General features: G+C 38.8%; 3 protein-coding genes across 8 annotated transcripts; 2 read left to right on the top strand and 1 right to left on the bottom strand.

Annotated features, from left to right (window-relative positions):
- Window positions 1-1268: 1268 nt before the first annotated feature.
- LOC134419849 (vitamin D 25-hydroxylase) lies at window positions 1269-6783 on the bottom strand. 2 transcript variants are annotated; one of them, XM_063159459.1, is made up of 5 exons: window positions 6523-6783; window positions 4688-4829; window positions 3786-4418; window positions 2477-2806; window positions 1269-1876 (listed from the first exon to the last, which is right to left on the bottom strand). In XM_063159459.1, the coding sequence occupies exons 1-5, from the start codon at window positions 6781-6783 to the stop codon at window positions 1701-1703; spliced, it is 1542 nt and encodes a 513-aa protein (XP_063015529.1). In that variant the 3' UTR covers window positions 1269-1700. The 2 variants fall into 2 exon arrangements, with proteins under 2 accessions (XP_063015529.1, XP_063015530.1); XM_063159460.1 differs by lacking the exon at window positions 6523-6783 and having other exon boundaries at window positions 3786-3982; window positions 4688-4814.
- Window positions 6784-15429: 8646 nt separating this feature from the next.
- CALCB (calcitonin related polypeptide beta) lies at window positions 15430-20851 on the top strand. 3 transcript variants are annotated; one of them, XM_063159462.1, is made up of 5 exons: window positions 15430-15483; window positions 16403-16498; window positions 16795-16926; window positions 19870-20052; window positions 20374-20851. In XM_063159462.1, exons 2-4 carry the CDS (start codon window positions 16413-16415, stop codon window positions 20030-20032), a joined length of 381 nt encoding a protein of 126 aa, XP_063015532.1. In that variant the 5' UTR covers window positions 15430-15483; window positions 16403-16412; the 3' UTR covers window positions 20033-20052; window positions 20374-20851. The 3 variants fall into 3 exon arrangements, with proteins under 3 accessions (XP_063015532.1, XP_063015533.1, XP_063015531.1); XM_063159463.1 differs by having other exon boundaries at window positions 19873-20052; XM_063159461.1 differs by lacking the exons at window positions 19870-20052; window positions 20374-20851 and adding an exon at window positions 17739-18243.
- A 17406-nt stretch (window positions 20852-38257) lies between these two features.
- Window positions 38258-165613, top strand: INSC (INSC spindle orientation adaptor protein). Of its 3 annotated transcripts, none has more exons than XM_063159464.1 (13): window positions 38258-38441; window positions 76913-77006; window positions 107805-108150; window positions 108654-108706; window positions 110289-110412; window positions 112586-112699; window positions 117789-117914; window positions 146130-146301; window positions 148467-148645; window positions 159175-159241; window positions 160829-160984; window positions 161627-161703; window positions 163067-165613. In XM_063159464.1, the coding sequence occupies exons 2-13, from the start codon at window positions 76954-76956 to the stop codon at window positions 163193-163195; spliced, it is 1596 nt and encodes a 531-aa protein (XP_063015534.1). In that variant the 5' UTR covers window positions 38258-38441; window positions 76913-76953; the 3' UTR covers window positions 163196-165613. The 3 variants fall into 3 exon arrangements, with proteins under 3 accessions (XP_063015534.1, XP_063015535.1, XP_063015536.1); XM_063159465.1 differs by lacking the exon at window positions 38258-38441 and adding an exon at window positions 47020-47132; XM_063159466.1 differs by lacking the exons at window positions 38258-38441; window positions 76913-77006 and adding an exon at window positions 99576-99852.
- The last annotated feature ends 122745 nt before the right edge of the window (window positions 165614-288358 follow it).

The raw sequence follows: 288358 nt of genomic DNA on the forward strand, positions 1-288358 counted from the left end.
AATCTGGACCTGTGGCACCTGAAGTCAACAGGTTGTTATGTGAGTGGACTGGTGTCGCAGACATCTTCTATGAAATATCCTTTCATTAAGATTTTTCCTCCTGAGAAGCTGAGAGGCCTCAGGAACAAAATGTAATCAATGGTTATCTGCTGCTGTGGAATGCAACAAGTAGATCTGTGATTGGCCCGTGTGAGTTGTTTCTAATTAATGGCCAATCACAGCCCAGCTGACTTGGACAGAGAGTCCGAGCCACAAGCCTTTGTTATCATTCTTTGCTATTCTATTCTTAGCCAGCCTTCTGATGAAATCCTTTCTTCTATTCTTTTAGTATAGTTTTAATATAATATATATCATAAAATAATAAATCAGCCTTCTGAAACATGGAGTCAGATCCTCATCGCTTCCCTCATCCTCAGACCCCTGTGAACATGGTCACAGACTGCCATTAGCTCTCTTTGCTTTTTCTCTTTTGCTCTTTCAAAGGAAGGAAGTATTTCTCCTCAGCAGAAGCTGCAAACATCAGGCCAGGTGACAAACACCAATTCCTGCCTTTCAGCTTCCCTGCAGCTCCGAGTTGCAGCACTATCTGTGTAAAAAGCCAGGTCAAACACTCAGCCCTGGCCTTCAATGGCTGCTTGCTTGTTTTGTTCTGAACCCTGTCCTGAGGCCCTCTCTCTCCACACAGAGGGGACTGAATTCTGTGTTTGGAGTTCCAGCTGCTCCTGCAATGTCTGCAGACACAAATCTTTATCTCCCAATAACCACAAAGCAAGAGCTGGCAAGAATAATCAATGAAGCTGGCAGAAGTCAAGTGTAGCCCTTACACCTAAAATTTGTTCTTAAAATTCATTTAAAATCTGTTTCTCCCCATCCTTATTGCACTTGCCCTCCCCAGAAAGTCTCACCTCTGGTCAGAAGGGTGAGCAGTTTATTTTCTTTACTCATAGTATGATTGCATGTGACTCTGGTAACACAAATACTGGTTTTTTCAGACTATTTAAGCAGAGATTAATCATTACATAGTACTTTGTATTGGGAGGCAGTGGAGGACAGGAGTCTGGAAATGCAATATACTGCAGGAAAGAAAGCCCTGTGATTGTCAGGAGTATGGCAATAACTGAACACCGTGTGTATGATGCTAAGTGAGAAGCAAGCCATAAAAGGTCCTAAAAGTGAATTCATTGTTATCTGATTAACTAGAAAATTATGACCAACTGTGAAGACAGGGCAAGGAAAAAGAAGAATAAAATGTTTTAAAAGACAATCTGTTTTTTAAGGCTGGAAAATATATTTTATTCTTGGTTTCAGGTATTTAAATAGATACCTTTTAAAATCCCTTTAGCTATGAAAATTTAATAGATAATTACAAAGAATGGCTTAGCTGGAATAATGTATATTATATTTCCATGGATGAATTCAAGCATAAACATTTTCAACTGTATTCTCCACGCTTATGAAAATACCCTCTCAAAGTACAATGGCTTGCTAAGTAATTAAATATTTAAAAACTGTATCAGAAGTTAGAGTCAACACAGTCTTCTGGAGTGAAAACATCAGGATGTGTTCCACACCTTTGGTTCAGTTTTTTTTTTTTTTTTTCCTGTAAAAACCAAGTAAAAAGAAACTAACAGTCCTTTAAATTGTTGTTATTCTGGCTTGAACAGGTTCAGGAGTAGACAAAATGGATCCTGGGCTGCCCCTCAGCGCCTCTGGGCGCACACCAGGTACGGCTGCGGCTGCAGGGTCATCCCCAGCCTGGGCTTCAGCTCCGGGATCACTCCGTGGGGGAAGTGCAGGTGGAACCTCTGCAGCAACGAGGTGAAAAAAATAAACATCTCCATTCGAGCCAGCTGTTCTCCAAGGCAGTGTCTCCTTCCTGAATTGGAAAAAAGGTTTTGAAAAGGTTTAAGGTATCTTCAGTCACATTTTGACCTTAAGATGAATAGGAATGGTGATTTCTGTGTTCTAGGAGTGATGTGTGAACGTCCTGGCAGTATTTTGTAAGAAGGATAGGTAACAACTTACACTAAGAAACTGATTTTAGAGAATTTGTTGCTCACCAATGCCATTGAAACCAACTCTGTCAAATTGATTTAGATACACTTGTTACTTTACTGTATCTGGTCTTGACGTGCCAATCTAGGTGGAAATGCTTTAAAAAATGGAATTTCAGCTTTTTCCCCCTACTATTTTCTTAATTATATCTACTGCCAGTCATTATTAACTGGCAATTATTAGAACTTTGTAGGGAGGATTTTTATTAGTTTATATATAAACTGAGCTCATCTATATAGAAGACATTATGCTAAAATTTGTTATCTCCAGAGTGCATTATATTGAATATCTTCAAATTGAATTATATTGGATATCTTTAAATCAGAACTGAGGATATCATTCTGTCCATGTATTTCCACCCCTTAACACTTTACACATCCCTGGATTTCTGAAAAAGAACAGTGGAAGGAATTGCTCTTACCTAGGGAAAAAGGAATAAATGCATCTTTCTTGATAAACTGCCCATTACTGTCCAAAAACCTCTCAGGAAAAAACACTTCTGGATTGCTCCAGTATTTTTCATCAAAGTGAACAGAGTAGAGGTTGGTAATGACTGTGGTGCCTCCAGGAATGGTGTACCCACGCACAACAGTGTCCTTGGAAGTTGCATGGAAAATGCCCAGTGGGACAATGTTACAGAACCTCAGCACCTCGTGCAGAACAGCCTCAGTGTAGGGCATCTTGCACTTCTCCTCCAGGGTGGGCATTTTGTTTGGGCCAATGACAACATCAATTTCTTTCTGAACTTGCCCTGTTAGGAATAAAAACTGAGGTTTATTTTGGAATAGCCTTTGCATTTTAATTTAAGCTAAAGTATTTGTGTACAGACATACATTTTAAAAGAATACTGAAACATTATATACCTTATACAAAAATAGTCACTTACAAGCTTTTAAATTTAGACTCCATATTCCTATCCATGGTTAGTGCTATTATCCCTATTCTGAAGCAATGGTGAAATTGATATTAGAGTGATATTTTTTGGTCAAAGTACCAGCAGTAACTTTCTAAGTTATCTGGAAGCCCCAGCTGTACCAAGCAGTGCTAGGGGTTTGGCAGGAAAAGTGAAGTGGTGGCAGTGAAACCAGAAATGTGACTCTTCACTTCTGGAATCCAAACTTCTCCTCACAATGTCTGGGCTAACACTCAAACACCTATTGCTGTCTTACTTCACAATGACTGTAACACATCTTTTTATTTTTAAATGCCATTTCTGTTCTTCCAAAAGTGTAAGTATTCCTGTCTATCATATGCAAATCTGTTGTGATCTGGAGAACTTAAGATAAAAAGAATTGTACCTAAATTGTTAACCACAACCTGATTTACATTTTTGCTGACACCTGTATATTTTTAATTTAGTTTATTACTTTCATATTTAATTACATTCCCTTATTATTTATTAACTGCATAGATTAGTATATCTGCCAACAACAGATCATGCATCACAATGCTAAATCTAAATATATTAGAAATACTTAAAAGTATTAAAGCTTCATAAAAGCGTATTCACAAAATAATACGTTAAAATTTTATCATTACATTTGACTTTTGATATCCTCTTTGTCTGCATTTAAAATAAGTCCGTAGTATACTTAGTAAATGACAGACTAGAATAGTATATACAAAGCTTTTTTTTGGTGATGATTATGGATCAATGCACCACTTAGAAAAACCATTTTAAATTTGCAATAGTAAAGTGAATCAGTTCCTCAAAATGTCAAAATTCTTACCTTGAATGTTTGGATAAAGAGCCATAAATAACACTGCCCATCTTAAAACATTTGTTGTGGTTTCTGTCCCAGCTATGATGAGTTCTCCAACGGAGAAAATTAAATTTTCTCTTGAATATGTAGATTCTGGGTCGTTTCCATTGCAATCCATCTCATCTAAATATGCATCTACGAAATGTCGAGGTGACTGAGGCTTCCTATTTTCAGAGACACGTTCAATAAGCTCATGAAGAAACTCATAGACTTCAGCTGCATTTTTGAACAGCTGCTGGTGTTTCCCAAATGGCAAGATACCAATCCAAGGAAAAGCATTATATAAAAATACAGAAGCACTAGCAGCTAATTCAATGTTTTCACTAAAAATCTCAATCATGTGCTGAAATTCAGTATCTTCGTATGTGAAACGTTCTCCAAAAATAATCAAATTAGTAATGTTTGAAACAGCATTTGTTATCAAGTGCTTAAGGTCAAGGGGTCTGCCTTTGTATGTATCAATGGCCTCAAGAAAAAACAGAGATTCTTCTGAAATTTTGTGTTCAAAGGACTTTTGGCCATATCCAAAAACTCGAAAGGTATTTACAGCTAATTTGCGGTGTTCTGTCCATCCTCTGCCATATTTACTGTTCAGTAAGCCTGAAAAAATATTTTGACACAGTATTTTATGCAATGCTTTATTTTTCTTCCCCCATAAGATAATAAAATTATTCAACAAGACAAAAAATGAGATAAAATATTTTGGACATCCTGCTATGGAGCATAGTCCATGAGTGACAATAATATCTTTAAAGAAGCATCAAGTATTTTATGAAAGGACATCAAGTAGAGAAAATGGCTAAAACAGATGCTTCATGTCATCTATGGGACAAAAATTACATTTTTATACAAAAGACATTAGCACTCACCTCCCATGTTTGTCAGTTTCTTGAACAAGGGAAGAGACGGCCTGTCTGCAAAAATTTCACTTTGGTGGACAAGGCATTCCTTCACTGCATCGTAGCCATTCAGCACAACGGCAGATATTCCCCCAAGGTCAAGGCTGAAGATCTTAGGGGGGAAAATAAAAGGAATAAAAAGTGTCAAATGCTATTAAAACCCAATCTGGAATAAGGCATTAAAAAGTGAAACGACACTAAACATCAATGTGGAATGCAGATTTGAATAACCTTCAGCAGGGCACACGGGTGGCCAGAGGAGGGACAGCTGTGGCATTACTCAACAGAGTCTGTGGTAAGCTCATTTACTTTGTTAAAAGGTAAAATTAATTAGCTCACACTACATTCTGTGCTTTGCTGTGCACCTAAAGAAACCAGCCTCCCAAATTAAGGACTGGGAACATCTTCATGAAGTCCCCAGAGAGGAGTGAGAGCCAAGGTGACAGCCAACAACTGAGAGCAGAGCCCAGCTAGGCCCAGTGTCCTTTCCCACAAGTGGTTAGCACAGGGTGCTTTAGAGAAAGGTACAATACAACACATAGAGAATTAAAAAAAAATAAATCTGAATCTACATTTTAAAAATTAAAACTGAGCCTAAACTTAAGATTGAATCTGTAGATCCCTTTCCATACATTCCCTTGGTGTTAGAAATCTGTATTTTTACCATTACAAATCTTTAGATTTTTCTCCATGTCAAAGCTGATGACCTCCACAATATCAAATTGTGTTAGCCTAATAATACATTCTGTGACAACTGGGTTGTCACCTAAAGGCATGTTAGGCAGTGGAACAGGCTGCCTGGGGAAGTGGTGGAGTTGTCACCCCTGGAGGCATTTAAAAGCTGTGCAGATGTGGCATTTGGGGACATGGCAATACTGGGTTAACAGCTGGACTCAATGATCTTGGTCTTTTCCAACCTAAATGATTCTATGAGTCTATTTTATTTTAGAAAACTTGGTATTTTCACTGTTATAATGGCTCTTCTTTTTTATGTGTCAAGAAGACACTCTTGGTATATTTCTGCAAACCATCTGTGAGTTTTGTACACTTTGGTCTAACTTATTGATCTTTATTCCTATATCATAGATGATTTAAAAAAAAAAAAACAAAAAAAAACCCTTTGACTGTATTTTTCCAGAGTCCCCCAAATCCTAATATACTGGTTCCTTCAAGTTCTGTGGGATTCTTTCTTAGAGCAGATGCCTGAAACTCCATATAGCATTCCAGGCAAGTAGAAAGCTTGCTTTATTTGACAGCACACTTTCTTTCCTATTTCCATTCTACTTGTCCCAGTACTTTGGTTGAAGAACATTTACTCTTTTTTTTTTTTTTTTTTTTTTTTTAATTACCAAAACACATGTTTAATGTAGTTGGGAGTTAAGTCTTATGAAGCTTGTAAGAAGAGGAGGTTGGCTGCTAAAGACTGGCTGATGGAAAGAAACGCCCGATATAGAAGAAAGTAAAAAAGGGAGAAAAAGAAGAAAAAGGACGAAGGAAAGGATTAGTTATTAAGCAGTGAGGGGCTGTAGGTATCTCAAATATCGCGCTGAAGGTTCTTAGAGGCGCGGTTCTGCCGGGAGCGGGAGCGCTCCGCCCGCCGCATCCGCCGGGCCGGGCCGGGCCGGGCGGCAGCTCCCGGTGCGTTCCCGGTCCGTGCCGGGGCGGCAGCTCCCGGTGCGTTCCCGGGCCGGGCCGGGCGGCAGCTCCCGGTGCGTTCCCGGTCCGTGCCGGGGCGGCAGCTCCCGGTGCGTTCCCCGAGCCCGGGCCGGCCCTCCCCGCCCCCGCGGGCCCCGGGGCGGCGGTACCTGCCCGTGGATCAGGCTCTGCCGCCGCAGGTAGACGTGCGGCTGCTCGGCGCCCAGCGCGGGGATGTTGCCGAGCAGCGGCAGCCCCGCGGGGCCGGGCGGGAAGCCGGGCGGCCGCCGCTGCTTCAGCAGCTGCCGCACCACCAGCGCCAGCAGCAGCGCCAGCGGCGCCGCCAGCGCCAGCAGCCACGAGCCGCTGCCCGCCGGGGCTGTCGCTGTCGCCGCGCCCGGGCGCGCCCCCGGCTCCGCCGCCACCCGCATCGGCCCCGCTGCCGCCGCCGCCGCTTCCTCCTGTCGGCCCGGTCCCGCCGCCGAGCATTGGCCCGAGGAGGCTCCGCCCGCCGCGTCAGGAGCCCTTTTTTTTTTTTTTTTTTTTTTTTTTTTCCTTTCCCTGAAACAATGCAGAGTTTGATCTGTGCAGCGCCGGCACGCTCCGCACGCCGGGGGAGGCAGCGGCAGCTCTCTGCTCCTTGTCAGGAGATTCTGCTCCTCTCTAGAGTCTCAGACGCGCGGTTCGGAGATGTGTTTCCCCGGGCCGGTGGAGCCCGCAGGGATTCCTCCCCCCTGGCAGATGCCCCGTGCGGGTCCGTGGCGGCTCCGGGTGCGATGCCCGCGATCCCCGCGCTGGCCCGGCTCCCTGCCCTGCCCTCGCATGTGTGACTGTCCCCGGCCCGTGTGACCCGGCAGCACGGAGATCACACATTTAATGTGCAAAGATTGTTGTTATTTAGTGGGATGCTGGCTCAGAACGAGGGCTTGAGCTGCAGAACAGGCCAGGGTCGGTAAGGCAGAGGTCACAGAGTAGTGTCGCTGTGCCATGGGGCATTCTTGGCAAGACACCTCATAAACAAACCCAGATTTATTTCTATTCACGCTAGTTTTGTTATTGCGTTACTACTATTTTACAAGCAATTTTAGGAATAACAGAAGCATTCCTGGCCCGTTACAATTTCTGTGCCACGTGTTTCTAACTCGAGATCTCTTTCTTGTTGAATTCATTTTAAAAATCTATATGCAGCTATTAAGAACATTGATAAGATCTAAACAGATGAGGAATTTGGGCTGATGGAGCTCATTAATAACCTGTGTCAATGCCACCATCCTTTATCCAAATCTTACCAAGTTTGTCAGAATACAGAAGAAATAATAATAAATAAGCGGCTTCAGCTCTGCTGGAGGTTTATTTTTTTTCACTCCTCTTCCAAGTTATTTCTTCATCCTTTATTTCAGTGTGATACTGCCTGCTGTCTTAATTATTTGGGTTGTATCTGCAGAAAACACCAGTATTTTCAATGTGAGTGCCTAAGGAATTCTCACCAAAGATTCAGGACCTCAGCTTGGCTCCAGTCAGAGGAATGAAGAGAAAATTGCCAAGGGCTAAAGTAAGATGTGCACATGCTTAAGTGTCTGAGAGAACGTAGGAAGAGGTACTATTGCTTTGATTTATTTTTGCAGCTCATCTTCAATGCTCTGTTATTTAAACGTTGAATACCCAAAGTTTTGGATGGTCACGATTTCCACTGCATCTGTGTAAGAAAAGAAAAGCAATTAACAGTTTGGGCAGCAAGCATTTTGAAGTGGGGAAAAGGGAAAAAATTGTGTAGGATGGACTCAAAAGAGGTGAAAAAAGATATAGAAGAAAAATCCAAATATTTGACTAAAAAGGAAGGAATAGATTTGTAGTGTGGGGAAAGACAACAATATTTGACAATTATCTTCAAGCAGAGGAGAGAACAGTCAAAACTGACCTTACCAGGGTGTTTGAGCCGTGGGGATGGAAAACAGAGTGATGTTCACCACTGTAACAGAGGAAGGGAAACTGAAGAGCCTGATTGCAGAAAAATAAAATCCATTTTGGTCAAGCCAAATGCTTGAAGATAGTGAGCCAACCAAGATTAAAGGTCCGAGAACCTCTAAAATATGTGTGATTAAATGGAGGCAAAAAGCAGCAGCAGCATGGACAAAGATGACTGAAACTTGTCAAAAGTAAGTGATAAATAAACCCTTGTAGACAGATGAAATCACTTAAGGATGCAGGTTTAGAGATGCAAGACTCCAATTGCTGTCCAAGCACAGGATTCCTTGCCAGTTTCTGATTGATCTTTTTATTTTTTAATTTTTTTTTCATTCATTCATTCCTTCAGAAGTGTGTGGGCAGCTTATGCTGAATTGCTTCTTTGGGAACATTTTACTCATCTTAATCATGGATGATCAAATGAGAAAACTTATAGGATGAATAAAGGTTTTTTTATTTCAATTATAAAAATGATGGCTGAGTAAAGAAACCCATTAAAGCACGTATCTTTATTAAATTCTAAAACATTCTAGTCATCAAGTTTTACAATTACTTAGCACTGGAAATTCTGTAAGCAGAAGTTGGAGTAACAGGAAATGATTGTGTTCCTGTCTTCTCAGGAAAATCAGAAAGCAATTATTTGGCTTTGTATTCTTTGACTACACATACTTATATATAGCTTTGACTTTTGAAGAAATATGCTGCCAGGTGTGGCTGTTCTCTGAGTGGCAATGTTAAGATCTTGATGATAACTCTGGGAAGAAAATTAAGTTTTTTCCAAGTTCCATTAAAAATCTCACAATCTTATACTTAGCTGCAACTTTGAAACAGGCTCTGGTTTTCTTATTCTTCAGAGTTGACATTGTAGCTGGAAAAAAAAATCTTGATCAGGTTAAAGTGTTTTCCATTCCTATAGTAATGTCTCTTGTTCAGTGAAATCATGACGTGATTTATAAAGTGCAGGAAAACAACTTCTTTACAGACAGATGTGTAAAGATTTTGCTCCCTGCCTTTGGTGGTGGACTGGGGAAAAGAGAGAGATCTTTACAGATGTATGTGAAACAGGCATGCTTGGCATGAAATAAATTCATTTCACAAGCCCACTGACAAGTTTCGGCTAATGGGCAGATGTTATCTGTTACACTCACAGAGTTCTTTTTGGCCTGTGTCATCATAGAGAATGATCAACTTCCATGTCACAACTCTCTCCTGAGCCAAGCCTGTAATGATGCTGGTCAATTCTATGCATAAATTTGGAAATTTCATCTTTTTAATTGATGGTCTCGTATGACTGTGGGTTCTGAGAAACTCTGCTGAAAGTAGATTACCAAATATTATGTTGTAATAGCCTTGCCTAAATAAATGTTATTTACCAGCACTGAAAGGAGAGAGATCTTTTTCAGCCCCAAATTTCACTGGAGGCAGAGGCTCAATCTGTGCTGCAGGACCTAAAATGTCAGCACAACTGCACAGCTCTGGGAGGGACTGAGGAAAACTCACCCGACCTCAGTACTGGCGAGACAGAGGATGAAACGATGACAGGGGGAGTTCCACTCTTCCAACACCCTGTAAACAACGAGCAAGGATTAACTAGAGGGCTTGAGAAACAGTTTCTCATGTTATTTTCGCTGACGCGCTCTGACAATATATAAGATAGTATCACAGCACTTGTGCAAGCCGTGAAATCAAAGTTTTATAACTGTTGTTTAACACGATTAGTTTCCTGTTCTGAGGTTGTTTTTTTCAACTCTCATTTTACCTGCAGCGTGCAAAAAAAATGGAGTGCAAGAGGGTGCTGATTTTGAAACATCTTCAGGGTGAGGTTTTCCTCCGTAGTGCTGCCCTGGTGATGCTGCAAGTCTGACCCTGCCTCTGCTGAGTGCGAGGGGCTCTCCTTGTCAGCCTGCTGCAGGTTTGCCTTGGGACAGAAGTGGGATTGTGCCAGCTGTCAGAGGGAGGGAATGTATTCCCAGGTGGAAGGAGAGGGCTGGAGTAACTGCTGGGGCAGGACAGAAAGTGACAAAGCCATGGCAAACGTCCCTGTGCTCTTCTGCCCCTGCTGCCTGGGATTATTCCTGAATAAACCAGGATTATTCCAAACTGGATTTTGAATATATCCAGGAAGATTGCCACAGAACCTACAGAATCTTTTAGGGTGTTTGTGCCATAAGAAGATTTCAAGGAGATTAAAACAATGCAACCCTGATCTTCTGTTTAAAATGTCTTTCATAAATCAGTCTTGGAGCTTTTCTAAGGCATTTTGGAGGAAAATTTGCTTCCAGAGTGATTAATGTATTTTTCACTAATTAGCTCAACAGCAGTTCCAGTTTCTCAAAAGCAGGCGCTGAAGCAGCCTAATTCCAGATTTAATGTCCATTAAAAAGGAAATGTTTAGTGTTGGGATTTATATCAGTGTTCTGGTTCTCAGGAAAATACTGCATTTTTATAAAAAGAAGCAATTGTTTTTGGGCCAAATTCAAACCAAGCCACAAGATAGATTGGTACAATATTATTTATGTGGATAAACTTGATCTGAGCTTATGCTAAATCTGAATATGGTTTTTCAGAGACTATGGGAGCAGGATTTAGGAAATAATTTGACCAATTAGGGATGTAAGTTCTGCAAAACCAAATGCCTACAAAAGTTACAGTGTTGGTTTCAGAGTTTAAGTCATTCTCCAGCTTTTCAAATTGATGTGTCACATAAATTGGAGGAGAAAGATACGAAGAGAACAAATGTAATGGATTACATTCCTTTCCCAGAGCACCTCACCTATATATGTCACTCCTGACAGATGTTGGAGTAACATGCCATGAAATCCTCCACTGAAAGAGGTTTCAGTGCCATAACTGAAATGCAACTTATTCTTGCCTGTCATTAATCTCTCAGTTGTAGAAAGCTTTTCTCAAGTGTGGCGTCTCCTTTGTTGCCCTTCAAGACTATATGTATATAATATGGCAGGTTGTTATTGTTTCAGGACAGGTATTTATATTTTTGTTATCACCTTTCTCCATAGTCTTTCCTCCTGTTACATTTCCTTGGTCTTTGAGCTCGTTTCCCTAAACCCTTGTATGGGATCTCTGATAACCCCTACTGGGATTTTTCTGGACTTTCTCCAACTTGTCCAAGTCTTTTTGGTCTAGACCTTATCAGCAAAAAGTAGAGTGTAAGGATTACCTCCCAGGCCTGGCCCACAGCTTGCTTTTACAGCAGCACAACTCTGGCTTAGCTTATTTCATTTTCTGCAAATTGGTTACAATGAAATGTTAGAAAGTTAGCTTGCTCACCTTGCCCCACATGGCTTGTAGAGCCTTCCCAAGGAGCAGTGTTTGCTGGCTGTTCATGGGACAGGATCCTGGATCAGAAAGGCCAGGCATCCAACAAAAACCCAGAGAAGTGATTCCCCAGGTTCTCCTTGTAAGGAGAGAGCATGTGATTTTTACAGCTGGCTTTATCATTGTCCTTACCTGAAAAATCTTGATTTGTTGTTAAAAACTTAGAGAGAGCAGAGATCTGAATCACACTCACATCCCTCGTGGAGATTTGTGGATCATGGCATCATCACTTCTCCCCTTTCATTTTTATAGGGTCCACTTTTCTCTGATATTAACCAATGGTGGGCATGAAGATTTTACCTGTGCAGCTCACAGTCTTATCTTTCTTGAAGAATTACATTTTAGTATTGAACAAAAGTTGCACCATAATATATAAATGTGGTATTTTTGTTTACCAGCATGCCATCTGCTACCATTTCAGAACTTCACTACAGTGTCTGTGGCTTCTCAATATAATGGTGATATTTACAGTAGAAAAAATGGTCACTCTTTTAAATGTATTGGTTAAATGACATAAAAGAGTATAATACTGTAAGAAGTTGCATTTAGTGTAGAGAAAGTCACTATAAAATAGCCCAGATTTTTATTATTATCTACAAATTAAAACAAATTTATTTGAAAATGAAATTCCTTTTACTTGGAGCTGGGGGTTGCATTAGAGAATCTGATTTCTTTAAATAAATAAATAAATAAATAAATAAATAAATAAATAAATAAATCCGTTGCTCTGTGGCTTTTTATTTAATCTGCTTTCAATCTATACCCAGCACTGAAAAAGGCAGGACAAGTCCCTTGGAACAGGTTGTTTCAGTAAATGTCTCACTTTCTCAGTGCAGTGCTGCAAAGTACTCCTCTCTGCTAGATTTTCCATGAACGTTTAACCTCTAGTTTTTGGATTTATCAAGGAGCAGAAGAAGGTGATCCTGTGAAAATCCTGCCTCTTTTTTACAGCTTCAAAAATAGCCAAACTAACTGGTCAGCTGCCCTTATTCCCCATCTCATGCACGAGAGAAATTCGCAAAAAGGGAAAATATGTTTGTGGAGAGCAGATGACATAGAGCCAAGGGGGAGCGGGGAATGGGACCGGCGTTCCAGCTGGGAGTCCCTCCATTAGCGCTGGCAAGGAGCGGCCGGAGCGCCTGCCAACACCCGAGCGCTACATCGTCCATCCCTGCGCGCACAGGAGCGCCTCCATTGGCATCCCTACCTGTTGGTTTAAATTTACACTCCTTCCTGTGAGAGCCGAAAGTAGAAATGTTGGCACCCGCAATCCTGTAATCGCCGGCTCCAGCCCCGGACCGAGCCACCCCGGCAGCGGGAGGAGGAGAAGGGCTCGAACTGGCTGCGCTCAGCCACGAGGCAGAATTCAGCTTTTGCCTCCCAGGAGGAGGAAACTGAAATATGCTTTTACAACAGAACCGTCTGGAATTTTATTGTTTTAGCTTTAATCCCGGGAATATTCCATGTGGGCAAGGAGTAAATAATTGCCCAAAGGAAATGGGAACAATTAACTGTTAGCATAGGAAGAGAAAAGGAAGAGAGGAGATAGAGAGAAATATCAGGCTGGCAGACAAGTCATTTAAATTCCTACACTTTATTTCCGTTGATGTAGCTTTATAAATCATATTCAAACAGCAAAACTAAAGCCGAGCCATTCCTTTAGGTGCTGCCTAATATTTGTAAACACATCCTCAGAAAAACTACCTTAAAACCAGAAAAGGAGTCGCGAAAACGGAAGAGATTTTAAATCAAATACTTAGACTCCTTCTCCCGGGGGATTCCCGTGGTGAGCATATGTGAGAAGGAGCTGCTGTTTAAAACGAACTTTCAAATTTGGCAGAGTGGGGGGCAAGGAGAAATCCTTCTAGGGAGCATCCCCTCTGCCACCGCCTCGAGGGATGCTGCTCATGAAGGGCTACAAAGACGTGTTGGGGAGAAGGGGGAATGAACCCAAAAAAACCCCAAAAAACCCAAAAGTGGTTTGGGTTGTCACTTGGAAAAAAGCGGAACCCAGACCCCCAAAACCGAGAGGCTTTTGTAATTGCGGTTCTGCCAAACGAGGGTGGCGAAGCGGCGCCGGGACGGGAGGGGGCCGGGGCGCCCCGAGAGGCGCTGGCGGTGGGCACGGCTGTCCCTGCCCGACGGCAGCCGCTCGCCAGGGATGCTGCGTGCTCCTGGGTCTTTTCTAAACTTCCCAGTTAAATCTCATCAACAGAACATCGCCCGCCCCAGATTTACCCATCCCCCGCTGAACACACGGCTCCTGCCGCCGCCAGTGACCCGGTCATCGGCGGCTGCAAAAACATAAACGAGGAGCCGCCGGGATGTTCCCAGGAGCGCTCCCATCCATCGGAAGGAGCAGGGAAAGGCGCCATCCATGCAGCGCGCCGCTCACCTGCGCAGTCAGTGCGCGCAGTGTGCGCGGGGCTCTGCTGGCGCGGTGTCACCGCCGGGACGGCGACAGCGACACGGGCGTCTCCTGCCACTCAGTGTCCGCAGCGCCGGGGGCTGAGGAGCGCTGCCGGGGAGCGAGGGCAGGAGCGGGGTGGCACCGGGGGTGCCGGGGACGGTCGGGGACCCTGCCTGTCCCTGCCCGCCGGGCAGCCCGTGAGCGAACGCGCAGCGCCTTGGGGCGGGCGGGACCGGCGCTCCCGGTGCCTCGGGGCGCGGGGGGAGCGCTCTGTGCGCCCAGGCGCTGCAGAACATCCCTGCCGGGCCGCTTCTGCCCCTGCCCGCGCCCGCTCCGGGGGCTGTGCCCCCCCCGTGTCGAGTGTCCCCCCCGTGTCGAGTGTCCCCCCCGTGTCGAGTGTCCCCCCCATGTCGAGTGTCCCCGCCGCCGCGCCTGGGCAAACACCGCCCGGCAAACATCCTGAGCGGGCAGGTGCTGCCGTGACAGAGGCTGCTCGGCGGGTGAGGCATGGGCGGCGCGCAGCTGCCCGGTAATCCCCGCCGGGCAGCGCGGGGCCAGCCCCCCTTCCCGGGAGCATCTTCCGTGCGCGGAACGGCGCTGCACCTGCACCTGCACCTGCACCTGCACCTGCACCTGCCCTGGAGTTGTGATGGAGATGCTGGTGGTGCTGATAGTTTCCTCTTGGACGAAACTCGGTCCCGGCCCGGGGGGGCGGTGCGGGCGCCCGGTAGGGCAGAGCACGGAGCCGCTCGCTGCCACCACGGGGATGCTCGCAGGTCTCCCTTGTCCCCGGCCCCGGTGAGGAGCGGCGGGTGCCGCCGCCAGCGCTCCCTCCTCTGCCGAGGAGCTGCCCCGGTGTGCTCCCCTCGGACAGCGACCGGCGCTGCCGCCCGCCGTGCCCCTGCCCCGTTGCACACCCCGCCGGGGCGGGATGCTCTCGGTGCGCCGGGAGAGCGCCGGGAGCGGCGGCGGCGGCCGGGGGAGGGCGGGAATTCCCGGGGAGAGAGGGAGGGAGGGAGGGAGCGGCCCCGCTCTGCAATGCGGTCCCGCTGCTGCAGAGGTCGCCACGCGTGAGCGGTGCAGCGGGGGCGCGCCGGGAGCGGCCCCCAACCCCCCCCCCGCCCCGCCCCGCCCCGCCCCGCCCCGCGCAGCGCCCCGGCCGCGCCGCGCCCGCCGCGATTTTTGTGAATGGGACCCGCGCGGAGCGGGCCATGACGTCACCGCCCGGCCCGATTGGCGCCCAATGGAGGAGCGGGCCCCGTCGGGCGGCCGGCGCGGTGATTGGCTGGCGGGCGCGCGCGGGCGCCCACGCAGGCGGCGGCGGCGGCAGGTATAAAGGGGCGGCGGGCGGTGCGGGACCCGCGCATCGGCGGCGACACCGGCACCGGCAGCGCGTCCCTCCTGCTCCGCGCCCAACCCGGTAAGCGCCGCGCTGTGCTGTCCCCGCCGCGGCTCGGGGCTGTGGGACCGCCGCTCGCGGCTCGTGTGCGCGGGGCAGCGGAGCCCAGGCTGGGGGGACAGACCTTCCCCGCTCGGCCGCTCCCTCGGCGTGGCGTGTCCGTGTCCGGCCAGGACAAAGTGCTGCGGCAAAGGTCACGGCCGGGGCGCCCCGGGGAGCCGCGGGGATGAGAGGCGTCCTTTGGAAGTGGGGTCATGGTTCCCGTCGAGTAATGGGAGCTGGCAAAAATGAAGACGATGTGGTGGTTGTGATGCGCTCCTTGGAGTGCAAGATACTGATGTTGTGAGAGAGGTGTATCTCAAATCTTCAGTAATAGATATTTTTACAGCTTTTGTGCTTATGACTGATTTTTAACTTACCTGTTCTCTGGTTTCAGAGTAGAAGTGTTTATTGAAATTAAACTACTTAATTCTTAGTGTAATCTGAACTGGGGTGTTAGTGTGCTGGCTGGCAAGAAGCAGGCAGCTTCAGGTAAAGTGCTAACAAGGGCACTTGGTTCTCAAAAATGTTAAACACTTACGGTTTTTCCTTGTGATTTGTATCTGTCCGTGTCGGGCACACTGTCTGTGACATTGTGTGCACTAGTCAGAGGAACGTATTTTCTGCCAGTTTTAGGAAAACTGCTCTAAGTTGAATGCAAATAACTGCAGGTCTGAAAAGCCACATTTTTCTGCCTTGTAATAGAGCTAAGCTATAATAAAATTATGAGAAAACTAAAGCACAGTAGCAATAATCACAACAAACAAAAAGCTGAATCCAAAATATAAAGCGGTTCATATTTGTGCTACTTGTGGCTGGGAAGCAATGACCTCTTTAGTGGAACTTGCAGGATTGAGAGGGTTGGAAAACAGCCATTGCCTGATGTACCTCTTTGTTGTAGAGAGGAAATCATGGTTATGCTGAAGATTTCATCTTTCCTTGCTGTTTATGCCTTGGTTGTGTGCCAGATGGACAGCTTCCAGGCAGCCCCAGTCAGGTAAGAAGCCGGTCCTGTTGCTGAGTGCTCTGTCTGAATGGGATGAAAATGCTTAATATTCCTGAGAGCTCCAGGAGGGAAACAGACCACGGTGAAGGAGAAAGGAGGCTGCTTTTTGTGCTGGGGCATTTTGATTCCGTCTTTAAACCTCCTGAGCTGCGCGTGAGCAGAGCGCGTCGGGGCTCGCACATTCACTGAAAGGCACAAAGGCACTGTCAATGACACACAGGCTGCCAAACCCCTCTCCCTGCAGCAGCCTGGGCTTTACTCACCCTGTTTCCCTTGCCTCTGCCCAGACCTGGCCTGGAGTCCCTCACGGAGCGGGTGGCTCTCAGTGATTACGAAGCCCGGCGGTTGTTAAACGCGCTGGTGAAAGAGTTCATACAGATGACAGCAGAGGAGCTGGAGCAAGCCTCCGAGGGGAACAGGTAAGGACTGCAGCCCTGGGCAGCAGAACAGCAATGTGGGGGTGTTGTATGTCTGGTATTTAGCAAAAGCCATTTGGGCAGACCGTCTGCAGGTCAAGATCTTTTTTGTTTTCTTGGGGTTGTGGCTAACTGGTAAAGGATGATACTGCAGAGACATCTTAGTGTTGGTGTCAGGAGAATGGCTTTCACCTAGTTAACCTGCCTCTGTCTGTCTCTTACTTCTGGAAGTGGAGGGCGATTTGAGCTTGAATGAGTAGGTTGTGTTAAAATATGGCAGCAAAAGGTATGTCTTCCCAGTGGGAGCGTTAGGGCATCCCTCAGTCACTCTTGGATTCTCTGTCGTGCAAGTGCATGCTGTTGTAAGGCATGGAAAGTCCCTGGCAGGAGGGATGTGTTCCTCCTGATGCACGCAGCAGCAGCGCCACTCTCCCTGGGACCAAAGGCATGCAGGAGCACTTGCATTATCCTAACAGGATTTGCATTGCAATGCATGGGGATGGATGAGACACTGAACAGCATGCGGGATGTGGGGGAAGTTCAGCTTCCTGACCTCTGACTGTACGAGCATCCAAAAGGCTAATGGACTTGCTTGTCAACAAAATTGGATTCATTAACAAATGGTGTTTTCCTTCTGACCGCTTTTGTATGGACTTGCCTTGCATGGAATGTGATGTGGAGGGTTTGGATTTGTTTTGAGTGAATGTTTAAGTTTCCTAGCTGTAGATCTTTAACGCGGAGAAGAAATGCATGGATGTGCATGCTTGAGGTTACTCTTCCTTCGGGCATGTTTTTATTTTCTTTCCCCCCTGCAGCCTGGATAAGCCCATTTCCAAACGCTGTGCCAGTCTGAGTACTTGTGTGCTGGGCAAGCTGTCTCAAGAGTTGCACAAATTGCAAACTTACCCTCGCACTGACGTCGGGGCTGGAACTCCTGGCAAGAAGCGGAATGTGCTGAGTGACCTGGAACACGAACGCTATGCAAACTATGGGGAGCCCCTGGGAAACAACTAGACATGCTTATTCCTCCCCCTTTCCCTTTTTTAACCTGGTGCATGTGGATATAACTCTGATTGCTAACTTTGCTGTGTTCTTTTGATTCTGTTTTCGACAGAGAATGTTTGAGATGGACCTAATGTTAGGAAGACCAAGAATATAACATGCATATCAAACTAGGGGAAAAAAATAAATAAAAATGATCAGCACTGCCTTGACATTCCAAATGATTTTCTTAGACATTGATTAAAAAGAAAATTCTAAAAAAGGTTCTTCATTTCTGGCTGCTAAATGTTCAAGTAGATCTTTCTTTTGTGCTTACCCATGCACTTGTTCAATAAACCTATTTTTCTATAAGGGTTAGATCTGCTTGGTCTAACATTTTGTTTTAGAATGTTAGATTTCTAGATGAGGTTAGAAAAATTTTGCAGCTTGTCTTAATGTTCAAGAGAGGCAATGCTAGTAACTTCTAGAAAAGTTCAAAGACAGCTTAGAAGTCAAAGTTCCACATATATATAAAGTTCCATATACGTATAAATTGATATGTAGTGCTATAATCAGGTATGCATGCAATCCTGTTGGTAGGAACCCTGAGAAGCAAAGAAATCAGGAAGGCTCATACTTATTCATTCTAACAAACTAGAAATGTAATCCTGTTTAAAACTGGGTGCTGAACATGTCCAGGTAAGAATTTTGTGGTCTTTTTCTTTTCTTATTTTACAATAGGTCTTTGTGCTATATTTAAAATATATGTACCTTTAAAATATTTGTGTTGATTTACAATTCACCTACCTTAAGTTGCCTTGCATTAAGAGCCAAACCCAGATTTCTTTACAGTTCTGTTGCAGCACTGCACCTATCTTGTAATTAGAGGCCTCTTTCAAAAAATTGGCATTGATTGTAAAAACAACTCTTCATTGTTAAAATTAATAAATTGCCTTGTGATGCTTAGCTGAGGAAAAATCCCTCCTACTGCAAGAAAAACTCCTTGCTTTAGTAGAAAATTCTGCAAGCAAGGATTGTGTGAATGCATGTATGCCTTGAATATGCATTATCTTGCACAATATCAAAAAGATTTCTTTACAGTTCTGTTGCAGCACTGCACCTATCTTGTAATTAGAGGCCTCTTTCAAAAAATTGGCATTGATTGTAAAAACAACTCTTCATTGTTAAAATTAATAAATTGCCTTGTGATGCTTAGCTGAGGAAAAATCCCTCCTAATGCAAGAAAAACTCCTTGCTTTAGTAGAAAATTCTGCAAGCAAGGATTGTGTGAATGCATGTATGCCTTGAATATGCATTATCTTGCACAATATCTAGCACAACTGTTAGCTGTAGGCTGAATTGTGGGCAGAGAACTAATGCTGTCACAGCCTGAACTGCCCCATGGAGTTCTGTAGTAGACCAAGGTCCAACTGGAGGAAGGAGAGGTTCTCCCATTCCCACTGAGCACCTGGAAGCAGTGTCTTTGTGTGGGTCAGCTCTGAAGGCAGCTGGTCAGAGCCACTGACAGGGATCCTGCAGTGGTCAGTGGTGCTGCAATTCCATGTTTTCTGTTAGGGAGCACAGGTGTGGGAGTGAGAAGTGAGAATGTCTTTCAGGAACTTCCAGCAAAATACAAATGAGCTTTTGGAGGAAGAGGGGATTGTTTAAATTCTCCAGGTCTGAACCTCCTCAGCTCCTTTCCATGGCCTTAATCCCTGGCTGGAGGCAGGCAGCAGCCCATGTGTGGCTGAAAATTTGGCTTTTTTATAAAGTAAGCCTGACATTGAGAAAACCATGAAGAGGCTTCTTTTAGCAGTGATAAGCCATGCACAGAAGGTGCAAATGCCTGCTGCACTGCCAGCCTGCTTTGAATCCTGCAGCAGAGCCCTTGCTGGCCACAGCAATGTCTGACTGCCTGCAGGGCCCGTGCTGCAGGAGCTGACTCTTCCCTTTCCTCCTGAAAAGCAGTGTGACAGCACAGAAGAGGGCCTGCAACACAGCCACCTGCGTGACCCACCGCCTGGCAGACTTCCTGAGCAGGTCAGGGGCCGTGGGCAAGAACAACTTCGTGCCAACCAACGTGGGCTCCAAGGCCTTCGGCCGGCGGAGGAGAAGCGTCCAGATGTGAGGAGCTGAATGGTGAACACGGTAAATGCACAGCCCCAAACACAGCCTGGGGCAGCACCAGAGTTTGGGTTCTGTGGGGGGAATGCCAGACCTGCAGTGGTCACCTCTGAGAAGACAGGGGGAGTTAGAGTGTAAAAAAAAAAAAAAAAAAAAAAAAAAAAAAAAAAAGATGCTACAAATAGAACAAAAATGTGTGTACAAGAGCTTTTAGAGGTGTTCTGCTGTGTTATCACCTTCACAGTGCATTAACTAAATACAACAATTTGGTTGGAATTGTTTGCTTGTTTTATCGCCACCATTTCATTATCAATGTATCAGTAACTCTGGTTTTCTTTCTTACAGGTTGCAATGAAACTGAAAACTCAACTTTAATTTCTAATGGAAGCAACTCTTCTTCATAAACCAAGACCACCAAAAAGATTAATTTTTCATCCTACTATTGAAAATGTTTTATTTAATACAAACGAAAACACTTCTGTTATGTATAGTAAAAGAGAATCTAGTTATTAAAGTTAAATTATTGTATATTCTTTTTATATGCAACTCTATTTCAAATAAAATGTGACGGCATCTATTATTTATTTATCTTCCAGCTTATGTGATCCATGCTACTTATCCTGGCCCTACTGCCAAATCTCGGGGATTATACTAAACTGCTGCCTGGCAAGGCATATGTGTATTATACAGTGTGCTGTGCCTTGATGTAAAACACTTAACTATCCTGATTGTACAGTATGTTTAAAAAAAAAAAAGAGAAATCACTTCAGTATTGTATTATTTGTGAATTTACGCAAAATTAAAAAAAGTATTTTAGATACACTTGGATTGAGAAACTGATTTTTCATTTGGATATGCTTCTGGAGACATGTGGCACCAAGCCAACACCGTTGCAGATCAGCTAGTCCATTGATCTGCTCCAGCCTTATTAACTATAAATACTAGGGTTTGAGTCAAAAGTTCAGAGCAGGAAGAATAGCTGCTTTTTATATATATATTAAAAAAAACCCCAAATGAACCAAAAGGCACCATTTAGTGAGACTTGTGCTAGAAAAATAAGATGAAGCCACAGGTATATCTAGTAAAAACATGGGGACAAATTTCATTGTATAGCTTAAAACAAAATCTTTTTATGCAGGCTCTAGTTCAGATGAAATGGCCTGACATCCGCTGTAGATTTTTGTGTAAAGTCAAAAAAGTGAATTAGGAAGAGAAAGAGAAGATACAGAAATGTACATTTCTTTGAAGCAATCCTGAGACAGAGTCTATTTAGGGATCAGGGATAAATAATTAGAGTGAGTGGAGAAGAGGGTAGCTGGATCCATTCCACAGACTTCTGAGTGGTGCTGCCAACTTCCTTCTCAAAGCTGCTGCTGCTTCAGTTTAGCAGCTGAGTCAGATATTTGTTTGGATTTGTCCTGTGCTTTACAGCCTGACCCTAAAATGTGCTTCATCAATTCAGTGAATCCCAGAACGGGTGAGGGCAGAGGCCACAGGGGCTCCGTGTGGTGCCACCCCCCTGCTCCAGCAGGGTCATCCCACAGCCCAGGATTGCATCCTGAGGGATCTGTGTTATCCCCAGGGGGCGAGGCTCCACCTGGCTGTGCAGAGCAGGGGCGAAGGTGCTCATGCTCTCTCTGTCTCTGCTGCAGGTGGCACAGAGGAGCTTGGCCAGCCCTGTGAGGACACCAAGGCCACCCAGTGACTCCAGTCCGTGCTCGTTCCTGGCTGTGGGGTCACCTCTGTGGGAGCAGCAGCCCTGGTAAGTCAGTGCACAAAGCAGGCCTTGCAGGAGAGGAGCCACTGCCCTGTCTGTGCAAGGACCTGCTTGGGTTAGACCGACTGCCAGTTCTGGAGCCTGTCAGTGTTTGTTGTGTGTTTCAGGTGTTTTTCCCCATTTTTCTTTACACAAAGTGGGGATCTTATGCTGGGATTGCCTGGCAACCTCAGCAAGACCTTTCCCTGTCATTGCAGATCCTTTGGGCACAGCTGGCACCTTGTTTCTTTTGTTTCCTAATACAGAGCTCAGCACTTTAATCTTCTCCAAGATATAATGCTAAGTACAGTTATTGGGGTGGATACATGTATTTTAGTGATCCATATTCAATAAGAAGCCAGCAATGCCCAAAGGCCCCTTCTGGCTTTAAAGCCTAAATGGTCAGGCAGTTTATTTTTTCCCATTTACAGCCATTCTCTGCTGAGAGACACCTGAGGCTCTGCATAATTGAATATCAGCTGTATATCTATCTAATCTAAAAACTGTTAGTCCCTCTTTTCAGTGTAACAAAGTTATGCAAGGAATTTCCCCAGCCCAGCATTGCACACCACAGCACAAACCTGACACATAAAACATTCAAGTGGCCTTGGTGCTGGCTTTTACCTTGTCCTGGGTACAGGAAATTTGGGTGAAACTTTTGATACATAGTGCTTATGCTGATTGTTGTTTTCTTTTTCCTTAGGGAGAACTAGCTGCTTTCCCACCTCAAGATCTATTCCTGTTGTATCCTCTGTCTCATTTCTCATTCCTTAGGATCTCTGTCTGCACATCACTGCAATACACTTAGCAGTGCATATATCTCAGTAAAGGAAAGAGGGTTGAGCACTACGGAAGCAAGGGGGAATACAAAAAACTTTTCTATAATGTGAAGGGACAGAAGCCCTTCACCACAAAACTGAGATGCTTTAGAAGAAGCAGATTGTTATTGAAACTAGAGAAAAGCAGAGATGTAAGCAGTAACACTTTAAGTAAAAATTTGGTAGTTTTAAGGCTGTAAACATTGTAGAAGAAGTTGCAAAGCTGCTAGAAGGTTGTCAATTGCTTTGACTGGCAGTGAACAAGTGGAAGAAACTGCTTCCATTTTTTAAAGTTTCTGTTCTGGGTAATATTACCCAAACTTGTCAGCTCTCAAGTAAACCCCGAACTTTTATTCCAGGAGAAAATCTATTTTGGAATTAGCGTTTAAAAAGGAAAAGTGTGGTTTCTAGAGTACTTTTCTTTCAATTTTAATACATTGCCATTCTAAGAATACTTGGAGCTGGTGGATAGTGTAACATCGGTGCAATATATGAGAGTGGCACCAAACCAAAATTACTTAGCATTCAGTATTCATGCATGGATGTCTGTGTTCTTGTTTATGAGGCAATATCAGCCTGACTATAGTTTGGTTCTAATATTTTTAGATGTCTGTGTGTGTCTGTTTCCTTTAATTACTATGGTTGTTTTTTTTTAATCTGAGTGCAAATGAAGTCTTGGGAGAGTACTTTGCAAGCAAAGGCAAAACCAGAATAAATTTCTGAGAAAGAAAGGGGACAGGTGGTGATCTGCTCCTAGAGCTGACTCAGGTTTTGATTCAGGATCATTCACCAGGACATTGCTGCCCACACTGATGGAGCATAATTTTGAAATAACTTCCACTGTGGCAATTTTTTTTTCTCCTTCTGTTAGTGAAATTTAATTCATCTTCCTGAAAGCTTCCATTATCTGCAGTGTGAGAAAGGAGCAGAGCTAATGTTATTGCTTCTGACACTGAACACTGCCAAAAGCAACTTATATCAGGCAGTAGTAAATTTTGGTATTGGTTATCTAATCCAGCATTGTCATGTCTAATTAGCAGATTGAACATCTCTAGGAGGTGAAGAGTTTAAAACATGCTGGAGAGTTTGGATCTGTGCATTTTTCCAGACAGAACTGTCTCAGAGCAGGTGAATACTTATTGGAGATGAACTGGGTGCTTCAAGCCTGGCTTCACCCAGGCTGAGCACTGGCAGCTTGGTTCCAAACTGGTCACAATCACTGCCTCTGGGCAGCTCAAAGGGCTCAGCATGGTGCACACCTTTGCTGTCTCCTTGCTGTTCTAAAAGGCACCACATTCTTTCCCTATTCTCCACTTTGGATGCTTCTCATGCCTTGTAAAATTCTTCTGTTCTGCAGAAAATGCCCAAGGAGTGTAGTACCTCTCTTTTTCTTTTCTTTTTTTTTTTTTCCCCCACAGAAAGGAAATCATTCCCATTTCCAAATTACACCTAACACTGTCACACTTTGTCTGTGAACTTTCCAGTCTCTATGAGATTTCGGATTCAATGGAGTAATCAGAACCATTGCAACATTTATCTTTTCCTTCTATTCTTGGCTTCACCACAGCTCTTATTTTCACCAATTACTCTTTTGGCTGGGGCTGAGCTGTGATCCCAGCTAAATTATTAGTGTCACCTCCACGAAAGCAAATAATTGCCTTGCAGTCTGAGAGTGGAGCCCGAGGGCTTTAAACACGGAACAATTTGTGTGATTACCAGGGGTGGGTGCCGGGGCAGCCTGGCCTGGGAGCTGCCTGCCAGACCCCCCAGGAGTGTCCCTGAGAGGCCTCCTGTCCCCCAGAGCACAGAAAGGGGACAGGACAGCCAGGTTTGCAGCCACTGGCTCCTCTGATCTCCCAGCAGTGTGACCCAGGCTCTGGGCGTGATGGAGAGGTCCTCCACCTCCTCCTCCTCCTCTGTGGGAATCCATAAAAATTAGAGGGTTTTAGGAAAGCTGCAAAAGGCAGGCTTCAGAGGCAGCAGCACTGTGATTAGAGATAAGCAGTAGCTATGAGATAAGTTAGAAGAAAAATTATGTAAGAAGTAGAAAAGTAAAGACAAATAGAACAATGCTCTGGGTATTGACTCTTGTCTAGAATAGCTCTCTAAGCTGCAGAAAAGTTTATCTAATGAGATATTAGGAAGTTTTAAGCTTAATAATGGAGCTCTGTGCATTGTATCTTAAGGCTTACAAGCAAATATTGTATTTGAAATAAGCAATTGTTTTTCCCTTGTATAATTGTTTGTACTTGTGCTTATAGTGATTGGATAGAACTACTGTCAATATACTTTTGCTTTGTGTGATTGGTCAAAAAACTTATAAAGTGAGTTGTAACATTGAGTTCTCGGTCTGCTGCCTGAGATGTGAGCTGCTGGCATCTTCCCAGTGTCATAACCATGTAATGAGACTGATGCTGGAAAATAAAACAGCTCAAAGCACGTTCCTAGCAGTCCCACCCGTTCATGATTTGTACATAGCCCCCAGCCAGCGATACTGATACTGATCATCATCCTCCTCCTCTTCCTCTGCCAGGGATGATGGAGGCAGCAGGCTCTTGGCAGGACCTCTGGAGACATGGAAAGAGGAGCTCAGACTGGAGCAGGTTTGTTGGCAGGGCTTGTGACCCCATGAGGAGCAGCCTGCTCCTGAAGGACTCTGCTCTCTGTGGAATGGGATCAGTGCTGGAGCAGTTCACAAAGTGCAGCCATGGGAAAGGCTCACACTGGAAAAGTTGGTGGAGGGGTTTCTCCTGCGGGAGAGGCCCCTCTCTGGAGCAGGGGAGGAGAAAGGAGCTGCAGAAGCAGAGGAGAAAGGAGTGCAGAAGCAGAAGCAGATGAGCTGCCCACAGCTCTCATTCCCCATCTCCCTGCACTGCTGAGAGTGGGGACAAGGTACAGAATGGGAGTAAGGTTACACCTGGGAAAAAGAGAGGTGGGGGAAGTGTTTGTAAGGCTTGGTTTTACTCATTATCATTTAACTGTGATGTGATTGTAATAAATTGAACTGATTTCCACCAGTTTAGGCTGCTTTGCCCATGACAGTGAATGCTCAGTGATCTCTCCCTGTTCTTATCTCATCCCATGAACCTTTCATTATATTTTCCTTCCTATGTGTAGCTGAGGATGGAGAGTGACAGAGTGAATTTGGTGGGCACCTGGAGTCTAGCCAGGGTCAACCCACCACTCTAAAGGAACATAATCCCATGGTTATTTGGAGCCTTTATAGATTTTTTTGTAGCTTTGCAACACTTTGAATGTCCAAATATGTTGTGTCAGACACATTAATTTGCACATTGTTCTGCTGACATGCGGGAAGGACTGTTACAGGTCTTCACTGTATTTTGTTGTGGAAGAAGCCAATTATTCTAGTTAGCATATGTTCCGAAAATAGTTGAATAAATTTATTTATAAATAAATTTATAAATAAATAAATGTATAATTCCATTTTTAGCTTGTGAAATGACCATGATTTTATATATGGGACCATATCAAAGTTGTTATTTGTAGTGGGTAGGAATGGCCTGTTACTGGGAATGAATTTGGAAAGTGCATCAGGGGAAGGATCACAATCCTTGTAGTTCAGTGAATTTCATGTGGACAGGCAAATTTTATTTATGGAGCAGTCTTTGTAGTTTAGGGGAACTTTTTAGCATGTCAATCCTGCCAGACAGGAAGACAATGTTGCCAGGGTCATTCTTGAGTGTGTACATTTTCCAAGGAAAGTTTACCTTTTAGTTAATGCAGTCCTTTATCATTCTGTAATTAAAGATACTATCTAAGAGTTAAATTAGTTATGAAAATTAATATTGATTGTTGTTCTTAATGCAATAGAAGCAGAGAGTTATTTAGAAAAAGGAAATGGTTCTGCCCTTCAAATACTGGAAATACAGAGCTTAAATGAAAACTGCCATAGTTTTTGTTTAAAAGGCTTACAGATAAGCAGATGAGAAACCTAACCCTTTGAAGCATTTTATGTACAATGAAAGTGAGCTCAAAGTTTTTTTTTCATAAACTTTCTGCTTTGACTATCTCTAGTTTAAGCTTAGTCTTGGTAAGGTTGCACACTTCAGTGGACAAAAGGTTTTGTTGCATTATGTGAAGATGCCTTTGCTTCTTCTTCATGGCTTAGGTTCTCAGAAAAAAACAAAATGTGTTTATTGCACCTTTTCCCAATAGACAGTGTCAAAGCACTGGATTTGTAACTGTATATTTTAAAACCACATACATTTAGTATTTAACTTAATGAAGTGCCTTTGTCACTGAAGTTCTGGTAGGATTTGTGTCCCTATTCTGTTATTCTGGTGACTTTCTCCTCAACAAAAGTTTCATTGCCTGTTTTGTTATCACTTGTTAGATTTGCAGAAGCTGCACTTCATAGGCTGCCCCTGGTGTCCCTGCAGTGATGTGGCAGGGAGGACTGGAGGTCAAGCCTCTACTCTTACAAAGACCTGTAATCTGACAGGTGAAGAACATTTCTAGTTCTTCAGGTGCTTTTGATGACATTTCAAGATAGAATTAACTTGGGTTGTCTCTCACAGCCAGCCAGCTTTAAGCTGATCATGTTCCATCAGCCTCCTAAACTCCAAGAAAACTGCTTTTTCCATCAGGTTGTTGTGGGTTCTCTAGCTATGGACACCAGGATTATCTTTTCTTATGGCCAATTCCCCTCCCCAGCCAGGTGTTGCTCTTGTATCAGAAGTTCAACCTGAAGCCTGCAGGGTGTCACAAAGTACAGCCTCCAGCTGCCACTTGTGCATCGGGTGCTTTTTGCTGTACACCATAAAATGACCTGATTTAGTGCCCTTTATGTCTCCCAAGTCACTTTTCTCTCAACATTGCTATTTCCAGTTTGGTTGGCATTTCTCTGGTGAGCTGAATCTGCTGAGTCTCAAGCTGCATCAAGGGAAATAGAGGCTGGATATTAGGAAAAAGTGTTTTACAGAAAGGTTGATATAGTTCTGGAGTGGTTTGCCTGGGGAGGTGCTGGAGTCACCATCCCTGGATGTGTTTAAAACAAGCCTGGATCTGGCACTTGTGCCTTGGTTTATGTGAGGTGTTGGGGCATGGGTTGGACTCGATGATCTTTAAGGTTTCTTCTGTGAGTTCTGTGAATTCTGTCAATCTCCCTTAGAGCCCTCACAGAGCACTCTAAATTGATATTAATATATGTGTACCTATAAAGCCCATCTATATCACCACCGAAGTATGAAGTGCCTGTAAGATAAACAAAAAATCTAGACTAATATTTCCATGTCTTCATTTCAGTCTCAGGTTAAAGTTATATCTGGGAGGAAGAGAGGGAAAGGTGTCACTTTCTGATTTAGCAAGTTTTTGGTGACTGCATAGAAATGAAAACTCTATAAACCTGCTCAAGTAAAGGGAGAGATTGGTAAATACATCTTCTAGAAGCTAGAGGGCACAGGAGCCACAGAAAGCCTCTGGTATAACTCAGTTACCAGGAGGAGTGAGTGAGCCAGAGTAACTTTTGCTTCTTTTCACATAAAATGGAACTTGCTACTCAAGTTCAAACAGATTTATTTTTTCTTTCTGAAGAGAAATGACTGAAAATCAAAATTGTCTTTCTGGATTTTTATCAGTTTTGCTGATGTTTAAAAGAAAATAAATTATTCATACTGATATTGATAGAAATGAAGTTGCCAATATGTGCTTTCCATTTTTAATCCAGATTAGTTCAGTAATAATACAGTTTTCTGCAGGAGCTCCTATCATTAACCATTTATAGAGAACTACTGAGAACTGTTTTAATGGAAAAGGTCAACGGTAAATTCATGGGCAGAGGAGTTTTCCTATCAAGCCTAATAATCACAAATTTCAGATTTTCCCTTGTCTAGCTGGTCTGGTGGAAGTATTTGAGAACTTTTCCTCACCCTCACAGAGTATTTCTGTGATAGTTCTGGTGTATTTTATTTTATTTAAAAGGCAAGTGTTTCACCAGTGTAATACCTGCATGAGAAGGACATTGGGAAATTTTTGGTACAGACCAATCCTTACTTTGTTTGCATTTTGAAATGAAGTTTACAGACCTTACCCTAAGAGTGTAAGTGGAACAGAATATCCTGACCTGCTCTTTGGAACACCTCCCCAAATTCCAGTGTGTTTTGTTTTCAGATCCAAGTAAGCCAGTGAGATAACTTTGCCAGTCTGCAAAGGATAAAAGATGTATGTATGGATTAATTTATGCTGAGTTTCTCAGGGCAGTTGGCTTTCTCTCTTGAGTAGAAAATCAGAGGTACTGTGAGTTTGTAGGACTCCTGCAACACAGAAAGGATTCCCTCCAACCTTTGGGAATTCTACATATTCCACAGGCTTTATGCCTAAAGCCAGATGGGTGCTGAACAACAGGATGATATTCTAGTAAACAAAACAGCATTGGTGGAGTAATGAAACTCTGCTGAATTATTCATTGGGTCCTGAATGATGCAAAGAGAGTTTTCACAGTAAACAGCCCTGAAGATGAGAGCAGTGCCAGGCACAGCCCTGTCCCTGTGCTGTGCACCTGGCCTGTTTTCTCAGGTAAGCATCTGCAAAAATTCATGTCTTTGCATAAAGGGACTGGAACAACCATGTTTGGTAGCTGTCAACGAAACTCACCTTGGAATTTATGACTCATCTTGGAATAGTCAATCTAATTCCAAAATACCCCACTAAAATGCAGGCTCTATTTCCATGGACATAACACTGAAAGCACATTCAAGCACTTTGCTACAAAGCAATGGACTTCTACACATTTTTAAAGGAAGCACATCTTCAAAGAGAAATACATCTTCAAAGAGAAACACATCTCCAAGCTTGTTGGCCAAAATCTGATGATGCCTCATAGTAAATGTCTCACATAGCCACAAGAATACAGAATACATCAGCCAGGTTCCAATAAAGCAGTGTGTACCAGCAATACAATTTTAGCCCATGAAGCCTTTTCCCAGCTAGCCTTTGGAAGCTGAGGAGCAGCACAGCCTCATTCCAAAGTAGGTATCCTGAGGTACATTACTCCCACTGCTGTAATGGTTTAAGAATGACGAGGGATGTGTTAATGTGAGTAGGAAATTTAAAGGAGGGTGTCCAGCATGGGCAGAGAAGCTGGAGTGGAGAAAATTATGATGGTGAGGCCAAATATGTCTATAAAACTGAACTGGTCTTTCCAACAAAAAATATCTGGAGTTTTAGTTTTGGATGGTGCTGAGGGGGAGTGTCTGCTGAAGCCTGCCAATAGTGATGGTGAGTGAAGAGTGTTTCACCTACACCTCTGGAGGAAAGATTACACTGGGGGTGCGAGGAGGAAGAAACCCCTCTGTAGAACGAATTTAGACTCCAAACCTCCCACCTTCCCAAAAGCAAATTAGTTTTCCAAAGCCCCACTCTAAACTTTAGTGGAAGCAATGAAATGTGCAGCATTAGGTCATGGTAGTCTGCTGCTATCCACTGGTGGCAGAGAGCACTGGCAAGGAGAATCCTGCTGTCCCTTCAGATTTGTGCTGGGCTCCAACAGGGTAGTGATGACAGGTGCTATGAGAAAATCCAAGAGCAAAACAGTGGGTAATACCACAGGGTTTGAGAAACATGAGCTATAAAATGCTGTTCATTGGGTGCCACCTGTACTCTCTGCTCAGTGAGGCAGAACCCAGCAAAAAAAAGAAAAAAAAAACATTAATATATAAGCAGGGCAGCATTTTGGGCAATAATGATCTGAGGGAAAGCTGGTGCACTCAAGCTTTCACTAAGTGACTTTGCATCTAATATAATGTATTTTGAACATTATATTAATATAAATTATCCTTGTGTATAGTAATACACAGAATAATTTCACTCAGCTGATGTCCCCTTTTAAGATGTCTGGCTTGCTTCTGATGGTGGTTACTGCTAGGAGCTGTCATACTAGCTGAAATTTATCAAGAACAAGGTGCAGAGTTTCCTTCATCATCAAGTGTCATAAAATATTTTTTTTTCAACATGTAATGTTTTAAAAAAATACAATTTACAGTTTTGTACAACATTTTTCTTCTTCATCAAAGATGAAAGAGGATATCTTATTAGGATATCTTGTAATCTTAGAGTAAAATGTAGCAAATTAATCTGATTCATTGTTGTAAGGATCCAAAAAGTTATTTGTTTTGCTGCTGGATATCAAAGAATAGGGCTGTTGGAGAATGGGACTCTGCTTAAAGGCATTTTTTTCCTGATAGTAATTTGTGGGAGACTGAGACATGGCTTGTCCTAACAGTGCAGATTGAAATTTAATACATTATCAACTTTGTGCAGTGTAAAGCAGTCTTTGCCCTTCCCATAGCAGATGTGCATTCCACCTTTGACAGCTCCATTTGGTGAGACCATGTTGCTAGACAGAGGCATGGGAAACTTTTAGTGTTTTTTTTCCCTGAAATTGTACATATTTATGTGCTGCCACAGTCAGAGGCCTCCCTGTTCCTGCCTGGTGACTGGGGCTGTCTACTGGGTTTGGCACCTTATTCTCCGTGCTTGACTTGTAAGAGATTTACAATTTATTGGGAGCAGGGAAACAATTTAATGGGAAACAATTCACATGGTTTAAATTTCCTACCCACGTTAACACATCCCTGGTCATTCTTAAACCATGTCTAAGGAAAAGTTAAATACTCATGATTTCTCCTGCACAACTTGCAATTTTTTGACTTGATTTTCTGTGATATCTTTGCCTATAAGGCTGAAATAGGATGAAGTTCAGTTCCTGCTTCTCTGAACTTTTGACACTCTTGCTGGCTGTTTTCGTATGTTATTCCCCATCCAGTCCAGATGTTTCTGCACACGAGGCACCCAGCCCTTCAGCTTGTTTTCTTTGGAAGGCAAAGCCTTGATTTTGTCCTGTGGTGGAGACAGCATTAGAATGTGGAGAGTACCCATTTTCTGTGGAAGGACTCCAGTGCCTTTGGCATTCTTGCACGATTGGATGTGGTTACTGCCCAGCTGCTGCTTGAAGCTGGCTGTGGCAGAGGCTGGGTGATTTCTGTAGTGTTTCTTGCCTCTTTTGGGTGCCCTGTTATGTGTGCCTGAGACTGTAATGTGAGCTTGTGGAAATCCCACAGGAATGGTGCTTGGGATCACTGGCCCTCTTCTCAGCCTGTGCTTGACTGATCCTGCCTGCAGCCTGCACTCCCAGGGGACCTTGATGTTTTCAGCCCAAATTTGGCTCCTTCCCTCCCTTGAAGCTTGTGTTGACTTGTATTATTTCTAAAAAAAGGTTATGTGAAAAAGTGGTTGATCACTCTTCAGGCCAGATTTCTAATCTAGCTCTGCATGAGCACATCTCCCTAGGATGGCAGAGCCTGGCTGAATGCTGCAGCCAGAAACAAGACAAAATTTTGAAGGAATATTTCTCAGAAAAGCTGATTTTGGGCTATCTTGGCAAGGCACTGATTAAACTTCTTGTTTTGGGTCACAATGCATGTATGGGTGGGAAGAGTGTGCGGAAAGCTGGCCTTCCTTACAGAGCTCTTGGCCTAGCTTAGGCTGTCTGGGACATGAAAAGCTGGGTTTAATCTGGCTTGTGCAGCACATTTTACATTATTGCTTTGCTGGAATAAATCCACGAGGGAGGCAGAAGAGGAGAAAGGAAGTTCATGTTCCTAGTCAGAAGATTAAGAACAAACTTGAGTGGTGGTTGTGTGAGGGTTTTGGGGTGTGCCTTGCTGTGGGCACTGCCCAGTCACTGCTAGGGCAACAGAGTGAGGCCTGAGCAGAGACTGAGAGCACAGCAAAGGGAGGGTGTGACAAAAGTAAAAAGGGAAAAGATAAACTGGAAAGGGCTGAAATCCAAACCTTAAATTCAAAGAAAGAAGATTATTCAGTTTTTCTCCCTTTCAAGTTTTTGGGGACTAAAAGGTGTGTGGAGGAAGAAATGTACCCTTATCTTAAGAACTGGGGATGCTATTTAATCTGCATTGGATTGTGGTGGTTTAACCTGGCAGGCAGATAAACACCACAAAGCCACTCATGTCTTCTCCCCCCACCACCAGGGGATGGGGGAGAAAACTGGGAAAAAAGAGTGATATTCATGGTTTGAAATAAAGACAGTCAGTAGGAGAGAAATGGAAGGGGAAATAACAGCAATAATAATGATAAAATAATTGAAATACACAAAACAAGTGATGCAAGATGCAGCCAAATCCAGTAGCCAAGAAAAGAAAAGAAAAGAATGTCGGTGGTACCATTAGGGGTGTTAAGGAACACTGGTATCAATGCCAGTGCTCACTGAACAGTTTGAGCTCTTACAATGAGAATAATTAATACCAGTTTCCTGAGAAGGTGGTGGAATTTGCCAAGCATCCAAAAAACAACCAGACCATTTTGAGGTCCTGATTATTTCCTGAGGAACTGCTTGACCCCAGGGGCCTATAGCAGCCATGACAGTCTGCCTTTGCAAAGCCCCTTAGAATGGATCCATTCAAATGCAGACATAATTACACCTCTCCTCACAATATTATATTTCAAATATCCTGCCAGTAATCAGAATCTCTGCAGTGTGTGAGGAGTGAAGAGCCCCTTTATCCTTACAGCAGAAAGCATATGAACTGTTATGAGCTAAAGAAGGTTAATAATGGGAAAGGCTAATAGAAAAGGCTTTGAGGCATCATCATAGTCACAGAAAAGGCATGAGGAAATCTGAAAGTGAGTGACAATGCTGCCCCTTTATCAGAAAATGCCCTGATGGAGTGTGAGTGAGAACAAGAATCCTCTGCCTCCCCCGCAGAAAATCACAGCTACAGAGGAGTTGTTGTATATTTGTTTGCTCCCATGGTTTTAATCTTCTAACTTACTCCAATTATTCCTATTCAAGGCTGATTTATGTTTGGCAACTTTATGTTAGGAGGAGTTCCCTTTAGCAGAACAACACATGCTTGCAGGCAGGATGGGGGGAATATGATGCATTCAGATGTAGTGTGAGGCATTTATTTGGCCAAGAAAATCTCTCTGACGCTGCCTGTGCAGGCAGATATTTCCTTATTTGCAGTAGGCTTTTGTCTCCCCTTGATGAAGAGCAGCAATGCTGACCTCATAAGGGATTCCTTCCAGTTTGTTTCCCAGGGTTTTATAGGTGCTCATACACAGATTTTTAACAACTCTGTGGTTTTTGCATGAGCAGTATGTAACACAACAGTAAATCCATAAGAATTTCCACCAGCTGTCCTGTGTTATGTTGCTTTCCAGAATGGAGAAGAAGTTTTTGTCAGCTGTGCTCAGTACCCTCACATTGGGATGGTGACTTTGCAGGAGGGAGTGGGACACACCTGACAACTTCAGGAAAGTCTGAAAAATTCCAAATTCCAACCTGCCATAGGTACTAAGTGTCTAAGAGTTGTATCAAAATCAGTTTCCTACAAGGGGAAAAATGAGGAATTAGCTGCTCTTGAGGTTTTTTTTTGTTTGTTTTTTTTTTTTTTTCAGGAACTGCCTGTCATCTGGAAATGAGTTTAGAAAGAAGCAGGGGAGCCATAATGGGTGTAATATGGCACATGGCAAGGAACTGAGAACAGAAATTTTAATAAACAGCATGGAAATCTGTGGGAAAACAACCTCTGTGAGTTCTGCTGCTGTACAGAGATGTGGACCTTGCACTTTCTCCTCAATGGGAAGAGGTGTTGTCTGGGGAGGTGACCATTTTTCTAGATAAAAAGAAACCTGTGGTAGTGAATTTATCATGGGACAGAGAATGGGACCACAGAGCAAACAAGGGGCTGAGCTGGAAGGGGAGCCTGGAGTTATGGCCAGCCTCCCCCAGAGGAGGAGGAGGTTGCTTTGAGCTGCAGAAGGTGACTGAGGTGCCTGCTGTCACCTACACACTAAGATGCTCCAGCAGCTTGTAAATTGTATTTAAAATGGAGGAGTCACTTGAAGAAACTTTCCTGAAACAATCTCCAAAGTCTGTGGACTGTAACCATACACAGTGAACAAAATGTGCTGGTTTGACTGAAAACCTGTAATTTGTTAGATTAGCAGTTTGCAGAGATAGAATTTAGCACTAAGTGAGGGTTGCTAACTGAAAAAAAAAAAAAGAGAAATAGATATTGATTTATCTAATTATATGCAGGGTTTATTTAAAGTGGAGATTAGTCTGCTTAAAAAAAAATGCATTGAGTAAATGTATTGTGTGCTCAGTGCATTTATTGTTGGAAACATGGGATTCCCACATGTGGTATTGTTTATTTGGTTTTAAAATGTAAAAAAAAAATGCATTTTTAATGTACAAAAATAAATGAATTTTTGATACCAAATTATCTTATCTTTGAAAAAGTATAGGTGACCCCATGGTCTATGGTCCTATCAAAGTAGCATTTGACTTAATGAAGGAGATTTTACCTGCCCCATGGTCATTGGTGTTTCTGAGGAGACTGACAAGGACTTTGATGGTTTCTCTGTGGAAAGCATGCTGGATCAGCATGACAAACAGTGTGAGATGGAGCCACATCTTTGTGGAAGCCATGCAGGGGTGTTTGCCTTGTCCCACTTGGTGTCCATGAATCCTGGGGAGTGAAGTGTGGCAAATGACAAATTCCTGCTGGATTTTTTCCTCTCTATTTTCATTAACCTCTGAATAGAGATTATTTTAATTAAAATAATCTTGACAGCACCTATGAAAAAGCTGTGGGGGTTGTAACAGCAATTAGGTGTGTTGTCAAAGATGATAAGCAGCCTGGTATCACAGGAAGGAAATTAACACTCTGACCAATAATGGAACAGTAATCTTAATCCAGGGCTTTTCTGCCTCTTAGGAACTCTTCAGAATGGATGGATTTTGGAGACCAGGCAATTTTAGAACAAGACAGTTAAGCAATCAGTGCCATAAAACATCTCCATTTTAAAAGTCAATGTCATACTGGTGTAATAGTGGCTGATGGCCAGCCAGCAAGAAATGTGATGCTAATTGGACATTAACAGTGCAAAGCCTTGATGATTTTCCTTTATTTTGGATATCAGAATGATTTGGATTGTATTCAACATCAGGTGGTGGAGATTAAGAGTGATCTGCACCAGTGCCAGGTGTTTCTCTGGGTTCTCCACTGCAGAGAGAAGGCATGGGAATGCTGGCAGCCTTTCTGTGCTGTGAGGAACAGAAGGTTTGAGAACCTTCCTTTCTAGGTTGTATCTTGTATCACCACAAGTCTTTTATTACTTAGGAGCTGCTCTGAGCACATAATTCACAGGTCTTTTGGTAGATTGCAAACTCCCTGAATTAGAGTGTTTTGCTCATCCTGAAAGCACCATTCATCCTCCAGGTGACCAGCATCACACTGGGAAGAGCAGAATTAAAACCAAACCCCCTGTGCTGGCCCAGGCAGGGCAGGGGGAGCTCTGTGGGTGCCAGGGCTGGACTGCTCTGCCCTGCACAATCACAGGGGGCTGGGGAGAAAGGCTGCCCAGGGAGGAGCAAGTTGTGAAAACAGCCACAGTTTTACTATGGGAGAGCATGGCAGGGGACTGAACTAAGGGTTGGAGTCAGATGGAATCTTGGAAGAAGAGGGCTGGGAATAGTCCATCTGTAGGTGCCAGAGCAGATATGGGCAGGCTTGTAGGGCATGGAATGGATGAAGCTGTGCTTATCCATAAAGTCTGAGGTAAAAATGAGGCTGGAGAAAGTTTGTGGTTTCCTGGGTACCTTCGTGGCACTTCCTGAGGTAGATGCTTCTCTGCACATCACCAGTGAAGGATTTCTGGGTATCCTGTAGGAAAGGAGTAAATGGAGAAATTCAACTCCTGTGTCAACAAGAAAAGGGCTGACAGGTTTTATATAGACAACCCTGCCTTGTCCTTATCCTGCCTTCTCAGCTGTAATCCAAGCAGAACTGCTCCTTAGCATTTAGGGCTTGTTTTTCCCTTGTTCTGCACCCCTGTGCTCCAACTTGTGCTCCTCTCCTTCACATTGTCTTGCCCCACTCTCAGCAAACAGAATTCAAGCATGGAATGATAGCATGCCATGTTCCTGGTTAGAGAAACCAGCACTGTCATGTGCCTGAGATGTTTCCAAGGGAAGCAGCTTCCTTGTCCTGCTGAGGCTTCAGTAGCCCTCTGTCATTTCCAGCAATGTGTGGGTAGCAACCTACAATGTGCACCCATCCACACAGGGGGTTTTTTAAACTCCTTTTTTCATCCCTAAAACTAAAACAAATCTCTACAATTAGTTGAAAGCTGCATCTCAGAAGAAGTGTGATTTGAAGGAGAAGAGAATAAGTGGAAGATATTAAAGAAAGAGTTTATTTCTTGTTCGCTTTGCAGTGTGAAGAGACTGGATGCTGCTACTCCAGAGACTAACTCAAAATGTAGTGTGAGAACATTCCTACCCCAAGGACATTTCCACTGTAAGAGAAAGTAAAAAATCCAAGCAAAAAAAAGCAACATGTAAGTAAAGAACCAGGGGACAGGGGGACAACAAGTGATTTTTTTTCCTGTTAAAATATGTATTGTTTGTTCCTTGCAACCCTCCAACTTACAGCTCTCTCATGTCTTCTAGTGCATGTGGATGAAGGCTTTGACCTGAGGGATGATGACACCAGGACCAACTCACTTCTTGGACTAAAGCAGGAGGGAGATTTCTACAGCTTTAGGAGCTGTGTGTAAGGCAGCCCAGCCGGCTGCAGGGGCTGGGGATGCCCTAAGAGTGAGGCTGGGCAGGGACTCAGAGCTGCAAAGAGGAGTGAAAATCAGGGCACAGTGGGAAAGGGCAGCGATGGAGCTCATCAGGGGAGGGTGGATGAGAGCAGAACAGCAGCCACTCTGAAAGGCACAATGGGTGAGGAAGCTGGAGCAGAGAGGAGAAGGCAGCAAGGACAAAAGTTCATCCTCTTCAATGCTGACAGAGTTTTGGGGAATTGAACTAAAAGCTTCCCTTCTGAGGGAAGTCTCAGGTCTGCAGAGCTCCACAGATCAGAAATGAGGTACACTGAGTTTCAGAGTCAGCTTCCAGGCTGAATGTACAGGGGAAATGGCTGTAATTTTTTTACTGATAGAATAGGAGCAAACATTAAATGCAATAGAAGCCAAACATAATTTCCAAAGTATTTTCCTACTTTACAAAGCCAGAAGTTTAAAAGGTTTATTTTGTAAGACAGCAACAGGCAACATATGAAGTACTTCTAAGGAAACACCTGTGTTGTGTAAAACCAGTAACATACCAGGCATAACATGGGTAAAAAAACCAAACTTTTAGTGCTCTGCATAATATAATTCATTTTTTTTTACTAAAAATATTTAATTAAAAAATATCAGCCTACATTTGTTGAAACTGTGTTGGTGTCCCACTACTGACAACAATTCTCTTTTAAAAGGAAAGTTTTTTACAACTTTCTTCCAGTAAATCACATCTGGATTTATAACTTTATTGAAAGTTTTTAATGTGTTTTTATATCAGACTGTATTGTAATGGAATTGTTATTTATCTCCAGATTTATCCAGTTTCTGGATAATCTTTTTGGACTATCTTTCATTTATGAGGGTCTTTAATTACATTCCTCTACTAGCTGACCACTACAAAAATTGAAATCCTCACCACAAATCTGTAAAAATGTTTCCACTTGCACAGGGAGACAAAAATAGAATAATTCCATGTCTTTTTGGACGGGTGCCTGGCTGAAACTATGCAGGGTTTGACTGACAAGAGGATGTAGTCTTTGCTGAGAGCGCTTTCTTTAAGGTCCTTTTTAGTCTTCAGGAACATTTAAGTAGATGAATGAAGAGAGGATTTATGCTAGTTTCCCTTCATTTTTGTTGACTCTGCCTGCTTTTTTATAACTTTTGTCTCCTGCAACAAAATCTTTTCAGCTCTTGGGGCTTGCTGAATATATAATCACAAGCTGGTAAGTAGGAACTTCAGAGAGTTTTGGGTTGAAATGGCACTCTATTCTTTTGTGTACAGCTGTGGTAGAGAAATAAAACCCCTTTGTGCAGATAAGGAAAAAGCAGAATTATTGAAATGCTCAGTATTTGCCAGGGTTATAACTGTAAAGTGTAGTCTTTCAGTGGTGAATAAATGCAGTTAACACATAGCTCAGCCTGTGAATGCAGTGGAGAGACTTTGCTGGGGTAAGTTGGGGATTATTTTGCATCTGAGTGAGCTCTCCTCGCTGTGCTGCACTCCATGTTATCCGTTTCCTGGGGAATGTGGATGGGAGCTTACAAAGCACAGCAGGTAATTGGCTGCTTCAGCTGGAAAAGCAGAAAAAAAAAGGATATTTGTTGGTATATACAGAAATAAATGAGGACAAATGGCTGTTAGGTGATAATATCTGTCCATAGTCTTCTGAGGAGTCTGTGAGGTTAAACCCATCCTGGCACTTTGCAAGGGCGGTGAGTGTGTTAAATGTGAAGTTTAAACAGTTGAGCAACTATTTCTGTCTGTGAATTTAGTAATGGAACTCTCATACACTTTGATTGTAAGAAAGGAGGTGAATGTGTGTGTGATAGCAGCTTTTTTGAATGATTTCTGTTGCTGTTCAGGGCTTGTGTTTCTGTATCTCAGCATTCCTTTCTGTGTTGCTACTTTATTTTGAACCATACCTTCATTTCATGTGAACAGTCTTATCTGATGCCTGTGGAAAGCAAACATAGCTCAGCCTTTAGGAACTTTTTTCTGTATTTCTAAACCTGGCATACACCGAGGCAAATATTTCCTCTTGGAAAGGGTTAGGTGCTTTTTCTCAGTTGCACATGTGGCAGATTCTACAGACAGACTGAAAAGAGCCTGTAATGGTATATCTATGTTTTTGGTTTAAAGTGGTTTATGTCCAGGTAGGGTGGGGAAATGTGTTGGCAGTGAAAAGACAGATGTAGCCAGGTTCCTCCTGAAACAGGGCCATTTGCATGGAAACCTTTCTGGTCCCTGCCTTTTCTCTCCTTCCTCTCTTTCAATGAAGCAGCATTAAAGTCAAGGCTGATGGATACTAGAATAACATCAATTCTAATTTAATTTTCGTAACATTGTGTAAAACCCCCACCTGTCTAGGGTTTGATATTCCAGAAACCTATGCCTATGGGTAAATGTGTATGATGGATCTCACTGGAGCTGATTGACACAAAAATGTAATATTTACTTCAAAAATGTTTGCAGTTTCATTTTGCAGGATTAAAGTCCTTGGACAGTTGGATTTTAATTTGTTTCCTGAAAAATCTCACCAAGAACAATGCACATGTGTGCTGGATGTTGAAATTGTGCTGCATGTGTAGAAAGAGACAAAAATGAAATATTTTGTGGGTTTGATAGGTCTACATGGCTGTATGTAGGGAGAATACTTGGAAGGCTGAAAAATAGATTATGCATTATTAGCATTTTACTATCTGTAACAAACAAAGGTTTATTTCCTCCCCTTTGGTAAAGAGGAAATCCAAGTTTTCCTTTGCTTCTTTTATACACCCCTGTACTCTTTGAGGTGGCTTTAAATTTTCATCAGTGTCATACGAGGTAAAATGTGTATTAAAGCATTAAGGAAAATGGGGTTAAGACCTGCACTGTCTAATAAAAGAAATTAGTATTTTTTGGCAGCCATCCTTTGGCCTGTGTAATTTTTTTCCAAAGGGCACTGACATTTCTCCTGGCTTCCTTAGGACTGCCATTCTGTGTGTGGACATGTTTTTCACCCACTGACCTTTTTTATTTATTTTCTTGAATGCCAAATATTTAATGTGTCATTTCTGGCACAAAGTTCTGGTGATCAAAGGGGAAACAAACGGGGTTGAAGCAGGTTGCTGGAAAGGCACACATGGGATGGCACAGCCATGGAAAGCTCTTTTTTTTTTCCTGCAGGCTGAGCACCAGTCCTCATGCTAACTTAATGAGCACAGGAGGAAGCACATATTTTCCTGGGCCTGGAAAGCAAATGTGGTCACAGAGTGTGAGGTTTTCTACCAGGATAATCAGCTAGAGTGGCATGAGTGACTGCCTGCCAAACCTCTTTTGCCTCCTGTGTGCCTGCCCAATTAACTCCATTCTCCATTCTTCAGTCATCTCCCCAGGCAGCTACCTGCCCTTAATGGGCCATAAAACACATGGCACCAATCCATGTGGAAATGTTTTGGGGTGTAGGGGTTGTCTCAGCTGTTTGTAGGGGTCTCTGAGTGTCAGAGGCAGCAGTGCTGCCCACAAATAAATTCAGAGGGTGTACCTGTGCCCTCCTTCTGGTTGCTGGAAGAGTCTCTTTGGGTTACATAGGTCATGGGATGAAAGATGGATTCCTTTGGGAGAGCTGCACAGAGGAGCCAGTGGAGAAACTTCAGCTGAGCACAGAGGGAAGGACCTCAGCTGGGATTAGATACCGTGGTTCTTATATCTTAAACAAGATTTCTTCTTTGCTTCTGCCTGCCTGCCTCCCTCCCAAGCGGGGATTTGCCATAACTTTTCTAATTGGGCTTGTGAATGGATTGTGCTTGGTGACAAGTCCAGCAGCTCAGTTCTTTCCCCGCTATGGCCCCTGTGCCTCCTGGACTCCAACCCTCCATCTGCAGCATGGGGTGGGAGGTGCCAGATGGTCTGGTGGAAGACATCCATTCCACAGACTCCAGATTCCAAAGAAAAAGCCCCAGGAAGGCCTGAACTTGTGCAGGTGAAGCTCTGCAGGGAGGGAAAGCACCTGGAGCTGTGATCCCAGAAGACAAGAAATCCACAGCTTTTGGGTAGGCTCATGCTTGAAAACATTTTAGCAGGCTTGTGACCTTTAAAAGAGATTAGAGCTAGCTATTAGTTCATTTGTACCTCCAATGTTCTTTGAGTGTGTGCTCTATAATATCTGAATATATACATATATTCAGATAATATAGAGCATATATAATATATATATATAGTGTGCAAGTGGTATTTCATAGAAATTTTTTAAGTTTTTAGAGCTAAGGAATGTGTTTGATTACCTATAACTATTCCTTGGGGTCTATATATATATAGATATATATATCTATATAGATTATATATATGTATATAATATATATATATAGTGTGCAAATGGTATTTCATAGAATTTTTTAAATTTTTTAGAGCTAAGGAATGTATTTGATTACCTATAACTATTCCTTGGGGTCTCCCACAGAGATGTGCTCGATCTCAGGGTATTATCCAGAGCCTCAGAACTGAAGCTATTGATTGAAACTGGAGTGGATCACTGGGACTCTGCAAAAATTTAGGGCTGAGCCAAACTTCTAAGATCCTGCCTTTGCATATTTCTGAGTATCCTTGAAATCCAATTGCTCTCATGAGGATTGAGAACTGGAAGGATGGATTTCTCACTCATATTTTTCTGGGAAAGTTGAGACAAATTGGGATAACACACCTGCTAAGTGCCACTCTAAGTCATCTAAGAAATTTAGAGCATTTCATGAATATAAGCCTGCCCAGCTTTCCTGTCATGCAGGAAAAACCTGTGGAATCAAATTTACTTCTCAAACATGCTTATTTTTGCACCTTCATCCTCAGCTGGCTCAAGGGACAAAAATCTTCTTTTGGTGGTCTTGATATTTATCACATGGAGCTTCACATGAAAACTTTTGATATCAGAATTCCAATTTATCAAAATTGAAATAATTTAGAGTTACTGAGGTTTTTTTTGGTTTTTTTTTTTGGTTTTTTTTTTTTTTTTGAGATAAGAGAGACCTGGGAAAAGCTGCTTCTATAGAAATGATGCTGTTGTGATACCCTCACACCCCCAGACTCTGCACCCTGGCAGAGTCTCAGTGTAGTCAGTAGAGCCACATTAATTTGTCTCTGGCCAGGAAAAGCCCTCATAATTTTAAGTCATATCTACATGAAATAATAATAAAATCTGAGAACTTGTATCATACAAGCATCACTGGAGAGGGATGACATTCAGACCAGAGGTGTTGCTGTTACCTGTCAGATTAATTTAGTGGCCTCTCCCCGCAACCCCAAACTCACAGACTTGTAGAACTGTTAGGGAAACCCAACAATTAGTGGTGGGTCACTGAGAGTTCTGATGCTTTTTGTGCTCTTGGTTAGGAAGGAGTTAAAACCAGTTCTGGAAGTGAGCTGAAATATTCAGAGTAAGAGTTTTCCAGAGGAGGCTGTGCTGACTGAGAGTGGACTTTGTGCTTTCCTCTGCTCTCCTGCTCCCTTAAACTGTGGAAAGAGTAACAAACCCACTGGCTGTGGGGGCTGCCAGGGAATGGCTCACAACAAAGAAATTTGGTATTGGCCTGGCTCAAGCATCCTCAAAAAAAGCCATGCCTGGCTTTGAGCTGGAGCTCAGGTGCTGAGAGCTGTCCTGCATTCCCACTCCAGGCTGTCCAGGGCAGGTCCCTGGGGAGCAGCACCCATATGTTTGATTTGGCTGAGTGTGTTAGCTGGCACACAGATATGCTGCCCTACTCAGTGCAATGGAGCAGGGTTAGGGAAAATGTTTCACTGCTGTAATCTCAGCAGAGCAAACATGGAAAGGAATAACAATCAGACCTTCGGGGCAGCACAGGCTCTTCTCCCATTTGGGGCTTGCACACAAGGAGACAGTGCACCTTGAGGCAGGAATTCTGCCTCTGGCCAAGGTTTAAACCCCATTTCTTTCCATAGCTGTGCACCAGCTACACCCTCTCTCACCAGCTCTGCGTCTCCCCTGGATGAGGGTGGAATCTCGCTTCTCCAGGATTTGCTGTGGGGCAGCAGCTGCCAAGGTCCCGGTGCTGCAGGGAGGTCATTGCCAGGGTCAGACCCAGAGAGGCAAGAGCAGGAGTGCTGAACAAACCTTGGCAAAAGCTGATCATGCCTTGGCTAAAGTCCTTATTCCTCTGGCCTGCTGAAGGTGTGCTGAGGGAGCCAGAGAACTCATGCAGCTCTGCAGCCAGCTGCGCATGCCTGCTGCAGGAGTTAAAACTCACTCAGGCAGTGGGGCTGTGGCTGTTGCCTTATTCACTTTAAAATATGTCATGCTGTGTTAATTATCCTTTTCACATGTGTCAGAAGTGAGGTATGATTCATAAATGAGGATTAATAAATGAGGATATGTTTTGCCTTTGGTGCTGTGTCAGTCAGAGGGGGACAGGGTGCAAGCTGTGCTCACTGAGCCCTTACTGCAGGTGGAGACTGCACTGGGGCCCTGACTGCAAAATCTTTCTTGTCACCAGCACACCAAGCTGGTGACAAGGCTTGCAAACTTACATCCCAAAAGTGTCTTGGAAGCATTTCTGGAGGACAAAACCTATTGCAAGTAGTGCATTTCCAGCCTCTTTAGTAATAGCTTTTCTGCTAGCTAATTTCTGTCCTTAGGAGGAAGTGGCTTCCTTCCTCTCTTCATTTAATTCCTTTGCTGTGCTGACCTTCACCTGTGTGACTGGCTCCCTGAAATCCTCTCGGGAGGATCAGTGTCACTTCTAATAAGCCAGCTGTCACTTTACACCAAACAGAAAGTAAGTGTTCCATTTGGTAAATGGCCCAGGAGAACCCAGAGGCTTTTTCTACCACCCTCATTTTTTTTTTTTTTTCTAGGGGAAAGTGTTTTACTTTGATGTTGCTGAAAGTGCACAAAGCGGATTTGAAGCTGCAGATTTAAGTGTCTTGAGCGAAGGCTACCATGCGAGGCTTTTCTTTATTTATCAGCCGTGCTGAAACGCGATCAGAGTTACGGCACGGGCTCCGGGCACAAAGAGTTTTCTTGTGTTTCCAGCCAGAGGATAAGGGATATAAGGGATACACCGTGTGAGGAACACACTGGGAATTTCTTTCCTTTAGAAAGCTGCACAGGAAGACACAGGAAAAGTAAGATTGTTACACTGAGCTCTTGGCTGCCGATGCAGGGCGCAACACTGCTTCTTGTTGGGAATTTTGCCATTGATTTGATTGCGAGCAGGACAGCTTTTCTCTGTCACAGCTGTTTATTTATTGTTCCCCTTCTGCTGCTTTTTGGTGCTGACAAGCACCACCTGTGCCCCTGCAGCAGCTTGCACAGGTGGGTTATATTTACACCACTAATCACAGGAAGTATTTGAGAGTGGAAGTGAAGGGGAGCTCTGTATTTGTGTGCCTTTCACACAGTAGCTGGTGTCTGAATTCAGCAGCTTGTGGAGCACAGGTTTTACACAGAGTCTGACAAAAGTGAAATCAGTGCAGGTTGCTGGCTGACAACCCCTGGAGAGCACCTTGAGACAAGAACAGAAAGTGGCAGCTCCGGCGTGCGAGAGGAAGGCCATGGTGTTTGTCCGTGGACATGGAGGTTGTGTAAGTATGGCTGCCTGTGGGGATTTGCCTCTGTGCTGGGGATTTTGCAGCTGAGAGGAGGGCTGGCTGTGGGGTCAGATGAAGGTGGTGAAATGCTACCCATGGCTCTGCAGCTGGGCTCTGTGAAGCCAGTCCCCCTTCTCAGGAAAGGCGAGGCCTCTCAGCCATGCCCCTCAGGGCCTTCTGCCCAGTGTTGTTTGGAGGCACCTCCACAGCAGTGCAGCAATATCCCACTGGCTCTCCTCTCCCAGGGGCTCTTCAAACCTCTGCTGTCACCACTGTTCCTTTGCCAGCAGAGGCTAAGGGACAGCAAGCTGCTCAGTGCATGTTACAGGAGGCTGCCCAAGCTTTACCCTGGAGATGATCCTTCCTCCTTCCTGGCTGCAGAACTGGGGAGGGCAGCTTGCCTCTTGTTCCTCTGAGCACTTAAATTTGTCCTTGTCTCATGATCTGCATAGGCTGGAGGCTTAGGGCCAAAATCTTTCTTTGCTAGCACCCTAATTGATACTCTAAACTAAGTGTTTGCAGTAACTGAAATAGATATCTGAGAGTGATTTCAGGATATTTAAATCTAGTTATGTACCCAGTATACCATCCCTCAGCCTGAGTGAGCTTTCAAACTGTGTGTGTGTGACAATTATACATCTGGCTTCTCTGTGTCTTCCCAGGTGAGGGGAAATGCCTTAGAAAGTTCCAGTCTAGAACCCTGTGCTTGGCCCTGCTCTGCATTAAGCAAACTGTAAAGAGAGGGTTCTGGCTTTGTTTGTTGAAGTTTTGTGTTGGACTTTTTCTTGGATGTGTTGGCTGGATGTATTCCTCAGGCTTTGACTTGCAGAGAGTGGTGAATCTGATATTTAATTGAAGTTAATTTGTTTTTTGTCCCTCTTGGTCTACTTCAAACAGCTACAAAATGGGACTACCTAATCTCTAGACCTCCCCAAAACTGCTGGCCAATACTGCACCTTAAACAAAGTACCAAAATACCTTAAACAGTAGCCATTGAGGCACACAGCTTTGAATAATTGACTTTCTCAACAACAGCTGAAGTTTGTAGCTTTTCAAATGAATGGAACTGGAGCCCCCAGAATCATTGTCTCTTCAAGCCACTGCCCAGGTGGGAAGCAGAGCTGGGTAATGAGCCAAAAATGTCTCTCTCTCTCTCTATATATATATATAGGGTAGCTTCATTTTCAAGAGATCTAGGATTGACTTTATTTTAAGTAAAAGTGTGTATGTAAGTGTCTGACTATACAAAATTATGTATGGAACCAACAACTGATAATCAACCTCGAAAAATGTGTAAGCAACAGAGGTCTTTCAGCATGTGCTGCTTGGATGTAAACCTAGGAAAACAAAATAGATTCTTTTATGGTTAGATCTCCTCATGTAAGGGAAGTCAAGTAATTCCTAGACTTGGTGTAGTTCCTTGCTGTTATAGTTGGAAAATAGGCAATACACAACTCCAAGCATAGTTTAGACCTTTTATCTTTGATAAAACTTGGTCCATGTCACTCCCTGTGGATGTGGGAACAGTTGATAATTAGGATAGTGAAATGTTTCCTTGTTAGCTACAGGGCTCTGAAGACAGTCAATTCAGTATGCTCTGAGAGTACTGAAACTGGGCCACTGAACACTTGCTGGTATTAAATCAAATTGTGATTTATGGACTCAGACTTCCTTCTGAACTTTATATCACTTAGAGCCTGCCTAAGTGACAGCTTCTTTCCTAGAACAAGAAAACCATTTTGATATGATATTGCACATTTTTCATACAGTGAGCCTATCTATTGCAGAACTTTGCCCTATCCCAGATGTAGGCATTTTACTATTTGTAGTCTGCATACATGAATTAATAAAAATATAGCTATTGTTCTTAGCATCTTGTGAGATCTAGATGTGGGTTTAAGGCTGTATAATCTTGGACATTAAAAAAACGCCTTGGAGGAGCAGATTTAAAACATCAGCATCCTCAAATTGTCTCACTTAAAATATTCTCAATTTTTTTGGCTGAAACGCCACCTTACTCCCATCACTTACATTAGCCTTTCTACAAGCCAGTTGTGAGAGAGATTTCCTGGCCAGGAAAACTCCCTTTCTCTGTTCCATGTGTTAAACATTAACTTAGCTTAGTAACATTAGGACTGCATTTCCCTTTCCTAACTGTATTCCTCAAAAAATGCTGTAGGTAGGAATCCATAGCAATCACTGAGTGTGATGGTCCTGAGTGCCCTGCTGCAGAGGCACCACCTGTGCAAAGGAGTAGAGCTCTTGGGAAATGAGTTAACAGAAGAAAAGAAGCAAACCCAAGCCTCAACTGGCTGGGCAGTCAGCATTGGGTGATTTGGTGAGGAAACCTAAATCACTGCTTTTTTAATCTAGTGTCATTTTGAAATTAGTAATGTGTTTGAAGCTGGGATAAATCTTAAATATGCTTCCTGGAGAAGTGTTCTCTAAGCTTTCATTGCTATATTTTTCCTCTCTACAAATGGAGAGGCAATTAGCTGCCTGTGAAAGGCAGGATTTGGAGAGAAAATTGTGGTTATGTACTATATGTGCAAACCTGGCTCTGCATTTACAAGCTGCAACTGAGCTTGTAATGAATGACTCTTATCTTAACTAGGCATGAATATTTGCATTGATTTCCACTTAGCAGTTGGTTTTCTGTGCTTTTGAAGGTGGAGTGACTTGTTAATTAATTATTTTTTTCCCTGTTCAACTAGAAATTGGTGCTCATGTTAGCTGGGTTTATGTTTAGGGGGAATGGAGTATGAAAAGAGAAGCTTGGCTCATAATTACTGTGCGAGTGGAAAATGTGTTCCCAAGTGTGTTAGGATTAATACAGCCAGCACCTGTGAGAACCTGTTTCAGTCAAACAGCAGATGCTGGAAATTCCTCAGTAAATAATTTGGAGCTAGTATTCTTCTTCTGAGTGTATAAATCAGTCCTCTCCACTCCCTTCCTTCTTTTAAGCCCCTCAGATCTACTTTCCTTTTTTTGTTGCTAAAATGGTCCCCAAGCCCTCACTCAGTGTGTTGATCCAAAAAAAAGAGTACAACTTCCCACTGAGACCTTTGGAGCAGCTGTGCACAGCAGAGATTATCTCCTGTTGGATCTGGTAATCTCCAGCAAAAGCTGTGATTTGTACAGTTATTTTCACCACAGCCTGCAGGACCCAGCTCATGCTGCAGGAAGCTCAGTGCTGAAAGAGGCCTGGGTGCTGCTCACAGGTCCAGAACCATGTAACAGTAAGTGGTAGTTGATTTGGAGGGTGGCAATGTGAGAAAAATCGTCATTGTCTTGGTCTGAGTGTCACAGAGAGGGTTTTGTGCAGATGGGAGAGCAGAGAGAGGAAATGTTGTGAATTACCAGGCCTACTATGAAGTCCTTTGCTCACCTGTTGGTGTTGCTGATAAAGTACAAAAGTGGCAAAACAGATTGGTCACAGGGGTGAATGGTGCCATTGCTGCATTTTTTTTTTTAAACAACAATTGGGCAAATACAAAAAATAGGGAGGACAAAGGTGTATCTCTTTCAGTTTCATAATTTAAATTTCTAATGCTTTTGGATCCTCTATACTCCCATCATGGTGATGAGTGGAAGTCAAACCTTAATTTTAATGCTGCTTTGAGCATGGCGCTAATCAAGGTGAGATTTGAAGAAGATTGACAGAAATGTTCTGATCGTAGCACTGGTCCTTGTCCAAACTAAAGTCAAAGGTGGGAGGCTGCTCTCTGGCTACTAAGGATTGTGTTCTGTTGCTGCACTAATAGATGAGAGAGGAATTGAATTTCTTGATGAAGTAGCTTCATTCAGTTGTCTGTAGGGTGCTATTTGGAGACAAAAAATGAAAACGCAAAAGCCTTGTTCTAGAGGCAAAATGAACAGTGGGACTTCAGAATCCTATCAATTGCTTTCAAAAAATGATCCTCCTCATAAACTACATAAGTGAGCACTATTTTTTTCCATTTGTAAGTTTCTTTTGGATGATAACTTTTGGTGGGAATGCCAGTTGCCTGCTGTGCAGGGCTCCAGAGCAGTGCCAGAGCTCATGGACTCATGCTCTGTTCCATAACCCACTAATCCACATGCACAGGAAAGTGACCTGGTGGCAAAATGTGACCCAGATAATGTCACTGGTCTCAAAAATATTCTTTTCTTTGTCATGGTTCCTTGGTGGTTTCCATGGATAAAAGTACTATCTAAATGAGGTGTGCATCTTCGCAGAGGGAGGTTATTTCACAAGCACCTAGTGGCAGATTTGGGGTTATTTCTGTGCAGAAGCTGGCAATCGTGCCTCAAGGACAGACAGAAGAATAGTCTGAGATTTAATCAGATTCCCTATACCTTGAGTTTCTCTTCATGGTTTCTGCCTTTATGATAGTAATCGACAGCTCTTACACTTAATAGCTGGAGATAATTTTGGTTTTTCTCTTGAATCTTGCATTTTTTTTGGACCTAGATAGGAAGTCTCATTAAATGTTTCCATTTTCAGCAGAATTTTACCTGTCATTCTCAAAACTTGAGCAGAACAAACTACATCACAAAATAATGGTAAATAAAACTTAACATAAACCAAACAAACTTTGTATAATATTGTGAATCTCTGCACCATTTTGTCCAAGGCAGACTACAGTTTAATGGGCTTTCAAAACAGAAAAATAAATCAGATATATCTCTATGGAAAACAAGTGAGATACTTCTTATCACATGAATAAACAGTTCCTTTAGAATATTGTTTTGCACCATTATGGCTTCAAGTACCATTTATGTAGTCTACTAATGAGAGGCCTCTGTAGCAGCTAACACACCAGGTATGGAAAGGGCTCAAAATTCCTAATTCCTTTCAAAAGTGAATACAGTGTGTCAGAAAGGAAAGGAGAAGGGGAAAAGAGTAAGGAGTTAGAACTTTTTATTAATAATAACAGTGAACTAGCCTGGGGAGAAAAGTTCCTATGAAAGGATAATACATAAGAGATTTTCACACTGCCTCAAGTTTTTTTTTTGTTAAAAAAATTCAAGATTTATAAAGATTTTTTCAATTTAAAATATCTTTTTTTTTTCTTGTCTCTCTTCTCACAGCCTAGGTACCTGCAAAATAAATTGATGGAATGGGTACAGGGGTAATTGGTTTAAAGAAAAGGAGATGGAGAGGCAAAAATTGAATAATATTGCTAAAGAAGGAGCTGCTTGAAAGAGGCAACTGACCCATCAGAGTGTTGCAAAAGTATAATTTGAGTTTTCAGCCTGTACTAACACAATTGTTGTATTGTTGCATATGCTAAATATAAGTAAATATAACTCTGTAATATATCCATATAATAAATATAAGTAAATATAACTCTAGATTTTGGAGCAATAATGAAGTGCAACTTTCTGTGCCAAATCAATACATTCATTACTTGTTAGGGATTTGATTCCATAACCCAAGTGCCCATAGGTGGAGATGAGATCACATCTGAAATACCAGACAAGCTCTGTCATGGCTCCAGGTCTCTGCAGAGCAGTGCCTGACTCTGCAGTGCCTGCCTCCCTTTGACCTGCCTATGGCTGGTATTTTTGGAAAGAATATTTCAAGTTTGTGGATGTTCCTCTTTTTTTAATTTTTTTTTTCTTCCTTTCCTTCCCAGAAAGCCCAAGGGTCTTCATGGAGGGGAGACCTGTAGTTTGGCTCGCTCAACCTCTGATTTACTGAGGCTGAGACTCTTTACAATTTCCAGTAAAAAACAAAAAAAGTACATTTGTGAAAAAGACTTTTTATTTTTATTTTGATTGCTGTGGAGTTTAACTGCTTCAAACTGGGGCCAGCCTTTGTTCTGTCTTGCAGTTAAGTAACTGTGGCATTTATGATAGCCTGCAATTACTGTACAAGCTATCATTTTTCCATTTCAAAAGTCATCATTTCTCCATGCTTGCAGCATTATCTCAGATGCCACAATTATGTGCACCCTCAGGAGGAGGAAGTGGCTGTGGCACATCGCATACTGTGGTGTGGCCAGGGCAGGGAAGTGAATTTTGGGGATTTCTGGGATAAGTCTTCTTGTGGAGCCAGGTTTTCATGTGTGTCTGATGAAAAGAGTTAGTTCACAGCACATACTCTAATGCTTTTTCCTAGGAGGATTTGAGGCCATGAATTCTCAAGTGATTTAAAGATATATACAGGAAAAGTAATTATGAGGTAGACTGCAGCAAAAATAAACTGGTGAATAGCCAAAGTCTCATTTAGTCTTAGGCAGACTTGAGAACAAGATCCAGGGCACAAAGAGGACCAAAAAGTGTTTCTGAGTAGGCAATGGTCTCAGACATTTTAAAACCAATGTGCAAGGAGACCACTTCCTACTGGAACTGCTAAAAGAGCAAATTGGCTGTGGCAAACCTGGGAAAATTGTGCTGTGCTTGATTTGTTTGCTCTGATTTGCCCTTTGGCTTCCTGGAATTTTTAGGGTTGAAGCTCAAATATGTGGTACCTGCAAGCAAAGGAAGAATAAATCCCTACCTTGCCTTTTTGTCAGGGCTTTGCTATTTATTTTATCAGGCAATTTGCAATCTGCATATGACACAGAGCATGTGGGAAGGCAGGGATTTCATCATTGATCTCAGATGAGCTGGGTTCCTGATGGCTTCAGTGCTTTGGAAGCTGAGGGATATTTGCAGATGGATTTGGATTTATAAGATCTGCTGCAAAAATAGATGCAATTTTAACAAAACCTTTCACAAGGGGCATATGAATTCTTCTGCCTTTTGCCAATGTATTAACTAGGGCTGTTGAAAAGTTATGTCAATCTCTCCTTAGGCAGGAGCTGTGGGGGAGAATTATGTTACAGCCTTTAAGTATGACCGCTTTCTATTCTTGTGGAGTTAATCTGTCAAGTCAATTTTTTAATCAGTAACTTTTTACAAGTATGTAGATTGTTTATTATACAAATGTAGTACAAGATCACTGTTTATTTTTTCTTAATGTTAACTTAGAAGTGTAACCATGTTCAAATGCTTTGATAGCTGGATGTACTAGGACGGCCAAATACTTTTTGCTCTTTCATGCCTTTGAGACAGCTGGTAAATGCTTCATTCTGCATACAGGGCAGAATCAGCTGTGTTTACTGTTCAACAATATAGAGTTGATTTGGTGAAGAGGAGATTAAAAAAACCCAGGGAAATGCAATCCTAAAGCTTGGCTGACATCATTGCTTGGCAGCCTATTTATTACAGGCGGTCTTGTCTCCTCCTCAAAGCTCTTTGGGGTTCAGGCCAGGCTGTCTTGTGCTCAGGCTGCTTGTGCTGCTCTGTTCCACGGCTCTGCTCTCATCTGGGGCAGGGGAGGCTGCAGCCCCTTCCTGCTGCAGCATCACTGCCTGAGCCCTTCTCTCCCAAAGACCTCACACCGAGTTTTACGTGGCTTCTGCTGTAATAAACAGCATAAAGCAGCCACTCATGCAGGGCTTGTAAAAGCTGACTTTGTGCTTTGTCTCAGCGGTGGTCTGAGTAGTGCTGGTACTCTGTGCACCTGTTGGGTAGTAATAGGAGAAAATCAGGATACAATTTACAACTTTTATTTTGAATGTTGTCCATTTAAGCATTGCCATGGAAGCTGATGATACATGAAAAGAGAAGTTTGCTCTGCATTTTTTTAATTTGTGCAATTAATGATATGTTTACATGAGAAGTGGTTAAATGCACAGTGGTTTCTTAACATATTTCTAATGCAGCACTTAGTGCTGTGGTTTACTTGACAATGTGGTGATTGATCAAGGGTTGGACTTCGTGATGTTGGAGGTCCTGTCCAACCTTGATGGTTCTATGAGTCCATGAAATATCTGTAGTCCCATTAATATCTTGGATGGATAAAGGCTCTCTTAGAGTCATCAGAAAGGTTTTTTTTGCTTGATAAACTTAGCACGAGTGTCTGGTGTCAGTTTTACAGTAACCTTCCTTGTTTGAGCCAACAGTGTGGTGCCAGGGAGGCCAGTAACCTTCCACGTGTCACTAAAACAATCAATTTTTGCCTTTCTGTACAAGCACACAGTGTGTGGGGAGTGAACAAAGCCCTTTTCTGCCTTTTATTCTCAGTTTAGACTGCTAAGAAAGAGGGGGAATTACTTTTAATGAGCCCAAGAAGTTACTATGCCCATTCTTGTACCCTGCAGCCAGATGTCACCCTGATTTTAGTTGCAGTTGGGTGCAGTCTCTCCTTGGACTGTGAGCACTAATTCTTAATATCACCCTCAAATGTTGTGCAAATGTATCAAAGCCAGTACACAAATGCACTAAAATATAAGGAAACAGTGAGAAAACTTATGATGCTTATGGTTTGTCCAGAATATTCTTCTTAAGTAGCAAAAGTGATGCAGAAAGGGTTTTCAGTGAGGTTGTTTGAACATTGAGCAATTAGCCAAAGTTCAGTGCAAGTCAGCTCTGTTACAGGGATCCATCACAATTGAGAGCTCAGAATTGGCTCACAAGCTGAAAATACTGGTGTAAAACCTGTTGTGTCTCACTGAATGCAGCTGTAACTTTTACTTTTCTGCAACAGCATCTGGGAAGTTCAGCCTTTTAAGTGCCACTAGAAATTATAGGCAGTAGTGTCATTGGATCAAGGTAGATTTTTTTTTAACACTGCAGTATCAAAGGAATATTCCCTGGTCCAACAAAACTTTGGTGATGAATGACTTGCTTGTCCTGACAAGAAGTTAAGTTCACTTGATAAATAATTGTTTTCTTTTTATTTTATTTAAAAAGAGGGATGGAATCTTACATACGACCATATTTTTTTCTTAGTAACCTGGCTTTCAAATCACAGTATAAGTTTTCAATTCCGATGTTCAAAATACACAGAAATTACTGGCACAAATGGGCAGGGGAGCAGAAGCTGACTGATTAAATTGCAGATGCTTGTGAGCCACCGTGCTGTGTCACCCCCACAGTGTGCTGACATAGTGTTCATGTGTTTGGGCACTGCCTTTTCCTACAGATATGCAGCTCTTGCATCACCTCTTTTTACCAGAACAGGACAGAACGTGCACAGATGCTTTAGGATATTGGTAAAGAGTGAAACAAACTTGTATATAACCAAAAGAAGCCTTTATTTTTCATCCTTGTTCTTGTTTCTTTTTTTTCTCCCTAAGTGATAAGCTAATTTTTATCTGAGCTTGAGTTGTGAGCTTGTTGTTCCTTGTTCAACTTATTGTTCACAAGATCCTCTCCACTTGTGCTATTTTTTCTACATGAATCCATGTTTTCTTTTGCAAGACCATCCTTTGCCAACCACTACGTATTTTTGGTACTGTTTCTTCCTTGAAACACAAGTCTAAAGACTTGGTGGCTGTGCATTTTGTTTCTAGCATGAAATCTGTGAAGGTCTGCACAGCCCATTGCTGTGTCTCTTACTTTGTCATTGGAAATAGATTGCCAGTTACAATCTGTGTGTATTTAATTTGTCTAAAAAAAATGGGTTGGCCAAATTTTCACATTTTAGAGTCATTCAATTTACCCTAATGGTCTTTAACTGAGAGTTATGTTCACACAGTAGAGGATAAAATAGACTGAAATTTTTTTTTCACAGCTATTAAATTTTTGAACTTGATGAGTCCCCATCTAGTCGAGAAAATACAGGTTTTTGAGTTTGTCCAGTATCCCTATGAAATCTGGCAAGCAAGAGCTAGATTGCTTGAGGTTATTGGAAGATAAAGGAATAGTGCAAAGCAAGGAGTGTGAAGAGGAATGTGATTATTTCTACAAGGCAGAAACTTGCTTTATTTGACAAAGAACATGCTCAAACCTTAATGAAAAGATTTGGCTTTAAGCACAAGTTCTGTATCTTCGTGGCTGGATGTGCATTTTGCAGAATCAGGGTGTGAGTGACTCACTGGGCTGCACAAGGACCAGGGACAGAATGGGACTGGGGCTCTAAGCACGAACACATCTGTCATGGGAAGGGCATCACTTCCAAATGAACTACCAGGGACAGCAGATTCCATGTAGAATTTCAGTTAGGTGGGCAATGCAGCCATCCCCTGTGAGACATTAAAACAATGTTCTGGATCTAAGCCCTTTCTTGAGGGGTGTGTTCCACTCAGCGCTGCTGGCACTGGGAGTTTCTGTGGCACATTTCCCTTGAATGTCTTCAAGAGTTGTGTCAAAGCCTCAGAAACCATTGGTACTCTGAGCATCTACATGGTAAAACAGCAGCTGTGCTGGGACAAACCATGGGGTGGCACATGTACAAACTATGGGGTATTTGACAGGGTTGGAGGCAAGTGCCAAAGGACAACACAACTGCTTTCAGTGGAGATTCACAAGCAGCTTGTCTGAGAAGTGCTGAGGTGGCTGGCCCTAATGTAGCAAATCATTTCAGCAGGTGTCATGTTCCAAAGGTGAGATTTTTCATTTTGTTGCATATGAGAGTCCTTAAGTAGTTTGCTGGATTGGGATCCTGGCAGGACTGAAGCCTTAAATATCTTTGCCCATTAAGCAGCATAAGTTATAGCAAGAATTTCTTTGGATTTGCAGCTTTTCCTTAAATTCTGTGACATAGTTATACTGTTTCCCTATTGGTAGTTCTGCTTCTTTAAGAGCTTGAAAGAATTCATTAGGTTTTATAAAATTTAAGAGTCTACATTTTATTCCTATTAGATATGCAATGCCATTTAAAGAGATTGGAAAAAAAGGAAATCAATCAATAAGCCGCACAAAACTAATACTGATGAAAAATACACCTCTTGTAGGACTTTGAGGCTGTCCATAGAAAGGATTGCAGCCTTGTCAACCAAACCATCACAGAGGAGTACTTGTTTTCTGGCCTGCCAAAAAAAGGTGATTTTGAGAGCTGTATTTGCACTTAGTGTGGCGGCAAAGATGAAGCACATCTAGCAACAGCTCAGCTGAGCTCAGCTTATCTGAGCTGCAGAGAACTCACACTTAACAGCAAACCATCATAAATGATGGATTAGTTCCTCTACAAAATGACTGCTGTTGAGCTTGATTCTGCTTATGTTTCATGATTGCATTACACACCTTTGTGCCTGCCTGGTGGTGATGCCTTTCTCTTTTGTGAAGCTTCTTCATGCTGGTTTTGTGTATTATCGAAGAAGGAATTGGGAGACTGGGTGGCAAATGCTGAATGCGATGCATTTTTCAAGAGGTGTTGTTTGCCAAAACTAGCTGAATTAAATGGCTCTTCAGCATAGAACAGCATATGTTTCTTTTGGCTGGTGAAAAGAAAGCTGAAGCAAGGCTGGGAGTGCTGTCATGATTCAGGCAGCAGGACCTGCACTGTACTCACCCAGTTTGTGCTATTGTAGCTTGCAGGTTTCCTGTTGTTCTTCTAAAACAGATTTTTGCACATTGATTGAGGGTCTCTTTTGGCTTGAAATCAGGGAGAATGCAGCAGTTTTTCAGTGCAAAAGGGGTGTGCTGCAGCTGTAGGTTCTCTGTCTGCCCAGACAATAAATCTGCCTGGATTAGATGGACTTCAGCAGTTTCCAGGACTGAAAACTGGGCCAAGCAAGAAAACAGAGAGAACATGATTTCATAAAGAATTTTACTTAGTAGAAAAAAAGTCTTTAAATGCAAATCTTTTGGAAATGGACACCATTACTGGTGTTTCTCCAGCTGGATGGATTTAAACTCTTAATTACAGAAGCATACCAAATAAGCTGTCCCCCAAAATATGATACTTCTTGTCTCAGTCACGAACCTGACTATTATTTTGAGGTTAAAAAAGTTTTCCAAAGGGATGAATTTGCCCTTTCGTTTCTATCCCAAATGTTCCATTTTAGTAATAAAATGTGATCTCAGCTTTCCTTCCTTGTTCTAGTGGAATAAAAATTAAGTCTACTTTCAGCATTATGTAAACTGCTGGTCAAGACTTTGCTTTATTATTTGAATACATGGTGGTATCTAAATTTGCAGGTAGGCCAGTATTCTCAGGAACTGTGAAATTGGTAGAAACCTGCACCATCCATGCCCTTCCTGGTGGGTTTATTAAATACAAAACTTTTGTAACTTTATCCATAACCTTTAGGAACTATTTATTGTGAGCTGAGCAGAAAGAGTCTAATTAAAATTAACTGATATTTTATTAGTAAAAAAAATTAATTATTATCAGAATTAAAATAATATGCCTTAAGGAAAACAAAGAACTGATATCCTTATCACTGTGAAATGGTAAATGTCTTTTGGAGCAATTTTTTGACCTTAGATTTGCTAGTTTATCTTTGTTCAGGTTACTGAAGGGGAAGCATAGGGAAGATGTAGGAATGTCTTGGGTAATAGGTATAAGGGTTTAAAAAAATATTATTTTTGTTTTGTTTTTTGTTGTTCTTTTTCTCTCAGGAGAAGTTTTTTGCACTCAGTGCAGGATGAGTGCAAAGTATCTATGCAGGGCTGAAGCATTTCCTGCTCTGCAGGCCTGCAGTGGGCACCAATGCACTCAACAGTTCTACAGAGAACTTGAGGAAGTGGCTTGTGGGATAAATGTCTGCTTGTTTATTGGGATGGATTAAAAGGCAGAAAAGTAAATGTCATGTCTAAGTACTAAGATGTGCTGCTATGCTGTGTAAAACAAATTGAACTTTACATCTACATTACATTAGTGCACTGCCTTCTTTGCTGTTCCCAATTTATAGTTTTGAAAAATACCTTCAAGCCCTGATATGAGCATTTCTTTAGTCACACAATTTGCAGGAACAGTTTATGGTTTAAAAGGAAGGGATTTTTTTCTTATTCACCTTTTGGTTCATAAAGTTACTTTTTAAATTTCATGCACTTAAATTTGCTTGTAACTATTACAGGGTAAAGTGAATACTCAAATAAAAATCCCAGTCTTTGGAAATGAACATTGCCTTCATTCACAGTGATAAGGATATCTGTTCATTGTATTCCTTAAATCAGATTATTTTAATTCTGATAGTAATGAATAGTTTTTTACTAATGAAATATCAGCTAATTTTAATTAGACATTTTCTGTGATCAAAGTTCTTTTAGCACTCAGCTCACAGTAAATTGTTCCTAAAGGTTATGGATACAGTTGCAAAAGTTTTGTAAGAGCAGCTAAATGCTTTTCTGCTTTGAGAGCTCTTCAGATAATTTTGATTTTAAAATTATTTTTAACATACTTTATTTAATAGTGAATGCAAATGGTTTTTTTTAACTGGCTTGGCATTGATAAATTCTTAATATTAGCCAAGCATAAATTCTATCCTTCTGGGTTATATACTTTGAGGCTGTGCTGATCCTACAGGAAAGCAGCTTTTCATTTTCCCTTAGTGGTCCAGTGCTGCAAAATAAAAGCAGTGTACAAGGGAAAGGAAGTGCATCTTGAGTACACTGAGTTTTCTGTGTGAGGCAGTGGTACCCAGAGATGCTGCATTTTCCCTGCAGTTTTCTGCCTTCCCTATGCTGAGTTCCAGTTCATTGCCTACTTCAGGGCAGAGTGTACAAATTTCAGAGAAAGTAGAATGGCTGTAAACTTGCATTAAAATAATGGGCTGTAGCATAGTATTTTTAGGTTCCAATTCTCTGTAGCAAGGGGAGTGAGCCATATTTTCAGCTGGTATAACATGGCACTGCTCCATGATTGCTCTCTTGTTGTATCCATGCTGTCCTCCAGTAAAACAGAAGCTGTTGATTTGCTGTAGGCTTTATATTCATAATGAATCTATATTAGAACATTGTTTTACTTAAAAAAATTAGTTTCCTGGTTCCTATGTCAGATGTGAGCTTTGTTTATTCTGGAATCCTCATTTCACCCAGAAAATGAGTGTTTGTCAAATTTGGAAAATATTTGAGTTTTTTTTTATTTTGTGATGCTTCTTAATTTGAAAATCTGGTCCTTTGAATGCAATGTGATCTCTTGAGTCTTTTTGTTCTTCAGTATCTGCTTTGTGAGATCTACTGGCATGTGGAGGAAAAAAATATTTGAAGACTTGTTCACTAGAATGGAGGGGCCTGTTGATAATTAGCTATCTTTGAAAGATAGATGGAATACCACCAACAGATCAAACAGGTGCAAAATACCTACGCAAGAATCTTTTGCTGTAATCAGAAACAAACCAGCAGAAAATATTGTGTGGAAGTCTTTGAGGGCTGGCTGGGTTACACACTTTCCCAGGCATTGTAATTGGGAAAGCCAACCTGTTGAGAGTCAAGTGCATGAATAATTAAAACTAGGTGAATTTGTTTTTAAAGAGCATGATCTGAGAAATTTTCAAGCATGAACTTTATATAAATAAAGAAGCTGGACTGCCAGGCTTGCACTGCATGTAGGGTTTGAGCATGCCTTTTCAGCCCAAGTGCAAGGGAGTTGGGAGTTGGATTGTGCCAACAGTGGACTGACCTTTTGGTATTTCATTTTTCTGGCTCCTGTTTGTTACAGGCCAGGTGAGGTGCTTCAGGATGGGCGGTTGATTGTTTTCTTTAAAAAGCAGTATTTATTATGTGTCACAAAAAATCGTTTTTGCTGTTGTGTGATGGAGCAGGCAGATGGAAAGGTTGGTGTCAGTCCCTGCCAGAGCAGTGACAGACTGAAATGTGTGCTCTTGTATTTTCTGAACTCGTGTCTTTATCAGTACCAGCTCAACACATTGATGTGTAAACTGTTAGAGGCAAAAGGCAGCTCCTGGGAGTCTGCAGCAGTAATCCCAGGGCAGGCTGAGGGCTGTGCCTATATTTTCTTTTAAAGCTGTGGTATTTAATGTCAGTCTTTATCTTGGAGCCTGAAGAGTTTGTGTGTTGGATTCTGGAACTCTTGTTTCAAAGAGAGCACTGAAATGACAATTATGCCTCTTCCCTGTGTGAATTTAGTGCATTTCCTTTAGTTTTTGTTTGCTTCTAAGCATTTTTTTTTGTTTGTTTTTTTTTTTTTTTTGTTGTTTTTTCTCTAACAGAAGAAAAATGAAGATAACGTATCTAACCTGAGCTTGAAACTTTGGTTTCCTTGGCTGCTTCTGTTAGCTAGCCACCAGGACACACTAGATCGGGGTGTAGATGTGCTAGAGATGGCATTTAGTAGTGGTGAAGATAGTGATGTGACTGCTTTAGTCCCTCTACACACAATGCTTGCAATTATACATGAAGTCCCACCAGAAAGGCCTGAGTGTCTGCCATAGCTCCTCTGAGAAAAGGAAGGCAGAAAAGTGAGCTTCAAACACTCTATGTAGTGATTTTTGCATATTTGCTCTATTTTGTCTTAAGGAACATACTTTGATTTTTTTCTGAGATCTGATTTCTGTCCCTTACAGTTTCTCCTAACTCTCTCCCACAGTCCACAACTATTCTGCCAAATGAAAATGAGAAAATATACTAACTGTGTTTGTACTGAGGAAGTGGTTTGCTTATAAACGGTGACCATATGAAACCTATAAATGCTGATACCAGAACTATCATTGATTACACGGATGTGGGCCCTGGAAAAAGGAAAATGGGGTCTGTTTGCTAGCTGAAGGGAAAGATCTTGTTGCTGCCTAGGCTTTTTGCCAAGGCACAGCTGAAGTAAGGTTATTTTAGGTGTGTGTTGTGTGAGAGCTTTTTGTCCCTTTGATTTTTATGTAAGTTCTAGTATGAACAAAGAGCAAGTCTTGCCTGATTTCACATTTTCACGGAGTTTTCACTGAAAAGGTGAGTGCATGCTTTGACAGCTGAGCGTGGGACAGGGCTGCCAGTGCTGCCTTCAGCCCTGAGCTGGTGCTGCTCACTCCCTGTCAGGGCTACAGTGGTGTGTGGGACACAAAACTCTGGAGACTGTATTGTTTTTTTGCCTGGGACCTTTGCTTTTATGTAAGCCACAAAATCAGTTAATCAATAGATTTTTTTTAAAGGAAAAAAGCAGCAATGAATATTCAGTAGTTGTTGAGATTGCCATCTAATAGAGGTGAAATAAAAAGTGGAAGCTGATTAGAATTCCAGAAAATGGGATATTCATCTATTTATAGGAATTTGAGTCTTTATATGCCAGGTTTTATAATTGAGTGTTCAGAACACCCTGATTTTAAGCACTTCTGGAAAAATCATTAAATGAGGGAAAAGTAAGAAGAATGTTAAAAGAGCCAAATTATGTTGATTTACAAAAGAAAAATGCAGCCAACATGAGTTGCAAAATATAACACTGTGCTGTGTCTGAAATGTGCTCTCATCATTGCTGAAACATTGTCCCATGCCAGGGACTTACTGTCTCCAGCACAGACTGATGTCCTGAACATGAGATGTAATGGCATTTTTCATGGTGCATCTTCTTTATTTTCATGGTAATTTTCAATGAAAGTGCTTCCCCAGAGCAGCTTTTTCCTTTATATCTATTTTCTTGCATTCTTTATGCATTTGAATGCTCTTGCCTCTCCCATTTCTAACTCCTTTTCTTTGGAGAGCATTTGTAGGACTTGTGAAATGAAGGTGACCTTTGGTTGCTGTGACAATGTAAGAAAAAGTTTCTGGACTTGTACTTCTATGGAGTTACATTAAACAGATCCTGAGACCTGGAAACCCTCAGGGAGTTGTTGTACCCTGTGTTTGGTTATATTAAAAATACTCTGTATATAATTGTTTAAATCTAATTGTTTAAATTAAACAACTGTTTAATTGTTTAAATCTAAACATGTAGAAAATTAGGGGCTGTTATAGGGTGACATACTCAATACCACATGTGGAAATGTTGCCTGTTTCTATTTATCTAAGTGTTACTATAGCTAGAAAATCATGTCATGGGTTTTGAGAGGGGGGAAAAAAGCTCAAAACAAAACCAGGCAAAGCTTGATGTTATGTGGGCAGAGCTGGGCTGTTCTCTTATCCTGGTGCTGTTTTCCAGCTGATGTGTGTGCCTGACCCTTAATGCCTGTGAATTGTGATATTGATGCAAATGCAGCACACCTGCCTAAGGTGGAGTGAACTTGTACACTGCATTTTGCTGTCATCTCACTTAAATGTGAAGGATGTTCAGGCGCTTTGTAGCAGTTCATGTCCCTGTGCTGGAGAGGGCTGTGCACAGCACGGACAGGGCCCCTGTTGGGGCAGCAGGGATGAGCAGTGAGTGGGGATGGGGACACGAGCTGTGAGCATCAGCATTCCTGCCTGCACCATCCAACAGGAGATGATGTCCAGTGACTCATCCTGGGCCAGATCATTCCTTCCAATCCTTGCTCTTGTATTTTCTTGGCAGCAGCAGGGCTACGTTATCAGGCCAACTTGGCTGTGCTGTCCCTGCTGGTGGCAGTGGCTCCCACTATAGTCTGGCCCAGGGGAAGGGAAGGTCTCTCCCTGAAGAGCTCAGCTGCAGCATTGGCTCCCCCTGCCTCCTCCTCTTCAGGGTCTTCTCATTTTTGCTACTCCAAGCAGCCTATTCTGAGCAACTATTCAGAATCTAAGCAGAAATTTTCTACACTTACTGTTCAGTTTTCAGTACTGCTTGGTGTAGTTTTGATGTGTAACAATTTTACTGGCAACGTACCTTGAATGTCTCAGTTGATCTGAACTTTCCTATTTGGCTGTCTGGGGGAATTTTGAATTTAGAAAAATACAAACATTCACTATTTGGTGTAGAGAATTCTATTTTGGTGAAGTAAATTTGTAAAAATGTGGATCAAAGTTCACATCGTCCTTGCATTTTGTCATTGTGGGTTTTTTTACATTTCTTTTTCATAATTTAGCCTTCCTGTGTGATTTCAAGTGCCACACAAAGTGTTTTCACTTCTCTTATCTACTAGATAGAGGACTGGCTTGAAGTCTATTTCAACTCAGTGCCTTTCAGGCAGGTGAATTTTAGTGGAAATGAACTGTGGAATGTTTCAGAGGTTCATCACAGGTTTAAAGGTTTTAAGTCCAAGCCACCTCCTTTTGCACCAGAGGGAATGTCAGCAGATATGTTTATTCTGAGAGCAGGAGGGTGAACAAGGAAGACATTGTATGAAGAGGTGTAGATGGAGCAGAGGCAGCCACCAGGGACTGGAGGACCGGAGGGTTGCTCATTAAGGTCTAGAACTGTTATTCCTATTACTTGTATTACTATAGCATCTGAAAATCTTTTAAGGGGAGGGGATTTTCTGCAAATAACAATGAAGAAATCTTTGCCTAGTAAAAATTGGTGTAGCTTAGAGCCGCTGAGAACCTTGATTAAAATTTTCTTAATGGGTAGAGCTAGAAATTAAAACATAATAATTCACGAGAGGGTGAAGGTAGCTAGGAAAATCAGCAATAAGAATTGATTTGCAGAAAATAGGATCTGGAGCCATTGAAATGCAGACCTTCCCTAGGAATTCAGGATTTGTGTGTAGGAGGCCTTTTGAATAATCTGGCCAGCATTGCTGGCTATAAGGCACCAAATGACTGTTCAATTTATACAGCCTAGTTGTGGTAAGCTGGTCTTTGGACAAAATTCATCCCTGCAAGAAGCCAGTCTGGATTCCTTGCACATAGAAATGAGTGAACACATGCTAAGAGTAGGAAGGGTTTCATTGTGCCAGCAGCTTTAGAAGAATTGAATAAAATCAGGGAGAGAAAAAAAGAGTAGCCCATTCAAATGCAGCCTCTGAATAGAGATACTGGCAGCAGTTGTATTTTCTGTGGTGTGTTCCTTGCAGTCCCCCAGCAAAACCTTCAGTGCCTGGCACAGGCAAGTGCAGCTCCCATTAAGCTTAGCAGGAGCTGTGCTTGCTGAGCTTGGCCCTCTGCCTGTAGAAAATTAAATGTGTTGGCAGGTTAGCCAGAGGAAAATGTTCCTCTATTTGGGTTGCTCGGCACTCGTCCTGAGGCATTCTGGGCTTGCGGAAGAGAGAATTCTCCAAAATTAGGGCTAGCCAGGAGGGCTTGGAGAAATTACCTATTCCTCTTTTCCCTCAGATAAATTCTGGGAGGCCTGAGAGACACACAAGCATGGTCACTGGCAGGCTCAGCACACATGGTGGCCTGTCCTGCACCTTGGACTTCATGTTCCCGTCTAAAATAATGAGAACTACTTGTTCATTTTCTCTTTTATAATGCAAAGGTTTGACAGGGGACACCAAAGTCATGACTTCTTTTTTTTCTCCAGGTGCTGTGGTCAAGCAAGTGTGTATACAGTGGGGATTGTAATGTGTATGTACTCACACGTCCCCTTCGCCTCCTGGAAAAGAACAGATGAATGTGTGAAAAGATTCGAGTTATTGCAGTGTGATCATTCCCTCTTTTTCTGGGCTCTGTTTTAGCCCCAACTGGTTCTTTATTTGATTATCCTTCGATCCCCCTCTTAATTTGAGAGAGGAGCTGAGCTGTCCTGTCCTGTCCTGGGATTTCATAAATTAAAAATATCCCACTATCCAAATGTCCTGGGACATTGAGTCCTTGTTTGGGAGAGTGAGGTAGTCACTTAGTAGTGTAAATCCCATTACAGATAAATGGGATTCAGGCTTGCTCATGCCTATTCTTTTATTTAAATGGAAATTTGGTCTGCTGCTAGCATATGGTCACTTTGTGTGATCCTTGAAATTGTGCCTAAAATAAAGCAGTCCTGTCAGATGCTGGTATTCCTTGTGTGGTATGATGACTTACATTTGAAATGGACAGAATTATATTAACTGGAGCTGCAACACTCCAGTCTCTCTTAGAATGTTTACAATAAAAACCTGATGCTGACAAGTATTGTGGAGTGTATTTATCCTCCTGCTGTGGATTAAACAATTGATTCTGGAAGATTAAAATGCCCTACCTGCCTTCTTGCACACTTCTGTTTTGCCATGTCAAACAATATAAAATGAATACCGCACTTCCCTCTATCTAATTGAATAATTTACTGTAAATAGCTGTCATTTACTTTGGAGCAGTAGGGGATCATTAGCCAAATGGATGTGAGTAAGTCATGCCTTTAATGCGTTAGAGGGGCCTGAAATGGAATCATCTAAATGGGACCATCAATACAGCAATGCTGAATTAAGTCAGAGGCACTTAAAGCTTTAAGTCCTCTTTCTTGTAAATTACATGCTCCCTCAGAAGAAAGATAATCAAGAACTTGCATAAAATACAGCATCTTTGTTTCAAAGCTTTGTTTTTGATGAATAAAATAGTACAATTTAGATGACGTGATTGGTGGGTATAACTGTGTTTTGGATTTCCCCCCTTTTAATTACATCCCTTCCTTAATGATTGAAGCCTTCCTGCTTGCAAGCACTACTTGTGCTGACTAATATTGGCTCTGCTCTATGAATAAGTAAGATGAGCAGGTAATAAAATATATTTTCTTGACTTTTATGGGTATATGACCTGATAATTATTTGCAGAAGCTGGTGTTTTGTATATGTAATTTTAGAAAGGTCCCAGTCAATCTTAACTCCTAAATGTACAATAAGTTTTTGGCTTCTTTCACCACTGAAGTCAGTGGCAGGGCTGTTGGGAACTTTAATGCATTTTTTCCTCTCATTGACTTCTCCTGACCCCATCTAGTTCTTCCATTCAGTTTTCTCTTATCCTGGAAAATGCTGGTCTTCAAAAGTTAAACCAGAAGCCAAACTTTCAAGGGCATCCTAAGAGGAGGATGTAATACATGTAGCAATTTTCTTGAGGTGCAAAAATTAACTTTAAAATTATTATAAATAATTTTAACTTTGGTAGTCTGTATTATCCATAAGAATTTCCCTTTTGAAGCTGAGTCTCTTCAACCTCAATGGTGCTGTGGCTGTGGGATGCCAGGTTCTGGGCCACAGTGACTTTGAGGGAGCAAGTGGCACACGTGCCACAAGAAGAGCATTGCCTGTCTGAGTTCTGACTTTGTGGTTTTTTCTTCTAATTTTTTAGGGGGGTCTATGATGTTAAACTTCCTGACTTATTTTTCCATGTTTGCTTCCTACTGGATTCCCCTCTTAGTCACCTTCTGTCAGGATTCAACCATTTCACGTTTTTACTAAAATCTATTTTTGTGCCTTACGCATTTCACTCACATGTATGAGGTCTTCGGTTCCTGGAATTAGATTTGAGCTGCTGCTTCAGAATCAAGTTGAGGTTCAAGGGCTGTAAAAAGGCACCAGCAGCCTCCACCTTTGCAGGCATAATCTGTCATGGCACTAAAGAGAGGAGAGGAATTTGGACCATTATCACTTCATTATCAGAGTAGGGAGAGAGGCTAAATAAGTTTCTGCATAGCTGTGAGAGGATGGTGATGCACCTTGTTGAGTAAAGCAGGATGATTTCTGTATTTTCATTCCCTGGATGTAACCACTGCCCTATGTTTCCTGTAAGTGATTTCTTTTTCCACCCCATCTAACTGAAATGCTTCTTTTTAAAAGGTAAATTCATCTTGTGCTTTGAAACTTTTCAGAATTTGCTTATGAACTGCTTTCCCTTTTATTGGATGAGTCATGAGTCGAAAGCTCCGTCCTGTAGTTCTACCATGAGTAATGCCTAACATTTTCTTGGGTTCTCTTTTAGAAGACTATTAAATTAAAAGAAGAATCTGTTTTTTGATATCTTAATGGACAATTAGGTGGCTGGGTCTCAGAACCGATTTACATTTACCACTGCAGTAATTTAAATTTTTTTCCTACAATTTAGGGATGTCACTTTTTTCCTTGCATGTACATGTTGCTGGTCACAGCACTCTATCTTTAAATAAATTAAGATATTTCAGGTGTTGGGTCTGCTGTGCAAGTGCTGGTTGTACTTTGGGGACAGTTTTCTCACTGAGGTCTGTACTGACAGAAGCTGGGAAAGCTGGGCCATGCACATCAGCTTCAAATTGCCTACGTGACATTCAAGCCATGGCAATGAGTACAGGTGGTATGTGGCTTCAGGATCCTGTTCTTTCACCTGGGTACTGATTGAGAGAGGTCGTGGGCTATTTGCCTGAAACCTTTGCTCTGTGTCTTGTCCGGATAATGTGAATCTAAAGAAAAACTTCTGTGGGCATCCTTTCCTGCTCTTGGGGCAGACAGTGCCTGACTGCACAGATGGCAGATCCTTCCTGTGGTATGCCCAAACACCTCCGTGGGTGGGCATTGGCAGTACCTAGCAAGATATTTGATGTGCCTGACCCTCAGATATTTACTGGTAAATAATGTAAGTGTAATTGGCACAAGCAGTACCTTGGATCCAGCTGATGTAAAAACTGGGTTGTTGATAGCATCTCTAAACGTAGGCACACTGAAAATAATGAAAGCCACAGTTGCAGGTGGAATGTACACTCTGTCACCCTGCAGGGTTAGGAACGTGTCTGTGTTCTTGCTGAGGCCAATTATTGCCTTAGGTTGCACCAGAAATATTGGAGATGATGGGTGTTTGAAGATTGGCAGAGTTTTCTGAGGCTGATAATGGAAAATGGAGACGAAGGAAACTCTTGATCGTGGAACTATCTATGGAAAAATGCTGACGTTTTAATAGTGAAATCAGCTCTCTGGAGGGATTTGGAGTTCTCTTAACTACTCTTGCAAATGGGAGATGAGCTGATCCACTGCCCACATATCACAGGCAGCAACAGAAAGAAACAGGTCAGAAGACTGAAATTTTCAGGGCAGTAGATCAGCAATGTGACTTCTAAGTTTTGGTGCATTTGCAGCTGAAATGCTCAATGCTAATTTCTGGAAATGGAAGTTCATGGAGAACTTTTACACTTCTTTGTCCTTACCAGTCTCATATGTCTGGAGGGTTAACAGTGCAGAGACCTGCATTGGAAATGAGTGAACAGACTGCTTTCCAAATGTGAGTCTAATGTGCCTCTGTTTGACTTGCAGGGCAACAAAGTTCTGTGGCATACTCATAAATAACTGCAAAGCTCAAGCTAATATTATGGATAAAACCCTCTACAGTTACTGCTATGTTTTTCTGTGGGGAGAAAAATTAAAGTCTGGAATCTGAGCACTCCTAAACCTAATGATTACAAATTCATTGGATTTGGCTGCTAATAGCAAAATTGACTCTGGGACTTTTCCTTCCAACTAATTCTGGTATGTGTCTCTACTTGTGCCATCGCAGACTGTTACAACCTCATGATAATAATGGGAAATATTTATCAAAACACTAGGCCTGTTCTGCAAGGAGATTTGTACAGTTTAAAAAATAATTTTTCTTTTCTTTCAATATCCATTTTTAGAAAAATCATGAGAACAAACAATGCAGCCATCCTGGAACAGACTGTATAGCAATTCATGGTGTACTCAGAACTTGTGTGCCAGATCCTTGCATAATGGGTTACCGAACATCAGCTGATAGATGTGAAGTTGTTGGACTTTGGTGATTTGCTGCCTATCTGAGAGTTACAAGTGCAAGTGAAGATACAGGCTGTGACTTTTATACCTGCCAAATTTGGGGGTTTGGTAATTAAAAGTACTGTGACATATTATCACTTTTTAATTGAAACTGCACAGCTCCCTACTGAGCTACAATATTTTTGGGTGTGGCATGATTGTTCACACACTCATCAACGTCCAAACTTCCTAAGCAACACTACTCTTCTCCTTATGTTTCTTGTTATTATTTTTCCTCTGGTCTCCTCCTTGGCTCTTCCATACTAAGACCTCAGCCTGTGAATTGGGAAGAGAGGAAAGATTAAAAAAACAAAACCAGCAAAAAGGTCAACAAAAAACCAACAAAACCCAGATTCAAAAAGCTCCAAAGAAAGCTGTTCTGTGCAGGGCCAAAAGTTGGACTTGATGATCTTGATGGTCCCTTCCAACTCATCATAGTCTGTGTTCTATGAACCTCATTACAATCTACAGCTTCCTTATGAGGGGAAGAGGAGGGGCAGGCACTGATCTCTCAGGTGACCTCTAACAGGACCTGAGGGAGTGGCCTGAAGTTGTCAGGGGAGGTTCAGGTTGGATATCAGGAAAAGGTTCTTCACCAGAGGGTGGTTGGGCACTGAACAGGCTCCCCAGGGAAATGCTTGCAAAATCAAACCTGTCAGAGTTCATGAAAAATTTGGACAGTGCTCTTAGCACACGATGTGATTCTGGGGGATTGTCCTGTGGAGGACCAAAAGTTGGACTTTGATAATCCTTGGTGTCCCTTCCAATCCAGGATATCCTGTGATCCTCACAAAACCTGCCATTCCATCAGGGAATACCACCTGAACTTTTTTTGCTTGCCCTTCCAGAGGCTCAGGAGAACTTGGGGCACACAGTCTGAGTGCAGCTCACTGACTTGAGTAGGATTTGCACTTTCTGCTCCTACACCCAACTTGATCCCTGGTGCAAAACCAATGTGAGCAGGCTGGAAAGGCCCCCCTGAGCCTTTGGGTTTGCTGGGAGTTTCTGGATGTGCCCTGCTCATGTTACACCCACCCCTGAGATACTGGATATGGGAACAATCCTGCAGAGCAGTTTTGCCTCTGGCCCTGTTGAGGATTCCCTCTCTTTGATAGTGTTACAGTTTTTTTTTGTTTTTTTTTTTGTGTGAAGGACAGAGGAAGAAGAAAATATCTGGTGATTGGATCCTCTTTGGCAGCAGTTCAAAATTATAAATGAAGTATTTTCTCCTTACAAACAGAAAAAGCTCCCTACTGCTTTATGACTACTACTTTGTGTAGAATTATAATGACTAGGTAGCATAGTTTGCTGACAGGCTGTCTGGAAGTGCTAATTGGAGTTAATTCAATGAAAGAAGCAAGAAATAGAAACTATGCTCAAATTTTGCTGTAGGCTCCATGTTCTTGTTTTTTAGCGTATAGGTAATTTCACAACATACTTGGACTTTTTTTCAGCTTTCAGGAAGTTTTTCTACTGGCTTTGCTGTGTTTATCTAGAAAAGGTAGACTTGAAAGTAGAACTTGCAATAAGCATGAGGAGAGCTGGGATCCTTGAAAATATGTAGCATAACCACATGTGTATTACATTTTCTTTGGTGTGTTGGTTCATCTCGTGTGCTTGTTTCCCAACTGGACCTCCTGCTCTAGCTTTCTGTTGAGTTACCATAGTAGCAGGCAAGAACTTTGATCTCTCTCACCTACTTCCCTTTTAACTTTTCTGTAGTTCTCTGATGTCCTTGTTTTTCATTTCCCCAATATGTTGTAGAAAGGTGAAAAAATTATGCTGAAGTTGATTGAAAGAAGTAGGAAGTTTACTAGTAATTCAAACAGAGAAGTGATTTAAGGGCTAGAGATTAGCTGTTTGTGGCCTTCTGTGATTGTCTTATTTTTAGATAAATGTCTTTTTCATCTGTACTGGTCTAAAGCTGGTCTTAAGGTTTTCAGAGTTATGACCACAAAAGAGCAAATTTGATATTAACTCTGTAAAATGATAAACTTCATTATCACTAGCAAATATTGTGAAAATATGACCACTGTTTACCATGCAATGCCTTGTGATTCTAGTCCAATATAGCCTTGACTATGACCTGAATTAATAATATTGTTTTGCTCTCTGTTAAAATGTCAGATTTGTTTTTCTTTTTGAGGAATATCAATGCAAATAAAGATGTCTTTTAGACTTCCTGTCTGACTAAGAGGAATGGCTATTAAGATGAAATCCTTTCATTGCAGGTAATGGTTTGTGCACAGGGATGTGCAAATATTGTCACGTTTCCTTGCAGTGAGTTATTTGTGTAGGTCTCTATTCCTTCCCCTTTGAAGTGGTTAAACACAGTGATATCTTCTAGAAGAAGTTTATATTAAATATTGGGATAAAAGTCTTTACTGTGAGATTGGGAGATGTTGCCCAGAGAAGCTGTGGATGCCTCATCCCTGGAAGCGTTCAAGGCCAGGTTGGATGGGGCTCTGAGCAGCCTGGCCCATTGGACACCCCAAAATTACATGGTAGCAGGTTGCATTACTGCTGCCCTGAGAACCAAGAAACATCTTCATATATTGATTATTCTCCACCACATAAAAGGTAAAATATAGCTCTGGAGTGCCCCAACCTGACACTTCTTATTTGGTTGCTGAACCTCAAAAGTAAATTATTTTCCAGTGAAACTGCCTCTAAAATGCTAATTGCCAGAAATGTGACCACCAATCAGTTTGTTCCCGTAATACTGCCAGCTATGGAAATTGGTGTGTCCCTTGCAGAAGGGGAGATCTTAGAGACTTTGATAAGATTTAAAAAACCCAAAAGATGCCAAGTGTCTGTTCCAGTGGCCTGTTGCCTAAAATGGTTTTGAGGGAGAGTGGGTGAAAAGAAGTCATCAAATCTGTTATGCCATTCTTTATCTCCTTATTTTAAACATTTCATAATGTAATCTATGCTGATGGAAGCTCCATTTTCCCCAGATATTTTGTATTTGAATGGGAACACCTGTTAAAGATGCATTGTAAGAAAACTCATGCCTTGGAAAAAGGACTTGCTGTGGCACATGTGATGATTGATCTCTTCCACTTTTAATCTTGGAGAAAGCTGAATTACCTGGATAAATATGTTCTACTTAGTGTTTTTCGTATGATCCACTATCTAAAATAAAGAAATGGAAGAAGCAGTCCCATACATCTTGCTTTCAAAGCAGGATTTTGCCTAGTGGAGATCATAAATGATTTTTTTTTATGTTCAAGGAAGTTTTTAAAAAAAAACAAACACACAAACCAGAAAGTTAATTAAGGAATTCCTCTGTATGCAGAGAAATGATACTGGCTTCAGATTTCTTTTTTTCTTTCACCCTCAAGATCTACACAATCATATTCCTTGTCTGAAGTTTTCAGAATGGCCTATTTGACTGAGGTAGGTCTTTTTTTGTTTCTCCCTCTCCATCTCCCTGGATATTTCCAAGGTATAGATGTGTAAAACAAGACTGAAATGGGAAGTATCCAGAAGAAAAAACAGCACAAACTTGAGTTTGCATTAATAACTACATCAGATGTATGTGTGTATATATACACACAATCTCCAAACCTCCACATATATTGTAATTTATACTTCAAAAACATTTAATGTAATAGAAATTTATGATGAATATATAATAAAATAAGGCATAATTTTTAGAATTATGAAAATATAAGTGAAGTATTAAGAAAATATTTAAATAAACAGATGGCTATATATATTTTTTGTATGTGTATATAATCAAGGACAGGTTGGATGAAGTTGTGGGAAACCTGATCTAGTGGAAGGTAACCCTACCAAAACCCCATGAGGGTTTGGAACTAGATGATCTTTAAGATCCCTTCCAAGACAAATTGTTTTATGATATATTAGAAGGAATATTTTCAAATACAGAGAGTAATTTAAAATGAGAGCCTCTCTCTGCAGAAAGCAGAGAGAAAAGAGGTGAAGAAATATGCCATAAAAATAAAACCCCTCTGTGACTGAAAATAAATTTATGCTTCAGATTATACTTGAAGTGCAAGGCATAAACTTTCAGCAGAGCTTCCTTTCTGATTATTGAGCCACTGCCATGAGTGAATGCCATAGGTAGTGCCTTTTCCCACCTCTCCCTCCTAGTTTTAATTTTGCATTCTAGGAGTGTGGTCCATAGATCTGTGTATGTGATCCCATGCTAATACAACCCATTTCAATGCACTGCTCAAAGAGCTCTTCATTATTTTTGCTCCTGATTTTATGGTTTCTTAGATTTGTGACACCCAGCCTAATTTTGAGTTGGCTCTTACAATTGCAATTAATTCATGCCCATGTAAGCCTCTTATAATGCAGAATGACACAGGATCTTGAGACCTTAAATGGTTAGTGTAGAAAAACTTCTGATGGGCTGGATGTGTTGCTGAAGGACAGAATGTATGTATTTACTTTCTGACCTCTCACATAAATGCTGTCAGAATTTTGCTCTTAGTTTGATTTGTGGCATTCCATTAACAGTTATTCTGTATATAGGAGAATAATAACTAATGATTCCCAGACTCCCAGAATTGTAAAATAAGGGCAAGTGCTGTTTGGCAGAAAAGAGATTGTCCTTTAGTGCAGACTGGAACTGTTCATATTAATCAAGGAATATCTGGTCTGAAATGACTTTTAGCTAATAACTTCTTATTCTCAGGTTAACCATATTGCTTATAGATAACATGCTCTCCTAATTCAGATGATTATTAATAGTCAGAGGCTAGATGTGTAGATTTCTCTCTTTCTGAAAGAGAAATTATGCTCTTGATTGACCTTATTTTAAGGTATTTTTAGTGTTGAAATTATGATGTTAGGGGTTAGAAAGGATGTGGTGAAAGTTCATGGATTTGCCTTTTGATTCGAGCCTTTGCAAGGGTGAACATGTGTGACATGAATGAGCTCGAAAATGTGAATTTAATTGTCTGAAGTTTCAGGGCTTAATCACTAAGGGCATAATTTTGTGATAGAGAACTTTAGGGCCATCAGTAGTAGAAGAAAGCTGAGTTCACCTGGAAAACATGCTGTTACCATGCTACTTTTGGGCATGCTGTTGTTCCGAAAAGAATCCTTATGCTAAAACCCTCCTAATATCTAGTTTGTTAAATGTGAGCTAACATGTTGAATCATGGAGAAGAAATTTAAACCGGGAGATTCTATGAGTTGCAATTTGCTTTCTTAGCAGAAGTGACGTATTTTGCAGGGTGCCAAAAAGCACTGTGGCTCTGTAGAAGCTGCTCTCCGTTGCTAAACAGGCTGGAGCAACAGGAGGCTCCTAGCAGGGAGTTCTTGTAGGGCAGGAGGGGTTTGTCCTGGAGCAGTGGGATGAGAGCTGCCAGCTGCACCACTCTGCTAATGAAGGGCTGCACAGGGTTACCCTCAAGCTGGGATGAGGCTTCTCCTCCTCTCTTTTACAGGTGGGCTGTTTGACAGTTTTTAAAGGTGTTTTTAGTTCTCTGTCAGTTTTTGGCAAGGCCTGGTGCCTGTCTGTGAGCAAGATCCCTCTTCCTGCTTGTGTGGTTTTGGGAATTTTGGCCACGAAGGTCATGCCCTTGACTGATACTTTGCTGGTTTCTGAGAGCAATGCTTTCATGCTCTTTCAGGTGTGATGCTTTATTCTCTTCTGAACTCCTGTCCTCTGGAAAAAGCTTTTGGCTGGCTGTATTGGATGGGATTGAAATGTAGTTTGTGCTCTGCCTATCTGCATCTATTCCTGGAGGAAATAACATCTGAAAACCTAATTCAGTGTTGGAATCACAAAGAGAAAAATGCAGGACACAGAGCCTGCTGCCTTGCGTACATGTAATTCCACATGCATGTGCAGCTACCTACCAGAGGAGTCAAACAAATTGTAAGTCAGCATTTACACTGATACAAGGCTGTGTGCAGATGTCAAGCCCTATATAGGTGTTAAATAAAAGGCTTCATAATAGTCCAAGAACACAATTTTATTATTTCAGTGTGTCACTCAGGCTTCTACCAAAACGACCAATGTTGCAAAGTACAAGCAGTGGGTTTTTGGTTTGTTTGTTTGTCTTTTTTGTTCAAATTTATCTGGACAGCAACTCTGACGAGCTGTGGGTCTAATCATTAGTCATGGAAATAAATGCTTTCAGTGGAAAAAAAAATTAGACTCTCCAACAGAAGTCTAATAATGTTATCTGTTATTATATATATACTTAATAAAAGTGAGTGCATGTATAACATCTCCATAGTCAGCTTGAGTAGAGGACTTTGCTTTTAGGAGTGCTGATTAGAGCTCATCATGTGTTGTGGACTCAAATAAAAACCAGAATCAGCTAAAGAGGAGGACTCATCAGCCCTCTCCTAGTCTATACGAGGAAGTACAGTTGTTTTGCTCTTACCTGGAAAGAGGAATGAGAGCACTGGAATCTGAGCAATATCTGCCATCTGTAATTGCCCAGCAGGTGGAGGAGGCATTCTAAGCAGGACCAGAAGCCTGTGCCACAAATCACTGGTGTTCCAACCTCTCCTGTGATCCTGGGGGTACAGTGGATCCCCTGGCAAAGTTCCAGGGCAGAGAATTTCCTCATATTGCCAACATTAATTTAGGATTAAAGATGCCGGCTAATATCTAATCATAGTCTCTAGCCAGACAGTTTGGTTAAGATATTGTTGTAGCATTTTGTTATTGTTCCTGGAGCATAAGTAACCTCTAAGTAGGAGTTGATAATGTTTTTACAGGCTTTCAGACATAATATAAAAGTGTGCTCTGTGGGAAGGCAGCATATAAAAACTTGCATTTTTGTCAGGTTTCTAATTTATGGGGAACAAGGACATGCAATAATCTAATTTATGTCTGTGTACATTATGTCACTGATCACAAGTAATGGAGTACAAGCAGGTGCTTTGATTTGTATGTGTGGAAATTGGTAGTAGGCTGAGCTAATGGTGAAGTAGATTTAGCTTGCCAGAGGAAGCTGAAGCTTTACATTTGATTTAGTGTTGGTAGCATGAGAAGGTAAATCCAGGTCTAATGCTGAGCAGAAAGAGATGTTTAGTGTCCATGAAATCTGTAATTCTGCAGGCTAAAATATTGGAGGTTTTTGTTCTTTAAATGACAAGATTTAGGAGGGAAAATTAATTTTGGAGATTAGGGTTTTTTGTGGATGTGTTCAGTGTTAAGGCTATCTCCTCCAAATGAAGACAGTGATTATTGTGATATTTGTCAGTTTCCAGTAAATGTGATTGTACACTTGTTTGTATCTTGTAATCTTAAATGTCTTTAAAAAGGGGACAATATTATACTACTGGAAATGAAGATAGCTCATTTATTCACTTTGTTAGTGAAATCTGTATATCATACACTAAATGATTTAAATTTCCCCCCCAAATAAGTTTGTTTTTAAAATCTTAGTGTGTCACAGGAGCAGAAGAATACATACTAATATTTTCATGCTTGGGCATATGAACCTCCAGTCAAAACCTATGAAATACCTGCAATCTTTTTAAACCAGAGCCTTCAGTACCAATTCAACTATTTTTAATGTGGGGATTTTTTGGTGTTGGTTTTGGCTTTTTTAATAGATTCTTCTCCTGTATTTCAATCTTCTACAGTCTATACATCTAAAGAAGGACTAAATTAAATTTGTTATTTCCAGGAAAACCTTGGGGATAGGGAGGAACACAGGATGGCACCATCACCAGAGCAATCTGGAGCTGACAGTGGACAGAGCATGTGAATGTTGGTTGTAATACTTTTATGTGCTCAGGATGTGTTTGTGAGATCTTGGGGAAAAAACAAGGCCATGCATTAGTAATGAGGTCAGTTTGCTAGGAAAGGGAGTGAGGACCACTCTCTGTCAATTAAGAGCAATTTGGGGTGGCAAATATCTTGAATGCTGGCTGACTCAGCTTGCACAATGCAGCCAAATAACCAGATAGCAGAATTTCACAAGCAACTACATCAAAACCACTCTGCCTCAGCTGGTGACACAAACAGTAATTTCCTGTGTAAAGTATTTTCTCTAGGAGTGAGATCCATTGATCCCAAGTTTTTTTTTCACATCTACGAAAGCATAATTTTCCCACTGTTCCTGTCTCCTTGTCCAAATGAATCCATTTCCTCTTCTTCCTGAGTCATGGATTAGTCTTTTCCTTCAAATATTTTGCCTTAGTTTTCTTTTAGCTATGTGTGTGAGTGAGAATGACTTCACCTTTTTTTGTAGAATAAATCCTCTGTGATTTTTGTTGTGAATGTGCTTTGACCTATAGTAGGTAGTGATGTAATATAAGAGAGGCTAATTAAAGGAAGAGGGAAAGAGGCAGAATCCTTCCTCTTGTGAAAATGAGGAGTCCTTCTTATCCTCTCTTGTTTTTTTCTAGTGCAATAAAGCTTGGATCCATCTCTTGGTCACTAGGTATGAAGGGAAATCAGGGAGGAGAAAGATGTGTGCAGCATTTAAAATGTATTAAAAAATGAAATTGTCTTACATGGAGGGGTCAAATACTTCAGTAACTTAGTCATCAAGGATCTTTCTGTAAATGTAGTACTTAACAATCCTGAAATCATATTGCAGAATAGTTAGGGCTGGAAGGGGCCTCACTTGCAATCTTTCACACAGTAACATGAAGAATTACTATAACACTCATTAGATTTTCTCTAGCATTCAAGTTAATATAAAATAAATGAGGCTAAATAATACCTCAATACTAACTCACAAATGTTCAACTCAGATGGCTCTGACCTGTGCAGCAGTCCAGGATCTTCAGGAATATGCAAATCCTACATTGTTTATGCTGTGAAATGTACTTAATGGCCTCAGTTAACTGCTGGAGTTGTGGAAAAGGAGACTTTTTGTTTGTTTTAATGAGCTCTCTCCACAGGAAAGCAGGAAAATGCCATGCCAGCCTGGGCCGAAGGTGTCTGAGTTTTCCTAGGTTTACTAAATGACTGTTTTCTTTCTAGATTCCAGCCCATGGAGAAGTGCACATGAGAACAGGATAAATATGGCTTTTAAGGGCGAGGACCACTTAGATTCCCTTTCCTTCCCAGTTCAGCGGTAAGTGGTGCACTCCATCATCCACATTTGAGTGGTTAAATGGTTCTGAGGCAGCAGCTGCACTTTCCTTTGAGGCTCTGAAGATGCTTAAAGGCTCATTTTTAAACCTAGGTAGTATTCCTATGGAATTTGTAGAATGGATGTGGAAATTTGAGCTCTATTTCTTGAGGCATTTGCAAATTTGTGTACCTGGAGTGTGGTAAATCATGGCAGAGTTTCTGCAACTATCATTTTAGATGGATGGCCATGTTTGCAGTAGCAATGTGACTATACTTACTGGACTGCTTCTTAGTCATGATGGAAATGACTGGAATCCTCTGGAATCCTCTGCACTTTGTGAAGACTGCTGAAAGCTGAAAATATGAATTTGTTTAGCATGGTTGACTTTGTTCTGCTGTAGGTAAGGTAATGATATGAAGGCTGTGGTATAATGTTTCTGATGTGTGGTACCCTGTTGGGAGTGGAGACATTGATGACTCTGCTGACCAACAGATTTTAAAAAAAAATCTATCTTTTGGTTGCCATCTTGTAGTTGTCTCTGTGTAGTGTAGTTTTGCTTCTAGCCTAATAGAGTTCCACAAAAAGAAGAAAAATACAATAACCTACAGTCGTTATGTGTCACATCTCGCTTTGTTTTGTTTTTGTTTATGGGAGGAAGGAGGGTGAGGTCTGCTGAACCCAGGAGTCAAATCAGAAATAAAAAGGAATTGAGATTCAGTCTTTTCCCTAATCTTCTTCCTTCAGGTCAGACTGCAATTGTTTATTGTAAATAAGTTATAATTGTAATTGGCATACTATCTCAAAATACAATGCTTTTCTTCATGGGTAGTTTGATAATTTCTCCGCCTTTGCTTACCTCAGTCTTCCAGAGGACACTTTGATATTGCCATTAAACTCAGAGACACTGCAACACATCTAAACATATTCTCTTCTGTAAGAAGCACTGTATAGAGGTAAGCCAGGAACAATGGGGTAGTTATGACTTACAGTTATAGAAAACTAGCTGCAAACAGAGCTGAGGGAACAAGTCCTGGGGGTGGCCAAAGTCTGATCCAGGCTGATGGTGCCAAGACTTTTTTTATGATACATAAATGAGGAAATTAGCTGGAGTCACTCCATGCTAGCAGCATGTGGAGTATGAAAAATGCACTTTAGAGGTAACAACAGCACAGAAAAGCACGGAATTTTATAGACTAGTGGCTTCTAGAAAAGGAAAGTGCCTGTGAGTCAGGTGTGCAGTGCTGAGAGAAGCAAAGCTCTGCCATGTTATGTGAACACAACCACCCTACAAATACTCTGAATTGTATCTAAGCACAAGAAGGGATTTGGAAAACTCCCACATAGCAAACATTGTTTTGACAGAACTCAGCAGGGCAATTCTCTATAGAGAAATTTAAAAATAAATAAATAAGTACTCTCCCTCACCTGCAATAAAATATAAAGCTCCTAATTTTTTTTTGTTTCTATTTTGAGAAAGAATATTTTTTTCCCCTACAGATTAGGGTTATTTCAGATAAAATCCCTGTAAATAATGGGCAGACTGAAGTTGTCAGTGGCCAGAAAGGTGAAGGCTCAGGAACGCTGGAACTGAAAATAAGAAAAAGTATTTTTACGCTAAGAATTCAGCGGAAAGAACACAGAATGGACTAGATAAAGTTCAGGAACTGTACAAAATGCTCTTTTTAATTGTTAAAAGAAAAAAAAAACACCCAACATAATAGCTTTTCAAACAAAATGGAATTTTTATGAGATTAAGTAATTCTTCTGGGTTAGAGAAAGGAGTGATAAGGCTCCTACAGGGCATTTAAAAGGATTAAGGGAATTTTCAAAATAAAAAGATTCAAATATTTTTAATTCTTTATTTTTTCTGTATCCAAGACTAGGATTTATGACTATCTCAGGATTCCAGTTCATGTTCCTACTCTTTGTAAGAGGTGATTGAATTAACTTCTTGGGTCCTGTCACATGGGAAAGGTAGCTCAAATCCAGCTGAGGTAAATCCTGTGTAGGACCACAACCATGTCTTGCTTCATGTTGAGGTCATAATCTTTCATAAATAAAAACGGGCAGGACCTTTAGCAAGAATATCTATCTCCATAGGAAAAGTGTACCATAAATATGCAAACAGTGGTCACTGGAGTCAACAGTTATTTTGACTGTATATAAGGAATTTAAAACTGGGGGTTTAAACCAAGTCTCTGTGCTTCACGAATTGTTGTTTACACACTTTCTTTACATTTTATGGGAAATCACAACTTGTGCTGGAGTGTCTAGAGTACTGAGTCATGGTGGTAATGGCTTTCTAACACACTGTCAGAGCTGCTGTCCCTAATTGACATCTAGACTGCTATGGGTACAGTAATTAAAGCTATGCAGTATCCCAGGGAAAAACAAATTATTGTTACAGAAAGTTTTATTTTCTATTTCAGTGACTTAGGAACTTAAATTACGATTTTGTCTCTTAGGGGAGAAAGCAATTGGAAATAGATCACTTTTATAAAGGAGTAATTTACTTACTCTCCAAAAGCTGTATTCCCATGTAAAGCACCTTACAGGACCATAAAAATTATCTGTTTTTATCAGTGAGGGCCAGCTCACTATAGCATGTGAATTGTGTGTGTGTTCCTTAGAGATGAACATAACTCCATTTTGAAATAGCTATTTTTAGTGTGGCTATGGCAAATGTCAGTACCCTTTCCTTATCTTTACAAGATATTATAAGGTATTCTGCTGCTTATAAGAGTAATGAGCTTTAACATTGGCTTTTCCATCTACAATAAAACCTACCTTTCACTTATGCCCCTGCCTTTCATCCTGTGTAATGAAAGTTCATTACCCTGTTTGTTTTCTGTGAGTTTAAATTGTAGTTTACACAGGGTTTTTTGATTGTATACATGGTTTTTTTTATACTTTCCATATAGCATGGCAAACTAAACTTAAGACAGTGCTGAATCTGAAGTCATTCAACTAAAGAGAGGGTACTCAACACCAAAAGTGAAATAAGATGCTCTTTTAGCTTCTGGGATTGTGTTCAGTTCAGGGCTTCAACTGGAGAAATATGGTACAATTAGAATTTGTAAAAAAAAGAATAAATGATCATCTTTTATCAAAATTAGGTTAAAAAACCAAACCACAATTGTTATCACCAACTTCCCCTTTTCCCCATAAAAACGTCCGTACCCCATAACAGCAGCAAAGGAAAACCAAAATTAAATTAACAAAACAAACTGAAGAAAAACCTAATCCTGAGTCAGAAATGTGCACTAGCAGTTTATTAAGCCAGTTGTGTCTTGGGCTACATCAAAAGAAGGGATGGGGCTTTGAGCAACACGGTTTGGTGGAAGATATCCCTGCCCATGGCCCAAGGGATGGAACCAGATCATCTTTTAAGACCCTTCCAACCCAAACCATTCCATGATTCCATGAATTGATTAAAATAGCTTGCAGGTTTTCACGTAGCAAACTAAGGCTACTTCCAGAACTCCAGGAGCATCCATGAAGGGCTTGGCACAATGTTTTTTTTTTTCACAACTCTGTTCAGTACATTACTGTGTGCCTGCTGGAGATAGAACTACTCAAAGTGATGCAGAAACCTTTATGGAAATAGAGGGAAAAATAATTGTCTATATTTGGCATTAGTTGGCATTTAGATAATGTTTGTTGAAAGCTGTGTCTTGAAACAGAAGCAAGAAAAATTCAGGATTTTATACTGCAAGAACTGCATTGAATCTGCTTGTTTTTCTGCCTCATCAGGATGACAAATTTGTAGAACTTCATGGAACATATGGACATATGAGATGCAGAACAGATTGGTCTATAGTCCCAGAAGTGAATATTGTAAAAAAAAAAAAGAAAAGAAAAATGGGGAAAAAAAAACCTTTAAAAAGTAAGAGGATTTCTACCTGATCAGGAGCTGAATAATTTCAGGGACCATCACATTGCATTTTGCTTCTACCTTTAGAGTTTATGTGGTCTCTATATAGCTGAAAAGAGGTATTTTGAGGGGTAAGACGTGCAGAACCCTTCAGTGTGTTTAAGATTGTGTTCTTATGGGGCTGTTAGGAAAAGAATGGATCCATCCATTGGTCTCTCTCTGCAGAGTGTCTAAAATTTCACAATATATGATTTAGTGCTCTGAATCACAGGCAGTCATGTTTTGTTATCCCGTCATAGAAAGTGAATTCTGACTTAAATAACGTGTTGTTTTTTTGTTTTTTCCCTTGAGCTTGCCAGTAATGTCTTACCCCTTGTGTTCTGTAGGTGATTGGAATCTGTAGGTTTTGATGCCATTGTTCTCCTGGCCCTGAATTCTGGGCAGTGAGTTGTTTGGTCGCATGGCAGCTCATTGAAATGTTTGCTGTTTCATTATCTCCCTATTTTCTTAGATATGAATCCCCAACTGAAGGATTTCTAGGGATGGGAATTCTGTGAATAAACACAAATAAAAGTTGTTCTCTCTTTTTTCTCATTTTGGTCTATTTTTCTTTAAACCACCTCATTTCTTCTTACCTTTCTATGTCCAGTGTGCATGGCTTCTGTAGTTTGTAGCCCCATCTGAGTGCTTGTTTTTCTTCTTTTTTTTTTTTTTTTTTTTTTAATAGCACTTCTTTTCATCTTCAATTGTAAGACTGTCCTCTAGTTATAATTAGTCATAAAATCATGTTTAAGTAAAAGTGTTTTATTGTTTTGTCTGATCAGGGATGTCTTCTGTAAGTGCTGAATTTGTCCTATTTCACTACAGTGTTCGCTGCTGATAACTAAGGGTTTGTTCTGTATTTCTGGCTTTTCCCACCTGTGTCTGCAGACTGACCTTCTGTCTAACAAGGACTCCATGAAAAGCAGAAAACAACATTTATATTTCTGGTTTTTGTATTGTACAAGCTACTTGCTGTGCATAGGTCTTGCCCTGTTAATTAGAATCCCACATTCCCTGTGATCAGTTTTATTTGGATTCCATCAGGAACTTTGTTGTTGTGGCTCCTTGAAAGTTGTTGGATAAAGACTGGAAGAAGTTCTAGAAGAAAAAAACTCAAGTTATTTGTAATATAAGAGCTAGAGCAGAAAATTTTCAGAGTTCCAAGTTCAGTGTTCTTACTTGGCTCAATGAATCGCTGCTTTGAGTTTCTAAAAACCATTTGAGAATTGAATGCTTGCTGGGGAATTGAAAATGTGTTTTGAAATACTTCCTTTTGCAACAGGCTGTAGGAAAAGATTATAACAGAAGAAAGGAGGGTGCTTTGCCAATAATGCAATAAAATTACCTTTTGGTGACAAGAAATAAAATCAGTTATTGCATAGCTCAAGGCACTAATGATGCCTCATTTAATGGCCTTGTATTCCTTTCCTTTCACTCAGTTTAGCCTACAAGAATTCAGCAAATAATTTTATAGCTTCAGAAGTGGAGTTCACCTTTCTATGAAGTATTTTTGACTTTAGTGATTTATATTGTACCTGTAACCAAACTGAAAGCTGAGTTGTTTGTATGGAGTTTTGATGGTGGTTGTAAAACAGATTTGTGAATCTGTATGGTTCTTCTGGGAAGGATTTTCAGGCATGTTAACTGACTAAGTCCAAAGGGTGATGTTAGTAAAGCGGCAGCTATTGATTTGCCATCATTTGGAGGCATTCATGAGGAATATGAACTCAACAGATTTTTTCTTTTCCTTTGGATCTATGGGTAAAATATCTCTGTTCCTCTATTCAGGATGTTAAAATGTAGGTCAGCAGTTTAGCTAGCAAGCAGCAAAAAATAATTGCGTTTCACTTGTACTTTGGGCATTTTTGGGGTCTGTAAGTCTGCCAGAATTCCAGATATTTCCTAACCTTTTCCTTCCGATAGTTTTATCATTACATCTTTATATTTAGTTATATAATGTTTTGTAGAAATATGTTATACTACTTCCCAGAGCTGTGCTGTAAAATATTGTATGTTTAACTGTAGAATTCACAAGAGAATTTTGGCCTTTAACCTGAAAGAGATTTGAGTTTGTCCACTATAATAATTGTCAAGTTATGGTGACTATAAAATGTGAACAAATTGATGAATTTAAACGATCTGTCTGACTGGCCTCACTAGACCTTTCCTTCATTAACTTGATATTTCATATTTGTGGCTTGCTGTAAGTTGGAAAATACTTTTAAAAGATCAAGGACCATCTTTCATCATTAAAGACAATTAAGATTTTATTCTGAATCCCTCATAAGGGTCAGTAACGGTACATAGCATGGTTTCATAGCATGTGGCACACAAGCACTGTAAAGAGCTCAAGGTAGTGCTGCTGCAGCCTTTATTATGGAAGAAACCCTGCCTATTATTTTGAGAATGCATACTTTGGAAAAGTGGGATTTTATAGAGGAGGCTCCTCCCTTTTTGTGTCTTAGAGAGAAAGCAGTTGCTGTCTACACAGTAGACATCTTGTGTTCGGGTTGTGGTGTCCTTTTCAGAAGTTAATTTTAATGAACCCTCAAATTTTAATGTCTTTGAAATCACAGTGACAGAGCTGTGCCTGAATGCCAGGTTACCTTATCTGCCTTGCATGACTCATAGGTTCTGATTGCATCTTCACAAGTGTTGCATGAAATTTTCATTGTGACATCGAGTTAGAGATCCTGCCAGCTTTACACCCTGACTCCCATTGGTTTATGGCATTGGCTCCATGGTTTGTGTTTCTCTGCTTTCACTGATGTTAGTGAAACAAAAAATTTTCAAACAATTCAGATGTTGTTTGTGGTCTTTGTTTACATGAATTCTAATCTTTATCACAGTTATTTTTCTGTAGCACATTTCCGAAGAGATGCAGAGCAGGTTAAACATCTGCCACCACTCCTGTTGGAGTTTTCTGTTTTCAGAAGACAGACTTGCAGGTTATTTCTGTGTTAAATTAAAGACTTTACCTTGAACAGGGAGCCTTTTTTCTGATGTCTTAGTCTAAAAATGTGAATGATGCATTGACAAAAATTCTCTGATTTCCTTTAGTCTACAAAATATTTTTATTGCAATTTGATACTTTTCTGCTTTATGTAGGAAGTAGAGGGATTTTTAGAAGTTTAGGATATTTTAAATGTAGTATGAAAATCTCATGGAATTTTTAAAATTGTAAAGCAATTGTATTCATACTGACATGTTAGTAGTTTTAGTCAGAATTTTATTTTGCCATTTTCTATTATGATAATGTACTTTATATTTCACTTACCATTAACAGTATTCCTTTTCAGTTCACAGATGGGGTCTCATAAATTCTCTCTCTTAAAAAAAAAAGAGAGAAAAAAAAGGAGGGGGGGGAAGTCAAAACCTGAATCTGCTTAATTTTGGTGCAATGCTAAGTGAAGTACATAGGTATCTTGCTTATTTGCCATACATCTTTTGAAAAAACCCTCCTAAAACCCTACTATAACCCCTCTTTTGGTTGAGTTGCTATGCAGTCATGTTATGCTTTTACATCATAATATTTCAGCCATGGGTAGCTTCTAGAAATCACGGTCTTGATTTCTGCATTGTCTTTGTGAGCTTCCTGGTGTTAAATAACCCTGAACACCAAGTGTACACTTTCTGAGCCCAATGTATTTGCTGTGGGGAAGGGATGTGCAAAAGGAACCTCTCCTAGCAAAAAAACCATATCAAATTACCCTGGTGGTCTGCTCTTGTCCTGCTCTGAGAATTTGATCATACAGGGAAGAACTTCCAAGTTGCTGTTTTCAGGATGGCAAAGTTAAGTAGTATTATCTGTAAACAGTGCATTTTACAAGAAAAACACAGAGCTTGCAGTGTCTAATCTTTACCTTCCAAGTCTTTGTGAACTTTGCAAATTACAGTAAAGACTGAGTCTGTGCTTTTCCTTTTACAATATGAAATTATTCATTGCTTGTTTTGCTGAGACACTTTGACTTTCTGTGCAACTATATATATGTCAGGTAATCTGAATTTAGTATTCTTGCTGGCATAATATTGGAAAATATGGGATAGTTTGGTTTGGCTTTTTTTTTGGAAGGGAAGCATATAGGACACCCCCTGTGAACCAAAAGAGAGAATTGTTAATGCTAAGGGAGTTAAAAAGTGTAAATTATTATCATAATAGGTAGACTATGCTGAAATCAAATGGCATGCCATGGAACCGAACATTCCATAATTTTCACTCCTTTTAGCAGTTAGGCCATATTGCTGTTGTTATCACATTGGTAACGTAGCTGGAATTATTCTAGTTAACCCTGGAAGAAAATTAAGGATGAACTCCTGTCTTTTTGCTTAGTATATCCAATAGATCTTTCCCGTACAACATTCAAGCTGGCTTGAAGCATTTTAGGGACCTTCCCCTTTACTGGGCTAAGACAGGGAAAAAAACCCAGGTTGCCCTCTTTAACAGAAATACAACTCTTCATGAAACTTGAAAACAACGGTCAGACTAATGAAGGGATCCTAAAGCTCAAGGACTCAGGTTCACTGAGTTAGTTCTTGACTTATTCTGAGAAAAGATGGTGTTGTGTATGTCTTCAAAAGGGCAGTGTGGTTTGTTTAAACTTTGATTTAGCACTAGATACCATTCCTCCTGTTTCTCTCCTGGTTGTAATGCTGACATATCTTCTTGCCTCAGGCAAACCACTTTACCTTCCCTTGTCTTTGTGTTCCACCTCAGCTAGGGAAACACCAGGAAGTCCTTACTAGCCTATCTCCATATATTTTTATTTCAGTGGTTCTTACACAGCACTATGTTATGGGCTTGTGTGCCTTGTTCTGCCTGCTGTGGGTGCAGCATCCTTCTGAATTGTGGCAGGTGGGAAATGTTGAATATTACCTAGAAACTGCTTCCAGTAAATGCAAAGAATGTTTCTGTTCACAAAACCCAGCTTGTTCTTTCCGTATGTTACATTTTGTCATCATTTTCACAGTGGTGAGTTCATTAAAATCTCTTTACAACCATGGCCATAACAGAGACTGATGAATAAGTACCTGTACCTTAGTATTTCTGAGGTGTTTTTCCACAATTAATTTTTTAAAAATTAATTCCCTCATTAAAGATATTTCAATGGTTTAACTATGACTTGTCTTTTCAGCTGTTTAGGATAAATACTAGTACCATACTGTGTTAAATACAGTATTTTTCTCTTCAGTTTATGTTTCCTGGGAATTTCTTCCTTATTTAATTGCCTGGTCTCTCTTAATCTGCTTCACTGTTGCCTGGGGATGGTTGGGAGGATCTTGTAATCAGTTGTTCAGTAGCCTGTAAAGAGCAAATTAAAAAAAGCTATGAGGACAATGTTTCAACTTTGTAAATATTTTTCTTTGTTATTTTCCCTTTTTGACAAATAATATAATGATCTTAAAAAATGTGCTGGTTGGTGTGACCCCATTTCTGGTCTCATTAAATTGGCTCATGTCTGTTAGTGGTTGGGTTTATGAGCTCATATTAACCCTGAGGGATTTGGAGTGCAAACAGGAATTTAATATTAAGCTGAAGTGTGGCTGTTAACAATTCCAGTTGTTTTGTTTTGCTTCTCACAGTATTTCAGAGAATGTGGTATTGTGAAAATATATATACACACACATAAACATACATATTGTTTTACTTAGGGAAATATACATAAAGGACTCTATGTAATATTTTTCTTATTTCTAAAGAAACCACTTTTAATTGTCTTGCATATGTAAACTATGCTTCAGGTATTTGAGTATTGCATTTTGTTAATTGTTGATACTTTATTGTTGAATTTGGTCCTGGAACTATAGAACTATAGGTCCTGGAACTATAGAAAACTTTTGGTCCAAATATAGAAAATTTGGTCCAAATTGGAAGTTTAGAAAAAGTCTACATCAAGAATATAATATTCTCTTCAGCTAAGGTTATGGAAATATTTTTTCAATATCTTAAATGTCAGCAGCACTGGTGTCAGGATAAAGATTAAACAAGAGCAAACCAGGGAGAAGCTGAGAAAATTATCAGAGGAAAAATGGAAGAACTAGGCAATGGTATCCAAGTAACTGAGGCTGTTCAATGGATGACATGATCAGTGAAAGCAAACTTTTGGGAAGTGCTATAGAGCAAAAAATATCTTGTTCAGTATCAGCTGTGCACAAATCAGTGGTTTAATGTATTATGTGTTACACAACTTAACTCTGGGATAACTGTGGTAGTGGGAACAGATGAAAGTAAAGGGCAGGCAAATACTCTAATTTGAAAGCAGTGAAATCTACTAATGATGTGTATTCAGGTTGTTAACCTTGCTTGCCAGGATCCTAGAGTGAGGGAGCCTTAATTTGTTTGCAGGCTGACTTGAATTCTGGGCCAGAGATTCCTATGCTTTGTGCCATTGATGCAAAATGACTCTTTTTACTTTATTTTTGAAACTTTTAAAGTTTAAATTCCAAGTTTCAAATTGAATTCACTGCAGTATTTTAAGCTAATATTTCAAGTGTAAAATCTGCTATGCTGGCCTGTCTTTGAGGCTTAAAGGAAGTGGCCTTCTGAATATTACAAGTGTCCAGTCTGCAGCAGTGAAGAGTCCTTTATTCAAAGGTGTTTGAGTTGGTTTCTCAATCTTGAGATTATTACTAAGGTCCTCAGACTTCTAGATTTCAAGTAACAATCCTTTACAACTACTATTGTTTAACACTTTCTTATAGTCCAGAGCACCCAGTGGGAAGCCAGGAGGGAGAATTATGGAAGAGCCATATGTCTGCATAATTTTAATTTTATGTTGTTTTGGCAGACACTTCTCTCAATAGTGGTTCAGGCACAAAGCTAATCTTTTTCCATCTCATTTAGAAGCAAACAAACTTTTCTCAAGCCTGTCTTCCTGTGGCACAGTCCCCATGTGGAGGCATGAGGGATGTGTTTATGTCGTGAGAGTGAATCAGGAAGGGAACACTCCTGGCTTAGTCTAACCCCCTATTGCTCTTGGCTAAAGTGTCAGGAGCAACCTGGAAAGCAATCAGCTGTGACTGCCAGAGGAAAAAAAGATATTTACAGCAGGACAAAAGGGCTGGAATTGTACTGGACGTTCTCTAACTGCTGGATGAGGGGTTGATCTCAGTAACTTTGAAAATGTATTTTTTTCCCTTGGTAAAATCTGCAAACAGTCCAACTGATCGAACTGCTGCACAACTGCTCTGCTGTGTAAGAGGAGGTATTTTAAAAGGTATTTTAAAGTACACATTGGTCCCAGCATTGTTCTACTGCATTTCTGCTTGCTGCAAATGCAAGGTGGTCAGTCAATGCTTAAATTGAAGATTTTTTACTACTTAAGTTAACAGCTTGATATCAATTTAAATACCTCAACACATTGCACAACAATCTTGATGGATTTTCCAGCGTCTAAGAAGTGATACCGCTCTTTGCTTGCCAATTAAATTTCAGTGTGTGTATGTATGTATTTGTGGAAGAAACAGGGAAGCTTCTTGGACAGTTCTGATGTCTTTTCAATTAAAATTTAGCTCAGCATTTGTCTATCCTTTTTAATTTACACAGAATAGGGATGTATATGACATATATTAATATACTGGTTAAAGTGCAAAAGCACAGAGAACTTGATTTCAGCTTACTCTTCTAGCAAACCTGTGCAGGGTTTTTGTGTTTCCAGAAAGAAGCCTAAAACTACATTTGGAAGAAGTAAAATGGGCTCCATACATTTCAGAAACTTATGGCCTTTCTCTGTGTTCTGTTTACCTCTGTCTTTTGTTGACATTTGTCCAATGATCCATTCTCTCTGAGGAGTGTAACTTACTTTTTACATATAACCGTCTTTCTCTCCCCATTGTGTCTCATGAAATGTTTCAGCATTATTGCTCTTTCCACTTTGTATACACCATGCTTTTGACAATGATACTTGAGATTAGATTTTCTTAGAATTGCCTACAAGGACAGGTTGCCAAGAAAACCAAAGCTATGGGGAAGGTTGTGCCCTTGTTGGAATCATAGAATGGCTTGAATTCGAAGGGACCTTAAAGATGATCAAGTTCCAATCCCCTGAACAGGGACATGGTCCACTAGGCCAGATTGCTCAAGGATTCATCCAGCCTGGCTCTGAACATTGCCAGGGATAGGGCATCCAGACCTTCCTTGGGCAACCTGCGCCAGTGCCTCACCACCCTCACAGTAAAGAATTGTCTTTCCTAATATCTAATCTAAAACTCTCTTTCAGTTTGAAGCCATTCCCCTTATCCTGTCATGCTCTTGTAAATAGTCTCTCCATCTTTCTTGTGGGTTCCCTTTAGGCATTGGAAGTCCACAAATAGGTCACACAGCTTTGAGTGTTGCATCACTTTTTGGACCCCTCTTCAGTATTTCATTTGGATCCCCCTTTATGTGTACTTGCACTTGGACCTGTACTAGTGTTGTAAAATAATGCTTACATGGAGGCCCTGGATGAAGGCCAGGCAAAGCCACCTTTTGCACTTTTCACATGTCTCTACCTGTTTCATACTCTGAAGAAATGCCTTTGGCAAATATGATCACCTCAGCATAAAATGAATCAGGAAAGAGGAAATGGATATGATGGAACATGCATAATATTTCACAAATGTGATACAGGAACTGTACCTGCTTCCTGCAGGTATATGAACCTTTGTTTTATTTGAACCCATAAAGAACCTCCAATCACTCTTGCCCCCAGAGTAAAACAGTGCTACTTCTCAACTTAGGTCCTTAAGTAATCTATAACTAGAAGTGAGTTTAGTTTTATATGTCAAAGAGCATCAGTGGTGAAAACAGCCCATTAACAGCTCTGTGTACATCCCTGCAGCTCGTTAGGACAGAGTTTTCTACTCCAGATAAATTTGGTGCAGATGAGCTTATTTACTACAGTTGTATAAGAGAAGATATGTTAGGATTTCAGGCATTCTTTTATGTCAGAAATAGTAAAACTTTTTGCTAATAGGCAGCAAAATGCTGCTGGTATTTGCCTTATATCCAAGCTTTTTTCTCTGGCAATGTTGTTTGGAAGTTGAAAGCTCAGAATGCTGTCACTGTTAGGCACCTGTGCAAGGAGTGACCAAGTGGTTCACTGACCCACGTGCAAAAAAGTTATGAAAGGACATCCTGGCCAATGGTAGAGTGACACAGAGATTATTCAGCATGACCTAGAGCTTTCTTTTGGGAAACTCTACTTTAGTTTTCAGGAGACACAAAGTCAGAAAGTTGAATGAATTTTGTATGCCTCTGCAAGGAGATTATTTCTCATCAGCTTAGGTCTCCAAATTAAGTAAAATGGAAATAAGGTTTCTAGGATTGGTTTTCAAGGCATTGCATTTATTTTTCCCAAAGCTGAAGCTGCAGAACAAATTAAATGGAGTTCTGTGTACAGTTGGCTGAGAAATTGTTCTTCTGTTCAAGTAGTTGTGAATGTATTTGTTTTACCTCTGCATAAAGTTGTTTCTTGTTCCACTTAATAATTTGAAAACAGCAGAGGAAGATCTTCTGCTGAAAGCTTCTATCTGTCAAATATCCCTCAAAGTGGGGACTTGAGCACCAGTTCATTATAAATGCCTTACTATTTTCCTGGATAAATATGTATATGTGGATTGATAGGCAAATTGTTCCAGCTGAATTTATGGCATGAGACAAATGTTTGAACAGCAAATATCTAGGATATTTCAAATGAAATATGAAGTTAAAATATGTTAAAAACACAACTTAATGATCTGAATGAGGAGATATATGGACAGATATTAACCTCCAGGTATACACATGTGCATATATGTGCTCCCTTAATTGGAACTGCAAATTATGTCTGATAAATAAAAACCGATCTGATTTAAAAAAACCCAAACAAATGGGGAGAATGGGATAGGGAAAGAGTGAAGGAATAAAATAGCTCAGAAAACAGCCAGCCACTTATAGATCTGATGTATTAAACAGCATTTTGGTATGTCATTTGTAGTCTCATGGACCTGGCAGTTACTTTTTTCTGTGAAGTATTGTGACATTTGATTTCAACTATATGTATATGGAGACAAATAACATAATGGCTTCATTTGCATGTGCCCTGTCATGGTTTCACTCCTGCTCTCACTAGCTATCATTCCAGGCAGCTGTGAAGTGCAGGAAAATCTAGTTTCAATAAGGTTATGCTTGGTGCAAAATCCAACCATATATTTAACAGTTCAAGGGTGCTGCAGTACCAAGGTGATATTTCATGAATAGAGAAAGAGGATAGTCTCATCCCTCTCCATTTTCATGGAACCAATGACACTTTTATCAGTATTGCTCTTTAAAACCTCAACTATGAGACTTTGACCTGAGTAGTGCAGTCTGGAATATCTCAAGCCCTCAAAACTTCCAAGTTCAGGTCAGATGTCTGTGGGGTTGCAGGGCTGTGAAAAAAGGTGGGAAGGGAAAAACCTAAGCACACAACTTTGGTTGTCAGTGCACATCTGACAAAACACAGGCAGAAGTTATTTAATGATGTTTTTACTGATCCAGTTGAAGTAACTTTGCAGCATGTAGCATTGATTCCCCTCCACCCCTGCATCCTACACAGAGAATTCAATGTAACTTTAAAGTGTGAAATTGTGCTGAACTGCTCTTGTTTTGTTCATGCTTTCTTTATATCTTTCAATGCATGTTTTTTGATCAGCCTTAAATTAAGTTCATTGGTATTTCTTTTCTGCTCTCCACTGGAAATGGGTGGTGCTTGCCTTCAGTACACAGCAGTAGTGAGAGGCAGGAAATCAGAGACGTTATCTTGTTTGGTTTGAGGAACAGAGGTACCAATCAGAGTCTTTTGAAGAAGTGTGTCTATTCAAATTATTAATTTCTGCAGTATATTGAAGAGTAATGATTAATCTTTCCCCAGGTAGGAATTAAATGATTGGATCTTGTCTCCTGAATTCAGAAGGAAGGTTCAGCTGCTTTTCTTTTACTTCAGTCTAAGAATGAATTCAGTGAAATAAAAATTTTGGGGGAAAGGGACACTAGGGAAGGAAACTGCATTTTCCTCCAAGTTAGAGATGGCCCAAAATACACAGTGTTAAGCCTGTAAGATGTTTTAAATTTAGTATTTGGCTTTCAGGGCATTGTTTGAGTCCTTCCAGGAGCAGGTGTCAGGTGAGAAGTGGAATCTAAATTACACATCTTTTTGCTTGCAAATAATGTGCCAAGTTAGTGCTGAGATTGCTGCCTGAATTTTTTGTATTAGTGGCAGCTACAGGAAAGTACATCTTGCTTGGGAATTGAAGCTTGAAAAGCTGCTGAGCAGGTGCTTTGAAAATTTTATGAAATGATGAAAAGCCTTTAATAAAGCTAAATTGATTTATCCTAGTAGTCTGGATAACAGTAGAACATAGAAATCACAGAAATGTTTTATTTGCTTCCCTGTACAGGGAAGTCAGTTATCTTATTTTCTTGTACAGGGAAGTCAGTTATCTTATTTTCTTTTTACATGATGGCAGCAGAAGAAGATTTTTAGTCAGACAGACACAGAACTTTTTCTTTCCCATGAAAACCTTACTCTCATAATACAGGCTGCAAAGGGGAAACTAAAAGAATATTCAGTGAATAAGTTACTATTTTGAGTGTGTTTCACATATGTATTTTCCGTTTCTGTGGAAATTCTGTTCTCTCACAGTAATTTGTATGAAATAAATTCCTTTAGCTAAAGCTGATGACAATTACAGACTTAATATGATGCAATATTTCCTTGCTTCCATTTCTGATATATTTTCAAATCTGATTTTCTTGATGTGCTGTGAGGTGCCATAATGGATTATAAAAGGACAAAAACCTAGTTCCACTCATCCTTTAATTGTTTGCTTTTTTTTTAAATGCAAAAGACTGTACTGCTATAAAACATCCATTTATTTATATTTGGTGCCAGAGGCCAATTCATTGAACCTGGGATGTAATATTGCAAAACAATGGTGTTCACTACACTTCTGTGCTCTGTTAGCTGTCTTCCAGGTTCTTTGATGGCCACTAAGCATTTATTACTGCTAAATAAATAATTAAGGAGGGATAATTGGCTTATTTTTGTGGAATGATACCAGAATGATGTGCCTTTTTTTTTTGGGAAAACATCATTTTCTGTTTTTAATGCACTGCAGAATCTGGAGTCTGCATGCCCTTATGAATCATGGCTAGTTAGCTCATTTGTGCCAGAAATTCACTGACAGCAATCCAAACCCTCCTCTTGCTAAATGAAGAGGAATAAATAGATATTCTGTTTCATTCTACTCATTAAGAAGGGGGAAAAAGAAGGAATCCTTATTCTATCTTTTCGCTGGGTCTGTGTAAAAGCCACTCGGTTCTATCCTCAGGGGTTTGTAATTCTTTTCACTTGCTCCCTTGTGAAGGTGGAGATTGACACCTGGGCAATGTCAGCCAGATCTGCTCCCTCCCTTGCTCCTCTTTTACACCTGATGTTCTGAGTTGCTGTGAACAGCAGTGAGGTGAAAAGTCCTCACTAATGAATTATTTCCCAGGAAGGAGCAATCCGTGGGATTCCTAACCCACTCATCTTTACTTCTGCCAGGAAACCAGGCTGTGTTTGTTTCTTCACCTCATTCAGTCTTGTGAAGAACCCTCCTGAACTCTTGTCTATTTCAGGTCTTGGAATCCAATTGCTTTGGATTTTATATTTTAATGAGAGTGTTCCGGTTCAGGCATTCTTCACACTTCAGCTGTTGTCCATCCTTGAAAAGCAGCTCTACAGTAGTAAAAATAACCATTCATTTCCTTTTTGCTTCACATATTTGGCCCTCAGAACTCTTCTCAGGATTGCTTGGAAAAATTTTATTTTTTTGCCTTTCTCCACTACTGTTACAGTAGCATCTGAAAGCTTCAATCAAGATGACAACACTGTGTGCAATGCTCAGTGCAAAACCAAGGAAGTGTCACTTAGGCTAAGCAAAGAAGAGAGTTTAGCAGGAGAGAAAGATGGCAGGAAGTAATAAAATTTCTCAGAATATTAGTAGGAAAGCCAAGAGTGGAGCTCAGCTTTTTAAATTTCTGCTTGAATGTATCCATTAGATTGGTCTTTTGCTATGAGTAACATTATCGTGCCTGGAAAACCACACAAGTTTTAAAAAATTCAGCAAATAAAAGTCTGGCTGTGCACACCAGCCCATCAAGTCTGTATAGATAAGAATATTGCATTGCACTTTCTGATATGAAATTAAGCACAAAGCTTACAAATCAGAAAATGTTGAGAAGGGCTTATTATGCTACCGAACCTTGTGATCAGTCTAGACCCATGGAAAAAAGGGATTTGCCTGGGTACCTCTGTCTGTTGGGTGGTGGTTCTTGCACCATTCTGGCCACCTTGGTACAATGATGGTACAATTTGACAATTTGTTCTGGAAAAGTGAATTCTGTGAAGAGCGCTGCTTATGGAATGGAAGTGCTTATGGAAATGAAAGTTGGAAATAATCCCATTAAACATCTTTTGTTTAAACAGATGTACAATCTACACCATGCCTGGGCAGTGTTTCCTTGGATCCCACAGTGCACCCTCCACGCCCTGGAATTTCACAGCAATTCACTATGCATTCAAATGTCCATTAACATATTCAAGGAGTGAAATCCTTTTTTAACTGCTAAGGGTAGGAAAATCTCTTGATACCAGTGAAGAAATTATTTCCTAAACTCCCTTCCTAAAATTGTATGGTCTTGAGATTTAATGTTTGGATTAGGAATGTTTGTCATCATTGTTTAAGTCATCAGCTTTAAACATAAGTAAGCTTTTTTATTATTTACTCTTATCTTTCTTGCCAGCATTGGATGCCAATAGAAAACTTCATTCTAAACAAAAAAACTGTCTGCATTATTGCTGGAGGAAATAGTGCTAAACTACTTTTTCCTGCTTTCCAGTCAAAATATCTATAGCCTCTTTCTGAACCATCTTCCTCTAAATTCTCACGCATTTAGCATAGTAAAGTTGTGTTGCACATGCATAGTATTGTTTAGCAAACATGGTTTCTATTTCTATGGTGTTTGGTTTGGCTTGTAATAGCAATGCACAATGCAAGGAAAATGCCAGAGTCAAAAGTTGAAATGAAGTTGTTTGGTTGCAAGCAAACAATTCTGATAAGTTTATTCGTTTGCTTTTATCTGTTTTATTTTATTAACGAAACCCTAGGATTTATACAATTGATACAAAAAAGAGGAAATTCTTAATACATTAAAGCACCAAGTTTTTGTTAGTGGACTGAAGTAATTTGAAAGGTCATGGAACCAGTCTCCTTGTAACTACAGATTTGCTAGAATTCTGTCCATGTGGTTGTGAATTCCCCTATTTAGCACAAAGAGTGTGTCAGGGAAGGCCACTCCTTTCCATGCTCTCCCCAGGAATACTGTGTCAGTCTCTCCTTTTCCACTGTGCTGAGAAGTGACTTCCAGCAAATGTTATCCCCAGAGCTTGAACAACATGATGGCAGCCAAGAAAAGGACTTTGCATATCCACTGTTGGATCTTTGTATCCAGTGCCAATGCAGGTTTTGCCACAGCCTCCTGCCCGCCTTCCAGGTTTGCACTTTCTTTCTTCAAATGTGAGGACAGCAGCTGAAGGCTCTCCTCCTGCTCCTTCAACTCCTGAAGGATTTCTTCCATTCCTTCCTTCTCACAAACAGTTCCCTTCCCTTCAGAGGAGAAGAGCAGCTGGTTGATGTCAATAGCTAACATCAGCAAAAGGAGTACCCAGAAGATTGCCATGGAAGATCCTTCCTTGGAAGAGAAAGAAGGGTGGAATAAGCCAAGATTCCGATTCTCAAGAAGAAAAAGAAGCTTCACACTGGAATAAAAGCTTTTGTGTTCTTTCTAGCCCTGAAAAAGGCTGCAGGCCAGAGGAGCTCCTCAGTGCGTGTCTCTTGCTGCAGGTTCCAAACTCAGCTCCCAAAAAGGCTCCATCAGCACAAGATGAGGGGCAAGGTGAGGAAGGTGTGGCACACAGGGAGGCAAAACAGAAATGGCCATGTTTGAGGAGAGAGAAGTCCAGAGTGTTGAAATGAAAGAGGAAACAAAGTCCCCCAAGTAACAGGAGGAGGAGAAGTGGGGCCTGACAAGCTGGTGCAGGCCACTGAGGGAGACATTCCCCAGCTGCTCTGCCAGGGGGACTCAGGACAGGCTGGATACAGCAGAGCCCTCAGCTGGGAGGCAAGGAGCGATGAAGGTGAAGGAGCTGCTGCTACAGAGCTCTGTCTGACATACTGTCACTTGTTCACATGAGTTTTAAATCTCAAGAGAGAGAGTTTGTCAGGTTCTGCCTCTGTTACTGAAGGCCTAGAGACGTTGGCATGACCTTGTCTGAACCTGCAGGGCTGGTGGGAGCTCACTTACCAGCAGGCACCTCTGAGCAGTGGGTGCAGGTACTTCTGAACGGTGGGTGCAGCTCACTTACCAGCAGGTGCCTCTGAGCAGTGGGTGCAGGTACTTCTGAACGGTGGGTGCAGCTCACTTACCAGCAGGTGCCTCTGAACAGTGGGTGCAGCTCTGCTGCAGCACCTCTCTCTGACACCAACCTGCTCTTGTTGCCTTGGAGACATTCCTGAAGTGCTTGAGTTCCAGGGTCATGGAATCCTGGGGTTGCTCAATACTGGAATCCTAGAGAACCACAGATTCTGGGGTTGATTTTTTTACTTTCACAGAATTCCCAGAATGACTAGGTTGGACGAGACCTTAAAGATAATAGAGTCCAACCCATGCCCTAACCCCGTAAATAAACCATGGCACTGAGTACCACATCCAGGCTTTTTTTAACACATCGAGGGATGGTGACTCCAGCACCTCCTTTGAGATGATGCTAAGCTGCCAGGTTCTCCAGAGCATTCTCCATTAATTTCATTTTCAGTCAGTTGCTTGTCTCTAGTCAATTCCAATGTGGGATTATGTTGTTCTTAAAATTCTTTGCCCTTGGGGAATTTACTATAAGCATTGTCAAAAGAATCATGAGTGCTACACCCCCAAGCCTCATCCAAAGTCCACTGAAGACAGAGGAGGAATTTAATTTCAGTTTTAAGGAATGTTGGCACTACATTTCTTAATTTTCACACTTGCTGCTTATGTTGCAATCCTCAGGTGTCCATGATTATCACCCAGAAGCCAATACCATATTACATTTCAGCTGTTCCACAGAAATATGCTTTATAGCAAGGTGGCTCAGAATTTTCAATTGAAAAATACTGGACTATATTGTGAAAACATTTTTGCCTGAAATATTTTATGATAAAGTACAATACCATCACAGGCAAAGCATGGTGGAAAAAGTGATAGTATAGCCGGAGTCTTTGCTGCTTCAAGAGGTGGCTTGCAATGGAGATACTGTGTGAGTTTGGCTTTTCCTGTTGGTTGTAATTATTGAACCTGCTTTGATTGCATTTAAATCTTCAGTTAGCCTGGCTTTCATAGGTTCAACACCTCCACAAGGGAAAATGAAAGCATCCAGGAACACTAACCACCTAGTTTTGACTCTGCAATGTGAATGGAAAGAGAAGGGAATGCATCTGAGATATAAGCAAAACAGAATATTCAAGAGGCAGGAAAATTACTCTATTTAAGCTGCTGAACTTACTGAAAAAATTTGGTAGTGACTCCAAGTGTAAAATAGCAACATAAAATGTTTCTGTCTAAGAAGTGAGAAAGGGTGGAATAAGATTTAATTGGAAAGCAAAATGAAGACCTTCTACTAAGGAGTAGTTGAAGGTTTGGAATAAAACAGGAAATGAGTTGCCAATGCATGGACCTGCCAAAGATGCACAATAATGAATAATGTATCATTCTCTAGGGCAAACAAAATTAATTTGTCCCCTGCCCTCTGAACAAAGGAAGTTCAGTGATTCCATACATGATTTTTACTATAAAGTACATAAAACTTGTCATTAGACAAAGGGGTAATGACAAAGGGGACTTTTGAAAGTACACAATTAGAAGTGAACTTGAAGTATTGAAGAAAAGGGGGCAGTAATTGAAATATCAATATTTTGCATTTGGGGGTTGGGGACAAGAAAGTCTGCAACAACCTGTAGTTTATTCTATGGAAAAAAAAATAGGAGGAGAACCTATGTATGCTGGCTGATTGAGATGACAGTGACTGGCTTTGCCATTAAGATGTGGTGGTGAAAGCAGGAGGCTCATTCCTAGGCTGTGTGAAATGAGATTTCTAGTGGAGATAAGGTCATACTAATATCACTCAAAATTACTGTTAGACTTTGTTTTCTATCAAGCAGATATCAAGTCTTTCAGTAAAAAAATAATTTTACAGGAACTACAAATTTATTCAAAGCAGGGGTCTGGAAAGGACATAGTTTCATAAAAGGAATCTGAAGAATTTTGCTTGTCAAGTGTTGCAAATTAGAAGCTGGGAACATGTGTTTGCTTTCTAGAAATGCATTCAAAGATAAAATCTTGTTTAAAAGGAAAGATGAAACCAAATGGAAATGAATTAGCTTTTAAGAAATTCAGATTAAAACCAAGAAACTTCCAACCAGACTTCCACTGTGATTCTAGAACAACCATTTAATAGAATGTATTTCAGCCCTCTAAATTAATTTTAGAGTGATTTTTAAGCCATTTATGAACAAGTCATCTGATCTGGTTGCTTCTAGTATCAAATGTGTTGGTTTGATGGCACAGATTAACTTTTCCATCTTCTGACTTCTACAGAAACATATAAACCTGTACACAAATATTGAATTTGTTTGATTGGAAACTGCTTTCTTATTTGAATGAGACCACCTAAAGTATTTTTGCCTTCTCATTCCAGTATTTGTGACGCTGTGTTGCTACTTTTAATCTTTTAAATTTGTCTGTTGAATATTCTGATGGGAATCTTAGAAAAGCTAACATCAGACTGTCCTTTTCTCACCTTTTTTTTTTTTTTTTTGACAATTTTAGCTGGAGCTACTGTGTAATAGATGTGAACAAGGGTCTCCAAATTTCTCTAGTCTCCTGAGTGATACTGATCTCATAGCTCCCTGTAAAATGCTTGTTGCTCCCTTCATTAAGTAATCCAGGCTTTACTTAATCAGAAGGGTTAGGACCTTAAATGAGTAAATAGTAGAAGGTGAAAGGCTAATGCTGCTGCTCATAATGCATGTCATAACTCCTTTGAATAAGGCACAGAGAGCTGTAGTGTTTGTTATTAAACTACAAATTAAGGCAGATTTGGAGGAAGAAAAAAACAATGTTCAACGAGGCACTAGTGCTGTTTTCATGGACTCTTGTGTTAGTCTCCAAATTAGTCATTGCTCGTGATTGTGTCTGAGCACTTCCACTGCCTGTGGCCCCAAATTATGTCCAGTGTTGTTTTTCTCCTTTTCACTTTCATTTCTAGCTCTCCCTCCCTGCCAGGTGTCACTCTCTTGTAGCATAATCTTATAAGGCCATGAGGAATATTGTCCCCTTCAATTACAAGTGTAGCCTGAGCATTGGGAAGCAGTGAGCCAGGGTGAGCTCTCTTGAGCACATTCTCTCCTGTTGCTGGCCTTGTTCGCTTTTCTCCTTCCCAACACAGGAAACATGCCCTGGTAATTATGGGAGTGAGAACTGTGTGTGTACTCAGGAGTCTGCAATTTAAATGTGTGCTGATGGCAACATCCCTTCAGGATTATCATCATGCTTCAGTCACCGTGTCAGATTTTAAACTCCTGGATGAATCTGCAAGGAAGTTCTGAGAAGATTTGTCATGCAATGTTCCGTGAGGCACATTCCTCTTACTTTGGGCTAAATGAAGTCAAAAGTCACGGATTCTGCCATTGTACACAAAGCTAAGCTCACTCAGCTCTGCTCTCTCATCTCTCAGGAAAACTATAATTGCTGCACTTTTTTGCAAGACCCAGGCTGTCATTTGCAAAGAGATTGAGTCATGGAATCCTTCATCTTCAGTACTACTTTTGTCTGTGCACAGAAGAACAGCTCCAAATCATCAGGTAACAAGAATAAAAGAACCAAAAAGAGCAAATATCCTTCACAAATCTATATCATTCAACCAATATCGTCAGCAAATTTTTTTTTTGACCCATCCCTCATGTTCAAATTTTACACTGGTTAAAATTGCCGTTTTTTAAGTCTGGTAGATTCCTCAAGTTGGATAAAAGCTCATTAAGTCTGATTTGAGTCCTTAACAGTTTGTTAAATCTGAATATGCCAAAATCACAGGGTCCAACAAACTTAGTGGTTTTCCTTGGTTACTATCTTGTAACAACACTGGAAAAGCAATAATATTCATTTTTAGTATGAATTAATGATATTATACAAATTCAACAGACATTTTGGATGGTAAGCATTGTGACAATAATATAATGTTCTTTGTTCAGCTTTGCCTGAAAAGAGGCTAATTAACAACCTTATAGTGCCATTAACTTGTTGATAGTGGGGCTTTTTTGAATTTTCCTCCTTCCTCTCAGGAAATTGTAGTCTTTTACTGTGGTCTTTAACTTCTGTGAGCTCAGTGGCTTGTGTGTTTGTCAAGACAACTACTGTTTTAGCAACTTAATGTGCCAGGCAGGAAGTAAAACTCCTCAAAACCTGCTTGAACCTTGCCTTAGTATCCCTTCAGCTGATGGAGGTTGGATAGGACTGGACCTACTTAACTATTCCCATGGACAGAAAATTAGTACATAAGTTTACCCCAGACTTTACATGAACTAATCAGCAAGCTTCGCTAGGCTGTGGTTTTACAGAGCGACTTCCTTAAGTTCTGCAGTGTGCCAGCAATTCTGGACTGGTATAATATTTTCCAGACATCTTTAGAGGTACAACTTACAGTGAGGCTTTCTCAGAAAAATGTAAAGATCTGAGGAGAACACTGGTGCAGCATTTAACACTAAATTATTTATATGGCCTTTTCAAGAGGCTGATGGAACAACTGTAAGTTCACACATCATACCTTACTTATTACGAGGGATAACTGTGTTTTTACTTTCCTTATAGACTTTTCTACAGTGGTGCTCTTTGAGTAATTTTGCATTATTCATTATACTGACTAAATTGGGGAAGTTGTCAGATTTTGGTAACTGTAGCAATTTTGAGTAATCATTGAGGCTAATTAAAATAACCCTTTTCATACAGGCTGTTAACTTTTATAAAACCTAGAAACTAGCTTTTATTCTTGTGTTCTAAAGGTTTAAATAATTCATACTAAGGTCACCTTTTGTCACAGTGAAGTTGGATTTCCAGTGTCCTATCGGAAAAGAAGTAGGTAAAATTAAGAGGGGAAAAAAAATACCCTGCAAACCATCTGGCTGTACTTTTATCTTGCTGCATCGAGTACAAAACCTAAATATTTGTAGGATTCTATTACCTTAGGAATGATCTACACAGTAAGTGCACTCACTTAAAAACCAGGAATCTGATTCTTATCTACCTTAAAGCTACTCTGTGTGTTTTAAGCTATCTCTCCAGCTAGTTCTACAAAATTTTGCCCAAATCAGTGCAAATACAATATTGTGTATCTACAGGGCTCTTTTATGTGATTAATATCATGTAAAGCAATTGAAGAAAAATGAGCACTGTCTCTATGGCTCTTCACTCTCTCCTTCCACTGAGAGTTGAGTTTTGCTGGCCATTGTATTGATGTGGAAATTGGCCCTGGCTATATTGCATACCCATGAATAATTCTGAAAAGATGAATTAGAAAAAAATTAGAGATTATTTATGTTCAAAGAGAGGGTGAAATTCATTCAGTAAGTTGTTTGTTGCCAATTAATTACCTACCACTAATTAGAACAATAAATTTGCACACAGTTGTAAGATTTGGAATTGACTTTCACCATAGGCTTATCTGGAAGCAGTACTAAATGCTATCATTAGGATTGGTAATAAATCTGTCATATTAGGTGAAAATGGATAAAAAGGCTAAGAAGCCTTGGAAACATAATTTGACTGAGCAGAAGTCTCTACACTTTATAAATACGACCACTGGAATTATTCACATGAATTGATCAGCTCCGACTTCGACACAATGTTATAAAACATGAAACTTTTGCACTTAGTGAAACTCAGTGCTAAATTGGAGGTATAACTCTTTTTCATGATAACATTTGCAATTTAAAACAGAAGTGTGTGTGCTGCCAGTAAAATGGTGGTAAAGAGCTTCAAGATGGAAATTTTAAACAAATGATCTAGTCATTAACTCTTGACTTTTGTATTCATGTAACACCAACATGAGAGAGATCAATCATTTTGATATTAATCCACCTTGTCTGTCCTAAAAATTCTGATTTGTTAGTTAACAAACTACTTAAGAGATGATAGAAAATAGCAAAAAAAAAAAAAGGGAGGAGGGAGAAGAGAAATGCTGGTAAGAGAACTTTAAATATCATATGTCTCTTCTTAGATATATGAAATAGGAGTATTTTTTTAATGTCTTTACCCAGGAAGAAATTTATCTGCAATGTGTTATGTAGTGCAGAAACATCTATATTAAACAAGGTCCAAACATCTTTTGAACTAACACACTTCTAATGGGCTGTTGCTCTAAGATGGCCTCAGCCAGTGACACCAGAGGATTTTTTCCAAATGACACAATTTTTTAAAGACTGTTTTTTGGAAAGCACACTAGAATTCAGAGTATTCAAATTGCTTCTTAGTCAAGTTCAGTTGAGTGCTCTTGAAAACTGTGTCAAATACTTTACAACCTCAATTAAAACAGAATGACTTTTAAGGAATGTTGGAGACTTTCTCTTGAATTTTCTTTTTGCACTGAATTATTTTTACAACTGTTTTTATATTAAATGCTGCCTTTACAATGTAGAGTCTAGAAAAATTGCTTTTTTTGTCAATATGCCACAGCATACAAAATTCAGTAATTTTAATAGTGGGTAGCTACTATCCATCAATGCATCTATACATCTCCCTTTCAAGAAGGAAATCCTAAAGGCACAGGAGCAGGCTGGACCCATGTGCTGCCAAAAGATGAGCCGGCAGGGAAGAAGTCTGGCCTGGCTGAACAGAGAGCCTTGGCTGGAATTCAGGAAAAAAAAGGCAAGTTTATCACCTTTGGAGAAAAGGGAGGGCCACTTGTGTGAGCTACAAGGATGCCATGGGGTTATGCAGGCAGAAAATTAGAAAAACAGAATTAATCTGGCTATTTCTGTAAAAAACAATAAGAGAATGTTTCCATAAATATGTAGGCAACAAAAGGGAGGAGGACCTCCTCCTTTATTGGATGTGGAGGGAAAATATGGTGACAGAGGATGAGAAAAGGCTCACAGCATCCAATGACTTCTTGCTTCAGTCTTTCATAGTAAGAGCAACTGTTCTGCAGCTTCTCAGCCCCCTGAGATGGAAGATGGGCAGGAAACAGAATGAAGCCTCCATATTCCAAGGGGAAATGATGACAAAAGTCTACAGGATGGATGGGCTCTACCAAAGGATGCTGAGGGTCCTGGTAGAAGTGCTCAGTGGGCAACTTTCCATCATTTACCAGCATACCTCTCTGTATAGAGAAGTGCCGGGTGACTGCTTTTAGCCAGTGTGACACCTGTATTCCAGAAGAGCCACAAGGTGCATCCAGGGAGCTACAGGCCTGTCAGCCTCGCCTCAGAGCCAGGGAAGGCCATGGAGAGGTCATCCTGGGCACCATTGTGAAGCACGTCTGGAAAACCAGGGGATCCGACAAGGCTTCAGAAAAGGCAGGTCCTGCTTGACCAACCTGACCTCCTCTGACAAGGTGACTCACTTAGAGGATGAGGGAAAGGCTGTAGCTGTTGTCTGTCTGCCTGGACTGCAGGCAAGACCTTGAGATTGTTTCCCACAGCATTAAGCTGGAGAAACTGGCAGTTCATAGCTTGGATGAACATTGTGTGTGGCAGCACCCTGTGCTGGGCACTGGTGATGCCACACCTCGAGTGCTGTGTCCAGCTCTGCAGTGCTTGAGTGCAGTGCTCCTCACTGCAAGACAGACATTGAGGGGCTGGAGAGAGTCCAGAGAAGGGGAACAGAGCTGGGGAAGGGTCTGGAGCACAAGTCCTGTGAGGAGCAGCTGAGGGAGCTCGGGGTGTTCAGCCTGGAGAGAAGGAGGCTCAGGATTAACAGATCTCTTTTTATTATTGCCTGAAAGAAGGATGGAGCAAGGTGGGGGCTGATCTCTTCTCCCAAACAACCTGTGATAGGACAAGAAGAAATGTCCCCAGAGTAACCCAGGAGAGGTTTAGATTGAAAATTAGGGAAAATTTCTTCACAGGAAGTGTTGTCAAGCACTGGAGTAGACTCCCCATGGAAGTGCTTGTGTCACTATCCTTGGAGGTGTTTAAAGGCTGTGTGGAAATGGTACTTAAAGACAGGATTTAGTGATGGACCTGGCTGTGCTGGGTTAATGGTAGGGCCTGATGGTGTTAGAAGTCTTTTCCAACCTAAATAATTCTATGATTCTATAAAAATCAGGGTCTTAGCCAGTTAACGAGATACTTTTGCTAAATTAGAGAAATCACACAAGTAAGGTCTCTTATGGTTGAGGAAATCTTGTTCAATGTATTTAATATCTGCAAAAATAGCTATAAAAGTAGGACAATATGAAACTGTAAAATAGAAGAAATCAGCTAATGAACATAAAGTAGTACATGTGAGGAGGTAAAGGGAACTGAAGCACAATTTTTTTCTTCACATGTATAGTGAATACATTATTTATTATCACATGTGAAAAAGATTCTGAAATCAAAATAAGCGTATTTTCAGAAATGTAAAGATGAAACAGCTCTTTGAAAAACACTTTAGTAAAAAAATATTTTAAGAATTGTTGGAAAATGGGGATTTTAAAGAAAATGTGTTTCAAATGCATAAATTTACCTGAATCTTGTATATTGTGTTCTGTTTTCCCCATTACATCTTTGGACATAGGGAAACTGGGAAAAAGTGGGAAGAGTAAGGAATGATCAGAGGGCTGGAATACTGTCTTATAGGGGGACAGACTAGATAGACTGAGTTTCTATACCATGGAAATTAAATAACCTAGAGAAGATGGGGTAGAGCAAAGAAAATAATGAATTGCATGAAGAGGGTGAATACAGAACCAGCATTTCATTTACACTATCTCTTAGAATATAGCACCTAAAGTGTTTGGGTTCATATCTCCTGGTAGCAAGTTTAAAATAAACAATAAGAAACACTTTTTCATACAAAAAAATAAACAATGTGAGACACTGCCACTAGATGTTGCAAAGGCCAAAAGTTTAACTGAGTTCAAAAAGGGATTAATGGCGACTTTTGTTTCATGAATTGTAAAAACATCCTACTCAGACACAACTTCTGGCTGAGGAAGTTCCTAAACCACTAATTGCCAGAAGATGGGAAGGAGGGGTTGCTCAGCTCTTGCCACACTTCTTATAATCTTTCCTTATGCATCTCCTAATGGGCGTGTTGGGACCAGGATAATGGGCTAAACAGGGTTTATTTGTTTTTTTTTTGTCTGAACCATTATGGTTGTTTTTATTTTGTAGGCGTAGGTTTTTCTTTTCAGTAATGGGGAGACAAAATGGAAATTTCCAGCTTGTTTTTTGAGCTCTGTAAATGCCATCTGGAATATGATTCTTAACAGCTAATTAGGGATGATCACACTTTTTTGTTTTCTTCATTTTAATATGTAAAAATGAATATACAAATTCATCTGCAGAATGCCTAAGATGATTTTCTCTACATACAGTGAGATTTGGATGAAGGTGAATAATTTATGTATTTCATTTGAGTGATAATGATGTGTGTCTAATTTAAAGGACAATGTGTCAGAAAAGCTAACAGTAAGCAGGGAGAGTTTTCTATGGTCCTTTAGAAGGAGATGAATGGTATAATTTTCTGCCCTTGTCAGTTAAGGAATATTAAGTTTCAATTTAAAAAATACTCTACATTCTACAGTTATACTTGTGGCAATTAGTAGGAACAGAAGCAAACAAGGAGAGTTTCTTTAACATCCATGCTTTTTTTTGTTTTTCATTCTGCAAATCTTATTTCCTCTTTTTCTTCTCCTTAGAGTGAAGAATGGCTGCTTTTTGGGACTAAAGGAAATATGAATTACTTTTTTTTTTCTTGTTGTTTTTTTGTTTTTTTTTTTTTTTGTTTGGTTTTTTTTCCACTAACTTTCTATTCTAATTTTTTGTCCATGTGAATTTATAATGTAGAAGTTTATTTCTACTTACTAAACAGAAATTTAATTAATCATCACAGTGCACTTTGGAAATGAAAGATATATTACTCTGTGTCAAATGAGTTTATCCTGTTCTGCATGCAAACTATGCACATTGTTATAAATCATGGTCTCAAACTTCTAAAGTTGTTGTTTTTGTTTATTAGGAAACCTTGCTTCAGATCCAAAAAGGCAATAAGGAGACTACACATAGCAAAGAGAAAGTGGGCCTCAATCGATCATGAAATGCAATTACACAATATTCAGAGCTGAGTGAAATAAAGACCTTAAATAGCAGTAGCCTGTAAAGTTCAAAATTAAAAGTAGTTTCATCATATATTGTGAAAAGGGAGATTGAATCAATGAAACTGATCTCTTGTATCTTGTTTGCTGTCAATTTACATGAAATGATACTTGAGGTGAGCCTCCTTTTCCTGTATATGTGAATACATTTTGTTTATTTATGGAATATTACTGGAGTGATCTGGCAGGAAATTTCTGGAGTTCAGCTGATGCTCATGGTATAAATGGAAGCACAAGATTTGAAAAAGTCTTCCACCTGGTCTTCCTTAGCTTAGCTAATGTGATTGCAGATTTTATTCTAGCAGTAAGGCTTTATATAACAGCACAGAATGTTACTGCTGAGTTGCAATAAATCAGTATCTGAATTAAAAGAATAGGGACTTTCTTTTTGTCCTTTCTGGCATAGTATCGTAAAATCTGCACATATATTCAGAAAGTAGACAACAATCTACTATGACTAATCTATCATATTAACTGTAAGATACCAAGAGAAGTTTGAAAAAGTAGTTAAATCCATTTTCTCATCCTTTACTTAATCTAATCTCTTCTTTAGCTTTTATTTTCAATTCTTTGGAAAATTTTAGTATGGTTGGGGTGAGGATTAAGATATTTTTATTAGGGTGCCTTATAAGAAAAAAAATAGGCATCTTCATCTCAAGACACTATGAAATTTTTGATCCCTCAAAAAATGGGCTCTGAATCAGTGCAACTTCTGCCTCAGGTACCACATTTTACTGGCTGGAGGGTGCAAGGGCACAAAATGCAGGCTCACTGCCCTTGTGTCAGGGGACACTCGTCAAGGAGCTTTTCAGCCTTGCTGGTTCACATCATATTTGTTGTAAAAATGTGCTTTGGAAGTCAGTGTGCAAAATGTATAGGGAACAGTGAGAAATAAGGGGGAAGGGAAAGGTCTGATCAGGGAGTAGAATCCAGCTCTAGTTGCAGGGATTATGACATGGAACAGATACTGCAGTATTGTTCACTATCTTGCTTTGGCTGCATAAGTTTGGAAGGGCTTTGGAGAGGTGCTGCAAGGTAGAATTTTATTTTAAGCACTTGATAGGCCAAGTGTCTAGAAAACCTGACAGTCCCATAAACAACAAGCAAACACACCCATAACTCTGCTCCTTCTCCCATATAAAACTCTGAAAGTACAAGAAACAATTTCTTTAAAAAATTATCAAAAATTCTTTTTATTTATCTCTAATATCCACTGATTTCTCAAACATAATTTTATAGTGGTGTATGTGGCATAAAAGTGATTAGAAATCCAGAACTTGCTTTTGGGATAAAGAGCTAAATGTGTCACTGTGTTACTGCAAGCAAATTGCTTGTTCAGTTATTTGCCTTTGGTCAATCAGTTGCAGCCTAGGAGCTGGTGCAGCTGTATGGTGCTGCTGGTGGTTGTTCTAAGGTTGTTTTGCTTTACCTTATTCTTCCCTCTCTTTCTCTGCCTTGCAGCATGCACCTAATCCAGGTGGACTCTGTTCAGCGATGGATGGAGGACCTGAAGCTGATGACAGACTGTGAATGTATGTGCATTCTCCAGTCCAAGCCCATCAGCATTGAGAAGGATGAACAAAATGAACTCATCCTCTCCTCACAGTACAGCACTTGTGATAACTTGCAGCTCCTGCTGAAGAGAGCTTGGATCATCAGCACTGAGCTGACCAGGATTGCTCAGAAGCTGGAGAAGAACAGGTGGCAGAGGGTCCACAGCATGACAGTGAGAGTCAACTGCCACGTGCACTCCATGATAAACGAGTACAACACCTCCTCCAGGAGCTCTTCAGAGGAAATGCACCAGGTGAGAGGATGCCTTACCTGATGTGTTTCTCTCACTTTTTGAATTTTTATTCTATTGTAATAATTAGAACTTGCTTTAAACAATCTGTAAGAAATTCTTACATACTGGTACTGGGCCCTTGTTTAAGACTTTCCAATCCCTTTTCAGCAATGGAAGTCTTCTTGACTTACTTTGGGTCCTATTTTATCAAAGGCTATTCTGAATGTTAATAATGTTGACAAATCACATGGAAAAATGTTTTGCTTTTGAGGACTACAGAACTACAGTATTTTGACACCCCATCTGTGAGTTCCTTTGCATTTAAAATGTGGAAAATGCTATTTTTTTTTTGTAAACCTCAGTTTTATCTCTGCCAGTTTTATTCAGAAAAGTAGATGAAGGGTGCTCATATGAAATATCTTTTGAGAGCGTTTTCAATTAACAAACAAGGATTATTTATTTCTGTAAAGCAATTGTGTGTATGAATTTAACTTTAAAACCATTTTCTCTTGCTCTCTCTGCAGCTTGAAAAACTCTTAATAGACAAGTGTTCAGAATTTACAGCATTCACAGAAAGGTAACTTAAATTTTGTTGTTGAAATATTAATTTTGCTGGTTTATTATGTTGTAGAACTTCTAATGAGCAGCACAAAGCCATAGGCACCCCCTCAATTGTTTGAACTAGGCTGCTGCAACTCTGCAAGGCTTTCTAAATGTTAATCTCTGGTGGATGAAGGGAGTTGCTTTTACCCAAACTGCATTCTAATGGAAGATGGTATCTGCTGTTGCACAAGGAGTCTGATATAGACACAAAGTTACACACAAGTGGATTTTTCAGGACTTTTAGACATCACGGGAGAAAGTCTGGCTGTGACAGGTATTGGTGACAAAGTTCCCTTCTAGTTCTGTGGAGTCAGGATTTCAGCTGGTGTGAAAATTTGGATTTTGAGACTTGTGCTTGAGATTTGTGTTCCTGTATGAACATATACATGTATTGTAAATCAAACAAAAAAAATACACATTCCTTCAAATTGTAGTTGTAGGTTTACTCATCTCCCTGCACTCTGGGATGCTGAGGCTGAAAAATAAATTCTCTGTAATTCTTCTCATGCTATTTCCGCTTTCTAACATAAGTTACCCATTTCCTCCAGCACAGTTCAATCACTCTTTTTTTGTTTACTTTAAACATTGTGCAAGTCATTCTGTTTTGGGGATATCATCAGGGAAAAAGCACCATCTAATTATCAGGAAATAACATTTTTTGTAGCAGTATTGCTTTGTGTCAAACCCACAGCGCTCACATTTGTGTTTTATATTTTACTATAAGACACATGGATTTAATAATGATCTCCAATCTAAGTGTCTGCCCTAAATCAGACCTCTTCCTTCTTGTCTTTTTTTGACAAAAAAGATATAGGTGTCTGACAGACAGGTAGAGCTGAAAATGTAACCTGTGTGCAGGTAGAGGCTGATCACCCAAACTATATCTTCCATCACAGTGGCCTGCCTGAGTGGAAGATGTTTTGACAATATAAATGAATGTGTTTCTGTGAGGAAGTATTTATTTCATTTGAATTGTTTAAATTTTTCCATCTTTATCGAATTTCTTCAATTACAGCCAAACATCACTGGCTACAGGATAACTGTTCTAATTCTGTAAAGGTGCTTTATGTATCTTTCTGTAGACAGGCCCAAATTTTATTTTTGATTATACTGTTTAACTCATCAGGGCACACATTTCTTGCTTTATCCTTATCCTGCTATCATTAAACTATGACAAAGAAGGTAAAGAAACAAAAATAACTGATATATTGATTTTGAAAAATGGGTGGGTATGCACAGCAGCAGTTGAAATGGAGGCATCCAAGAGTGAAACTATCAGCATAAGAGGCAAAGAGCAGTGCTGCACTGTATAAATACACAGCATCTGCAGCAAAATTTGCCTGCAGTCTGTGAGGTAAATTGGGATCTCAAAATTATTCAGTAGTGTCTATCCTTTCATGGTGTATTTACTCTGTAGACAAAGCTTTGATTAAAGTAAACATCCTTGTGAACAGCTGAATTCCAGTTATATACTGTGATTAACAGGGGGCTCACCTCTGATAATCATCTTTTGTGTCTTTTTTTCCTTCATCCCTTTCTCATATCTTTCTTTTCAGGTGCTTACAGACTGAAGATGAAGAGATACTGAAGTCCATGAAATCTTGTGTTAACGAAACACTCACGACCGTGGCCCAATATTTTGGCCAGTTGATAGAGCTGGTTTTAACACAAGAGGCACAGGTTAGTTTTTAGTTTAAAAAGTTCCAAACCAAAAAGATCTTCCAAAATTGTTGGATCTTGAGGGCAACAATCCATTAAGGAGCCAAGGCTAGGTTGGATAGGGCGTCTGAGAAACCTGATCTATTGGAAGGGGTCCCTGCTCATAGCAGAGATGGCAACAAAATTATTTTAGGGGCCCCTTCTCACTCAAGCCATTCTATAATTCTGTGATTAAGAGGAGGATTACAATTACAGCTCTCAATTTTCAACAAATTTATGATCAAGAACTCAAATATGTTGCAATGAGATTTAGGTGTTCACATTCTCAAATTCTCCAATAAACTGAAATCCCAAACAAAATGATCTCTTGGCTCACCATGTTATTTGTTTTTCCTGATGTCTCTTTCTTTCAAAGCATCTAAATGATGACTTCTGATTGTCCCTTCCAGCCTTACCCATTTTGTGATTCTCAATCTGTGAAATACACTGAGTAATTACTCTGAGGCTGCAAATGCATTATTTTTTTTCCCATTAGATCATTATTGAAATAATTGCAATTTGCAAGTCTAGCCAACCTATTTTGACCCTTCCCCTTCCCCTAATATAACTCTACGGAAATAACTTGTCCATGTTTTAGAGGTGATTTTATGGTGAAATTTTGTGTTGTTGCAGCAGAAAAAGAAGAAAGGAGAAGTTTAGTGAACACAAATAGTTAAAAAGCATTTATTACAAAACTAAATTAATGCATGCTATTGGTTAAACTCTAGCATACTCTGATGTGCTAAGATGGCAAAAAAGAAGTTGTGGTGGTTTCAGAAAAATCCCTTCAAGTTTTAAAGGGTTATTACTAGGAGGTGAGACTATCCAAAATATATTTGCAGAATTACAGTCAAACTAACCAGCTACCTCCAAATGCTCTTTGGTTGGGATTTATGAGAACTCCATGAAATGTATGAGTTTAAGTGTATAAATAACTTTGCATATTTCAAATTCAGTGAGTAGGTAAGCATTGTTAAGATGTTTATTATTTCAGTCTGAAGAGAAGTTATTCCCTGCTGATATTTCTGCCTTTGGGCATCTTGGCGCCTACTGACACACCTGAAATCCTTCTCCTTTCTTCTTTAAAGGGAGTGGAATTATTGATGCCACCTCATTTTATGTGTATTTGTGTGACTGAAGGATATACAACTCATTAATAAAATTTTTTTATGAACAGTTTTCTGAGCCATTCAGTCAGGCTGTGTGCCCACTTCTGTCATAAAACCTCAGTGTCTGGGGATTGTTTGCTGCTCTGAAGCAGACTCAGTGTCTGTGTGAGAGATTTCAGCTTAAATTGTGTAAAGAGCCTTTTTTCTAATCAGTGTATCAGGATTAAATTCAGGATAGGTTCATATCAAATTTTGAACTCTTAAGCTATGTCTTTTATGGAGCATTTTTCTAATGCATTATTATGGAGCATTTTTCTAATGCTAAAGGTGGAAGAACAGAGCCTCTTAAAGGCAAGGTAATTGAGTTTTGTATAAATAACACTGTAAAACATGGGATACTTCCTTGCATTTCTTTCAAAGTTGGATTAAATACAAAAATGCTTACCTTCCTCCTCCTAGGAAATAGAATTAAATTACTCTAGCGATTCTATGTCTTTTTTCAGAAACAGAAAATGAAATGGACTTCATGTTCTTTTCACAGCTGTGCTTCTCTAAAGCTGCATTGACACAAATGCAAAAGCAAGACAATTTTTTCCAAAGATTAAAAAATATTTAATTTTTTTAACATTGGAGAAATAGACTATATTTCTTTATAAGAATGTCTATTTGTCAGCGATGTTTTGACTGAGAGTAGTAATGAAAGCAGACCCTTAGAAAGTAGTGTAAGACAGGGTGTAGCAATATTTCTTATAAATAAAGTCGAAATCTTGTATCACCATATGATTCAGCTTCTACACAAACTAAATTAAGTTGCCTTCTGAAAATTCTGATTCAATCCCAGAATCAAATACAATAACTAAATATTATTAATATGTACCAAATAGCTGGAGAGTTCCATACGGCTTGTTCTTACGCACATACCCATTTTCTTGCTCTGTTAATATTTATTTTTAAATATCCTTGTCCTTGGTTCCATCTACTCAAATGCAATGAGGAATGTGCGTTGTCAGTCTGACTGCCCCACTTTTTTGTCCTGTACCCCCCAGAACCTGCTGAGGCAGATAGAGCTCTCTGGCAGCCTGTACGTGACAGAGTCGGCCATCAGCAGTTTGTTCAGCCTTGCCCAGGAAGGGGCTCGCCTCTGCCGCATCATAGCCAAGGTAAGGGATCCATGGAGTATCCAAAGCACACTGGCAAAACAAGAAACTCATTCCACTAAAGAGAAGCAAAATTTATTCAGAAAAACTGCATTTTTCTCTTCTTGTGGTGCTTTTGCAAGTCATACTCTACAGAGTTTACCACCCCAACTATTGCATTAGAGGGTTTTTTCTCAAGAGGGCCACATCCCCCCCAATTTTTAATTTAGTAATGCTCAATACCTGTTCAAGCAGCTTCAATAGGATGGTCAGCTCCAACAGGCTTCTTAGTATTGCTTCAAAGGCAGTTTTCGTTGTGCCATCTGAGGTATTATCACTCCATAGTTTTGGGAACTTTTGTAGTGTCTCTCTTGACAGTACTTTTTAACTACCAGCCATGGAAATGGAGAGAAACTTTACAATGGACTGTGTCAGACTGTGCAGAGAAACAGCAAGACCTCCTCAGCTGTGTGTAGGGGAGGCTGAAGATATTACTAAAGATGTAAATTTTTTACTACTTTGCATTAATTATTATTCTTTTGTAAAAGATCCATCATGGCAGTTCCTTCTGTCAGTGTGTGTTCTCATTTGCTGAGTAGCTGGTGCTAACTTTTGGTATAAATGAGTCATTCTGTCAAGATCCATGATACTGGAAATCCCTGCAGAGTTTGCACCTTTGAGGACACTTGGATCTTGAAGAAGTGAGAATGGTGGGACATGGTGTCCTGTTGAGGATAGGATAATCACAACCACAGGGCATGCAAAAAGAGGAAAACCTCCCTCCCCCAGCTACTGCTGTGCCAGTTCCTTGTCCCACTCAGGGGCAGGGTTAGACAGCAGCATTTAATTGCTTCTGATGTACCCTTAGATGGATATTTATGCCATAAAAGGTACTCTGTTCTGAAGGCTGAGAACAAGTCAGACTTGGAAACCTGTAGTGGATTCTGTCAACAGCTTGAGAGGTTTAGTTTTTTCTAAATTGGTATTTGAGCTCCACTCAGTGGTACCCAAAAACAATGTTAAAATGCTGAATATTGAGGTAGTGCAGAATTAACAAAGTAAAGGAAATTGGTCTTGGGCTTTTTGTAATTTCATGGCTTCCATAAGAGTTTAACTTAGCAGAAGTGAAGTCTGACCTTTCATAAATCACTAAGCTAATATATTGCTAAAATTTGGGTGTGCCACAGGTTTACAACAGAGGAAATGCATCCCCCTATGCAAAGAACCCTAAGTGGAGTTTGGCTACAAATTACAGTGGTGATTGCATCCCCTGTGCTGTGCCTCTGCCTGCCCTGTGCACTGGGAAATGCATTTGTCCAGGCTGACCATTATCCTTCCCCCTCTGCACGGCCTCAGTTCCCTGCATCAGTGACCAAGGGGGCAGAGGAACTCTAACAGACCACAATTTCAAATGGGTAAAAGAGCTCTGTTCAGACAAAGAAACTTAACAGCACTGAGCTTTGCTTGCTTTGGAGGTTAACTTGCACCTTTCCAAAAGCTCCCAATGTGAATAAAATATGCTTTTATTTATTGTGTGCAGGCTTTTTGGAGTTTCCAGTTTTTGACCAAATAGCACATAAATGTTGCTTGTGCTGTCATTCAAGTTTCGCTTGTGGCAGGTTTCACAATCTCTGAAGCAGAAAGGGAGAGAGGGGTACTGGCTCAAGTTAGCTATGACATGAATGGTTAGCTGTGACAGTAAAAATTCAGGGTGATTTCCAAACAAAAAATAAACAACCAAAACAACAAAATTTGAAATAGTTCTCAATCATTATGAGGGTGAAAAAGGATTGAAATTATGCAAAGATCTCAAAAGCTTCTATTGAATCCATATTTCCCTCAAGAACTGCCATAGTATCCTTGATAAAAACTAGCCAGTGATTATTTGTTTACCGTGAAAGCGAAGTTCAAAAATTTTTCCATGTAACCTTGAAGTCTTACTCTCCATGACAAAGTGTGATCTTGTGGAACACTGCTGTTAGGTTTTTTCCAGTCCCAAGCTATAAGGTACAACCCTAAAGCACACCAATCCTGGAGATGCAAAAAAAAAAAGAACCAAGATAGTGTTGTAAAGCTGCAATATTACAGGAGCTGGTCTCTCATTTTACAGTTTGGTAAAGGTTTCAGTCATTTCTCTCCTTCTCCCCCATCCCCTGCTAATATTTTACAGAAATTAAAAAAAATAAAATGCTCTATGATGAAGCATCACCCATAATTTTATTCCACCTACAGGCATTCTTTGACACTTTCTTTTTTAGCATGTAACTTTGCAATCTGCTGTGAAAAACTCATGTTGCTGACTCACCCTGGCAGCCAGTAGTAGTTCTCACTAGCTGTCAGAGACACCAAACCTAAGGTCTCTAACAAAAATGAGTAGTAGCATGGACAAGATAAGAAAATTAGCATTACTTGGAGCAAATGGGTATAAATAGATTTGGATTTGTAACAAGCAGAAGGATTTGTAAAAATCTGTTTACAAGTTACAATAAATAGGTCATGGAGTGATAAAGAAAATATTAAAAAAACTCAGAAACATTTTACTGATGATAGAGTCCAATTCCAACTGTACTGAACGGAGGGCTGTGATAATAGGCTTGTAAAAGAGAAAGAAACAAAAATGAAGATATTCATACCTCATAACAGCCCCCCTGGAGAATACTTGACTATTGGAATTCCTTATGTCTGTACAGCTGATCATTTGCTCTGAGAAGCTTCTAATGCATCTTTCCTTACCTTCTTTATATGCCAGTTCCTTTTCTAGCAACTGTTTACTATGAAGATCTCTTTGGAGGTCATCTGTCAGATAATTATAAATGTCAAAGCCTTGATGGGTATTTACTGCACCTGTTGTCATTTCAGGCTGAAACCACAAAATATTCCACCTTAGAATTAGCTGTCTTTTTGCTTCCCCTCTTTATTCACTCAATCCACATAGTTTTGGTGATTGTATTTCAGGTGATTTCATTACCTAAAAGTAGCCCTTCTGAAAAGCCTCCCACAAAGTTGAATTCCTGTTAATACAATATAGGAGAGAAGTAGTTCATCACATGTTAAAGCAAGTGTCCCTCTCTTCCTCTGAATGTTTACCTACTGGACCAGTTTGTCTATGTCTCTGTCAGATGGAATGGTTTGGCATCATTGCAAAAGATACAGGGGATGAATCTTGAAAAAGGTGAATAAATTCTGAGAAATGCTCTGATCCCAATGAAGGGACTGGTTTTGACAAGCCATGGAATCAGGCTCAGTATTTGCCACCCATCCAATATTTCACTTACACATCTCTCAGTTCATTACTCATGGTCAATATTTTACAGCTTAGTGATGGCACATGGGGCACAAAATAAAGAGTACAGATCTCCTCCTGACAAATGCAGTGATAAATCACTTCCTGTCCATCAAAGGCAAAATCAGGGCACCCATTTGGCATAGAAAAGGCTTAAAGCAATGTGCCAACATCACTTGATCATTACTAGATTTATCCACAAACTTCTGCTTATTATGGCCGAAGCAGAGAGTCAGATCATCCCTGATTCAATTGAACTGTGGGAAAATTCAAATTGATAATGAAATTTAAGCAAAGATTCCAACAAAACTGTTACCTTTGGCTTAGGACTGACATATTTTTCAAATATTTTTCCTTATATTTTTAATAGATAATTTAATTACTGCTTGTGTGAAATATCAGTAACCTTTTGTGGAAGGAAAAGTATGACTGAAACTTTTTTGTTAGTGTACTGTCTCTTTTTTAATTTAAAGGCTCAGAAATATCTTTCTGTATTAGTCTTCCAGAAATAAGTTTTACTCCTAAAAAATTTCAGTGAGGCTATTGTTTTCACTGATGCCACAGAAATTCCATATATTTGTGCAAAGATATGATATGAAATTTCTTTCTGGAAAATACGTTGAAGAGTTAATTTTGTCTAATTCTATATGACTTGGTATAAATTTTTTGTTAAACTGAACAGAGGGCTTTGCTTCCTCTATTATTCTCTACTGTATTCAAGCAAAACTGGTACAAAAATATAGAATTCTGAAAATGAATGAAGGCTGAATTGTAGCCCAGGGTTTTAAGTCAGTATAACCTGTTGAGCTTTCAAATAATGGTGAGGAGAAAATGGCTGAGGAAAAAATAGGTTATTTCTGTGAATCTAAAAATATTTTTAAACAGAGTCTAATGAAACAGGCTTACAAAATGGGTGTACTTTTCACTTGGCCCATGATTTGAACTATTTTTAATTTACTGCTGTAATCTGAACACTTTAGACTGAGCTCTTTCATCTGTCATCGATAATTTAAATGCTTTTGTCTTCACCAAATGTCTGATCCTACATCATAAAAGACATATGTAGTCTACCTGATAGCACAACATTTTGAAATGAAAAATAATTTTAAGAACCCCACCACACGAAGTGCAACATTGTTGGCATTTATTTAAATATTTATATTTGTTAAATGACATTTGCTAAAACTTGCATTTACAAGTTGTGTTGGAAATTAATTAGGGATAGCTACTGCAATATGTACTCAAGTCTTTGCCACTATAGTACTTAAAGAAAAACTTTTAGGGATGCAGATTTTATTTGTTAGAGCATGAAGATTTGGATTGTATCTGTTTAGAACTTGACAGCTCTTTCCACCTGCTTTTCAGTACCTCTTCAAACATATGATCTTCCTGTTCATAATTCTAGCATTAACCAAATTTTGTGTGGAGCTCAGAAATGTAGAGGAACAGGAAATATATGGTAACAAAGACCTGTTTTATACTAATAACATGGCTGAAGGGTCAGTTAAATGTTACTCTAATTGCCACCTATTGATGGTTCTTTGTAATTTTTGCAGAAATGTCAGGTTTAATTTAAATGGAGCTTGTAACTGGTAGGAGTCAATCACTTAAGCACACCTCCTGCTGAGGTTGTATTACTTTTTCATCACTTAGTGTACAAGCATTAATCCACTTGAGTTCTCTGTGAGAGTTTAACACCCTCTTTGTTGGTGTTATTCTGATGGCTGTTTTGAATGAACTACTAAAGGAATCTGCTCCCCATCCCAATCTTGGTTAAATACCAGGGGAACCTTTAGTCCTACTGTCCTGATGGCTGTTTTTCCCCTGCAGGAAGGAGGTGTTGTTGTTCTCTTCAAGATCTGTCGCCAGGATTGTTTCAGGTGCCTTTATCCCCAGACCCTGAGAACGCTGGCATCAATTTGCTGTGTAGAGGAAGGGATGCACCAGCTGGAAAAGGTAGGAGCTTCAGGGTTCCTTACTGACTCTGTCATAAAATAGAGAAGCCCTGTCTTTAATCTCTTGCAGAAATTGATTTGGTGGTGTTTAATACTGGTGTTCCATACTATACACACCTTTTCTGTGCTGAACACATCTTCAGTCTTCAAAAAATTAATCTCAGCAATAGCATTATCCTATAAACTTTGAACAAATTTGCTTTATAAGTGGGGATAATTTTGTAAAACAGGTAAACATGTTAGCAACTGCATCAAAAAAGGAGAAGAAAAACTAGGGAAATTATGTTTTCTGGAGTTTCTAAAGTGTTTAGAAACTCTACTGTTTCAAATCATCCTTAAAATACAGAAGGCTTTATACCTCTTTAAATCCTTTCCTGGTGGTCTGATAGGGCTCCCGCTTGTGGCAGTGCTGCAGCTTGTGAGAGTTGTAGTTGCAAAGAAAGAAGTGGGACAGATACAGTCATTAGTCAATCAAAAATGTGTCTGCTAATCAGCAGCAGCTTTCATAAAAGCCACTTTTAACTGCAATGGCCAACATCAAAACATTATCCAGAGAAAATTATATCAACTTCTTAGGCTCCTTTTCTTTCTCACATTCTCTATGTACTGCTATGTTTTGGAAAATGAACACTTCTGGTCACTAAATCATGATCTCATCTTTTGTATTTCATAAAAGAGTCATCTTCCTCAGCTGAATAATGGCCTCTTGAAGTTAATGATAAATGATTTCACTGCCCCTTTACACTGACATATCTTGTAATTTACTTCCCTGAATTCAAGTAAACTGTGACAGAACACCTGCAGCAAAAAGCAAGTCTCTGAGTTTACAGTAAATGAGGATGGCTTAATTTTTTTTTGACATCATGCTGGTTCAGACTAACACCAGACTCAGTCTGAAAGTGTCTTTCATTATGTCCATTATAATGGTGGAGTTAATAGAGGTAGAAATGAAAAAGATTGATTCAAGTCACCAGGTCCAATTCCTGGCAGCATCAACACGTGTTTAATATCAAAGCTGATGGAACAGGAGTGCCAGAAAAAGTGAACACTCTCATGTTCATGTTTTTTTGATCTGCTTTAAAGTTGGCCACAAATAAAATTGTTCAGAGTAAACTTGATCACAATCAGGATTGGAGCAGGGTTTAAAAGGTTTAACCCCTTCAAGAGCTTTCGATTCTTAAATCATCTTTAAATATGAATAGTTTTTTCTTTCAAAATTTGAAGTATTCTTCTGAAGAACACAAAAGAGAGTTAAAAGTATTAGCAATCCTTTAATTACAGAAGTTATCACAGGACTTCTTGTGTGCCAGAAAAGGTGGCTTCTTTTATCCAACAAAAATATCTGGGTGCTGGTGAATGATTTAATTTCTCTAGTATGAATATCATTATGCCACCTAGTGCATTAAAATATCAGTGCAATTTGAACTGGGCTTTTAATGACAGAAACCTCACTTTAAAAAACCCAAACTTGGATACTGAGCAATTCAGATTAGGCAAATCAAGATTAAAAGAAACAAAAAAAACCCTTGCAAGCCTTCCCCCCTGTATTTTTTTTTATTAGATTGCACAGCCATTTTAGTGTTTAAAAGACTATTTAAAAGAAAGCAGCAAGGACTGTAATTTCTTATGAAACACTTATCTGAAAGGTGAACTGAAAGGGGGTGGTACTCTTTCTGCAGTAATTGCAGTGCTTAATTACTAAAGACATCAGGAATATTATTTATTTATCCAATGCTCTTTGAACTTGCCAATTCAATGCTCGTTTCTAAAGATGTAGAAAATTGCCTACTTTAATAAAAAAGCATTTTTTTCAATTAAAAAAACCCCACATTCTTGTTCTTCCCAGTGACACATCTATAAATATATCAGACTGGAAAAAGCCATTATCACCTTTTTATCAGCTTGGTAAACAAGCTGGCCTTTGCTATAATTGCAGTGATAAGATGTTGCAATGATTAGCTTTTCCTCTTTTCAGTGAATCTAGTTGGGTCTGTGTACAGTGATGTAAAATCTCTTGGTCAAAATGGGATTTTGGAGCAATTATTTCACTTGCAAATACTTTACTGAATTTTGATAATATACTAGTACTCTTTGCTATACATTGAAGTGCAGAGCTCCAGGAACTCAAGAGTGACAAATTAGGCAATTAAAGTAGAAAAATGGTGAAGAAATAGTCTCATTGTGTGCCTGAGGACTGCATAAATAAATGTTCTCTGTAAGCTGTGCTCAACCATCGGTAATTTTTGTGCTTCAAGGTGCTTCAACCTGCTTGTGAGTGTCTGGTTGTTTGATACACTTGAATTTTGTAATCCAGTGTGATGCCAGCAGGATTGAGATCATTATTTGGTCAGAGCTTCCTACTTTAGAGTGGAGTGGTGAGACCCTGGCAAAGCAACCAGAACATATTATTCCTGTAGCTGTTTGTCCCTGTACCCAAGAGAACTTTGTCATCTGTGTCTTGTGGCACTCAAGCATTTTTAGGAGAAAGCTCACTGCACCAGAAAAGTTGTTTTTTCTTGATCCGTGCATTCCAGGGTTTATACAGACACAATAAGTACTACAGGTAGTTGGGAATAGAGAAAATAGATAAAATCCCTAAACCCTGAACTGAAAGGAGTTTTGGGAGAGCTGAGCGTGACTGAAACTGAAGAACAATGTTAGTGCTGCACATGCAGACAGACCTGGTGCTGTGTCCTGCTCTGAGGTTTGGGACAGAAATGCAGCGATGTAGCAGGAGATTGGTTCTCTAGATTTGTTAGGGGTTCTGGAGAAAGAATATCTGAGCCTTCACGAGTATGTTTTGCAAACATAATTCACCTCCATATAGTAAGGAGAGTTGGAGGCACAGAGTTAGGATTGATTATTGTGTGTATTTAGTGACACTTAAGGTTCAGAAAAAGTAAAAATTGTGATCTTGGTGATGTATATCCTGCAAATTGCATTAGGAGTAACTGCATTGCAAGTAATGCTTTTGTTATGAAGACACACAGAAAATCTAACAGATCTGGTTTTCAACATGGAGCAACCTTGCCTGGAAATGGGATTTGTGTTTAAATAGATTTTTTTTCTAAAGCAATTCTTCAGGCCTTACCCCTGTGAGCATACATTAGGTCCTTGTTTTGCAGAGCTGTCTGAGCAAAGGTTCTCCCACACATTTGGTGACTTGCAGCCTCATTAAAGTCTAAAATCTGTGGCAGTTTCTTTGTTTCAAGGCTGTCTGTACAAAAGTTGGTGGTGGTGGTACTAAAAGGCATGGCCTTCCAAATTTGCCCTCCTGACGCCCAGTTTTGTGGTCTTTCACTGAGGCTTCTGTGGCAGTAAACTTCCTGCTGCAATAAAAGAACTGCAGAGCTGGTTCAGAAATAAATAGCAAACAGTGCAATGTACTGCATTTTTTTACTGTGCATGTGAAATGTTATCACATTAAAAAAATGCTGCTTAGCTGGGACCTGGATCAAGGGTTAACTGCCACAAAACCAGGATGATTTTACAAACAGCCAGCTGCCTAAATTTTAACAGTGTGCTGAGTATGGTTACTTAGATTATTTAAACTATTCCAGAAAGCAAGACGCCTGGAATCAGCTCATTAAGAGGAGATAATCCAGAGACACTGGTGACAACAGCTGTTACTTTCATTAGTAAAACCTTTTTAACAAATGACACAGCTTTTATCATTGTGCTTTAACCAAAATTGCCAAAGAATAGATTAAAAATTACTTTGAATTCTTCATTTAAAGCACACTAAATCAAATTGCCTCCAGCAGAGGAAGGGTAAAGAAAGTATGAAGTGTACACTATTTGTGGCTGGGAAAATATATGAATTTTACGAAGACTTCTAAAACATGAGTGACCTAAAAATCTATTAGTCACTGTGAGCCCAGTCGGAGCCTCAGAATAACCATATTCTTATATGCAGTAATAATTTCTGCATGGTGGTAATGCAGTCTGTCCATAATACTGCTGAAAAAACAAGTTTTTCTGGGGAATGAAATAAAAAGTATATTAGAGAACCTCCTACTACAACTTATTCATAGTTTTTGGGTGTTGATTGCTTAATTCAGATCTAACCACTTTGAACTTTCAGTTTCAGACATTAACTTCAGTTAAAATCATGGAGCAACTTTGTCTCAGGTGAAGTCTCAGCTACTAAAGCCACTGAAGTCCATGTGAGTGTAGGGTGAGACAGAAATGAGAACTCTGTGTTAGGAAAAATCCCTCACTGTGAGAGTGGTAGAGCACCAGAAGAGGTTTCCCAGAGAAGCTGTGGATGTCTCATCCCTGGGAGTGTTCAAGGCCAGGTTGGATGAGGCTTTGAGCAGCCTGCTCTGATGGAAGATGTCCCTGCCTGTGGCGGGGGGGTGGAAGTAGATGGTCCTTAAGATCACTTCCAACCCAAACTATTCTGTGAATTATGGAGAAGGCTTTGATTATGAGAGCTTGGATGGTGTGAAGGTAAAGTCACTAATTCAAAGGCTGAGTGTAAAAGTTAGCTGGTGGCCCATGAGTTTCATTGCCACAGCATGGGAATGCTCCACAATTGTGAATGTTTTAATTTTCATAGTACCTCATATACAGTGGAAGTAACTTTGTACAGTACAAGACATGGAAAATTTTCCTGATCTGAATGAACTATTTAGCTGCCTTCATATTTCATTATTCCAATTTCAGAATGGCCAGGGATATTAATATTTTAATATTAACATTAATTCTCTTAATTAGGAGAAATATTATTTCTCTTCTAGAAAAGGTATGTGAGATTGCCAGTTTAGGTAGGGAAAACTCTTAGTTTGCTACATTTAAAAGCATGTCTGCAAGTTGTTTGCTTCTTTTAAGAAGTGAAAGTTCTCTGAGAAACAGGGAAATATTGATTTTTATTGGGCAAATGGTGGCTTATTTACAGGACTTCCAACAATGAGAAAGTTTCAGAAAGTGCATATCTCTGCCTCAGCCTGTTAGCCCTTATTACTCCTCAGAGAAGAGCTTTGTGTTAGTGTTTCTTTGTTTCTTAAACAAAAAATTTTCATGGCCTATTTTAGTCATTTCAGAACAAGGATTTGATAGCCTCAAAGATGATAAAAATGGTTATTTTATTCTAAAATTAGTTGAGTTCAAGAACTCAAATGATTACGATTTAAAAAAAATTCAAAATGGCCATAGTTTTCAAAAATTAGTTTTAACATATGGAGAGTCAAATTTCATATTATTCTGTTTCCTGAGGGAGACAGGATAAAGCTGGGTAATAACAACAAAATACAGGAGTTTTAGAAGCCATTGGAAGGTATCAAGTTGTCAAGGAGACCTTCTTTTGTCTCTTTCCACAAAAACAGGTAACATGCAGTGTTACAACCCTTTCTGAATTTTTCACAGCTCATGTTAGCAAACACATTATTAATGCTGTTTTATAAAGAGGAATACCTTTCTTTTATGTTTCCTAACGCAGTGTTTGCTTACTGAAGAAATTTGTGAAGCTGCCTGGTTGGGAAGAGCCTGGAAACTTACTTTCTGCATGCTCAAAACCACAGAGCACTGGCTTGTGTGCTGAAAACATGTGAAATTATTTAGGTGGATAGGGTTCAAGTGATGCATTGCTTTTACAGCCCTTTGGCTGGAGAATCAACTCTTCTGGTCTGCATAATTCACTTCTTTTTATCCTGGAACACTCTTTTGGCTCATCTTCCATGGCCATTTGTAGCCAGGCTTTGAAATCATACTTGTGAAGTTACAAACAGTGAGCAGAGATGGATAAAGGGGTTTCTGGATTTTGAGAGAGAAGGGGATAACATTTTAAAGACTAATTCTGGCAACTTTTGACAGAGCACAGCACACTGAAAGTTGGTGGCATTGGTAGCTGGACCTGGGGATTTTCTCACTGCTCTCAGTGGGTAAGTGTGAAGGTCACATGAGAATGAAGAGCAATGAGAAAGACATAAGAAATAAGTCAAACTTAAGGAATAGCAGGACGGACAACATAATGAAGCTGCTTTTCACACAGCCTTTTAGATAACCAGGCATATCTGTTTCAGTAGCTGAGTTTGTGGTACAATTAGATAATGCAAAGTTCTACGCTTGCAGCTCTTTAATTTACTGGACACTTCTTCTAAGTAAGGCTGTTTAATTAATTGGCAGTGAAAAATGTGCAGTGTTTGGCAAATTACATTTCTGTCAAAGCCCCTGCAAGATTCACTAAATCATAACTGAGAGTGCAGGAGCTGCTCTCCCTCAAGTGCTGGCTTTGTGTGTATTAGGTGGTTCAAGTTTTACCTCTGACTACACAGCTGTGTACATGAAATCAGTAAGTGTAGCCTCTTTCAGCACCTTCCCAGGCAAGAGCAGCAAGACTTTCTAGGCCACTGCAGAATCTGACCATCTTTGGTGGAACAGGCTGCATTACTTATTTCTAAGGCGAAATAAGTAATGGAAGTGATATTTGTGAATACTGAGAAACACTGTGAAAAGAGGTTTAAAAAATTCCCCATCCCTCTCCCCAAAAACCTCACAACAACAACATCAAAAGAAAAAAACCCAAAACCAACTGGGAGCTAATCTCTGAAGTAGCATTTGATATGTTGAAAACCTTCTGCCAGTTACACAGCAGATTAAAATTTGTTCACTTTATGGTAGTGCCCATTTCATCATGCAAAAAGGAAAGCAAGGAGGTTTTTTTTATTCCTCATTTAAGGGACATAGAATTGAATAAAGACAGACAACTTGGTGCAAGATTATGGTAAGTTGCCAGATCTCCATAGGAAAAGAGTATCCACAAACTGCTTTGGCTGAGGTCATGGACATGATTTCAATTCTGTTAAAATGACTAATGAAATTATGGTGGATGTGTTGTTGTAGTCCTGATGCTTTAAAGAGATATCTTTCTGTTGCTCTGATAAAAGATTATCTCTCCTTACAAACCTTGCTTCACTTCATTCATATTATAGGTTTTTAAAAGAGGAAGAAAGGAGCAGCAATTGTAGCAATAAGATAAGAATTTTGATAATACTGGTGAAGGAGGACAATGTGAGATTTGGCTAAGGAGTTGGTGAATACCTGCCTTGGGCTTTGGAGGACGCAGATTCTATTGTTTATTAGCAGATCGTCATTTAGATATCTGGCATTGCCCAGGTTCTGCAAACATACAAATGTGCACTCAGTCTTAAACATCTGAGTAAATAAATTGAAAAAACAAGAGAGCCAATACCTGCTAAAAATATCAGCAGACATGCACATCTGTTGGTCTGTTCGTGACTGAGATTTCTGATGGCAATAAATTTCATTAAGTAAATATTAATTTGTTGACTAGTGAACACAGTGCTGTGGCACAAAGGAAAAGTTTTTAGAGTTAAATAGGTAAAAGATCTTTTTGATAAACTTTATCTGCCTTTTCAATGGAGTTGAACAGGGAATCTATGAGTTGACATAAAAATCTATCTGTAAATTGTTAATATTAACAATTTATGAATAGATTTGTAGGTCAATTTAAGATGAGCTATCTTCTAACCCAACAAAGAATACTTGAAATCCATTTCCTATAGTGTGAGTCTTTCCACATCACCCACAGATTTAGGCTTTGTGAAGTTTGTCCTGTACTGAAAGGGGTATATTGCTTAAGCACAGATCTGTGATAATGTGTCCATGTGCAAAACTTTCACAGCAGTCAAAGCAGCCCTGTTTTATTGGGTTTTTTCCATGTTTCAACAAGACCTGATCAGAAGAAGGCATTGCAGCAGCATTCAGGTATTATCACTGCTGTTCTGGGAGTAAATCTTGCCACTGTTATACTTTTTTCATGGCTGCAGAGCAGTGAGAGCTCCGTCAGCAAGTGACAGCTGATAGAATGAGGTGTACTTTGGCATTTGGTTTCCATACAGGATGCAGTTACTGAAGGAGGAGCAACCACTCTTCTACTCTATCCCTCAGCTCTGCCTTTTTATACACCTCAGTTTCATTAATTGAGATGCAGGATAGACCCTACAAATCTCTTTTTCCTTCTTGTTTTAAAAAGATGAATTTCCTTGAAATAGATTTTAAAAGCTGAAAAGGAAAGACCCCAGGTTATGCCAGGTTACTGAGGTGTACGCTTCAAAGAGCAAGATCAACTTGGAGCAGTGCCTGTGGATAGCCATTCCCTCCAACTTCATTTTGAAACTTTGGACTGGTGCCAGGTTACTGCTCTGCACTTGTTTGGCTCCCATATAATTTACACATGGTTTTTGCAGTCAGTTCTGTTAGTATTTTATGCTATTTATTGATTTTATATTTCTCTAAGTATTTTATTTCAAGCTCTCCAAATAGCTCCAGATTTATGTTTCAAAAGTCAGGATGTTAAGAGAATTTTATAAATGAAAAATAATTTGGAAATTACCAGATGATGATTTTTCTGTAACAATTTAAAGTATTACCTAAAGTGATGACAGTGATCAGGGCAGAGAATTATCCACGAATGATGTCCGAAGGAACAGAAGCCAGCACATCAAATAACAGGTGGGTTTTCCCTACCTAATAATAATAATCATCATCATCTATCAAGAAAATTTAATTTTAAGATGAAAGAAACAGCTTACTCAGCTCCTAAACTGAAGGCAGAGATTAATGACAATCAATTGAAGCATTTAAAAAGAGTGCAAGCAGAGAGCTATTTTGGACCTCAAATATTCCCCTTGTCCCTGACAGAGGCAGAAATCTGGAAAGAGATGATCTTACAGAAGGACCTAACAGATTAATAACTTGGATAAACCTTTTCTCCTCACTCACCAGGAAACTGTTGCATCTCATATCTGAATCTGTAGCCAGGTGTAAACACATGTACTGAATGTGTTTAGGTTGTGCTTTCTAAATAGCTTATCTGTAGCCATGATAAAGGAGAGATAGGAGTGAAAATGCTTGTAAAAGGAACGCAAGTAGATAGTTGCCCTCTATAAAATCTCTGCTAATAATAAGTTGATCTAACTTATAGTTAGATATAGTTAGTTGATCTAACTTATAGCTAATAATAATAGTTGATCTAACCAATCCATCCTGCTGTAGATTTTGTGACTCAGTATTGTGGATGAATTTTCTGGATCATAGAAAAGTCTGAAGAGTTTACTGCTCAGGGCTTCCCTTTCTTGTTTGGCTGATCCTTGAGCTTACCTAAACCCTCACTGGTTTCTGAGACCTCTGCAGGAAGGAGAGCAGGTACCTTCCTGCAGAGATCTGGTAGCACATCAGGGATTTAAATGTCTCTGGAGCCTGAGGATTCACTACCAACATTACTTTTTCCTTCTAATCCTTCTCTCATGTTTATTTTCCCACCTTTATTAACTCTGAGAGTTTTCTAGTGCTCTATATGGCTTTTTGTGTATCTATTCCTGCTTGCATAACATTGATTTTCAAAAATGTTAATACACTTTTAATTTTGAAGGACCTTATTCTCAGATTCACATTACCAAAAAGCAAAAGGAGAAAATCCTTTCTTCATTCATCTAAATGCAGCTATGGGATTCCTTACTAATATAAAACTATATTTACAGAAGTACTGCATGTCCAAAGCTCTCAAAAATAGGAAATTTTTTCTCCTGGAATCCGGAGAAAAAATTTCCATATTTATTTTCTTTAAGTCATTCCAGTAGGAAACAAATAGCCCTGTATGTTCATAAATGAGCTGATCTGAGTCATACATGAGGGTAACATGATGGAGGCTGTCAGACAAAGTCACTGGCTTGGCCTGGAAATAGATATTGGTCACATATTGGGGTTACAGGACGTGGGAGCACTACAGAAAACTGGTTTTCATCACAAAAGCATCCATATTCTGAATCAACTGACCACTTCCTTGTGCTTGCTTATTGGTAGTAGCTCAAACTAGCAAAACACATAAACCTCAGCTTATGTTCAGCTTACAACTTGGCTCTTTTCCAAAACCACTTCTGCCACTCTTGCATTCCCACGAGTGCTACTGCCCTTCCTCCAGTCGCAGTGGTGCTGACAAGCCCTTGCACCACAGCACTTCCCAGAGCTCACACTTAGGCAGGGAGGCTTCAAGAGTCCTGCTGTGACACAATTCAGTCCAGCTATAAGCTGGGAATCTTTTCTAGCTGCAGATACTAAGGAACCTTTGCAAATCAGGTCCAAGGAGGGCTCCCAAAATGCGAAAAATCTGGATATTGTTATTGAGAGGGAAATCCACAAGTTTGTATTTTGAAAATTTTAATTTTATACAGTTGCTTGGTTTGGTTTTGTTTGGTTTCACACAATATTTGCCAAATTTACAGTCAAAATATTTGGTAAAACCCTCTTTTCTCCTTCCTTGTCCTCAGTACCTATCACTGCAAAAAAGTCAGAAAACTCTTTAGAAAGCAAGTTAGAAATATATGCAGGAAACTTTACAACACCAGTGTTGGCCAGTTCTAGCCCTGACTGCTATTAAACATTCTACCAGTAGGCTTGATTGATTTAAATCAGTGCTCAGCAGTTTAACTTTACCCTCAGACAAAAGGGGTTATTTGTTATAAAAACAAAAATCTCACTCAGGATTTTCCTAGTGGTAATATTCTGACTCTGCTACATGGGCCAAAAACTAGCCCTTAGTGGAGTTGACTGTTTCCCAGAGGGAGGTGTAAAAAAGAAACAAAGGAAATCAAACCCAGTGTAATCCAGCTGGCTAATTAGATGAAACCTGGTATCCTTTCCTTGTGATGTATGTTTGAGGTCAGGGCTGGCATTACTCAGGTGAAGTGTCTTGCCTGTGCTCCTAACAAAGCAAAGGAAGTTAATTGTGTGAGATTTTTCTTCCTCCATGTTTGTAATGAGCTCAGAGCTGCCATGTGACTTACCTGAAGCTCACCCATGATAAGTAGGAGTCTCCATGTATTTCTTAAAATAAGGGAAGGGTAAACACTAATTAATGGCAGATGATGTAGAGATGTGTTTGTGTGTCACTGGACTTTTTTGCTTAGGCTTGTTTGCAGGAAACCACTTAGGTCTGGCACACTGCCTGATTTACACTAAAACTTTCATGTTTCATAAAGCATCTTTGAAAACACTTAAAGAGCTGTTGGAAAAACAACCTCTTCTGGTAAAGATAATAATCCTGTTAGCTAAACATCTAACAGCATTGCTTGTATATTTACCTGACCTGTACCTTTCTTCTCTTGCCTATCATTAAGTTCCCAGACAGAAGCTCTTTCACTGACTGTTCCTTCCCTTGCAGTCCTGTCTCAAGCTTTTCCTTTATGAGGGCTTTCAGTTTGTTCCTTTGCAGTCCCTGGGAATGGATCAGAAAGTTTTGTATGGGTCAGGGCATACGCATATGCTTGTCTGACAAGGATCTTCAACTGAGATGAAGAAGGAATCCTCATGGGACCAGCAAGTAGAATCAAGAAGACAGAAGCCTTTCCTTTTGTAGGAACTCATCTTTGTCACTTTGTTCTCACAAAGAAGGTGTGGAGAAGTTTTCACAGTGACTTAAATTAGCCAAGGACCAGTCCTGCCTGACCAGCTGAATGGCTTCTGTGATGGAGTGACTAAACTCATGGACAAGGGAAGATACCATTTATCTGGACTTCTGTAAGGCTTTTGACATGATGTCCTCATACTGAGAATTCTGTCACACTGGACATGTGTGCCCTTCCTTCATACTTGATATATAACTGACAGAAAACATTATTTTACTGTCACCACTTCTTTTGAAACTTTGTTAGTTTCAAGCACAAGAAAACAGTATAGAAGGAAAATATCAAACAGTACTGGTCCAAATATGGGCTCCTGAGGAGGGACCCCACTCATCACTGCTCTCCATCTGACCCCAAGGAGTTGACTGCTACTTTCTGGTTGTGACAATCCAGCCAATGCATCATCCAACAGACAGTCCATGTCTAATCCCAAGCCAGCTGGTATAACCAATGTTTGTTCCTAGCTTCTTTTGTGTCTCCATAAGACACACTTGTGTGTCTCTGCCAGAGTCCAAATGTCTTCTTGTCTGTCTTCGTTTAAAAATGAGCTTAGCTGGGTTGCTAAAAATGGGCATTTCTGGCACGAACACTTCAGAAAATTGGATTTTGAAGGGAGGCCAAATTTTCTCTTACATACATCTCATGAAGACTTGTTGACACTCAATAGGGGACCTATAACATCTGTCACTGAAGGAGTTGATTTTTTTTTCTATTCAGTATGCCATGAAATTCTGTGATGTCATTACTCCAGTGGTATCTGACAGTAGAGCAGAACTATCTAATTATGTTTACTAGTCCCTACACTGCTGTTCTTGGTTACAACAGAGAGGTCAATATACCAACTACAGATGCTCCCTCTGTCCCTCAGGACTTTATATCCTTTCCTCTCACCTATATGTACAGCTATATTTTATATGGAGACAAGCATTTTCTATGTATATCTTGAATTTTCAAAGGAGCCCCTTCTGAAAAGAGTTTGTGACAGCCTCAGTCTGACTGAAGGCAGTGCAGAGGTGGACACTCACAAAGCTGAGCCCTGTGCCACATAAAGATGTACTGAGTCACATAAAGATGTACAGCAAGAGCCATGAAAGATCTGCCTGTGATGACATAATTTCCTGGTCACCCTATTGGCTATTAATCCTCAGGTTTACTGGTCAGAGTCCCTGATTAGCTACAATTTATAAAATAAGGGGAAGAAATGAAAGTTAAAACAAAGAAACATATTGAACCCTAAAAAAATAAATAAAATTGGAAAGCTATGCTGATCTTAAAGCCTTCTGATACCCTGACAATTGCCCAGAAGAATTCTGAAGGCAGCACAAGTCCCATTCCTGGTGGCTGTGCACAGACAGTTTCCTGATCTGTTGGTGAGGTAGGAAAGACCATATACATCCTAGATTCTTGAAAGTGTCCTAAATTGCTTAAAGTGGGACTGGGCTCTGCTACCCAGAAATTTTTAGTTCAGCTCTTAATAGAAAAACAGTGATTTCCCAGATTTTGATAAGCACAAATTGGTTTATAAACCTGAACTTCTTTCCATCTGTGACCTTTCCTTCACATCTTTATGGGTATGCCTGATAGACACAGATCCATTTAAAGAGCAGGTAGATAGTCCTTTTGTCCTGCTGCTGCTCCTGACATGATTTACTACATAGGCATAATGGAGGCAACCACATGGGTGATGGTCACTCCTGCAGAGTTTGCCAAGTCTGATGAACAGCAGCTGGAATGCTGAGGGAGCCCTAGAGCAGAACTGCTCTAACAGTATGAAATTCTGCCTCTGTTTCCATTTTCTTTTGCAGGTTCTATTTCCTGCCCTGGGTGAATTTCTTGACCTTATTAATTTACCTTGCCATATGAATATCTGTTTCTCCTTAGCCACAAACAGCCACTTCTGAGTCTCCAGCAGTGCAGGAATGTCCAGGTGCAGAGCACAGGTCTTACCTGTTGCCTCCAGGCCTGCACCACAGATCCTTGTAGAGCTGCTGGTGCCAATGATTTAGCTGGCTTTGAACGACTGTGGGTCAGATAAGGATTCACTCGACTTGCTGTTTGTTTTTGTTGATTTCCTTTGCTTTATTGGATAGTCTTGTTCTCTCTTACTGCTCTATCTTCTGGCCTTAGAAAAGTCTAGACTACCAGATTAATTCTTACATGCTCTTTTTTTGCCCATCTCTGTTTTAATATAACCAATATTGGGCAGAGTTGCTCGAGCTTCTGTTTGCAATAAAGCCTGTGCCAGAATATATCAGATTTTCAAGGAAGTATTTTGGATCTCTGCTAGAAAAGGCTGAGATCCTTGCAAAGGCCAGTGACTGTAGACATTTCTGTACTTCTTGGTGTCACTGTCTATGAGTATTGAGAGGAGTGAGAGGAAAGACCAAGTCACAAAAGTAAACTTCATAAACACTGAGACACTACTTCCCTCATCTTCAACAGCTTGCAACTGTTTATGTCAGCTCTGCCAAATGAGTAGGATAACAAATCATTCCAGGATGGGAGGCTGGCATGAAAATCTCCTGGTATCAGTGTTTTGCCTGGAAGAATTTTGCATGTTTTCTGTAAGCTTTCAAAGTATCCATTAGGTAATATTTATTTATCTGGTTCCATAGGTTATTGCATATATTAATAGAATGTATACATTTAAATATTTTTATTTATTAATATAATATTAGTTGATATTGGTTAGTTATTTAGTTAGTTACTTATTTGAGGCCTGGGAAAAGGAAATGAAGCAAAATACGAAAGCAAGGATAATGTGGAATAGACCAAAGGTGATTGAATTTTTCTGCCCATGATTTAAAAAAGTGATTAATAGGATTAAAGTTCAGTCTTTTTAGATTACAGCTCAAATCACCAGAATGGTATCTATCCAGTTGTGGATATCCATGCACCATCAAATGGCAATTAAATCCACTCCATAAAACTAATACTTAATTGCTATTAATTTAAAACTGGGCTGATAATGTATTTCAATGTTACTGCCATCCTTGGAATGTGCACACAATTTAAGAGCACTGAGTGTTTTTAAGGTGTCTGTGGTAGGATTTTCCCCTTGTGCTGGTTAAGCTGTGTTCAAAGCACTTTAGCTGGAGACAAGGCAATAGGATAATTTGGGCTGGAAGGAACTTTTAAAGGTCATCTAATCCAGGCCCGCTGCAGTGAGATTAAAAAAGATAGGGCAAAATAGAGGGCTAAATTGATTATCAGTCAGCATGGAGGAAGAGATCCACACATGGGGCAGAAAGGCTTATGCCAGCACAAAATCAGGAAAGAATCTGAGCACTTTTGCATTAGAGCTTTTCAGCTGTAGTGATCTAGGAAGAATTAAATCATCCTCGTATTTCTGTGCTAAAATGATTATCACGTGGCGTTTTAGGGTCATAAAAACCAAGTGATAATTCTCCACATCTGGTCTGAAAACTTCACGACAGGGAAGCCCAAGTTAAAAGTCAGTTTTGCCAGGCTGTTGACTCCCCGCAGTAAATGCACATTATACTATGCAATAGTGGCACCCAGTGGAGATTGGAATTACAGCAAAGCTTGTGCTGCTCCTCGGTCTGCCCAAACCTATCCTGAGTTTAGGAAGGCAGCAGAGGATTTGGGAAGGCAGGTTTATGGGGACTAAAGCTGTGCACCACCGAAGCATCCTCCTAAATCAAGGTAAGCCGTGGCAAACAGGGTTTTAATCTGAAAAGTTAAGGTTCTCTTATCTATTCACAACAACCTGGATGGCCTGTTTTCCTACAGGATAGACCCTCTGCCTTACCTGCATTCATTAAAAAAAAAAATCTTTAAGCAACATCTACTGCAAGAGCATCCTTGGGGAAGTGGGGAAAAATGCCTTCTATTCCCACTGCCCTGAGAGTAATGCCTGGATATTGAGAGTATCTGCCTGAAAAACTCGGAGAGAATGTGAGGAGCAGGATTTGTGCATGGGGGGAAAGAGGGATCAGAAGGAAAGCATAGCTCCTTGCTCAGTTTCAGTCTGGAAAGGCTGTAGGGTGCATGAGAGAGGAGTTGAGAACAGGAGGAATGCCAGGAGTGTCAGGTAGGGAAGGAATTATCAAGGGAAAAATGTCTTTAAGCTTTAAATTCAGCTAATGCTAACACAGCACCACTAAAACATATGGGCACTAAGAATAAGCTGTAAGCAGAACAACCTCAAAAAAACATGCTACAAAATAAATTGTCTATCAGATTTCTGTAAAGAATATTATTTGCTATGGGGTGGTCAACATGCTGCTCCATGGGGAAGGGGGCTATCTGCACTTGTCATCTTCTGGTTATTGCTTTCCCAGGAATCATGTATTGCAAGTAGCTCTGATGAGCAGGGATTTGGGAATAACTGACATGCTGTGCTAAAAAGAATGGAGTGAATTAGAATGATGTTCTTGCACGCAAGGTGTTGTTGAGCTCAGATTTCAGTTCCTGTTATGTATAGGCCTTATAAGATCACAAAAATATGATGAATTAGAATGGTGATCTGAGTTCCTAGAAATTGTCCAGCCTTAACTGTTTTAACACTTTCTTCCTTTTGCATTTATTTTAGCATTTCATTATAAGCACCACAGACTTTGGCATTTTGTCCCTGCTGGAATTCTTCTAGATCTGCAAAGAGTGGCTGGATGCAGGAAAACACATTCCAGGACTTATGTTGATCTGGTTATTATTCAGTCTGAGAAACACTCAATTTGTGGAGAAATGAAAGTTCATTTGAAGGATAATAAATAGCATTATTGAATGGCCTATAGCCACATACCATGTGGCTGTAGGTAAGTAAGATTTTATCTTTATTTTTTTATCAGACCACAGGGTATGAAAGGGAAATGAAGTCACTCAGGAGTAAGAATCTCCCCCAAATGTGTAATGTGAACCTCATGGCTGATCCAAACATGGTGTTTTACTACTGCCTAGGCTGAGAAAGCAATTATAACTAAAGGGAAGGCAAAAGAGCTGTTAGAATAGGCTTGCAATTTTTTTTTTTGAGCAAGATACCTGATTTGTTCTGACAAAAGTAGTTAGAAGGCATGTCACCTTTTAGTTACTAAAGATTGCTCATGTCTCATCCTGTATCCTGGAAGAACTGGGTTACACGTCACAGGATCTCACCTAGGAAATATTCATGGATGAAGACACATGACTGACTTCCTGCTCCAGTTAGCTAAATTTATTTACGTATTTAAAGGCCATGACAAATTGCTTTTCTCCTCACTCAGAAAAGGATTTTTGATGATTTTTGCCCCAGGGAACTGGTGGTGTGTGAATTTTCCAGCCCATGGATTTCTCTGTGGCTGTATCAGATGAGGCTGAGAAACACACCCTGCACTTTTATTTTACCAGCTTTGCCAGTTTATTAATGATATTGATGTTACTCTGAGTAAAAATTCTGTTTGCTGCTCTCCTTTGGTTCATCTTCCCTTCAAGCTCCTTTAAACATGAAATAACTCACTTGCATTTAATTTTTGGCACATTTCTCTGCTAGAAGAATTTATGTCTTGTATTAACCAGTAAAAATGAAGCCACAAAATGTACAAAGAAGGTAAGGCACTTAGGACCTGTGGCATTGGAGAAGACATTAGGACAGAGAAGTCCAATTAATCAGACCAGGACATTCAGCCCCAAAAAAAAGGACAGGTAATTGAGACATACTCATGTAATTACAATTGATTTTTCTTACAGAAAAAAAAAACCCCAAAAGACAAAGAATGACAATTGCTGAAAGTGGTAATGGCAAGGAAGTGATTTTAAGTCAAGATGACACTGGCTTTTTTTTTTTTTCCTTCTTTTTCTCTCTTGTTTTTTGAAGAAGATATGAGTGCTGGTTGCTAATCCTTCTAGTCCTAAAAAGAAGAGTAAGCCTATACCAATAATTAGTATTTTTTCTTTTAAATAAAGAGAAAATAACACACAGAGAGAGAGAGAGATAGGCAAGGATATAACAGTCAAAGACCTTTTCAGTAACATAGATTCTAAGATTTACAATTGAATTAACAGAGATCAGTTAAAACTCATTAAAAGCCATCTGATTAGACTGCTGGTGTTTTTATTTTTTTTTTTTTTCCAAACGAATGGTTTGTGGCCAGTTATTTTGAACAAAAACATTTGCCCTTTTCTTAAAAATCCGTAGGGTTTTGGAAGAAGTATTTCCATTTACTTTGGCCATTCATCTTTGTAGTGACTCCTCCATTTTACTTCTGGTTAAAATTGCTCTTCCCTAGAACAATTAAGGATCTAAACCATGAGTGTCAGTAAAAAGCCAGCCAGCATCTCTGTTGCTGCTGGGCAACCTGTCCAGCAGGTGGTTGGCAATGGAGATGACAGAGTTATCCTGCAGGTTTTGTGCATTAGGAGTGGAAAACGTAAGTTTTCTGTCATGGCAAGGATCATGCAAAGGTGGTTTGGATCTACTTTGCTTTAGAAATGTCTTTGCTCAGTGGTGGGACTAATGAATCTCCAGAGTTCATGGTGAATCTTTGCTGTTGGCAATATGGAAGTTATTTTGAAGGGAAGCAATATGGAAATAAATGTTATTGGTATTTGATATGGGTGTTAGTGAAAATCATAGTCACAGACAAAACCCCAGTGAAGGGTGGCCACTTCTTATGTGGCAGAAAGAGTAACTAATTTTATCCAACAAAATATCTGGATGCTGGTGAATCATTTAATTTCTCTAATATGAATAACATTATGCCACCTAGTGCATTAAAATATCAGTGCAATTTGAACTGCGTTTTTAATGACAGAAACTTAATTAAAAAAACCCCAAATTTGGCTCCCAGGCAATTCAGATTAGGCAAATTAAGATTAAAAAAAGACCAAATCCAAGCCTATGCAAGCCCACCACCCTCTATTCCCTTCTATGTATCTTAACTGCTGTATGTACACACGTAAAGTTGCTTGAAAAACTGGCAATTCTATAAATATTTTGGAAACAAAAGCCCACGTATTAAGTGCAACAGCTGCTATTTAGGTTTTTATATAGCACTTTAGAGCAGATGTGGACAGAACACCTAAGTGCCTAGGCAGTCTGAGAGCATTGAAACCTGTAAAGACCTAGAGTTACTTTTGGGACAACATGGGAGGTCGAACAGTTCTTAGCCTAACTAGGTCTAGGTGCAAGGACTTTTATTGATGGCTCCTAATTTCACTGAAGAATGTTAAACCTTCAGTTTGTCATGACATTAATATGCCTCAATGGCAAGGTACTTTTCACACATTTTGGGTGAAATAAAGCCTGAAGATGCTCTTTATTTGTGGAGAGAGCCATCAGTTCTTAGCACACAAGAGACTCCCTTCAAGACAGTTTTGGATGATCTTTACTAGAACATCTCTTCCTCTTATGTATAGAGGGAAAGAAAACATGTATGGGAGATTGGCTTGATTTTTTTATTTGGAGGCTACTAATGTAATTATAAGCAACATGGGAGATTTTTAAAAAGTCATTTACACTGATCATTCTTTTTTTTCCCACCAGGATCCTTGTTGGCTTTGAATTTGGTAGAATTTGTTTATGTTGAATCCTGTTTTATATGGTTTACTTTCCTCATTTGACATCAGTCAAAGTAAATGTAAAAAAAAAGTTAAATTCATATGCTAAATTCATCTTTGGTAAAAAATAGTGGGAAAGACGTAGCTCAGACTTTGCAGTGGCTTTTCCCTAGCAGTTGTTATCATTTCGTCCAGTGGCAATTCTGGCTTGTTACACTTTCGCAAGGGTGAGAAGGATGTGACCAGTGTTGCCCAGTGAAATTGGACATATTTGTACTCTGAGATGTGATGAAAATATAAATAGAATGTCCACAGTTCTTTCTCTTTTTGTTCTTTGTCAGCTGTAGAGATTAAATACTGGGAAAATACTTCCATTGAAATATTTTATTTACAGTCTGAATTATTCTAGATTAGATTGCCTAGAAAATTATATTGATTCTGTTTGTTAATGCTTTTGGGAATGGAGAGTGCACAGAAGGCAAGTTTCAGGAGAAAGTCCAGTAAACCACAGTTTCATTCTGGGCAAGGCACTGTCCTTCAAAACAGCATTTTCCTTCTTTTGGATGCCTCGAATTTGAGTTCTTTCTAAAAGTCTGGTAGATTTTAATTTAAGGTTACATTCTTTGACCTAAAGGATTCAGTGTCTGTGGTTTCAGAGTGATGTGCATATACCTCAGAATCCTAGCTGTCACCCTTTCCTAGTATCACTTCTAGATGTCCAGTTATGTCTTTGATTCCTTGTGAACTAGAACAGATCCTAATCCTGGGAGCTCTCCTGGGTCCAGGAGAAAGCCAACAGCATTCTGTGGAGAGCTCCAGTGGCTCTTCTGTTCTTTATGGACTGGCAGATGGCAGAATGCAGCTTGGTCATGTGAAATTTCTAGTCCAGACTTGAGCTTTACAGATCTGGTTTGGAGTATGGAATGAAAGTTTTTACTGCTTGTGAGAACTGAGCCTTGTGTGTTATTGGGGAACACTAGTATTTTGGAGCTGTTACATTCCTTCTGCCATAACATCCTTTGCATTTTTCTAAGAATGAGAAAACTGATTTTTGGATTAGGGGCAATATTAGAAAAACAGGCAGTGACTGGATGACAGAATCAGAACACTGTTTGGGACTTTCCTAAGGAACATATTTGTTTTCCCAGATCTAAAATAAGCAGCTAAAATAAGGCAAATTGGGGTTTTATCTTTGCCATAACATAACACTTCCACATTAATCTATCCAAAATACCCTGAGAAGATCCTGGACTGTTGAAGCTGGAATCTGTTCACTAGATAAATTCAATTTCAGACAGTTCTGATCCATTTTTCTGATGTTAGATCAGCTTATGAAAAAAGGCTGACTTGGAAATAGGATTTTGAATGCAGAATGTAACTGCCCCTATATCAAAGTGCTGTATGGTACTTATCCTTGGATTTTCACATATTGGAAGAACAATCTCTACTGAAAGTGTAACAGAATTTGTGCCTTTGTTCCTTCTAGTTCAAACACTAGCTTAACTTAAAATATATGTTTTTATTCTTCATAAGAGGGGTTCTTTATGTTGAGATCTGTTAAGACAGCAAAGAATATTGCATAGAAGAAAAATCAAAATTCAGCTTGTAAAAATATTCCATTTTCTCAGAGTCTAAGGATTGTTCTTATTTCTTCTAGTATAGAATCAATGTAGCAACTGTATTTGACCAAAGAGCAGCACTGGAAGGTGCTAATGGAGAGAAAAACATCTGAGATCACTTTACCTGATGACTCCTAGTAGACCTCTGACTTCTCATAAAGACTGTATGGGAACAGCTGATCTTAAACTTGAATTTCTTTGGCTTAAAGCAATTCTGAAATTATTTTATTGCCACTGCAGTCATAGACATAAATCAATGCAGGAGACCCAAGGAGATTTACCAAACTGTCAGGAGAGGAATCATAGGATCAAATAACTTGGGTCTGCTGTAGCCAATAAAGTTCTATCATTTCTCACCTGATAAAAACTACCCCTCTTTCACTTTTTGTGAATTTTTTTATTTAAATAAGGGTAGCAATTTCCTCTGTTGTTATTACAACATGAATGAACTCTTATTGAGTTGCTCACTATAGTTTTATAGCAAAAGTACTGTGAGTGTTTTCATTATAAATGGGTAACATAAAACTGTATAACTTGCTTGTAAAAAGTCTCTGCCAATAAAAATCTGGCACATCCAAGGTTGGTTCTGGAGCTAATTTATTTAAAATAATTTATTAACATAATTGAACAGCCATTGTGAAGCAATGAATGTAGCAAACAATTCTATTAATGCCTGGTGCCACATAGCACTGTTCTTAACAGCAACAGAAATTTTGGGAGGAGAACTATCAGTAAAGCACTGAGTCAGTTTTGGTAACTATGTGAATTTAGATATAAAAGCATTTTTCTGAGCAATTTACTGTGCATATTTAATACATTACATCATACAAATATTCTACTGTAATAGTGCATTTGATTAGTGTACATATGATTGAAATACTGCAGAAGCCATGCATTTTAGAGGGTGAATATTTTTAGGCTAAATTGACTGACACCATTGAAATGAGAAATTCAGGAAAATTTTTTGCAGAAGGATATTTTTCTTAAAAGAGTGTGCAAAAATCTCATATTTAAAATAGGATGTTGTGCTGTTGTGCTTTTTTTGACTCTTATGCATGTCTATTGCTCACTTTCTCTATCTCTCTAATGTAACTCTGCTTTCTACTGTGGTGTTTCCATTGTTGTAATTTGAGAATAGAGTAGGGTTGTATTTGTGTGAAAGTCAGGGTATAATGTTATACACCTGGTCAAGAATTTTAATTCAATGAGAGAAATTGTATGTGCAATTATAGTAATAATAAAACCAGGGATTATCAACATTATAAAATAAATCTGCAGCATAATTAAGGTTTCAAATTTTTGACATGAACAAATCAAGAATTATGGCAGGAAGATTATCAGATACTTTTCCTGAGAGAGGAAAGACACTATGGAGAGTTAGATTAGGTGATAATGAGTGGCTGTGACCTCCATGCTGCTGTTTTTGGATAGAGACCATTTCTAATTATCGTAATAAAATGACGGCCCTCCAAAAATGCAATGTGCATGAGTTTTGGGGTTTTTTTTGTCATGAAGAACTACACTAAGAGATACTAGAAAATAAAAACCATGGTGTCACTCCAAAACCTAAATGATACAAAGTAATCAAACATGTTGAAAGAGTGTTCTTGTTTTTAAATGCCAGGCTCTAGGTGTTGGAGAATTTACCCTCACACCATGAAGTGTCTGTGACATTATTTATTTAGAAGTAGATGACTGGTGCATATTTTTTTCAGGGAGCACATCTCATTTTCTGGAGTGCCCTGCTACACATAACCCAGAGCCCCTGTTTGTTTATAGGAGTAGTTGAGGTGGGTGTTTTTCTTTTTCTCAGACTATGACCCCCCAGGGTAAATAAAAATGAGGGCTATGTGAAAATGACTAATGTATGGTCTCTCCTTAATTCAGACTTCGGGTCCCAGTATCTTGTTCAGCATTCTTGTACACCACTTGACAGTTCCTTTCATCTTGTTGACAAGTCCTTTTTTGGGTCTGTGTGGCTTCATTTTAATGGATTTCAGTCCCCAAAACATAATGTATAAAGCCTTATCCATTATTTAAAAGAAACAAGCATGTACTTTCTGGAATTTGTAATGCAGATGCAGATACCAAGAAAACCCTACAAATAGGAATAGATTCTTGCAGCTTAAAAACAAGCTGTTGTATCCAGCCCTCAGAAATGTAGGGCACAAGAACCTGAGAAACATTTGGTGTCATGTGTCACATAACTTCATGAATGTGTCACATAACTTCATGAATTTAATCTTTATAATATGTAATCTTTATCATATATATAATGAATAGTTCTTCCTTAAATATATATCATAATATTTATCATAAATTGTTCCTTCTTATTCTTACAGGGTTCTGAATCTACAGGTAACATAGTCATTATTGGGATTGTTTGACAGAATAGGAGAAAGAAAATGTAACAAATGTTGAGTATTTGCAAAGGGTAATTGCAAATGCCTTTTCTTTCCCTCCTAAGCCACTGTGCTCATTTGTGACCAGTGGTTTTCCTTCTGTTTTATCAATTTTGTGAACACCTACCTGCACTACAGTGACTTCTGCATAGCTGCAAGTGAATTCCTTTGCAGTCTCTGCTCGTGCCCTTTGCAGCCACTCAGGGTTTATCCTGTAGAAATGGAGGGATATCACATTGGAGGAGTAGTTCAGGAAAGGTGAGTTTATCCTTGGGTATTTCACTTATATTTGTGGGGAGTAGTTTGAAGCAATGTAAGCTGTGATTTATGGGACTGGGGATATGTGAATATTGCTAGGCTAACAGTGCAGTGCCTGGTTTCTTTTATAAACCACAAAAATGCTTTAAAAGACTATTTTACGCTTCACATCAGTTCTCAATATTGAGGGAGTTCAAAGCCAGCTATTCTCTTATCCTTGAAGCAAAGACAAGAGAGAAGTCTTGTCTTGGATATTGACTTTTCTGATTTTTTCCATCCTTTCTATAAAATGACTTATTCTCTATTATCTCTTTGACAACCACTTGTACTTCCTATCTGCAACAAACTTAGAGCATCTCTGAGTGCTGAGGAACATGAATTTTGAGGTGCAGGGCTGCTTCCTCTTGGTTTCATAGGGAGAAAGGGTTTGCACAGGATTTATCTTTTGACTCCTGGACAGTCCAGAGTAAGGATCTTTTTATTTGATCTTACTCTGCACTTTGCTTCTCCCTGCAGCATTGATGTAAGGTTGCTACTCAGGCATTGCCACATTTAATGCATCCTTCAAGATGATACAGCCAAATGTATTTTCTCTTATGCACATAACAATATTCCTAGATCAAATTTACACTTCTCCTTGGTGGATAAACATCAGAAAGAAAAAATACCTCTTCATCAGCTTGGCTCCATCTGAAGGAAGGGAGTTTTAAAGGGAAGTTGTAGTCAAAGTTGCTGCAAACCAAAACACAACTCACCGCCAGTTTAGATACAAAGCTAAAGTTATTGACAGAAGTTTCAAAGCTACTGAGTTGGGAACTGGTCAACTTCTATTCAGCCACACACTATTCCATGGTGTACACAACAGGGCTTTTAAATTAGGTGCCATTGTTGTACAGCATTAGTTATAAAATCATTGCAGTTTTGTTCACTGGTCACTGCTGCTGCCATGGAATTGTTGCAGTAATTTGGATTATTAAGGATTATATTTGGGGATGTTTTAATGACATCACTTTGTTACTATATCATCTCATTCAATTCCATTACTCAGTAACAAGTCATCAGAATAACAATACATGAGTTTTGCTGGATGAATAGGATGATCCTCCCTCCCTGCTTTCTTTCTCAGTTACCCTCTTCCTCATCCTATAAGTTTTGATGTGTTTGGGTTTGTAACCACATTTATAAATTTCTATATGTTCATGTCTTCACCTACACAGTTAACCTGTCCTAGCTTCAGGTTAGGACAGGTTAACTGTGTAGGTGCTTTTACACAGCATGGGTGAAACAAGAGAGAACACACAGCTCTCATCTATCAGTTCTTGACTGTTGGGTGCAGCCTCTGCTTTTAAAATTCTCTTCTGGGAAAATTGAGATTATTTAATGGAAAATACCCTTTGTGATATTTTTTCCACATTTGCTGCCCTACCTCTGGATCTCGACATCTCCATTATATTCTTCTGTAAAACTGCTTTGAAATCTGCTGGTTGTTCTTACTAGAACCACTCAGATTTAGGCTGATAGCATTATCCACGGATTTCACAGTGGAAAATGAGCTGACAGAAGCCTGTAAGACTTTCCAGTCTCACTAAATGATGCTGGAGATCAATTTAGAGAAGACAAAAAAGTGTTTTGACCAAAGTTTTACCAATACGTAGGGATCATCTGAATGTGAAGTGAGCAAACAGGAATGGTAGGGAAAGTATGAGAAAAAGCCTTCAGCAGCATTTTATACAAATGAACATAGACATTTTTAAAAGGAAGGCAATGGGTCTTAGTTCCCAGAGTGGCATGGAAAAACTGCCTTAAACCCTCATGTGGGAAACAAAGAGTTAAGATTGCTGTTGTGTGTAATATTTCAAATCATGAAGTCATTAATGCAATTCATCCCAAGTTCTGTATTGGTATCTTTAACAGATGCCTAGTTTTATTTAATATTTTTAGGAGGAAGGACAGGTATACTGAAGAAACAAGACTTTTGCCCCAGAACTCATTCATTCCTATTGTAGAAAAGACGAAATTATTTCCTTTCAGAAGACTTGATCTATGCAGTAACATGGTCGCACATTTATTTTGTCACTTGGATTAAGTTTCTACAACAGGGCTATGTCCATAAGGATGTAAGTTCCTGGCACGTTTCCTGTTATCAATACTGAAATATTAGTGATCAAGCATTTACTGAACGCCATTCCTCAAATGCAGGGGCTTCACAGCATCTTGTTGCATTCATGGAATTCATTTGTTTGCATTATCTGGCTAACTGGTTCTTTTGTATTGCCAAGGTGATGAACAGATTTGACATTTAGCTGATTACTTCACCAAAATTAAACAGAAAACAGGGCAGCCATCCAAAGTTCCTTTCAGTGTGAAACCTAATTATAAAAATGCTTTGAGCAGCAATTTCTTTTTGGATGTTAAAGTGCTTTTATTAGATTGTTCCCCTGTCATTTTAAAATTTATTGCCAGACACTTATAAATGGGGTTGCCTGCTGAAGTAGAATTATTTTATTTTCTATATTTAAGATGGGAGGAAAAAGTGTATGGAGAAAATTTTCGGCTGAATTTGTTAGTATTTTACGTGTTTCTGAAAAGGAAGGAGAATAACTAGTGCTGGGTTTCACAGACCCAAAATGTAATTTATCGCTGTGCTGAATAAAATCGTATCTGCTTTTTTATTCACAATTCAGCAACTCCCAATTTCCGAAGTCTATCACTTAGCAAATAATGAAATCAAAGATGTGATTTAAAATTTGAGTACAGCAGTAGAAGCTTGTATCATTAATGTAGATTTACACAATTACTGGTGATAGAAAAATCTAACCATGTACTTGTACCTGTCTTTCATAAGCCATTACCTGTTCTCAAACAGCGTAAAAGTACTCTTAAGTCATTTGTCAAGGGCATTGAATATAAGTAGGCCAAGTGAATTTTAACCAGTAAATTTAGAGCTGAAGACTGAAGTGGATCTTAGAAGAACTTTCTTGTGAAGTATTTTTTGAATGTCTTGGAATATGTTTAACTTTTTATACTGCCTGTTGTTATTAACATCCTTTGGACCCCAGACAAGGTGTGATCTGGGGAGATTTCAAGGTGACAAAATTGTGGGGTTTTGCATATGATATTGTCTAGCACACTTTGGGTACTAAATCATCTTGTGAGGACATAGATTAATTCTTGACACTGAGATCTATTAATATACCTTGAAGCCCAGTGAATTATGTGACTCTGCTGTTTCAAGCTGTAGAATTCTGCCATAACTAGGAGGAAATATTTTGCTGTAGGTAGATTAATGTTGAAAGCTTGTCAAGAAAAAGTTCAACATTGAAAATTTATTCTTTCTCTTTTTGCCAGTGCTAGAGCTTCTACAATAAATACCATTTGTGATCTGGGGAAAAATAGAGATATAATTTCTTTTCTATTTGTCTGTGTTATTAGAGTTTCAATGATATAGTCTGTTTCTCATTAAAAATTCCATCCCAGTGAATATTCTTACAGAGGGTAATTTTTACTCCTATCTACCTCAGAGCTTTTCTCATAAAATACAGTAACTGTCAGTACTTCTCAAATAATTTCATTCATGGCCATTGCAAGATAATTAATTAAGATACCTCAACATTCTGTATTAATAAATAACAAAAATGAGAATAAGAGATTTGCTGAATACCCTTTTTGAGGATAATGGGTACGACTTTACATGGATGTTAAGAGGAAGCTTTGAGTTGACAGAGAATGCATTCTGAGCAACGGAGCGAAGAGTGGATGTGCAACACAAATGTGGGTTTGTTTTTTGTTTGAGTGTTGAAGCATATTTCAGTACTAAGCCTTCTTAACTCCTCCTTGTATCTCTAAAGTGTGCAGAGCTGGGGGTGTTTAGCCTGGAGAAAAGGAGGCTCAGGGGAGAGACTTTATCACTCTTCAACTCAGTGAAAGGAAGGTGGAGCAAGGTGGGACCTGACGTCTTCTCCCAGGCAGCCAGTGACAGGACCAGGGGAAATGGCCTCAAACTGCACCTGGGAAGGGTCAGGCTGGACATCAGGGAAATTCCTACATGAAAAGGGTTTTCAAGCTTTGGAATGTACTGCCCAAGAGAGGCACCAGGACTGAAGGGCACTGAGTGCCATGTCTGCTTGACAAGGTGGTCAGTCATAGGCTGGACTCAGTGATCTTGGGGTTCTTTTACATCCTAAATGATCCTATGGTCTAACAACTTGCTTGTCAATGTGATAAGTTATTCAGGGCTATGTTAAATGGGGAGAAACACATTGCTATTAATTTGAAAGTTCACACATTATGCCCCTGTGCACAGAGAACACTCCCTTGCTATGTTTTGTTGCTCACGAGTCCAATGGATGTGCCCTTTGCTGTCTTTTGTTGTGCCAGTGGGTCTCCAATAATTTAAACCAATATGTGTGCATATGATCTATCTGCCTGAACTGTGTAAGAGCACTTCAAACACTCTAAAAGCAGAAACTTAAGCCAGTTCTCATTATACTGTTTCCCTTTGAAGTATGCAAGGGATGTGTGTACCTGGCTTTAATATAAATGCTTGGCCAGGGTCATCTTGATAGTATTCTTCTTGATCCTGTGTTGGCTTTGTGACAATTTCAGGGAGAAGTGGCAAAAAAATTTTGTCTGTTTAGACCTTGAGGTTTGAGTCTTGTAGTAGAGCTCAAATGAGGCACAGTAGCAATGAACATTTGCTTATCAGAGCTTATTTTTGGATTTATATTTAACTTTAGATGTCTGTCAGAGAAGACTTTGTTGGACCAAAATTGATTTCACAAAAACATTAAGGAAGAAGGAACTGCAAGACTTTTGGCAGGACAACAAACTCATATGCTGAACTCATTTGTAGTTGCTAAACTGAAACTTCCTGTGACACAAAGGTCACCAAGTAAAAGTTATTTTTGAAAATAAATGGAGTAGTTTAGTCACTGCCAAGAAAAGACAATTAGAAAACCATCTTTCGTTGCAAAAGTGCTTCCTATAGTATTTCTAACTTCTATCTCTTGTTTGTCCATAGGTGGATGGGATACTGTGCCTGGCTGACATCCTCACTGATACCAGCCATTCTGAAGCCACCCATGCAGAAGCAGCAGCAGTAATTGCCCAGATCACATCTCCACATCTCACATTCACTCAGCATCTCAGCAGCTTCCTGGAAAATATGGAAGAAATTGTGACAGCACTTGTCAGTAAGTTTTCCACAGGATTTCTGAGTCCAGTTAAAGTAACACATTAGGGTATGAGTCTTTCATTAGAAATATTCCCTAAATAATGTTTACCATCCTTCCCTTAACAGATGAAATAACAAATTTAAATTCTGAATCAGAGAATTCTGCAATTACGTAATATTTTTTTACTCCAGGCCTCATGTGAATAGAATTTATAAATATTTGTAAAAATAGTATCTGTGTGAAAGTCTATCTCGAGCCTCCAGGGAGGACTCAACAAAGCATCCTTTTGTCTGGTTTTTGTCTGAAAAGAGGAATATTGAGAGCTGATAACCTTTATGCCTGTTGTATTTTCCAAACTTTCTAGGACTCAAGCTCACCACTACATCTGCATTTGTATGATAATTCAGAGGAAAAGTAGAGTGTCATATAATCTATGGGTATTGTTACAAGAAAATGAAAGCTCTTCTTTCTTGTCTAGGTCCCTGATCCATGGTCAAGTGAGACAAAAAGACTTTCCTTAACCTGGGTCAGTGAGGATACTTTAGGAAAAACAAGATGACATTTCTTATTGCTTTCTAAAGAGAGGAATACCTTATTTCTGGCAGTGTGCTCCCTCCCTCTCAAATACCAGGAGCTTTCATTCAAGCATTCTCTTCTGTCTAGTCTAGAAATTTAGTCTCCCAGACCTCCAAGTCAAAATGTACTGTTTGGGTTTTCTGGTTTGATTTCTCATGTATAATAGATCAGTAAATTCAGAATTTTTTCTAGTGAACCTATTGGTTAAACTGTAGAACTTTAATTTGGATACAGTTGGGGGTTTTTTTGTTTGTTTGTTTGCTTGTTTGCTTTTTAAAGAAGAAAAAAAGAATAGTATGAGTGCTTGAGGATTCTGCTGTGGCTGGGAATTTATCTGAGCTGTATTTAGGCATTCTTCAGTAGGCCAAAAAAGAACTAATGATGGAGAAATCAAGGGAACTATTTATTCCTGACGTCCAGCAGCAAACGGAGAAGTTTGTGCCCTAACACTGCCCGGAATCTAGTGGGTGGAATTAACCTGTGCTGAGCTTGGTTCTGTTGTAGCTAGCAGCATCTGACCTGGTTTGTTTCAGATGATTTTTTGGGTTATTTTAGTGAACTGCAGTCAAGGGCCAATCTGAACAGTTTATCCAGAATGTATTAGGTAGTGGATCATTCCTCAATTGTTGCTCTTTAAGTTGAGCAGGAATTTTAGCTGTACATATTATGCCCAAGAAATGTAAGTGTTAAAAATAGAACATGTATAACTTTGCAAGACCTGTTTCAGTAATCACACACCACTTTCCTTGTAATATTTATAACTCAGTAATTGAATTACTGTAATATGTTTAAGTTTTAAACCATGCAGAAATCCCATTACCAGGTGATTCACATCTTAGTTAAAGTACACATGTACAAGGATTGAAAGGTAGCTGTCTCTTCAGCACTTACCGAAGTTGAAAAATATGCAGGATGATTTTCGACTACAGAGAAATAGATTTAGAGATAAGCAACATGTACCTTGTTCTAAAGAAGAGGATGGAATTATTCTCATATGGATCATTTACTTTTAGCTTTCTGCCTCCTGTATTTGATTTTATTTAGTTATATTAAGCTTTATTTTGAACAATATGCAGTGCAATATTCCCAGCAGAACGGTATACTAGGTAGAGCATATCGTTCATCAGGGGCTCTAGTGAGGTGGATGTTGGTCTCTTCCAAGTAACAGGTGATAGAACAAGAGTAAATGGCCGCAAGTTGTGCCAGGGGAGTTTTAGATTGGATATTAGGAAAAAATTACTTCATGGAGGGAATTATTAAATGCTGGAAAACACTGCCCAGGGAAGTGGTTGAGTCACCATCCCCGGAGGTATTTAAAAGCTGTGTGCATGTGGCACTTGGGCCCATGGTTTAGTGATGGACTTGGCAGAGATGGGTTTGGTTGGAGCTGATGATCTTAGAAGTCTTTTCCACCCTAAACCCTTCTATGATATTACATAACTGACAAAATTAAGTTTATATTTTTTGTTTCCTTTTTTTATGTCCATGTTTGTAAACTTGATATCAGCTAATAAGATCATTATTGCAAGCTGCAGATGCGTAAATATTGCCTTTAACAGCTGCATTGAAGGAATGACTTTTATCCAGCTTATTTTCTGCATTCCTAGAACTGTGCCAAGAAGCCTCATCAGGTGAAGTTTTCCTGCTGGCTTCAGCAGCTCTTGCCAACATCACTTTCTTTGATACCATGGCTTGTGAAATATTGCTCCAGTTAAATGCAATGAAGATTCTCCTGGCAGCGTGCTCAGACAAACACATAGTGGATACTCCATATTCCCGGGATCAGGTGAGGCATTTCTCTGTCACGTTTGTGTAAAAGCCAAAAGATTTCAGCACTGTATCTGTTTTGACATAGCCAATCCTTTCTTTTCATTGTATTGCCTCTTTGTTTATCTGCTTCAGTTCCTTCTTTGGTTTTGGTTGTTTTTTTATTATTTTTTTAGTGAGCATTAAAAATATGACAGATTTAATGTGATTTTCAAAAAGTAAAAAAAAAAAAAAAAAAAAAAAAATAGAATTTCATATATCTAAGATAGCAGAATTTAGTTTTTTTCATCATGAATTAGGCCAAATAGTGACACAGAGACCCAGAGAGGTTATGGGATCTCTGTAGGGATTCAAAACTTGACTGGACAGAGCTTTGAGGCAAAGATAAATATGGAGCCTAAATATAGAGTTGTCAGTTCAAAAAGGAATTAGCTCCAAAAGCTGAATAAGGACCTGATCCCCAGCCCATTGACGTTGGTGGGCTTCAGACCAAGTCCTGTCTGCCTGGTAGATGGCTTGCAAATTTTTATTGGCAAATGCTGCTAATGTGCTTTTGCCTTTCTCTTTCCTTCTCAACAATATTTAATTTTTTTTTTTTTTTTTTAGTAAAGGGACACTAGATAATACTAAAGGTCTATGTTAATGCACAGATGAAATCAGGGGGAATTCTTTTGCTCCTCTCAGACACTCCAATGCATTGGGATGGTGCAGAGGCACTGCTTATTTGGCGTCTCAGTGATTAATTTTGCCTCAGCAGTGATGTGCATGAGGCCTGAGGGTTCAGTAGTGGCTACTGAGGGATGGAGGCTGGTACTCAGCAAACTTAACCTACTTCTGTCCATGAGGCCTTGTGACTGTAATTAAACTTCCACCATTCAGGCCTCACAACCTTCCCTTTCACAGCTCTGAAGGAGCCAAAAGATGATTTATGGTAGATTTAGATAAGAAAAGATGACTTATGGTAGATTTAGGATCTGCACTGCCACAGAAGGCATTGCTCATCCTTAGCCGTCAGCCAGGCCTTGGAGATTAAGGCACAGTGGACCCTAGAAACTGATTATTGGTATTCTAGAGGGATTACTAGGGCTGCTTTAGCTTCTAATAGCACCTAGTAGTTTTTCAGCTCAGGTCTGTGTATAAAAAGATGGAATTAAGCCATAACTGCTGTAGTGCTCTTTGGGCAAAGTCAGAGATATCAGTTGTGGTGTTGTCATGGCTGTGTACTATTACATATGTACAATCCTTCACAGGCTTTTTAAAAAATTCTTCCTGTATGCTCTCATAGTTTTGATTTCCTTATTTTTTATGTCCTCATCTGAATTCTGCTGTCAGCTGTGAGTTTGCAGTTTGCTCTGTGGGTAGCAGAGCAAGCCCCTTCTTTTTTTGAGGAAGGTAGATCTTGAAAGAAATACGTATGACTTTTTTTAGGTGACAGGCTAATTCCAGGCCTTTTGCAGCTTGCAAGCTGCAAGTTCATCTCACTAGCTAGATGAACAGCAAACTGAATGGCTTCCTTCCAAGAACTGAGATCTTATCCCCCAGAACACCTCACCTTCCTGCTCAGAACAAGAACGTAGAACAGCAAGGGTGGTGTTCTCTGTGGCGTGCTGCAGGGCGATTCTGAGCTGCCTCCTTGGCTCCTGCAGCTATGGGAACTATAAAATCCTTCCTTGGGGTTTTTACTGAGCACTGAATGTCCAGGTGGAATCTGAGTGCTGCTCATCTTGTCTTTAAGAGCTGCCAGTTAAACAGTTTTGGTAATGCCAAAGCCTTGAGAGAAGTCTTCCTTCAAATTCCTGAACAAGTGTGTTTGAGTGAATAGCTCCCCTTGCTTCAGTCTTGTATTTGGGGATGGGGATGGTATATTGGATGCCAATTTACAGCAGTCTCATGGAATATTTTGACTTTTAATTTGCTCTGTGTCTATCATTGCAATGAAGAAAATACACTCAGCTAAAAAAACAGCACTGCAATACTATATTTTATACTGGTTTCATAAACTGTGATTTTGGCTTTTGACAGGAAATCCTTTCAGGTAAGTAATGTACTCAGAATCTTTTCCCAGTATATATAATATTATGTCCCAGACAGTAGCCATTTGCCTAGGGAGATGTACATTAAAGATGAGTAGATTTGAAAATTTTTTGATTCAAGATTCTATTTTGGATAATGGAACCAATATGGAATATATTTTCATGCACTGATGTCCATTCTGAATGACCAAGTCATCCTGGTCAGTAAAAAAGATGATTTGGAATAAGTTATACTAAATGTTTAAGTGATTAAACAAAGTAAAAACTTACATAGCTGATACAAAATAGAAAATTGTATAAAAGACCCCTCAAACTTAAATGCTCTGTTTTTCATACAAATATTTAATTTAAGTAGCTCAACTACTTATAGAAAGCTACCTAATATTTCTAACTATATTACTACTTTAGTGTTAATGCTGATTTAAGAAAATTCTATTCTGCTAGACTGGAGTGTGCTTTACTGTAAACCAAACCTGGGAGGAAGATGAAATGCTGCAAAGGAACATGGCAATTTGTTTTCCTTTGTGCCATTTTACCTCATCTTAAATTCACACTATGTCCTTCTATACAGGACATAAAATTATTATTAGTTATCATCCTCTGTGATGGTGCAAATAAATAACATTCTGCCCAGGATTTGGATATAGATTGTGCACTGACTGCAAAAAATATTTTACTGCTCAAGCACCTTTAAAATTGTTCTGTCTTATGACTTCTGTAAAGTTTTTTTGTCCAGATGACAAAAAACATTTAAAAAAACTTAAACTAAAAAAACCCCCAACCTTTTCTGTCTTTGCTACCCAAACACCAACCTCCTTCTTCTTTCATTTCCCAGGCAGTGTTAGATTAGGTCAGGAGAGAAATCTAGAACTGAGAACTGGACTTACTGATAAACAAGATTATCATTGCCCATTTTACAGAGGCATGTGACTGTTTCTGTAGCCAGCAACATTCTACTGAGATTCCTTAGTTTTGTAACAAAATACATTATATAAGAACAGTCATAAAGCACTATTTCCCAGATTCCTTTGTCCCCAGTTTTGGGTCAAAATGGATATGAATGTCCCATGTTCTGTTTCTTTCTGCAGATACTTATTCTCTGAAGAGCAGATTTTTTACTTCAAAAAACCATCAAAATGTCCTTTCAGAAGGGTTTATGCCTAAATTCAGCAGTGTAGTGTATGCAGTCTTAATGGAGTTTGAGATCTGTCAGAAGAGGGGTTTAGCTAAATCCTTTATCATCCAGGATCTTTTTGACTTTAACCATCGTCTTAGATTCTACATAGAAAAATATGAAATATATATGTTTGGGCACAGTATGTTTATGTATAATACAATTTTTCTCTCTGCATTCCCACTTGTCTCTTCAGTGTTGTTAGTATTCTCACCTTACCTGTGAAGCTGTGGAGGTATAGCCTAACACCTTCTGAGCTTCTCTTACTCAGGCAGACAAAGAATTAATGTGCAGTGAACACATCCATTTTAAAGTGGTTATTCCTAGGTCTAAAATCAGTGAGTTAGGTTTCAAAACAGTTTGAGGTGGAGAAAGGCTCTTAAGCTGGAAGGAAAAATTGGAAATGATTGCTGCTTTTTTTTCCCTAATAAATTCTTTCCTGCCTTCTTGGTATTTGGGAGATGCTGCTGGTTTAGACACCAAGATCTCCTGTTTCATTTAGTATTTTAAGTCCTTATTACCATTCTTCCTCTAGGTTCCACATTCTTTTCTCTGTTCTTCACCTTTTGTTCCTTATTAGGCATTTGTGTTTATTTTTCCTGTCCTTCCTCACCTTTTTCCCCTCCCTGAAAGAAGATTGTAGTGTCAAAAGGAGATTAGAGACAGATGTTACTATAATATAAAGAAGTTTTGATTTCTAAATATTTCTGAACCCTCAGTGAAAGACTTTGAGAATAATGTTTTTAATGAGAAGAATATTAACAGTTTTTTTAGATTTTCTTTGAAAATCCCTGTCTGTATAAAAGAAACTTGCAGTACTACTTCTCAATCTAAATTTCTTGAATACTGGAGAGTTTATTAACAAAGCCTTTACATGTGGACAAGTTCATAAAAGGGTATCTGCACTGTTTTCTTGCACAGGTCTCTGTTAATATCCAGCTCTGGCATTAATACCATGATCACTAGATAGGTGGTTGGAATTCCCTTCCCTCTGAGAGGCCTGACTGTGCTCTGTGGATGGTAAATTGTACATTAAAATTGTGGGATCTTTTCCAGTATTGACTAGATCACACTGAGAAAACATGATTTCAACTAATATAGCAAGAAAGAGAACTGGTAAATGAAAAAATTAAGTTGCTTTGAAAAGCTCAAGAAATCAAGAAAGAAACATGACTGCTAGTAGCAGATGCAAAAATGAAAATTAGACCAAAGTCACCCAACTATCTGAATTTTAACCACACCATTATATTAATGATATTACAGTTAGTTTCCTATGTAAGATTGTAATACTTTTGCTGATGTCTTTTATTTTTCTTTTTAACCGCTTATCTCTATCTTTTCATGCACATGTGACCAGCATAAATAGATAAGAGTACTGATTGGCATTATATGGTCAATGTTATGGATTGTTATATTTCAGGGCTCTAAAACTGACTATGTTAAAAGCTAAGATTTTTGGGACAAAATTCCTGCTTAGTTAGAATTCTGCCTCTCATATTTTAGATTCTATGCAGGATAGGACAGTGTGCTCCCACTTGCAAAGCAAGGGGTTCAGTTGGAAGAATAAAATCTCAGCTCAGTTGAAAAACTAATTTGTGTTGAAAGGCTCATTTGTGCTCTGCTCTGGGGAGATGAGATCTCTTAGGTGCCTTTGGCTGCTTGAGCCTGTTTGAAAAACACAAGAAGCTTTTCAATGCCTTGAAGGAAGTCTGAGAGATTCTTTCTCCTCCAGGTTTTAACCTGAAAGACAGAAAACTGTGGCCACTAGCTCAGTCACTGTTAGTTATGTGCCCTGGTGGGGCACATGGGATGTGTATTTTCACAATGTGACCCACACAGGGTGCATGTCCTATGTGCTTCTTTAAAACAAATAATGTGAGAACCTGACTATTCTGCCTGCTCCTTATCTACATTAGTCAGCAAGAGGAAGTAACATAAATAAAAATGTAGTAAAGACTTCCTTCATTCCAAAATGTAAGTTTCCTACAGCTTTAGTCTCTGTTGCTCTGCCTCAGCATGCCAAAAATACATTTCTCTGGCACAGTCTCAGAATAAACCTAGACTTTGCAAGCAGATCCTGTCTCCAACCACTGTTTTGATTTTGAGGGGTTATTAGCTTCTTCTGCTCATCTGGCTGTATTTGTTGTATGTTTTCAGGAAGAAAAACTAAGTTCCCAATCACAAAAATGGCTATCACAAGCCATTGGAGTTATTTCCTATTTTCAAGCATTATAATGTCCCAGAGAGAATACCCAGAGATTTCTCACTGAAGTTTTTCCTCCTGATAGATAATATCTTGAAAGGCTTTTTCTACCTCAACTTGCTGTAATGCCTGTTCTTGATGCCTGCTAAGTGCACTCTTTTGCTGTCTCCCTGTGGATGGATCTTGAATTGTGATGTTCAGATGATTTTAATTTACCTTCAGAAACAGAGACTATGTTGCTTCTGAGTTATATTCAGGTGCCACTTTGTTTCTGAAGATGGCTATCTGGAACTTTGCAGACACTATGATTTATGCTTATCTCATTTATTTGAATGAATTACAAAATGCTCTTATAATATGTACAAAAATTAATATTACTTAGCAATGAATCAGCCTTAAAGGAGTAACTAACTAAGAGAACTAGCAGTTCTATATTGATCTACTTTGCCACTCTATTAAATTACTCGCTAATTCTTATTTTGAGGTTGTGTCTTTCTTTTTATGTTGGGACTGTTGATAAAAGCCTACTGAGCAGTGTGCCTTTATTATCAATAAAGGTATATTAGCACCACACCTTCCACATCTGTAGACCCTTCCCCTTCCCACAAATGAGGTAAGGGACCCTCAGTTGTGGAAAATATTGGCCCTTTAGCAGGCTAAAATATGTGCTTTCATCCTCCAAATCCTTTGGCATCTTTCTTCCTTAGGAGTTTGTTTCACAATAAAGAGAAAGACTTTCTCAAATCTCTCACTAAGGGAAAGTTTTCAGAGAGGCCTTCTGTTCTTAAGTGTTCTTTAAGTTTAAATCTCTTTGATAACTACAGGTTTACACTCTCAGTGTATCTTATTTTATAGCAAAGCATTTGTATATAGTTTTTACTTTTGCAGCAAAGATTTAGTACCTTGTACACTGGTTGATGAGCATTAGTCACCATTAGTTGTTTAGAAAAGTTTTATTATAGTAAATAAAACTTTTCTAAACAACTAATATAACTGAATAAGTTAGTAATTATGTATTTTAGCGAAAAAATATTCCAAGGTGACTATTGTTTGAAGAAAACTATTTTAAAGGTTCTTAATCAACCATGGTTTCTCAAATTTAAATTCCTCTTGACAACTGAAATTCCTACAGTTCAGGGCAAAGCAGACTACAGAACTTAAAAGGAGATTCACCACTCATGAATTCAATATGTGTGGAAGTCTGAGGGAGTGGAAGGAAACTACGTGGGAATAGAAACAAATTTCAAGTTATGAAATATATATAGGACAACCAAAAAAGATCAACACTGCCAATTTTATAATAATATCTAATATTATCACTAGAGATGTATCTGTGTTTAATATCTGTTTACTTATTTGGCTTATAAAAATAGAGAGTTTTGATTAGATTTCAGATTAATTTCCATGGTAACTGCAACACTTAAGAAGATAATGCTGTACTGACATTTGAAAAATATGAAATAACACTGTTATTTTTAGTTTTATTTATTATACAGGAAAATTTTCCATGGGTCTTAAGGGGCCTCTCAAATATCCCTGTCTACTAGGTTCACCAACAAACCCTTTAAAGACGAACATTCAAAGCTTCTTGATTTTGGGTGTGCTTTTTTAAGTTCTGAAGTTTTAAAGTTCAATTTTAACTTAAACATTCAAAATTAACTTAAAAATTAACTTAAAAATTTAAAGTTTTTAAGTTCAGTTTTAACTGCTTAATCTCTTACTCTTGTGAAAAATCTTACTACTGCCAATGAAATCTCTGCATGTTGCTGCTTTGCTACGTTGGTGTGCCTTCAGAAGGTGCTAAAGCATGAGCTTTAGCTGAGAATTCCTTTGCTGACGTTCTGCCTTGCCCTGTGTCTCAGTGCCCCCTGGGTCAGGTGTGCAGAGCACAGGCAAGCAGGCAGGTGTTGAGCACAGGAGGAGCCCTGCAGGTCTGTTCCTCTGGTTGTTTTTAGCAGTGCTACTCGTGGCACTGACCTGAATCATCCATCCAGCTCCCTTCTGATGGCAAACAAATGTCACAGGGCTTCCAGGACCTGAGGGAGCCAACAGGGAATGTGGAGAAGGACTTTTTGCAAGGGCATGTGGTGACAGGACAAGGGGAATGGCTTCAAATGGAACAAGAGTAAGTTTGGATTAGATATTGGGGAGAAATTCTTTACTGTGAGGGTGGTGAGGCACAGGAGCAGGTTGGCAAGAGAAGCTGAGAATGTCCCATCCTTGGAAATGTCCAATGCCAGACTGGATGGAGCTCTGAGCAATCTGGTCAAGTGGGGAGTGTCTCCATCTATGAGAAAGATTGGAATTTGATGGTCTCTGAGGTCCCTTCCAACCCAAGCTTTTCTATGTTTCTATGCTGATTTTTTTGTTGACTAAATCTATTTTTCTGTGGTCTTCATTAGTACAGTGGATTTAGGGCTCCCAGTTCACAAGCTGCAGCCACCAGGTTTAGCAGAGAGAGGCTCCTGCAATTTTTGATGGATTTGGAGATCTGAGAAAGGAGTGTGGGCCAGCCTGTGTCAGTCTATCGGAGAGCACTGATAAAATGCAGGTATTGGAAATGCATGGGTCAAGATCCACCTCCAAAGCAGATCTGCTTAGCAGAGATATAGATGCTGGGGTAGGGAATTATGCTGGATTCTCTGACAAAATTTGCTTCATAGCTCAATAATTGGCATGTGGCTTCAGCACATTCCTTCTCCATGGTAGGGAGGCAATGACAGATGACCAGAGCTCATGCACCTTGTCTTCAGGATGTCTTCTTTCTTACACTTTGAGTTGACCACAAGTTCATTGCATGGATTAGGAATCCAAAATAATTGCAAGAACTATAAATTCTGTCAGGTGCCAATGCTTTGTAATCATGGAGTGTGCTCTTTTGCAGCATCAATTACTTCAGCAATTAATGAAATTGATACTACAAATTGCAGTTGAACAGTAGAGATTCCATGTTAAACATCTTCAAGACTTTCAATTATTTCAAAGTAATTTCAGTTCTGAAAGAGGTTTTGGTATGCGTTCTTTTCCAATAATTTTCAAGTATGAAATGAGGCTCAGGCAGTCACTTTTATCTCTATCTGTTTGTGTGCTCCATGTCTCACCATAACATCTGAACTGGTTTGCTGATTCAACAGGACTTCATAGATATTTTTGAGACTGCCTAAGGCTTTATGAAATTGGGAGCCAGATAATGGGAAGAGGAGCAAAGATAAAGACTGCAGTATAAGCTTCTGTATACAAAAAGAAAAATCTACAGTGGGAGAGGATCTACTGGCAAACATCTATTTATGTTTTTTGATCAACTCTAAATCCAAAAGAGATGAGACTTCATTAATACTAGTCCTTACAGAAGTGTTACTTTCTGAAGCAAATTGAGTCTACATTTGTTTGTGTTTTCCTCTAGAGTTCATCCTTAATAGGAAACTTCCTTGAACTTTGGTTTGTGTTAGAGAGGAAATTTTCATGTAAGTTGCGTGAACTTTAAAAGAGGAAAATGTAGGGGAAATAGAGCTTTTGAAATCAACTCTTTATTCTGCTTGCCTATTATATTTTTACATTATCCTATTTTGTTATGTTGTTTACATCACAGGAAAATGAACTTTCTTGGGGAAAAAAAGGTTTATCCATATGGAGTGAGCTATTCTATGGCTTAGCTACCTTTTGAGTCCTACTAAGATTTTAGAAGATAATATAGGTAGAACTTGATGGTCATTGATCATAAGGGTCTTTTTTACCCCCCTCTGGAGAATGTTACAAATAAACCCTCTAAGCTAGTCCATAAATATTGCAAAATATGGGGGCCACATAATCAACACAAAGGAAGTATAGCTATAACCTCAAATAATTTTTTGGTGTCAAAAGATGCACACAAACTATTTTTATGTATGAAAATACTTATTAGACAAAATAACTTGAAGCAGTGGAATAATTGGCATGTATTCAAATTGTGGTTAATTGAATTCTTCATCTGTGGCTTAGAGAGCCACATGGGGTACAGATTCTGCACGGAGGAAGCAATTTTCATTAACGGGATATAATTTAGAATGAGAAAACATATACACTCTGCCTGCAACACAGTTAATAATTAATATGGAATAAATACATAGACATACACTGAGTTACCATATTTCTACCTGTCACTCTGTAGAGTTTCAGCAACTCATTTGCATGCTAAGTAAGTATATTTATTCAGGGAGATGACACTGTAACACCACCTTCAAAAGTGGAAGACCTTTATGTCACAGCATCGGAAATGAGTCATCCTTGTTTTTAAAATGGCAAAGTGAGATCAGAATGGTGATTTGATCTCATGCCTCCTTACATCTAAGAAGTTTGCTGGTTTCTGAAGTGACACTGTACTGTTAAAAGCTGATAACCAGTTCCAAAACTGACCCTTATTTTTGAGTCTGTTCAGTTTTCCTGAATTACATTAGAGAAAGTTTAATACCTCTTAAGAAAGAATATTATTTCTGTTTTGCATTATGAAGATCTCTAGCATTTATTATTTGGTCTCTCACATATGCTGTTAATATTGGGATGTGTCTGCATGCAAAAAGCAAAGTATTTGAAGGACTGAGAAGCATGTCTTGCAGGATGTGTGAGAAAGTATGTGATATCAATGAGGGAATGGCTGACTGAATGCCACCAGCACCACAGGGTTCAGGCTCTGTCAGTGGCTTACTGCATCACTTTAAGCAAGTTGAGTTACACCTAATCTCAAAAACAGTTAAAGCTATTTGGGAGAAGAAATTCTGTAAATCAAGAGCTTAGAATGAGCTTGTGCACATAACAACACAGAATATGTTGGTACAAAGCTTAACCATGGTTTTTTACCTCTAGAAAGGTATAAACAGAATTTTAAGTCCAGTTACTTTTGAGACAGTGCCTTGACATGCAGAAAGTTCTTGACTTCAACAAAACTGGAAAATATTCCTTAAATATTCCCTTGAATCAAAGCTCAAAACTCCAAATCTCTTGCAAGGATTTCTTAGCATTTTTCCTGAACAGATTCAGCGCAATAACAGCTCTCCCAAATATTTGCCAGGTTTCTGCCATATTTATTTTATGAACCACAATTGTATTTAATATTACTGAATTGTAGGACTGGATTTCATATTTCCTTCTCTTTTTAACAACAGGTGGTAACAATATTGGCAAACATGTCTGTGTTGGACCAGTGTGCTTCAGAAATCATTCAAGGAAATGGTATGTATTTTAACTGAATTATATTTTTTATTTCTTTCTGTAGAGTCAGAGTAGATGGGAATGTAGTACTTACAAGGTAGAGGAGAAAGGCTTCACTAATAAAGCTTCATTTTGCATCCTGTCTCTGCTGCATATTGCACATTGCTGCAGGATGCAAAATGAGTCCTGGGGATGGTTCCACACAGATGAAATAAAATGCCACTGTTTTAGGAAACTTTGCATTTGTGACCACATTGTTTGTGTTCTGTGTGTGTGACTTAACCCTAGATGCAAAGAATAGTAGTAAAAAAGTAAAAAGTGTTTCAGCAAGCTGTATTGTGGTAATACAGTTAATATTGTGGTAAGATGTAAATGCCTTATTAATACATCTACCAGCAAATTCAAGGCCAAGCAATAGAGTAAGATGAGTGCCTTTTTTTTTTTTTTTTTTCTTTTTTTTGGGAAACATTAAATTACAGTGAAAATTCACATATATTGCTTGGCTAGGTCAAGTAGGCTAACTCATGCTAGACACTGCAGTGGATTGTCAGGGACAATGACAGTAAGTAAGATTTGTGTACACACTCTGCCATGGAATTTCACAAGAAACATTTGCCCCCTGGCTTTTGAGAGGGGTTGGCACTCATCCTGTGTGGAAATGTTTTTTGTGTCTGCCTCATGTTATAATAAACAGGTGCTAGTCAGAGGCCACATTCTGAGAATGGTCTCTGAATGCTGGAGAATTTAGGTACTTTCTTCTCAACTCTGAATTTTTTGTATGTTGATTGATTATTATCTAGCTGCATGGTTCTGATGATAATTCTCTGAATTATTTATGCAAATGTTCTAACAGTTAAAATCCTCTGATGCTACCTGATGTAATCTGAATGCCTAATAGCATATGGAGTCTAATAGCACATAATTGTCTTTACATTTAAAATGATCTAGAAAGGAGAAATCATCTTCTTTTTTTGTGATGCTACAAGAAGAATATCAACTCTTACAGGCAACAATAAGTTAATGAAGCCACTTCGACAGGGATAACATTTTCTCTTTTGGAGTGAAGAGTTATACAGTAAATTCAAGAAACAGAATTTCATAATTTCCTTTATTAAAGGATTCCTCATTCTAAAATACCCTTAAACAGTTTGAGAAGGAAACTTTAAAGGCTTGCTTAAAAATATATAAATAAACAAAAAATAATTACTTGAATTGAGAGTGAAACTTTGTTTAGTGACCTGAAATATGTCACTACAGGTTTTGCAGTTAGTGATTGCCTTCAGGTTAATTTAGAAGCAAATAAGGAATTACATTTGGTTGACTGAAATAAATTAGTGAAATTTAAGATACCAACTTTTAGAGGAGGGAAAAGTTAGTGCATTTTCTAATTCCAGAAGTTCTATAGCTTCCTAGTGAAGACAAACCTATGCAGAGATCAGATGTGCCTGGGCACTGAAGTCAAAATTGCAGCCTTCATTTATGTATTCTGCATTCTCCCTTTTTGGGCAGTGGCTGGTCTGTATTAGCCCAGCTTTCCTTTCCCCTTTACTTTTTTGCACTGAGATTTTTGTTGGAGAGTGGATAACGATGGCTCTTGTATTCTTTCAGGTGTTCAGCTTTTAATGGAGATGCTCTTTGAGAAATCCTCCTCTGGAAACCCAGCAGAAGCTGCAGCTTGTGAGCGAGTGCAGCAGAAATCTGCGGTGACCCTGGCACGGCTCAGCCGGGATCCCGAGGTGGCAGAGGCAGCTGTAAAACTCAGCTGTAAGGAGGTGTCTCCTGCTTAATGGCACTGAAAGAGGGAGCAGCTGCCAGTCATGGAGAAGCTCTTTTTAATGTTTAGCCTCACTTGGTGAACTTTGTGAGAGATATTCCCTATAGAGTCTGTCCAGAGGATGACGGAGGAGATGGAGCTAAATGAACCTCTGGCTTGTTTCCCAGAGGAGCCTGAGGTGCAGCACCACTCAGCACAGAGCTGTGCCTTGCTGTGCCAAATGACACTGCTGCATCCTCATTCCTTTATGCAGGATCTGTCAGGGCACAGAAGGCTGGGACCCCAGCAGGCCCAGATGTGATGAATCCAATGGGAGGGAATGTGTTCTTTGGGTAGGAGTTTTTTAAGGGTGCGTGGGAAGATTGGTAGGGAAGAAATGGAGGTCACAATTTCCACTGTGAAATTGCAGCAGCAAGTAAACCCAGTTTACTTGTTTATGCTTTACAACTATTAATTATGACTGCTCTGAACTGCATATCTCCATGGAAGGTCTCTTAAGTATTTGCATATCATCTTTGCATTAGAGATCATATCTACTAAAAAAGGATAAATATGATGCATCTAAAAAATATCACAAAATAAGAAGTTGTTTTTCTAAATTATTTCTCCTGACACTCTTTTGTTGCTCTCAGGTATTCCTCGCCTGATTAAACTTTGCAGATCACCAACAGAAAGAAATAACAGTGATTCTGTCTTAGTGGCATGTCTGGTATGTACATTTTAGTCTTCCTTTCATGCTCATTCTGGAAAATTAAGGAAAAAACATCCCTTTAGATTTCAAAATGCATAAGTATTGCAGAAATGTTTTAAATTCATGTCAGGGTCTCCTGCTTTTCCCCTTAAGCGTAATCCTATATGCTGTCAATTATTCATCCTCAGATTGAAGATTTAAGCACATACGGAAAAATGGCTCCATCTTCACATTATTGAGCACCAAAAATTTCCTTGGAACACTTTGGAATTTAAGGATTCATTAATTCCTAAATTCCATCCTGTGATGGTTCTGTATTTGTTGAAATTAGCCTTGAGTCATGGGGGTAGCAGCCCTTTATCTGCACTCACGCCTATATATGAAAATATTTATGTAAAACATCCAAAAAGAGGAAAAGATATTTCTTGCTTCCACTCCAATCCATTTTTTTCTATTTGTGTCACCAAGACAATACAGTGCCCAGCAAGGAGTGGGCACCAGAAGCTTAAGACTGCTCAGGAGAAAGATCCCATCTGCTGGCCCTGCACTGCATGCACTGTGAGCCCAATGCCAGAGCTGAATGATTTCACTGAGCTTTCTGTGAGGCCTCTGGGGACATGGGTGATCTAGGGCTGGAGCACAAACTCTGGTGAATGAAGACTGAAGAATATCATCTGACAGTGCTTTATGATATTAATGTTATTTTAAATATAATAGTAATGCTTGGTTATTGCAGCTTGTTCATTTAAGCAGGTCTCACTCAGGATGAAGAAAGTATAAATGTGAGCATAGAAAATGCTGTGATTATTCTTCCTACATGCCAAGAAGACTTGTTAATCTTGTGTGGTCAGAGCAGAGACCACAGAGCAATGGCAACAAACCAGACTATGATTTTTCTGTCTCACTGAAGTTGTTGGTGCACGTTCCTTGAATCCATGCCTATTGCTTGAGACGTTACCTACCTCCCGGTCTCAGAAATTCTGCTTCTCCTGATATTTTAGTAATTGCCTGAAGATGTTTTCTGATAAAAATGTGGCAAAAATATTATTCTTGAGACATAAGCTGCTTCAAGCTCTGATAGGTATTGCCACTGGTGTCTGAGGGCTTGAACTGTACTTAGACATTACTCAGGTCTAAAAGCAAAGTGCCCCAAAATAATTGCTATTGAATAGCTTTGCATGAGAGCAGATTCATCTGACAGATGAAGACAGTGAGGAGAGATTACCCAGGCAGCAGAACTCATAGACCTGCACAGTTCAGTTTTGGGTTCTGGCTGTTATTTAGGTATGGTTATAATGAATTTCTGCAATGAAGGCTTTGCCAAACCTGAAATGAAACCTTTCCCGAACTGCATTGCAATGATGCTGTTTTGTTTTTCTAGGCAGCCCTGAGGAGACTGGCAGTGATGAGTCCTGATGGGCTGGAGGATTCAGATTTTCAGCAGCTGGTAAAGCCCAGACTCGTGGATTCTTTTCTGCTGTGCACAAATATGGAAGAGAGCTTTGTATAAATGGGAGCCAAAAACCTTTGAACAATGATGAAGGTGATGGGTACACAGTAAGATAGCACATGTACAATTTTATTTTGGTTTAGTCCTATTGTTATTTATGACTTATTTATTCTAAACCCATGAACATGTGGTTTGTCAGAGCAAAGGCAGAAAACTTGTTACTGTGGTTTGCAAAGGTAATTTTTTATTTCATTTTCCTGCCAAGACACACAATACCTTATCATTGCCATCTAGCAAAATGTTTTGTTTAATATAGTTGAATTAAGGTAATGAAGCCAAGAACTTTTTGCTCTGATGTTAAATGCTTCTGATGATGTTTTTTCACTGATATTTTTCTATAGTTAGGACATTTTGTAGTTTTTTTAAGAAATGTTTTAGCCTCACCTGTATTAGGAGAAAAATAATCCTAAAAGCTGCAAGTATATACTTTGAAATGAAAGGGATGTTACAGTCTGAGTCCAGTTCTTAACTGTTATATTTTAATAGAATTTTGTAACTGAGGGAAAAATTACCAAAAAATGTTCAAAGACTGGCTTCAAATGATGCTTGAATACATTCTTAGGCTGTATAAAGATGTGTTCCATCAGAGGATACACAATAACAGAAAGCTCTTTATTTACATTGACTGAAATTTCCTAAAGAAATCCATAGAATTCTAGAAAAATCTTGGATGGTGTATGTTTTATCTCATAATGTAAAATTTTCCTCCTATGATTTAAAACCATTACACAGTGACAATTTTCTCTCCTTTCCAAGCCTTACAAGAACTGGAAGTGGTAATGTCCAGACATGTTTTTACCATTCAAGCTACTGTTTTTGTGAAAAGTTGTTCACACCTATACTAAATAACCTGAAGAGTTTAATTAATTGTAACTTGAATTTTCATTTTTCTGGCTTGCTAACTAGTTCTGTATTTTTAAAACTTTAATGGGACTCTTAGGAGCTGTGGGAGTTGAGAAATGGATGATAAGCTAAATAACAGATGTTATTTTGAAATCAACTTTTTTTTTCCATGAGCATTCTTCTTAATTCTTTCTTTTTCCTTTCATTGAAAAACTACATCTATTGAAAATTACTCAACCAACAATATCTGGTGGTGGTTTTTTTTTTCCTTGATTTTTCTCAAAGCACTCTGTAGATTATGAATAAAGTTGTAATTTTTTTTTCATGGCTTCCAAACATTGCTTTGGATCATTTTATGAGCAGCAACATCAAGGTTCTAGGATATCTGCCAAAACCCCCCCACATTCTTTTCTTGCTGTATTTTGTAGATATATTAAGCAGCTTAATTAATTAATGTTTCTTTAGTGTTATGTGGTGTTTGGACGAAAAGCACCAGGAAATTGTGAAGCTGTGATTGCCTTCCACATCTTCTGTATATAAGAAACCTTCAAGCAGTGAGACAAAGGTGGTTACTTTTTTCTCCCTTGATTTTATGAGTTAAGAAGTCTCTGCCTTAATGTCTTTCTTGTGACTTCTCCATATAATCAGCTCTATCTTGACTGAATTTTAAAACCTTACAAAAATTACAATAACCTCTGTCATGAGCAGCTATTCAAAGGAAAGTGTTGGATCAGATGTTCTAGTAAGCACAGAGATGAATTCTGATTTTTTGCTTATTTTGAGACAACTTCTTAAGTTTCCAAGATTGTTAAAATGCATGGTACTGTAAAGCTTTAAAAGTATTGTATTATTGATGGACTTCAACATTTTTCTTCCTAAGCAGAAATACATGTGTGAGCCATGGTTGTCTTGGTAGAAACAATAAATTAATAAATTTCATAAAAAAACCTAATAAAAAAATCTTGTTATCATTATGATAGCATGGCAGTCCCTGATAAAACACATCAAATTCTGTACTAAATTTCTGTACAGAACTTCATTCTGTCAGCTTCAGCTAACAGCAGAGATCGGAGTTTCTAGATGGAGTAGGGTTTATCCCATAATAGGTAAATTTAAAATCTCATTTAAAGAAATTTTCCACACATGCATAGTGAACTGAAAGAGCTATTAAGAAGATGCCATCATGGCTCATAATGTTTTAATGTAATTTCTAACAGATCAATCAAATATTCAGTGAGCAGGTTGGTAACAACTAATTTTCTCTTAAATACAGGAATGTGAACCCACATTGATTGAATTTACTACAGATACTCTCAATCTGCAATATGGGTCCATAATTCTAGGCCCATATTTTCCATTTAAATGTGTTCATATTACAGATGTGGCTGTTTATATTACAGAAGAAGAGTACTTTTAGGTGAAACTCCTATTTGCAGCAGAAAATATATCTTGAAAGAGCCATTTCAGCTGATCTCTTGTCACCTAAGTGTCCTCAAAAGCATTTTAGGCTTTGATTTTTTCTCCTAGAGCTGTGCACTTTATTTTGGTATATGCTAAAGTTTATGGGAAAATAAACATACCTCTAATTTTACTTCTTGATTCACTTGGAAATAATAAGTTATTAAAAATATTGATTTTTTTTTACTTATTACTTCTGCATGAGAATTCTGGATTCTGAATGAATTCTTGATTCTAAATGTTTGCTTTGAAAGTGGCTCTTCAGCTTTTAAACAAAATGGACAAAAAAGAACAGTTTAAGCCAGAATAAACATTTTTGCTTTCAAATGTAGTATGAAATACAGTATTTAATATCAAGAAATTTTCACTAAAGTATTGTGATGGCTTAATCCTTCGACTCCCTGTGTATATACATATACAGGTAGGAGTAAGAGTGGAGAGTATGTGTAATACATTCCCAAATCAGCTCATTTATGTGGACTCATTGCCGTGTAGAGCCTGAATGTAGTTAGGTATGGGTTTCATCTTCCTGGAAAATGAGTGTCAAACTTGTTAGAAATGTTGTTTCACTTAAATTCTTCTGAACATTTTCAGTTTTGTATGAGATTAGAAATACTTAACAAACATGCAGTGAGCTGCAGGATTCTTTGTAATTTTGATTTACACTCAAGCAACTTTGGACAATGTCTTCAAATTTCAGCTTTGGTTTCAAACTGTTTACAGATATTCAGGGCCCAGATGTTTCATTCATAGAATAGTTTGGTTATTCTCTGTTTATTGTGTACTTGGTACATGAATCACTTATGTGGAATTTTACTTGTCTGACCTTTTCAATTTAAAATTGTATTTACAAAGAATAAAATAATGTCTTTGTAAATTGCATATCTTAACTATTTTTTGGGTTTGCCTGTTAGTATCCAAAAGATTACTTCATTTGTAGGATTTTGCCTTTGTACAAGACTGACTCAGTTCTCTTATATGGCTTGTTCCAAATTTTTGTGTTGACCATCTCCTTTTAGATAACAGCAATGAACAGTAAAAATAACCTTGGCTTTTGTATTTTGAGGAATCTTCTTTGATATTCACTTTTAGTTTATATTAAATTTAATGCATTTAAAGAAGCACTCTAGACAATGTAAATTATTCACCAATGTTCTCATTTTCAAGGGGAGGGGAGGGAAGATGGCAATAAGCATTGAAAGAAAGGTCCAGAGTGAATTTGTTAATTGGAGTTGGAAGTGCAGAACTGGTGGGAAGGTGAGTGAATACTTTTGGCCTTTGACAAGCTAACTGGGAACAAGAAAAACACAGGATCATCTATTCTAGATACTTATGTTCTTTGTGGAGACCCTTATCTCTATTTTCTGGCTTGCTCTTGGATCTGAGTTTCTTTTTCCAGCTGTGACAAATTTCTTCCTCTTGGGAGTGTATTTGTATAATTGCTAGTTATCTAACAGAGTTGCATTCCAAGGTCTAGTCCTGCTAATTGTTATATTGATAAGGTTTTTGCTGAGAGACTAAGGAACAAAAAGACCTTGTTAAATAGATATAATTAGGATCACCTAGAACAGAAAGAATTATTTATTGTTATTACAAGAGGAAGGAACAACATATCTTCCCAAAAGCCTGAGAGAAAGCATGGGATATCAGCTCATACTTTAATGTTTTTTGTACCTTTACAAGCAGACCTGCTAAGAGTTTATGGTTTAATCAGTTTTCAGCCAAATAATTACTGAATCAGGGAAATAAAAGTAACCCACTAGACCTGCAGACCAAACACTGTAAAATCAAAGATTCTTCTCTCTCATTTTCAACAGCCAGTTGCTGACTTTTTCATTTTAATAATTGAAATGGGCCTAGAACCCAAACAAACCTATGGGAAACCAGTAGGGCAAAGAAAAAAGGTAGCAAGTAATGCTGCTAATTTGCTATGAAAAGAAATTAAAAAAGATCTAAAGGCCTAAATGATGTGAAGAAGTCGGTGTGTATAATGCAGTGCCTCACCTATCACTCTTTGATCACCTGTGCTACAAATCATTGATCATATCCTCTTCTTCAAGCTTTCTGTATTATCTCTGCATTTTAACCAGCTTTTGTCCATATTTCTCACAACATTTAGAATGCCTAAATAATAAAAAACTCTAATAATGCATATGTCTTCTAAGTGATCTACTTAGTCTGATTTATTTTTAATACCCCATATTGTAAAAAGCTCTTTTTTTTAATAGTTCTGAAAGGATAAACCTAGCAATTTATGTCTCTTATGTATGCTCCTCAGGTGAGACAAAGATTTTGATAAATCAAGAAGGTATAACTAAAAGGATCCAGAAACAGACAAGTATGTTTTCACTTGCATCAAAAGAATAATTATGGGTCCAAATGATCTAGGGGAATCTTATTTGATGCTGCTTTTTCTGACTTCTATAAATCAGTTTGCTCGCACTGAAGTAAAGAAGAGCCAGAGGCAACCCAAGGTTTCCAGGTTCTTGCTAGAGTTAGATGAGTAAAGGTCTAACACATAAGTATAAATACATCTTACAATATGAAACTAAGAATAAAAACTTTTTTTGTTTTTCAGAGCAGCAATTAACACAAATCAATGATTTTAAAAGTTTATCCTATCAGTAGAAGAAATGATCGTGTGCCTTATCTAGGGGGGAATTGTGAACTGTTAGAAGTTCAGTTCTGCAAGCATAGACAGACAAGTAATTTAGTTCCATTCTGTAGACCACAGAGAGAAGTATGGAAAAATAGTCCTGATGATTCCTTTGAGGGAGCTGTCTAAACGCCTTGACATCTAACTCTTTCTTCAGATCACGAGAGATGAATTCCAGGCTCAGTCTGGAGACAAATGGGAGGCACTTTTCCAGCTGGGGTTTTACATGCTGTTTACATATCAAGCACAAACCAGAAAATTTTGCAAGATCAGACTCTTCTTTTAAAATGACAAAGACATAATTTGCTTGTGTGGTATGTGCTAAGTGATGAATTCTGTTTGCCACTGTTTTAAAACAAGAAATAACTGCACCAACTCATTGATAAAGCTCATGATAATGTACCAGAGTATATTATAGGTTTATTATTACAGAAAAATATATTGTATTTGAAAAAAAAGGGAGAAGAAAAACAGACACTAAGTAAGAACTCAAAAGTGAGCTATCCTGGACAATATGTGAAATACCACTGTGCTCATCAATGGTATTGCACATGCCAGGAAAACTACTGCCAGGAAAGCTACTGCACATGCCAGGAAAGCTACTACTCCCCAGAAAACAAGAGAACAAACACAAATTCCCTCAAACCCAGAGCACCTTCTTTCCCAAAAGTAATCAGCTGAGCTGGAAGAAGAAGAAAGGACACTTCATTACGAGGCAGAGTCTGGAACAAAACATCACAGGTAAGACACAGATAAATGAGGACAATTTCCAGGTGCTCCAGCCTATCCTATAGCATCCCATGCTGGCTTGGAAGTTGCTTATCATCAAGACCATTGCTAAACCCATAGAAGTCTCTGTTGCTGTTCTTACTGTAGCTTAATCTTTGAGCTAGCAAAGGTTGGGAACTCTTTCTTGAGTCAAGAATATGCTTTCCATCAATGTTGCAGATGACAGATACGTGGTAGTTCAAAACTTTATTCCTCTCTAGTTTTCTTTAGGTCTTTCCCCCTGATGTCAACACATTAATGCTCCCCTTGAGAGTGAATGGCAGCTGAAGGATTAGCTCAGAAAAAGGGAAAGCTACTGAGAGCTCAAACCCAACACCTGTGAAACGGGACAGTGACCTTTTCTCAGGGTATTTGCAGGTGCTGTCCCACTGCTCTGTTATATCTTCATCAAGGCAATCTCTGGGTCTGACATCTTGGCTAAAATTTTGTCTGTTTCCTAACTTGCACTATTAGCACCATCTCACAGCTATTCGTCCTCAAATTTTATCTATTTTTATTTTTTGAAAGCATCATAGTTACAGTTACCAACATGCTGGGTAGTGCACTCAGATGGAATTTTGAGATTCTGCTGCAAAGACCAGATGAATGTTCATTAATTGTTGCCATTCTCATTTTTTGTTTCTCTTGCCTATGTAAGCTGAAAAGTACAGGAGTGAAGTGTTCCTTTCCATCTTTTTGTATGATACTGAGGTCTCTAAAATTGTTCCTTTCAATTGAGGCCACTTAAAGAGAATTTATTTTGAAAAAAAAAATTTAAAATATTAAAAAATATTGAAAACAAAGACCAATTAATTTGACAGTATCAGTATGGTCTTTTTGTTTGTGACCCTTGGTTATTCCTTGTGTGCAAATGTCTTTGGAGCTTTTTTGCAGTTAATGATCTGACATGGCTGTAATAGAAATGCCTTTTGTGTCCAGCACCTGTTCAGCTGCAGCTTTCATTCACTAAAAACAGCTGATTTCAAACTTTTTTGTTTAATTTATAGAAAATTGTTTCAGCACTTCTGTTGCTTGCAAGCTCATCTGAGAGCCCCTTTCATGGGGCAATACTTTTGTTGCTTCTCATCTTCAGTGAAAGTTCTGCCTTCTTCATTTATCCTTTGATCACCTTTTTAATTTGTTCACTTTTCTCATTATCTGTATCAATAAAATATTGCAGCTGTTTTAATTCAGATTTAAATGCAATCAGTTGTAGTGAGCAATAATCAAAAAGGCTGCTGAAAATTAAATCACTAAAATATGGTTTTGGAAGAGAGGTTTTATTGACACTGGGATCTCAGGCTTTAAGTATTTTGAAGGTACTTTTAAGGTAGAGTGTCTTTCACTATGAAGTATGGATATATTTTTATTGAAAAAAATTTTTCTTAAACAGTTGGATTTTTTTAAAAATTAGAAATGTTTCTATTAAAAACACCATAAAAAACTTCTGCAAAAGATTTTACCAAAGAGGTTCTTATATTTTGTTTTCTTTTGTGACATTTCACAAAGTTTTTATGTCCCTTTTTACCTTGAATCCAGAAATGACAGTGTTATCCTAAAAAACATTAAAAAAAAATCTAATTTCATCCAGGGACTACCTTTCCAAGCAAATGACCAAACACCATGTGTGAGAGGCGAAGGGACAGGCAATGTATGAAATACAAGCAAAAGTAAAGATCTTGCTGAAAGTGCCTCCTCCTGCTGAAGATTCAGAAGGTCCTTGTCCTTTGGAGACTACCCCATGGCCCCTGTGGAGTTCAGGTGTCCCCTGCCTTCACTCAGTACCCTCTGGGCTTGTTTAGTTTTTCAAAAAACCTTGAGTGGTAACTTCTCTCTGTTCCCATCATGACAGCTGAGAGCTGCAACCCTGTGGATAATTCTGATTTTGTCTGCATACTTCTTTCTTTCTGCTTTATTTGTAACACTTGCCTGCTGAAGAATCATCTTCCTTACTATTTGTTTACTTATGACAGGCTTTTCTGAAATCGAACAAAACTGCGATCAAATAAACCACATAATTAATAAAATACCCTTTCCTCCGTGTAAAGACAGCATTATTTTGTTAATACTAAAGCATTTTCTGGAAAACTTTAACAAACTTTATCAGGAACAGTTGCTCATATTATTCTCCTCTATTTCCATAATCTTGTCAATAAACTGCTTTTAACAGTTCAAGAAAAAAAATCTCTCTTCAAATTTAACTTATTTTCAAACAAGGAAAAAAATTTCAAATGCTTAACATGAAAACTTGTTTCTTTTAAAATTAGAAAGCAATTAGAGAATCTTCTAAAAGAGTCAATTGTCATGTAGCAGCCCAATGTTTTGCCATAGACTGCATTTTTCTTTTTTCTTGAGAAGGAGTACAGTGTTGCTATTGTTCAGATTCATGTTAGTTCTGGCTGCTATTCTACAAATCCCAGGGACAATAGGGTAATTTAGAGGCCCCTTTGCAGCTGGGTGGGAAAGGAATTGCAACAATAACGTTTTAAATATTCTTAAAAATACTTGATAGTTTTTTAACTTGTTCTGGTGACCTGATCCCATGAATAAAGACATTTTAAAAAGTCTAAGGGATGCATTTGAATCTTATCTCACTTCCTAAAATACTTAAGAACCAATTTTCCTTACATCTGGAATGTCTTTAGTCAGTTTGGCTGTTTTAATCTGGGTGAAATCTGAATGAGAGCAAGTAATCTAGAGACCTGCAAATGAACCTTTCTGAAATCTTTAAACCACTGCTGAAGTCATCAGAAATACATGATCATTATACACTGTTATGCATCCAAACTCTCTTCCAAGTCTTAAGGGGTGAATGTAGCCAGAAAGTCAGCTTCCCTTGGGGCCACCTGCTAAAGTTACAAAAAAAAGTCACACAAAACATTTCCTTGCCCTGGGAACTGCTGAGAATTAATTTTGTCCTCTAATATTCTTAAGAAAATGTAAAATTTGTCTCTAAAGAAAAAGATTATTAAAATCTCTTCAGAAAATCAAGTGTAGACTAAAGATTTTTTTTTTCTGTAGCAGAGTAAGGTTTTCTTAATTTGGTTTTTCACATTACAATGTCCTGTGGGTCTGAGTTGCTTTTAAAAAAGAACAGAGTAAATTTATTTTGTTTTATTTCATGATGCATAGAAACATAAAGGGATTTATTAATTTATTAGTTAATTTATTAATTAAATTTTGAATAATAATTATTTAATAATTAATTAAGAAAATGTATTAATTTTCACACGTGAGGAGTCAAGGTCAGTGTAAGCAAATGAATATCCATTGATGTTGTTTTTCAAAGATGCAGATTTTATCTGGAATTGAGTTTCATCTGATATTAGTTTAAAAATATTTTCTTCCCTAGAGACTTAGAGTGCAAAGAAGAAGGAAAATTACTGGGAATGTCTGTCTGGATGTGACTGACCAGAAGCATGAGCCTTCTTCCATGATGTCAGAACTCCAGGCCTCATGGGTGTCTTGTTCCCAGTGGGAGTGGAGAAAAATGTAGCCGCAAAAACCAGGTGAACTGAAGCATGAGGCCTCATTTTTCATGAGAGGAGAGGATAACAGCAAGGAACAGCTGAAAAGAATTGAACCCAAATGTTTAGGAAGGAGACACTACTGGGGCTTGCTGAAACTTGGGAAACAAAAGCAAATGAAACGTTGCAGGGAATGGTTATGAGCGCTGGAAAACTAACTGTATTCACAATCAGAGGTATCGTTACAATCAAAGTATCATTTAAAACTTTGATATTTATGAAGTTTCAAGTGAAAAATGAAAAAATTAATACAGCACTAGGTGCAGTTTTGTATTAGTAACAACATCACCATTGGCAGCTGATATGCACGTGCCTTGGTTTGCAATAGTGGCAGGAGTTCTAGAAGCTCATTAATTCATTGGCACAGATTAGAAAAATGGATATATTCTTTTTCTGTCAAAACACAATGTAACCCAAAGTAAAAGGAGTCTCTGTGCTTTCACAACTCATGATGAAGTGCAAACTGAGTTTTCAAAAGCTCCTTTTAGATGTACTTAAGGACTTGCTGGGGGAGAAGTGGGGACATCTACTGGAATTTTAAAACACTTCATCATATGTTTCCAAGGCTGCTAGTGAGACATATTTGGTTAGGTCTAAAGTTGGATGAATAATGCAGAAACAATTTCTACTTATATTTGTGCAAATTTGCAAGCAAATCTTCAGCCATCTTGGGGTTGCTTTTGGTGTCATTTCCTGCACACACTCAGAGTTATTAAACTTTAATCGCATAACTGTTGGCAGAAAATAAATGTTAAGCTCACACAGGAATACTATGAAAAGTGAATTTCTAATGTGCTTTCTGTAAGCCTGTGTACCACAAAGCTGATTCCATGAGTTATGTTCATTAGACTGGAGGATGGAAACAATATTAAGTGATTTATGGGACTAACTGCAATTGAACAGTGAGTTTGTGCTTGGAGTAGCAACTCCTTACTTTAAAAGAATTAAAAAAGAATTCAATGAGGAAGGAATAATGTGAAGGAAATTGCAACCCACTCCCCACATTTCATGGTAAGAAGGAAGGAAACTCATCCATCATTAAATGCATTCATTAAAAATTATTCACTCAGATCCATTTAAAGCATGTTCTAACTTTAATCTCCTAATTTCTTGGGGCTAGATTGAGATGTGTCCTGCATGCCCAATAAGAGTGTGAAGGCTCTTCCTGCATCCTGATGTAAGTTGCTTGGACCTTGGGACAGGGCCTGCAGGAGCAGCAGTGTTATGGATGTGCTCCCTTCCTCTCCCCAGAGAAAGCCTGGGGAAGGGAGGGAAAGGGGAATAAGGTTGCAGAAGGGGAAGCTGTTCCTCTTGATACAGAAATTCTGATTGCTTGGTTTGGATGGAGGTCAGGGTTTCCCAAAATTTTACTGCTATGACCAGAGAATAAACAATTCCTGCTTGGACAAGGAAGGTGTAGGTGAAATTGGCCTGAAGGGATATTTTCCAGTATTATCTGTGTGCCACTGCCATTTGCCTGTCCCATGCCCTTCAGTCTATGCCTTATTTTAACCTTTAAAGTTCAAAGACCTTTTATGTCTTTACAAAGTTTAGGACCTGATTGTATGATGTGATTGTGTCATGAAATTAAAAGTTGTTGAAAATGAGAAGCAGGAGTTTCCCCACTCACCTTAAACTAAAAGCCAAATTACCAATGTTTGAACTACACTGGTACTTCACAGACTCGTCCATAGAGTTTCACAAACTCTCTATTTTACTGGGCTCTGTGTTTTCAACCTTTGCATATGATGGACTAAATAAATTGTGTGATTTGTGGTGGGTAATGTGAAATGATTGCTCAGCAATATTTAGAGTAACAGGCACAAGAAATGCCATGTGCAAAATGGAGGATGTTGTTCCTCTAAGTCCCACCACCATTTTTCTTTCTTACTAAGAATTGCTTTAAATATTAAACATAGCTGGTTCACATTATTGTGCTGTGTTTTTTTACTCATTATATCTTTTGTTAAAAATTGTCAGATCTGTGAGAAACTTTCTGTAAGGCTTTCCACCAAGCTGTCCTTAAGGATTTTCTGCTGGAATGATAAAAGAGAACCATTTGCTGCCCATCAAAACATACATTTACCACCAGTCTTACCCTTGATATTCTATTCTTTCAGCCTTCAGCTGGGTCCTGAGAATCAAAGGAGATCTCAGTCACCACAGCTTTCTCAGTAGTGGAGTTTGTTTTGCACACCATTTGCAGTGTGCTCTGGTTATGAGACTGTCTGTTTAAAGAGATCACAAGTGACAATCTCACCTGCTGCTCATTGGGGACAGTTTGGGTGTCAGCATTATGGTGAGAAAGACTCACATGACTGTTTTCTGACTTTAATAATAAGTTTAATCCTCCAGATTTGTTAGTAAGTGTTAACTTTCCTGCACTGTGCCTCTGATTTATTAAACTGAAACATTTCTTTCAATATATCAGTCTCATTTGGTTGGCCTGCTGCTCCCAAGTTTTTCTAAATTTATCCCAAATAACACGTTTTTAATTGAAAAGAGATTCCCTGAGTCTTTATGCATATCCACATCTATTTCTAACCTTTTTGAGGCTTAAACCAACTCCTATTGCAGACCCTCCAATATCCAGGATCTGTGGACAAAGTTCTTGTATATTTTCAATTAGCACTTTTCATAATTACACTTTAGTGGATCAGGACATTGCTAGGGAAATGTACCTGTATGTTAGAAATGCCAGAAGCTGCCTGCACAATGGTGCTGGCAAAACTTCTGGCACATTTTCAGAGTACACTTTAGTAATACATGCACTTACACAAGCTGAAGGCATTAAAGTAAAAATACTTATATGTTAAGCTAGTAAGACAATAAGTGATTGAGGATGCAAGTACTAAAATCTTCCCCAGACAATAGCACATAATATCCAATTAATAGTTGTGGTAAATCTGTCTGAAATGTACTCCATATAATTTCTGGCAAGAGTTGCTTTCAATAGGAGATTACAGAAAACATTTAAAATAGCTGTGAAAAGTACCCTGAATAACAAGCTCGTTATTTACTATATTCATTATTTACTATATTTGTACTTTGTTGAGTTTATTTGTTGTACTGCCTGTTTAGATTTTGTGGATCCTTTTCTGTCCTTCCTGCACAAAAGCCCAACTATGGAAGGTTTCTGAAAGCAACAATTGTGATTTTATAATGAACCACAAGAGGGGGGAGAACGAACATAAATGAAAGAACTTGATTTTAGTGAACAACTGTTACATTTATGTCAATGCTGTATCAATGCTTAATTTAGGAATCTCAGCCAGGTGTTGGCTGTGGAATGAAGAGTTTGAACTAATAGTGAGTTGTTCTCCCTAAGATTCATCTTTTCTGGTCTGCTGATTTATTGCTGAGCTTCTCTGAAAGCTGTGGGCAAACCACACTCTCAAATGTTTCTTGCTATGCTGAGTGTGCTTGTCCCTTTTCTTATTGCCTTGATCAAACACAAACAAATGCTAATGAAATGATAAAAATAGAGATCTCTGTGACCTGAATAATCACTTTTATAACTTCCTACCCTGCCTTTTAATTTTTTCCCACATTTATACAAAGGAGCTCTCTAATTCAAGTAATCAAGGAATTTCTCCCTGGTGCATTGATGAGTTTTTGGTGTCAGTATTAAAAATAAATCAGCTTAGTCTTGTGATTATGGACTGATAAAGGACTGGTGAACTTCCACATGGTTTCAGCCTGCTCTTTAAAGAAGGCTCATAGTGCCCTGGTCATTGTGTGCAGAAGCAGCTGTACTGATGGCAAAGTTGGGAACTCCTGGAGATGGTACCCTGGGACTGCTGGGACCACATGTCCCTGGATCAGCCCTTGGGAGAGGATGCACAGCAGCTTTGGCAAGGAATCAGCTTCCTAATCCCAGGACTGTGGTGGCAGTTCCTATAGCCAGCTGAAGGGTAAAGAAGGAAAACAGATTTTAAGAAATCACCCACTCCACTGTCCACTTTTTTTATTTCAAAGTGTATACAAGGGACAAATATTATCCCAATATTTGGTCCTCTGTATCTCATGTTCCTCCTGGCATAGGCTGTCAGTCCTCTGGGAGAGGGATAAGAAAACAAAGATTCTTACTTCCCCCCGGATTAAGAAAGAAGCAAAGCAACAATTATAACAGTAATATGAGGATGGTATTGCAGCAGGTGTTTGCAGCATGGCAAAAAAAAAAAAAAAAAGTAGAATAGTCAGAAAACCTCAGCTTTTCACTGCAAGTAATTACAAGTAGCTCACTAGACTGTAACTCTGAGAGAACACCATGTAATATTATTAGGCAAAATGATAATGTCCTTAATTTCATGTTCAAAAGCTGAATGGTTCTGAAGGAGGCTTGCAAAAAGAAATTAAGATAGTTGTACTAGAAGAAGACAGAATGTTGATTACCAGCAGTGAGGTATCCAGATTTGACTAATGGCACAGTTATTGTATGCATAAGCCCTAATGGTGTTTAAGTGGTTGCTAGAATGAATGCAATTAATGTAATTTATTTGTCAACATCCAAACACTGCAATACTCAGAATAGGATGGGAGGTCCCTTGCCTAGCACATAACCTTATGAATATTTTTCAGTGTCTCTTTTCACAAGTACACAAAAACAGTGACTATGTAGGTTTCTGTGTTGCTCTCTTTTTTTTTTTTCTTTAATGATTCTCATGTTTTAAGGGGCTTCATGTACATAACTGCACTGATTTAAACTGACTTTGTTTTTCTTGGTTTCGGAGATTTTGGAGGGATATTTTAGAATGTTTTGATCTGTCTTGCCACTTGAGGACAATAAATTTCATCTATTCTACATCATGTCCTGAACTGTTTAGAGAGGGATCCTCCTATATAGTCTGAACTACTGTAGGGTTAACAGTAAATTGATTACTTTCCTAAATTGGTTCATTGATTGATGGTGATCGATGCTCAAAAAAAAAAAAAAATAAAAAAGAAACCCTGTGTATTTCTAATGTGACTTTCTTTCAGCTAAAAGCTGGAGTTAATCATCTTTGAGGTCTTGTCATGCTGCATGAGAGAACCTTGTGTTAGTGGAGAACTTTCCCTAAGTGTGACTGGGCTGTGATCGAAATCTTTGAATGACACAGATAAAGCTTCTGGTGTTTCTCATTGTGCGTCTTTTGCTTTTGATTTCACCTTTTTATAACTTTCTAACCATTTCAATATTTTCACTCTGCACTTTTTGGGGATTTTTTTTTGGTGGGGTTTTTTTGTTTGCTGTTTTTAGATCTAAATACCTCACTAATTTCAGGTCTGAGAACAAAGCACCAGTGGTCTTCTTTCTTGGTATTTCCTACTTACCCAAGGAGACAGGAGCATCAATCCTGTTGAGAGATGTTCCTCTCCATGGTCCTTCCAAGTGTGTAGAGCAGCTGTGCTGCAATGCTCTCCCCTCTCCCTGCACTAATGTGGAAACACCCCAAGCTTTGGCATTGTTCCTTGCTGACTCAGGGAGAAAGCAGAGTCATTATTCTCCTCCAGATGAAAATTGATTGATATATTAGGGTTAATAGCAAAACTTTATCAGCCTACACTTCAAGTAAGTTATTCAAAAATATTGACAGTCTCTCTGAGCTACTGCTGCCCTCTGCACTGAGGACTGACACGGCAGGGCTGGGATGAGACACACTTGCCTTTCAGTCTGGATCCACATCAATTACCTTATTGTGGAGCCACCAGTAAGAGACCTGGGCTGTATATCAAACTTCAACATAAGCAGCAGCTGTCAAAGCCATCAGATTAATTATTGTTCATTCATCATTTCTTGTTCAAGGTGGAAAACCTTTCCAAACCAAGACATAGAGAACTTGAAATTGCTGTTTAGAGCAGTGGACATGGATTTTGAAGAAGGTTTATAGATTTCACAAATGTTTGTTATTTACATGCTAAATAATTTTTAGTGTAGTGTCTCCCTGCCATACCCAACAACACAATTAAAGGGATATACCAATGCAGTTCCCATATTAAGAGGGGAGCTATATAAATTTATATAATTGCTTCCTCTTCATTCCCCCTGACTTGTATGGCTTGTTTGAAGGGACTGTCATGTTTAGGAGAGCTTAAAGTAGCATGAAAATATTTCTCTTAAGACTTATTACTAGAAATGGAAGGACTTTCTTCCTTGTCTTTTTCTTTTTTTTTTTTTCTTTGTGTTTTTTTACTTCTTTGTCCTCTTTGGCTAGAGAAATGTAGAGAGAGAGGAGCACAGATAGTAGAGAAACTCCTTGTAGTGGAACAAACAAACTGCTACTTTCAACTCTGTTGTGAAAAAATGGAAGATTAAAATTTAGCTCTGATTCAGAAACACTAAATTACTAATGGTTTTTTAAACAATCTGCTGTATTGAAAGAATGTATCCTCGTGCCTATGTGCCTCTGAATTCCTCATGGCATCTCACAATTTTTGAATTGTTTCTTTTTGGTAGCTTGATCCTAGGAAAGCCTGTAAGAAGCTTTACTTAGCATAGTGGTCAATCTCTACTGTGGATTATTTCCCATGCCTGCAGTCAATACAATGATAAACCTGAGGTGCTCGAGTTTTTGCCTCCAATATTCACAACTAGAAAACCACAAATGGGCTTTTCATTTCTCCCTTGCAAGAGCTATAAAAACCAAGGTAAACCATCCTGCCAAATCACTTTTATAGGGACCTCACTTTCCTGTTCACTAGTTTTACTCCAAATAATTAAAAGCAGCACTTCTGCCCTTCACTGTGGTTTCCAAGGAATTCACAAGGTGCACATGCTCCATCCAAAGTCCTGAGGGAGACCAAACTGGAGGTCCTTGGTGAGTTCATAGCCCAGGGCTCCTGCATGTGGGGATTTGAGCTACAGTGTCCACAAAGTCCCCTTCTCCAAAAGATGGAGGCTTTACAATGCTGAAATGAGCAGCCCACATAAAATTTAATACAGTGATGAAGATGAACTTAGTCCTGATAATTTTTTTTTTGTTTGCTTCAAATAGGTTGGGTTGTTTTTTGGTTTTTGTTTTTGTTTTTTTTTTTTTTTTTTTTTTTTTCTAAGAACATATTTCTGTCTGTAAAAGGTCCTTAAGCATTCTGCATTCTCCTTGCTTTCCAATTAAGTTTCCTGGTGTTTCTAATGTGGTCCTCTGGAGTGCTGGAAAGTAATAGGAACAAGAATGCATTTAATACCTGGCCTGGTGTCTTGGCAGCAAAGCTTAGCACTCCAGTGTGGGGAGTAGCAGGTTCAGGACCAACCCCAGGAGTCTCAGTACTTGGACTGGCAGAGGGCTGGTGTAATGCACAGACAGTGAGCTCATTCTGCAGGTGGAGTGTTCAGCTGCATTGATCTTGTGGCAAACCCAGCCTGCTAAGGTTTTGGAGAAACATTGGCTCTGATCTGAAAGGAAATTGTGCTGCCTTTCCCTGTCTTTCCACTAGTTTAGCTTGCAAGCTCTAATAACATTAAGACATACTTTGAGCAAGGAGGCTGACGCAGCTACAGAGACAAAAAGTAATTTCCTATAAATAGTAAATACAATAAGCAAAACTCTAATCTCTCATTAGGTAATTGTATTTTCATGGGGTCAGCCAGCCTCCCTGGCCAGGCTGAGGTCAATTCTAAAATATGTACATTATATACATTAGGCATTTGTTAATGAAGCATAAATTTCATCAGCAAGTTGGGTGCCAAAATCAACTCATTTGGGTACATGGTTTGTATCTACAGTGGTGTCTTATGGATTTGTTCCATGGCTGAAACAGCAAGTTTGTGTAGATGCCACGAATGGCATACAATAAGGGGAAAAAAAGGAATACCACAAGCATCATAGATGAGCATAAATCTTCTGAATTTTGGTTACATGAAACCCAGAATGCAGTGGGTTCCAGGATAACAGTAAATAAAGGGGAAGGAAAAAATTCATATTTCCAGAACCAGGAAAGCGTGGTCAGTTATTATTCCATGTGATAATATCTGGTCAGTGCTACTAATTATTTCCTTTGACAAAGGATGAAATGAAAAAGCTAATAAAAAAGCTAAATACAAAGTAAACACCTCATTTTAGAGCACCATTTCCTAGAAGGGGCTCAGTGGGGCTTCACTCTAAAAATTCACCAGTATTTTGGTCAGATCCATCACAGGAGCCCTGGTAGAGCAGCAGCAAGATGACTCCTCTCAACAATTAAGCAAGAAGTCCTCATGCTTACTTCTGCCAGCCTAGTGTGTCAAATGTAGGATTTTGTTCCCAAGAATGGTGAGCCTAAAAATGAGAACAGGCTGAACAAACTTTAAACCAAACCTTCTGATGATGGTACCATAACACTCTTCCCTTGCAAGCATGTAAGCAAAATTACTTCTCTGCTTTGGAAGTAAGGCTTGTGTGTCCTTTCAACATGTAGGCTGAAATACTGCTTTGCTTTATTTAACCAACACAGGTCTATGGACAGCAGGATTTTGGCCATTTTTTATTGCCCATTAAATTGGAAGAAGTGTTCCAGAGTAGCCAATTTGAAAAGGAATATGAAATAAAATAAATTCTTCAGATTTCAGGAGTGTTCTCCTTTCATTCATTAAGTTTCCATAGCTGAGCACTGGATCATTGCGTGCTTTGGCAGTGGAAAATAAAATTTCAGAAAGAGAAAACTTTCCCAGTAGCACATGTTGGAACAACACTATAGGCTCCAAGTTGGGTTAAGCCAATTGTAAGTTTGACAGCAGAATTATATCAATCTCTTTGAACAAGTAGTCCAAGGAATTTATGTAGAACTTTGTGAGCTGTTCTCTTAGTTTCGATTCAGTAACTTTCATGTAAAGCAAAGGTGAGGTTTTAGTAGGCAATAGAATGAGCAAATTATTGGGAAAAAGATTACACTGTGCCAAGAAATGTCCTGCAAGACATTGAATCTAAGTAAGGCTGGCAAATGAGTGAGGGGAAAAGGTGATCCCCTAATTCTTCATTCCTCTTTTCCAGTGGAGCAGAGGATGGGTGAGTAAAGGAAGTTAGTCCTTGCTCCTGTGTACCCAAAATTCAGGCAGCAAGGAACTGAATAATTGATATATGGAGAAAGGAAGGATATAGGTATAAATTGACAGTTCATTAGTAGAAATTAAAAACATGAATTCTTTTCTACATGTATCTACTAGTGAGACCCACAGAACCCCATCCATCTACATCAGTGGGCTTTGGGACAGTGCAGACATCACCCTGTTGAAATGAGCCTACAAGGAACCTTCAGAGAGGCTGTTTCTCTTCTGCTGCAGGTAATAGTGTTACAGTCTAAGAGTTGAGAGGCTTTTTATGTACACAACTTGAGAAGAAGCAGATCCTGATTGCCTCTGCAAATGAAAGCAGTGAGACAACATAGGTTTTCAATACTGTTAGCTTCCAGGTTAAACAAGACTCATTCCCTTTTTGAAAATCTCTGTACTGTTCAAATTACTGCAAACAGTATCATGGGTTTCTTGGGGGGGAAAAAAGTCAATGACATATTTCCACCTTTATCCATCTAGCTCTGGGGAATGTAATGCTGCTGAATATGCTGGCTTTTGTAAGAGATGTAAAACAGAGTCTGTAATCATTTGTGGTCATTAAGGATAACTTTTTTTTCCTTTTTCATGAATAGAGGTGTTAGTGAAGGTGTTCTGGCCTAATTCCAGTACCAGTAATTGGATTTTTTTAAAATTTTTTTTAACTTACACACATTCCTTCAGCAGTTTCATTTAGTTCTGTGTGCTGGGCTCAGTTCAGTGCTGCCACATTGGCCCCCCTCTTTTTTTTTTTTTTAGCTAGACTGATGCAAACTGACACTAGGACAACTGTAAGCTATCTTTCCTCTCCCATATAGCCCTTTGTCACAAGAGCACAATTACTGCTTAAAAAAGTTTTTTCAGATGTGCTTTCAATAGTGTGTCTCTACCACCTCTCCAGCCATATTTGATAGGGGGACATTTCTAGAAGGCAATATTCAGTAGGAACTCAGAAGGTGAATGGATTATCTATTAGGGACTGGACATGGGTGGCTGACCCATTCTTCTGACACTGATTTTTAGCCCTGTACACAGAGACACTCTCAAGTCAGCTTCGGCAGGAGGTGTAACCCACTGTGTGCTGGATTTGTAGTGATGGGTGGTATCAGCAAGAAATAAAGATAATTCTGTCTCTCTGTGTAATCTGGTAAAACACTTCCAAAATTCATCAGAGAGGAGATAGGAGATAAGCAAACTGAAGGTAAAGGTACAGTGTTAGGTGGGAGAAAGGAAGAGACACAAGGCACATGAAATGCATTAGAAGCTGAATCAAAATCTTATACTCTGACAGATACGAGGACATAACGGAAAACAAGGTTGTTGCCTTTCTGCTGCTGTGCCTAATTGAAGTCACAAAGGATGAAGAAAGGTCAGACACGGTGTAAACCTCTCATTTTTCATCTACACTGAATAGTTTCCAGTGTGCTGTATGGAACCAGCTTTAGCTCTTCTACCCTACTTTATGGAGGGGCTCTTCAGCCAGGCATGAGATACCTCAGAATGCTTAAACTGCCTGGGAGTGGCTCAAGTTTGATGAATTTCCAAAAATGGGTGTTTTGGTCTCTCCACAGAGATCAGCAGAGCTAATATACAGCAATGCAACCAAGCTCAGGGATTTCCTCAGACATTCCTTGTCCTGTGTGACTCCAGGCACATCACAGTCTTAAATCCACAGGTAGACCCTTGCTTCTACACCAGAAAAAGTCCATTTGCTCATGGGGGAGTGATTAGGGATTGCCATGTGTTTAACTAGCCTGGAAATTCCCCAGTCCTCCTTGGAATTTGTTATTAAACAGGAGAAAACCCAAATTAGAGCACAGTCCAAACCCCAGCGTTAAAGGCCTGCCATGAAAACTTTGTCAGGTACACCCTCACACCTTGGGTGACAGAGAGTGCCTCTGTCCCCAGGCTGGGACCATCAGCAGGACTGGAGATCACAGAGGGAGAACAGGTATCCAGGATAAGCAAAACCAAAATATATTGGAAAAAGAAGTGTGTAGTTCTTATACAGATTACTCTTTCCAGGAAAATAAGTGTTCTTGCTACTAGAAATTTTCATTGTAGGCTATCAAGGGTTAAAAAGCATTTGAAAATCAGCTTCTATTGGACTATTTTGTTTGGCCAATATCTGACATGGGTTGTACTGAGCACGTTTTGCCACCTGGCCAATTTTTTTCCCTGCCAAGCTATTCACTCAGGCTTGTGGTGTGAAAAATAGATGTTTAATAGTCAATGAAGTACTATAGTGGGTAATAGTTTATAAATTTCCATGACTTATTATGCTCAGCCTAAGTGACTGTTTATTAAGTGTATTTAAAGCCCCCCATCTCATTAACTTACAGTACTGGTGATTCCCTCCTCCCACCACTGGTGTTTTTAATGGAAAATATTCACACGTCTTTCTCCTAGGGCATGTGAAACGACCCTGTGGAAAAGAGACTGCCTGGATAAGAACAGGACATCATCCTTGGCTAGGTACAATGTGTTTATAATTTTTGGAAATAAAGTGGATCTGAAATATGAGATATATATTTTGTGGACCAAGAAAAATCTATAAATATCCTTTGTAAAAAGTACAGCTGCCAATATCCCACCCTTCTCTGCTTTGGGTTCACAGTGAATGACACGGGCAGTTTTATCAATAAAGCATGTCTCATGTAAAAAAAATATTAAACCAGCAACTTAATTATGAAATACTGCCTTTATTTTCTTAATGGATTCCACGGTACTTCGGGGAAATATTACATATTAAGGTTAAATAAATTCTCTGCTAACAAAAACCAGGCCCAGTCTTAACTTTAGGGATCTACTATTAGCTGTGCAATGGGAAGGTGAGTTTCTGTAGCAGGGAAAGACTGCTAATTATAAAATAACATGTTTTGTTCCCCTGTATTAACCTCTAGAATGAAAAAGGTCATCGTTGCTCTTGATAAATTCTGTGAAATCTCTCAAAAGGATCCTGCTGACATCAATGAGATAAGCTGCTTTTGTCATATATAATATTTTAGTAATGCTGTGTAAGTAAAACTCCAGATTAATCCCCGAGGTGATTCCAATGAAGCTACTGGGAACCTGATAACAGTTAAGTTTGGTCATCTAACACTTGTCTTCATGCTGCTTACATCAGTTTCCTGAAGGTCACTTGGAAGCCGAAGACAAACACGAGATAATGGAAACATGAAAACATAAAAATGGGTAAATATTATGATAATGTGAAGAGATGGCTCTAATAAAGGTAAAGGAAGTTGTGCATAAAATCCCCTCCACTAGAAAGCATCTGAGAAAACAGTTTTTCTAAGCTGGGATGTTAAGCTGACACAGATGTTACAGAGGAGCCCTTTCCATGCAATCTCAGATGCCACATCTGGAAACAGCCACGAACATCAGCTCAACCTGTGACAGCTACAAGCAGAGCAAGAGCAGGGCCACCTGTGCTGCAGGGAGTGAGCAGCTCTCTGCTGGCCTGCTCCCAGGTACTTCCAAACAGCAGATATAAAAAACGTGCCCCCAGTGTTGAAGGAGTTAATGTGACATTGCAAAATGAGCTTTGCTATTTGCTGTTTTGTTTGGCCAATAGCTGACACAAGCACATTTTGCCACCTGGCTAATTTTGTGCTGCCAAGTTATTCATTCAGGCCAGTGGTGTGAAAAAGGAGGCATTTAATAGTCAACAGAGCACTATATAGGGTAATAGTTTATGATTTTCCATGACTACTTAGATGCTCCTCAAATTATTCTTGATTGAGCAAATTATTCTTTTTTAAAATCATCCCATTCATTTATTTACTAATGACTCTATCCCTTCTCTCCTGTGCACCATTTTTTTAAAGTGGGAACTATCAGCCATTTCCATGTTTGAGGGGATTTAGCCAAAGGAAAACTATGAGCATATTATAGCTCAGATCACAACTTTGAAAGGCCTTTTGCCAAGATAATAGAGGTTGCATAAAACTGCTTTCTGAGCTTTCCAGGGAGCCCTGCATAGGGGTCAGATGAGCTGGAGAGAAACCCTGACACCTTGGTTCAGCAGATGAATATATTAATCCTCTCTGCCCCCCAGTTGTTTTATTTTTTCAGCAGGTGGTTGCTTGGTTGGTTGGTTTTCAAGATGAACCACAGGCTGATGGGCCCATTCCAGCGGGGTCAGCCGCTAGCTGAAAACCCTTCAGGGTTCAGACAGGGAATCCTTGGCAAGGCCATCCAAGATTAGTGTTGGAACAGCAAACCCCTTCCTCAGAAGAGCCTACCTGTTAATAGTTGAGTTATTTATCCTGCAAGGTGCTGGTAAAGGTGCTTAGATGTGTACCAGAAACAGCAGTTTTGCTTTTGTGTGTATTTCCTAGGGTGCTGGAAGCAAGCAGGAGAGGCAATCCTCTGCCTGTCACAGCAAACACACAATGGCACTGTGTGTAAATTGATTTTCCAGACTTTGGCTAACCTGTGTTAAACCAAAGAGAGGAGAGCAGACCAAAGCATCCTGCTCTACAGATGTTTTAAGATTATTAAGCCACAATGCCAGAAGCTGTCAGAGCAAAATAATGCACGTTTTTGTGAGTTTACCTGATGTCACATCCTTTAGACAAACACTGGTGTTAATATTTATTGTATGGCTTAATTGGTTGGATATAGGATAGCAACACAAGGGTAGAGAGATGCTTGTTATGTAGGTCTTCGTGTTGTTTCAAAGTCTTTATTATTATGACAGCAAAGTCTTGTTCATTAAAGTTTCACAATCCATTTTCATTAGGATGAAACTGATTCTGTAAATGAACAGTTGCTCTGAAAAATCAAACCCTTGCAGCTATCACAGGGGAGGTACAAAGTCTGTATTAATTATCAGGAATATGGTGTCGATCGAAGATGTTAATTGCCCTGATGGTTAGTTATTTGGGGAATTGCCATGCATTTCATGCAGGGATAATAAAAATGAATTTTTAAACAAAGAGATCTTAAAATAATATATAATCTGTAGAGAATACCAACATCAAAGGCTTATCTCAAAGCTTTGAATTTTATCTTTGTGGTCCAAAATGTTAAAGATGAACTGAGCAATATTTCAGCTGGTTCAAGTTTGTGAGAGGAAAACAAAACAAGAGTTAATTAACTGTTATTACAAACCTTTTCAACTTTAATTTGACTTTCAAATATTAGCATTTATCTATGAACTATGCTTCTGGGTTTGACAAATTAGCTTTCACAGAACAAGTTTAATTAGGCTTCATTGTGCTTTTATGTCACTTTGCACAGTTCCAGACAATGAATGGATTAACTTACTAAAAGTCATATGTTTAAAAGAATTTGTTGAATGCTAAAAAGGTTGACAAAGTTGCAAAGCTTTACCAGCCAAATGCAGAAAAGATGCATCCTGTTTAGCATGATAACACGCATTCTTTGCAGAGAACAGCTGGTGCTGACACACACAACCCTGCCTGGCTGCTCTCAGCACCCACAGGCTATGTCACCACCCCCTCCCCATCCCTACCACCCTGGGAAAGTCTGGAGTGTGGGTTTACAACCACAGCCTGATACCTGTGAAAGACAGGAAAGGGGAGAGCTACAGGTGCACATGGCATGACTAAGCATGCTGGCTCTCTAGCTGGAATAAAATAATCTCAGTGTGAATCTGTATTTCTGTTTTAATTTTTGATTTCTTTCTTTTTTTTTTTTTTTTTTTTTTTTGCCAGTGGTATTAGGACTGCTCCATATTTATGTAATGCTTATGAGAGATTAAAAAATAAAAAAGGGGAGAAAAATAATTGTGAGATTCTGAAGCAGTACAGCAAACTGATTTGTCTCAACATAGTCAAAGGTGAGAGTGGAGAGCATTGTAGAAGAGTATAAATAAATGTGAAATTCAGAAATGTTGTTCTCCTTCAGAAAGGGATGTGTCACTGTAGAACTCACTAAATAGAGATTTGGTATGACAGTAGGTGCTGTCTAGAGGCAAGCTTGTTTTGTAGCTGGGTTATTAGACCTTTTCTGTTTTTTTCTGACTTCTCATCCTCCTCTCTAGCCACACGTGCTTCTCTGTCCTGTGGTGTTCAGCTGCTTTTGTCTAGACAAGCTAGAACAGTCAGGAGACCCTGAAGAGATCTAAGAGGTGATCTAGTGAAAATTGTGCTTGAGAACAGAAAGCCAGGGCAATCTGTTTTGTGGAGAGAAAGAAGAACAGAATTCTGGGGAGAGAGTGCTGTATCAGACTAAATAATCAGATTTGTGGCGGCTGCATGTGGGGAGGCAGAAGTAAATGCTTTTAGAAGGTGGCAGTGCTGAAGCAGCAGTGGGTTTGTGTGTGTTTGCCCATCCCAAATCATATAGGCCTTTCCTGGTGGCCAGTATAATTTAGGATAACATCAGACTGTTCTAACTCATGGCTGGCTGGCTGGCTGCAGATTCTTCCAGGAGTGATGCTGCACCAGGATTATCCAGTCAGGACATTTACACTAAACATATTCTGAATTCCATGGTCAAGAAACCCAGTGTTTAGGTATTGATGTAGTAGCTTTATGCCAGTTAAGGATTTTCCCCATGCAGGAGCATTGCCTGGGAGGCCCTCATGGTTTATTCACTGCTGAGAGTGTGTCCTGTTAGATTTTGTGTAAGAGTGCTGCTGGACACTTTAGCATGCACACTTTGCAAGAAGAAAGGTCTAATGTGAGAAAGTGACAAAAAAGGAGTTTAGGATTATAAGGAAGATAAAATAGAGGAGCTGTGTGGTGGACAGAGCCAGAGGCAACAAGGAAGCCATATTAAGCAGCAGTGAAATCAAACAAACAAAAAAACTAGAGGCATTGCAGAGGGGAAAAAAATGAGTGAAAAATATATTGCAGTGCAGTGGTAGCAAGCTCAAATGAAACCTAAGAAACAAACAACAAGCATCAGGCTGCCACTTAAACCCCACTAGGGAGCAAGATGAAATATGCTGTAGTGACCATTTTGTAAAGGGTCCTTTAGATTTAGGACAGAGAAGCAGTTCTAGCACTACAGCACACTATAAATTGCACATTTCCTTCCCTCCCTTTTGTCTGGCAAGTGCCAGTTACTCTGTTTTTCTGTATGCTCATTATTGGAATTTTCCAGTAACTGTGCACAATTCATATAAAGCAGAACTCTGGCTGAAACCAAGGTAGAAAGAAAGTAGTGGGAATATACAATATGCTCTTATACTTAAAGCCCCCATTCTCCTTATCAGGATTTATGAGTGTTCAAGAAGGAAAGGCCCACACTAAACACCTTTAACATTATCTTACGTTTTCCTAAAGTTTTACTAAAAGTAAAGATAAAATCTATATGGTTATATGTGTAAGATCTGGTTGGGAAGTAGAAGAGCAGTTAATGGAATACTAAAAAATATTTGACATAATTTCTGTTTTATAAGGTTGAAAAATGCATACTGTTTTCAAAACACAGTCACTGTTTTACAAATCAAATTTTTTTCCCTGTTGCTCGTATTTTTCCCTTTTTGTACTGAGTCCATTAAAATCCATACTGTCTACACATGCTTACTTCCAACTTTTCTCCTGCTTTCAGTCTCTCTTCTCTGCTTCACCTACATTGAGAAAGTGATAATAAATAATAATAAAAAAATCCCCTTCTTTTGTAAGCCCAAGAAATAAAAAATACTTTATTTCCAGAGTACAAATTTACATGAGACTAAGCACCTTATTCTGCTAAAGATCTTTGACATGCAAGAATCTTATATGTACTATCTTGGTCTGAAAATACCTTTAAGTGCTCTGTTTGTTACTTATCCTGATGGACTCCAATGAGAGTTTTCTGAATAAAAGTAGTTTAAAATATGAAGTAAGGATTTCAGGATTTGGTGTGCTTACACGGAAGTCCCCAGTGCTGGAAAGGTTTATACATTTCCTTTAAATGTGTGCACTGTAAGTGTGTCCTTTGAAGTCAGTGGGACAAATCCTCAGCTGATATCGATTGTTGCTACTCTTCCACTGATTTCAGTGAAGTGATAACATTTATTCTAGCTGAAGACATATCCCGTAGAGACTGAATGCTATTGTAAAGTTGCATGCTTAGAAGCTTTTTCCACATTTACCCCAAGACTATTTCCTCTCTGTTCCCAGAACCTTCAAGCAGCCTTTTATAGTATTTCATTTCACTGGAGTGCTGACACAAGTTCCATTTCAGTGATGGAAGAGAATCCTATACTTCTGTGGAGCATAAAATGTTATAAACAAAAGGCAAGTGATAAATTGGACCCACACACTATGCTTTACTTATATGTTTTCTGTGTATACAGTGTGCTGCCTGTACTGGCATGGCATTCGTTCAGGTATGGGTTTCATATGTGAAAAGACTGTACTTGTGTCATTTTTCACTCTCCTGAATTGTACATGGGTTCTGCAAAAATGTGGTCATTGAATTCTTTTATTTTTGTGTCCTGTTCAAATGTGAAATCAAGCAGGACTTTTTGTCCATGCTGTCTGACAAAAGGCTTACAGGGACAATTCATGCTCTCAGTTTATGGCTGTGCTGCCCTTTCTCTTCATTCAAGTCTCAGGCTGATTTTAGAGTGTGTTGATCTGAAACTGCCCTCTGACACTTCTCCATATTTTCTCTTCCATCTTCTTGTATGCTCATACTGTGCCCAGTGGTGTAGGGGAACACAGTATGGGTCAGTGAATGTGGTATAGAATGTAATCTTTTTCCCCAATGAGTTGCAGCTGGGCCAATTACTGAGATTAGGAGCAGGCCTGATGTTAACAGGCCACACCTGCAGCCAATAAGAGCAAGTGGTATAAAAGAGTGGAATGATGGGATCTGGAATCAGATGGCTCCTGCAAGGACTAGGAATAGTCAGTGCTTAGAGGAGCTGCCTGTGAGAAACATTGAGGAGGTATGGAATCCTTGCACTGTAATGATAATGGAACTGTTGTAATATATAAGACAACACAGTGGAGCTTGATTGTGCTGTAGCCTACAGGTTTTTTATGGCTTATTCTCTAAGTTTCTCCAGTCCTCTGGATTCTGTGCCTATGCTGGCATCAAAATGACTCTTTAAGCTGATGTTTGTAGATAGACCCTAGAAATACTTTTGGAGGGAAACAAAAAGAAAGACATTAAGCTGTTTTTCCAGATAAGCTCTTTCGGATGATAGGATGAAGCATAAGGGTTGGTACTGGGGACAGTTTTTGAGTTTTTTAAAGATAGCCATCTCCCTAATAAAAATACAAAAAACTGAATTTAAACTCTTCCGTACTGAAAATCTTGACAGAAAACTTCAGAGCAAAAAACTAAAAACTTCAGCTGTGTGTGAGGCGATTGGGAAAAGGCAAGATCATCAGACTTAGCCAAATCATTTTGACATGGCAGTCCTTGCATAACCAGAACATGAACCCAAGGGTCAGAATAAGTCTTTTACTGCTGAACCAGGGAGTATAAGTATTTTCACACTTCTTTTCTGGAAAACACCAAAACGATCTTGGGTAATTAGAAACAGTAGCCTTACTTGTGGACTCAGCAGTGCATGAACTCTACAGCTACCTTTCTGTCCAAAGCATGGTTCCCAGAACTCAGAAGATGTGGCCCAGGGCCAAAACCCCCAACCACCCTTACTCAAGGTCTTGTGCTGAGGGAAGAATGTGTGCCTCTTGCTTCTGAGGTAGCAACAAATGGGACTGTACTTAATCCAGGGGGGAAATCTTCATTTTTTAAATGGAAGCTTCTCCTGTTAGCTTCAAATACCAAGTGGGGTCCAGTTATCTTCATCCAGAAAGTGATCTGCTGGATGAAAATGGGCACGATAAAAGGGGGTAAATACAGATTCTCATATTTTATGTGGAGAAGGGTGAATTACTCCCCCAGTTTGTGTGAAAGTATGAAAAATGGAAAGATGCATCCTTTGGAGATATTAATCCCTAACAAATGTGCCGCTGCAAGAAGTTTGGGAGGTATTTATTCTACAGAGACAATCTGTTGTTAGCAAATTGTGCACTTTGCTCACCGTAACCCATTGTTACTGCAGATTTCGCAGGTAGATTGTCACCCATTTGCTGAGTGGTTTTGTGCAATCTCTAAATCATTGCAGGCCATCCATTTGAAAAGTGTTAGTGGAGGAAGCATAATGTGCTTTCATGGTAATGTAAAATGCATTAGAAATGAATTGCATGATGCTTACCTCTCAAATTACAGAAAAGACAATGACACCCATATATGCGAATGCAAATTATATATAAAAATATCACAGATGAATCCCTGAGCTGTAACACTTGTTCATTTCTATAAATATTAACACATCAGGATTTATTTTGACATACCACTAAGATAAGTGCTAGAACTGACAATAATAATGTATAATTTATGTCCTCCATATTACCTTAACATCACTGTGCTTACATTATTGCATAAATTAATTTAATGTTTCTGACATGCAGCAGATTATTCAAGCATTTGTTCTTTTGTTTTCTACTGGTTTTTGTTGCTGTTTTCCAAATTACAGAATATTATTATACTCTAATGTTTATTTTATGGTACATACAATTCATAAAGTCACTTTAAAGTTCTGAAAGCTTTTATTTAGCACTCAGATAAACATGTGTTGTTATATGATGTGGAAAGAGCATTAAAGCTTTTGTATATTAAATAACTTTATGCTTGTGATGCAAATTGACAATAGCTGAGTAGTGCAAAGCTCAGGAGAAATTGAATCTGCAGCCTGTACTTTTAAGATACTTGGGGAATATAGGGTTGCTACTGCCAGTGTGTCTCATGTGAGACTCTCTCACAAATGCATGTAAAAAGTCCTAGATTTATAAAAAAATCTTTTGGTATTTGTTGCTCTGAACTACAGGTCTGTCCTTACCTTTCCCATGTGATAAGCTATATGTAATCAAGTGTGCATTTTCACATGGCCAAACAAACATAAATTGATGAATTGGTGAACTTTAGGCTAGAATTCAACTTTTTATTTTACCCCCCAAAAAAGGCAGAATATCCTCTCTGGACATGCAGTATTTTTTTCTTTAATTTAGAAATAAATATCTAAGAATTGATAAAACATTGCCTTCTTTTCTTTGCAATTAATATAAATGAAAACTTTCCTAAGGGAAAAAAAAAACCCAAAAAAACAACAAAACAAACCAAATCAGACAACATTATAATATGTTTAATTTCCTCAAATGGTTTTGACAATGCGTAATGGAAAGCATTTAAAACACTGAATAACTCTTACTTGGTAGCAGTTGTGCATCTTCACTAAATCTGGAGAAGAGAAAGTGTGATAAAGCCAAGCTGTTCACAGCCCAGGCCAGTAGCCTGGAGAACTCTGAGTGGAGGATTCCCAAGCTGAGCCTCTGTGACTCTCCCAGTGCCCTTTTCCTGGGGCTAAAGGAAACACAGCACCACATTGTGCTCTAAGAGCTCCGGGGTGTGGAGGGCAAGATACACATAGCACACAGTGTTTTTCCTGGTAGATTTTTTTGGATGGTTTCCATCGGTTTTTAAGTCTTCAGGGCTACATAATCACTGCTTGGTAGCATTAAAAAAAATAAAATAAAAGGTAAAAAAATCAAATAGGGGAACTGGCTTTGTTCTAACTCCATTGTGCATGTGCTCTGAAAAGCACATGCACAATGGCATTAGAACAAACTCCATTGTTTGCAAAAAAAGGAAGAAGAAAATAGATTTACATTTTAAAGGCCAGATTTACCTGTGCAGTGTGGTAGTCTTATATGCTTGCTGTAATATCTAAAAGTGCTATAAGCCTTATCGATAACCAACTAGCTGTTGGAGTGTTTAGCAAATTAGTTAATAACCTCCAAAATGAATAAAATTTTTTCAGTGCCAATACTAAATAGCAAATAACTGAAAGCACTGCAGGCTTCTTCCTTGTGCTTGTTTACTGCTTTTGTTTGGATGTTAAATAACTGTGGGGCTTCTCTGAAAATAACACTGCAGAACAGCAGAGCTAAGGTCAAGATTATATGGCAGCAATTTGAAAGAGGCAGATGTAATATATGAATATTGTAATAAATGAAAATCAAACAATGCAATCACTGGAAAGACCCACTGAAGAGCTGGACGTGTGAAATTCCATTGCAGCAATCAATTTGTAGGCACCTGATCTTCAAGGTGGAATCCGTAACCCTAAATTATACCTCTGGGTAATGACTAAGGAAAGTCAATTTTCTCAAAAAAATACGGTCTTCAAAATTACTGTTATTGTGCAGGGAGCTGCTGAGGCCAGGGAAGGGTGTTTGCTCCCATTCTGCAGCTGTTCCAGTGCCAGGTCCCAGGGGATGGGGAGAGGCTTCCTTCTTCCATCCATGGGGACCCCCATTGCAGAGTGGTGCCTCCAGCTGCCTTTCAGGATCGGGGCTGGCTCTCCTTGCCAGTTCACATCCAGATGATGTGCAAACACATTGTTCATCTCCTGGGAGATTATCCCAGTCATGGTGATAAAAATTGCAAGGTCAGGGCAAGCACTATTCCGTCATCTCTGTACCCCTGTGCCAAAACCGATGCAAGGTGCTTGGCATCAGAGCTGAAATCTTTATGTTTTATACTTTAACTTCTTTTTGGTTTTTATACTTTATTTCTGAGGAAAATAATTTCTGATGAAATTCTTTGTGAGATTTCTGAAGTTTAGTTTAGTCTCTTCAGGAACAATTTTGTAAATTACCTACAATGACATATCTGGGATAGGAGGAAAAAAATATTTTTCTGAATTGCCTTTTATTAACTACTTGATGTATTTTCAAACCTTGCTCAAGACTTTTACTCTTTATCAATGCAACTTGTTGATTTTGTTTGTTTGAGGACATCAGCAACCAAGGCATTTGTTTGCTGTTCTGAGGGACTTCAACAAAGCAACCTTTGAGCAGGTTTGCAGAGCAGCTCTAAAGCTGCTGATATGGGAGCTCTTTGGAGATGCTGGCTATGCCACTCTCAGTGGTGGCTGACACAGAGCAAAGTGCCCTGCTGGAATTTAATTGTTGCCTGTGTGTTTGTGCATGACACCAAACCCAAGAGCAGTCATCCTCAAAGGATGCTAGGAATTATAGTTTCCCACTTCTCTGATTATCAAAACTTAAATGACATATCTAAAACCGGTCAGTTTAAATCACAAGAAAGAGCACAACAATTTTTAAAAGGTGGTGTATTTTGTGGTTGCTTAAATCAGATAAATAATATGGAAGCATTAAAAACAGTATTTCAAGGAAAAACATTCAATATTTTAACAGTGTGATTGTTTTCCTGCTGCCAACTGCTTAAGATGCTGAAATCTCTTTTTAAGACAGCTTCCCGTTTTCACTAGTCTGCTCTTAGTAGTGTAGAAAACAGAACATTCCCACTTTTTTGGACTTATTTTGGTGTAAAATAATCCCTTACTTTACAATTGGTCTTTCTCCTTTACCAGCAGGAATAGTACCATGGTGGGTTTTTTTAAACTGAAGGTTAAGGACAGAGGAATAATTGAAAAATCAAAATACTGTTCTGCAGACACTGATGTGGAGCAACGTCTTCAGATTTTTAGTGATGAAGAGGCCCAGGGGAAATTATATTCTGTATCATCCAACTACAAAAGTTGCCCTCTGACTAGAGCAGAATTTAACTGTGTTAAATGTGCAGGGGGAGCAGTCCTGCCTGATATCTGATGCAGGAGCCACAATTGTTTCCCACAGAAAAAGGAGAGATCCCAGTTTGAAAGAGGACTACAAGCTGGTAGCAATAATGCTTGAGAAAGACAGAAAAGCTGAATAAGGGCGTGTAGGTGGTAGTAGATCAGCACTTTCAGCAGCACATAAGAAATGCCATGCTGCAGAAGTCCTTTAGGATGAGAGACGGGCAGCTGTGCAAGGACCATAACAGGTGATGGAACTGCAGCTGATAGCAGTTTTTATCACAGGCATCAGCTGAAATCAGAGCTGAGCTGAGGAACACAAAGGATTCATGGAGGATTGAGGGAATGGGGAGAAGGTGATGTGCTTGGGGCTGCCAGAGAGGGAGGTGGTTATAGGATAATTTAACTTCTAAATTAGTTATTTGGGGTTGCCCCTACAGCAAGAAGTCAGGACAAGAAAGAAAGGAGAGACAAAAGGAGTGAGTTTCGTGGCCCTGGAAGCAGCATTGGAGGAGCCAGGTAAGTCTTTTGTTTGGTTGGCTGTTTCCTTGTTAGACAGCCCAAGGTGTTGACAAACCAGTGTTCTGCTGAGACTGAGAGCGTGCCCATGCTTGGAAGGCAGCTCTGAAAATGTCTCTAACTCAGTGATCCTGAGTCTGGACACAGCTGTACTGGCAAAACTAACTCCCAAGAGAGAAATTAGCTGTGCTGGCAAAAGTTCAATTTTGCCAGTAAAACCACATCTATGTTAGGGCCTTTTGCCAACACAGCTGTGCTGGTTGCAAATCTGATGTCCTCACACCCCTGACTTTCTGCTAGCAAAAGTTTAGTGTAAGATTTGCCTCAGAAAGAAAATAATAGGGAGATTCACTTGTATTGATTCAAAGCTACTTGTTTTAATATAGAAAGTAAGGCAAAATCTCCATAATGGTATAGTTTATACAGTCTCCCTTTAGAGCTTTTCTCACTTGCATTTCTTAAATGTTGATTTTTTTTTTTTTTTTGTGTGTGTGTATGCTGAGCACTTTAATACCAAATCATCAAAAATGCAATCTGGTAACCTGAACCACATTACAGCTTCAATGCATCTCTGCCTCATTCTGTGCTAAACCACAGTTCTTTGATAAAAAACATGATAAAGAGCTACATTGTACAAAACACAGTACAGCCAGCTGCAAATATTCCAGGGCTATCCGGTAGTAAATAGCATAAAGTACAGAATGTGTGGAAGCTAATGCTCTCATTCATTTCTGGATATATATATATAGTTAAAGTAAGAATCAGATGAAGAAAACCATGTAAAATCTGCCTACCATCAGCTGAAAGCATGAAGAAAACTGAGTTTTTATCACTTATCTGCAAAACCAGAACTCAGTGCAAATATAGATGTATTTTCAGAGCTCTAAACTGGATTTAAGAGTGAATTAAGGCTCTTGATTTTTTCCCCTCTATGCTATAAAACACTGGTGTTGGGCCTTGCTTTTTGGAAGTCAAGTCATACTGATTTTACCACGTTGAGAAAGAAGAAAGGTCATAGAATCATAAAATATACTGAGCTGGAAGGGATCCATCAGTGTTTGAACCCAACTTGTGGCCCTGCACAGGACTCCCCAAAAATCTCATCCCATGCCTGGGAGTGTTGCCCAGCTGTAGCGTCACTAAACAAATCTTCACAAAATGTTCATGCATAAAGGAACTAGATGTGGGCTGTCTCCTTCAGGCCTGTGTAATAAATGAGGTTGATGCACAGGACCTGTCTGCCCAGATTGCCTCTTGGTGGATCTGGTGCAAATTCTCTTTCCAAAGTGGGGAAAAAACCAAAAATCAAAACAATGAAGTAGCTTTGCAAATGCACAGACATACCCAAGTACACCAAGAACAGGCTGTTCCTGAGCTCTAATATTGCTGTGCTACTCTGATACAAAAGAACAACATGAAAGCTAAAATCAAATAATTTCAGTACAGGAATGATTGTGAACTGGTTTGCAGTGGAACTGCAAAAAGTGCTTGTCAGTGAAATCTGACATTTTCCCATGGCTTGGAAGGATCCCCTGTTTTTACTCTAGGGTTATCATCCATATTTTTTTAACAGGAGAAAATTATTTTGGTCTCCTGAGTGTAAACTTTTCTAGGGACCAGTGCACAAGCCCAGCCTGGAACTTTTCCTTCTATTGACAGCCTGTTTTCACTCAACATGTCTTTGATACTAGTTCTACTTGCAAATGTGCTGATGTGGGAAGCTTTGCTGAAAAACAGATAAACAAATGTGATTGCATCAGCCTTGTTTTCTGGAGAAACTAGGATTAAAAATCTATTTGCATATCTCTATATACAAAGAAGAGTGCTTTGGATGACCCCTTCCTAAAAAAAAAAATAAATTGCTCAGTAAGTAGAATATCCTTTTACAAAATGTTACCTGAGTCTAATATGATGGTTGTAGGAAAACTCTCTCTTGCCAGGAATATCCTGAAGTAGTGCCAGAGGCTTGCTGGCTTTGAGACATGTTGGGAGTTATTCATAACTCAGTGTGGGTACCTACGAGCACTGGAATGTGCAAAGTGATTTTTCGAAACCCACACAGAATCTTCAGAAGATGGTCATATTTGATGTAGGCTTTTTCATGCTATAGAGACTGTGCATAAGAAATCACAGCATGCATAAATAGTGCCAGGACTTGAAATTCCAGCCTTTTCCCAAGGAGACAGATCCCACAACGGGGTTTTGTTCCTTGTTTTTCCTTTTTTTAATCTTTTTTCCCTTTCTTCTTTTTCATTTGTGGTCATGCTGTGGCCATAAGATGAGTAGGAAGTTCAATATTGTATTTTTGATATGGTGAAAATTAAATTTGTGTTGCTGTAAATCTGAGTGAACATCTGTGATGTTTAATTATGGTGGTAGCACCAAAGCATTAAAAAGATCTTTCTGCACAGTCACAATTTGTCAGGAAGAAAGCATTAATTCAGGTTTAACTGGTTTTTGGTTTGTTCTCCTAGAGCTGATAACAAAGTTTAGGCCTAAGACCAACTCTCCTGAGAAACAGCACATCTTCTGAAATTCCATTACAGTCGTTGACAACAGTGGTTGGTCCATGGAATTTTAATGGATGACCTTTTTTTCTGTAAAAATAGGAAACTTTATGAGTAGATGCAAATGTAGAAATTTACCTGCTTGAAATTAATTTTTCTTTGTTGCTTGTCACATTGATGTTTCTTAGGCCAACAGAGGGAACAAACTTTAAGAAAAATACCAAGTAACAGTGTGAATGGGATGCCAAAAACCTCTGCAGCATAGTCAGAAAGGATATAAGAGACTTGACTCTGTGTGACAAATTATGACAAATTATGCAGCAGAATACATAGATGTGACACTCAATATTTTATATATGTGTAATGAGCCCATCTACAGTGGGGATCCCCATGGATGGAAGGCTCTCCCCATCCCCTGGGACCTTACACTGCAGTAGCTGCAGAATGGGAGCAAACACCCCTTTCCATGGCTTTAGCAGCTCCCTGCACCCAGTGACAGTTGTTTTGAAGGCTGTCTTTTTGATAAGATTGCCTTTCCTTAGTCACTGCCCAGAGGTATAATTTAGGGTTATGGATTCCACCTTGAAGACCAGGTGCCTACAAATTGATTGCTGCAATGGAATTTCACATGTCCAACTCTTCAGTGGGTCTTTCCAGTGATTGCATTGTTTGATTTTTGTTTATTACAATATTCATATATTGTATTCTATACTTTTATTTTATTTTTATTACAATATTCTTATATTTTCAGTAATAGTTACTGAAAAGAGTGGCAGCTGTGAAGGATTAAGGTCTCTGATGTGCAATGGGCATGGTATAAAGACTGCAGAGCAAAGATGAGAGAGTGCTGTCAATATTCCTGCCATGGAGTCTTGGACTGCTAGTTAGAGAAACATCTATTTTTTAAAAAATTGAAACCTGCACACTTCTTTTCTTTTTCTCTAGAAATTTTCAAGTAGGAAAATGGATTCTGAGAAGCTGTACTTTTGAGTTCCATTTGATTCTAATTTCCTGAAGATGGTTGTAACTTGACACTTCTCCTAAGTCTCAGGGCAACAGATCTCTGAATACATTTCTTTCCATGGTGATAAAATAATCTCTTAACAAAAGCCTGAGCTTTTTGGGGACCTTTAAGTCACAGAACACTTCCAGCCTCTGATAACATTATATAAATTAAGAATTTGTCTGCTCTTCTCACCACGGAGATACATCCCATATGTTTGTTGTGCTTATTGTCAGTAGAGAGAGAGGTCAAACAGCTATTCCTTCCTGTGCTGTTTTGTCTCAGTGTGCAGGAGATATGTCAAGGAAGTTTGGGGTCCTGCATTCCAGAAGTGAGGAAGTTGTCTGCTCTGTGACCAGGGAAAGGATCGCTTGCTTGGTTTTTTCTTCTGCCTGTGGAAGGTCCATTGAAGCAGCCTCTGTGTTAGGAAATAAACAGTATCTTGGCAGCCTTTTCAGATTTCAACAGAAAATGTGAAGTTTGCAGGAGATCATTGAGATAAACAACTCATTTTTTGTGGTTGATTGCATGTTGTAGATGTGATAGAGCAATTTGAGCTGGCCTTGATTAGAGGTTAAACAGTTGGTTATTCCCTTACTTGCCTTGGGGCAGATGTATGTTTCCATGCTGCAATTTTTTGTTTGAAGTACCAGGTATAAACCAACAGGTGATGTAAAGAAAGGCTCATCTGCCTTTTACTCCTTTTTTTCTTATCTGAAAGAGCATGGTCCTGATTTACAGAAATTCCCTAACATGTGACCTTTCTGTTTGCTTTTCCACTTTAACCAGGGTGGGTTTCTGGCCCAGGCCTTGGCTCCTTTCTGTGCAAAGGCACCAACTCTGCCCTACGGGCTGGGGTGTGCCCAGTCCATGAGGCCACAGCCTGCAGCCTCCCAGCCCTTGGGCAGGGCATGAGTGCAGAAAGAGCTTTCTTGCTCTAATGGCTGTGAAAAGCAAGCACAAGTGGAACATACTCTGCAAATCGATTCTGAATTGCTGAGCAAATGCTTTCAAAAAATGTTTTCTTTGTTGCCAGTTTCCTATGCCGTGGCTTCCAACCCTTCTGGCTTGAAAGGCAAAGGCATTATTTCAAAACCTTTAGGGTTCTGGAAATCAATAAATGGGGAAGATTCTTTGCTTTGTTTTCAAGCAGCAGAAAGGGACAAAAGCCACCCCATCTGGATGCAGACGCAGAGAGAGCATAGAGGGGTTTTACTCTGTGTAAGCTCCAGTGCACAGAGCATCTCCTGGTGAGAAGAGGGGATATGAGAAGAGAGAATGAGCAGTTTAGTCTGTGTTTGCTCAATATCTCTAGGGGCATCAAACATGATAGCCTGAGACTGAAATCTGTTCTCACTTCAGTGGAGCAGAATTTGAGGTTTGATGGAAGGGTGTTGGGTTTTCCTTCTCTTTCTTGGGTGACCCTCTGTGGAAAAATTCCTACATTTAGAAAATACACTCCAAAACTCCTACTGAGGAGGGTGACTTGGGACCCATTCTGTGGGCTGTAAGACCTCTGGTTGAAGAGCACAATTGGGGTTTTTTTCTGGCTCCATATCCGGGGAATCTGATGAATCAAAGCAGCAGTGACATAATATCATGTATATAATACCATGTACTCTTACTTGCCCTCCATCCTGGCAGGGAAGGACCTGGCCTGTAGAAGAAATGTCTTTCTGATACTTTCACACAGCATGGGACACCCCAGTGCTGGTTGAATCCAGAGACCTGGCATGGACAAGGTCAGAGTGAAATCCAGAGGGTTCTTTGTGCTGTGTGTGTCATGAAAGGTGGCTATTGGGCTGGAAGCCCTTCCCTGCATGGTGGGAAGGAGATGCTCCTGGAAGGAGGACTCACTCGTGTGGGAATCACTTGAAAGAGAGAGAAGGGCAGGAAAATGAGTGTCTCCAATGAGACAGCACATGGCAGGGAGGAAGGGGGACTATACAGAGTGCACAGTGTCAGGAGAAGAGTATTGCATTAGAAGAGAGGAAGGGAAACAAGAAAAAACAAAAAAAAGGAAAAGCAACTGTAATGGGAGAATTGAAGCCATTCTAAAATGTAAAATGCACATTTTTCTAATCAGATGGAGCTGTCAGATTAACTCCTTTCTCCCAAATTACCAGGATAATCTCTTTATTCTGTTGCATCCCATCTGCTAGTCTAGCTGGCATGAGTTGTATCCCTTACAAAATGGGCATGTGTGGTAAGCAGAGCTGACCTGTAAAATAAGAGCTTTCTCAAATGGGATATGAGGAAATTGGCTCCACAGGCAAGCTTGCAGTCTCCTTTAATGAAAGTTTTGTTTTAGGCTTTCCAAAACAGATAGAGGGAGGCCTTGCAGCAATTGCATAATTTTAAATATTAAGGGTGTAAATTTCATAAGGCCTCAAACCATGCAGAGGGCTTAATTTTTCCATATTTTCAAGATGGCTTGTACATTGGCTAATGAAGTTCAACTTCGCTTCTGATGTTTTAGAGTTGAGTTTACTTTCTAGTACATCTTTCATGTCCTACCAGTTAGTTTCCAGGGTTACAAGCAGGGACCGTAATAGAGAAATGGTTACATCCTGTTATAGATGCTTCTTTGAACCTTTGCCACTTTATGGATGTTCTTGTTTCCTTGTAATGATTTTTCAGTATTTAGAGAGAGAAGAATGTACAGTCAGTCTCTGCTAATTTTATTAAAGGTATTTCTCAAAATGAAGGATGGTGTGGGACTGACACTTGTGTCAGGAACTTACGCACAGATCTGAGCATTGGCCCTGGACTGACACTGCGGTAAGAGCTGCCTGCATGACACTTGCTGGGGCAAATGAATAGTGTGTTATTTCAGAGTGTTTTCTTTGACAATTGCCAGAAGCAGAGATAATTCAGAGAAGAGTCTTTGTTTCTGTGACTCCACTGTGGTAGGAAACCACCCTGAAGTCAGACTTTGCCATAAACAGAACAAAGACCAAAAAAAATATTTCTCATTTTAGTGAGCGTAAGTGTTCTTACTGACACAAAAATAAAGTCTCTATTTTGGCTTGTGTCATGTTGAGCTGTTTGATAATTCAGTAACTAGTAACAATTGTGTGTGTTATATGTACACACATTCAACAGGATCCTTAAATAAATTACTTGCATAATTGTGCAAAATGGAAATGAATAATTTGTTGTCAAGTAGGTCCTTGCAAACAGTAATTTACCCAAGAAACTCTCAGGGACAGCAGGGAAACAGGAAGGAAAGAAGAGGGAGAAAAATTTAACAGCAGAGGAAGTGAAGCTACAAGAACACTGAACACTTGGGAACAAATGGGATGAGTTGGCCATGAGTGAATTCAGGTTTAAAATCAGGAACTAAACCATCAGAGCAGTGGGAAATTAGAACCTCCTCCCCCGAGCCCTGTGGACCAAAGGTGCAGTTTCCAAGATGGAAATTTAGCCCCTTCTGGAAGGATTTTGTGGAGTGTACACCTGTGAGGGCAGGAGCTGATAGTCCAGGTAGCATTCTCACATTCTGTGTTTCTGCAGGAGGTTTGTGCATATGGTTATCGTGTGTGTAGCTTGGAACTGAACAGAAAACGACCATATTTTACTTATTTTCCCATGTTAAACTGCAAACTTGAGTATGAACTGTAGACAGGTGAGGGTTAGACTGAATGTTGCCCAAAAACCCCCTCAAAATAGTAATTTATTTCCAAAAATATGCGATTAATAATAAATGTCATAGCAATCATTATGAGGCTACAGCTCATCTTGCATTCAGAAATTGGAAACCTCCTTTGCTAAGATTTCTGGGTTTTTGTCATTAGCAGTTGCTATTTTATATGCAGTCACATAGTAACTCTAGACAGTATGTGGTAGTAGTCAAGCAGATTTAATTAGGTTTTTTTAAGAACTTTTCATGTGAGACCCAGTCCTCACCTCTGGTGGCAGAGATACATGGACAGAATCTTTATTAACGTTGTTAAAGTTCAGCCTGCAAAGTCGGTGACATTCCATTTTGAGCCTTTGTGTAGATCCACACATGAAAATTATGCTGTTTTTTTTTTTTTTTTTAATAATGGACAAGTTTGTGCACAAGCCAATTGATTCCTAAATCCATCTGCTCAAACCAGTGTGTTATGCACTGTAAATCAGGAAACTCATGAAAAATGAAAAGTGGTGTTATCATATTAGAGAATTTTGCTCTCTTTGGCCATACATGCATAATGCCAGTTCCCATAATGGACCAGACTTTTCCCTGTACTTTCAGAAGCCTGCAGGCTAAATGGAAGTGAATGCTGTGGGCATTATGGTCTTGATTATATGGTGTATCCATTTTCATATCCTGGATGTCTGACCATAGCCTCTGGGCATCTGTAACAGAGGAGCAGGTCCTACTAACTCATGCACTTGTTACTTGTACCTGCAGCTGCACTTTATATTCGTTTGGAGCACTTCTGCTGTTAAACCTGCTCTAAGAACTATTTTGAGTAAGTCCCCCTGAATGGCCAATTCTGTTCGGGCCATTAGGTTTCACAGGTACAGCTCCTCATTAGATCCCAACTATTCTTCCCTGAGAATGCCATGCTTTCCAAGTTCTATTTTCATTCATTTTTTTTCATTCCTGTTTCTCTAATAATCAGTGCCCCCATGGGCACCTAAAAGCCTACACAAGCTTAAATCACTCAGAACAATGTCTCGGTATTAGGTTCCTATCATGAGACTCTGAGGTGTCATGCAGAAAAATAATAAAATATGTTTTTATAGAGACAGAATTGGAGGGTAAAGGGCCAAGGGAAAGGGATAGAGAATATGTATTTTACTTTTTCAGTCCTCTGCAAAATGGTACCTTGCTTTTCATCCTAAACTCAATGTTTCTATTGTTGGGAAGAAAAAAGTAATAGAAAGGAAAAGTTTAGTTTTTCTACTAAATGTACTAGTTTCAGTTTCTGGAATTTTGACTTTTTGCTGAGTGTTTAATTTTACCCACATTAATGTATGTCATTCAGATTTCAAGAGGAGATATTTTTCTCTAAGTTTTGGGGGGAAATCTTGATGGTGTTAACAGAAGCTAACCAAAGAAGCTGAAAAGTGGTATTTGGTGGTTTTGGTTTTTTTTTAGTGATGTGGTTCTCTTTCCCATCTTGAAAGTCCCATTTGCTTACTTTTTTCTCCTGTACCTTGTTACTGAAATAATCATTTTTCTTCTCACTACAATATTTTCCTCCAAAGCCTAGTGAAGCTCAGTTATTGATAGTGTCCCTACTGTACACATAGCAAAATGTTGTCTTTGATCATGTCTGGTTGAAATTTTCATAAAGAATTTTGTCCCCAGAAGTCTGTTTCTTGAGCCCTTGGGTATAAAACAATATTTAAACAACAATTGTGGGGAACGGGAGGATGTTGGTGTGAAGTTTTATGTTTTTAATTTGTGGGATATTTTTGAAGTAATTTCTCTTCAACAGTAGTATTTTTAAACAAATGCATTTCTATGTGGAGACCTGAGGCTATTTCCCCTGGCTGGCTTGCTTTATCTAGTTTGGTGTGCTGTTCTCCTGCATGGAAGCAGGCTGTGGTATTTCCATTTGCAGAAGCTGAAGAGCCAGTCCTCTTGGCTGGCTGTGCAGAGGAGTAATTTTCTGCTCCTGGCATTCATCAGTGGTGGTGCTGCTTGGTGTGTGCTGCCCCAGACAATTTGATTCCTCTTAAAAAGACTTTCTGACAGTCCCTGCTCAGTGTCCTGCCACATTCTTAACCAGGCTACTGCGAAGGATGAGGCTCAAGACATTCTTTCCCTATCCTTGAAGAAAACTGCTCTGTGTGACTAACCTACCTACCTGATTTTCCTGCAAGGCTGTGGGGGCGTGGCAAATTCATGAAAAGTCCCAAGTGAATAGGCTGATTGGGTAAGGATGAGAGATGAAAGGTTGTTGTGCTGAAAGTATCCCAGGCAGGCTTTGCATTGGAGCACTCTTTGTTTCCAAAGGCAGAAAAACCCAAAGGAAATATTCTGCTACCCCATTTTACTGACAAGTGCAAGTGAGATAGGAGATGCTCAGCTCCTCAGGAATCCCATGATAAAGTAGGAGACAGAGCTTGAAGCCTTTGTGTCCCAGTCAGCCTTCTAAAGAAGGACCAGCTTTTTAGAGGCACATGTCCTGAATACTCTGTTATTAATAGTGATTTACATAACAGCTTGTAGACCCATTTCAATATTACAGAATAGGACTCACTTTTTTTTTTTGGGTGAAAATGACCTGGATTTATATAAGCGGTAATAAAAAACTGTGGCAGAGAAGGGCTGTGAAGAGGGGGGGAGGGAGTATGAAACTAAAAATAAGAAATATGTACAGTACATAATTCTAACAATGTTATCTGAAAGACAGTAAAAATAGACTCAATTAGATATTGTCAGAGCTTTTTTCTCCATGCAGCTGCCTAGCCAAATATGACAATTTTTCAACAATATAAAAGTTCTAACACAATGCACGATACATTGTACTGACTTCATTAACACTTTGCTACCTTAAACATCATTGTAAAGAAGGAAAATAATGTAAGAGAAGCTTGTCATTTTTTGTTGTTGCTCCTTTTGTTTCTGTGACATGTTTGGAATTGCATGCCTGCGAGAGTTTTGTGATCTAAATTTAATGATCCTAAAAGGGATTTAGTAAGATATTGTTCTTTTCTCCTGCAGACATCCCTAGGCTGAGTGCTACATGAAAAGTACGACTCAATTATACAAAAAAAATTTAATTTATCTTTAAAAATGAAAAGCCTTTTCATGCCGTATTTCCACAGGGATGTAGCCTTAGTGTAGAGCTTTACTAGCTCTGCTTTGCAACAATGTAATTCCTATAGAGAGTTTGCATGCAGTGCATAGAATATCTGTGCGCACAAATGTGCCCCCCCTTTCTGTGAATAAAGACATTATCATGACAGCTGATATATTTGGGTTCGATTTGGCAATGGAATCTGCAGATCTCTGCTCTCATTCAAAGTTGTAAATTCACAAAATTACTGGAGCAGACAGCTGGTCACAGTGCAGAAATCAAAACCTTAAAACCCAAATCTTCCGCATTAGACTGAAACTTTTGGTCCAGTTCTAACCCAAGTTTTTTAGCTACCATTCTCTTACAAGTATTACATTTGAGATAGACAAGCAGACAGATAAAAATTTGCAAAATTATTGGGGGTTAATTTGTAGTCAAAAGCAGGAATAACATGTTGAACATATAAAGTAAAATAATCATTGGCTTGGGAATGCTGTTGGACTTTAAAATATTTTTGTGGATATAATGTTTTCTGTCATTTCCCTATGGCTTGACCATCCCACTTGATCTACAGAGAAAGAAAACCCCCAGGAATGAAGAAGAATTTGATGCATTTTTGAGAGGAAATAAGGCTGATGGCTGAGAAGACATCACTTAATGGGCAATATAATAAAAGTATAAATCTCTTATTTCCTCTTTTTTCCAGTTTAGTACAATGTGTACTTCTGTAAAATTATATGGAATAATGCATCCCAGGTTGGACAAAACTTAGCCAGGGTTCTTTTGCCTCATTCTTTAACCCTTATCCCTGAGCACCAGGAAAGATATTTATTCTGTGTGCTTAGAGTATGAGCAAAGAGGATTGCTGTGATTACTTAATCAGGATATGGGAGGTCTCTTCACTCCCAACAAGGAATTCATAGCTGTCTAGCCCCAATTTTCCTGTTGCTGAACTGTTGAGTGTCAGGTTGATGTGGAGTTTGCATTGCTGTAGATGTGTGAGCAAGTACCGGGTTCTCTCTGCTTCTCCTTTCCAAAGTGAACTTGAGAAAACTGCTGCTACTTTCTGACACTGGTCACCACCTCTCAAGGTATTTAGAAGTCCTGCAGATGTGGCACCTGGGGACTTGGTTTAGTGGTGGCCTTGGCAATGCTGAGTTAATGGTTGGACTCAATGATCTTCAAGGTCTTTTCCAACATAAACAATTCTATGACAACTGGGAAGGAGACATTGGAACACAAAAACTTGGAATTTATATACCTCTGGAGTGTTCTTCACAGCAATTAAGTAAAAGTTTCATCTTTAGTTGTGGCATCTTTCCTTGAATTAAACTGGGTTTGACGTGGAAAGATACTGTACCAGTCAAATACTGAAGAGACTAGGCCAGCTGAAGAGAGAGTGGTGTGCACTGCCCACTGTATGATTAGTCTGAAAGAGCAGGACAGTATCTATTAGGGAAGCATTAGACAGTGCAAGCAGTAAAAATGATGCTGGTGGATGGGAAACACCCTGTGCCAAGGCAGTGTTTTCATACTTCACCTTGTTACTGCCTATGTGAATAAAACACCAGTCTGCACAAAGGAAAACAGTGGAATAAAAGGGGCAAAAATCCCAAATCAAATTCAAACCCAAACAACATAAAACCACCCCTAAACCAACTTCACCTACCCCCCCCCCCCTCCAAATTTGGCCTGGGCATCTACCTGAAAAACTAGAAACAACAACAAACTAGAAACCTGGCCAAGCTAGAAGTATTTCAGTCACCACCATCATGGGGCCAAAATGACACACTGGCTGTTCTAATAGCACGTTACTTAGAAAACCAGATATTATGAAAAACATGTATTCCTGCATTGTAGAAAATACATGCTGCATTCAGCCTTCATGCCTACAGATGTAAGAAAATTAACTCTATCCCAGCCAAACACAGTGTAGTGTGTGTCTCACTTTGGAAGAAGTCTATGTCATGGTGGAAAAACAGACAGTCAAAGAGCAAAATTGTTTTATTTTTTAAGATGTAGAGGGACCCTTTAAACTCAGTCAATTTCTGCATAAGCTTACTGAGTTCATTCTTTGTACCAATCCCCACTGTGTAATGATTGCTTCAGTTCCAACTGAGCTGAAATTAAGCCTCTGTCTTCCCCTGAAGCTTTGTTTTCACAAAGTCTGTAATTACAATTAAGTTTAAACCACGTACATATGTATGTGTATCCTTGTGAAGCCTCCTCTCCAGCATTGCTGTGTGGCCATGGCAGACACCTAGAATGTGCTGACATCTGCTGAGGATCTTGGCTGAGATAGCAGCCAGATTTTGGTTGTATTTTTGGTTATTACTTGCTAATAGTGAAGTAGTCCAGTGCTCTTCAGAGGGTAAAACAGCAACACGATTGAAGATGTGTGCTACAAAATTACGTAAAGTATGTGCAGCCATTTTTGACTGGGTAATGTGCAGTTTACAAATCCTTTATTTAGGGATACAAGGCTTGATATCCAACAGAACAAATAACCAATCAGCCTCAACAGTTGATTTATTTGCCTTGTGAGTTTTATGGTAAGATTCAATAGAATTCAGTGGGTCTACGTTGCTCTAAATTCTGCTGACGTTCACTAAGGTGCTCTTTGCTGCTTTTCACATCGTTGCTGAGGAGTTTTGAACAGTTGAAGGATTTCTGTTCCAGGGAGGTTTGGGTTCTAATAGTGAACGAGTCCCTGATCGTAGTTACAAAAATGTCTGTTTGTTAGAGCTCTCCAAGTTCCTTCCAGATAAAAGATGCTAATAGATGTAAGATAATGTCTACATGCAAGAATGTCGTCATTAATAAATATTGAAGAACAAAAAAAGCTCTCTGTGAACGATGTAAAATAACACCAATGAGTATTTAATCTGCTTTTTAAATTGAATTTTCAGCTTAAAGAGGGAAACTTTTCTTCTTGCTTGAAAAATTAAAATAGAAAAATGAATATTGAAATGTATTGGCTTGGGATTTTCAACGCAGTTTAAATAACTAATTAAGAAAAAGTTGCAGGGAGGAAAAACATTAAAATATGCAATAATTTATTTTTAATAAGTGTAAAACAGATTATTTTAATTACCACATCTTTAAAAATATGGGGTAAATAAAATGCCTTAAATTGTCATTCATAGAGATCTGGAATTGAAGTGTAGAGATTAAAGCCTTTTATCAGTAGATGTAGACAAAAGACTTAATGAATAACGAACACAGAAATTAACTGAAATGACAGCTACATATTTTTTTTGCTTGGTTTCCCATGTCCTCTGACATTTTTTCCCTTCTTTGGTTTTTGCTTTTCAGAATAAGCTGTGAGCCAGGTGAGGTTTCATGGTATTTTCTGTACCAATAATTTCTTTATTCAAAACTTTCAAGCTGCATTCAAATTTACCTCCTTGCCTTTAGAGTAGCGGCTACCTGGTTGACCCCTTCTGCTGCACAAGAGCTTGAAGGTAGATTCCAGTCTCTATAATTTTTTTACACTTAATTTTCAGCTGCCCAGGTTTCCACTGAAATCTTTATAAGCCACGGTGCCAAAATCACCTAACGCCAATCAAGCTTTGGCAAAGTCTGCATGCCCTGGCTGGAGTTAATATTTTATATTACTGCATAAATGTGGGGTCCAAGTGCTCCCTATTTATTGTGCAGCTTTTTCAGAGGGTTTTTGAGGAACCATCGGGCTGTCTGTCAGTGCATGAACTCTGTTCCCTGAACCTGGGTGTCTCTTGGAGAGCTCTGTTTGGCAGTGAAAACTTCTCCCTTTTGATGCCACAAATTCCCTGCAGGAACAGAGCACGGCAGAGCCATGTTTGCTGTGTGGTGTCAAGTGGGGGTAAGGCTCCCTACTCTGTGCTTTTTGTGGGCTTGCTCAAAGCCATCTAAATGACATGCACTCTGTGCTGCTCGCCTCGTGTTTACCCAAAAGCAGAGTCTGACCCTGAAGTGCTGTATTTGTCCTGGTTGTTACAAGGTTGTAGGTTCAATGTGCATAAATGAGTAATTGTCCTTTAGAGGCCTGGGCTTTAGTTCACCCTCTTAGGGCTGCTGAGCCAACAAGCACAGAAAGAGCTGTACTTTGGCATCGTCCCAAAAAGTTAGAGGTCGTGAGCCAAAAACCCCGGGAAAGGCTTTCAGCTTTCCCGTCAGCCCAGTGTGCTGGGGTTCGGAGCTGCTGATCTCACCTGGAGCAGGACAGCAGCACGAGGATGGGGGAGGGACAGCTCTTTCCAGGGAAGCAAGGTCTCCAAGTCTTCCAGCAGCCAGGGAAGCTGTCCTCCCAGCTAGCAGGGAAACAAGACATCTTTTGCCTTGGCTTTTTATGAGAAATGTTTGTTCTCCTGTTGGTTTGTTCTATTAAGCGTCTGACTTTCCTGCTTTTTAAGGGGAAGAAGATATGCCAAGAAACCTCTGTCACTAAGCCAGAATAGTTCTGTCATATCTTCCTCTCATTTTAGCACTCCAGCTATTCTTCTAAGTAGGGAAAAATAATTTGGGAGTCCCTGGCAGTTTTGCTGTTTTTTAAGGAAACATGAAAGACGGGAGGATTTGGCCCGATGGCAGCTGAAAAGCACTCAGGCTCTGCCAGGATTTAATTCCATGTGAACTCTGACCTGGAATGAACACAACATATGTGCTACTGTTCCTCTATAATTTAGCATCCCTTTTTCCTGTGTGGGTTTTTCTGCCTGCCCTGTTTGTTACGGTTAAACGTGGCTGAGGGGTTTATCCTTTATGACTGGAATCCCTGCAAGGGAGAGACTCTCGCTGCTTTTACAGCCCTCTCAGGACTCCCCCTAAAAGGTCCTGGAGGTTTGCCTTTGCTGGCATTGATAATGCTGCTGCTTTTGGATCCCAAAGCCTCCAGTTCAACCCCCCAGCAGACTTAGGTTCCTCACAAAGTCAAAAGGCACTGCTCAGATTGAAGGGACTGGTTGGATGCTGCTGTGCAGACCCTGATGTGTTACAGGGGTGCTCAGTTCTTCAGCAGGAGCTGTGGTGTGCTGCTAGGGGACTGCTCAGGCACTGCTACTTAGAAATTACGTGGTGCTACACCAGCTCTGGGACTTGTAGATTTGCATTCACTCGACAGCTTCATTAAAAATTTTAACTGGGACATATTTAGACTACTCAAGCTGCTTCTATAGAGTTGATTATTTTGTCTTGTCCTTAGAAAACAGCTTATCCTTGTGAAAATAACATATAAATTGTACTATTATATTTAGTGTTGCAAGCTTTGCTCTTGCTGTTTAGTTTTTTTTTTTTCCTTCTGAAGCTGGTGGAATTTCTGTCAAATAATGTCTTATGAGTTAAAATCCGCCATAGAAGGAACATGTTCTGTGTCTTTTCCATTTTTCTCAGTGAACCTCTGTCATTAGTGTGTTTATTGCCTAGAGAATAGAGAAAAGAGAGGAAGGATGTTTCTGTGAGTAAGACACACAGTAGTTCAGATCTGCCATTTCATCCAGAGGAAGTATTAAATCCCTGTGCACCTCCATTCTGTCCATGACAGGCATGTAGTAGTATCTGCTCATTCTGGAGCGTTGCTTGTGTCTTAATTTGTTGAAGAAAACTGATTCTGTCCTAAGAAAGCTTTTCTAGAAATACAAATGCTACTCTCATGAGCACAGGTGGTTTTGTGGTTTTCTGAATTCTTTTGCAAAACACTCTACTTATGGGGAATTGTGGTCAAGAATCTACGGTTTAATTGTGAGCATTGAATGGCAGAAAAAAATATATTGTGTAAATATTTCCTTTTCTAGCACTTAAATGTCCAGAAAAATCTCTCTAAATTCAGGAACAGGAGCAAGTAAATTTTACACATTATTCCATTCACTTCATTTTACATTTGAAAAATCCAGTTTATCTGAAATTGGATAAAGCTGCCACAGCATTTTTAGTCTATGATGGCATTTGAGACTTAATTCCTCCTGTGAAAGCACTGTTAGTTTCTGTGGAATCCTGCAGGTGCTCTGTGTTTGTGAAATCCAGGAGATCTTAAATTTAGAGATGCTTGTTACAGTCAGTTTCATGCAAAGCCTCTAGTAAAGCAATCTGTCAATTAAAGAAAATGCCTCACCAGTTCATCCTTTTCAAGTTTCCTATGTATGTGTTAAACAAAAAAAAAAAGAGCGTAAGCCCAAATGCTGTTTGCTCTCTTTTATAATTTTCTGGGAGCAGCAGGAAATTATTTTCACACTTGATAAAGCTCAACCTTCATAATGAAGGCAACGAAGAGCAAACTATGCAGCAGAGCATAAGACAGCTTAAACTTGCAATACCAAGTAGTTTTCTAGAAGAACCTTCTCTGAGAAAAAGAACCTGACTTGTTTCAAAGGATTTTTGAGCAAGCTTTTTTGTCTTCTTATATTGCCTTTACATTTTGTTGTAACTCTGTGCACTGGAAATCTAATTTGGGGTTGCACAAAGGCTGTGATGAGTGGGATGTCTGGGGGTGAAGTTGTGACTTCACCTCCTCTCTGGGAATGGCCAGCTTTCCTGATAGCACAGTAATGTTTGTTATTCTGTCTGAGGAATGGTGGAGGAGCCATGGGACTTGTTTACCCTCTTCCATCTGATTGAGGAGTAGGTGCATTGGGGTTTTTTTGCAGGAGGAGGGAGTTTGGCATTTTGTTGTGTCTTTTTTAAAATTATCCATAATATATGTCATGGAGCAAGTAAGGATTGAATAAATTTGCTGTGGCTAAGAAATCACTAAAGACTTTTTATTCCTTGACTGCTTTGAAGCCACTTATTTCTCTTTTCCTAGTTGCTAGAATTAATTAACTTTTACCCTTTACTCTGTAGTTACACACTGTAGGTCAGCCTTCCTGTCACAGGACACCCGACAATAATTCCCATCTGGTTCCGAGCTTTGATATCACAAGAACTGTGATTATTTAATGATTTTTTTAAAAAAGCAAACAAACCAACCAAATACAGCATTCACTAACAATTTTGCTTTGCTACGGATTTTAGGCAGCACTAAACTCTTAGCAAGAATCGCACTTGTTGAACCACTTTGAAACATATTTAAGAGAAGCTAGTTAGTTTTGAATAAATAACTGTGGATTATTTTTTGAGAAAACACTCACTGCTTCTTTTCCCTAATATGTTTATGTGTTGCTAATGTCTCTCCATGCATCTGGAAGAGCTTCCATCTGCATTTCTGACGGCTGCCATAGGGTGGTGCCAGGCCATCAGTATATCCAGGACGAGACAATGGTCTGGGCTCTGAGCAGATCAGAAACCAAACGAGCTTTAAAATCTGATCTCAAATAATTCACAGTGCAAATAAACGAAGCAGCCAGTGCAAATAGTTACTTTGATGCCTTTTTTTTTTTTTTAATACTTAGCATAAAGGAAGGGTCTGTCTGGTATAGACTTCTTTATGTGTGCCTGATTGGGGGAGTGTATATATCTATATCTATTTTTATATATATGTGTGTATGCATGTGTGTAAAGTTTGACCTGAAATGTGTTTTTGCCCTAAGGATACTGACGCCTTGTTTTTGATCACATTGTACTAATGTGGCTTAATTAATAGCCCTCTTAGCATCTCTGCTAATGTTCAGGCTTTTGTTACTTTTGTGTGTGTATTTATTACAGACCTGCTAAGTGTTAAAACTGACTGGAGAGGAATGATAGATTTCCAGCTTTAAAGAAACAATATATATCTAATGCATGTTTAAGAAAGACTAATTTATTGCCTTAAACTAAGCTCACAATTGAGTGCCCAGTGAAAGCAATGAAATATTAATATTTTAGAGAAATGTTTGAAATATCTCCTATCTATCTGGTTCAAAAATCTATATTATATTAATTATACAGACATCCCAATTTATTCTTTGAGCTATCTAAATCAGTTTCTAAAGTATTTGGTTTATAATAACGGAGGAGAAGAAATTAGGCCTGTGGTTAGTGAGAGGGATGTACAAATATTTATCGAATTTCGCATTTGAAAAGGCTGCTGTCTGTGCAAGATAAAATAATAGTTGGAAATGAAAAAAAATTATTGGCAATAGATTACATAGATCAAGTCTAAAATTCTTGATTTCACATTTCTGTTTGTGTTCACATTTAATAAAGAGGTTAAAGGTTTATATTTATAGAAGTAGATCTTTGGTGAGGAAAACATTGACATTCACAACTCATTTGCTCTTGAACACCTTTTGTTAATGTATGAAATGCAATGCAGCATGTGGCCTGGCAACTGAACAAGCTAAAATTAAAAATGATTTAGCTTACATGCATTTGTAGAGCTTTTGGAGTTACATGGAGACAAACACAGTAATTTTTCTGACAAATCCTGGATGATACTGTATTCTTTGCCAGGTAGTGGTAACTTAAAAAACACAAATAAATAAGCAAAGCCTCCACTCCCCCCAAAACTTCAAATCCAAAGTAAATTAAAAAATACCCCCAAAACCCTACACCACAATTCTTCTTTCTCTCTAATTTAAAAATTGAACTAACTTAAACATAACCTACTGAGTTTAATGATATCAAATTTGTGTGAATAACTTTGGAGAATTGACATAAATAACCAACAACAGCCAAACATAAATCCTTTGTCAATCAGACTTTTTACCACACTAATTTTCCCCTCAGTGAATGGGAATAAGACCCACTTGTATCCGAGATGATGCTGTGAGTGACATTTTGAGGCTAAAAGCCTCTAAATAATATTTGTAATAATTTAGATAGTGATTATCCTGTCTAGACCTTGTACTCTTTACTAGACTTTCATTTAAATGTGCAGATTTGGGCTTTCTGAAGTTTTACTTTGAGAATGTTTTCTTAAAGCATTCCAAAACACTGAAGTCCTGGAATGGCAAGGAAAAAAAAAAATTCAAGCCAAAGGTAAAATCAAAAATTATTTATGGAGCGTTTTGTGTCTAATCCTAAAACTGAAAAGTGGCAGCAGGGATGAGCTTAGCTGCTTCTTGTACCTGATGCTTGTCATGAAGTCAAATTTGATTGACATTTCATCATAAATTTCTATTCCACATAACAAATATTTCTTTTTCTCTGTTTGTAAGAGTCTTTTAAAGATGCTTCCTTAAAACAATGTAACAGTCATTTGCAGCTTTTATGGCATCTAAATCTCTGCCTTTCTGCTGGTTTGGTTCTACTGACATTTTAACATTGTTAATAATCGCTGGCCATTTGCGTGTGCTGGGTAAAGGCATAATGTGCTTTTATATAAAACACTGTTATGAGGGCTCATTATCTCGTGAGGCAGCAGTTGTAATGAAAATTAAACAATGGCAAACTTGCTTTGCCAAGTGTTTTTCAAATAAATTTAGCTGGGCTGCTTCCCAGCTCGTACCTGATTCTGCGGGGTTTATAGCAGAGCTGCACGCAGAAATTCCCTGGTGCAGTGGTGGGAGCTGGAGCAGCCTGCTCCTCACAGGGCTCTGCTGAGGCTGGGCAGGGGATGCTCCCTTCACAGGGCATGAAATAAGTGTAAACCTCTGAAAGGAGCCTCCGTGGCCCCGATAGTTAAAGGGGTGTTACAAGCGACCTTCTGCTCGCAGATCTGCAAGCTGCTCCTGCTGGTCTGGAAACCACTGGCTGCCTGCAGCCCTGTGTTTAAAAATCACCAGAATAGCTGCACTTCTCAGGCTAGGAAAGGGTTGAGAATGTGAATATGGGCTAGTCAGTGTTTTGTTAATAGACTGAAAAGTTTTACTAAATGCTCTACATAACGGACATATTTTTTTATAACTTGTTCAGTGTTTCTACATGAAATTCAAATGGCAAGTACTTTATTATTTAAGTGTATGATGAGAAGTCCAGGTTAGGCTTCTCCATGGTGCCTGCATTTTAGCTGAGGATCTGGACATCTGAAATTCATGTTTAAAATGACTGTTGCTTAGCTAGCCAGGGCAGTTTTTGTCATTTCTGACACACTTCCCTTCTGTTATGTGTGCAACCAGATTTGTCCTAACAGGACTTGTATTCAACTCCTCTTTTATTTTAAAGCAACACTTTGAGGCAGATTGTTCCAGTACTACAGTAGTAAGGGAAACCAAATTTCCATTTTCTTTTTTTTTTCTTTTAGCCCACGTTTAATTTTGAAAGCCACCTTGGTGTGAAACAATAATTCAGAGAGGCTCTGTTTCAAATGACCTGTCTTCATTAAAAAATAAAATAAAATAACCAGGAGGTCTAGCACGTTATGTCACTAAGTCACACAGTAAGAGGGACCATCAAAGAATGGTGGGAATTATCACAGCAGCTTGCTCCTTGTTAGAAGCATTTACCTCATGACCCTTTCATTTGCCTACTGCCACTTTAGTTTAAGAGTGACAACACCGCATAGCACTCTGCACTTTCCTCCTCTCCCCCTCCCTCGTCCTTTCCCTTAGCACCAGATGCCTTTGTAAAGCAGCCTGGTGAAGGAGTGAACAAAACCTTGTGGGATAAGTCTGACACTGGAAGTTAATGATTATCAGTCGAAACAAAACACTTGTTTACATGTTGTAGTCATTAGAGGTTCCAGTCAGTCATACCTCGGCTGGGATTCCTGCCAAATGTTTTGAGGGTTCTTTCACAAGCTGTGCAGTTTTGTAAATACAAAAGCACTCTTATTAAGCCTTTTTAGTATTAGACTGTGCAATTAAGACTACGGGTAATTAGATTCCTTTATTGGGAGTAGAATGGTCCAAGATACACACACGCAACTTTCTTAGCCACAGGATAGCATCGTATCTCTATTTGGGTGTTCCATTACAGATCAATGACTAAGAGAAACTCTTTTGTATTGCACACATTTTTTCTTTATTAAAAATTGTGCTCCAAACTTGGGGCGGTGTGGATTTTTCCTCACCTTATTGTCATCACCTCTGTTGGAGCCATAAAACTTTCCTTTTTGATTAGCTTGTCTCAATTTGCTGGAAACCCTTTTCTTGCATCTCTTTTAGTATTGCTGGCTTTTCATTTCAGCCTTATTACAGCTAGGATTAAGGAGGTGATTTGACTATGAAGGAATTTAGGAAAATTTCCAGTAAGCTAAGGATGATTTTAAGTTAACTGCAGGATAACAGGGTTGTAGAAATGAATGTTTCTTTTAACACCTGTGAATTAGTCCATACCTGAATAAATAAATGATCCCTTTGGTATTTGAAGTTGATATAAACCAGCTCAAATTTCAACATTTTCTTTTAAACACTCTAATCATGCAAAAATGCATCTAATACAAATAATCGTGTGAGTTGATGAACCTGTTTCACATACCCTTCTGCTCAGGGAGTATTCTCTGCATTGAGCAGGATGGTAAATTATTTAAGATTTGGGAGGCCATTTTTTGTAACTGTGAATTGTAAGACAACTGAATCATCCATACATATTTTATCTCTATTTTTTTCTTTGCCAGAGAAGATATCCATTTTAGTTGCTCCAGTGCAGGACTGCTCGCTTTGACATTTCCCGGTTGTCTGTAGTGCTAGGCAATAATTAAATATCAGGTGCATAAGCTGCTCTTTAATTTGACATGTGTGCTCCAGGCAATAAACACATGCAGTGCAACGTGGGAGTGTAATTGCTAAGGAATAAAATCTTGTACCAAGTGAGATCATTGTATCAGGTACTGTGTGACAGCTCATTTGATCATTATGCCCAGGCTAAAGAGGTTGCCTAATTAGTTTCCATTAAAACTCACCCTTTAATCAGGAATTATTCTTGCATAAAGAATGTCACTTGGTCCAGATGAATGAACAATGGTTCCCCCTTGAGATTCAACTATCTGTTACACTTGGGATGCCATATGTCTTTTCAAACAATTCAGCTACCCCAGTACTCTGTGAATCTGGATCTCGCAGCGCTATGTGGTATTTGCATTTCCTCAGTACCAGCTCTACAGTGTTCTGTAGGAAAATCACAATGGTGTTCTGCATATACTTCATCAAGTCAGAGGAGCTACGTTCAAGCAGCAGGAACTGTGCTGTAAACACACAAATGACTAATGGGCCTCTCTTAACTAATGTGTCTTAGTCGTTGTGTATATTTCATTAGTGACATACATGGTATACATGCTGTTACCTGGAGCTAGACTTTGGTTTCTCACCTAGAAACGTCAAGGTTCATCTAAATTTAATATTTTGAAGTGAAACAACTCCCTAGCTTTTTTTCTTCTTCTGACAATAGCTTTGTCATCTGAAGCTGATCACAGAAGTAGCTGCTCTTTCTTTTTTTCTCTCCTCCCAAAAAATATCTTTCAAGTGCCTTCCTCTTGCTCCCACAAGACATGTGAGGTTTGGCACATACTGGGTTCATGCACAGAAGTGGAAATCAGTTGGGTATGTTTCAATCTGAGCCGTTTCTGCAAGTTCCAAGTTATCCAGTGGAGCTGACTCTTCTGCCACATGGAACCTGAAGTGAGTTTGAGTTCACTTGAGCTGTCCAGAAACTGCTCCTCAGGAGAGGCTTCTCCTGTGGCTGTACGGGCTGTGGTAGGTCAGGTGGAGAGAAAGAGATTAGCAAGTCAAAGCTCAGGCCTTGCAGTCAGTGGCCTCATTGAACTCCCTTTATAACCTGCTGCACAGATGTGAACTGATTTAGTGATGTTTGAAAAATGCTGTGGGCTGGTCTGGCAGTTTGGAGTCCAGCGACAGCAGGAACTGCTTGGTGCTCATCCTTTCCCCAGAGGTGTCCCAGGACTGTCAGCTGAGCTTCCCTTCTGTAGTGGAGGGATGATCCTACAGCATGTTGATGTCCTCACTGACTATCTGCCAGTGTGGTGTCCAACCTTCTCCTAATCAAATGGTTTGTGAGGCACCCACATTTACAGGTCTCAAAACTACTTCCCTAGTTTGTTTTGTTTGTTTGTTTGTTTTTTGTTTTGGTTTTTTTTGCATCTCAGATTGCTGCCGACCCCTTGTTGTGCTGAGAGGAAGGTAAAAATATTTTGTGAGTTTTGTGCACCCGAGGACAATGCCTTTTACAGGAACAAGAACAACCCAAGGTTTTGTGAAAGATCGCGACAAAGACTAAGCAAGTATTGTGCAGGATACCTGCTCCAGGTTCATACATGGTAAATCTAAATGCTCTAACCTTTGTAAACCTGAAGCATACTTGCTTTTACACTGCAAGAGTAGTCAAGGTACTGGAAGGATGTTGGTGCAAGATAGAATTCAAATCCTTAATGTTTCTTGCTGCTTCTGCTCTGAGTGCCCCTGCTCCCCATACCCAATATATGATGTGTCACAGCCAGAGTGAATGAAGCAGACAGGAAAGTGGCTAAATTACATTATTAACATCTAGAATCAGGAGAAGAGAAATGGTTTGATGATCTAACGTGACTCTCTAAGTAGCAGAGGCTTTTAATTTATTGGTTTTTATACCTTGAGCTATGTGTCTAGGAAAATTAGTATTCTGTGTAGTCTAAGAGCTGTCCACCTTTACCTAAGATGTTCTTTGTAGCTGTGGCCAATCTCTGATGCATCAGAGGAAGATGGAGAAGAAAGACTAAAGGCTTCTTTGAGCACAGAAACTGAATTCTCATCTCTTCTGGCTTCCTCTGGTTAATCCATACTATTTTGGCATTCTTGCATACATTTTACACTCCCTGCTAGTATTTTCAGCAAACATTTTCTTACTTCTCTTCCATGTTCCCAGTGCCATTCCTGATTTCTTTCCACGTCCCCAGATTGTATTTGCCCAGGCTTCTGGAGAAATCTGTTGCACCTGATTCAGTTTCAGACATTGACTGGTGTCAGTGCCTGTCTCTTGACTATTAGTCAAAGAGGATTTTTTGCCTCTTAGTCACTTCAAACCCAACAGATGCCTAGAGGCGGCTCCATGCTGATGATTTATGCAAATACTTTAGTGAAGCTCCTAGATGGTATCCAGACTGCTCTGGTGGTATGCAGTGATAAAGATCAATTATTGCGAGAATGAAATGAATTATCTGGCTATGATATCTTTATTTTTAAGGAGGTTATTGATAGCCTCAAAGCAAGGAGATATATAATGTAATCATGAATGAAGTGCCTTCTTTAGTTCTGCAGGCCTCGCTTGGAAATTTGTGTGCTGAAGAACACACACAATCTCTCCATATTATTAACCTCAGAGCAATCCTTTGTCAACAAAAATTAAAATAAAAAATTAAATTAAAAATCTTAAATCAATTGGAAGTTTAGTAACATAATAGGGAAATAAAAATGCTGAGTTAATAATGGAAAAGTTTACATTAGTAATAGTATTATTTGGTACAAAGGGCAACCTGTCCAAGAGGTAAGTTTTGTTTTGTCTTGAATCAGGTTCACTTCTTTCACTTCTTTAGCCAATCAGTTTTTGTGCTAATCATTGTGGTTTATGTTATTGAAATTTTCGACCTAATCACTTGGATTTTCCCCAGCCAACTAAACTTTTTCATTATAACAATGAATTCTAAAGGTTACTCACAATATGCTGTTAAAAAAAAACAACTTTAGAAAGAGCAACTTGACATAACAGTTTAAAAAGAATGTTACATTTTAAGAGGAGTATTTTTGCAGTCTTTATTCTCATACTCTGATAGTGGACATGGAAACATCTGAAATCCCTCAGATTGTGTTCGGTGCAGTAGCTCTAGCGTGTTCCCTCCTGCTTCCTCCTCTGTTTCCTCTCAAAACAAAATTTTTAATATTTCAAGCTCTCCTGCTGTAGATGTATTTTTATGACTGCAGTCTTGACTGTTGCCTGGTCTTTAGTCCTGTCATTGGCCCAGGTCTTTCTCTGTGTTCTTTCCAAAGCTGAATAGACAGAACATGCAAAGTAAGTTATTTCATAAGAGGGCATCCCATTGATTTATAATATTGAGACTATTATTTAATTTTTGAACTTTCTGAAGATAACAAGGTGCTTCCTTTTTAAATGCAATGCTATAAATCAATCTGAGCTCACTCTAGACTTGGCCCAGTTTTACCAAAAGGTTTATGAACTTTGCAAACTTGGCTCAAATATGGCTGAGAAGCTGCACTGAGAGCATCACATTATGATTAAAATGTTGCTGTAGCCCTACTCTAAGTATTATCTAAATATCTTCAGCAACAATTTTAAACCAGAAATGACCCAAGAAAATGACTTCTGTTATAAGTAAATATAGAGGCTAAAACCAGTTTTGGGTGACCATTCAGGGCTACTTTTACTTTCTTTGATCCAGGATTTAAATTTTACATCTTTTCCAGAAATCACATTTTCCCGTTACAAATACATATGTTTATCTTAGTATTATAAAGTGGGGACTATTTTTATTACTCTCATTATTAATCCAAGTAGTCTTTAGTATTTCTATAAGAAATTCACTAGAGTGAAATCAAAACACTGTTCAGTGTAGAATTAACCTTTCCTATATGCAAAAAACAGACCAAGTTGCATTCAGTGTAAATAGAGTAAAGGCCATCAGCATTACTCTATGTAATATCCTGATACTTTACAGCCCTTTTGGACTTGAACATATCAGCCATACTTCAGAAGCCTCCATAAAATTGTATAAATGTTTTCTTTTGCAATGATTTTTCAAAGTTTCCAGTAACAATCATTTATTGGTCTCTTGTGAGTTGTACTGCATGGACTGAATATTATCAAGGAAAACAAACTGGTTTTGTTTTATTTCTCTGAAGTGCTTTCTAAGAGAATTCTATTCAGAATGTACACATTGGATCATATTATCCCCCTAGCTATGGTGTCTGATAAAATGCCATTGACTTTATTCCCATCCACTTTGACTCTGGCCTATTTCCATGTACTCCAGGCTGCCTGTGTAACTAAGGGGGGAATGCTTGACCTGGGGGGGGTGTGTTTTGCTTCAGAAAGAGCTGTATTATTTACCCTCAGTGAGAAAAGTACAGCAATTCACACGTTGCACACACTTAGAGAGAGTTTTAGGGTCCTGTTGTAAGAGTCCCCCCTGGAAAAGCTCCTCAGTGAGGAACTTCCCAGGACAGCCAGCACTTGCACGTGGAGAACAGAGCTCAGCTGCAGCTCGGGAATGCTCAGGGGAGTGGAACAGAAATTGCTGTGCAGGTCAAGGACCAGGGTGAGTCCTGCTGTGGGAAGCACAGGGGCTGGGCAGGGACCCTGGGGCGCTGGACCCCCTGATTCTGTACTGATGGAGAGGATCAGGGCAGCAGAGGTCCTGCTGCAGTGGAGGACCACGTGTCCTGATCCACCCCAGAGTTCCTGCTGGGGCTCCTGTAGGACTCAAAGGAAAATGTAGAAAATAGGTTCAGGGACAGCATCCATCCGTGACATGCAAGCTGATTGCCAGCCTCAAAAACAGACAAAATTCTTTATACCTAGATCTAGCCAAAATTGTCCTCCACCTCTAAAAAATCTTGTTTTGGGAAAAAAAAAACCCCAAAACCCCTGTGAGTCTAGACAGGTTTCTCCATTATTTCCAGGTGTAGTCTGGAAGGCCTAGGTCAAATCTACATGATTAGAATGAAGAGCTGAAGGGTTTTTGCAAAAAAAGTGGCATGCCATTTCCTAATTGCTGTCCCTGTGTGGCTGCTCTATCATGAAACAAGCTCCATTTTGCTTTGGAAGAGCTACTGTGGGAAAGATAATTTATTTCAATTGGAATATATTTCTGAAATTTTATCTGTGTGTTTAGTTAATGCTTTCCAGCCTTTCTCTCCTACCATGAATTTAGAGTTTCGTGTTTTTGTTACTTTTGAAATGAATGCTGCTTTCAAAGTATGTGATTCTGGAAAAAATAACAAATATAATGAAATTCAAGATAACTGTTAGAACTGGGACCAATCTATGCTTGTTTTCTGAAATATGCAGAATTTAAAGCATTGACAGATCATCCTTAAACACCAAATTAGTACAACTAGAAGTATACTGAAAAATCTCATTTTGAAAAGATTATGATGTATTAATTTTTGTATTTGCTCTAAAAATATGGAAAATTTATATGTGCTATGTGCTGTGCCTTCATTTTTCAAATACAGCTCTGTAACTTTTTAAAAGGCCAACTTTCAGGGGAGCTTACATCTTCAGTTCAAGGAACAGTATGCATTTACAGCTGACTACATTTTGAAAGCTTTTGCTGTTCATTCTTTCACATAGAACATTGAGCACGTAGTATTCACAGCCCTCATGATAATATGTTTGTTGGGACAAGGAAGGCATCTCTTTATTGTTCCATCTGAGTTAATATGTCTGGTTTAGCCACTTGAGAAATAAAGTTGGCATCTGCAACCTCTTGCTTAGAAGATGTTTAGGTCCCACCTGTGATCTGCCAAGAGTGGTCATGAAGGGGTCTCTTTTGAGCTTTGAAGAAAAAGTATTTTTATTCATGTCTTAAACTAAGTTTAAAACCACGTATCATATATTACTCTTATTTTTTTTCCTGTGTTTGCTAAAGATACCAACTGCTAAAATAGTACAGATGTACATGTTAAATTGGATTGAGAAGTGAAGCAGAAGCACACAGATTTCACAAAGGAGATGTGGAAGATCTCTAATGATTTTCTTTAGGAAAAAAGGCTCTAATATGGATCTTAGAAAGTAGACTGTAAGCTTTCAATGGCAAATGACTGGAAACATATTTTTCATTTGGCCCAAAACATTGCAATAACTAATATCTGAGGGAATAAAGGAAGGATCAATACATGCAAGTACTTAGGTTACTTCAGCATTTGGTAAAGTGGTATGTTCCTCTTAAACCACAACAAGACACTACCATTATTCTACCTGGAAAATAATATAAATAGGAACTTATATGTAAAGATATATGCTTAAAGTAAACCACAAGTTCATGCACATCACAGTTTTAATGCTTGCTTATGCTGGCAAATTTTAAGAACTTGTTTGACATGCCTGCAGTTTGCACATTACAGCTACAGACTTCTTGGCTGGAAAGTGGCACCAGGAATAGCACCGAGGCTGGCTGGCTACTGCCACGGTGCAGGAAGCATTTGCGTGGGCACCCGGCGGCCCTGCTGCCACCCTGGCACTGGCAGGGGGCCCCAGGATGCTCTGAAGCTGCCAGGGAAGTTCAGAACAGGATGTGCACTGTGGTTCTGGCTGGCAGCTGCACCTGCTCCTGGCAGCACATCTGGCACAAGGATGGGCTCTCCCCTGGGACAGCCAGGGCTCCTGGCCTCCTTCTCAGGAGTAGCTCAGTCCCTTCTTCTCAGGCTGGCTAATCTGCTGCTGGCTACTTGAAACAATTCCAGATTATTTTCACAATATAATGTTTTAAAAATTTTATTAAGTTTTGTTGAGATGCGAACTGCCTGGATGTGCTCTGAGGTGGGTAAGAAACTGGCTGCACCAACAGGCTTGAAGGGTTGTTCATTCAGGGTCCAGCTAGCGGAATTCTTCAAGGGTCACTGCTTGGGTCAAGGCGCTGCAATGACTTTAGTTACTCAGCTGGAGGTGGGATGGAGCGTGCCTGCATTCAGCTCATGGGTGACACTGTGTCAGGCAGGCAAGACCAGAAATCCAGAGCTGCCTTGGCTTGCTGGAGCACTGGGCAGCAAGAATCTCATGGATTTCAACACAGCTTTATGCAGAGTGTCCTGTACCTGGGATTGCTGGCTGTTGAGGATGCACTTCTGTGGGAAAGAACTTGGGGCCTTGGCCAGTGACAGATCAAATCTGAGCCAGTTGTGTCAGCAAGCCTCTGCTCTATCAGTCAGAGAGCAGACAGCAGGCTGAGGGAGGGGAGTGTTCCCTCTTGTGAAAGGGAGGGAGTATTTCAAGTGCTGTCTCCAGTTTGGGGCCTGCTGGGAGACAGTGGTAGAGAGGCAGGTCCAGCAGAGTTCTGAAATATCATTGTGGAGGCTCATGAGGTGTGAGGAGTGTCTTGAGAGTTGGTTCAATCTGAGGAAGAGAAGGTGCATCATATTGCTGTCTCCAATTGCTTAACAAGTTTATGAACAAGATAGAGGACTTCTCAATATGCCCAGCAAAATAAAAATGGGCAATGGATGCAGGTTACAACATATGAAATTCTGCTTTGATGTTAGGGAATTTTCCCACTGCAGGTGCTCGAACATTGGTGCAGGAGGGGCAGGAAAATCTGGGGATAATCAAAACACCACTGAGCAACCTTGAAAAACGTGTTGTAACTTTGAAATTGTCTCTAACCTCATCTCTGCCCCTGCATTCAGTGGCATGTTTGGCCCACAGGTCCTTCTGAGCTCTCTTCCCAATTAAGTTATTGTGTGCTTCTGTTTTACATCCATTTCCATATTTCTAATAGCAGCCTCTGCAAATGGAAAGTGTCACAATAAGTTGTAAGCTTTAAAATGCAGATCTGATCTGAAGATTAGAGCATTATTTTAAAAGGTAGTGTAACACACACAGTGTAAAAGGCCTCCAGCGGATTAATTTTAGCTACGGATTATTTGTATTGATATATTACTATTGTATAGCAGCTTGAACATTTTTGTTAGATACCCTGTTGCAAGAAAGTCCCTTTTCCACACCTTTTTTTCTGTGGTGTAATTAACTTCTTGTTAGATGCTATGGTCACTACAATATACTCATCCAGGCTCCCGTCAGTGACTCCTGGTTCTTACCTGAACACATTATATGAAATTCAGAAGCTGCTTCAGTACTTCAGTGCAGACCATTCTCCTTGAGAATGGGTCAGAGCAGTGTGTTTTTTCCTTTTCCCTAACAGGATGGAGGTAACCATGTCCTCTCTTTTTCTTACATTGTTTGGACTCAGAGGTGAGGAAATTGAATTTTCTAAAACCTTCTCCTAGAAACACATTCCTCTCATTTTTTCCCCCATTCTGTCTTTAACGTGTGTCTCTTCATCCCGAGCTCTGAGATTTCCTTGCCTTCTTCCCATGTCTAGAGAAATGGAAGCAAACAGGAGTGATAAAGGGAAGGATGGATATTGTTCCTGGTGGTCTAGTTTGTATCCTGAGCTCTGCTGTCAGGGCAGCTCTCCATGGCACGCTGCTATGTCAACAAGTTAACCCTGTGCACCTCCTCCTTGCTCCATTTGGGAGTAAGACAGGGAATAAAGGTTCAGGAAAGGAATGACAACATTAAAATAAGTAGAACTTATGCAGAGACCATGTCATTCCCCAAGGCTACAAGAGGCAAAAATCAGAATAGCTGGAAAGCAAGGTCATCAGAGGGGCTGATTGCGGAGCTGGAAACAGGCCCCAGGAGCTGTAACTTCCTTTGTGTTTTTCTTTGCTGAGAAATTTTGTGAGGAAGCTTATTAGAAACCTTCAAATCTCATCAATGACAATAGCTGGCAGCTACAGAGAAACTTAAATTTTCACATTTTGGGATTCATGCAAATAGCTGTTTCAATGAAAGAAGAGGAGTTAGCTCAGGTTTTTACAAAGCACCTCCTGAAGTGAAGACCACTAATGAGTCATTTGGAATTGTTGTCAGATCACTAGCCAGATAGGAATTTGCAGTCAGGCATTGATATTGCTGCCTGTGAACAGCAATCTCATTAGTAACAGCAGTTCTAGGCTTTATGTGTGTCATCCCCCAGTATAAAAAAACGTTTCTGGAATTATCAGGTGCCGATAATTATCATTATTATCAAACAGTTGATATATTTTTGAAATTAAAATATTTTCTGAAATTAAAATATTTTCTTTTTCAAAAACTGATTTAAAACACTTTTTTTTTAATGGTTCCATCTGTACTACTGTTATAATTGACTAAGCAATTGTGGTACTCCTTTATCTTGAGCTATGAAGCTACAGGTCAGATTCTAGCTCATAAGACATGAAAGTGGAAGCTAAAGTGCAAGTGGATGAGCAAGCTAATATTATAATGGAGACTCATGGAACTAAAATTTTCAATTGTTGTTTTTTTAAAAAATATCATGAACCTTGCTACCTGTCCCTCAAAATATCTTTTTTCTGGTTGATCTTCTGTAATAAAATAGTTCCTTATGAACAGTCTGAAACGCTTTTCATTCGACTTCCAGAGGGAGTCAAATGCACAAATTTCAGGCTTTTACAAGCAAGCCTAGAGAATGGTTGAACAGCACTCAGGATATTCAGCTAAGACGTGTGGCTTTAATCCTCAGGAATTTGATGTTTCTGGAGCGAATAACAATGGCCCTCTCAGCCAGCTCTGAGTGCTGACTTTCAGGAGTGCTGTGCATCAAACCTGGCCTGGGAAACCCACGGTGGTTAACTTCCTGTTTAAAAAGATAAAGAGTCTATTCAATTTAGAAGACAATAATAGTAATTTAACATACTTGAGCTGAAGTAATTACCTTTCACTGTTTCCGCAGCATGAAATTACAGTCTACAATAATTTTGAAATATTGATCCTTTCAGGCATCTGATGTTAGAAGTGTTTCTTGAATTGAGCATTGGGCTCACTGGAAGAAAGTGAAGTTTTTTGCATGCTGATCTGGGCTAATTTAGCTTCCTAAATACATTATCTACTGTGCTGTTTGAGCCTGTCTGGCAGCTGCAGAGAAGTTGCCACTGAAATTCCTCATACATACTTCTCAGGTGACATCAATTTTTTGGTTATATTTTATATTGTATTTGGTGTAAAGTGTGCATGTTCCTAAGAAATGCTTTCTTTCCTGGTTTTTCTGTGAGTTTTCTCTTGTTTCTGTATCTTATTGAAAGAAATCAGTTTTGCATGGAGAGCACCATTAATAATGAAATGCAGTCTGTGAGCTTTTTAAAAGTCTATTTCTTCCTTATAAATAAATGGTAATTTGTTTTAAAGCATCATTGCACACAGTGTTCAGCTGGCTCTCATGCATTCGATTATTTTAAATAAATGTACCATAAATGGAACAAGTTCTTTCTAATTTGCAAACGATATGCAACATTTTTCAAAAAAAAGGGAGAAAAAACTGTAAAATTTGTTCTTAACTACATCTCATTAATGTGAAGCTGTTCAATGACCTGTAAAGATTAAAGAATTAGTGAATTGGTAAAATTATCAGAATGAAAAATCTGTATAATTTTGATTTCAATTTAAAAATCTGCTAAACAGTCTGGGGGCTTTAGAAAAGTATATTACTTTTTAATATCGGTTCCACAAATGTCCTAATATCAGTGTTACAAATGGACTGAAATAAAGGCAACAAATAGTATGTTTAAATGTACAGTGGTACACATTCTGTTAAATCCTTTTTTTTTTTTTTTTTTTTTTTGCTTTTCATTAAAACAACTGAAGACATTTAATTAAGTGACCACTCTGCTAAGTGGAGCAAAAATTAATATACATAAATGAATTTATGTGTGGGCAATGATGCATAATTAAAAATATGCTTCAAATAAGGAGTTGAGAAGAAAGAAAACAGTTTAACAAGAATCTTCAAGACTATTTCCTCCTGAATTTTTAAAGTCAGACATGCATAGGATTTACTTATTTGCAGCATTTCAATTAAAACATATGACAAACATGTCTTTAAAATGCTGGTGCCTTGGTATTATGGGACAACGATTTGCTGAAAGTTAGTTGTGACCAGAAAAAGCATCTCAATATCTTGTGACAGTGACGTGTTACTCAGCTTGCTGAAAAGGCTACCTTTAGGCAAATCTTATCTTTGACAGACTTTTATTCCAAAATTGCTGAAGCTCTCCTTGTGGCAAGATATGTCAAAGCTGGAGTGATAGAAGATATTTATATGTAAACTGAAAGATGATATGGAATATCAGTAACTTTAAAGAACGTTCCTTTTGACATGGGATAATTGTATTGATCATGTTATCTGAGTTATACCTGGGGTAGAAGTTCAGCTCAGTAGCTGGCAGAAGCTGGCCAAAAAAAAAGGCAAATTTTCTTTCTTAAGTGAAAAAATTGAGTAATTTTATTTACAGATCCTTGAATGTTTCACATCAATTTATAGAGTCATCCTTTGTGGGACGTAAGTTGTGGTTCCTTTTTTATGATGCAGTGGTCATGCTTTGAACAGCCATCATTCCATTCATCTGGGGTTTCAGGCAGATTCTCCATGTTTTCTCTGTCTAGGGAGCAAATACCAGAATGGTGAATGCCGAGCTTCTTTGCATTGCCAACCTCAGATTTCTCTTAAGGAAATATATAAGGTATGTGGTAGTGCAAAATCAAGCTTGTTTTGCCTAAAAGTGGATTTGGAATTTGGCTTTGTGACCTTTGTGAACACTTGTGAGCGTGGCCTCTGCAGCCAGGAGGAAGCTTTCCTGCCCCTGTGTTTTTAATTATGCCATGTGTCAGTGGTACCCACTTGGGATTTGCATTCTGTCTGCCATAGTTCATTGGCATGGCCATTATTTGTGTTGATGCCATGTAAGACATAAGTTGTGGTTCAGTTTTTTATGATGCCATTGAAATCTCCTTCCTTTAATGCCTTTCTTCTAATCTCTGCCCAGTTGGTAGAATTTAGAAAAGTCTCGTGCTTTTTTCTAACACTTCTTTTGGTAAGTCACAGCTGACTCCAGCCCTGTTTAGTGTTCTTGAGGAGAAACAAAGCAGGAGGAAAACTGCAGCATCCAGCCACACACCTGTGTCACAGTGAGGCTGCAACATGAAGGAGAATGGCACAGAGAACCCTCTCTGTAAGGATTGCCTCTCCCATTCCAACAAATCAGCAGCTGCTGTTCTGGTGATGTTCAGGTTCTGCTGAACTCCCACTCCACTGAAAAAAAAATAAAAATAAACTGCTTTATCCCCTATAGTATTTTATTGGCAAGTTTAGTCAAGTAATGAGAGGAGACTTTGGGGACTACAAAGGTAGAGTCCCTAAGGCCACATATAAAGAGCAGAAAAGCAACAGTCCTTTACTATTTTTCACTAATAAACACATGTAACAGTAACTGCCATTACTTAATTACTGCAAAGCAGTTTTAAACAACTGGCTTAACACTGTATTAACACAACATAAAAACAACCTCACCAGGAGTATCACTCATCATTATTGGCTATGGCCCTATTGAAGCCAATGGCATGAAATTAATAGGTGCAGAGTTTGGGGTTTGGCCCCTTAGGCCCCCACTGGCCCAGGAATTCATTGCCTCATGCTCAGGTTTTCCATTGCCTTACAGCTCCAGCAGTCTTATTTTCATGAGCTTTCATGGTGTTTCTATTTCTAAATAAGTGTGTGCAGCTTTTTTCAGGATACCTCTGGAGTAAGAGCTGAAATTCTTTAACTAGAGTGTTTGTCTACCTCAGACACCGGTTAACCCTGAGAGTGGGTAACTACAGAACAACCTCTGCCTTCTATGTGTACAGCTATTCCCAGGGGGCAGATTAGATCTCACTGCTTGGATTTTCAGATACACTTAATCAGAGCCCTGTTAAAGCTGTACCTTTTCTGTGCCGTTCTGTGCTCTTCCAGGTGGTTTCAGTTTCTCTGTTTCTGTGATATTTTTCTGTCTGATTTCTTCTGATAGCTCACTCTGGAAGCATGCTGTGCCTCCCATGAATGTCTCTACCAAGATCCTTGGCTCCTGTGAGAGAAATGGAGATGAACTGAGCAGCCACCTCTCAGTTTCATCCTCTGTGCTCTTAAGAACAGTGAAATGAGGGTTCCACAAAAAAAAAAAAAAAAAAAAAAAATAAAAGGGGACAAATTCTTAGGAGGTATTCTTTTCCATGTAAGATGTTGCTTTCAGGGTTGTGAGTGATATGAGGGTGAAGAAGAAAGAGCTGGTAATAAGTGGCAGAAGGCGAGAGGTGCTTTAAGGCCATACAAAACTTGAGTAGGAGGCCATTTGTTCAGCGTGTGGCATTTCCATTGTTAAGAGATAGAAGTAATAACACATTCTCCCCCACTGGCTGTCAAAAGCTCATGCAGCTTCCCCTGTTAAAAATTGCTGTATAATTTTTCATCCTGTAATGTTGTTAACATTCTTCTGTTTTAATTTCTTTTCTCAGTGTTTTGATACAGTGCTGCACAAAGGGCTTTTCTAATTACATGCAAGTTTTGTAAATATTGTGAAGGGATCTACTACATGAGCTGATAAGTTTTTTTTAAAGTGCATTAATACCAAAGGCAAAAAAGTAATTGTGAATTAAGTCACTTCAGGATACAAGGAGGTAGGGAAAAAAGGAAGTGCCACAAGGAACAGTTTTAGGATTAATTCAATTTACTTTATACCTTAATGGTCAAGACAAAAAAGCATTCAGCAAAGGATTTAAGATGCCAAAGGTGCAATAAAGTCAAAATAAAGAAAGTAGGCAGTTTAACTAAGAATTATCTAAATAAAATATTTTCTTTTTTTTGTACCTATATTTCTGGATATCGAGCTGTATAAAGCTAGACACACACATAGACAAAATATAGTAATGAGAAGTTATGCCTTTGTTTTGTGTTTTAAGGATAGAAAATACTGTAAATGAGAAGTATTTGGGAACATGCTAAATATTTCTAGCAGCATAATGCCTTGAAACAGGAAACTTGCTCCCTGGTGCTTTTTGTGCTGCTTGATTTACAGATGAAAATTGGCTCTATCCAGGTGTGAGCACTTCCTAATTACATGTTTTGTGATAGCAGCTTGAACCTGCATGATGCCATTCTCCCTAAGCCTGTGCAAAAGAGAGAGGCAGAGAGTCCAAGGATTATGATAGCTAAATTATTTGCTTTTGACTTTTTTCATAATTCTAGAAAACATATTTTCCATTTCTAATGTGTTTAGAAGATCCCAGTCTCGCGCTTGCCTTCCCTGACCACACTTGCACGTGCTTTTTACAGAAGTAGAGAGTACAAGTAAAGCCCAGCAGAGTGGTTCTGTCAGTCTAGTTTGGATAGTAGATTTCTCACATGGAATCCTGAAATCCAGATAATGTCTCTCTTTCCTCATGAACAAGATCATTAGGAAATGGTCTCCTCTGAGTACCTCTCACAGCCAATACTCCTAAATATGGAGGGTCAGGCTCTTTTCTGACATTACACTGAAGATTTTATCCGCTGACTGAGTGGTGTGTTTTTCCTGTGGTTCTTTTTAAAATGGCCCAGTTAGAAGGGCAGGTGAGAATTGTAAATACCAGCCATGGGAGTACCAGATAATGACACCCTCTGATGAGATAGCACAGATTCTGCACTCCTCTTGAATCGCAGGTTTGATGGTAATGGGGGAAGGAGAAAGCCCTGGGCTCTCCAGGCTGATGAAGGGGTCACTGCAATCACCAGATCAGCTGGTGTCCAGCTGTGGCAGAGGGCTGACACTGTCAGCACAGCTTCTGTGTGACTCCACTTCTCTGCTGCACTCAAGTCTGGCCAGAGGGGAGCCCTGCCTGCATCTGAAGCGCTCCTGGGAGGTGCACTCTGGTCACCATCTGGCTGGTGCCACAAATTACTGTGGGGAGCAGGTTCTTAGGAGAGTGGGAAGGAGAAAGGTCAGGAAACATTTCCTGATCTGGGCATTCAGATGCATATCTCAGTTCAGACATCAGCTCTGCTTCGGCTTCAACCACATCAAGTCACTTTAGTTACTCTGGAAATGATTACTCAAGTCCTTCTTTGAAAAAGGCACTCTGATCTTTTCTACAGAGTTATGTGTGTAGATCTCAAGAGAAAGGTCCTATGAAAATGTTTACATTGGTTTTTAATGGGGCAATCTTACTTTTTTAGTCAGAATCACTTACTTGGTGACTTGCCTCCTTTGGGGATTGGGCCACTTTACCTGGTTTCAGGGTATTAACCAGCTTTAGGTGATTCTTGTTTGGATTATGAGATGAACAGATAAAATTTGAATAGCTCCCATTCTGTACTGGCTTAGCACATGATCCTTTTGGACTTGAGTTTCTCTCTTGCTTTCTGCATGTAAAACATTATGAAAGACTTTAAAAAATAGGGTGGTGTTTTTTCCTCTTGGAATTTCACTGAAATTCCCCAGAAGTTTTTCTGATCTGGCAGCTGGAGGAAAGGGTATTAGTATTTCCCCAGAAAGGTGAAAATCTATGAAGAGAATTAGCTGGAATCTCTATCGGAAATAATTTGGAAAATCATTTCCTCCTTGCCTAATGTAATTCCACCTAAGCTGCCTTTCAAGATGAAGGTTGCTGCAGGAAGGTAAACTTTTCATCTGTCATAAAGATTTGCTGCTGTATTACTCTGTTGAAATGTTCACATCAGATTCCAGCAATGAATATTTAGAGATCCAAACTCTGTAAGTCAGTTTGTATTGTAAATTCAGCATCAGTCTTCCAAAGCTGGCAAATGGAAACTCTCTTAATTATGAGAAATATTCGTGAATTTTAGATTTAGAAACAAAATTTGCATTTTTGACTTAGCTATTAAAACAAAGCATTCAGAGGAGACCAATTTTTGATTGCTAGTATTTTGAATGCTTTCTCTTCCCACCCCTCCCCTTCCCACACATATTTTGACAGTGCCTTTGGGAATGTGACTGCTCCCAAAGGTGAAAATTGAGCAAAAAGAGAGAAGATAGCTGTTCAGCAGTATTCCAAATTGTAGAAAACAAAATGGAAATTGTATGCAAAATTGGATCTTCCTCTTTCCTCCCTCACAGAGAGAAAATTTCCCTTTCTACTCTTCAGTTTTTCACTCTCGTGAAAGACAAGTTTGTTCACTTATTACTGAAGTTGAAATGGTCTATTTAATCCAGAATTAATCAACATTTTAGCTAATGGATCAATAGAACATATTTGGTGTAAAAACATTAGGGGTGAAGGAACGATTTGTTGTAGTTCTGTACCAGAGTAGGAGGAAATTGTTTTGAGTAACTCATAACTAACAGGAAAAATTCACTTTTTTTTTTTCCCCAACCCCTGGTTTGCCTCAACTGTTTGTCTGTTCCCCTTGTAGTCACTTCTTCTGCAAGGGTGGAAATATGAGTGAGATCACAACCAATGCCAGACACAAAATTTTAATTTGCTAATATTTTCCTGCAGCACCTCACCGTTTCTATTTCTTCATGACACCCCTACTGCGGGAAATAAGGTCACACAACACAGTGGTACTTATTTCACAATACCTCCTGATGAGGAACATTTTACTATTCTCACATCTCTACCCCTTCTTCTCCGCCTTTCCCTGCCCTCCTCCCTCCTGCTCAGCCCCCGCTAATAGCCGGTCTAAATTTCCCAGATTAATCTGATGTGCAAGAAACACTGATACAAACTTGCAAATTTAATATACACAAAAGCAGAAAGGCTGCAGAATGGAAGATGCACGTTCTACTCTACTTGCTCTGGGACAGACAGACTTATAAACAGATACACAGCTTTGCCCATAGCCACTGTATTCCACAAACCCTTTGAAATGTTTCGGTTTCATGTCTGTGATAATTAAAGAGCAATGACCTTCTCATTAGCGCCAAGAGGGCTGATGATGATTGTTCCCCATTTTTCTTAATGGATGCAAGCTACACGCATGATCTTAGAATATCAAAGCAATTCTCCAAGATATTTATTAGAGTCAAAATTATGAAAACACATAGCAAACCTTTAGTTTGAATTACAAGTGTTAATATATGCAGAACCAAATGAATAGCTCATCTTTCTTCCTCTCTTGTATCTTAAATTTTTCATTACAAATTTCCAGGGCTTCAAAGTAGTATCTCACAGTCGGTCCCCTTTTTTCTCTCTTGCATGACAAAGAGCTGTCAGAAATTGTTCCTGTGTTTGTTAGTATTTTTCTCTTTTTTCTCTCATCTAAATGTCAAACAACTTAGCTTAAATAAAGCACAGCATTCTTCATCTGGTGCTTCTCAAAAGAAAAACAACACCACAGAAGGCGTCTAAAAAGGCCCTAATTAATGTTTCTCATTGATTTTGTTTTAGTGTGATGTATTTTATGAAAAAAATATGAATCCAGAAGGCACTCTCATTAAAATCATTAGTGGCTCAATGTTAGCTGAAAACAGCTCATTCTTTGGTGCACTGTAGTGCTTAAAAGCACATTCACACACAGAGTTTCTTATTTAACATCACAAGCTGGTGCTGGATGAAAACTGGCATTAGTTTTGTCAGGTACCATTGAACAGTGAGGAGCACAATGTGCAAAAGCTGTATCAAGGTGAATAATAAGAATGCACTGTTGCCAGAGCATGCATATCTCTCTAAGCCCTCTTTCATGCCCAAGAATTACAGAAACTTTCTGTAATTGATTTTTCTTTTGCCCATTTGAAAAAAAAGCAACAGCCAAAAGAAGAGGAAATAATAACCCGGGGCCTGTTACAGCAGTGAGACCTAGAGTTGTTCTGTCTTTTAGGCAAATTCCTGCAAGCTGATTGCCAAGATAAACAGAGATGTGTTGCTGTCTGCAGAACAGTATTCACAGTTCTGCTGTGGTGCAACCACACAGGGACTGCACCCATGTGCCTTCTCCTGCAGTATTTTATTGCTAAAACTAAAAGAGGAAATTCAATGTGAATCTCCCAGAGGACTAAAAATAAGGAAAAAAAAAAAAAAAGAAGAAAGAATTAAATGTGTAAGATGTTTTAACAGTTTTAAAAGAAAAGCCCCCCATCCAGCATTTTTTTACTCTAATTTGCTGCTATCATTATTATCTAAACAGGGAAAAATGAGCTTTCCACAGAAATATGAGAGAATTCTTTCTAAGGCACTCTATGATGGGAAAACACATTCAGAGCAACAGTGCTTTGTTGTGAAATATGACTCTTGCAGACAGAATTATTTCCAGTCTAAGAAAGCAAGTGTAATGATTTAAATCCTCTGTGTTCAAGTAAAACTGACCATCTTCATAAATCAAGTGTTGTTGATCTGAGAATACTTCAGTAAGCTGGACAAATTCTGTGAAGTTCCAGTAGAATAATGTAGTAGAATGGGCTCAGAAATGGGAACTGTTGCTATTGCCACACTCTGACACAAGGCTTTAGAAATTGCCTTGGGGTTTTTCAGATTTAGGATGTACAGAGCTACAAGTTAAAGCAGAAACACATTTTGGCACCAAGCATATGAATCTCATTTTTAAAAATAATGAAACAATAAGTAATGTTATTTTTTCTACTGTCTCCTTTGGATTTTTATAAGAACTGTTATAAGCTGCAATAGTACAGCTTGTAATAATATTTTTGTATTATGGAACCATACTAACAAATAGGACTAGTGAGCAGTAGTGTAAAAGGGAAATCAAAACCTCTGAATTGAACAGGATAGCAGTTTCAGCTGTTTAAGCTTTGTAACACATAGTGCAATGACTGAATTTTCATTAATTTGTGTCTTGCTTTTTAACGTGGCATTCATTATCACAACCACTGAGAGCTGAGTCGCTGATGGATGTGTACTAATATATCGGATACTCTGCCAGGGAAGTCACATTTTTAGTAGAAGAGGCAACATTTATTCTGGTCTGATCACTGTTAATGAGGCTGTCAACAAAATTTTCTTAGAAAAATAATTACTCTGCAAGTAAGGCCATTTAGATCTAGATATGAGTAGTAAACCTGTATTAATTTAGGATTCAGACTATTTTAATGGTTTAATATTTTTTCTTTATGGAGAGCACAATAGTGAGGTCATCTGTAATAAAGATGATAATATTGAACCTTGGTAGTTTTCCTTCCTGTATCTATAGGACATTTATGGCTGAAATATGGTTGAGAGAGCCTTAAAATGTTGTTTTATGGCAACCTCTATGCAGTGCTATAAAGCACTTTTTGTTAATGGTAAATAAAGTATGGAAGATGTATGCCTTAGCATAGGGATGTGTTCTTCCCCTCGTGAGCAGCCTGACTTTTTAACCATGTTTTGATTGCCATGATTACATGAGCTCCAATTCAACCCTGTGGCAAGGAGATGTAATTCCAGTGGTGCTGCTGGATGTATAGGCAGGCAAAGTGTTCCTGAGCTCAGCCCAAGAAACAAAGTACACATTAGAGTTTCCACGAGAGTTCTCTGACTCTTAAATGGCTTACTATCTCAAGAATTGCCTCATTAAAAATATATTTAAAATTCTCCAGTTTGCCTGCAAATAATTACTTTAGAGGCTGCTTCCTAAAGCTGTGAGGCTGTCACCAGTACAGTGCTGAGTTCCTTCAGAGGCTGTGGATAAGAAGCATGATTGACTTTCATTATTTACTGAAGTATTGATTGAATTTATTAATGAATGAAGTTATGGAGTAAATGAAGTTGTGGAGTATAATAGACACGGCACTGCATTGGAAAGATCAGATCAGGTTTTGAGTTAAAGTCTCTGCATGCTGTACTGATGGATGGGGATATCAGGCTGAGCAAGCTCAGAAGTAGTTAGGCTGAACTACAGTTCACAACTTACTTTTGATCACACAGCTGTAAAGCTGAAGTAATTCCATCAAATTCAGAGTGAATTTAGATCTTCTCTAAATGAGAATTTTCTAAGTCTGCAAAGTATTCATTTTTTTTTTGCCCTTGCTTTTTTCCCTTTTTAAGGATGATCGGTCACTGCAATCCTCATATCCATTCAGTGGTAATAGTGAGCTCCCTGATGTCAGCTTTTGAATGGAGAAATATCCTTTTGACCTTAATGTCACAGACTGGAGAATACTGTTCTTATTTCACAGCTTGATTACTCTCACCAAATGCTGTTTACCATTCTTTATTTTTTTTTTTAGCTGAGCCTATGGTTAGGTCCTCATGCATTTAGACCATCTCACAATACAAGCCTATTACTGACTTTAAAAGTTTGCAATTACAAACAGCTAACATAGCACAGAAAAGAGAATAAAGAGAGAGAAAGAGGGGTTAAATACATTGGTTAGAGATAATAAAGGCAATCCAAGGAGAGCCCATACGCTTGCCAATAGCTCTGTTATAACCTTTATCCCATGTTTTTGCTAAGGTGTGAACTATTACTTCTATTCCTAATATTTGCTACAGAAGTTACACAAGCTGCTTCTTGCTAAAGAAAAACCTCCAGGGACATGCATTGTGACTGATAATTGTCTCAGGTATTTTGGATGAGCCAAGAATCCATTGCCTCTGGGAAGGTGAAAAATTCTAACATTAAGAAGTTCCTGGCTCAAGTGAGTATAACTCAGTATATTTTATTTTCCCTTCTGCACATTATGTCTGCATGCAATATGTGGTTCCTGTCAAAGTGCTGTGTGCTTTGACAGAACCAGAATATGTTTTTTATGTCTTTTGACTTAAAAAGCTTTACTCTGATGCACAATCATCAGGCATCCTTCAATAACTGATAGATAATATTTTGGCAGCTGTAATTTGCTCCAGCTGCATCAGAAAGCTGACTGATGGATGGAGAGGAGTCAGAATGAAGAAGTTTGCCTTAGATCTAAACCTAATCAATGCTTGGAAGGTTCTTGTGCCCAAGCAGGATGCCTTCTGTGGGTTGTGTCTTGAACCAGTTGCACTAAAGTTATTAGATCCCTTGGAAAACATTTAGGAAAACATTTTCCCAACACAGTAAACCAGTTCTCACTGCAACCAGCCAATAGCTGAAACAATCAAGTGAATGTGCCCACCTAAGATTGAAGGGAGCACACAGCAATCTTTCTAGATTATTGCAAATCCCAATCAGAAGAAAAAATCTAACACATTAAGTAGGTATTTTGAGCCTTACTTGATAAATTTCTTGAATTCCTCTTAGAATAGACTTTGCAATTTTTAAAATTGTAATTGTTTCATTTTGTCAGTCTTCTGACACTAGAAAATAACTTCTTATAAAACATCTGTCTCAGATGATAACCTGCACTTATCTGATTTATATATGGATGCTATCCATTAAAAAATAGATTTCTTTACAAATCAAGATTTTTCCCCCATTTTTACAAAGCCACTCCTTTTTTTAGTCACAGCAGTACTTTTGTTTTATTTTTTTTGTTTTTACTCTGAGAATTCCCTCAAATTCACATTCTCATTTCTTTTTTTGTTGCATTTGCTGCCCGGAATACGTGTCCTGTATTGTGCAATTCTTTATTAAGTGTATCAACAGTGAGCAAAGGGAATGTATTAAGCAACATACTTCAAACCCATGGTGTTAATTAGCTAGGGACAGGATTTAGCAAGTCACAGCATTTATTTAAACAGTCTTGACATAGCTCAAGACAGCAACAGCAAATTTAACACTTAAGGCCATATTAACAAACACAGATGGATTCAGATTCTCTCTTTAGAGCAATATTGTTGCTTAGATGATGCAGAGCAGTTGGTAACTTTTTGAAATAGCTTCTAGTTGCAAGTTGCAGGATTTAGCTGTGAGTTGTGTCCACTATATGCTATCCATGCAAATGCCTTGATTTGTTTTATATATCACTGTGGCACATCACTGATTATTTGGTGTCCAGATGTTTTTCTGCTGGCCTGATTTGTCTTTATGTAGCAGTTTATGCTGCCTGTAACAACTGCACTATAATATTTTTTTTTCACTCAGTGAAAAGATCTAAAAGTGAACCTTTATGCCTTTAAGAATGGAGGGTTTTTTCCTCACTTTAAAGCTGTGGGCTAAGAAGTACATTTTTAGCAATATGTGTAGCTGAATGAACATACAGCTCCTATTAGTGTTAATTGGAGCTGCATATTCTACTTTGGTCCTGAAGTGGTTAAATAGTTGTGCCTAGCTGTTTAAGAGACAGTAGGAACCTGCCATTTGGAGCTGCAGAGCAGTGCCAGAACTTCTGGAACAGAATAAAACCTTAATGTTGAAGCAGTTTTAGGCTTATCTCTAACTTACCCTTACAGACTTCCATTTTTTCTGTGCACATGCTGCTTTACTTGTACCTGTTTGTGATGTTGTTCACTGCTTAATTAATTTACTAGCTTGAATCACCTGCCCATGAGGAGATATTCAGTGACATGTGCTTTGCTCTTGAGACTTTTGCTTTATTATACTCTATATCTATACTGTGGCTTTAGTTAAGGCCTGATGAAGAGTGGGGTTAAAAGCCAGCTGTGAACACTGTTTCTGTCAGATGCCTAGGGAGATTTGACTGTGTGTTACCTCAAGAATAGCTCCTTAATTAAATGGCAACTCTTTATTATGTGTAGGTTTGTTCTGTATCCCAGATACCTCCAGAAACATTTAAAGCTGTGCATATTTAGGAGATAGAGCTGTGGAGTCTTTGTTATAGCTTTAATGACACCACTAAATAAAGAGCAAGAGATGATATCATAAGCATCTTTCATTAAATAAAAGTTGGAAGTGAAATATTTGAGTAAGAGTGTGTATAAAAGTATCCCAAAGCAGAGTGATTTTTAAAAATCACTCTAGTTTAATCTTTTATTGTGTGCCTATGAGGTGCTTTTCAAATCTGTGTGGTTGCTTCTTGGTAAGGAGACAGAATAATTTGAGGTTTCTTCTTAGGTACCTGAGCAGTGAGTTTTTCATTTCTGAAACTTGAAAGGATTTCAAATATTGTTTTATACTTTGAATTTTATAGCCTTAGTAATGTATGTCTATGTATAAATATGCACATACATACACATGTATGGGTAAAATTCCCCAAATACTAATCTCCTTTAAGTTTCTTTTGAAATTACTTATGTCTGAAAATGCATTTGGATCTGTAGCTGGTTTTATTCATGCTGAGAAGTTAATTCCTGTCTTTTTATTCAGATTCTCTTCTCTCTTTTCCATCACTCTTTTCTTATTTCATCACTAAACCAAACATGTTGAAAATATCTCTAAGTGCAGAACCAATTTACTCAAGGATCCATTATGATCAGCAAAGGCAAACAGAGGATTTATAGGGAATAAAATGTACCTGGGGACACATTGTAGTTGTGTCAAGGGAGTGGAGGGGACAAGGAAGAAATGAGCTACCAGCTGGAGAATATGAAAGAGAAGATTGCCTAAAAAAGCCCTGGAAGCTCCTACATGACAAAAAGGAGGAGAAGATTCTCCTGTTGGCATTGTGGTGCTCCGTCAAGTGAGCAGTGAATGAATTGGCTTAGATCTGGGACCCCAACTGATGTTTACTCTGCAGATAGCAACCCAGTTGGGCATCTAAAAATAGCTCTTTCAGACTGCAAATATGCACATTGCACCAACCCAGGAGAACATATGAGATCAAGATGTTGAACAAATGATGAAAAGCCTATGTAACACTTTATTTTTTTTTTCCTCTCCATAATTTGATTCCTGCTAAAATTTCAATTACTGTTTGGTGACATTTTTGGAGCTGCCACACAATTTCAGTCTCATTTTTCCTTTCCCTTTGCCTATTTCCCTCCTGTATAAGCCACTGCTCATTTTCATTCAGAGTCCTGCATGGGGGAGTCCATTTATTCTGTCTCTTCCCCATGGTGTTTCTTGTTTCCCATTCCCTGTTTGCTGTTTTAGAAATGTCTACCAGTTTGCTTTCTAGTAGTGTTTGTGGGCTTTGGCTCTCTGTGCTCTGGGCCTGTGTACTCAAATGGAAGAAAACAAACAAAAAAGCAACCTTTGCCTTGAAAACAAAGTGCTTGGAGATGGATTTATCATCTGCTGAATGGTTATGTGAAATGGAACAGGGAGATCTGTCAGGTTTTAGTTGCATGTTGAAAACCAGGTGTGAGAAATGAGTTTTTCTTTGCCACAGTTAGGAACCTGTACCATTGCTATGCATCCCATGTACTGTGGAAGTGCCAGCAGTCTCTCAAGTTTGATGGGTTCTTCAATGCATGTTAGGTTGTTTTTCTTTGGCTTCTCGCTGACTTTTTTTTTTTTTTTTTCTTAAAGAAAACAAATATACCTCTTGGCATTTTGGTTTAGGCTTCACTTGAGTTTTTCCCTTTCAATATGAAACTTTTGTCTTTCCATGTCCACTTGCTGTAATGGTTAAACACAGAACCATGGTGTGCAAACTAGACTGAGGGTTCAGGAATGCAAAACTGGTTAGCCTGAGATTCTGCCCAACAAAAGGCACTGCAACAGGTAGTCAGCTAAGGCCAGCAGTGGGGAGGAGTATGTAGTTATATGCTGGTTTTGACACATACAACTATGCTTTGAGGTAAAGAGTACTTTGTTTCTGATGAACAGAAAATAGAAATTCAAAAATCATGGTTGTAAGAGACTTACCAGAGGAAGAAGAAAAGAAGCACGAAGTAGCTGTGAAAATCAGCTTGCAATAGTTTATTTAAGGAAATAATTTTTGTCACTCTGATGTATTGAATCACTTTGTTCTCAAACTAATCAGTGCTGGGTGACATTATTTTCCTCCACAGATCTTATATTTTTCTGTTTTTCTCTGTTATCCCCTTCCACCAAACTGTCCTGCAGAGAGCTGTTCAAGTCAGGTCAGGCACTTGTTAGCCCTCATATCAGTATCTGAAATGCCTTTTTCTCTTCCCCTGCTTTTGCTGCTGTGCCCCTGTGATCACAGCTGCCTTTTCTTATCAAAGTTAACCTGCCCTTTGCTGAAAGGGAACTGAATTATAAGAGCTTTCTGTGCACATCTACAAAACCCAACTGGTAAGGCAGGTGCTCCTCAGGCTGATTTAAGTGTCCTCTTTCCAAGGATTTGAGTGATTATTCTGCATGGGCATTAGCTGTTGGATGGCAGCTTTGTGCCTGATTTGGTGAGAGGCAGTTGAGAAGGAAATAGGTAGGTGATACTTCAGCTCTGGCATTAAAAGGCCATCATTGCCAACATGGCAACAGAAATACCTACAAGATTATTTATTGGTTTGCTTCCTTTCCAAATCCAGCCTACACGTGCCCAGCTCTGTTTTGAAATTACAGTATGAAAGTGACTCTCTTAATGGTTCCTAAAGTTTCTCCAAGTTGTGACAAAGTCAGCAGCAGAGGCAGAGGGATTTTTCTCCACTTGGCATTCCTTTCATGTCAGCAGTAAACATTTGTAAAAGCTAGATGTACTCTGCCTTTTATTTTGCATTATGCTCACTGTTTCTGACTGAGGCTGGCAAAACTTCCTGACAGGACTGCCATAAAGTAATAGAACCAAAAAGAGGAGAAATCAGAATGATGATATTCAGTTACAAAATAAGCTCTCCTATGATTATTCCAGTCTCAAAAAATCTGCCTGTTAGCAAAGTTTTCTGAGTCAGACTGAACATTTGCTCAGTCTTTGTTGTACCAGAGCTCAAAACTGGTAATTGTTGGTGATAAAATACATGGTTTGCGGTGTAACAATTTGGGCTGTAGGAACTAAGGACTGAGTGCCCAGAGTTCCTGTATCACTGGGGCCCCACTTATGACTAGGAATTAAATCCTCTTAAAATTCTGGGGACTTGGGCCCAGCAAGAACATTATTCTATTTCACATAGGCAGCATAAGACCCTTCAATAACCTTTCACTGCAGTTTCTCCCTGAAAGTTCCAAGTTTCTAATTTGCTTGGGTCCTGTGCTGCAGGACAAATAAATGGCACACACAAATCTGCTGATTAGGGACTGCAGGATTTGATCATAGAATTACTTTACACTCTAGAAAAAAGGAAAAAAAATAGTGATTGGCTTGGGGAAACATAGCCAAGTACTGCTGTGTAACTTGTTGGATGCACAAACTGTTGCTCATATTTATACTCTGTAGTGAAACCAAAATGAAACAAAATATCTATGGTTGTAGTAGGAAGAATTGGTAGTCATCACATCATAATTAGAGTGGCAGGAAAGAGTTTATACTCATTATTCACTAAAACAAAATAGATAAGTAGTTATTGATTAAAGGGTTGCATTCTTAATAGCAATTTATAAATCCAGGACTCAAAAGATAATGTTTGTTTTACTGCTTTTAATTATTTAACACGCAGTGACATTTCTGTTTTGCCAACAGCAGCACAATAGGTCCCTAATGAACTGAACTGAGTTACTAATAATTAAACCATCAGGCAGAAGTAAGGGGTGCAGCATGTTATTAGATTAACATTCTTAAATAGTCATTCTTCTGTTTTTTAAGAACAAAACTCTGTCAGAGTCTCCTACCCTGCCCCAAACCAACTAGACATCAGCCTGCTTGAAAAAGCAAAGTTTATTTTTGGCTGACACTCATAGACTACTTGGAATACTGATAAAAAAAGCACCCTGAAGTTTTTCATAGTACTATGATGAAAGTTTGGTTTCAGTACTTCCAAATCTAGCCTATAAACAAATAGAAATTGATTGTTTGATGAGAATGTTTGTCAAGATTTTTCCTTTCTCTAGTTGACTTCTCACTCTGTGATTATGGTCATTTTAAGTGAAAAAGGCTTGGAGTGCAATAAAAAATTGGTTTATATGGTTTCTTGAAGGGCAGTGTTGGAAGGCAGTGGACTTGTTGGAGAATTTTGTTCACCAGGGAACAGAGTACATTAGGCTGTGTAAAGAATAAGATGATAATAAAAGAAACCCCCAGTCTAATACCTTCAAGTAAAATCTGGTGGGTTTTTTTGGTTTTTTAGTTTTTTTGTTTTTTGTTTTTTGTTTTTTTTTTTTTCTAGTAGAACTGAATATTTATTCTTGCACTGTAGCTTCACAAATATATGGAAGAAATAAACAGGCTGTTGAAAGGGAAAATAAGAATAATTGGAGTTATGGAACAAGAGTAATATGAAAAGAGATGGAAAATACTAAGCCTTTTTATTTCAGAGCAGAATGAATAAGAAGAGATAAGATAAAGGGATCAGAAGAGATGACTGTTCTAGAGAAGGTAGATCAGGAAAACTACTCACTCTTTTTCTTAGTACTAAAAAAGGAAAATATTCAACAGAATAGAAAGAATGCAAACTCAAAACTAAAAAAAAAATTTAGTTTCAGCTTTGTTCCCTGGAAGAATTCCTTGATGAAAGGTGCCTCTGACTTGCAGAAGTTTGTAAGATTCCTTTTTTTTTAAAATTGACTGTTAACCTTAAGAAATATTCAAAACTTGCTGAAAATATCACTTCCAAAGTTCCCATTTTCATTTCAAGTTCATCTTGCTATTGGCAAGAACTTGGTTTTTAGTCAGATTACTTAACATGAAGGCTTCACTGGAAGGGCCTATGTCAGAGGCTGGCGAGGAGCAGAGAGGGCACACTGCTTTCTCTCTCATCCCACACAAGATGTTTTTGATGTCTCCTGCCTCTCTCTCTCTCTCCATCAAGTTGGGAAATTCAGATGAGCCTGGCTGAGCAGTTAGACAAGTGCTGTTCGTCCCCAAAAGCTGTGATGTGAAGTGTCTGAGGAGTGGACTGCTCCTGTTGGTGTTGGTAAGATGCTGTAAATGAACCGAATGTGGCATAAAACTCTGGTAATAAAGTTGGCAACATCTTTTGTTTTTAAAGAAAACTCTTTAAAATTTCTTTGATCTCTTATATTGCTGAGAAACTTTCACAGCTAAGCAAAAGAGGGCTTTGTTTGTATTTAAAATTAATCTAGATTCAGTAAATGAGTTTGAGAAGTTTATGTAGCAAGCAAAATTTGACTAGGGGGCAAGAATCTGCTTGAAGTTGTGAGGAGAAATCAAATATAGCTTGAACCAGGACAAGTATTTCTTGCTTTATCAAATTTTGCCCCACTTGTAAGAAAACAATATTTATAATTTGTCCTTTTTTTGTGTCAAATGCTAGGGTAGACAAATGTTTCTGTCTGCCCCTACAATGGAAGACTCCCTGGTCGTTATCCTTAGATTAAATGCTATTTCATCTACTGCAGACTGAAGTCCTCCACTGGTAAGCATTAGAAATTACTTTAGGTCAGTATTTTTGAGTGTTCACATTCTTTTGGGGGGAAAGAATCTTAAATTTGCCATTCAGGCTACAATATCTACCATGGTTATTTAAAAAAATTGAAAAAATTGAAATTGAGTTCTCCAGGTTGGTACCTTCATTTGTAGGGCTGTTAGCTTGTCATCAAACATGGCAATTTTTTGTTTTCCATTATTCCTATAAACTAGGAATTCCTAAATTCCTTCCCATTATTGCTGTTTTAACCTGCTGAGGTCTGTATGTGAAACATCTCACCACTCTGAGGCTGTTAGAACTGTATATTAATCCTTACTGTGTTTCCCCTCTGGTTTTTGGCAGCAGACAGATCATGTTCTGAAGAGGCTCCAGGTAGTGGTGCTTCCCATCTGTGTTAATATGAAATTAATGAAAGTTTCTTATAATGCAGGTGAAAACTTTTGTTGTACCCCATATGCAAGTCTGGGTAAACTTTGACTTCTCCCCAAATACATTGTCTTTGAATACTTGCTTTAAGTAGGCTGAAGTCACTCACAGGTGCTCATTTAATGCTGCTTTAGTTTGGATCCATTTGGATTTACCTTAATTCTAACATTACTGGGCAGTTTTAGTGGTTGAAGTGCTTTCCTCTGTGTGTTCCCTGGCAAACAGGATGAGGAGCTGCCTGCAGAACAATCCCGTTACTGTGAATATGCACAGACTGCCTTTGCATCAAAGACAAACCAGATAAAGGCATTTTACTCTGCATTTCACACTATAAAAATCCATATTTTATTAGAGGAAACATGAAAATCAAGGTGGTTGTTTTTGCAACATTAGTAGTTGATAACAATGCTGGTTTGAACTTTTTGTTGCAAAGTGTTTTTAAATGTGATTACTAGGGGTTTAATTTTGTTCCCAATAAAGCAGATGTTGCTAACTTGCAGTTTTCCTGGTCTAGGAGATTGGGGAAACTCACCCTAAAAATTATCTTTAAATGGTCCTTCAGTCTCGGTCCAAATCAGAGAGTAGCAATTACGCTGTCCTTGAGCGGCCTGCAGCGGCCTGCGCCAGATGTTTCACAAAAACTGCGACATAATTTTAGAACACAGAACACATTAAGGATAAACCATTTCCAGGTTTCTGTCTGTTTTTTTTCAAGCAGTCAAATTCCTTCCAAAATGTTTGCATTTACTCATGAATGTTCTGGATGTCCTTGAAAATGGTATTGGTGGCTCCCCCAGTCTGGTGTTTGCGTTGCTGAGAGCGAGTTTGTGCAGGCCGTGCTTGTGATGGTGTTTGAGGGTCCCCAGGATAAGGGAAGAGATGAGAATCTTGACACCATGTTTCAGAAGGCTGATTTATTATTTTATTATTTTATTATTTTATTATGTATATTATATTAAAAGAAAATGATATATTAAAACTACACCAAAGAGAGAGAAAGGAGACATCGGAAGGCTAGAAAGGAATGAATAATAAAATCTCATGACAGACTCAGAGAGTCTGATGTGGGTGGCTGTCATTGGCCATTAATTAAAAACAATTCACATGCTGGTTAAACTATTCTCCAAATCACATTCCAAAGTAGCAAAACATGGAGAAGCTGAAGCTTCTCAGCTTCTCAGGAGAAAAGATCCTGGCAAAGGGATTTTTCGTAAAATATGCCAGTGGCACATGCTGCTGTAAACCTGACCAGAGCATGTGCAGAAGGAAGCTGTGTGAGAAAATGCATTGTGCAAAAAGCTCTTTCTTTTGCAGATTTTTTCTTTGTGAAATGCAGAGTGATAAGGGCTATTATTTCTTACTGCTGTCAGACACAAAATGGAGAATATTTCCATGGCTGCTACATGCATGTGATTGCTGCCAGTTTCCTACCAGCACTATGGGGATGGGACAACCAAGGGAATTCCTAGATCATAGAATGGTCTGGGTTGGGAGGAACCATAAAGTTCATCTCATTCCAACCCCTTGCCATGAGCAGAGACACCTTCCACTAGACCAGGCAGCTCAGAGTCCCATCCAGCCTGGCCCTGAACACTTCCAGGAATGGAAGGTCCACAACCTTTCTGAGCAACCTGTGCCTTACCATCCTCAAAGCAAGGAATTTCTTCCTAAGGTCTCAGATCAGAATCTGCATCAACTTAGACTGAATTGTTGAGGAGGTATTTTTTTCAAATCTTCATGTGATTCACTTCTCCCTATTTATATATTATGTTGCTTCTGAAAATCTGGGGGATCTGAAGAGAAGCAGTGCATGGGAGAACTTCAACCCACTTCTGCAAATTTGTGAAACTCAGCTGGTACGTGAGTTACTCAAACTGAATCTCAACATAGAATCTTTTGAAATTTTCTCGTCTGTCAAGAATATGCTATTTCATTTAAACTATGAAAAGACTAAATAGATTCCATAATTTAGTAAATATTTTGTCTTCTGACAGCTCCTCTTTTTCGTCTACTCTTTACATTTTTAAGAATATTTTTCCCCTCCTTGATGTGATATTTTGATGAGATTTAAAGGTGGCAAAAAAGTAATTTGGGGAAAAAGTTAGAGTTTCTTACAGTGATAAGTTCCCAAATCCATTTTTCTTTTTTCCTTCCTTTATGTTTGTCATGTAGGTATTTCTGTTCATTTTAGGAAACTAATCTGAATATTTGGTAGTGACTGGTTGGACTAGGGCTCTTGGATTTGGGTCCCTTCTGAATATGAATGCAAAGCTGAAAAAAGTCATGTTGAATCTTTTAGTTATGTGCTGAATCAGAAGGTTCAGGAAAAGTTCATTTTATTTTTACTTTGTTGATATGTGATTAGCCAGAAACTATGCTTTCAGAACCTGCAAACAGTCCATTTATTTGCCAGCACCAGGATGAGGCTCAGAGTTCCAATGAAGACATCTTTTTGTCTGCTAATGTAATGGGCGCTTATTTTCTGCATCTTCATGTTCCTTGGAAAAGCATCAGGGTTTCATTGTAAATCCATTATGTCTCCCTTGGTCAGAAATTATAAATGACAACTAGTCCCAAGGTAAAGAAAAGAAAGTATTATTTTGTCGAGTAAAAAGGGGTTAAATCACTTTTTATCATGACTGTCCTCCTGGTTATGACATATTCAATGTATTATTTAGTTTAAGTGCATGATTAAGATAGAACTGGGGTTCTTCTGGGGAGCATTTTCACACACGTTGTACTTACAGTACCTCATTCTGTGCTACAGAATAAAGAAAAATGACATGTCCCTTTGTGAACCTATCCTTTTAAAATTAGGTTATAGATTATATAGTGGTGTGAGATCCTCTAAGAATTTCTGGGTCAGAGGTACTTTGTTTTCTTTCTTTTATACAGCAAAACCCTTGTATCTTTATTAAAAATTTATTTGCTGTCAATAATTAAATGCTTATTATTTGATCTTTAATGGGGTCATGATTCCCATATTCCCATATTAATGAAATAATGCAAAAAGTAAAAAATGCCTTTCAGTCGGAAAAAGTACTTATTATTCTTTCTTTGTTCTGAGTAAAATAGTTTATCTTAAATTAAAAATTAAAAAAATGAATTTTCTTTAATCTTAGAATTAAATTAGTGCTAATTAGTTCTATTTTCTCTACAACATTCAAATGCTAAAGTCTTAGTCATTTCTTCAGAGTATTAATAGTGCCCTTTGGCTGTAATCAAGATAATCTTCAATTAAAAGCAATACAGTTAACTGAGTTACATTAACAGTTATTGTTCTCAAATCACAGGGTTAAGAACACAAATGCTGTGTGTTTTCAGCACGGGAGCATTGCAGGGGTGTGTGATGGTTGCAGGGACCTGTGATTCACATGTTAAAACTAGAAAAGCACTAACCCAGAATGTTCACTGATGGGGCCCTTCAAACAAAGCCTTTCCTCAAGGTGGTGATGTAAACAGAATTCAAAGATGCTGCAGCAAGCTAACACACTTTTTGGATTTGGCCAATGTTCACATGGTCTCCCCCTGCCCCTGCACACCCCTCCCCTGCCCTTTTTGCTGTAAAATCTGTAAACTATTGGGGCATTTTCAGTGAGTGAGTTCTGCTTGATATTCACGGCTGTTATTTGTCTTTGTGAACAGTTAAAGAGCATTAGCCAGTCTGCAATAATTCATCTTATTTTATTAATTTTTTTTTTTTTAGTTCAGAAAATTTATAATATGCCGTAATAGTGGATTTTAGTTGAAAATAGGAGTATTTCTTTCAAATTTATTAGTGTAGCCAATGTGAAGAAATTGTGGTCCCATAGAAACAAGGAAAAAAAGTGTTTTCATCCATGCTCAAAGAACAGCTCTTTCTGGTTTCAAAAGCTAAGCACAGAATATGGGAAAAATTCTGTTAATGTTGCTGTGTTTGCAAACAAAAAAACACAAACATCTTGAGCAAACATAACTAATGAGGGAAACCATGCTGCTTGCTAGCAGATTACCACTCCAATAGTAAAAATAGACCCTGGCTCTGTCTCAGTAAAAGTTAATAACAGTTGGTGAGACAAAAAAAAAGTAGAGTTGCAAAAATATTCCTACTGTATTTCCATATGCACCTGCCAATAGCACTTCTGCAAATTCCAGCCAGAGCAGAAAGCTCTGGGCACTTAGAGTGGGCTCCAGTACCTGGGCTCTTAGGTCAGTTTTTAATACTTAAGATGATCTACCAAATTAAAAATCTCTGTTTATTATGTTGTTGCTTTGGGGGTTTTTTAAGATTCACATTGCTAATTTGCAGAGTATGATGGTGATTCTTCTATGTTGCTGCCCTTCAGGAGCTAAAGAGGTCAGTGTCATAACTGGGCAGATATTGCCAGTAAACCAAATTTAAGCAGGTTTCCAGGATTTTAAAATCTGTTTTCTCAAAGCATAAATGCAAGCAAAGATTTTCTTTGAACTAGCATTTGTATTCTGTGGAGCAAATACTCCTTTTTGAGTTTCAAAATGCTGGCACAGACATTGTGTATTGACACTGAGGCAATAAATCAAAGGGGATGGACAAAGATATGAAACTGTACCTTTCAGAAAGAACAGTGTGTCTGTACTTGCAAAAATAATTGCTTTCTTGGAATGTGACAAAAGAAAATTGAATATAAAATAGGGTGTTAACAGACAACAAATCTAATTTTTAGAGTATTCTTTTTCTGCCTCAGTCAGGAGGATTTCCTGAGGAGTCATATATCTTTGGTACAAAATGTAGTTAGGTAGGTAAGTTGGTAGTTTAGTGCTTTCTTCCTCAGAGGAAAATTAAAATCTGCTAAACTTTTCCAGTATTTTGCAATGTTCATCCCATAATGTGGCTGGGACAAAAAAGCCCAAAACACCAAGTCTCACTATTAGATCGTTCTGTAATTTAAATGAGGCCGAATAATTATGTGGAAAACTTCTGTAGGATTTTATGTTTGTAGAACTCTTTTGTGGAATTAAGGATACAGGAATGAGGTACCCTAATTTTACTCTATGGCCAGTATGTTTCTTTTCTCTTTCTTCTGTTTGTATGGTAGGTACAAATTTTAGCAGCCAGACTTTATAACCCCGCTCTGTACTTAGAGGAAATGGCATGGCGAGATTTTATGCAATTTCTGAGGGTTTATATAAATTTTCAGATGTTTCTGTAGGAGAGGGTACCTATATATTTGTAGGGTGGAGGGACAGAGGTAATTTGTGGGTGTGATTTTTTTTTTTTTAGAAAGAGGGAACCTGATTTCCTCTCCTGATTTATGAAACCTCTTAATTTTAGGGGAAAAAAATTAGATTGAACTTGGAGACAGGAGTATAGTAGGCTGTATTGTCATCCCAGCCATTGAGAATCCTTCACAGTGCATTTAAGACTGGTCTGTGTATCTCAGTGAACCTTAGATTATTCTTCTTTGTGATATATTTCATATATGGTGCTTAGTCCCATCTCTTTTTATGAATTATTGTGGTGCATAGAACAAAGAATTACCACATATCTCTGTTCATTTATCAAGATACAACATTAGGTAAAAATTACCTTTAGTATCATTGGATTTATCTAAAAAAGAATGCCAGGATTCCTCCAACTCTTTTTGGAAAATTGTTTAAAATGTGATTAAGTTTTGGGGCTTTTTTTTCCTCTTTCTCCAGCCTTATGGTTTTTAATGTCTCCCTGCACAACCAACTGCTCAGATACATGTTTTATATGAGTACTTATTTGCCAATTTTCCTTATTAGCCAGAAGGAAATATTAAAATGAATATAAATGTCAGCCTGAAAGCTGTGACATGGCAAGGGTAGTCAGACTGAGTAGCTGATCTGAGTCATTATATGTAAAAAAAAGAGAAAGGCAGCCAAAAAAAGCCTTTTTTCCCTAATCATGTTGTGACAAGAATGAGGAAAAAGTGTTTTGTGTCACAATCTACAGGACCTGAAAATACAAAATTCAAAGTTCATTCTCTACAAAGAAATGAGGAAAAGAACCAAAGAGCTCCACCAACCCCTGAAGCTCTACTTTCAATTAATAGAGCTGTACATTAACTCCTCTGATGTTATTACATTATGAAATTCACAGTAAATTAAAGCAAAACCTGCTCTTTGTTGAATTTTTAGTCTAATTTGAAACCAGAAATGAATTAGAAATGTTTATGTGTGTTTGCAGAGAAGGTAATTTGGTTTTGGTAGCTGACGAAGGAGGGTCCTGAGCCCTGTCCCCAAGTGTGGGCTGCTGTGGCTGTCCCTGGCTGGTGAGGAGGGCAGTGAGGAATTCACGGCAATTCAGGCTCTGCCAAAAGCAGCTCAAAAACCTCCTTACAGGGCAGCATCATTCTCCATCTTTACTTTCAGTGAAGGATCTCTCCCTAAGCAAGCTCCTTATCTTTTTTTGATGTTGCAGGGTGTAGTTTAAGTGAGAGTGAAACAATAATTTCCCAGGTACAGTTAGTGATGTGCAAGAATTTGTCTCAAAACATTTCAGGGGTTTGATTGACGAAATGAAATATGGTCCTGACGTCAATTTACCGAGATTACTTTTTAATGAATACTACTTTAAAAGCATATGCAAAATTAAGATCAGTCACTAAAAATGCATTTGGATCTGACATTTAAAGAATGATATACATAATGTATTGGAAATTAACTTTATAATCTACAGAAAATTATTCTTGTTGCTGCCTCTCTCAATTTCTGAGAACTTTGGCAATGAAATTATTAATTACAAACCAAAGAAAACTGAATTTTGTATTTTTTTATTAATATTGCCTGTGTGCCAGATAATGACCTTTTAAAATAGTGTGCATGGTTAGTGAGTTATTTTACAGTCAAATCCTACATATCTCCTACATGCAACTTTTTTCTGAAGTTAAGGAAAGGGTGTGTCTTGCAAAAATAGATTTTTCCAGAATTTTCCCATGTGCTGTTCATAAAGATTATCCTGGATTTGTACTCTGTTGCCTTTCTTTAGAATAATGCTATTCCTAGTGAAGACAATGAAAAAGTTCACAGTGGCTGTAATGAAAAAGTGAGAAGTCCTTTGACTATAATTTTATATATTTATATATAAAAAACTTAATTCAGGATATATTAATTTACATTATATTTACCTGCTTTGAGTCTTTGGATGATAAAGCAGTCTTTTGATAAAACACTGAATGTAAAGCTTAAATCAACTGCTGAAAAAACTGTTTTATTTTTCTGCTTTTGAAAAATGGAGGAATCTTGACAGTAACATTTCAGTGTCTAAGCAGTTATCAGGAGTCCTGAACTGCTCCCTGTAAGTGTCAGGTGAAAGACAAGAAGAAATTGGCTTAGTTTGTAGAAGGAGAATATCTCCATTCATGAAAAATAAAAAAATCTCATTGCACTGATAGCTAAGCAGGTAAATAAGTTTTCCAAAAGGAAAAAATGTACCTGAAGATTTTAAAGAACTGTTAGCTTTTCCTGGTAAATGTTTATTTAAGTACAAATAACTTTATCTCAGATCATGCTCTTAGACAAAGTGATCCTCTGAGCTCCTTTTCATCCCTGCAATTGTTGGACTTAATGATTGCAGGAATTTATCAACAAAAAACTTATCTCTTCTTGTTCTGTTAACGAGGTTTGTGGTTTGATGGCAGAAATATTCCTTCTCTTTGCTCTCTTCTCCCCTATTTATATTTTGAAAGTGATGGCAACAGTTTCACAGCTTTCTTTAGATGATGATTTGTCATTTAAAGAAATATCACAGTGCGTGTTTGACTTTCTGATATTCCATGAGTCACTGTGCTCAAGAAGTCATTGTGCACACAGAGTTGTACTCTGCTAGCCTTTATCTCATCTACCAGCTCTGATTGCCCTTAAAGGGAAGAAATGCCAAAAATGCCTTGTGTTTCATGAGACAGGACATATGGACTGCAGAGAGTTTAATTTTCTCATTGGCAAGAGGAGTGGTGGAGAGGTGGAGATACGGGGACTTCCAGGACAGTCTGTGTTATTGCAACCTGTTTTTCTTCAGAATAAAAGCAAGGTGGAGATTTTCCTGCACAAATCTTAGCTGAAAAACTGCTCCTAATATAAACTTGACACTTTTTCCACAAAGAAAGAATGGGAGAAGGAAGGAAATGTTCTCTAGCCCACATCTTGTTCTTTTTCCCCACACCAAGAGTGAGGTTTGTTTCCAAACAGGTATAGCTCTTTCAAAGATATTGAAAGAACTGGGGATGCTCTAAAAAGTTATATGCTTTTAGATATGCTATTCTTTAGGTTGTCTACTTTTTGCAATAAGAAAAAGTATACTCACATGAACAGAAGAGCTCTGCATAGCTTGATAAAAGTGGCTTTATCTGAGAGCTTTTGAGAGCTCTGTGTCTGCTCAAGCCATGTTGAATAAAATGGGAAAAATCTAATTTTGTATGTAAAAGTAGAATGCTTTCCAAAGGAAAAATAAATGAGGGGGTGGGTGAGCCAGTAACCTTAGCATAAAGCAACTCATGCATTATTAATCTAATTTCCTATAAAGTTTGAACAAAAAAGCATGTTGAGACATTACTCTGTGTTCCTTGTTAGGCTGTGTTCATAATGCCCTCTCCCATTTTATGTAATATATTCTTCAGCCTAAATAAGATATTCTTGAAGCCTCAGGATTTTCACGCCTTCAAAGATCTCTGTTTTATTTCTAAATATTATAGATTTTGATGCACAAGAGGCTTTAAGTTTGGTACCTCAAAGGCTGTTCACCCTTTTAGGTAACCCCCAAGTTGGCTTTCATATTTGCTTATTACCCGAAATTCTTCACAAGAAGCTTCAGCCTGTTTTACAATTAAAGGCTTTGATCATATTTACTGTAGCTACGTAAAATATTTCTGCATGAATGTTGCATGAGTTCAATTTCCGTATTAGACGAGGAGCTTACCTGATATCGAGTGTCTACGTGAATCCTTCCCTAACATAATTATTAAACCTCAACATTGCCCTTCTCCTCAGCACCCACAGGCAAGAGGGAGCTGCTCCCGTGAGCTATCCCCATTTGAACAAGTTTCAGAGCTGGAGCCCGAGACTCTGGGGTCAGATGTTGTAGTGTTTCCATTTCTAGATAATCAAGAATTTTTATGGTCTTAGTTTTTTCACTTTAGATATAATGTGTGTCTGGAACTCTTTGGAAGATTTTTCAATTGAGCTTTAAGTTCTGGCGCTGTGAGTAGCAGGACATACTGACCAACATAGTCATGAACAGGTTTGGGTATGCTGTGTTCAATCATAGCACATATATCTGTTAAAAATTGCTACATGCCATGTTGCATTCCAGTTTCCAATTCCTCCTTTTAACGTGCTTTCAAATTTTTTGTTAAACTTATTTACTTGTTCAGAAGAAACTTCAAAAGAGATATCTTGAGAAATACTGAGGTATTAGATTACTCTGTTAGATTACTGAGGTAATCTAACTCCACGTTTTTGCTTTGTTTGCATAAGAAAATTCCTGGATGCACAATGTACCACATACAGCACCGTTCTGGCACAGAAAACTCTTGAAAGCATTGGGCCATTTTTTGTAAGAGATACACTTGGCCAAAACTTTAATTGATTCCTGCTTTAAAATTCAATAAGCAGTACTTTAATGACAGCTCCTAAGAGCCCACCTTTTTTATTCTCAGCGTAGTTGTTTTTTTATTTTTTGTTCACTCTGTCTTCCTAAATTTTAAGATATGTTAGTTTTTGAAACTGCATTAACCAATGGGATACATCATGAACTTTATGTAGCTAAAAATTTCGGAGCTACTTTGTCTGTTTTATTTGGAAATATGCTGACTTTGATTAGAGTATCAAACCCAAGTGATGCACTGCGCAATTTCTCACCACCCACCTGCTAATCCCTGAGCCAGCTTTGCTCCTAGGGCACACACTGACCATGACACCATATGGAATATCCCTTTGGCCACTTTGGCTGTCCCAGCTGTGCCCCCTCCCAGCTCCTTGTGCCTCCTCTTCACTGGTTGAAGCTGAAAAAAAAGTCTTGGTGTAAGCAACAACTCATACCTCTGTGTGTTATCAACATTACTGTTATCCTAAATCCAAAACTCTGCGCTGTGCCAACTGCTGGGAAGAAAAGTGACTGTGTCCCAGATGAAACAAGGACACCATACTGGGATTTTAATATTTACCTTTGAATTCAAAAATGCAACAGCTTTTCAACACTAGCAAATTAGTGTTATCAGAAGTAAGAATCTTTCAATTTTCCTAATTTTCATGTGATTTTCTTGCATCAGTCCTTTCACTGACTTCACCAGCTCCTTCGTTATATGAGTTATACTTAAGGAGTGAACAAGACTGGCCTTAAATTTGATCTCATCTTTATTCCTGTGACTGATATTCTCATTTATTTTTTTGCCAATTCGTTGGTTTTTTTTTTTCTTTTTTTAAATGCAGCGTCCACGGAGCATTTCTCCTCATCTCCTACACTCTATCTTGTAACCAGACTCAGTCTTTCAATTTGGAATTCTCCCAGAAGCAGATGACATTGGTCTTCTGTATCATACAATTCTTGCTCATATTACTGGTCATATTTCTCCTATGAAAAGTCTTCTGATTAATTCTTCTCATTAGTCAACTTGGTAAACAAATTACTGCAGGAAGCTTAAAAGCTTGGGTTGAAAGCCAGAAGAGAAGAAAAAGATATCTTGTTTGCAAGTCACTATTTTCCCTTGGAAATATCTGCTCTTCTATCAGGTTGTCATTTGAGGCTGCTAGAAGTTTTTATTACTCAGGGTTAATTGCCTCTGGCACAATAATCTCAGATTTCTCTGGAGAATTACTGATAGCACATATTTTCCCTCTGAAATAAAATTACTTTCCTGTCATGAGAAATGTGTCGACTTTTTAGCACTTCTTTAAAAAAGTAGGATAAATGGCATTAGGACCAGTATTCCTTTGCCTCCTAGTTCTGTTTTTTTCACCTCTGCTAAAGATATTGTTTTTTGTTTCTAGGTAAAACTCCTCCAGTTTGACATGTGTCATGCATTAGTCCAGTAAGTATAACTAGCTGCTTTCTTGTGTCTTCAGCTTGTATGTGTATGTGAACATTGCGCTGCAAAAAGGCCTTGGATTTCTTTTAATTAATCTGTTTACCCAGCTCAGACATAGATCATCTTTCTGGATAGTCAGGAGTGCTTTTTAGGTATATGTCTGTACTCACAGTGTTTTCTTGTAGTGCATTAGGTCACTGAAAGCCTCTTGGAAGTAAAAATCCATATCCCTGTGTAACTGCTTGCAAATCTTTCCAAATAGTGTATCTTAAATAAATTACTGTGATGTGACAGGTAGGGATAATATATCAGTGTAAGCAAGTTTTGTTTTGGAAATGCTCTTCCAGAAAGGTGATATTTTTGTCAGTCTGTGACTCTTCCATCAGTTGGGATGTAATTCTGAGATTTCCAGGCCTGTGCTGCTCCACGGAAAGGAAATGTGAGGCTGTCACGATCCCAGGGCTGGCAGCAGGAAGGAGGACACATCTTTTGCTTGACTGTGGTGTCTGCCAAAGCCCTGTGTTCACAGCCCTGGAGCATGTGGAGGGCAGGATAGAGTTGTCACTGACATCCCCATCATATTTGCAATTAGTAAACATGCTTCTTGTGCGTTCCAGTGATTTAGGAATGGGAAAATATATTTTGCCTTTGAACAAAAGCCACTGAAGATTTTCTGAAAAATGCTTGATTGGAAGTGTGACAAATTGAAGACATTTGGAATTTTTCCAAAGAGATTTTCAGATGTTGGGCAGATGTTATTGTTTGCTGACCTAGGACTTTGCAGAATGACAGAAAATAATTTGATGCTCTAACAAAGCATTGATTACACACACTAAATAGCCCTGGTAGAGTATTTCCCTTATGGCTTGCACTTCCAGGGTTATGGTTAAACGAGCACCCCATGTCATCAAACACACAGAAGGTGCCTTTGCCACTCTGAGGGGATGATCCCAGCATGTAAATAATGATTTACTGATGCTTTTATTAGAACAATTATTGGTTATTTCAGACTTGAAATGGGCAGATTAAGCTCTGTGAACCTCACAGCTGAAACCTCACAACACTGGCAATTTTCAGTGATTAAAGTAATTTACTTTATCTATAAAATGTAAAGATATTTCATAATAGCCATACAGCAAGTACAGGGAGGTGTAGCTTTCCTGGAGATAATCAGACCTCTGGGGATAAAGGGTCCTGGCTGCACCTCATGCATTGCGAGACCCAGAGGGCTTTATTATCTGATGATTACCACACCCCCATTTCCATGTCTTTTTTGCTTAATTAATCACAGTAACATTATTGCCCAACTTCAGACAACAAAAATAATGAGAGGGGCTTTAAAAGATTCAAAGACTAGAGGAAAAACAAGAGATCCCATAGGAAAGTACCCATAGTGAATCTGGGGTTTACAAATCACTGAAATCTATTAAAAATGATGCTTACATTTTGTAAAGTGCCTTCTTTAATATAAATATAATTATGTTTTAAATATTGTAAATGTGTATATACAATATAAAACATATACTTGTTTTGATCAGAGGAGATGAGGTTTTATTTTTAGGACCAAAAAACCCTTTAAAATATTGCAGCCATACCATGGAAGGTTATAGCCATTTGCTATTTTCTTGGGAAAGCTTGCCATATCCTATATGTTGCTCCTTATTTGGTCTAAGTGCAGTCTAATGTACATTTTTATGTCTTCTCTGCCTTTCTAAATGACCAAATAATCATGCAGTTTACAGAGATAAATACAGAGTAAAACCTTCAGGTGTTATGTGTCAGAACTGACTTCTGAAGAAGCTCATATGGTTACATTTCTACTAAATTCTGATCATCTCTCCTTTTAGGATATCCTTCTCTGCCACAATTGACAGTTGTTCTAAGTATAATCAGTATAATCATCTGTACAACTGGTGCCTGACTTATAAAAAGTTGAGTGAAACATAATTAGTTTATGTGTTATGCCTTTCCTTACACTTTGTAACATTAGACAGTGGGCAGAATCTTTTATTGTAGTTCCAGTCCTGTCAGAGAAGGTTTTATCTCAAACTGCATGTCACTGATTTCCTCTTGACTCTGCATTTTAAAAACTCATTGGTTTTCATAGGACTCATCAAGTATTTCTGATAATTTGGGTGAAATTTGAGCAACCTTTTAGTAGACACAAAGCAGTCATTTTGAGGTCACAAAAGAATCCTAGACAAGGAAACAAGGTTTTCTTGACCTTTGAGTCAAGAATTTCTTCCAGAATTTCTTGTCTGTAAGTCAAAATACAGCAGATCTGCACAGCTGCTGCAGTTGTGTTTTTTGAAATGGAGGCTAATAAGGTAGGTTATGTTTCAGTCATCAGTGTCTGAGGCACAGAGAGCCTAAACTAAATCCACGAACTGAATTTTCAAATGGTGTTTTCACCTTTTCACTCAAGCATCAGTTTGTTTAGGTGCCACTCCCTGAGATTGGAACATGGGTTGGCCTGCCTCATTTGGACAGGCTGCTAAGATTTGGGGGCCAGGAGGAAGGCTAGATTATTTCTGATAGCCATTCTTGTGCTGCACTAATTTTAAGTGGAGGAAGAGCCATCTGTTTTGTAATTCACGGTGATAATATTGACTGCTTTCATCTCAATCTGTAATCTCATCAGTGGAAGAATACATAAGGAGATCAGAACATTGGTGTGTACTGCACCAATGTGGCAGCTATACCTCTTTCTTTGAAAGCCTCTCATATAGTGTATTTAATCTTCTGACCAAGGTGTTTGAATTGTACTCATTAATTTGTCTTTGAGAGGAACAAAAGCCACTCTGTAGGGTCTATGATTCCTCTGGTGATAGACAATTTCCTAATTTAAAAATATTTCTCTTTTTCTTTTCTTTTTTTTTTTTTTTTTTTTTTTGTGTCAAGGATCTCAATAGTAGAAACATCAGATAAATAACAGAGCAGGTATTTGATATCTAATTCGTATTGAGATGCCCCTTACTCTTCCCTATTCATTATCTGATAGACAGTAAGGAGAATATCCATCTGGGGAAGATTTTTCTGTGTTCTTGGCTGTGAATCTTTGTCTATGACATGGTAACACTTTCACAGGGCAATGTGTTTGTGACTGTCTTAAGCTTTGTAATCAAAAGGGTGATTTTTTGCTTTTAAGTAATGCATTTTATGCTGGGTAGCAGCATGAACCAGGTAAGACAAAATAAATGTCTAGCCATGAAGAACCGTAAGTTGTCCATCAAATGCTCTACCATTTGCATACACTGCATTCCATTTTATTACTTCATCTCAAATCTAGATTTTGATGAGCATCTAGAATGAAAAATAAACAGCGAAAATAATCAGCTCAAACACACCTGTTTGAACCAAAAACGTTTAGTCTTGCAGATAAAAGAAAAAACTCCAGATTACATATTAATAATATTCCAAATAAGCTCTAAGGTGTGCTGTAGAAAGCATGAAATACTTTGGAAGCCACTCACATAGAGTATCAAATGGATTCCAGTGAAAAATACTGGTTCAGTCATTGAAAAAGAAAGGAAAAAACCCAGAACGTAGCAGCAGGAATAACAGCTGACCAAAACCGGAAATAAAATGAAGGAAGAAATTACAGTTTGGAGAAATACACATATAGTATTTTTAATGTTAAATTGAAATGCACATATAGCACTGAAATACACATATAGCATTTTCAATGCTAAATTTTCAATGTTAAATTCTTATACTATCCCCATCTCAGTATTTTTCAATTGGCTTTAATTTCTGACTTTATACTTTGTAGTTACATTAATGTTTATTTTGAAATTTACTATTCCTCAACTCTAGAGCAAAACCTCTTTTCTTTTTTTCTTTTTCCATTATTTCTGCACCAAAAGTGTTAATTTTGAAATATTATTTTAAAAAATTAATATATTTATGCAGATTTTTTGTAGTGCAACTTTCAGACAAGAAAATTGTTGATCTTGCACTGTCAGCCAGTGGTCTGTTAATACATAATATATTTTTGAAATTTCATATGAACTTTTTTCTCAAGTGATTGCTGAGCTGATGTTGAATATTTTGGGCATTTTCTGAAACTCCATTTTTTTGGTCTCAAATGTTTGCTTTCTTATTCCCAAACTGTCTCATGTAGGATACTCATTCAAAACCATGGTAGAGCATATACCACAGCTAAAGGTCCTGTAGTCACTCCCAAAGCCTAGACATTGCCTTTGGAATTCTCTCAAGGGAAATGGTTCCTCCTGGCATTTGGCTGCATGTGGAAATAAATACAGATTTTTTTCTTAGCAGAAAACAGCAAACACAACAAGTTTTTGCCATAAACAAAGCCACAAGTCAGTGTTCTGGGAAGGCCACTATGCTCCTACATCCTGCCGTCTGTAGCTCAGTCTTGGGGTTTAATCAAGGTGTGATAATAGACCAAATTCATTTAGAGAGCAGGAAATGTGTTCAGAAGTGGAAAATTGGTGGAATTTGGGTGGGAGGGAAATGGGAAGAAAGTATTTATCCAGGTAAATTTACAGGTGTGGAACCTTTGTGAATGAAGCTCTTTCAGAAGTGTTAGTTGGATATGAGCTATGCATAGAACCAAACTGACCTGATCCTCTTTTTATTCCCCTCTGAATATATAATTGAAAGAACCACATGTCCACTTCAATTTGATAATTTAAAGCCGAGTATCAGAAAGCAGAGCAATGGATAGAAATTCATGCAATCACTGTTCCTGCACCCTTTTACAAAAGACAGAGCCATGAAAGATATGCAAATTGTCCATAATTATACTTTTAGATGGTTACTTAAATACCTGTCTTTTCCATACTACAGGCACAAAGTTAGTGTACCTCAGATATGCTAATAAAAACAAATGTCTGTGGTTTCTGGCAAAATAAAAGCTCCAGTAGCTGGCTGTGTGTGCTCTATGCAACTGTTAGGCAATGTCATGATGCTTTCTGAGACAAGCTTGGATAAAGCTGCTACAGTATAAAGATTAAGGCTATTTTATATTCTTTGATTTTTATTTAAATGCTCCCTGCATTTAAATTACTGTATTGCTAATTTTAGCTAATGTATTAATACATGTGTCTCAGCTATTTATACACACAATGTGAAACCCAAGTGAGATGGCAAGCAGGGTGTATGATTCCCTAAGTTTGGAACATGTACTGTTCTATGTTGTGGGTTTGTTCACAGGACTCAATAGGATTTGCAAAGTGTTTACATTATGAACTGAGTTTAAAGATATCTTTACAGAATCTCCTTAAATAATGGTGATGGTTAATGAGAGTCTAAAATTCTCTGTCCCTTTAATTTCAGATGTTGTCACTTAAATCCAGAGAGACTGCTGCTCCTTATATATCTCCCTACTACTTTTATTAGCACTACTGAGAAATCAGTTTCAGCTCTATGTTCATGGTGATAGAACCTGACCCTCTGTAAATGAGACATGAATTTTCATCAAGACTAACAGATGCCAAGGATGTGAGGATTGCTGCCTTTTTACCAGCTGTTCCTGTGAAAGTGCATAGGAAAATCATGCCTCTGAGTACAGGGTATTCCATCACTGATGTGTAACAAGTGGGCATTACTGAATTCAGGATAGGAGACTGAGCCTGCTCTCCCTCACTCTCCAGAGACCTGAAAAGATCAGAATTAGGCTTTCAGTTTTTATCTAACTTGTAATTGATCCTCTAGCAAATAGAACTTATTTCTAAAATATTATGCCTATATTGTGTCTTTGATTTCATTCTTCTGAAAGTACTTTTTATACACATTTCTCTTCCTAATCAGACACTCATCTTGTGTATTCCATGTGTGTCTCTCAATCTCCACCTTCCTCAAATGAATCACAGATCAGATTAATTGTACTTGGCAATTGAACACTCTTTATGTTAAATATCTTACCATTAAACCTAGTGACCTGAGAGAAAGTTTGCCACCAGGTTTTAAGCCTTCCTTGTATTTTGCAGAATACTTCAGTCATCAAGGCTATTGCTTTAATTTTAAAAAAATTAATATTTTTTCTAAGTCTATTCTGCTCATAGATGAGTATTATATCTTTAAACTCCCAGGCCTGTTGTCCTTGGATAAGGAATAAATTGGATAGTGGGTAAAACTGGACTTTTTAACTGTCTTGATATGTGGCTGAGTTATGCTATGATTGGTATATAAGTACTTATTGCTGTTTGTTTATATATCTATGATTATTTACTTTGGTTTTCATATAGATAATTTTTATTAGTCTAAAAAGGTGTATCAGTGTGATGCCAAATAATTACCCAGGCTTGGTTACTTTGGAAGTTTTTATAAGACTGTCAATTCTTTGATAATAATCAGAAGTGGATTCCTGTTTAGATTCTCATACGATGCACAAAGTCCCTTTCCAGTCTTCCAATGTTAAAGAAAGCGAAGGGAAATGACTTTTTAGAGGGTGAATGTATTTTGATACTTCTGAGCAGAATATCTGATGTCTTCTTCATTATCTTGTTATTAGTTAGAACTACTTGTGCAAGTTCAGGTTTGTGTTACCCATAAAGATGAAACTGTGGTTGTTTTACTGCAGCTCATTTCAGCAGCCCTGCTCAAATCCTAAAAGTGCCAAGGAATGCATTTTCTGTAGTAAGTTCAGAAGAGATCCTGTGACAGATGCACTTTACAGAAGTGTTGAAATGGGAGTGTAGGTCCTTGGAAACACAATAAAGGTAGTTCCTCTCCCTGCCATGTGTGGTTTTGGGTGATGCAAAAAATTATCTGACCCTTGAGATGTCTGAACAGATAGCCAGGTTTGTAAAGGTTTTTTTCCAAGCAAAGTTACAAAACCTTTAGACATGTCCTAAGCATTAGTAATATACACAAAAGGAACCCACTCTGGACAGTCTGAGTGCAAGGAAGACAATTTGGCAGGTGAGCCATTCTTTGGTAGAAGTACAGAATGCTGAACTGCAATACTTAGCTGGGTCTCTGTGGGCCATCAAGAACACATAAAGACTGCCAACATCTCTTATAGATCTTTTCAAAGATCCTATTACAATTCACAGTAAAGGGATCCTCTACCTGTCTTTCCTGAGGGGTCCAATTAAGGTAAGGATTTATTCAAGACTCGTACAGACCTGGGGCTTGCACGGTGCAAATGTGAGAAGAACATGATGTTTCTTCCCTTTTATCTCAAGAGCACTCCCTGTGCAAGATCTCGTGCTAGCAGTCAATCTGAAAAAAGGATTTTCTAGTTGGGAATTCTCCCATTCACTGCTTTATAACTTGTTATACTTCACATAATTATAGAGAGAGGGAAACGAACTTATTTCTTTCATCTCCTAATGGCTATCCAGAGCAGCATCCTCAGAACCTGCAAAGGCATTTGAACCAGGATACTTTGCATGTCAGATGAATTTTCCAAACGCTGATCTATAAGGAGAATGTCTCTTTTGCTATCTCCTAACACTAATTTATCCACCTGCGCTTCCTGTGTGAGACAACATTTAGGATGTGGATTTCATGAGATGCCAAAGGGTGGAATTTATCCTAAAGTAACCCTGTGTATAAATGCCTACCCAGCTCATGTTTACCTCAAAGATGTCATTTCTTTCTTGTGCACTTTTTGGCTGTGATTGTTCCATAATACACCTGCCTGAGCTACAGAAGGCACAAGGAAGATTTGCTGTGAGCAGCCCCTCAGTCTGCAGGACACCTAAAATAGCAGTGCTGTGACTGAGCCTAGGCAGAGGTGGAGCAGAGATTCACACCAGAGCTGCCAGCACAGGTTCCTGAGCAGAGCACAAACGGGGCATGGGATTCTGGTCATCCTTTGGTGGCAGCACAGCAGGCACAGGGTTTCCTCAATTAGATATTGTCAGGCCTTCATGAGCATTAGAAGTTAAACATTAAGAAGGTGGATGCTGGCTGGTAATGCAAGACCATTTTGTTTTATTAATAATAGGATAGTAATGGAAGAGTGAGTAATGTCAGAGTATAAAAAACAAAAAAAACAGAGTGTACCAGGATGGATAAACATAACTGAATTGTTGTGATAAATTTATTTCTCCCACTGAATATTCAAGTAAAATGTAGAGTTTGCAGTTTTAGTTTGTTTCTGTCAGTTAAACAAAGATTTATATAACTCTACTTATAATGCCTTAGTATTCATATCCTTATTTTTACATTGTTAGATTTAAAAAATGAAGAGAGAACTTTGCAATTTGCAATTAATGACATTTGTTTTTATTAAAAGTAAGTAGAGAACTATATCAATAAAGAATAGACATTAAAATTATGAAGAAAATCATTTGTCAAAATCCTTGCCTGTAAGCAGGCTCTGCTTGGAGGTTTTATTGGCCATATTATCTTGGTTATTTAGGGAAAGACATATGATCTGCTCAAGGTAAATAGCTTGAAAGCATTTCCACCTGCAGCTGAATGTGTTTATGTGTGGGTGTAGCTGGGGCCTGCCTTGGGCCTTCAGGGCTCCTTGTAGAGCCTGAGGCAGTGTCTTACATAGCACAATGTTACTGCAGCTACTCATTAGCTACCACTGCCAGAACAGTGGGATAAACACATACTAGTGAGGGGACTCTAATAAGGGAGCTGTCTGCACCATTAATTTACTGAACACCGAGTTGTTCAGCTATTTGGGAAGACTTGAGCGTTCTTATACATTTTTCATTTCTGCAAATGAAAATTTGGGGAGAAATAAGGCATTGCAGAATGCAAATGCATCCAACCTATTAGACAGGAGTGACTGATCCTGGCAGCAGAAAATCACTGGACTGCACTTTGCACCCAGATGTGGGCACCTGAGCATCAAGGGAGGCCAGCAGGGATGCAGAGGGATGTCACCCCACAGATATGGAGAGGTTGTTGGACATTAGATGTCATGGAATCAATTTTCCACTGGCATTATAAATCACAATAAACTTCCTTACCCTGCTCTGTAAATACGGCTTGACACCACCATGATACTATGAACTGTTAATAAAAGTCCATGCATGCTTTGCCAGCAGGTAGTATACCAAAGTAAAATTACCAAATTAAATCCATGTTTTGAGTATACTTTTAATTGTAATTTAAGCAAAGAGGTGTTAGACAAAACCTACATCTTTCTAATTTTATATCTAGTTGGTTATATGTGTCAATGGTACTGAATTTTTTAAGAACCTCCCATCTCTCACGTCCAAAGTTAATTTTTAAAGTTCACCCTTTTGCTAATAAGTAAATACATGTAACAAATATCCTCATGCTTCTCATGCTTACTTATTTGCTTCCTAGAACAGCTTTTCTGTCTTTCTACTTCAGGCATTCTGGGGAAACTTCCACACTCTGATGGTGTGACCATAAGAAATGAAATGCAATGGAGTCATTCTCTAAGCCTACAGTTCCTGGGTGTTATGATAAAGCATATGCTAATAGAGTGTGTGAGCTTACTGGGAGTTCTTAAAAAATGCCATCTGCTACAATTTTTGCAGTTGAAAGTTATATTCAATCAGAGGTAAATTTTTATATGCTCAGTCTAGTGCATGGAAATCTATGCCAGGAATTAAAGTTTACCCAAACTATGAGAAACATTTTTTGCATGTAGTTACTTTTGAAGGTTTAACCTAAGATTTCAAAGATGAGACTGATACCAGAAAGGAATCTGATCTACATATGCAAGTCCACTCTTAAAGTACTCTGTGGTTCATGAAAATGCCTCCTTTTCACTTGAATGCTTGGAAACAGTCTTTAAGTATGAAAACTAAATGAACTGAAGAGCAACCCTATATTTTGCATCTGACTACTCAGTGAATCTATATTCCTCATCTGTAGCAGATAGTGTTAATGCTTAGAATCAGCATGACTGCTAAAACCCACCTCCACAAAAATTATTTAAAGATTTAAAGCAATAGTAGATGGAAAAAAGCATTGCAGTTTCACCACAATCCAAATCAGGCTTTCTGCATTAATTTTCTTATATTTAGATAAAATCTGTCAACAGATCTTTTAGCTGCTTTTGGGGAAACTAAAACAATTAGCTCAATTTGTCAATAAAAACGAGAAATGAACTAGCTTTGCTGCTAATTTATTGAAAGAGAGAGACTTATCTATTCTTCCTTTTTAACAAACTTTGACCACACTCGGTCTGGGGAGCTCCATACAAAAGATATACAGGACTGGAAAAAAATAACTGATTAAATTTTAACCAGCTGCTGGGCAGATAGTTTGCCTGAGGCACTTTTGTCAGTTTCAAAGGGTCCTTTTATTAATTTTGCATTTTGTATTTTGTTAGTGGAAAGAGCTGGCTCTGTTGGGACTGCCAAAAGCTATAGGCAGCGAATCTTACAGCAGCAAAGAGGAAGCTGTAGAGCATGCCAAGTAGATTTAGCACACTGAGCACTCTAAATTACATTTGTTTTATCTGTTCTAAAAATATATTAACTTCAGGTGTAAGTTCTTTGAATAAGCCTTAAAGCTAGTATATTCAGTTCCTCTTCTGTTTATATAAGGCTTTCACTTTGTCTGTAAAAACAAACTGTAGTCTTTGCCTCGTAACTACCCATGTAATTTAAATCTTTCCTTCCTACGGTTGTTTGGTGATTTCTTTGTTTTCTGTTTTCTTACTCACATTGAACTTATGTTCTTACTGAAAAGAAAATACTCAGAGTTTTATCTAGATCCTCCTCACTTTCCACAACATTCAGATGCAGCTTTTATAGCAAAGATGTTGATGTCTAAGTGGAGTCAATATTTAAATAAACATGTTCTGCTTTCATGTGAATGGAGCCCAGCATCTGTACCAGCATGTGGAAAGTGCTGCATGTGTAGCATATTGCTCAGACAATTTGTGAACAGAAGTTAGAACTCAGGGGTTAAATGGAAAACACAAGCCTCTCTTATGATGCTGGGAATTTCACAAGTTCCACTCAGGCAGCTTCAAACAGCATTAAACACAAAGGAAAAAAAGTATACCCTCAGGCTAGAATTTGCAGAAGACTTACCTGCACTAGAATGGAGCTAAAATTAAGCCCTAAGACAAAGCATTTGGGCTTACATTTAGAAAACTGAATGGCAAAGTATATAATTTTAGAATGCATATCACACTGTTTCTCTAGTTTAATTGTATCTTTTAAGATAGTCTTTTTTCCCTCCCCTCTCCCCAAAAAATTTAGCCCAAATCAATATATGATAGTGTTGCTGCTGCATTATTTAATGTGTTCTACAAGTTTTTTTTGTGTGTGATCCTGTGATGGCAAACCTCATTGGTATCACTTATACATAAAGGAGCATGTTCTTGTTGTTCCTGAAGGTAACAGTAAATTTGATAGTAGCAAAATTAACTTCACAGGAGCAAATTGAGCCCAGAGTAATTAAAAATCTCAATAATTTACCAGTAATCCTGAACTTTTGCAAAAAAATGTATTGACAGGTTTTGAGTAGTATTTTAAAAAAATTGTGATTTATACTCTGATTTACCTAAGTTTAACTAATATGTGTAAGAGCAAAATAACCCTCCAAAAAACTCAAAACAACAGAAAACCAAAACCAACCTGCAATTAAATTGTATCAGGAAATCTTTAAATTGTGCCAGTTCCTCCTCCTGTGATTCAATGAAGTTCTATTCAGGGATGTAGAAAGTGAGAAGAGAAAAAAGATGATTTGGGACTGCTGAGACTGTCAGCTCAGCTGTGCTGTGTGACAACATTGAAATTACTTATCTTTCAAGGTTCATCTGAAGGTCCAACTCTGGGCATAAATAAATGCTTAGCTTATGAGTACAATATTTCTGTGAAGGTCTAAGCTCTTGCTTAAGTATTTTATGGAACTGGTGGCAGAAAACTGAGCATTTCCATTGTGCTCATCACATGGAGCAATGCTGAACTGGAAGTGCTGGCTGGAAACACCAAGGGGGGCTTGGATTCTGGGTGACATCAAACTGCCATAGCACAGCCTCTGCTATGCAGGTAACAGCTAATTCTCCCATAAAATTAGGCACCAGATTGTCAAGAAGCCATGCAAATTTTCTCTGTAATCAGAATGGCTTCTTTCTTTGACTTTGTTACAATCCAGTACTTAAACAGGCAATTTTATCAATGCAACGACCTAAAGGAAAACAGAAGTCTCTTCTTTCTGTCATTACTGCATGTCTCTGTATTGCTTACAAAAATGACAGCAGTTGCTGATGAGAAGAGCTAATTCTGTAGTCCCTGTGGAACACTGGGAATGTCAAGGAATAGAGTCTGCTGGCTTTTGAGTCAGCAGGGATTTATGTATTGTGCTTAACTTTGTGCTTTAGCTAAGTAATGTGTACATCTTGCAGGTTCAGTGTCATAATTTCTGCTACAAAGGAAACCTGACAGACTCTTGCAGTTCCATTTAAAATCATGAGGGGTCATTTCCCCATTTCTAACTGAGCAAGGAGGTTGGTAGAATTTCAGACTGGCAATTTTGGAAGGCAAGTTGTTTTTTCATGTATTGTGTCCTTCCTCTTTCTTGAGCGTTGAGCAATAGAAGTTTGATATTGGAATAGAATTTGCTGTTTCAATTAAGCAAAATGAATTTTTTCTGGGTTGATTAATTATCTGAGTTAAGTGTTATATTTTGAGGCAGTGTTAGTATTATGGAAACAATTCTGCACATTTTCAGTCATATACTCACTTGTTTTCTGTCTGCAGCATTCTTTAGTAATGGATGCCAGATCATGGTCAAATTAATATCAATTAAAAGCCATCACAAGTGCACAGTTTCATTAACTTGGAGTCCATGTTACTGAAAGTGATTCGTGAGCTTGGACCTGCTGTTTTGCATATTCCAGATTCACCTGACGGTGATGTATGATGTACTCTATGACAACAGAAGGAGATATATTCAAATAAAAATTACTTCTTTTAAATATTAAAGAAATATTTTAAATATTTCTTAAAAATCTAAAAAAAATTATAAAAATTTTATAAAACTGGTGTTGCTGGTCAGCCATCCTCCCTACCTCTCTGGTGGTGTCTGAAGGAATGCTGGACCAGGTTGCAAATACTTTCCACTCTTTTGAAAGCATTGCTTTGGGCTGCCCATATTGCTTCTGACTATCATAGCTGTCACACTTGTATTGAAAAGAACCCAAGTTACTCTGCTTAAAACAATATTTCACAACCAGAAAGCTTTATTAGAAATAATTGGCATATGATTTTAAAAATGAAAATTGGGACTGATATGAAACTCTACCACTTGTGGCTGACATGCTTCTTGCCTCAGACATCTCTCCAAAGTTTTCCTAAACTTCAAAACGTTAGTTGGGTAAAGAGTTCGATATTCTCTCATTTTGTTCTCATTAAATGATGAGATGCATTGTCTTACTGCTGTGAAGTCAGATCTTGGCATGATTCTTTCAATTTACCTCTGTGTTAGGTTATTAATGAGGATTTTTTCCTCCCTTCAGTTCCCTTTCATGTACAGTGACATGCAGGTACACAAGCATTCAAGACTCTTAACATTTTCCTATGATGTCCCATTTAAATTAGGGAAAATCACTCTAATGATTAAGGGGAGGGAACACAAAAGCAGCGTGAGCTTATCTGAAATGAATTCTTCTTTAGGTTTCAGTGACTACCTCCTGAAAAGTAGTTACCGTGTTTTATCTGACTCTACATGCAGAATAACATGGCTCATTGATATTTTATCACAGAAGAAATGCATGCCTCCTATTGTGCCTCAGGAATAAGCAGGCAGCTGGCTATACCTACCCTACTACTCTTTTTGCCCCACTTCTGAACCTGAATGTGCTGCAGTGCTCAAAATGTGCCCACTGCACCAGGGTGGTGATAAAAAGGCAATTTTACCTGTCTTTGATTGCATTATCTTACAGCGTGTTGGCTGATGTGAGAGAACCCCACAGGTGAGACAAATGCCAAGGAATAATTTTGCATTATTCCCCTCTGAATGGCCAACACAGAGGTTTTTGCAGTAGCCAGATGCCCCTTTGTATTAACACTGTCTGGTGGCAGAATGTGGATTCTTGTTTCTCTTTTGCTGAGGTTGGGATTAAATGCACAAGGAAGTATTTCTTGTTTAGACTCAGATGTATATTAGTTCTTATCTATATTACACTTTCACAAACTGTGAATTCTACAGCATTTCACTCAAACTAGAAATGGAGCTGTATTTCTCTCTACAAGGCCTTTTAATGATAAACTGTCTAATTAAGAAATGATAGCTAAATTATTTTTACTTTTAACCCAATAACAGCCACCTGTGGCCCTCAATGAGGACTTTTTTCATCCAGTTACACAAAACCACCCAAACCCATGAAGAAGAAAGTGAAGAAGGACTAGCTTCCACTCTAAAACCTCCATCTTTCTTTATATATATTACTACATTCTAAAACTTTAAACTCTAGGTTTTCTTCCATGTGATATTCCACACTTCTATTCAAACTCCACATCCATAATCTCAGTTTTATCAATCAATTTTGGAAGCCTTCTCCATGGCCTCAGGTCACATGCAGTGTTCTCTTGGGGTTCAGCACAGAAAGTCTAAAATTCTCAACAGGAGGGTTCTAACATCAGAACACTGCAATGCTTCCCCATCATTTTTCAGTTGCTCCAGATAAAGGTTCTGAGCCCCCTGTATAATGCCAAATACTCTCCTTTGTCACACAGCAGATCCAGATATCTAGAAGATTAATGAAGTACAGTAAGATTTTTCAGTGCTAAAGCTATATTCTGCATGTTTTGTCTGGTTGTGATATCCATATATTTAAAGCTGATGATTTAATATAAATAATATTAAATTGAAAGTGCAAGGTTAAACTTTTAGAAAGGAAATAAGTACCTTGTGCACACAGTAGTCAAATCATTCCCTCCCTAATCCTGAGTGCTGGATTTACTTTGAACTAGGGATAGAGAACTCATTACAGAAAATTTCAAACCAGCTAGCAAATTGTGGGTTCAAAAGTAGCTCTAAAGTAAACTGATGAACGAGATCATCAGAAGATAAGAGGTGTGTAAGAGACATTGATTTTTTTTATGGCTGGCTGCAGAATATTAGGAAAATTCACAGTGCTCTGCCTTAGAAAGTACCTTCAATCCAAAAAATTTGATTAACACCTGTGGCTGCTGAACATCTTATTTTACCTTTATTTTATAATCTCTCTATCAAAACATAACTTTGAGGTTATAACAGTGGTCAATTGAGTAGAAAGATTTTCTTTCATCAGTAGCAGTTAAAACATAAAAAACTTTGGGGTTCATTTTAGTGGCACCAAGCAAAGCATGATGGCTATTTACAGGTATGTTTTACTTTTCCTTTTCTTTTTGTCTAATACAGGATCAGGCCTTGTTTTGATATTATAAATCACAGTACTTTTTTTTTTATTGAGTATGTATAGATGGTTTGGATTTAAAATAATACAGTTTGACTTCCAATGAACAATGTGAATTCCCTGACTTAATATATTAACAGCATAAAGAGTAAAAGGTAATAGCAGTGTCTTCATTTTATACTTAGGCACAGGGTGAGTTTATCACTCTTACCTTTACCTCACAGTTAATCTACCTTTCCTAAATTTACAGAATTTTTATTAATTTTAATAACTGACATATATAATATGGCTTTCAGGAAGTTGCTTCAAACTCATTTCTGCTTCATGAAGTAATTACAATTGCTTGGCCAAGTTCTACACTTGTTTACAGTCTGTCTAGCCCTTATGAGTTAAATGGAGCTTTTATATCTGTTTTGTAGGTATGTTTATAGAATCTTATGTAGATTATATATCTTATATATTGTATATATATAGATTATATATCTTATATATCTTATAGAATCTAGGTGTGTTTATACAGAATCTTCATATGAGGAAACATAGTAACGATTTTCAATAACTATTTTGTTGTAAAATATTTTGTTTCTCTTTGATTTACTGGCCAAGCAATGGTAATCAGTGTGAAATTTAACATAGGTATAGTATTTATGGAACTTAGGTTTTCAGCCTAGTTTGGGACTTTGTTTCAGGTTCTTTTATTTTCTGTTTAATAGCACCAGTTTGAAATTTTTCTTGGCTGAGACTTTTATATGGCAGTTCAGGTTTCCAGTGTTGGTTGATTTTCCAGTCTGCATGATCACAGAGTGGCCTGGGTGGAAGGGACCTCACACATCATCTTGTTCCAAGCTCCCTGCCATGGGCAGGGACAACTTCCACCTTTCTTTTCTTTTCTTTTTTTTTTTCTTTTTTTCTTTTTTTTTTTTTTTTTTTTTTTAATATTTTTGGTTGTTTTTGATGATCAGCTCTTCTTTGTGAAAGTAAGAAAAATTGACAGGAAGGGATCAAAATAGGACATATAAAGTTTTAGAATACAATGCTGAAGGTTTTTCCTTACTTGAAGTTCTGAGATAAGGTTGTTTGTTTTTCTTGTTGTTGTTGTTTGTTTGTTTGTTTGTTTCTTGTGTTTTTTTTAAATAAGAAATTGTGGTAAAGAGAAAAGTACTGGAAATTGAATCTTAATTTGTAAATTACAGTCACATTGCCTACTGATGTATAACTACTATTTCTCTAATTTCCTTCTGGGTATACTAAGGAATTTATGTTAAAAAACCCCAAACCCATAAGTCTCAAAATTATACTAAAAACATAAGAGCAGCCATTACCAACTCCAGGCCTGTTGCTAGTGCAGTTCCAATTTTCCACTACTGTTTTCCAAAGATTGCCTCCTTTATTGATACACTGGTGTTACTTTGGTCTTACCATTGACAATGAGAGTCGAAATACAGACAGAAATATTGCATTAAGAACTAAATTTTAGTAGTTTTAGATTTTTCTTATATATAAAAATCTTTTGTTTGTGGGCTATTAACATCCTATCAGTGCCAGAAATTTGCCTTTCTGGAACAGTAAGAATAAAATCAGTGTGAAGTCTATGAGAGGTTAAAAAGGCATTTTCAATCTAGATGAATGAAGTGTATACAGTAGAAGAAATATTAGGAAGAGAAGACCAAACTTGGGGAAACAAAAAGGCAAAGGGTAGGTGAAAAAAGTCAAGATGTAAAAAAGATATTATCCAGGTAATAATGAAACAGGAACCATTGAGATAAAATTAAATAGGTATTAATTAACAAATTAGCCTGGCATTGCACTTGGTCATTTGGGGTACAGTCAGTATGTAATTTTAAAAAATGATCTAATTTAATAAATATTAGACAGCGAGATGCAATATGGTCCCCTAATTAAGTGTTACAGCACAAAATTCTTGAAAGCATATTAATCCTGTTTGTTTGTTTAGAGTTTAGGAAGTCTTAAACAGATGCAGACTGTCTAGTAGGTCTGAAAAATCCAAGGATGGATTGTTATTGTTTAAACTTGTTTCCTGTGGGGAAAAGGTGAGTCCCTACTTCTTGGTTTGTATCAAGGACTAGAATAAAAAAAAATTCATGTGAAGTTGGCAGCTGAATGAAATGGAATATTAAATCATAGCACAGATAAATCTGCTTTACAGTCTAGTCTGAGTGCTCCTGCTAAGTGATTTCATTTGGCCTGTGTGTGTTGAGCACAGCTGAACACAAGGTCTCATGTCTAGGAATTCAGGCATATTAGTCACACTTAGGAAACAAGAGACCTTGTTATAAGGTAATAATATTGCCTGAAGTAGCAATACTGAACTTTTGGGCAGTAATTGCCCAAGATTTGGGGTTTTTTATAGTTCATTCAATATTTTCATAAATACATTTTCATTAGGATTTAAATACCCCTAGCAGCCCAGTAGAAAGGGATACTGCAAACTGGATCCATACTCAGAAAAACAGAGGTCTGTGGGTGGGACAAGTGGGAAACACAGATTTCAAATGTTACTCCACAAAAAGGTGTTTCAACTCCACATCTTTTTCTTGCTGCCTCACAGACCCAGTGTGGGTCACAGTGACAAAATTTGGTGACTTGGATGGTGTTGACACTTAAAATTCCAATCTTTGCTGTCAAATTGGCTTTGTGTAAGCATGGAAAGCACAACACATACAGACTCTGAGTGTACAGGCTGCCTTTCAATTATATGTGTTTTAATTATAGCTTTAATACACCACTCTTTGCAGTTCCTGAACAAGACAAAGGCTACAAATCTATGTTTTTATGTATTTCAGCCGTACACACATGTGCACTTCTCCTTCTGCATATGATTTCCATGTAAACAAAGATAGAAATATGTGAATGTCATTTAAATATATTGGGGTTTATAAAATCAATATGAAAACTTAAAATTAAAGAGTTAAAAAACAAGCATCTTTGTGAGTTAAATTTATTTTGGGTTAATCTTATAATTTTCTAGTTGAGTAAGTAGAAAAATGTTCATCTTAAGTTGTCCATAATCAAATTCTGATTTTCACCTTTTATTCTTGAGGTGTCCTGTTCAGCAGTACTGATATTCTGTAAATACAGAGGGGTTCTGGCTCCACTTCATGCTCATTTTACAGATTTCAAATAGAATTTTTGTGTCATGCTGCATGTGGGATAAAATCTCATGCAGGTTGGATTGATATTGGGAAAAGGAAAGGTGAAAAGTGTTTTAGAAAGAAAGGTGTACCCAGGCAGGTCACTCCTAGTGAGTCAGCTCTTGAAGTGGATAATTATAAAAATGACCTCCTCTTTCAGGTATTAAAATGGTTGTCCAGAAAGTGCAGGGGAAAAGAGTGGAAATAGGGAATGGTTGCCAGGAACAAAAAACATTTTTTTTTTTTTTTCAAAATTAACTATGAGATGAGATGATGAGTTTGAATAGGAGTTAATCACACCTAATGCTGGTGCTTGGATACTTGGTGAAGTCTCTTTTCTGTGTTGTAAATCCCATACATTAAAGAAAATGCCCACTGGAAAACAGAAACCAGCCAGATGTCTAAAACTAAGATCAGAACAAAACCAGAAGAAAAAAGACTGTACTGGTTCTTCACAAAATTGAGCAATTGAACAACTTGAGGAGTGGAGTTATGGACTTTTTAGTTTTATTTTCTGTTTCACAAAGAAACTCACCCATAATGAATAGCACTGATTTGACAAAAGTTAATGAGTGGAGGGGATAAAAGCTAGAGATGTCTATTTTGCATTACAAAACATTTTAATGTTGTTTTTTTTTCTGATTTGGAGCAAAACCAAATTAAACATTTAATGTTTCAGAACTTTTCATTATATGAGGATATCATGTAGAAGAAAGGCTGCTTTTTTGAAAATGAAATTTTCCCCTCTGTGTGTATTTTTCAGTTGTGCCTAACTTTTATTATGCCTACAATATTTTACACCATCAAGAATCAAAATATTAAATTAATTTGCTATATTTACATATAGCTCATTTAAGGACAGCTGCTTTTCATTGAATGCTATTTGAAACATCCCTGCTATTTAGATTTCTGCATCTTGTGGCACATTGGAAAATTTTGAGTATGAATTAATCTTTATGGATGTAAAGTTTCCGGAATAACTGTAAAAAGTTTGACATGATAACATATGCTTAGATATTTCAGACTTTTTAAATGTCAAAAAGTTCATGTTTTTGTGGGGTTTTTTTGGTGGTGTTTTATTTTAAATACAGAAAAATAAAACATTTCCCCTGGGAAAGATCACTTACGTATATGGGAAAATGAATCTAAGTCAAAACCTGTAAAAACGTTGTCGGGGAAAAAAGCTTTAGTTGGCATTAGTGGAATTTCCTGACTGAAACTTTCAGTACATAATTAGGACAAAAGTAACTTATATTTGGATGCTTATAGTGTCAATAGATGTTCTTCTCTTTGGAATGTTCTCTGTAGAAAAATGTTTGAAATGTCTGCACAAGCTAAGAAAGTAGTGCTGTCTAGCTGTGGGTAAGTTACAGTCCTGGTGCAACTCTCAGTCACTAGAATACCATTTCTGCATTACTCACTGAAATAGTTTCAGCTTTGAAAGGTACCATCATTTCAACCTCCGTGTAGATAGCAAAAAGCTAATCACATGAGTTAAAAGTATTGGCAAATTAATATCTGGCTGCACAAATCATAAATATCTTGACATCATAGGTTTAAATGCTTTCTACAATCAATCCAATGGCTTAGATTATTTACCTTATGAGTCCCACAAGGAAAAGAGAGCTGAAATACCTGTATCATAATATTTCTCATAACTGATTAATGTTTGCCTTGGGAATTACATGATGTTCAGTGTATTTATTTTTTGCTACTTCTGGTGCTAGGTAGAATTTTCCATAAAAGATAAATGTATTCTTGGTCCCTCAAGCAATACAGGAGTAGCTAATATGTGTGTGTTACAATAGACTACAGCCATCCAGATGTATGCTATGTTTTCTATTTTCCAAATGAATTTTCAGAGTCACTTGGGTTAACAGGAGAGCTAATATTTCAAGAAGAGTTTAAACAAACTGGTTTGTTAATTTTTCCCTGGGGACCAAAAGCGGGAAATAGGGAAATGGCTAATAAGAGCAACCTAGAGCTAGTGATATTGTGCTGATAGAAGGAACTGAATTAACTCAAATGCGTCACATTGATTTAAGATGCCTGTGATGTATTACAGAATGTGCTCTTGCCCTGCATATATCATTGGAAAACAAACCATGCATTTTATTACTGTATATCTTAAGACCTCGGTAAAAACTTAGCCAAAGTAAACTTATCTTTAATGTCACGTGTGTGTTTGTTTTAAGATGAAAAGACCTGAAAATATAAAAGAATTTGTTGGAAGATAGTAACATACACGAATGGCTGTATGTATGAATCTTTCAGGGTTTTCCAATACTCCTTGCACATCTTTTTCTGAATGAGTGTTTGCAGAAGGAACCTGGGGAAGAGCTGTTTCTACAGAGGTTTGGTCCCCTCGGGAGGAAAAAGAAAAGGTGTGTGGCAGTATGGCTGGCCCAGCTGGACAGGGAGCTAGTTTATGGCAACTTCTCACAGAAGCCACCCCTGTAATCCTCCCACTACCAAAACCTGGTCATGTAAACCCAGTACAGTACAAAAGGTACAGTACAGAACACTAAGATTAATGGGCACAGATTTCTTACCAATTGCAGGGGAAAAGTAGAAGGAAAAAAAAAATCCATACCATTGCTTTTCTACTTCAATTATAAAGCAACAACCTGATATTTAATTTACTTATAGATATTATAATCTATATGCTAAAAGTATGAGTAAAATATTGCCAAGCCATGATTTAACCCTCATTTGTGTTCTATTTTGCATTATACTAAGAATAGGAAGGCAAAGCTAAGTAGCCTTGTTCACCCTTGCTTCTCCCCATAACTTAAAATTTTATAGAACCCTTTTTTTGTAAGTCACTTTGTCTTTTCTGTCTCGTTTCACTGGTGACTTATTTACTGGGTGTTTTCTGTCTTTTTCAGCCCTTTGACAATAAAGTTTGTGTTTGTTTAGAGAAGAATAAAAACATCACAACAAATCCAGGCTAGTTTATTCCCAGACACTTCAGTCATGACCTTGGAGTGAGTTACCCACCAAGGAGGAAGGACTGGCCAGTAGCTTATCCTGACTCATCTGATGGGCCAGGGTGAATCTGGAAGATAATACTGATACTGAGCAAGAGGACAAGAAGGAGGGCGTGAGAGAGTCATTGCTGGTCACTGAAAAATAGTCTTATTTGGATATCTTGCAAAACATAAAATATTTTTAAATAGTATCTAAGAGTCAGCAAGACTGATAATAATTAAAATTACAATCAGGTATAAATTATTCTTGTTTTGTTATTGTCAGTGGCTGTGATTTTAACTGCAGGGGTGCTGTTACCTCATTTATACTGTTCTTTGTCTCATTGTAATTTTGGCTAAATTAATGGAAGAAAAAGAGACAATCTTTGGCTTCTCTTTTTGAACCTGTATGCTGAAAGAAGGATGAGATTATAATTTTAGTAATGCAATATTTTGTATTTTCAAAGCTCTTGTTGTACATAGGAAGGTGTCGTTTCCATAAGGGCTTAATAACTCATCTAGCTAAAACATTCATTTCACTCATGTTCAACAAATTTCTCTGATACTTTTAATCCTATAGGTAATTCCTTAATAAAAGTTCTGCAAGTGAGTCTGAAACAAATACCTTTCCTGATATTAATATACATGCCTTCAAGGCCCTTAGGAGTTATTGACATCAATCAATGATAGGGGCTTCTCTGTATAGCCTGAAAAAAACCAGAAAAAACCCCAAATATCCTATGCAGTATTTAGCCTCTTTTCCATCTCACCACCTGGCTTACAGGGTTGTATATCTTTCAGCTGAATCATTTATGACAAGAGAAGCTGTTAAAGTTTCTTTTGCAGATTGTTTAGATGTGGCTGCCAATGAAAAGACATTAATAAGTTAGCTATTGCAGCTGTGCTTGGATGTACCCAAGGCACTTCCAATTTTGCTATTATTCAAAAAATCTGGCAATTCATTTTTTTTCCCTGTGTGTGCTCTCGAGCTGGGCTCTTCAGGTTTGTCTGTTTCCAGAGCTAGTTTGGGTTTCCATTTGTTTCAGAGACAGCATTTTGGGGAGGGTGCTGGGAGATGTTTGTGCAGGGTATATAGGGACAGGCTTGTCACACGTCATGCTGCAGCAGGGCAGGGGCAGCAAGGCTTCACCACCCAGACAGGGCTCAACAAACACTTGTGCTGCTTTTCTGCTGTAATTCTTAGGGTTTTCTGTCTTGTCCAGCTGAATAGTGCTTTTTCTGTGTGTGTGTGTTTGTGATGAAGAGCACAGGTTAAGCATATTCATTAGGTCACATTTCAGTGACAGAAAGTTAAGGTAAACTCTGCTGAAATAAGTGTAAAGTTTAACAACTTTTTGCAAGTTACCTAAGCAGCACTTTCATAATCTTTTTTTTTTTTGCGACTAAGTACTGCTTTGAATGTCCTACTATAGAATGCAGAAGTCCCTTGAAGTGAAAAGTTGGCACTGAGCAGCATTATTTTATCATGAATGTTTATGGGAGTTTTTGTGGGTTTTGCCAGAATGAATGTTTATTAAGAGATACATTACTCACCTATATCTGGTAATACATCTGATAAAGGTAACAGAAAAATTATGAGAAATATGTCAGCATGATTTATCTGCAGAAAAAGTTCAGTGAAGCTTTTAAATGCATGCGCCAGGAGCTTCTCTAGAGAGGATGTACTGTTTATTCATAATCATTTGACTAGAGAAATGCAAGACACCCTTTACATCCTTTTCTCTGGCAGGGTTGTTTCCTACTTGTTATATTCCTGTACTCTGTCCAGTTTAATTCTGCCACCCTGATGACTCCTGGAAAAGGCATTGCAGTACCAAAAAAACACAGCAGCTCTTGTTAGCACAATTTCCACTAGTCAGTATGGGACAATATTTTCTGACCAATCTAATTTTGCCCAGTAAAACAAGGTTTTAATATCTTCCTTGTTGTTCTGCATCTCTCCCTTCTCCTGATTGCTCCACTTCTAGTATCACTATCTGAAATAAAAAGGAAATTATGGAATAGAAAGAAAAAAACCAAAAATTTTAGAATTATCCAGCCATCACAGAAAAAGACAAAGCTCTTACAAGTTTACAAAAACCTCCCCATAATTTCTGTGCTATGAGGAATTAAATTTACAGACTAATAAATGCACACAGCAATCACAAAGTTTGAGCATCAGTACATGCACTGTAGAAGTTAATGATTTGCTTAAAAATGTACTGGTAATGACCTGATATCAGCTTTTTGAGTAATTCAGTTTCAGAAGGATGTAGGGGGGTTTTTTCTGCAAAATTCAGACTTAATTATTAGATGTGATTTACATCCCAGCACAGGCTGTGAGAAATGTTTATTATAAACTTGTAGCCATAAAATTTTAATTATACACTGAAAAAAATCAGTTTAAGTGCAAGCAAACATTTAAAAGCATTCTCTGGTTTCTTTGTTTCTGGTCCCATTTTAAGACAAAACACTGAAATATTTGCATCTTGCTATCAAATCAAATCACTGATACAATAAAATGCTGAAGTGCAGGGGACAGTTCAGGAGCTTAGACTCAGGCTGAAGTGGGGTGTGCTCAGTTTGGGTCCTGGCAAATGATGCCAAGGGATCTGGAGATCACTCACAGGGATTCTCCCTGGCACTGTGGGGAAAAGAGAAAGGATTCTTGCACGATTCAATGTGAATTAAGTAAAAACTGTTAATTGTGTCTCTAAACATTGGTCATATTTATTTCTTATCCTGGGCTACATAGAAATGCAGTTTGATGGGTTGCTCCATTTTTTATGCATCTCTTGATTGGTACCTCTATTTTGTCTATGAGGTAAGCACATATTTTTTTCTTAATCCAATTGGTAGATGCTGCAAGTGTCATTTTACTGGGGTTGTCACCCCTTTGTTGTCACTAACTTTTCTGCTTCTTCTTTCTTCTTGCAACATCAGCTTTTTATCTAAAAAGATGAATGTGGCTTTATTATAAAGTTGACTTAGTACTTGAATTCTAGAAGGTGAAGTTGGTTCATTCAGTACATGTTCATTTTCCTGTAAATATAACCCTACAGGCCACTGTGAGCAGTAGCCAATTCTTACTGCACAGCACTGTTGCTGTGCCTAACAAAAAATTTTCCCTGAGATTTTACCAGCTGAAAGTTCCAGGCATACCCCTGATGTTTCCCAAATCTACTTCATAGGTTGATAAATATACCTGGTTTTCTTTACTTGGATATGCTTTTTACTTGATGGAGATTTTGGTTTTTTGATGTCTCCTTTACATTAGCCTAAATAGTCAAATTTTTCTTTTAAAGAATTCTGAGCACTGTATTTGATAGTGTTATCATTATTTTCAAGGAGAACATTAAAATAAGACAGGAAAAAACAGAAATATTCTCTTCCACCTCAGAAATAAAAGTAATAAATGTCTTCAGCCTGCTAATACTCCGATAACAAAGATGAAGTCTTTTAAATATTGACTTAATCTGTGGTTATACCGCATTTGACATAATTATCTTGATAAATTACTATTAAATGGAACAGTTTTCTGTACAGATGTTTCTATGTTAGCTTGCCTGTTAGCCTGGCTGTTTATTTATCTATGCTGTGCATCTTTGTGATGGATTTCAAAATACTAAAATTGAATATTTTTGCTCAACTAGTCTAGTTTCTAGGAAATGTTATCTTATGGCAACTTGTCCTCAGTGTGTGTCAGATGATACAAATCACCACAGTATGCCCTCCACTAATTTGAAACATTTGCCCTGATGTCTCCTGGAAAGACTTGGTGCATCAGAGAATTAATGTATAAAGATTGTACCTGTTGAAAACCTTTTTGTTCTTCACTTGGAAGTCTTTATAGGTCAAAAGAAAATAGATTAAAATGCTCCCTACTCAACTGTAGTACTTAAAGTGCTAGTCAACCCCTGGTGGGTGCCTTTTACACCCTCCTGAGTGCTTTTCTTAAATTGATCTGGTACTGACTCTTCTTGAAAATTTTTCATGTCATTGTAGTTGGCAGTAGCAGCAGACTGCAATCATTGGTGATGTTTTGTGGTTAAAATTACCTGCAAAAAACCTGTTCAGAAAGGAGTATTTTTACAGAAAGTATAATTGGGTTGAACATAGTTTTCTGCTGAAGTTCACAAGGTTTGATTTCTGAATGCAATTATTTGATAAGACACATGAGAGAATAGGCAAATATCTAAAAATAAGTTCAAAGAAGTAAAGAAGCAGAAGAAAGTATGAAATATTAACTGATATTTTTACACAAATGGAATGAAAAATATTAATCAACATAGAGCATCCCAAATAAATACTCAAAAATGTTTGCAAGGAGATAATTTGTCACAAGAATCAGACAGATGATATGAGAAATTCCTGTTTGTTTTTATTCAAAGCCACCGTTTGCAGAATCATCTAATTACTTGAAGCAACTGCAGCACAGCACATTTGCACATTATTTTTCTCCATTTTCTATTTTGCCAAAAAACATAAAAATCCTCTAGCTATACTTGCATTTCTTTTCTGTTGCCTTGTTGTTTGCATGCTTCAAACAAAGATCACAGTTCCTTTGTGTCAGGTTTATACAGACATAAAAATGAATGTAATGTCTCTCCAAAGATGTTGCAATTTTATCCCGTAATGAGAACAAGAGTAAAAGAAAATTTTGGAGACAGATAATTTTTAGGAGTCTTACTGGAAACCTGGGAATAAATATAGAAGCTGTAGAAGATAAACTAGAAGTAAGAACTAGGCACCTATTCTCATGTGCAAGTACTTGAGATAGTAAAGGCAACAATAGGAACCATCTAAACCAAATTAATTTATTTGTGTCAGTATATTGTTATTCACCGTAGACTGTATTGAATAACAGCCTTAGAATCATACTGTATAAATAAAAATCCTGGTCCTAGTACAGCATCTGAATCATTGTTGACTGTCCTAAAGATGAATGTCACAAAAAGGAACAGAAGAATTTGAAGGAACACAATTATAACTGAAGGGAAAATGAAAAAAAAAAGAGAAAAAGAGTAGATTGGTTTTGGAGTCCCAACTTGAGATTTGCTGCTGCCAAATCATAGAAGGAGACATATTTTTCACTTGTAAACTGCGCAAATTCGAGCTGTAAGTGAATAGGAGACACATATAAACCCATGATGATATTTGAAAGTGCATAGCTTTGCTTTAATGGGAAATACTTGATATAGCTGGGAGAAAATATCCTCAGTGGTATTTCAAATGTAGGGCTGAGAGACAGTGCTCTCATGGCAAGAGTTACTGATCTTTGTTTTCTTCTTCTGCTCATTCTAATATTCTGGAGTTTGACTAAATTTATATGTACATTCATGTCTATATACCTTCACATATATATTATAATAAATGCATGTCAAACTTTATTGTCCTTTAAAAGAAAAGCAGAGCAGGAACACCACATTATGGTGGCTTTGTTTAGAGAGAGGATATTTCAGTTCCAAGTCCTTAATTAACCTTATGTTCTTGGGCAGTACTTATTTGTGAATTGATGACAGCCCTGCTCAACACGGAGTCAAAACTTCTTTCCCTTCTGGAACTGATGTGATGAGAGAACCCAGGTCGCTGTGACACAGCAGGGCCAGCCCTGGGTGTGCTTTGAACCTGGCACTTCACTCCTAAGTGGTCCTCGCTGTCCAAGGTCAGGATTCCTGTCAGTCAGGACAAAGCAGAACATTCCTTCCACCTTTTCTTTTTCATCTTTTAAAACACTTTTTTTTTTTTTTGCAGACTGCTTCAGAGCATCTCTTCCAGCACAGGGGGAACATAACTTCCCGCCCAGATCCTGTACAGACTTCACCATAGCAGAATTGTCACTCCTTATTGCAGTCATTTCTCTCTAGCTCAAACAAGAAGCAGCAAAATTAATTTTTACCTCCATTGCCCACCTCAGAGGAGAAATTGAGAAGATAAATCTTATAGGATTAATAAGAAGCACATAGGCTAAAAAAGAAACTGGGAGTTTTTCCAGGTGCTTCTTTCTGTGTACAGTTGCAGAATGTTTGTTTAAAGCACAAAGATAATTTTATAGCAGCCCTTAAAATAAGAAGTCATCCCATGTAAAGGCAGTTGTCTATGCTGTAGAGCAATATACAGCACAGCCATAATTTGGCTCGTCAGTACTGTATCAAAAAGTCTCCATAATTGCTACAATATGCACTTTGCACAATTTCAATGTGTTGAATTTTTGTCATTTATTCTAAAACTAATCCTCCTTTAAATGTTTCCTTTCTGCTGAAGTGAATTGAAGAATTCTTCAGTTAACACCATTAGCTTTTCATGGTATCTAAATCTCTTCTGCCATGAGCATCAATACCACAGTGCTGCTGTCTCCAAGCAGTTCTGCCTCAGTGCTTTCAGATGGAACATGACAGATACAGTAATGTTCTCCACACAAATTGCTCCCTACATATAGGCAACAAGCAAAATAACATGGAACATTCATTGCTCTGTGACTGCAAAAATTACAACTGTATTCATTGTATGCAGGCTCAAATGCCTGAGCCAATCATAATATACAGCAGTCATAGGGAATTTTAAAAGCCATGTTCTAAGAAACAATGCGCTATCTTGTTCCCATGGGTGTCCTGGCAAAAAAAGGATTTCAGTTGTAGACAAATTTCTTTCTCTCTCTCTTTTTTTTTTTTTTTTCTTAAAGCATGGAGGTGATAACTAGTTAAATATCTTTATGTCACAAACTGGATTTTAGCCAATGATCTTGATTGTCACCAAAATGTTGGACTCGGTAGTCTAGGAGGCCTTTTCCAGACTGGGAGATTTTGTGATTCTATTAAATGGGTAGTTTTGCTACGTTTTTTAACAGCAGTATGATTCTCACCTTCCCTGGGTATTTTTTTAATGGTGTAATATCATCTACTATTCTTCTTTTTTTAATGAAAATCTGCAAAGAATACTTTATGCTGCAATAGAAGATATGATTTAAAGATACCGTTTAGGAAAAAGCTGTTCTATATATTGTGAGTTAAATATATTATAACAAGTGGTGTATTCTTGGTGTGCTTATATGGTTTCCTCCTTTATACAGATTTCTTTTTGTTACATATCAGTTTATCAGGAAAATGCCACTGAAGTTGCTATTATATTTGAGAAAATTAAGACAGTTTTGAAGCACAGAATTTAGAACTAATATTATTGAACAGAACAAAGTATTTTATAGAAACTTACTGAAACTCAGTGTAGTGTGAATCATGCACGCAAAGTTTAAGTTACTGCCCATTAATAAAGAGTTTAGTAGTAAAGTTCTTAGAATCTCAGTTTACAAACACATCATAAAGAAAAGGTATGCTTCAGTTTTCAGACAATTTGACAGTCTGACTTAGTGATATTTTTTGTCTTTATGAAACTGTATTATTTTCAGGCAAAACCCCTTGTCTATAATGGATCAAATTTCCTTGTGGGAACTCTGAACTCTTTGGCATGGAGCAACACAGGAGTCAAACCTGCTTGGCTCCAAGATATTTATTTTCTATCTGCAGAGGAATTATGGGACCTGAAAAGGAAGGAAAGAAGACTCATTGTAAAATTTTAAAAGCATTCATTAATGAATGATGCACTTCTAACCCTGTCAATTACTTTTCGAATTTTCTTCCTCCCTAAGTTCTTCAAATCATCACTCTTTGGTTCCTCATGCTCTTTCAAAAGTTTTCATGTGATTCCTCTGCACTGTGATTTTCAGTCTGCCCATTTCTCCTGTTTGGAACTAAACTAACCCCCTTTCATTTTTCCCATTTCTATGACATTGTTTGATCCCAGAGTTTTGGCTGTCTCTGTAATGTAGAGAGTTCCAAATCATATACCAGACATTTTTGCAGCTCAAATCTTCCAGAGCTAATCATTTTGCAAATATGTTCTCTGGGACATCTGCCTGCATTTCAGATGAGCACTCTAGAAATGACTGTCACAGTTTAAAGTGTTGCTGCTATTCTAATCCAGAAAAGGATAAAGATACTTTAAAGATTTAAGTGATGGGAGGTAACAAGAGAATAGTCAGCCTTGTACTCAATCACTGATGGCAGTGGTGCTTTGTGAATATGAGAATAAATAGCTCCTCTTTGACATAGAAGAGAAGGGCAAATTGGTAGTGAGATGGAGGATGATGAAGATGATCTAATTTAAGCACAGATATACCAGCACAACATTTGTAGCCAATTCTTGAGCTCCCTTCATGAAGGAAGAAAAGTTTTTTGTTTAAGATGCTAAAAGCATAGCAGCCAAATTTGTGGAAGTCATATCCTAGCAGTCAATACCAAAGAAAGCAATCATTTTACCTGAAAAGATGGATTGGAGATTACTTTCTTCCTGGTGCAGTTGAAAAAGGGTGTGAAATATTTAGGCATTAGTTATCAAGGTGGACCTACAAAAATATGGAGACCTGTCCTGGCTGTCTGGAGTGATCACAGTGATCCATGGATTATATGGGGAGGATTAAGAGTCCCCTTGGATGTGCTGAACCTTTTCCATTGTATGAAATGTTGCTTGAAACAGAATTGTGGTCAGATCTACGCCATTCTGCATGTGTGATGTCTTTAGGACATTGACTTTTGGAATTCTGCTGTTCAAAGTAAATCACAGAGCTACTGGAGAATTTCTGACAAGTCACAACTGGGATGAATTTTGGCTGTGGAGCAGTCATCACAGACATTGATAAGAATAGGTTCAATTACATGAAAAAGACTAAAATGGGGGTGAGAAAAATTTAGGTACTGTGAACAAGTCATTTGGTGAAAGAAAAGTCTGGCAGGAGAAGGAGAAATGACAGTAGTTACAGAGTACAAGTTTATTTTAAAAGAGGACAGGTCCCTCATCTGTATCACGAGAAACATGGCTGGAAGGAAGAATGGATTTCTTGTTGGGAGACATAATTTTCTAAATGTAAAAAATTGCAATCTAAATCTAACCTAAAATTCTCTGCTGCACCACAACTTTTAAATAAATATTTCTGCTCCAGTCAAAAGCCTGCTTTATACAATCAGAGAAGCATTTACATTGTGTCTTAAGCCTTATTTTAGCTTGCCAAGTCAACAGGCTTTTTTGTCGGGCACAAACAGTGGGCGGAAGGTACCTGCCTAAGCCTAGCTGCCTTTTGGGAATGTCAGGGATGGGGATTGATGCTAAGAGACTGAATGAAACAAAACTCAACAGTAGCTCTCCTTCTGAGCTCTGCTCCTTGGAGGTAAGCACAGCTACCAGAAATGGAAGGAAAAGGAAGAGCCAAATCCCAGCTGTCTGGTGTCATCTAAGCTGTTTGTGCAAGTGCATTTCCTCTTTGATGTTCTTGGCAATGGCAGCTAACCAGCTGGGACGTGTGTCAGCTTTTTCCCGGGAATGGAGGGGAGGAGGAACATTCATGCACATACACTCTTGTCTCTGGTCTCTTTTGGGAAGCAGCAATTAACAGCTGAGAGGTTATTAAAAATTTCTTCCTAAATTGCATCTTATCTATGGCTTGCTCCTTTTTAAACAGTATAACAAATCTTGATGAGTGGCGGGGCTGGTTTTACGACCACAAGACTAGAGGCAAAAATTTGATGAGGAAACAAATGAAATCATAATTATGAACCTCTGGCCTAGGTCATGTAAATGTGGGCTACTTGGTTCAGATGGCAAACACCTTGAAACCCTAGAAACACCTGCCAGAGGTGTATTACCTAAATAATCATTCAGCCTCATGGCTTCTGGGGCTGCTAGCTGTGCTGTTATCAGCCACCCAAACAAGATCAGTTAGCATACCTGCTCTGCTTGCCCAGGAAGCAGTCACAGCTCTGATAGCAGAATAAACAAGACTCTTGACTGAGGTAATTATTTTTATTTTATTTCTTTAAATTAAAAAAAAAAGGCTGTAGCTGTGAACATTTGAGGCTTGGACACTTCATTGAGATCTCTGTTAATGTGCAGCTTTTGGTTCACGCTGTTTATAAGCTCATAAGGTTATGGCTCTTTATTTTTTTAATTCTTATTTTGGTAATATAAGTTTTATTACTCTCTGCAACTCTGAGAATTTCAGAATAGGAATTACTTTCCCACTGAAAAGTTTTGTGATAACTTTTTCTCAAAGTTTCTATAATGCCACATAGTTCAGTAGCCTGCACTTGACACATCATCTTCTATTTCTAGGAAATAAACATTATCAATTGGATGAACAAAATGTTTTCCTTTCATCTTTTGAGTATTGAAATAGAAAATAAAATATAGAACTGTGTGAAAGAGTGGATACTGTAATTAATCTATTTGTACAGCTCCTCTCCTTCTC

Source organism: Melospiza melodia, chromosome 6 (assembly GCF_035770615.1).
Source record: "Melospiza melodia melodia isolate bMelMel2 chromosome 6, bMelMel2.pri, whole genome shotgun sequence".
In the NCBI taxonomy this organism is placed as follows: Eukaryota; Metazoa; Chordata; class Aves; order Passeriformes; family Passerellidae; genus Melospiza; species Melospiza melodia.

Coding starts and splice junctions, on each gene's coding strand:
- CALCB (XM_063159461.1), top strand. CDS start 16,413: ATGGTTATGCTGAAGATTTCATCTTTCCTTGCTGTTTATGCCTTGGTT. Junction 16,499..16,794: donor TTCCAGGCAGCCCCAGTCAG/GTAAGAAGCCGG, acceptor GCCTCTGCCCAG/ACCTGGCCTGGAGTCCCTCA. Junction 16,927..17,738: donor CAAGCCTCCGAGGGGAACAG/GTAAGGACTGCA, acceptor TCCCCCCTGCAG/CCTGGATAAGCCCATTTCCA.
- LOC134419849 (XM_063159459.1), bottom strand. CDS start 6,783: ATGCGGGTGGCGGCGGAGCCGGGGGCGCGCCCGGGCGCGGCGACAGCG. Junction 4,830..6,522: donor AGAGCCTGATCCACGGGCAG/GTACCGCCGCCC, acceptor TTCCCCCCTAAG/ATCTTCAGCCTTGACCTTGG. Junction 2,807..3,785: donor TCTTTATCCAAACATTCAAG/GTAAGAATTTTG, acceptor TATTCCTAACAG/GGCAAGTTCAGAAAGAAATT.
- INSC (XM_063159464.1), top strand. CDS start 76,954: ATGGCTTTTAAGGGCGAGGACCACTTAGATTCCCTTTCCTTCCCAGTT. Junction 146,302..148,466: donor AATTGTGACAGCACTTGTCA/GTAAGTTTTCCA, acceptor CTGCATTCCTAG/AACTGTGCCAAGAAGCCTCA. Junction 161,704..163,066: donor CTGTCTTAGTGGCATGTCTG/GTATGTACATTT, acceptor TTGTTTTTCTAG/GCAGCCCTGAGGAGACTGGC.